Raw genomic sequence first — 216,511 nt, 5'->3', positions numbered from 1 at the left:
CGGCTCCTGGTGAGGGCTGTTGCCTTCCGCCATGTCTCCTTGATGGGGTAGCGCAGGACGGCTTTCCTTTGGCGACAGAAAATTAGTCAGTCTCCTGTCGCGCTTCAATTTAGCCCGTCCACCCACGCCACATCCCGATAAATCTCCTCCGGCTGCGTATTCGCCAGCAACACTTCAAAAATAAACCAGGCCGACTTCTTTCTTTACCTTGGCAATCTTACGCCCAGCGTGACCTGACTCGTTCTCCTTCCGGCGGCCAAAATCGCAGGGTTTTTATCCCCAAAAGTCGGGGTGGGGGCAGTGGGAGGGTTCGTAAATGGATGCTCTCTCAAGACGTATCACCATGGGGGAAGAGGGGGGAAGGGAATGTCTTAATTCGTTTCACAACATGAGGACTCGGGAAACCGGGAATTGAAGGTGGGGGAGGGAAAAATGAATCACGCTCACATCGTTTGCTCGCACACAGGAACAATCTCCACACACACAAAAAAAAATAAACCTCTGCTTGACCATGAGGCTCTCCCTCGCTCAAAGCGTTCATTCAACACATAATGTCACCGGCCAAATGGCAACGGTTACAATATATAGTATTGAAAGATTTCTGCGTATCTAATGAAATCTAGGTTTGTACATTTTGCTTGCTTTAGATAATTTTGTATGGTGTCGATTGTGTATAACTTGCTACCTACTCATGGGTTGGAATTATCAAATGTTTGAGGTACTGCCATCAGAGGTGACATACAACTATGAACCTTGGAGTGTTTGTCACACCAGTCAGATAAAGATATAAGTAATCCATCTCTATGACGAGGTTACCCGCCGTGCCAATTCTCATGCATTCCAATGAGTCAGGCTTGTATTTCCTCAATGTATAGTTTGGTTTAGTTTCTGTCTTATTCCATTTGAAACTCACGACTTTCTTGTTGATTAAGTTTTTGAGAGATTTATATTGCCTAGAAAATATTATTACATCTGGTAGAAGTATCTCTGAAAGAATAATGGTAAACAGTATTTTTTACCCTATAGCATTTTGGATTTTAGGATGTATGCATAACAATCAATCATTTTTTAATATGAGGTTCACAATAAATGCAAAGAGCATGTAGGGGATCTCTGTGATTGCAGGAACAGGCCTGAAAGGTTAAATTTAGAGGAAGAGAGTGCATGGGATGAAAATGATCTTGTGCCAGGGAGATAAGTTGTGGAAATCGAAAGAGACCTTCGTGATATGAAAGCAGTGGGTATGAACAGTATACTGTTTGAGCTTCTGAAGAATCTAAGGAGGGATGGTAGGAGAAAGTTTTTCAAACTAGTACTCAGCATCTATGAGAAGGGATGCTGGCAGGACGATTTTGTGAAACTTTCTTGTTCTAATTGTGCTATCAAAATGGAAGAAACTGTAGTGTGTGTAGATTATAGGGCCATTAGCCTAATAATGTACGCAGCAAAAGTGGTATGTAGTATATATTTAACATACGAATGGATGTAAGGGCAAATATGTACATATTTTGGTGAATATCAATGTGGTTTTAGTGAAGGAAAGTCAACTCGAGATGCAATAGTGGTAATTAGGTCAATGGTGAAAATAAATTGGAATACAACAGGGACGTGTATGCCTGCTTTGTGGATTTTGAAAAAGCATTTGATAGAGTGAATCTGGTAAAATTAATGGATATTCTCAAGAAAATAGGTGTATATTGGAGGGATAGGCCACTCATTCATAACCTGTGTATGAACCAGACCATAGGCGGATCTACATGGGGGCACGGGCCCCCCCAAAACCCTTAAAAATAGGTATGCAAGAATTTTAATGCAGTCCAGTTATCATTGCGTTCGTTTTGTATTATGAGGTATCCTTGTCCCCCCCCAGAACATAATCCTGGATACGACCTTGCTTGTGACCCCCCCCCTGAAAGAAATCATGGATCCGCCCCTGAACCAGACTGCGCAAGTGAGGGTTGCAGACAGAGAATCTAGGTGGGCGGGGATTGGTCAAGGAGTGAGGCAAAGCTGTCCTCAATGCTGTTGCTTTTAATGCACATGCTGAGGAGGTAGTAAGTGAGGCTAGGGGTGCATTAGAAGCTGGAATAAAAATTGGCGGGACTTTGGTATAAATCGGTGAGGTTTGCAGATGATCAGGCATTGATCAGCCAGTCAGAGAAAGGGCTGCAGATTCTCCCTAGTAGCACCAAAAGGATTATATCTGTATATTTTTAAGATTTCGAAATACATCTGTGTACAGATTTGCAAATCTGTATATTATACATATTTTATACATGTCTGATGATCCATGGTCCTTGATGTATACGAGAATCTTTAAAATATGCAAATAATATCCTTACGGCGTAAGCAGGGATCATCAGACATGTATAAGATAAGTATAATATACAGATTTACGACGAGTTATACATATTTAATCTATATAAAATCTATATTATGGAAGTAGATATAATACGTATAATATCTAGATATTATTTGCGTGGTACAGGACATTTGCATGTATTTTATACATTTATAATATGTATACAGTGTATACTATGATACATATTAATTCTAGATATAATCCTTTTGGTGCTACTAGGGCTAGTAGATGCGTTAGACAAGCATTGAGAGGAGTATGGCATTAGAATTAATCACAAGAAGACCAAGGTTATGCAGTTTTATAAAGCATCACGAGCTAAGAATGTGACACTCAAGGTAAAAGTAGGTGGAGAAAAAATTGAGCAGGTAGAGCAATTCAACTATTTGGGCAGCATGTCGGAGGAAAATTGATACAGAAGTAAGGAGATCAGAAAGAGAATTGCGTTAGTAAAGGAGGCGATCATGAACAGGAAGGAGCTTATGAGAGGATCATTATGCAAGAGTTTAAGGAAAGTGAGGTTTTGATCTGGAGTGTAGCACTTTAGGCCCGTTTCATATGGATGCTGATGGTCCGCACTCAGCGTGCAGATAAGGTTCCATTAACGTTAATGGAAGCTTACACATGAGTGAGGGCCGTCTGCACATGGAGGAGCCATCTGCATGGCCCCTCCGCTCCACGGATCATCTGCGTGTGTACAGGCCACAGAGGCAGGTTTGTGCTTACGCATGAACGTGGACAGCTGATGCAGAAGGAGCAGATTTTTCAGTGGAATTAGAGCAAGCATGGATATAACAGTGCGAGTGCATCTTTTTATCATGAATAGTTAAATTGACAGAGAAAATAACTGAAAAAATTATATTCATCTGCACGTAGTTCAGTAAAAATGGTCACTAGAGCGGCTTTTAATGGTCTTCGTGCCACGATAGGGTGCTCCCAAAACCTCCTTTGATGGGCACTTTTCTTCTGTTTTTTTCTAACCTGGTATACAGCAATTGCTTGAATTGCACTTGGCAGAATGAGGTTATTCTATCTTGGCAAGCTACACACAGCTGACATTGTGCCGGATGTGGACGGATTTCGTCCGTGCCTATGTGAACAATGGCGACTGCTCTCCACGGACGGAGCGCAGACCGTCCGGGTCCATGTGGAATGGCCCATACGGTGAGGAAACATAGATACTTGGGAAAGAGGATGAGAGAAGACTGTAGGTATTCAAGATGTTGGTCTGGAGAAGGTGAAATGGACGGAGAGGAGGAGGAACGACCAAGTGCTGGACATGGTGGGTGAGAAGAGGCAGCTTCTAGATGAGGTAAAGAAGAGGCAAGGTATGGATGGAGCAATTACTGTGCAGGGAGGGGATATTGAAAACAGAGGGGAGAATAAGGGAGTGGAAGGAAGAGAATTGGATTTTTAGATGGAACGAAAGGGAGTAGACCTCAGCAGTGGCGCAGCGAGGGGGGTTTTGGGGGTTAAACCCCCCCCCCCCCCCCCAGAGCTCAGAGAAATTCTTAAGTTTAATCCATTTTACTTATTTGGATCAGTATTACTTATAGAATAGTATTAGGATTAATCAAATATCCCTCAGAAGGCCGTAGAACTCGCCATTTTGAACCATTTATCTTAAAGAAATTTCTAAAGGCCGCACCTCCTACTTACCCTGGCGGGTATGCCATACCCCCACACTCCAAAGTATTTGTTGCACCTAAAACTCCCCCTAGCCTTAATTCTTCGCTGAACCCCTGGGCCTCAGGGCTTATAGCCAGGTTATAGGCCAGGCGGGGAAACAGGTTGTTATGTAGTGCCAGGGGCACAACTAGGAATTAAGGCTAGGGGGGGTTTCAGGTGCAACTAATACTTTGGGGTGTGGTGGTATTGCATATCCGCCAGGGTAAGTGGGAGGTGCGGAGGCCTTCCGCCGGAAAAAAAAAAGATAAATGGTTCAAAATGGTGATTTTTACGGTCTTCTGAGGGATATTTTATTAATCCTCACACTATTCTATAAGCAATATTAATCCAATTAAGAAAAATATATTTAACTTAAAAATTTCTGTGAGCTCTGTGGGGGTTTTATCCCCCAAAACCCCCCCTCGCTGGGCCACTGTGTAGTGGAGCAAGTATACCTTACTGGGGGGTGCAATGAATACAATTGTAAAATGCTTGCAGTTCAAGTTTTCCAGGTTAGACGGTGCCCGACCATGGGACAGTCATGGCATGATGAGGTGGGATTGTCCCACTTTTTTTTTAAAATACACAAGCTTTTAGGAAGTAAATGAAATTTTAAAATAGTGGCCGATGGTGTTGTGTTATATCTCTTCTTTATAGAAAAATATATTTAATATAAGAGAGCAGAATTTAAGGCTTGCTTTAGCATATTATATGTAATAACATAAAAAAATTAGATTAAGTCACCTTAATTGATGGCACCAGTTTGAGTAATATTAATGGGATGAAATGAACTGTGAGAAATATGTCACAATAGAAGGGAACCATATTAAGCACAACAGTAAAACCATAGTATGGTTTCAATATTAAAAAGGATTCGCTCAATAATTTAACTACTAGAAATTTAGAGCTGCTGACTTAGCATCTAACTAAATCACTGAAATGAAAAATATATAATTTATAATTTGTCTTTAATTGCTGGATTTTCCTTATATTTTTGTTTTCTCCTAGACCCATTTATGCTGATATTATATAATTGGTTCCTTGTCTGTAATATAGCTATTGAAGAGTTTATCGCAGTTTGTATCTTGAGTAGTCTGATGGTTCTCATAAACATCAGTAGGCTGGGGTCGGGTCTCAGTATATTAATTACTTAACAAATCACTGTGCCAGTTGTATAAAGATATTATTAATCAGTCATCTAGTCTTTTTTTTTAGGAAAAGGAATATAAACTAGTATAACATAATTTTATGTTGGCAGAAGAAGTTTTTCGTAACTTCCTATTTTTTCCATCATGAGATAGTTCCTACTTTGTTACCTGCTATATGCTCCGAACATGTTCATGCCATCTGCACCCAAATTTGGTGTGATTATAATGTATAGTCTCTCGTCTGTGTTATAACCACATCAATTATCCTCCACCTAGTCTCCACCAAATTCCTATGTGGACAATATAAAGTTATTCTTAGTTTTAAAAGAATTTGTTGGGAGATATTTATAGCAATGATAATGGCTTACTTTTAGGAATTAAATACTTGCACGCTTAAAGGGAATATATGTATTAGGTGGTATTCACCGTCTCAACGACTGGGATCAATCTTTTACCTCTCTTTCGGCTTGCCAATTTTCCGAATGTTTTACTTTACAATGTTATAAGTCCCTCAAATGCTGTGCATCTACTGATTAATAAAAAATGTTTACACGACAGCTACTGTTAACCATGCCCTAATGATGTAATACTGATTCCAAGTAATTTTTAATCTTAATTAATAGATAAAAATTCGTACCAAAAATCAAAACCATATAGATAATCCCATTTAAATAACCAAAACTCATTTTAACATTTGTACGTCAGATCTGGAAATCCGAACAGCAATCGCACAGAATCTAATACTGCGGTGGGGGATTTTAGGATAATTTGTGCTCTCGATAAACACTGTGCCTTTCTTTACAGGTATACCTATTTATCGTGCGTGTGTCCCTCAACCTTCTTCAACGATGGAAACGGTGACTATCGTGGGTTTAATGAATGTATTGCATTGACCAGCCCCTGTGATTCAATCTTGAAATAAATTCCATAAAATATGAACTCCACAATTCCTATAAATATTATAGAGATATAATAAAAGTCTCATTGAAAAATTATGCGTCATGTTCTCAATAAAAGCAATGAGCTTCAAAACATTATCAATTATACGTTCATTAAACCCACGATATTCACCGTTTCCATAGTTGAAGGCGGTAGAAAGACACACGCACGATAAAAACTCGAATTTTCAACTGTGAATAATCGATAAATGGGTAAATTTGATTAGTAAATTTTTAAAAACTCCAAAACTGAAAGGAAATTGGAATTTTCGTGCTTTAACTTTTTAAAAAGCTTGCCACCCTTGCCACTCCTGATGCGCGCGCAGCTTCGCATTACGATTCTCTTGTTTTTCCTCTTATATATATTCCGGCCGCCAGATGTCAGTAAGTATTTTGCTACAATCATGGCAGTTGCGTTACACCTGTGTGTCTGTGTTGTGATATATTGTGTATTTGTTATTCGTGTAGACACAACAGTGTTCAGTTATAAAGACTATCCGATCATTGAGTCAATGCATCTCATTAATAAATCTATAGCTGTCAATAGGGACAATGAAACACAGATGCATTTATCCGTATTGTTTACAGGTCGCAATTTCGTGGAGGGGATGTCAGTGATAAGTACTCCATGCAAGTCCATTAGAAGAGGCAGCCCTTGTTTCTCAGACCTCAATGAGAATGGTAGTAATTGTGAAAGTTATGAATATCAGGAGCAGTGGACGGGTAACTCCGTCGCTGTGATGAGTTTAAGTGTCCCCTTCCACGAAGGTCCGAGGATTTTGTACGCCTGCACTAAGGCTCGGACAGGAACCCGCCGAAAGGTGCATTTGGGGAATGTGGATGGGAAGGAAGTTATAAAGTGGGTTCATCAAGGCCTGGGAGCAGTATTGAAATTCAACGGCAGTGAAATTAATCATGACCCTGCAGTGAAGGAGAATGATGAACATGCGAGGCAGGAACGTATTTTGAGGTAAGTTATGCATGTCTTGATTTGGTATTTGTTTTGAGAATTACTTTAATGTCAGCATCTGGTGCCCAAGCCGAGTAGTTGGCCTGTTTAAGTTTGTTCTTCAATGCATTTCTTCTGTGATTCTGTCAGTGTCCCAGCATTCGATGATCTCAATGATAGAAATTTTTATTGAATCCTCATGTTATTAACGCTGATGACTTTGTATAGCACAGCCTGCACTCAGGATATTCATAGCTTTAGATGACCAGTGAGACTTCGTTGAAAGTAAAGTTATAACATTTTATCTTGCGACTTTTTACATGCCGTGGATTGTGTCATCGAAATAATTATTCCTACAGCGACTATAATTGAAGTTCAACTCTTCCTTCCACTTCTCATTGGAAGTTAATTTTTGATAATGAATGTGGTATCCCTCCCCTTTAAAGTAGAACGCAAAGGACTTTAAGTGACTGGATGAATTGGCGGGTTTGGCATTCTGGAAAAAAAACGTGATGTAATTGATTCAATTATGGAGGGATTACTCTCATATTGTCTGTGTAAATAAAGAGTCGTTTTTTTAAATACCATATAAACCTAGTGTCAGTTTCAACAACTGGTAAAGGTATCGGCCAAAGCCGTTTTCGTGAAGAAAAGAAATCTACTGCGTTGTTGACCTCGGAGCTTAAAAAGTCATCCAGAGAGTTAAGGATTCCCAATACGAGTAAAACGTGTTGACCGTGTATACTACCAAATAGGTGCCTAGGCTTAGGTAGCTGATGGGATCTACGCTTACACAAAATAAATACATAGTAAACAAATATTATCTGCATTGACCACAGGCGTTGAGGGCCAAAGGGTATGACTGCTCATGGCTTTGCGAAAAATTTTCTCTGTTAGGGTTCATCGTATTTTGAAGCGTGCTACTCTTATTCTTAAGTGTTTTTTTTATTCTTTCCTCTGAAATTATCACAGTTGATTAGTTATAGGCTTCGCCACTATTAGGGTAAAACGTGCCAGCAAATCTTGATATTTATAACATCGAGTAAGCGATGTACCATATGTGGTTTACAGCTAGGCCGCAGCAAGGAAATATTTTTAGGGGTGGGATATTTGCAGGAGAGGGGTGCTGAATTACGAAGGGGTTCGTTTTGAGGGGTTGTGCGTAAGAACGTATCTCCCAAACATTTCATCGCGGCCTTGGTTTACCGTCAAAGGAACAATTTACATAAGGCATCGGAAGCTGATTTTATCCCTTTCCATTGACCATTGTTATTATTTGTCGATATCAAAGTCGTTGTCATCAAAATTATCACTACAGCGACTTAAATTGAAGGTCGACTTCTTCTCCCTCCTTCTCATTGTATATTAGTACGTTTTGATTACTTGCATGCCTCATGTATTTTCCGTCTCTCCACTGATTTTCTACCTGTAAACTTTCGCGGCTGTTAAAGAGAACCACTCGAATAGTTTAGTTTATCGATTTATCCGTAAAGGGTTGCCATCACAATTTTCATAGCTTGTCCTTTAATTGAACGGGTGAAAACTTTGATCAGAAAACGAAGAAAACTAATCGGGCATGCTTCGAGACATGAGACCTGATGAATATAATTGTCGAGGGAAAAGGAGGTGGCAAGAGCGGACAAGGAAGACCTCGAATGAAATACATGGCACAGGTTGAGAATGATTCGAAAGAGAGATTCGAAGTGGTGAAAACATTAGCTGATAGGAGAATTGAGTGGGGAGCTCCGTCAAACCAATCGAAGGATTTTCGTCCAATGGTGATGCCTCATATATTTGATGATTCCGATTAAGTTAAGGATATTTGTTTGAACTCTGTGAATTCCTGGAGCCTGTCCTCTAAACACCTTTTGTTGATTTTGTCACAGCCGGTCATTTGGGAGCATCAGCATTTGGGAAGTGAACGTTCCCCTTTAGATGTGGGATGAAACCGCACGCCCACCTAGGTATCTTTATTAGTTCCCAATGGGGGAAAAACCTTTGGATTCGGCGTTTATCGAGAGCACAAAGTATCCCAAAATCTCCCACCGCAGTGTTAGATTATGTGCGATTGCCGTTCGGATTTCAAGACCTCTTTCTAAATCATCATTTGAGTATTCAGGGGTAGAAGTCTTGTGGAAAACGCTTGAAAAATCAGGCTGACGGCGCGACGCTACGTGAAGGAAAATATGTACCTACGTTTTACTGATACCCGTGACTTTTTTTCGTAATAACAATTCCCAAGAAACTAAAAATCCCTGAATTGGGATATATATTTGCGGGTCGTCAGATACGTACTTTTTCATCCATAAATTTAACGCTCGCGAATTTGCAAAAAAACTTTTCCATGCATTATTTTTAAAGTGCGGCATCGGTTTTTGGTGTAACTAATGGTTTACACAGGCGGATTAAGGTGGTCGCCCCCACTCCCGTAATTCGTGGGTGGCTCTTCTTTTCAATGTTTTTTTTACCTGATCGACGATCAATTTTTAAAGATAATCGGAAAATACGTGAAATTCACATGCCTAAAAGTATTTTTAAGTAAACGTATTTTTTATACCACAAAGGCGCCGCGGAAATTAGTAAAGCCCACAACCCAAAACCAACGACCCTAATCCGCTCCAGGGTAAACCTGACCATTAAGAGATTCTGTTATTATTAGGGATGGTCGGATCGGATACCTCGGATCCAAATATCCGCGGATATTGCCCTTCATCGGATAAATCGGATCCAAAGTCGCGGAAGACATCGGATCTGGATCCGAAATTTAAAATAATACAGTGAATGCAACGCCACATAAAAGGTGGAAAGAGTGGATTCTGTCTTCGAATGCGCGCCGTCGCATGCGATTCTTGTCCTTCTCATGAACCGTTTTGTTTGAAAGCTTTCGCAGAGGTTACATAGGAGAATTTCAGCCGTGGAAAATAAAAAAGGCAAAATACGACTGTCACCTAGTGTGACTCTTCCCAAGAGATTGTACAATCATCGGGGGAATCTCAGCGTCATGAATTGAAAATGCATTTGAATGCGAAAATATCCGATCCGAAAGATCCGGCTCCTAAAATCAAAGGTCCGATCCGAATCCGGTTCCGAAAACAATCCTGTTTCCGTCCATCACTAATTATAATTGAAAAAAATGTTAAAATTCGACCATGTGGTCGTGTGGCAGCACATAAAATAAAAATATATCGCACAAAATAGGAAACATAAGTTGATAGATACAACGGCCTTGTCATAAAAATGCGACTGTTAATTGGGAAGAGAGCCAATATTTTCTCGAGTAAAGCATTCCAGTCTTCTATACCCCCTATGTAGGAAGGAAAAGTTAAGCGTATTTGCCTTGTGAGGCTCAGTATTAAAATTACGATCCTTCCTCACCTAATAACAAAGTCCTTTCAACCTGCTTGATAGGTCCTTCCACGCAGAATATCCGGTGCATGTTTTATTGAAACTCTTAATTCGTGCTTCTCTCTTCTTGATTCAAATGAGCAGTTTGGCTCTTCAGCCAAATTTTTTTTACATCTCTGGAACACTTGCCTTCCTTTTAAAATTGCCAATTACGCAGCTAAGCGCCGAACTTTTATCAGCTGTTCGATATCCCCTTTCAGATGAGGATCCCAAACTGACTGACTGTATTCTAAGATCGGTATAACAAGCGAAACAAATAGTTAGGTGTAGAAAAAATTGTTTTCAAATGCTGGGTAATAGATGAGGTAGTTAAGTATGTATTTTGAGGAGGCGGACGAAGGATTTGGGTATTTGCGCCGTAGATAAAGAGTGGAGGGAAACCCGTTGTCGGCATCATCCTGCTCTTGAAGAAAGACACCGAGGGGACCACGGCGTGACGCCTCCTCTCACAAATGATGTATTCGAAGCGCCATCCACTTGGCAAAGGACTACTTCTTCGAAAAATCGGCGGGGACTGAACCCGGACCCGAGATTGTGTGAAGCCAACATTCTTGCCACCTCACCGACCTCGTTCTGTTGGTTGCGACAAAACTTGAAGAATAGGAGAGCCCCACTATATTTCCAGGCCCGACAGAAGCGATGAATTAAGAGAGATATTTTGCCGAACGGATAGATACGAGAATTTCTTTTTCCCACGAACCATAAAGGACTTACATAAATGCCCTTACATAAAGAATAGGAGAGCCCCACTATATTTCCAGGCCCGACAGAAGCGATGAATTAAGAGAGATATTTTGCCGAACGGATAGATACGCGAATTTCTTTTTCCCACGAACCATAAAGGACTTACATAAATGCCAGTGTTATTTCGTTAGAGCATTTTCTTTATATGTGCACATGGCTGGTGTCCTAACACCCACTGCCACTTGCCTTGTAGGCGGCTTGCGGGCTAGTATGTAGATGTTCCTTTGGCGCTAAATGCTCGGTCGCCTCCCCCAAATACCACAGATACTCATCAGTGTTATCTCTTCTCATTGGGCCGTCATCCATATGTCTTTTTCTTTTATTTCTCAATTGGATCTGAGGTATCATTTCCATTAATTTGTTTCTACCCAGCTTCTCCGGTGAAATCGCCGGCTGTCACCACACCTTGTCAGAGACTGCCCGATCCCTGCTTGTGTACATGGGAGTACCCAGCGAGGGGCAGCTGCCCCCCGGGAAGAAATAGTAAATGTAGTTCAAAACGAATTTTTTTTTAATCCACAAAATTAATGCAAGTATAAAACCTGTAATTAAATTAAAAATATTTTTTCGAGCAAATAATTTTCAAAACTAATAAAGCGCTGATATAATTTTCTCGAAGCTTAGGTTTCCTTAACCTTTTCTGCGTTACAACTAGAAAGTCCGCGGCTTATCCCCCTATAGTTTTGATCTTGGATACGTCCTTCCTCATGTGTATTGTGGAGTGTACTTCCAGCAGAACTCTCCGACCGTCTGGCGGGACGCTAAGCCGTTGTTCTCAAGGCGCCTTTCGTAAAAAGCTGGCTGATGCCGACGCCGGGTTTTTCTCCACCCTTCCTTTACTCTCCTCTCTTCATGACGCAAATAACTGCACCTGTCGGCTCTTCTGCGTACCATATCACGCCACGAAACTATTACCGTGCTTCTCATCTCTACCGTTAGCTTTACTTTTGTCGTAAAACTTGGGTTTTGCATTCTCTTCTTCCTTATGTATTTACCAAATTTTTTGCGTTCACCTAAAAAAATTGCAGAACAACAAAAAAAGATGAAAATAGAATGACAATGATATTAGGAAAGGGAAAACCTGTACATGTAAAAGTACCTGTAATGTAACTATTACATTAAGTATTTTCTCGGAGATATTTAATTTTTAAAGACAAAGTTAAAAATGAAGTTAAATTTTTACTTAAATCAATTGGATTGTTGTGGTTATTGAAGATTCTACGCATTCTGTTGAGTTTTCACAAATGTTCGATTTAACTGTATTCAACCTGAAGTTCCTTGTTGGCCTTATTACTAACTACGTAAAAATTTATTGTGGCGATCATTTCACTGCTTTAGCCATTATTAAAGACTTTAATTAAGCGATGCAAATCTTTTATGGTTTTTCTTTTATATAGGCATTGAGGATCAACATTTTTAACTAATTACGTAATGAAACTACTTATGTAAAAACTCTAACTACCAATGTAACCCAATGTAGAGCTTTCGGCTACTGATCGAGGGGTCCCGGTTTTATGCTCAGGGTGATGTCCCTAAACAAAAACCTCGGAAGTGCGAGGGAAAGGAACAGCCCCCCTCGACCCAGTATACGTGAAATTCACGCGTCTGCGGCATAGTGCGGGGTGAGCTCTCCCCTCACCTATCCAAACCAATCTTCGGGTTATATCACTGAGTGAGTGAATATAGCTATCTTCACTGATGGGAAAAGTATCGAAAGAATGCAATCGGGCACAAAAGGGTAGTTTCCTATTATTTTTTAATCGCCTAAATCGAAAGATTATTACTCCTGAAGTACGCTTTAACGCTCTCAGATTTTTAAATGACGATATTTATTTTTCGCGATTAATTGAAAATTTTTAAGCGCGCGAAAACACGGCGGCTAAGTATGAATGCTGGGAAAAGCCCGTGTGACGTCATTCTGGTTCCGGATGCCGCCGTGTGAGGCTACCTTGGTGCGAGGCTATCAGCGCCGCAATGATGCAGGCAGCTACCAGGTAGCGGTTGGCTTAAACAAGGATTATTAATAAATGCCCTATCAAACGAAGGAAACTTTCCGACCATATGCAATTTTAATAGGTGATTATACAGAGATGTTTCACTGACCTCATGCATGTATTGCTAATCTCAGACGATGTAGAACTCCTATCCACTCGTGTAGAAACTAGGTCCCTGTGACGTCACGAAGAGTGGCATCGCATGTGCGCCAATCTGGCCTTTTTCAAATGAGATTAAAACTGACCATTAAAATTCGTCTAAACTGAGATTTCTAAAACAAAATAATTTGTATATTATGAATACACTAATGTTGGGTAACGTATCGAAATCAATGCCTTTCGTTTTCTTTGATGAACTGCCCTATTGTCGATATACCATCGAATTTGTAATTAATTATAAAAATGCAAATTGCGCTATGAAATAGTAATTAGTTAGGACTGCGAATGCAATTGCTTTTAATTTTGTTTTTGTGCATGATGCTGTCAATGTTTTCTCAATCAATAAATACTTATATGTAATCCAGTGTTTTAATTAAAATTTAATGGTATCGCATTTAATAATAGTTAAACATTTTTTATTTAGCCAATTCAAGACCTAAATATGTTCAACCAAAAATTTCCTCCTGTGGATGAGGTTAACTTAGCTGGAATTGCCTTTCGGTAAGCGCGCGTGGATTTCAAATTTTCACCTTTGATTGCTAAAATTTAACGATTACTAAAATGTAACGGTTACTCTAATGTAACGATTACTTGCAGGAGTGTGGAGTGTAGTATACGTTAATATTATTTTTTTTAACGTATCGATTAATAGTAAAAATTGCTACAGATGTAATCATTAATAGTAATTCGAGTACTTAAATTTCGTTACACCACATTGGTAGACATCGGGTACAGTTGTTATTTTTTTAGACCTTTTTCGTTATCTCTCCAACACTTGCATATGTTTTTTTTACGGTATGGATTCCAAGTTGCAATTTCATCCTCCAATTTACGTCTTACAATGGAGTAGTAGAATATTTTCAGTGATTTCTCTGACTTAATGTATCTAGCATTACGGAGTCCAATAATCTTTACCATGAAAAAGCTTTGTCGAAAGTGTGTTGAGCTTGAGGCTTACTCGAATTAAGTATCACTCCCAATTCAGATTGGCGGGATTCAGGGACAACACCAGATTTGTCCGGGAATTTTGAAATTCTGGAGGAGTCAGAGGGAATCCTCGTAAAAGTGAGGGATAAACTTGGATCGGAAATTGTCCTTATTTCACTGCTTATGCGTATGCATTTCTATATATTTATGATACCTGATCATTTAAGGTATCATGAGTACAAGGAAATTTGTAAGAAATTAATTTTTAATTTCAAAATACTCCAATAATCGTGCGAGTAGTCGAAAGTGAAAATAGAAATTCCACGCGCGCTGATCTAAAGCAAGTTCCGTTTACTTTACTTGTAATCCACTCTAATCACGAATATTTTTTAGCCCATAACTGCATAAAAAGGGATTAAAAATGAAAATTATAAGCTGTTGATAGCTAAACGGATAAATTTTGCCGTTGCCATTGCCAATCATTGCAAAAACATTGCCAAAATTGACCCATTTTTTAATATGTTTGCATTGACGCTATCGAGGGGTTAGGTGGAAGAGGGGACTTATTAGTCTCAACCTCGCCAATATGAAGGCATATTGTTATATTATTATTATTATTATAAAGGTCTATTATATTTTTCAGTGGGTTATACCTGCAAGTTTTAATGTATTGATTTCAGCTGTTAGCTTTTTTGAGTTTTAAGAAAATTTAAGGCACGGGGAAAGGGTGCCCCCCCCCCCCCCCAGACGCTTAAAAAATAGACAAGATATTTAATGGAGTAATCATTACGTTTGTTTTGTGTATCACGGAGCCTCAGTCATTTCATTTAACATTAGTAACTTTCATATCAAAATAAAGAGAATATGTTCTACAGATTGTTGTATTTTGTTTTTAATCTCAAATATGAGAAGACCTGTAAGACCCTTTTGCCCCCCCCTCCCCGAAAAATATCCCAGATCCGCCCCTCAAAATCGGTGAATTTAAAAACTGGAATATATCGTTACCTATATTTCTTAAGTCTTTAGTTGCTTTGAAAGTGCAATCTCAGAGTGCAGTCTCGCATTCATCGCCCTGCATCCCAATATCGGCCGGGTTAGTAGCTGCTGCCGCATCGGTGGAGTAGATGCGTGCTGCGCTCGGTAGCCACAACAAAATCCCCTCCCCTCTCTCGCCGCGTCCTCGTGCATGCAACCCCACCCCTTCCATTCCCTCCCCTCCTCTGCTCTCGATGGAGGCAGAAAGCGGCGCAGCCAGCCTGCCCCTTGTTTCACTCGCACGACGCTACGTTATTGTGTCATCCTCCCGATTTAAATTCGGTCGGCACATGTTAAAGAATTATTTCGGATGTTCCTGAATGGAAATCCACGCGGTTGCGGCGCTCCACGTTTCGCGGGAGGCACGGTCCCCTGTATGGGCTCCTGATACATTCGTTAATCAAACCTTTGTAATTTCTTATCAAACTCGCATAACGCATTTCACCACACTGTGGAATACTCGTATAACTGTCTCACTAGTATGGACATTGTATATATATATATATATATATATATATAATATATAATATATAATATATATATATATAAGGAATATTGAAGATGTGAGTGCAAGAACGAGAACAAAAAGAATTAGAAAAATATTATGGCATTGAGAGAATGACATAAGTTTTCAACAATGTCTGATACACTTACTTGGAGATTATTGTTGGAAATTACAGTGTCTGCTGGTATAAAGGGGCTTCATGTGTTTGTTGAAATCTCATTTTTGTAAAAATTGTCATTATCTGGTTCTTTCACTTAGGTTGTCAATTTATGTATCGTGTCGTTCAAGTATTCAATATTTATATCTCTTCATAGGAACCGGATGTAGGATGGGAGAGTGTTTTGTTTTTTTTATTTGTGTAATACTAGTCATTCTTGTTTTAAAGGATTATGCCTAAAGAAGTTCATTAATATTGACGTAATCTTCTATATTATTTCTACTGTATAGATACCTTTTTCTCAACTTATACGCAACCAAACTCTACAAATGAGGTACCAAAATGCATAGAATTTATCAGAGAACATGCTACGGCATATCTTACTTCCTAAATATTGCTATTATTTCCTAAAATTGGTTTTTAAATAATAAAAAAAAACAAAAACATACAAAAAAAAGCAAAAACCGATAAATATTCCTGACGTTAACGGCGCACAAACGGATACATTAGTTCATTTGCAAAAATATCTCGCATTCTTTAAATAACTTTTATCAAAATGCGGCTAATTCATCATTCAAGTCTCAGGTTGATACGTACGTATGAGTCATCATGTGCGTTTAACAGAGGATAGTGTAATTACTTCCAATGTTGTGTTTAAAGAGGTCCTCTGACCTTAATTTGTACATGAACATTCCAATTAAATTTGTACATAAGACCCTGCATTTTTTTTACATTTTAAAATTAGAAACGCGCCTATCCCTCTGTGGACCTGCATTGAAAAGAGCGGGGGAAGCCCGCTGGGAGCGGGCGCAGCACGCTCGTAATATTATAATAAATCAAAACATAAAATATCATGGGGTAAATAAATATATGAGTACCAGAACCATGTAATAACCAAAGGTTGAGTTTCGAGAAAAAAAAATAGAAAAATATAATTCTTGCTCTCATAGAGTGGAACGTAAGTTTTCAACAATGTCGGCTTAAGTTATTTTGAACCTAATGTTGAAAATAACAGTGTCCGCTGGGAAAGAGGGGCTTCTTGAGTTAGAAAACTCTAATTTTTGCAAAAAATTGGTCATTATCTGTTTCTTGCACTGAGGTCTGCAATTTTTTATCTTCCGTCCTTATAATTTACATGAAATTTCAACGGCAATTACGAAGTTTTGATCATCCCATTATGAACGTTCAACATTAACTCCAAGTTGCTTCTGAAGTAATCAGTTCTATTTACAGAGGGTTTTTTAAAACTATAACCCTTATTTTACATTTAATTCCTTAATTAAGTTGTTTTAGGAGGAGAAAAACAATCGTTTCGAAAAGATGTGTGTGATGACTGATCGGGATGATGAAATTTGAGGTATGAATTGGGTTAAGCGAAAAACTCCGAAACACAGGAAATCCAAATGCCATTTCATCTCGAATCAGGCTGAGTTGTGTTCACCTAAGTCGTGTTTCGAAATGTTTCCTGGCCACTTCGAATGTACAGCGGCTAAAGTCTTCCGCTATCAAATTTCAAATCGGCCCAACAATGGGAAAACGGACACTTTATGCTCCCACAGAAGGCTGAGTTGGAGTCAATTTACTCAGTCTCTTGATAACGCTCCCAGTAGGAGTGGGACGTTGAATCGGACGCAGCCTTTCCCGGGAGAAACAACTCTAGATAAATTCCTCAACCTATTGTGAGGAGTGGGTTATGTGTATTATCATATATGCGTCAATATCCTTCCGATGGCAGATTTTATTTCGTGTAATGCAACCGTTGATAATTCGTGAAGCGAAAGGTTCATCGGCAATTTTTTGTATTTGAGGTACACGTAATTTTGTTAAGAGTTTACTGTATATGCTCTAGAAAGTTCCTGGCTATTGCCAGAGTTCTAAATGGTTGATACACCCCGAAGAAAAAAGACAAAAAGATGACCGTTGCAGCAGGAGTTCTGAAGAATCTTGCTCGCTCCAGCTCCTTTACTGTAAGGATTATTAGAGGGCCGGTAGCTATCACCTTCTCACTCGTTCAGCACGTGTATCCATCATATGATGTGGGAAATATCTGCATGAATGAGCGTAGGAGGATAAATTTGGCGCATATCAAAATGAACTACAATACATAAAAATATTTTTAACTTCACTCACCAATGAAAGGTCCCTGAGTTTCCGTTGAATGATTTTTCTCAGCACCAAAATACACAACGATGGTATATCATTCGTCCCACAATGGTATGCAAGTCACGTGATGCAATAGCACGTTACCATTGAGACGCTCGAAGTATTTTGGGACCAAATCAGTGACGCCACCCGCCTTATACTTACTCTATGTTTTAAACGGGTGATAGGCCGCCGTGAAAAGAAAACAAAAGAATAATGTTCGAGCGGGAGTGATGCATCCTCTTAAGAATCTTGCAGATCTTCCCTACCGTCGATCCATCTCCATGTTAGGTCAATTGACGTTAGAAGCTTCCCAATTGCTGCCCGGGAATTGCTGGCCCTTAAGATGTCGCGTGCCTTTCTCATGACAAGTCTTTTTTGCTGACGGATTAATCTCGCTAAGCGCTGGCTGTCGTCTGGAAATTTTCAGAATAAGTAGATTTAATGCATCAAAGCGATTATGTAAAAGGAAAAATTCAGCATCTCTATTCTATTCATCTATAGACTATTTTATCTTACTTTTTCTCTTGCATATCAATATGGCTTCTGCCACGACAATCCCTTGTTTGTATCTCAGTAACCAAGGCGCCAACTCAACGTAATACACCAAAAAATCAAATGCAACAAACAACAAATGAACTTCAGAAAGTGAAACACGTAAAAAGAATGGAAACGTATATAAAACATGTATAAAAGTGATGTCGGTCATTCAAAGTACATGTATCAGAGTGTGCCTGTTCAATATTTGCCCCAATCTCGACTGAAATAAAATTACTTACTTACTCATTTGCCCATGTAAACCCAAGATGGTTTTTGGCCTCGCCAACACTCTTCTCTGTCCTGCGTCATTTCTATTTCTGCACAAAGTCTTCTGACATCCATCAGTACTTGAACTCTCCAACGCAGTCCTGGTCTTCTACCATTGGTTCATTCCTTAAAAACCTGTTTTATCATGCTGGTGTTATCCCCTCTCCTTATGTGGCCAGAATTTCTTAAACGTTTACTTTTTATTGTTGCTATGTTATCCGGCTCGCAATAAAATTATCTCAGTATTCTACTTTTTCCTGATTCTCCACACTCGTGCTTCGTAAATAGTTCCAAATTTCATGAAGAATTATTCCAATACAAGAAGATTACATCTTAGAGAATAATTTTAAGGTAAAATTTTTAGATTGAGGATAAATGCAGATGATTAAAACGCTATGCTTCACGTGTAAACTCTGCTGGAGAGGAATACGGTCGTAGTTTTGGGATTGATTACTTTCCGTATTTCATCTTGAAGGTGTGCAATACCTCGTTATGATAATGTGTCTGAAGTCTGATATCTGTTCATAAGTGGCTTTTAGGTATTTATCAATTACATTTTGTAACGTTTTGTATGAAGCTCATTAGCATAAGTCATCACTCGTATTATTGGATTAACGCAGCTCTCCATTCTGCTCTCCTATGCGATAGCCTTTTCATAGCGACGTACTTCTTCTCCTTAATATCCTTCATAAAATGTCCTCTGTGCCTCATTCGAAGCCGTCCCTTGCCCTTTTTTTAATTTACACTTGACCTTACGATTGTTTCCACCAGGATGTCATGCCTCATAATGTGGCCAACTAAGTTGTCCCGTCTTCTGCTTAAGGTTTTCAGGAGGATTCTCTTTTCTTCCACTCTTCATAGCACTTCCTCATTACTTACTCGGTCGATCCATTTTATCGTCATCTTTTTTCGATAGCACACTCTTCTCTGTCTTCTGTCGTTTCTGTTTACTCTCCAAGTCTTCGCATATCCTTCAGTATTTGATCTCAAATGAGATCATTCAATCATAAACGAATGTGACCATCTTGATAACGATTCAATCCTTTGAAATGATCTCATTCAAACGGAATCGTATGAAAAAGAATTAGATTTTCATTTCCCTTTACTTTACATAGGAAAAACATATCGATGTAGAATGGAAAAAAAGGTTGATTCAGTGATTCAATGATAACTAAATTCTCATCACCCCTGTAAAAATAAAAAAATGAGTACCAGCGCGTTCAAATAAAGATTGAATCCTTATCAAGAGGGTCGAATATGGCCTTGTGGAATGCTTCCACTCTTGACCTCTAAGCACCTGTCAGCGTATACAAGCCTCTCTTCCGTAAAGAAACATGCTCCATGCGTGCCACCTGATTAATCATTTTCCCACTTTTATATTAGTCTATTCAGTTGTTTGAAAATTCTTCTTTTTTTTAGAAAGCCCCATTCGCCGATGCAATTGTGCTGGCTTCTTTCTTGCTTTGTCCATCGTTAGTAATTTGGTTTCCTTCTTCAACCTTTAAGGTAGTGGAATTAAAATCTCATTGGAGAGCCACCTTAAAGATTACCATTTACTTCAGTTTTACATAAATTACGGCGGGTGTTCCTCTTCCCCCCTCTCTCCACCAACACCCAGACTCCGCCTATAATCCTCCACTTATATCCTAAAAATTTGAAGATAATAGCATGAGTGATTAATCCGTCGACAAAACAAAAATCGAGGGAGGAGGAGGTAACGAAGCATACTTCGTTCTCTTAACGTGTTATAGCGATTATAAAACTTCAATATCACATGACACTACTGTTTTCCTTTATTCCTTGTATCTCAATATGGCTGCTGGTACAACAATCCTTTGATTTTATCCCAGTTACCAAGGCGGCGGCTCAACAAAAATACTAACGGACCAAAAATCAACTGATAGAAACAACAAATGAACTTCGGAAAATGAAACAGAACGATAGCATATATGAAAACATTTATGACAGTGGTGTGGGTCATTCAAAGAAAATGCATCTGTCGTGATGGGTAACATGAGTAGAAGCAGAACCTATTGTTAGTGCCCGTATCTTATCAGCGCAAGTGATGGAAAATAATTTTGAAAAAAAAATTATCGGGCTCAACTACAATCGCACTGTCAAATTTGTCATTGATTACAATTGCAAATTAATCTTTCATAACTTAATCAGTATCATTGCAATTAGGGATACAATTACTTTTAATATATTCCCTTTACAGGTTGCAATAGCTGTCAATATTTTCTCAAACGGGGAGTAGTAACATGATAACCAACATTTTTATTATTATTTTATGCCATTCAATAAAATTATAATTAAAATGCTTGATTTATGAAATTCAGCCATAAATATGTACAGGTTGTAGCAAAAATGTGTACTTCTTGATGAGGTGAATGCAGCTGTAACTGCCTTTGAATCTACGTGCTATTAATTCGAATTTTAACTTATGACTACTATAACGTAACGATTACTCAAATGTAACGATTGGTCAAATGTGACGCATATTCTCACGAGTTTGGAGTAGGTTATAATTACATATATTCAATGTATCGATTACAAGTAAATATGACGCCGGCGTGCAAATAATTCAAAATTTCATTTCCGATTTCTATAATGAACGAATACTCAAGTGTTACGGTTAGTCAAATGGAACGATCAATCTCACGAGTTTGGAGTAGGTTATTATTAAAAATTATTATAATAAATTTAAAAAAAATGTATCGGCTACTAAATGTAAAAAATTATAATTTTTAAAAAATTATGTACGCGGCGATCATGTTTTAAAAAAGATTGTTTTTGGAGTACGTGGTCTCAAAATTTGCGAAACATTAAGAGTAGTTAAATTACTTTTACTTCGTTGCATCACGTCGCAGCACTGGTCTGCACAATGTCGTTGTCCCTTTTCTTTTGTGAATCGAATTGTAAGACTTCCAGAAGTGGCGATTATGTGTCATAAGAGTTTCAGTGCCTATGATGCTGCACATTCTTCCGTCTGGATATGTTCCAGTGTCGCTGGTTGGCCCAATGCCAGCTCACGGGAAGGAGTCAGTCTGAGAGTAGGGAGGCCCAGCGTGGAAAGAGGCTTCCATTCATGTTTGTGTCTTAATTATTATTAGCAGAGAATTTTTTTGAGAAGTCCATGGGCCTCTAATAAGTTTATTATATCCCTGATTAAAGTTCTAGGGCATACTGCCCCTTGGACCGTTTGTATTAAAACATTTGAAGATAATAGAACTTATATTTCATTTATACGGGTACGTATGATCATAGGTTTTCCCGGCGTAGCAGGTGCAGAAAGGTTTCTCGGGTTTTCCACCGGCTGATGTCGTCCATGTCTCCCGACGTTTCGAGCAGCGACTTGCTGATAATCCTCAGGGGATCTTCCTAATTAGGAATCCTAATTCTGATGAGGGTGATCAGCAAGTCCCTGCTCGAAACGTCGGGAGACATGGACGACATCAACCGGTGGAAAACCCGAGAAACCTTTCTGTGTACAAGTACGTATTTGCGGGTTTATACAGTCGACTATTTTAATATATGAAAAGATTTTCTCAAATACGTGAAATTAGGAAGTTTGACCATTTGACATTTCTCAATTGAATAATTCATAATTTCGTTTGTTACATCAGGTGAGTAATGAGCTGTTTTTTCAACAGATTTATATTTACGAAGAACCTTACTGCCTCCGGTGAAGAATTCTTCATACTTCAAGAAGCGACGTGAGCCAAAATGCCGTAAAACAGGAATGCGAAAATGTGGGATTAGAAGAAACTTTGTATTCCTTGCCAGTATTTTATGCGTGTAGGCTTTAAAGATTATTTTATAACTCATATGCAACGCCTGCCTAATCAAAGGTCGCGGGTTCGAGTCCCGCCTTGTTAGCTTGCCCCTATACAGTAGCCCGGCGATAATATTTTTCAAAATTATCCGTTTTAGCAATACGTGGTCGCAAATTTTGCGAATCGGTGAGAAAAGAATTGCATAAAAATCCCCAGGTTCATGTGACGACGGATATAGATTTTCCTGAGGGTCTTAAAGAGTTTAAATACTTAAATATTGAATTTTGTGGTTTTCGATCCGGGTACGACCTTTTTTTTTTGTAAACATAATATTTTAGAGACCTTTTGGCAAAAAATTTAACTGTTTTTGTTTTACCTCGATTTCTTCATACCAAAAGCGATACCTCGAAGGCGCACGTTCCCCGCCTAACTGCCACCTGCCGCGCAGTGTTTGATTCGCGCGACACACCTTTGTCCCGTGGTTCTTCCCTCTTTCACTTTACATGCTGGCAGAGTGAATCTAGGGCGATTAATAAAGGAAAGCCGGCGACTATGTGATTCACTTGTCTATGCAATTGTATGAAAATTACACTTTAAGCGAAAAGATGGAGAAAAATTATGTAAAAAACGTTGAAACAACTGTATGACACTGCGTTAATTTTCATGTTTAGCAATCAAAGTTGACTTTGACTTCCCCTTTAAATGTCGCCGCGCATATGTGACGTACTCGCAATGGGATATTATCCGATCTTAATAGTTATTTGTGCAGTCAGCATCTAATTTCTCGACTGATACACAGCGTCAGAGATCTGTTTTTAGTAATAAAAATAGCAATGCCATCAAAAAGCGGAAATAGTATGAGAGTCGCGTGAATTTGTTGGAATATTCGTGATCCAAGTTTACCGTCCGTAAGGTTTGGTTTGAAAATTCATGCATACTGACCACGTTGCATTTCATACGTTTTATTCGATTGGTTGACAAAGCGAACGGAATTTTTTGTGCTTGGAAATTTTATTTCTTGAGACAATATGAGCCCAAGTGTTGAGTCGTCGGAATGGAAATTTTCAAACACATGTATATCCGATCGCGTAGCAACGGAATCGTATCCTATCCGAATCAACCGTTCGGAATGAAAACTGATTGAAATGATTCCGACCAGTGTCAAGCAGGTCCTCCGCAAGTTTTTTTATTAGCAAAAAATTATGTTGGAATGCATCATTTATAATGAAGTGGGCTTCCAGTTAAAATCATAATCACTAGCGAAACCAATGTTGATACGAATAAATTATGATATGTGTGGACCGTTTAGAGTTACTTTACTCGTTCATTAAGGTGGAAGAGAGGTAAAATGAAGTAGATACCTAAGTGAAGAGTTTTAGAAGCGGCACAGAGGGTATGAGAAGGGGTTGAGTGAATGTGTCTACACTTCACCGGCTTCCTCTGCGGTCTGTGACCCATTTTAAGAATCTTTTTTCGTTTGCATGTCAGCATATTCGTATGCACCCTGTCAACTAGAAACTAGGTATTTATTCCAAGTTATAACCGGACAACTGCTGAGGAAATCGCTGTTTATTTTTCTTTGCATGACTCTCTACCAGTTAAGTGATTTAACGAGTTGAAAGTTGTTTAATAGCTATTAACGATCACGAATATTTTTTCGGAAAACTAAAATTCCCAGTATTACGCATTCTCGCTTGCAATTCTTCTTGTAATTCACAGCATTACACGACGCAATTTGGAATGCAGCCGCGCGCGTGCTTCAGATTGTGCATGTCCGTGCCCCCCGTATGACGGTCTTTAAACGACGAAATCTCAACGTAACTGAAGAGTAGGTTTAAAAAATATTTTTATCCTAGCTTTCCGTTTTGTTCGTGACATGATTATCTGGGAAAATTATCACTTAAAATGAATAATTGGCCTCGCCGGCCTCGGTGGCGGCGGGGTAAAGTCCTCGCCTGCCAATCCGAAGGTCGTGGGTTCGAGTCCCGCCTGGGTAAGTTACCCTTATCCAGGGCATGGATGTTTGTGATTGTTAAATGTTATCAACCCCGATGTTAAGGCCGAGCAGTGCTGTTTTCGGTGGTGTGTGAAATAAGTAAAGAAATAACTGACAAGGAAGTCCTTTAATTGTCACCACCAGATCTCGTTCAAAATTTGCTTGGTGATAGGAAATGGATAGCCATTGAGGTCAATTTTTTATTTCAGCTGCCAATGCTCTATACTTTTCGAGATATTAGCGACGGAAAGTGACAGGAAAACTCCTAAATGTCTGCACCCCGCAGTGCAGCAATTGTACTCCGTTGCTAGGACGTAGAGCACTGACAATGCATTGTCGTTCTGTGAGTTGCATAAATTTAGGCATTTTCCCGGTACATTCCCACGCTAATATATCGAAAAGTGATGAGCGTTTGTAACTGAAACAGAAATTACACCCCGTGGGTATCCAATTCCTATCACCAGGCAAAATTTGAACGAGATCTGGTGGTGACGCTAATGACACTTCCCTTGTGAGTGTAATTCTCTTTGTCTAACTTCATCTCGTAATCGATGAATGAATGAATTATCAAACCTTATATATTTCACTCTTATACGTTGTCACTTTCTCACGATGGCACGTTTCAACGATGGGTCATAATTTTCAAGAGGTAACTGAAGTGCCTCTCATGGGATGTTTTTTGAAATCGCGAATGCATGGGTTATTTAAGTTGGATTTTGCGCAGAAAGAATGCAGCTTATTCTTTTCGGTAGCTCAGCCTTTTATTTTTCTTTACTTTAGAAAGGCACGTAAACTAGAACAACAATGGTGATAACAAACTGTTTACAAACATCAGCTGTTACTATATCTCCAACACCCCCACTTAACAGCTTATGTCGCCAGGCCCATTCCATTCCTTAATTCTTCGAGAGATTTTATTTCTTCATCAGCGGCTTTCATCCACTTCTCTCTTTCATTTGCAGGCAATTCCATTACCTCTTCTAAAGACTCTGTATCGGGCTTTGGGTTAATTTTAACAGTGTATGATAACCATTTTGGTGGCACCCCCTTGCATTCTCTTGATGATTTTCGAACTGGCTGATCTGTTCTGTCCATTTCCAGTTTGGTGTTATCATCTATCTTGGTGATTGGTATTTCTCTTTCTCTCATCAACCTATCATCCTGGTATGTATAACGCTCAGATGATTCTAGGTCGATATCCTTGAATAATTCCTCTTTATCTGTAACATTTTCATCAAATACTACAGTTCTGCTGATGATAATTCTATTCGTACTGGGTTGTAGGATCCTGTAACCTTTGGACGTTTCATTATATCCTACCATAATTCCTTTTTGAGCACGTGAATCCCACTTGTTCCGTTTTTCTTTGGGAAGATAAGCATAAGCTTTGCTTCCAAATACTCGTATATGCTGAAGATCAGGTTTTTCAGCAGTCCACAGCTCATATGGGGTTTTATCAATGGCTTTACTGGGCAAGCGATTTTGCAAATAGCATGCAGTCATGATAGCTTCTCCCCAATACTGTTTTGGCAAATTCGCATCTAGCAGCATGCATCGAGCTGATTCAACTAGAGAACGATTCTTTCTTTCTGTTATTCCATTCTGCTCAGGGCTGTATGGCACTGTGGTCTGAAACTCAATTCCTTCTTTCTTTAAAATATCCTGAGTTTTCTTTCCTATGTATTCACCGCCATTGTCCGTTCGCAGAATTTTCGGTTTTCTTCCGAATTTAGTAGAAACTGCTGCAACATATTCTTCCACTTTGATTGACACTTCCTCCTTTAAGCGTAGCAGATATACAGTTGTGTAACGAGAGTAATAATCAATAAATGTGAGAAAATAACGTTTCTTCCCTGGAGTTTCTGTACTCATTGGACCACAAATATCTGAGTGAATGAGATCTAGGGGTCTTTGAGCTTTATAACTGCTTGTTTTGGGAAATGATTTCTTCGATAATTTTCCTTTTACACAGTCCCAACACCTCAAGAATTTATTGCAGTTATCAATTTCTATTCCTATAGCAAGTTTATCATCAATTAATCTTTTCACTGCAACTGGGTCTCTATGTCCAAGCCGCCTATGCCATAGATGAATACAATTCCGGTGATTCCCAAACTTCGCAGAATTAGCCATTTCTTGACATGATAATTTATAAAGATCACCATCAATCTTTCCCACAGCTTGCACTGTGCTTTTCTTATCAATTATGCAGTCATTTTCCTTGAAAGTCACCACATTACCTTCTTTAGCTAATTTCTTTACCGAGAGTAGGCTGCCTCGCAAATCAGGTACATACAGAACATCCTTCAATAGTATCCTGTTTATTTCTGTCGGAGATATCTTGCAATTGAGGTATCCTTCACCTGTCCCTTCAATAGCAATGAATTCCTCATTTGCAACGATTACCTTTCCTTCTTTATTTCGACGAATTCTTGTAAAGAAGTCAATATCATTTGTCATGTGGATCGTAGCGCCCGAATCTTCGTACCATGAACAAAACGCAGTAGCAAACGATGCGTTCAGGCTGGCATCTGTAGCACCTCGCGCCTCGTGACTGTCTTTTTCCTTTTTGAAATCTTTCATTTTTGCTTTCCATATTCTGCAATCCTTCTTTAAATGTCCCCGTTTCTTGCAAACGAAACACTCGCGAGTCTCTTCATAATTACTTCTTTCCGATCTGGATTCATGTGGTTTTCGTGTTTTCAAAGCTGACTCCGATTGCAGGTTGCGTGATTCATCGCATATTATGGACTCATTCTTACGTGTGAATTCATCAATCGGTTTTCCTTTTACGTATTCTAATGTGAGTTCGTCATCTGGACGCGTATCAAGGGCTGTTACAAGGGTGCTATATTCATCTGTCAAACCACTAAGCAAGAGAGCAGCTATATTAAAATCTTTAATTTCTTCTCCGATGCTCCGCAAACGTTCGATTAGTTCTAATGTTGACTTTATATATTCTTGCATTGATTGACCCTTTTTAAGTTTTGATTGATAAAGTTTTCGAAGTAGATACCGTATTGCTTAAATTGGCCCTTTCATGCACTTTTTGCAATTCTAACCACATTTCTCTGGCACTTTTACACTTGCAAATGTGTATTATCTGACCATCCTCGACACTAAGGGATATGGTACTTTGTGCTTTCTCGTCCTTTCCTTTCCATCCCGCCTCGGATTTTTCTGGTTTATCTTCATCAACTACTTTCCACGTACCTTCTCTTATTAGCACCATTCTCATCTTGAATTTCCATGCTTGATAATTATTATCATTCAGCTTCTGGACGGTTATTCTTTCGCTATGAGCATCCGATGACATCGTGAAAAATTAAATTGTCCGGATTCTGTTTCTTTTTCTTCTTTCACGATTTTACTTTCTATTACTGCGTTCTTCTTATCCTTGCGTAACCTCTGGGTCCATAACCAGTTGGATTTTGCGCAGAAAGAATGCAGCTTATTCTTTTCGGTAGCTCAGCCTTTTATTTTTCTTTACCTTAGAAAGGCACGTAAACTAGAACAACAATGGTGATAACAAACTGTTTACAAACATCAGCTGTTACTATATCTCCAACAATTTATGTTAGAATTGGGGATGGTTATTATGCGCTAACAACGGGAGTGCCCGAAAACTGGGTCTCAGATTTCAATCAAACTTTGGTAGTACATCGGGTGCTGTCCACGAATCGTCCCCCATATCGATGGCTAAGTTCTAACAACACGTATCTCAAAAATAGCAACTTTTCAGGAGAGCAAAAAGAAACGATTAATTTCTTTTACTTGCACACTGAAATTAAAAAACCAAAATACACCAAAGGATGAAGTTCGCCGTGAAAAAACATTTGACTTAGCCGGGATTCAAACCCGGATCTCCCGATTGCCGGTCAGGCGTGTTAACCAGTTCCACCACCAAGCCATTTTCTCAGAGCGAACTTTGGTGATGGAACTGGTTAACACGCCTGACCGGCAATCGGGAGATCCGGGTTTGAATCCCGGCTAAGTCAAATATTTTTTCATGGCGAACTTCATCCTTTGGTGTATTTAACATTGCACCCGTGCGCGTGACTGCGTACAAAGTCACCTGTGCCTGCAGTGCCTTTAAAGCCAAAAGTTCATAAAACTGAATGAGAAGCACTCATTTGCAAATAAAGAGTTGTTCTTTGCTTGTATTTTGTTTTTTAATGTAATTACACTTTGCGTAATGATACCTGTTTCAAACCGGCCGAATTTGAGATACGTGTTGTTAGAACTTAGCCATCGATATCTACATCTAAACAATACCCCGCAAGCCGCCTAAAAGGCGTGTGGCAGGGGGTATTAGGACAGCAGCCGTTTACAGCTTTTAAAAAAATGAAGTGCTCTAACGAAGTTGGGACTAGCGTTTATTAAAGTCCTTTATGGTTCGGGGGAAAAACGAATTCCCATATCTATTCGTTCGGCAAAACATCTTTCTTAATTTATCGCTTCTATCGGACCTAGAAATATAGTGTGGCTCTAATATTATGTTCTCTGTGTCGCTCTTAAAGATATCAATTCTCAGTAGTTCAAGCAATCTAAGCCATGGGGTTGTATCCATAAGCCATAGAATATAGATTATCCATAAGCCATAGATTGGTTATACAACCCCATATCTTCGAATGCCATAAGCAATCTAAGATATGGGGTTGTATAACCAATAGTTTAAACAAAAAACGCAGTTAAACATCTATAGGTTTAATGTATTCCCTTCAGCTAGGAGCGGTGGCCCAGTGGTTACGGTGATCGATTACTGCCTAGAGGTCTCCGGTGTGATATCGTTGCCATATCTGCACGTGGGCGTTGCCGTGAAGGGACCTGCCTTGACCTCGGGAATTGCCTCGCGCTCAAAGGAATGTCCCCTCCACCACCGGCCTTCACCAAGTGACGCGAAGGACGCGCTCCTTCGGGTGACATTCTATTAAAATGCCTGTTTTTCTCGCATGATCATCGCGCGTCACTCCATTCCCGTCTGAACGGAGCAAATTTTCTCGTCAACCCGCTTGGGAACGAGGCCTCAGTGGGCTAGAATCGAAAAAAAGCTGGCCGAAACCTCAAAAACGATTTTTTTGAGCTAGGAAGTCGAAACTTCGCGTACATATTCTCAAATAAGTTGTGCATAACTTTCCGGATTATTTATTTCCTGTGTTTTCACGTTAACAATATGTGTGAGGTCAAAGTTGAACAAATTCAGGGAAAAACGACCGCCCTCGATTTTTTTCTGAAAATTGCCACATTTATCCTCCTGCAGTGGTTTCATGAATAGTTTAATCGGCAAAATTGTTATACTGTCTTAATTGACACTTCTTTTCCTTCCATTTGAAGGATTGTTTCATCATTAACCATAGATATATAACAAAATGGCGGAGCCTGTTTTCAGCCCATTTTTTTTACATAAACGTAGAGAAAAAGTAGATATTGCCACGGACTTTCGCCAAGTGACTGATATCACGTAGTGCTATGAAGCCTCTACATTTTTAAAATTAATAAAGCCTCCAATTTTAAATCGTTTTTTCGAGCGTGCGGTCGACTCCGGTTCTGGCCGGCGGCGGCGGAGAGTACAGCGACGCGGCAAGCGTGTGGATGCAATATGGCCTCATTCACTTTTATATCTGGATAATGGATATGGGAGTGATAGAAAATAATCACCAGAAGGTAAAATTAATAAATATTGCTACGAATGACTCTTATTATTCAATCGCTGGGCACTGCAAGAGGTGCACTGAAAGGCTTCTTTCTTTGAGTGCATTCCATATATGTACTACTACGGAGACGTTAGACGGCATTAGGGAGTAATCTGAAGCTATGATGTATGTTGCATGGGCGTCTTATGGCGGATATTTGTAGTTGGCAGAGGAATTATATAACATCGTGGTGAAATATGTGTATAAGGTCTTATTTCGTCCCTGGATGCTCCACGGGGTATGGAACTCCAAAGAATAAGGGCAAACTTTCTGGAGTGAAGACGCTTGTTCATGGCTATATAAGTACCTCGTGGTATTCGACGGTTACTCCATTGCTACACATTATCTTCTTTGGTGATATTTTAATGTAGCTATTGTTCAAATTTCATGTATTGAGGCATAATTTTACTGTAATTATATATCTGAGGTGAAGGCCGTTCATTTAAATTTCCGACATTCATATGACCTGGTCGTTTCATTAGTTGTTTGGTGATAAGGTTTTATTGTTACTGGATGCGAATTTATTTCAGTCGGAAAATTTCGAAACTCTCCAAGTTTACGGTGAATTAGCCTGTTGGTAGTGTCTCGGATGGACTGGTGGCCCCGCGCACCGGCCAGCTTATCAAAGGTGTCACGACGAAGTGCGGAGTCTGCTATGCTTTAATTTTTAATATTCATTTCCGCGAATGTAACTATTGAGGATTCTTCAGCCGAGTGTTTGAACCTACGACCAATGAGAAGTGTGGTTTCGTGACCCCCTTCGGTTGAGGCAGAGTTGTATGGGTAGACCCGAATAAATTTTCTCTGTTAATCTATTGTTTTTTCACGTATTTCATTAAAACCTTAGTTCAAATAAAACAATAACACGTGTTAATATTTTATTTTCAGCTAATTACAGCTGTGCATTAAAAAAATCGTTACTGGGTCTCGCAGTATATACGATTATGGACGAAGTTCATGGGAACGTTTATGTTCACCCGGAAGTTAATAATACACAGAACTTAGTTATGTGGAGAATAATCTGAATTTTGCACTACTTATAATAATAATATTGTCAGTGGAATTGTGCATTCAACCATTGTTTTATGGAGTGCGTTTTTTTTTCGTTTTGACTGTTGTAAACTTTCCATTCCGGGGACTATATAAAGTCATCCCATCCCCAAATTTGTTAATCCCTTTGAAAATAGCTCATGTTAGGTAATAAAATCGTTGTGGGATAGTACAAAGTCCGTGTTTTTTCAAGGGTTTTGTTTATGTGTAAGTGACAGATTATATTCAGCCATAAATAAGACCAATACAGGGTTTGTCCGGAAAGTAATAGGACTGATTTTCTTCCGCCGTGACTGTACATTGGAGTGTGCGTGCACCGACTGGATTCGGTAGAGGGCGTTCCTAGCTAACGTACGAGCGGCTGGTCGTTTGTCTCCGAGCACTTGGAGAGTCAGGACAGACATTTTTGCGCAACGTGTTTCTGTGACTGGTGCAAGCCGAAAATGCAGCGTTCACTCGAGCAGAGGTACGCGATTAAATGCTGTGTGAAACTCGTTAAATCTGCAACGGAGACGTTTGATATGACCAAGTAGGCTTACCCAGATGTTGATTTAGCAAGAAGTGGTGTGTTTCGGTGGCACCATGCCTTTTTGGAGGGCCGGGAAGAGGTTGCTGATGAAGGCCATGCTGGAGGCCCTGCGACTTCGACTAACACCGGCAATGTGACTCGTGTGCGCAAAGTTTTGAACTCAAACCGTCGACTAAGTATTCGTTATATGCCCAGATGCTAAATTTATCAAAATCTGTGGTTCATGACATTGTAACGGAGCATTTGAACATGCACAAGGTGTGCGCGAAGATGGTCCCAAAAGTGCTCACTGACGACCAGAAATTGCGGCTCACACCGCTTTTCTTGTGAACAGCTACCTAACCAAGGCCGGCATCCCAACGCTTCCGCAGCCGCCTTACAGCCCAGATGCGACCCCCCCGGATTTTTTTTTCATTCCTTGCCTTAAATTGCCGATGAAAGGCAAGCATTTTGAGACGACAGAGGGGATCCAAGAAGCATGCACCTCGGCTCTCAAGGCTATTCCGGATAATGACTTCCGTGACGCCTTCAATGCTTGGAAATCGCGCTGGCAGCGCTGCATCGATGCAGAAGGAGCCTATTTTGAAAGTTTTTAAAGAATTGTAATGATTGGCTCAATAAATTTTTTTAAATCGACTCAGTCCTATTACTTTCCGGACAAACCCTGTATAATGTTCTTTAATGGAAAGCATTGTTATTTTTTTACTCGTTACTTTTATTTTTTTTCCTTGGACGATCCTGATGAACCAAAAACTCTTGATAGTTGTTCTCTGAAGTGCGGAAAGCTTCACCAACTCGCATTTGTTGCAGCAAAATTGTAGAGGTGAGACTCGAACCTGCGACCCATACTGTAGAATCAAGCTCTTTTTACCCCGAAACCATCGTGGTCGGCCGAACACTGTAACGCCCTCAGTTCATGGGAGGATTGTCTGAACTAACTTATCTCCCATGACAGCCTAAACGTACGTAGTTAGGAGAAAATCTTGCATAACTGTCTCCGGCAGGATGTGGTGACTCTAATTCTCGAAAAAAGAATGGAGTTTGCAAAATCCATTTTAAGATAAGATAATACTTTATTTGCTCTAGGAATTACATCCTTAGGATCATATTAGAATAAATAATTTTAAAACTTCTCGGAAAGATTTGTCGAGAACGGGAATAAAATGCCCTTATAGTAGTCAAAACAAACACTTTATTATCCCTCTCAACTTCAGGAATACAAACTTAGTAGATATATTTGTGATCACATCAGGACAATTAAATGCATTAATTCTCTTTCCATTCAAATTTTTTTTTAAATATGTGGAAAGGAAAGAAAAGTGGTTTTTGCTACATTATCAAAAAAAGGCTGAGAACTCTAGGTACAATCTTCGGTATTTAAAAGTTTACCGTAAATATTTCTAATTTTTATTTTCTTCTTTTTCCGATTTTTAATTCATGATCGTATTTGATGGTTTTGTGCAATATGTTCTTTCTATGGTTTTTTCATTGTACATATAACGTATGGCACAGTTTTTAATTATCTTCAGATTACGTAATTGTGATTTAGAAATGCTTGGCACCACTAAAGAATGATATTCGATGGGATGAAGGGGCATCAGGTTACGAAAGCTCCTCGGCTGTTACAAGTTTTTTCCAACTCACATGGAAGATGCTTATCAATTTGAGTGCTCTGCATTTTTCTCTGAGCGTTTCAGCAAGCAAAACCAGCGAAAGTCGAGCTGGCGGAGGGTAGGGGGTAGAAGGGAGACTTTATGTATTCAATCTCCTGATGAGATCACAAATATATCTAAGTTACTAGCCAGTTATTTTACTTATCGCATCAATCCCCAGGGTAGATGCTACCAAATTCCAGCCTTACTCCAATTCAACTAAGACAACTAAGATTGAAGTTGAGTAATAGAGTACAGCCTGGCTTCAAATGTAGTTTTAGCCTCACGAATGAGAAAAATCTACTCAGGTTTTATGTTGTGAAAATTTTCCATCATGACGACGGAAGAGCAACACTTCTTTAGGCTTTATCTTGGAGTGAAGTGAGTGTCGCTGTACTGGCTACTTTCATTCGCACAAAGAAGAGCTGCTGCCTTCTCCTCCTGGTGATTGGAAAAATTATGCGAAGATAAAATGTATCGACACTTAATTTTTCTTAACATCTATCCAAATGTAATTATAGTGGAACGCGCGCCCAACGTTTTTCGCTTTATATGAGGCAATTCAGAGAGACTGTTCAGGCTCATACATGGGCGTACCCAACAGGGGGTAGCAGAGGGCAGCTGCCCCCCCCCTCAAGCAAAAGCATATTTAGTTATAAAAAAAGTTTTTGAACAAATTTTCTTTAAATCAAAGGACAAAGATATTACTACGAAACATGTAAATGAAATAAAAATATTTTTTCAAGCAAATAATTTAAAAAACTGTAACTTGCCCCCCTCTAGTTTTGATCCTGGGTACGCCTTTGGGCTCATAAAAATTTGTTTCATCCCTTTTAGCTGGCGAGAGAAACATTGTTTTTTTATCAATATTCTAGTATTGTAATATTTTATTTATAAACCAATGAAGTTGGGAAGGCACGCACTGCTTACATCTCATGGGAATGATCGCTGCGGCTTCCACGGGCCGCGTGTGACTCCATGGCGGCTTACCGCTGCCCAACACGCGGTTTTCTCCTCAAAATCGGTCGTCGTCTCATCCGCCTGATGTATCTTAGATGCGGTCGCGTTTCCAACGTTCGCTGCGCCGGCCGCCCTTCAATTATCGCGTCATCTTCGTTTCGCAACGCCCCCACGCGGCAGTGTGTGTTCGTCGGCGGGGTCAAGTGGGGTCAATTCTCCGCGTCCTTCTCTCCATGGGACAAACAAGGGCTCCAGCGAGCCTGGAATCCGATGACGGCCGGCTCATGCATCAGATCTACTTTGCGAGCAGTGATGGCGGAGGCTCTATGCACTCGTGGAACTGTTGCACATTGTCGACAGGCACGTAGCCATGGTGGAGGATTCAGTCCCCCCTGAAATATTTCCCCATAAATTCAGATTCGTCAAAAGTTACTACGGGCGAGCATAAAGCGTAAAACAGATCTTAAACGATTTTGAATGGGAGCAGCTGGAGACGCGGAGGCTGCGAGATAGGCTATGATTGCTCAAGCAATACGCTATCCAGGTTCTTTAATTCCCATGGCAATTATACGAAGGCTCATGGCACTAGGTGTTAGGCCCTTGCGGTCCATCAAGGATGGCAACGCGAGGGAGAAAGGACTTCCAAGAAGCCACAACCGGTTGAGAGCCTCAATCCTGCGCTATAGCCGCGCAAAGCGGTATGTGTAAGTCCTTTCTCCCTCGCGTTGCCATCCTTGATGGACCGCAAGGGCCTAATACCTAGTGCCATGAGCCTTCGTATAATTGCCATGGGAATTAAAGAACCTGAATAGCGTAGTGGTATGCGCATAGGCACGGAAAGCCAAAGGTCCATGGTTCTATTCCCGGTCCAGGGGATTTTTTTCTCATGGCAATTCTTGTATAAAAGAACAGTGTATGCAACCAGCACTGCACCCAAGCATGACCGCAGCGCGAGTTTCTGGCTGCGTGGATGATTGTGGTACGGATGCACTTCGGTACATAGAACTTTTTGACTCCAACAGCGCCGCGCCTTGGGAAGCATGAACTGAGATAGGAAAATTTTAGAAGCCGCCTAAAAATTGCGTGGCTGTAACTGAATAACCATCGAAGCTGGGCAAAAATAAAATTTTTTGGGATTTTTCATAATTTTCTTGAGAAAAAAATGTACCAAGTTCCGTCCAAATCCGAGTCTGAGTATTTTTGGGGTTGATTTCGTAAGTCCCCCCTGGTGAAATTGTCTGCAAAGTCCTGTGGATTTCTTCGGAAAAATTTTGAGAAAGTTCTACAGAATTTTCTGGTAGAGTCCCCACTAATTCTATGTGCGTGTTCCTCTTCTCTTTGCTCAAGTTTGCCAAGTTTCCTCGAATGAAAAATTTTACCTCAGTATGGGCTTCTCCGAATATTACGCTAGGACTAGGATATGTACGAATTTCCCGGGAAAACTTGAATCATTTATGTAGTTTCCCGTAATAGGGTAGTTTCCTTCATCAAAGAAAACGAAAGGCATTGATTGCGATTCGTTACCCACCATTAGTGTATTCATAATATACAAATTATTTGGTTTTAGAATTCCCAGTTTAGACGAATGGCAATGGTAAATTTTAACCGCATTTGAAAAAGGCTAGATTGGCGCCCTTGCGATGCCACTCCACGTGACGTCACAGGGACCTAGTTTCTATACGATTAGATAGGAGTTTTACATTGTCTGAGATTACCAATGCATGCATGAGGCACAGAGCTCAGGGAAATATATCTTAATAATCACCTATTAAAACTGACTGTAGTCGGAAAGTTTCCTTCGTTTGATAGGGGAATAATAATCCTTATTTAAGCCAAGCGCTACCCGCTAGCAGGGTACTCTGCTACCTGCTAGCATCCTGCGTCGTATCAGCGCTCTTAAGTCTCGCCCCAAGGTCACCTCACTTGCGGCAGCGGTAACCAGAGCGACGTCACTCGGAGTTTTCCCATCATTCATACTTAGCCGTCGCGATATCGTCATTTAAAAATCTGAAAGCGTGAAATGCGTACTCCAGGAGTAATAATCTTTCGAATTAGGCAATAAAAAAAATAATAGGAAACCACCCTATTGACCAAGCCGAGGGAAGATTTTGGGTAATACTACAATGGAAAGTGCGACGGAGTTTGATAAAATGCTGATTTTTGTCAGTGGTTGATCAGGGAAATTGAATTCGGAAATATCGTAAATTCTTCGTGATATTCATACACACCATGGATGAAATTACCATGCAAAAAAAATCATTTGGCTTAGCCGGACTCGAACCCGAATTTCGTGATTTTTTATACATTTTTTTCATCCTAGGTGTGTATTAGCGCGTGACTGCGTACAAAGTTACTTGTTCCCTGCAAAGCTTTCGATTCCTGATACTCATGTACGTTTTATCATCTTTAAAAGGGTATTTCATCGTCGTAGTTGTTCTTTCTGGTAAGAAATGGCTGTGTTAAACGTGCTTATGACCCTAATATCGGGCGAACGATATGAGAAACATCAAACTACTGTCATGACTTGATGTTAGTCTAATGTGAAGATGGAAAAAGTACGACTCCACCTGTGGAAATGGATTGATTTTTCTGAATGTAAAATAGCCGTTGGATGTGAAATCGGAATCAGGTACCCAGGGCGGGCCCCCAATGGCTTCTCTCCTGAAGGCCGAGAACTAAGTCAGAGACTTTTACACCCGTGCTACCTCAGGAAGGTTTACCCTTCCTGGAGACAGAGGAAGGAAAAAGGGAAAGGAGGATGTGAGCCCCGGACGATGCCTCCAGGGAAAGGATAAGGACGGAAAGCAAGTCATTGGGAAATCTCAACTCCGTCACTATTAACGAAATCAAGCTTTGCTGTTCTTGCAGAGTTGAAAGAATATTCTATAATTAAGGATATGTGCAGATTTTTCTGTAGATCTTTGGATGTGGCAGTAAACTCCAAACACCATCCGAAATCATGGAAATAATCGTGAATAACGCCACGAATACAAGAAATCGTTTAAAAAAATGTGAAGCCGCGGAAATTTTCATTCGCGAATATCTATGATCCGGAGCTACGGAAGTGAGAATTTCTGGTATGGTTGATTGACTGTTGGATATTAATGTATGCACATGTATGTATGTTTTAACGCCACATTTATGATATAAGGTAGATATAAATAATTCATTTATGATGGTTTCTACGAAAAATTCACATTTCAATCAAGTTTAGCTCTCTATAATCCACGCAACGCAAAAGGGCACGCCACGAGCACAGAATATCGTGTGAAAACTGTTTTTAAGATGCGAAGCCGCAAAAATTTTCATTCTCAATCATCAAGGTACTTTTTTTTTGTCTGAAGATTTTCGCAGCTTCTTTTGTCTATGTGGTAAGTTCCTTTCGGGAAATACTGCGTTGGTAAATGTTGGTCTTACTTAAAACATACCTCAGAGATCAAGAAATATTAACAATTAATGCGCAGATTTCCAAAATGGTGGATTGACCACATGGTGAGTGCAGACGAGAGCCAGAAACATGGGCAAATCTAGGATTTTATTGGATGGGCACAAGAGTGTCACAGGCAAATAGTCTTCTCATATTTGAGATCAAAATCAACACACAGCAATTACTGCACGAATTATTATTCTTATTTTGATATGAAAGTTGTTAATGTGAAATTAAATTATTGAGGCTCCGTAATGCACAAAACAAAAGAAAGGAATGATAACCGTATTAAAAACCCTATCTATTTTTCAAGCCTCTGGGGAGGGGTTAGGGGCCTGTGCCCTTGTGCCCCTCTCCTAAGTCAGCCTATGCCCAGAAAGACAAGCGTCCTCAGCTTCCGAAACAGATGACACAGCTGGAGCGAGAGGAAGAGGCACCAATTTCCCAAAATTAAATCGGCATTGAAGACAGTTTTCCGTCATTTTCTTGACCCGGTATTTGGTGAGGTCTGTTGTGCAAGATACTGAGGAGGCTAGGACAGGTCGAGGGTAAGTTGGAGTATTGCATAGAGCATATTAACCTAGAAAGGAGTTGGAATTCAATTGCAATGCTAATTGAATGATCTATCTCAATACTTGTCTCTTATCGAGGCCGTTTCCCTCGAAGCACTTAAAATGCACTCTTCGATGCTTAGCATTCATTCGCATCGTTCTGAAAAAAATAGAGCAAGGGAAAGCTTGCCTGTTGTTGATTTAGTGAATAAATATTTCAATAAAATGATTTTGTCATCTTTTCTTGACCTCTTATTCTGTTAATAAATGCGTTTCTTGGAGTGTCGGTCTCGTGTTAGATTTCAATAAATAAAGAGGTTTCCTGGAGTATTGGTCTTGTGATGAAAAAATTAAAATGCATTATTTTCCCAGCGTTCGAAGATTTCTTTTCCTTGCTCAGAGGTTGAAATTAAAATGGATACAATTTTGAGATATTAACAGAAATGTGGGGCCATAACAAAGTTTTACAATTATTTAGAATGTAGTGGAAAACACTAATTGAGTGGTAAATTTGACAAAACCCAATTGTGACCCAGCCCTTCTCTGCAATTTTTTTGTATGGTTACTCAGCTAACCCAGATCGACGATACTTATGGCAGAATCCTGTTGCCCATCCTTAAACAAACTCATACGCAGAGTCCGGTTTACAACTGTTCATTTAGATTATTTCCATGCAAAATTTCATTTCATAATGATTTTTAAAAATGTTATGAAATTACCCAATTATGATCCAATATTTAGTAAAATTGATGGACATCCTTATGATGGTAATGAGATTCATAATTCACTATGCTTTTGTCAAAAAAATATGGCTAACGCGACTTTTAAGAATTTTTTGTGGGGATAAAAATAAAATTAATGGGTCGATATAATTATTTTCCATAATCCTCACACCCTTGTGGTGGTAGTTGAAAAATTTCTTAGGAAACAGTGTACAGGCAAATGAGAAAGAATTTTTGTGTCCATTTTAATTTCAAGCCTGGCGAAGGAAAATAAATTTCGGAAACGTCGCCTCAAAGTGTTCAATATGGGAACTTAAACATTTTCTCAATGTGTCTCCCTCTATCTCTTTTTACGTGGTAAGTTTTTCATACCTTTATTCACAACATCTGGGTAACTTTGGTACGTTTCAGTATTATTTGTAATTTTAACTGTTATTGGGCTTTTTGTTAAGTAAAATTTATTTGTTCTCAATTTGTCTCTAAAAAATCTCTGCCACCGCCGGGATTTTGTTTGAAGTCGGCACTCTAGCTACCACTATTTTTCGGCCTCGGTGGCGGCGGGGAAAAGTCCTCGCCTGCCAAATCAAAGGCTGCGGGTTCGAGTCCCGCCTGGGTAAGTTACCTTCATCCAGGGCTTGGATGTCTGTGCACGTTTGATTGTTAAATGTTATCATAAACCCCGATGTTTATGCCGAATAGAGCTGTTTTCGGAGGTGTGGAATTAAATAAATAAAATTAAAAAAAAACATAAAAAAAACAATTCTCGAGCTGCCATTAGCGAAACCTAAGTTTGCTGCACCTAGTGGAATGAAGGATTATTTATTCTGTGAAGAAGGATGACACAGAAGAGATTTTTCTCTGAATAAAAAGCAAATGGCTGTGCCCCTCTAGTCTATGACGCTGCATGGGCGCGGGGTGGAGGGAGTCAGCTGGTGGTGCAGCCGCAGAGAGGAGCCGCGCCGCGTGCAGGGTGGGAGCGGGCTGTGTGCGCAGCGGTGCGGCTGCATAAGGGCGCCTGCCGCTCCCGCAGCACCCTCGCCCCCTGGCGGCGCCTTTTGGCGGACGCGATGCCGGTCCAGACGGGTAGGGGAGGGCAGGAATCTGAAACGCATCCCAAGATGCAAGAGATACGCTCTTTGGCGACGCGCGACCCGCACTAGAGAATGGCGGTCTCCAGGGTGGGCCGGGAATTGGGAATGGGCGAAGCTCAGTCCCCTTTTTTCAAGAGCATTCATCAGTGGTTCACAAAGTGGGCGCTATCATCCCCCGGGGGGCGGTGCTCTCATCTATCGAGGCGAAGAGAGTCAAGTGGGCGGCTGGGGGGGGGGGGGTAATTTATTTTAAAAGTACATTCTCGCCAAAGTTCCTTTTATTGTGCATTTAATCTTTTAAATGGATTTTCTTTTTTCTCATGTCTTGACCGCTTTTGATGAATGATCAAAAATTCCTAGAGTATAGGTCACATAATGCAAAAAGTTTTTTTTGCCAACGTTTCGGTTTATTTAAAAATAAAAAAAAGGAAGGAAGGCCCTGAGGGAGGTTTTAAAATAAACCGTAACGTTGCCAAAAAAAACTTTTTGCATTATATGACCTATACTTAAGGAATTTTTGATCATTAAGTCTTTTGCATAAATATGCAGTGAAAACTATACATCTTTTGGATATATTAATAAATATGCGATTAATCATTGTTTTCAAATTTAATTATTAGAATGTTTCCCATTTGGTTATGTAATTAATGATTCTAATGATCATTTTTAAGTTACCGATTAGGGTGCGTTGGTTTGTATTGTATATAATATTTTATAGGGTTGTAGGTTTATGGTTCTAGGGGGCGGTGCCTGGAAAAAGTTTGGGAAACACTGGTATATTTTATCGAAGAGGATCGGGAGAGTTTCCGGATTTTCCACCTTATCGAGGTGTAAATGGGTAAAAACGAGGCGGAGTGGGAAAAAAAGAAGAGGACGAGGCCCAGACCAGAATGAAGAGGAAGAACCAAAGAGACAGCGAGAAAGTTAGGAGCAGGACTGATTGTGAGTAGTGGCGCAGAAAGCAAACCCCCCCCCCCCAGAGCTCATAGAAATTTTTAAGTTAAATCTATTTTACTTAATTGGATTAATATTGCTTGTAGAATAGTGTAAATACTAATAAAATATCCCTCAGAAGGCCGTAAAAAAATCACCAATTTGAACCGTTTATCTTAATTTTTTCCGGCGGAGGGGCTCCGCACCTCCCGCTTACCCTGGTGGGTGTGCAATACCTCGAAGCCCCCCCAGTATTAGTTGCGCCTGAAACCCACCCTAGCCTTAATTCCTAGTTGCGCCCCTGGGAATGAGCGGTATTTCAAATAGAAGTATTCTAAAATACGTTTTTGAAATACATTTGTATTTTGTATTTCATGTACAGATTTTTGGTATTTTCCCATTCAAAGATAAATAATACTTTTGAAGTAGTCAATTCTATAACATTATGCCTCAGAGATTACTTAATTTTCGTTAGCATCGCTTTTCTTTATGTTTGCAACTATCCATAAAGCAGTGGCGCAGCGAGGGGGATTAGGGGGATAATCCCCCCCCCCTCTCAGAGCTCAGGGAGATTTTTACGTTTATCCCATTTCACTGAATTGGGTTAATTTTACTTTTAAAATAGTGTCAATATTAATAATATATCCCTCGGAAGGCCGTAAAACTCACCATTTTGAACCATTTATATTAAATATTTTCTGTGGAAGGACCCCCCGCACCTTCCGCTTACCCTGGCGTGTATTCCACACCCTCAGATACCCATGTCTTTTGCGCTTGAAACCCCCCCTTCACTTAATTCTTCGCTACGTCCTTGCCATAAAGTGCCTGGGCAGGTTATATATTTCAAGATCTCTTATTTTCCATACAAATGTATTTTGTATTTTAAAAGGTATTGAACATACTATTTTGTAGTTTCTTTTTCAAATACCCAAGTCAAAGGTATTTTGTATTTCAAATACATTTGATGCGGTATTTTGTATTTAAATTCTCCTTGGCACGTATTTTGCCTAGCCTTGACTAGGAGCCCCATAGAAGAGGATAGAAAAAGAGAGGAAGGCATCAGTACGGTAGAGGCAGAGGTCACGTTTTCTCGTGCCTGTCTCGTACCAAATTTTCGATGTTGCCAAAATGGAAAAATAGGTGCCTTGATGCATAAGAAAACACTTTATTTATTTAATCTAGTCCTAAAACAGCACGAGGCCAATTACAGTGGACTCACAATAACAGGAGAAACAATTTAATAATGTTAAGCAACGTAACCAATAATGAACAAAAATATTCAAAAGTATTTACAAATAAATTACAAATAATAGTAAATTTCATTGGGTGGTGCGAGGAATAGGGGGAAAAATTACGATAGTGATGGTGCAAGATGGTTGAGGGATGAAAAAAAGGATCAAATTTTGGAACACATTCGGCATAGGAGTTAATGGAAGAAGGAAGTCTGCATGGAAAAGAACGTTTAGAGACAGAAAGAAAAGGGGTGAAACAATGAAATAGGTCACTCGACCTCGTCGTGCGCGCATCTGTATTTGCCATTAATGTTATTTAAGAAGAGTCTCCGGTCGTTGAGGATACGGCGATAAGCTAAAGTTGCAATGCTAAGAGAGGATCTAATCTTATTGAGGGAGAAGTTACGAAAATGCAAGTGGCACGGTAAGAGTACGGTATGGTGCGGCAATACGGTAAGAGTAGTTAAAAATTTACTGCAATTATATGCAGATACTTTAATTTCTCTTCACGACCAACTATTTCCAGTGTCATACAATAAAAATTGTGGGTGACCTGGCCTTTACTCACAATATTCTTGGTTCACAGCAATTTCAACTTCGCTTTATACCGTGCCAAAATCAGTCTCCAGCTACTAGGTTGTACATATCACACCCTCGTAGCATCATTTTACAGTAAACTCATTAAGGTCTGGTGATATTATGTTTTGGCGAAACGAGATGGTCCTAAGTAGAGGAGTAGGAGAAGAGACGAGGAGGAATGAGTCGACGCTGGAGCTACCCCGCCGGCGGAATACGCGATCTCTTTTTCCTCTTCAGGCCCCGGAGTCTCTGACCTGTAATATTTATGTTTCAGGCTCATTTCAAAATAAGGCTGGATGGAAAAAATGTCATCACAGCGAAATTCGAAAGGAATATTTAGTGGCAAATATTTTACAGCATGGTCCATATATGTGCACCTTGGGATTTTGCGAAAATATTTTTATGCACTACTTTAATACAAAGAAAAAAAACAGGATACTATCAATACTATCCCAAAACATGCTTAGAAAATTGATTTATAACCATTTTAATAATATTTATCGCGGTATTCCCTCAAACGTTAAAGAAAATGATCCATATCCTGTCAATCTATATTTTTTCTCGGCTTATTTCTTGTCATAACTTTACGTCACCGTCTCACCCAGTGATTTCGATGCAAGGTATCATCATCAGACCTGAAGATGCTTCATATTTAAGCCGGTCACGTCAATAAATAATTGTGTAACGTGCAATTGACTTTCCTTTCTGGAGTATCAAGAAAGCATCTCATCATATTTCTTGACACTCTTGAGTTTATCATGAGAGATAAATTTTAGAACGGATGGGTATGGGAATGGTTTTTTTTTCGGGAACAGTAAAGGACCAATTTTAAAAAGGGCTATAATAAAAAAACTCTTTACGCACCCCATAGAATCTTTATTTCTCCGTTTCAGTAATATTCATCCACGTATTCCCGTTGACGTTAAAGGGAATGTTAAATTTCCGAAATTCATCGCGAAAATAATAATACAATAGACGGCCAATCGAGCGGGAACGTCATGAGCCTACTCAACGGCTGGAGGCCATATTATGCCAATGGATTGCTCAAGTTTGACGTCAGGGTAGCCGGTTGCCATGGAGATCGCCATCTATTTTTTTCCAAACAAATTCGAGTGACAACACTGCCATAAAGGATGTTATCGTTTTTCATGCCTTCTTCTAGACAGCAACAGATTTTCATTGCAATTGACATCCTGTTCGTCGATTGCCAATCATTTATGAGCATAGTTACAAAGTTTCATTCTCCTTCCCGGAAAAACCTCGTTTTATAAGTTTGTGCACTTTTTTCGGCACTAAACAACTGTATGACATACGTTTCGAAGGTATGATCTACCATCTTCTTCAGGGAGATAGACGGAGATGAAGGTATATGCATGTCTTCGTAATCAGATCGAACAGTGACACAAAATCTGGGAGTTTGTCATCGCAATGTTGGTCTTATGTGCAGAGCATTAAAATTGGTCTTATTAGTGAAGAATCTTGGGTTTTCCTGTTAGAATTGACAGTTGGATGAATACTTGGATTTCCCACCCTGTCCGTGGTTATTACACCGACGTTTCGTTGGCATTGTCAGCGGTTGCTTACTCTTTATTTGCGATTTGTAATGATCGCATCTGGAGAGCTGTTGGACCGTAAAATGAACCGTTCAATGAGTCATTTATTCCTCATGACAACGACGGCACCAAAGGGACTTCATTATTATTATCTGTCCCTTTCGCTTACGTGTTACCCCTCCAAGTGATTTAAACGAATTATAATATTGTGAAGAAGTTACCTGAAGATGTATTAACACCCTTGCCTCTTTCACAATACTTTGAATGTGTTAAATCACACGCTTATTGTGGGTAGAACTCTACCCTCACCTACCCAAATCAACCTTTGGGTGGAATGACTGAGGAAGTTTTTGGCGTAAAGTTAATACTATTAAGCGTAGAGCAAAGAATATAGATGGAGCGGAAATTACTTACTCTTCCTGTATCCTGTATTAGCACCGGACGATGTAACTCAGCGACGAAACTGGTTGCTATGAAAATCATGTGTGCAATTTACAAAGTTGTTTATGTAACATCTCTGCCATCGTCGGCATTAAAACCCGGACCCACTGGGCGGGAAGTACTCAAGCCTCCACGCCAACCATATCCCCAAAAACTTCGTGGATACCGTAAATATTAAAGTCTACCAATTCCACCGGTTAAGATAAAATGGATCGACCGAGTAAGTAATGAGGAAGTACAATGAAGAGTAGGAGAAAATAGAAGTCTTTTAAAAACATTAAGAGAAGACGAAAAACTTAGTAGGTCACATTATGACGCATGGTGGCCTGATGTAAACAATCGTAGAAGGACAAGTGGAAGAGAAGAAGGGCAAGGAACGGCGCTGGATGAGTTTGATAGTACAGGTTAAAAAGAATTTAAAAGAGAAGAAATACGTCACTATTTACTAGCTATTGGATAGAATAGAGGAATGGAGAGATGGTTCAAACCAATCTTAGGATTGTTGACTATGATGGTGAAGATGTATTCATGATAATTGTATTAATACTTAGATGTGTTTTACTGTTATTTATACCAAAGAAATCCTTAGCTAGGCCAATGGTGGTTTTGTTTTTGTCTTTGGCTACCACTCCACGACCTCTGTTTGGTTCATCGGTGCGTTCTTCACCATCTGCCATACGCGTGTGGTGTTCCCCAGTGAATTCTCCAATTCTTCCATTCCCGCGATTTCGCGATTCTCCTCTCGCTGGAAGAGCCTTCCGCTTGTTCGCCGAGCAGGTTTCCATTTTCGCCATCGGAGAAAGTGGATCCAGGCCGGAAAAAAACATTCCTTCTCACATACGGCGTAGTGATTATGCCTTTCCCTTTTGCCAAATCGGGGACCATAATACGAATGGCCTGACTTGTAATTATCCTCGAATCGTATGGTATGAGCCGTGGAAATGATTTTTTTCCATTGCTGGGTCAAGTGTTCTTAGGAATCAACATTGTTGGCAAGTAATGCCTCGTTCAGATTACGATTGTTCCAGCAATCGTTGGAACTATCGTGCATCTGTGCTGCCCTCTAGTGCTGACATCTAAAGTGAACGGGAAATTTACGGTTAGAAAAGCTGTTGAGGTATGCAGGGACAAGATATTACTGTGTTCAACGTGTATTTACCGAATAATTTTTCTTCCTCCCATATTCTTCCTTCCTAGGACAAATCCATGAAAAAAATAGAGCTTCACGAGCTTTTCGTCTTTCTCTTGTCGCTTCCGTTTCCGGTCTCCCAGCGCCTAACCATCGTAAAGTGGCAACGTTCGGAACTACGATAACTATTGTCAGGACGTGCATTCACACTGCTAGTTCGGCCAACTATCGTTAGGACGATCGCTCGGTCAATCGTAATCTGAACGAAGCATAAGCGAGTAAAAAAGTAATTGGATTACTTGTAACGATTACTTTTTTCAGTAATTTGTACCTGCAACGATTACCTTTTGCGAAACATAAATTTTATTTATAATTCACTCCGTACGGTGAAAGAGGAATCGTTATTTTCATTGTAATCGTTACTTATTCGTAATCGACGTTTACGCTACTATCTGCCTCGCAATTTACTCGTTTCGGTTCAGCCACCTTTACGTTGTAGCCTTCTTATGATGGGTGCTATGTATGACGCCCTTTTTGTTGAACAACAGAGTTGTACGCGTCGCAAGTGAAATTGCAACTTAAACAATTTATATGACTCGATTATTCCACATTTTTACTGCAACATTCGACACAGTTTCCGGGTGGTCTCTAAAGTGGACAATATTACAGGAATTAATTTTAACTGTAGCTATGATTTTAGTAGGTAATTAATTTTTAAAATTAGTCATTTTTACGCGTAATAGAGTATTTTTTTACGAAGTAACAATATTTGAGCCCAGTTTTTTCTCAGTACTTTAATGAACACTGGGAATCAATGATATAACCATTACATCTACGTACTACCCCGCAAGCCGCGTCAATATGTGTGTGGCGGGGGTTGTTAGACAACCAGCCGTTGACGAATAAACAGGAAATTCACCTACCAAGCTCCGCCTAGCATTTATTAAATGTTATTGTTCGGTGGAAAAACGAATTCCCATGCCTATCCGTTCGGAAAAAGAATCTATCTTAATGTATCGTGACTCACGGAGCTGGAAACGTAGTGGGATTCTGAGATAAGGTTCCCCGTTTCGCTCTGAAAGAATTCTATTCTCAATTGCTAGAGCTCAGTTTATTGCTTAATTGCCTCCGCGTCTCTAGCGGCTCCCACAAGGAAAAACAATGTCAGCTAGAACTATCGAATTCTGATGAAATCATCTAACTTTTCGGTTCACACAGCCGTTTTTTGCCACAGCAGTTCGATAAACACTATTAAAATTATATTAAAATAAAACTATTAAAAGAAGCACCTTCGTAAAATAAATCACTACTTCGATTAAAGTTACCAAACTCTGGTTCGTGTTGAATTAATTCAGTTATTTTTATCAAACTATTTCGAAAAATTCACCAAAATATGAAATATCAAACTGTTGGATGAAATATATCGAGACAATTTCATAAAATAACTCAATTGCTCGATAATTTACCTGAAAGTTTTTAATAAATTCAATGAAAATACTCACTATCACACCAGTTTGATAGTTTTAATCATATTTTTTTTTCCGTGCACCCTATTTCGTTTATCATTTGTGTAACGCTTTCTGTAAGCCCTTTGCAGTTTTTGATGAATTGCGTAGCTTTCCTTTGTATTTTATTAAGTTCATTGATCAATTATTTCTGCGCCGGATCCCATATGCTCGCTGCATATTCAATTCATGGCCGGATGAGTGTGAAATCGCTCCACTATTTTACTTTTTCATCTGAAAATCTTCCCACAACACACTTAACGCAACCTAGCTTCTTCAGGGCTCTGCCACAGATATTTCTTACATGTTTTCCCTTCAATCGTAACTCCCAGATACTCCTCGCGTAGATTCCATCGGCGATGGTCGTCATGACTGCCATATAGGGTAGTTTCCTTCATCAAAGAAAACGAAAGGCATTGATTGCGATTCGTTACCCACCATTAGTGTATTCATAATATACAAATTATTTCGTTTTAGAAATACCGGTTTAGACGAATGGGAATGGTAAATTTTATCCTAATTTGAAAAAGGCCAGATTTGCACCCATGCGATGCCACTCCACGTGGCAACACAGGGACTTAGATGATATACGAGTAGATAGAAGTTTTACATCGTCTGAGGTTACCAATGCATGCATGAGGCACAGAGCTCAGGGAAACATGTCTTAATAATCACCTATTAAAACTGCCTAAGGTCGGAAAGTTTTCTTCGTTTGATAGGGTAATAATAATCCTTATTTAAGCCAAGCGCTACCTGCTAGTAGCCTGCCTCACATCAGTGCACATAGCTTCGCACAAAGGTGGCCCAACCGGCGGCATTTGTTTTCAAAACGGCTCAAAAATCAGATTTTTGTAACACTGATGAAATTTGATACTCATTAAAACGTATTTCTATTTCATTAGAATACAGGTTTTCATAAATATATGAAAAAATGACAAATGATTTAAAAACTGAAAGCGTTTTTGGAACTACCCACCCCACACTGCTTCAACCGAAGATGTTCATGAACCAGTGTTTTCAATTTTGTCGCAGGTGTAAATGTGCAGATGATCTAATGCGATTGCCAGTTTATAGTAGCAGTTACAATCTTTGACTCAGCTATAGATATTACTCCATTTATGGCAATGCAGCTTCTTGTTCATACGATGTTACCTCTGCTATATTTTAGCCCACTAATAGTTTGTTAGAATTTGGTCGACAGTGGCGATATGGCGGGGGCCATTCTTCCGTTTTTCCGTCGATTTTCTATATAAAATCGAAGCTAAGAAGAAACTGAACTTTTTTCTCCATGATGGTTGGGAAAAAAATAATCGTGCCGCTGCTGAATGTTCTTACTTCGTGCAAGTTTCTTCGAAATTTCGTTAAGAAATGGAATTTTCGATTTCTTTATCGGTCTCAACCGTGACATAGTGGTTAATAGCCCGTATCTATGTGTGTTCACATCCGTAATCAATATCACAGTCGTGAGTCACAATTACTAACGTGCAGACGTCACGGTGTATGAAGTGGCTCAAATATCACAGTTCCGTTCATCACTTAAGCAATGCGCATGTGTTATCAATTATGCGAGCCATTTAGACTCGTATTTTTATTCGTACCACTGAATAAGCGACGAGAATGAGCAAATAAAAAATGAAAACAGTGCTCATTGTCTTTTCAAACAGCAAAAGAGTGGTCTATAAGGATTTTTTTCTTTAAGTATAGACATTTAATGCTTCCTATTACATGTACGTGCTGGAAGGACTCCGCAAAAGGGTCATCAGGACGAGAAAAGGCGTCTCCGCTACCTGGCAAATCCAACTCGAATACGCGCCTTGCCACTACGCGCTACGAGTCCGCGAGTTACTGGCAAAACACGAGGTTCAACCGCTACCCTAACAGGGTTCCCACTCAACCGTGAAAACCTTAATACCGTGAATAAGCCGTGAATTTCGTCTACCGTGAAAAAACCTGGAAATAGCCGTGAATTTCGTCAAAAAACCTTAAAAATCTCTCAAACTTGATTTTAGAAGTACGATTGACGGATAAAAAGAAAAATCGATATGTCGACCATATTTCAAGGTCAGTCACTCGCAGACACTGTAAACGTATTTATCTGCACACGTATATTCGAAGCGCAATTATTGGTGCCTTGTGCCATGACGACACATCGATCTTGAGCCTGTGATTGGAAGATCGGTAAACATAGTTTTCATTAACCCTGGCGAAAAATCAGACACTTCTTCACTTCCCTACCACCGTGCTCCATCTATTTTCCCACTCGTAACCTTTAGCCGGACCTGGATTCTGCTAACGATGGGTGATGTCATGAGAGATAGAACTTTCATTGCTGCCTTTGCATTCCCGGCGTCAGTCGCGTTTGATAAATTTTTAGTTAACGTGCGGCCGGTGATTGTTACGTCATCAATATTTCTGCCGACAATGGCTTATCAACAGACCGTGAATTTGAAGACATCTAGACCGTGAAAACCTGGAAAAAACCTTGAATTTTATAATTTAGTTAGAGTGGTAACCCTGCCTAACCCCCTATAGTCCTGCAGTCGCCCCAGCAGACTACTTTCTGTTGGCTTGTTGTGCACGTCGTAATCACGTTTATTTTCTAATTTTCTTCATAATTCTTTGAACTTGTCCGAAGTTATTTGCTATAGTGTTGCATAGGAGACCAAATCAGATATGCTTGTAAATTGAGTCTAAAACCGAGTTTTAAAAAATATTGGGTGTAGATGCTAATTGGCTAAAATTAAATTTAGAAGTGTGTCTCCATTATAATAGGAAATAATATCTAAAAAATCAGTTTTTCGGTTGTCTAGACAACCATCATCAGTAAGGAGAAAGTATCTTTAACATGTCCGTGGACGGGGTAATTGCTTCGCTCTTTATTCGCCGTCTTCTCCGCGTAAAATCAAGTGCAGTCTGTCGAACTCAAAACGTGGCCACACGTGGAATGATTACGAAGATAATTGATTACGCACTCAGCGTGGGAATACGTTTTCCTATGTGGCAGTCTCAGACATTGAGGCAATGTTTACTCATTTCGTGTCGGGATATCATCAAAGAGCAGCGATGTCGGCGACCCAGGAAGATGACATTTTCGGATAAGATAAGAAACTAAGAAGTCTTCTGAAGAAGCTAAGGAAGCTCTATGTAACGCTAAGGCTATTATATCGGGAAGGGAAGATCCAGGGGGATCGGGTTGGTTCGTCAGCTACAGTATCGGCTTCCCACCCAGTGGGATCGGGTTCAAATCCCGGCAGTGGCAGAGAATTTTCAGAGACTGCCCGATCCCTGCTTGAGTGCTGTGTGGAGGACATTTCAAGTGCAATGCTTCATCGGTCATTCGTTCGTTCATCATCTTAGGGCCCCAATATATTTCCAGGTTCGACAGAAGCGATAAATTGAGAGAGATATTTTGATAGATATGGGAATTCGATTCTCCCCCGAACTATAAAGGACTTTAATAGATGCTATTCATAATTTTGTTTGAGCATTTGCATTTTTATGTGTAGACGGCTGGTGTCCTAACACCCTCTGCCATACGCCTTTGTAGGCGGCTTGCGGAATAGTATGTAGATGTAGATCCGTCGGTTGGGACGTTTAGCCGTTGTCCCCTTAGCGTATTTCATTAAGTGCGAGGTAATTCCGACGCCGGGTTTCTCTCCACCCTTCCTTCGTTTTCCTCTTGGCGCAAATGATTTCAGCTGTCGGTCGCCTCCTTCAACCACGGGAAGATGCAAGTGAGTGCAGCCGTACCCTAAGGAGGCAGAAAGAAGACGTTAGAAAACTGTGGAGGGGAAATTTTTCACGAGCATGTGCGTCGAAATCGGTAGATGTCTCGTTGAGATTGTGATGTCGGTCAGTGGGGAGTAGATAGGTGCTGTTAAATGATTAAGACCAGGAGATAAGGGGATGCAATATAAGCTATGCCAAACGACGTGTGAAAGAGAATTACTACAAAATTTGGTTGCAGCAAGTGAATAGTTGCTTTTCATTACTGAGTAATGTGTATAATTTTAAACGTTTTGCTTAGCGATGGCGTGTTTTATGAACGCGTACCAGCGGACACGCAGAGATTCTGAATAAGATGTTTTCCTTGGTCTTGCGTCGTTCGTATTCTTTGAATAGTATGCACTGCTAATGGGGAAGGGAAGAAATAAGGAATTGGTCGTTTCATGTGCCTTTATTTACACGTTTTCGTTTTTGAAATGCAGCTCAAGAAATAAGTCGTGAGCGAGATATAAATTTTCGATATGTGGCTTAGTTTGCTGAGTGTGAATATCTAATGGGTGTAGTATTTGTCGGTGGTATGTAAGTACGTGATGCACGTATGTATGCTGTATACGTGCATTTACGGGGGCATTATGCCGTGGCACGGATAACTTCCCAAAATGCTGCACTCGTGATATAATTGAACTGAAGCAGGAAGTATGTAGTTAATTTGTTTATGTATCAGTATTACTGCGTCTTAGGGTCCATTACGAACGATGTTAACCTATTTCTTTAGGTCACTAAGAAGACCGTCCGCCTGCTTGGATGTGCATGCGTAATGGCCCTTTTTCGATGACTACGTAAGGAATTTGGAAAAAAAGGTATTCCGAATTCTGTATTTTAAGTGATGGCATTTGTCGTGAGCGGAGATTTACGATACTGACTGACTTGCATGTAAACTTCCTTTAAATCAACAGTTCAAGAACTTGACTAATTCAAGGAAAGAGATATTTTTGTATTTCGCACAAATACTCACTCACTACTTCAGGAATTGCTGTGAAGGCGTAGTAGTCAGTATGGTCAGATAATTATGAAGGTTTGGTATACACTATAAAATATGCACCAGTGACAAATCTAATGTTATCTGTTATTGGAAAGGATATGCAATGCTTACTGATTAATTTGTGTTCACAGCAATTCCTGAAGTAGCGAATGAGTATTTGTGCGAAATATAAAAACATTTCTTTCCTCGTACTCTCCTTCGAAGTGGCGAAATGGTGTCAGATAGTGGGACATGGATTGATGCTGTTTACTGATTAATACCAGGAGATAAGAAAATGCAATATGAGTTATGTCAAACGAGGTGTGAAACAGAATTCGGTTGCAGCGAGTAAATGGTCGTTTTTCGTAACTTAGTAATATATGTTATTTTAAAAAGTTGCTTAACGGTGACGTGTTTTTATGAACGCGTAGCAACGGTAGAGCATGGATTCCGGATAAAGTGCTCGTCATGGTCTTGCGACAAGTTTTTTTGCATTTTTACATTTTTGCGTTTTTTACGTTTCGCATCTGCATCGCTCTTCTCATGAAGTGAATCGATCTCAGAGTGAGGACCTTACTCTGAGGAATCGACGCCGAGGCTCGAGTCAATAATGTGTTGCTAGATGGCAGCAGCGTCGATCGTTCTCAATTGTTCGTTCAGCCGAACGCGTGGACATCGAATTAGGGGACCGTTGATCCATGGAGGTCACGGTCCTCGTGCTAAAACTGTTTATGTGGCGACGACGACGGTCAATTTTATTATCAAGAGGCCAATAAACTCCGATCGAAACTTGTTTTGAATTTTATTCGCGCGTGCCGAAAGAGTGACGTCTGTGATATCGATTATTTTTATTCCTCCTGTGGGCTTGCGGATAATATTGCTTTATCAGGTCTGCAATTATGCTCAGGTCTCCCAAAAAATTATTTTATTTATGTATAATACTAGATAGCCTGGTGAACTTCGTATCTCCTTCATATATGTGTACAAAAAACAATTTCTGTTCGTTCGTCCCGCTAAAACTTGAAAACGGCTTAACCTTTTAGGCTAATTTTGGTTTTCAAATATTTGAAGGAGTCCAAACATTTGATGTTCGTCCCGTCTTTCAACCACGTACGGATTACGAAGTCATTCGAAAACAAATTATATTTTTTATGCTGGCTGGAAGTGCTTAGGATAATTTACAATCCCAGAGACTAATGAGCATTATGGATCTGGTGGTGGCACCAATTTTGGCAATTTTACTTTTCCACCATCCCAGAATAATCCCGTAGGTAAAGGAGATAATTATGACGTAAGAGGTCGGCCACGGAAACAGCTTAGAGTCTGTACCAGAGCTTGGGTGGTGAGGCTGAATATTATGAAGTGGTGAGGCTGAGGTCGGCAGGCCTAGACTGGTAGAAGAATGTACTTGACCAACTGTGTCCAGAATTTCCACTGCTCCTGTTTCATAAGAGGTCATATTACATAATAATATATTACTTTATTTCATTCATTTACATAATTAATGGCATATAATAAGCATCAGTTATAATAGAATTAAGTAATTTACCACATAAGAGAATTATTTTGGTGGAGTTGCCGTCCGATACATATGGCAGCATATTCGAGCAAAACTGTGTAAGCATCAAGGTAGGTTAATGTCAGAAAAGGGTTCACTATTGCAAAAAATCAGAAATAGTGCAGAATAGCAGCGAAATAGAAATCATTATAGCAAAAAATATGGATGCTTAAATTTTTTATCAAATCGATTCCTAGCCAATTTTTTTAAAAATTCTTTCAATATTCTCGTGCTAAAATAGCTAGGCCCTCAACTTTTCGAGTATTCATTCCAAATTTCTGTTATTTCATTCGGGAGTTTTAGCTAAATTTTCGGGGCATTATATTGGTCAGAGTGTTTAAAGCCTTTAACATTAGTTTTTGGAACGATGATACCGTGATTTTTAATTCTTCATTGATATTCATACTTTTTAAAATTCCTATTGACGCCCGAATATTTATAATTTGCGATTGAATTTCTTAATACCCTTGTGATTTCCTCGGAAAGCGCTAGGCTTCCCGTTGTGATGAACTACGGCTTCATCCTTGAATTATTTCTACTCATCGCGAGGAAATGGACATGAAGCAACCCACTGCGTTGCTGTCCTAGCTTCCGTCCTGGCAAAATGATACAGAAGAAAGGAACACCCACTTAACGCATTTTTTTTCAATAAGTTTTCCAAATTTAAATATTTATAAGCGTGTAACTGTTTCATTAAAATTTTAGTTCAGAAGATACACCTATTGATCCTCGAAGTTGTAATTTCTTCCTTTTTAGTAATAAGGCACGTTTTCATATTTTTTCAAGCCGAATCTGCATGTATACGTACTTAATTACTTAGCGTCAACTGAAGTATATTTCGAAGTAAGTATAAGTCTTAGTATTGTCTGAAAGCATATCCTCAAATCTAACTGCTGTGTTCCATTTTATTGTATCTAGATGGCATTGGTATTGAGAATGGTGAAATTAATTGAAAAAATAGCAGTTGTGTTCATAGTTTTTTGGTGGCCTTCAATAATATGCTAGATTCCCGTCAACGACGTAATGTCAAGCGTATCTTTCGACCGGGATATCCCGAATATAGGTTTTTAAGGGGCCATTAGGAGTTTGACGTTTCCCAGGTTTTGTTTTATCGCTTCTGACGCTTTCGAGATCCGTGTGCAGTTTTCAATTATTTTTTTTCCGGACGATCCTAGAAGTTTATGTGCTCTTTAAAGTGCCTATACGCTCGTAATCACGTTTCTCATGGACAAAAATAATTTTTCCTCGGACTTGTTTCGGCATTTAGGGGAGCGCTTACACCCATGCATTTCAGCTGGACTAATGTTGTGCACTCAATTCCCAAGGATAACACACACTCATGCATAACTTGACGGTTGGCTGATCCGTATATTTCCTAAATTTCAAGTAGGTACATATATCACTCACTCATACGTTACGCGCAGAACACCCGCAGAGCCGTAGTTACTGAAATCCATTACACCGGGGAGTATTGAAATTCGCATTTTTTCAATAAGAAAGAAGACAATCCGAAGTTATTTCGCAAGGGATTGCTTAAAAGATACTTTTACTGCTTATTACTCGTTTAAGTTTATGTATAACGCTCATGAATGAACTTCGAAATTTTTGCAGAAGCGCAATGTGTATAGCGCGCGTAATATATACTTGAGAATATTGGGTAATTATGAGGGCAATGTGCTAATTTTGGTATTGACTCTCGCGAATAAGAAAAAAATATGTTAATGTACAAATTGCGGTATGATAATGGTCTATGACGAAAGCGTTCAAACGTGCATGGATTTCACCAGTATTAATTTTTTACCCAATGCTCGTCAGTAATTGTTATACTATATGCAGGGTGTTTCAGGAGGAATCTTCAATACTTCAGGTGTTAGGAGAGACAATTATAAGCCTTTTTTGTCCATAAACATGGGGTCGCAACTCCTTAGTTACTGAGCTATGGCAACGCGTAAATTTTTCGGATGTGCATAGCAGTTACCATAAAAACTGTTTTCTTTTTTGGGTATTCAACCTTTTCGGCATTTTATTGAAACCGTTGGAATTTTAAGGACATTAAATAATTAAGGGTGGACGAAAATGTGCGATTGTAATTGTCTGAAACGATAAATCTTTGAGCTTAATTGAACGAGAGTGTTGAGCGAGTATGATCGATAGCATTGCGCAATCTCACCCATTTTGAGTAATTTTTTTAGGCAGTTATCATACCACAGTTTCGTCCAATGTTAATGATTTTATGTCCTTAAAAATCCAGGTGAAGAATTTAAATGTCCAAAAGAGTGGATACTGGATATCCAAGAAAAACCGTTTTCATGGTAACTGTTAAGTGCATAAAAAAATGTTTGCGTTGTCATAGCTTGGTAACTATGGAGTTGCGACCCCATGTTTTATGAATAAACAATGCTTGAATTTGTCTCCCCTAATACCTACTGAAGCAGATTCTTCTTGAAACACCCTGTTTATTGATACAAGTCGCTATGGCTACTCTGAGATGACATATCGTGATTTTATGAAGATCAAAAGTCTTAAGTAGCATCCCTAGATTATTTTTGCGTGGAGGCGTCCGAGTAGGTAACGAGGAAGTACTAAGGAGAGTGGGAGAAAAGAGAAGTCTTCTAAAAACCTGAAGGAGAATACGGAACAGCTTCTTCGGACACATTATGAGGCATGACGAAAACAATCGTTTAAGGACAGCCCTCCACAAAGCACTGAAGCAGAAAGAAATCGGGTAGTCTGTGAAGAATCTAAGACAGAAGCCAACACACTAGCCCACACACTCACAAACTCGATCCCCGACATTCAGTAGCATATTTCATCCCCGATATAGCATAGTTACTAACTAACAGACTTAGCAACTACATCAAAGGTATGTCACATCAATATTCTTATATTTTTTAATATTTCAAATCTATTTTTTAAACGTTTTATTTAATTTTTTTGCACTGAAAAAAATTCGTTTTAGTACTTGAAAACTTTTTTTTGTATTTATTGTGCCTCTCATCTTTTCATATGATAAGCCTTAAAAATGGAAACTAAATTTCCGAAACTTTGGCAATTATGTTTTTTTTCATAATTGACCTGAACCTCAAGAGTTCATATTATTATATGGACAAGAGGTCAAGAATAAAGAAAGAAAATATAAATTTTAACGGCATTAACTCTCAATCATTGCTCTCGTTTCAACGCATTTGGTTACTCCTCAAGAGAAATTATATTTACAGACTTGGGTGGATTCAGGGGGGCGCACGGGAGCACCTTCCAGAAACTTAAAAAATAGAAAAGAGTTTTAATATGGCTATCATTACGTTCGTTTTTTTTTCGAGTATTCCGTAGCCTCATTCATTTAATTTTTATTAATAACTTTCATATTACAATAAAGAGAACATTTTATTCAGTAATAGTTGTATTTTGTTTTTAATCTCAAATATGTGAAGACCTGTCAGACCCTTGTACCCTCCCCCCAGAAAAAAAACCTGGATTCACTCATGTTTACGGAGTCTTTGACTCAGATGTCTTGAGGGACCTTAAATGAAGAAGTAATTGCATTTCCGGTTACGAAAATAACCACGTCGAAAAAATTCTATTCATAATGAGAATGGCATTATCCATTTCCTTTCCATGGCTCGGTGTGCGCGTTCTTTCTTATCTTCAGTGTCTTTGGATGGGCCGAGTGTGAAGCAGCTCCCATAAACTTCTTCCGAAACTCGTAAAACTTACTGCCGGCGATGATGGGCTTTTGAAATCCGCGGCCTCGTCTCTTTAGCGAACAATGCGATCCAGAAGTGGGAGTTGTGATTTACGAGCCGCTTTCCTACTTGCATGCATGTGTGGAGGAGGCAGTTCATGAATTAACGAAACGGTTTCCACGTATTGGAGAGCAAACAACGGTTCGCGTGGCGAAATTGCTTCACACTCTCTCTCTCCTCTTTGAGGAAATTTTTCTTCGTTGTCCTCGTTGAGTCACGAAAATTAAAATGGAGGATACTCAAGTCGACTTTATAATGTGTTGTCGCCCACCGCGCTTTTGAATGTGTTTACAAAAGTCGCCACTCGCGTCGCTGACGGACAAATAGATGCGCGATTCATGGGTAAATAATGTTAAATTAGGGGTATTAACCGAAATTAACATTGATGATGATGATATTTATTAAATTATTAACTCTTCAATTCTATTCCTATTCTTCAATGTTCTTATTCTTCTTCCTATTCAATCCTATTCTTCTATTCTGTGGATGGTATTAACATAAAGGCAACAGACGAAGTGAAGTACCTGAGAGTTACGATAACCTCGAACCTCACGTGGGGAACACGTATAAAGAATATTTGCGGCATAGACCTGAAGAAATTAGTATTCGTCAAGCGTATAGTGGGAAGATTTTCGGATGAGAAAGTAAAAGAAAGGTGCTATTTCGCTCTCGTCCGACCGCACCTTGAATATGCAGCGAGCGTATGGGATCCGGTGCAGAAAGACTTAATCCGCGAACTGAATAAAATACAAAGGAAGGCTGCGCGTTTCGTCAAAAACTGTAACTGGCGTAAAGACAGTGTTACCCAGATGTTAAGCAAATTAGGCTGGGAGCCGCTGGCAACTCGGAGGCTGCGCGCTAGGCTTAGATTGCTTGAACAATTGAGAATAGATATCTTTAAGAGCGACACGGAGAACATAATATTAGAGCCACACTATATTTCCAGGTCCAATAGAAGCGTAAATTAAGAGAGATTTTTTTGTCGAAAGGATAGATATGGGAATTCGTTTTTCCCCCGAACCATAAAGGACTTTAATAAACGCTAGTCCCATTTCGTTAGAGCACTTCATTTTTTCTAGCTGTAAACGGCTAGTGTCCTAACACCCCCTGCCACACGCCTTTTAGGCGGCTTGCGGGGTATTATGTAGATGTAGATTCCTTGCAATTACAAACATTATTCAGCAAAATATTGGGGGAATAAAGTAGATCGCATTGGACTCATCACCGCGCCGCGGACATTTTTGAAAGCCGATTAAAAAGCGACCGAAGTGGCAACAGAAATCAACCTTCTGGGGGATGGAATTAGGGCTCCTCTATCCAGACCCCTTGCGTTCATCCATTAGGACTTCATAGAGGAGATACCGGTCCATCCCGTTGAAACGTGTTTTAGGTCGCTACTTCGGGTGCATTTCAGTCAGTTTTCAAAAATGTCCGCAGCGCGGTGATGAGTGCAATGCGATCCATTGATTAATTTAATCTTCATCGCCCCGAAAACGACGCATTTAAGTCCTTTACAATAGTAATAATAATGTCGTCTTCAGTACAAGTGAATTTAGGATTCACTTTTTTAATATTCAAGTAAATACCAAATATATGATCCTTAATTCATCATTCACGTCAGTGAGTCAAACGCGAATGATAGATCATTTGTCACCACCCATGTCATTCATGGCCTATTTCGGTTACTGACTACGTTAATCACGACAGTCGCAACCGTTGTGATTCGCAGCTGATGTCATTCACGAAGGGGGTGAATGTATGATCGGTCACGACTGATATTATTCGCGACTGATCATTCGAAAAGCCTAATCACGCGGGATCTTAAATCGAATTTCGGAATTAAAACGATTTCGGTCACGAATGTCCTCAATAAAATTGCGTCGTTCGTTGTAGTTATTCCGTTCATCAATTAATCGCAAAAAACAAGATCTCCAACGCCCATGCCCGTCTTTGACGACTAACCCATTACTAGCGGTTGGTGATAACACATTGGTGGCCGACTGACGAATCCTATTGGGCCATTCCTTGAAAATTTGAAAAAAAAAAAATATTTTTAAGGTAAAGTTTAATGCCATGATTGTCTCCTTAAAACGCTATATTTATAGCATTGACTAAGAATTCAAGTCAAATTTGTCTTAATATGCAGGTACCCAAGGTTCAAAATTGTCTCCCCATCAAAAATTGCCGTTTTCGTTGATTGTGTTGCCCTGATAATGCCTAAGTAAATACTATTTGTATATGTTTATGACCTTATTGCAGTATCAAAATATAGTACCAAGTAAGAGTTTCTATCACCAAGTTAAATTTATTTTTCATTTATATAATGTTAAATCATAGTGTTTAAAATCACATTGTTTTATTGTCCCGTACGTAATACAAAATGCATAAATTTCTTTTTCTGCAAGTTTTTTGACAGACAGTTAAATATGATTTTCTAAACAGCTTTTGATAAAATAATGTGCAATAGGCATAAAAATGACATTTCTGTGTCATTTCATGGCTCAATGGTGATAATAATTTACTCTAAAGCATATTTCACTCTACTCATGGTGTCTCGATCAAGGAATGTGAAACAAGTTGTCTTGACCGCTAAAATGGTATTCAACACCATTCGAGGCGGTCTTTAAAGAGTAATTTTTTAAACATATCCTGAATCGAGTTTAACGGCATTTCACATCGTTGTAAAAATCTTGAACAGACTTGATTTACGATAGGAAACTTGGTTGACAAAGGAATAACGTATAGCAAGACGGAGAGAGAATTATAGTCATAGTTTAGCGCTCAGGTAACAAATTTGTTTTTATTTCTTTCAGTGCCGAACTTGTCTTCTGCTTCATATAGTCGTTCACTTAATATAAACACCTTCTCTCCGCGTAAAATTTAATGAGGGCGGCCATGATGGCAATACTCATCCCATCTCCAAGGTAGCGCTGGGAAGGCTAGAAAACCTTCTCTGATTGGTCGAAACCCTTCAACACCATTCGAGATTCAACAGAAATGGGAACCGTTAAAGACAAGACGAATTTGATGGTAACGAAGGGATTCAAGACGAAATTTTCGCAGTCGAGACGATTGACATGACGTCGTATCAATTCGAGAAAGCTAGTTCAACGAGTCCTGTAAGGAATTTGACAGAGTGAAACCGCCTTAAAAGAGAAAACGAAGGAATAGGTTCAGGGGTGCCGACTTACAAAAAATATTGGGGGGCCCAAACCGGGGACCTTGCCCCGGTAAATTTTATAAGTAGTGAATTTTAAGTTTTTTAAGCATTTTAGAAGAGTTATATAATCAACATTGGAACCCTGATCACTTGAATCTCGATATCTGAACACTCCGGAGAAAATCGACAAGCCTTACACATTTTTTCCTCACGTTGTTACGAATTTTTGGAGAGGCTCGGGCCCCCTCAGGCCCCATGGAGTCGGCGCCACTGAATATGCTGGAAAATTCGTGGAACCGACGCGACGATAGACCATATACTACTATCTCTATCTCTTCGTGGTTTTGATAATTGGGTGAATTTCTTCAACAGCCCAGAACGTACTCTTGCGACATCTCTGAACGAGCGATGGAACGTGTCGCGAGATAGTTCTTGTATGTGAGTATCCACGCTGTTCTCGGCTTGTCTGCGAGCGATGCGTCTCGGACAAAGAGCCATAAAATCAAGCTATTTATAGACTTTATTTTCGCCTCGTGCGTATGCGGTGCGCAAACGTTTGACCAAATGTGGATCCGCCTTCTGCCTGTTCACACAAGCCGTTGCGGCGGAGCTTAGCGGAGAAGAATCGACCGGCTCTTCTATTGATAGTTTGACTTATCTTTGTTGTATCCGGGAATGCAAGTCACGTCTGGTATTAGGACACAATAGTCTATTTGAAGAACGATTTGCAACGGTTTATTGCTCTCGGATGCTAAAAAAAAAGAGGTTCATTTGAAATTTCTATTTTTAATTTCACACTTGAGAACTCCTGACTCGTTTTCACGTGGGCCCTTTCATTTCAAATCAGGTTGATTGTGGAAAATGATGTGAGGTGACTATCAGCGATTTTTCTCAACGTTATGTAAATGACTCACGTAAAGTTACGACCTATAAAATTAGCAGCTTCAAGCCTCAAAACAAAAAAGAAAATCACTCGAATGCTTATAACTATAGAATCAAAGTACTTACTACATAGATCAGTTATTCCTTGATAATGGTAGATACAATGTATTTACCAATAAATACACATTTTGGAACAATTTGCGACTAATTTGAAGCGATAATAAACTAGAAAAACTTTTTTTGTTGATAAAAATTTGTAAATATATGTAACTATCATTACCTTGAAAAATTCAACTTTTTTATTTTCTACAGATTTTCGGAGTAGCTAGCTTAAAGATTATGCTATCTATAAAAAAATAAAAAAGGGAAATAGATGCAGCACATCAGGATGAAAATTGGACATCAGGATGAAAATTGCGTTGGCAAAAGAGGCCGTTCATGAACAGGATAAGATTTGATGAGAGGATCGCTATGGAAGTGTTTAAAGAAAAGGCTAGTCTTATCTGGAGTATTGCGGCTTACGGTGCGGAAACGTGGACTCTTGAGGAGGACGTGAAAAGAATGAAGTCGTTCAAGATGTGGGCGTGGAGAAGAATGGAGAGGGTGAAATGGACGGAGAGGAATGAAGTGGTGCCGAACATGGTGGGTAAGGAGAGGCAGCTTTTAGATGAGATGCGAAGTAGACAGAAGGAATGGATGGAGGGAGTACTGAGCGGGGTGGAGATTTTGAAAACGGAGGGTAGAAGCCTGGGTAAGCGAGGGAGAGGAGGGAAGATAATAGGATTTTTAGATAGAATGAAAGGCATTTTTAAGGAACGATTTTTAGTGCATTGAAGAGGGAAATGCTTGAAGTAAGGGGAGGCTCTCAGAAGGCTTCGTGAACTTATATATCTAAATTCTCATGCGAAACACCATGAGATTGATATATTTTTGGGTATTAGTTCGTCAGACACGAGTAATGTCTTCCATTCTCATTTGGCCGAAAAGAAAAGTTGTTCTCGTTGGATCCCGCATAGTCTCACTATCCCTCAAAAGAAACCCTGAAACGAAATTCACTAATTCTTGATTTACTTTGTGGCATTCCATCTGTATTTCTTTACTGTTGAATGAGATGATGTTGGTATTAAAGTGATGATTTATTTTCCTCCTTGGTTGATTATATATATATCTATTTATTTTTTCTTGACCTCCATCATTTAATCATAATCGTAATTATAATTTGCGCCTGAAGATGATGATAATTCATTGAAACCCGGGTCGCGCTCTGATACAAAATAAGTGGTATAAGTAATTGTCTCTTTACTCTGAAACGCTCGTGTGGACAGGCGAAAGGAAATGTGTAAAAAAACGTAGAAGAATATTTTTTAACGCGCTTCTATCAAAAGCAGCATAAAATGAACTAGAAAGTAAAAAAATAGCTTTTCATCTCTTGGAGAATAAAGCGTGGTTGCTGATTACGTTTATTATAAATGAGTACAGAAGAGTCCAATCGTCTATGGGGTGGCTAAGGGGGCTACAGCCCCCCCCTCCTTCCTTTGGGTATCAAATTTACACTATATATTATAGTAATTTTGTTCGGACCCCCTCTACTACTGGGAAATTACCCCCCACTTAGCCCCCCCCCCCTTTGTCCCTATCCTGGATCCATCGCTGGAAGAGTCTGATTGGTGACTAAAGATTTAATGATGAAAAGCGTATCGGAATATAGGCCTGAGAATGGTATTCAAAATCGCGAAAGTTTCCATATACTTCTTATACCTTGTTGAGGGCTTTAATTTGTGATAAGGATGCTCTTGGAATATTTCTTATATTTTCCATTACTGTTGATCCAATGGATGCGTTTCTGTTTGTCGATGTTGTACAGCTCACTTTATCTTATCCTTGTTCTTGTATTTCTTTACTGTTTAATGAGATGATGTTGATATTAAAGTGATGATTTATTTTCCTCCTTGGTTGATTAGATAATTCTATTTCTTTTTCTTGACCTCAATTATTTAATTCAAATAATTTTGCACACCATTCTCCGACCTGTACTCCGAGACGTTATTCGCCATTAAACAATAAGGAATTCTACTGAAAATGGATGCTGAGGGAATAAAAAAACACCCTTCGTGCTGAAAATTAAAGTGAAATCAGTTCTTCTCTAACCAGCGAGTCATTCGTAGATTTCCACTTTGAAAATTGTACAGTAATCTTGCGCTCCAAACGACCCATCGCCATGTTGGCTGAGCGTGACGTCAGAGTCCAGTAAACAATACGTTTGCGTGGTGCCAGTAGACTATTTGCACCAGTTTTAGAAAAACCTACGTATCTTAGTACAATTTATTTTTTCACAGCATTATATGTTAATTTCATCATCAGTCATGTGAAATATTGATCCTGAATTATTGACAGGTTTAAAGAATGTATGTATACCTACTGGAAGATGCAGCACAGTCTTGACAAATAGTACTTATTACTTTTTCATCCTCCTCATCTACGGCGATTTCCACAGTATAAGATTATTGTTCTCACTTTATGTTCTGGTGTCACCTTAGCCCCAACAGTGCAAACGCTCAAATTTATTAACAGTGAAACTAATAAACTGTTAAAACACCGTATGTCTCCCTTTCAGACCTTAGGAACGCTAAGTAAATCGGCGTAGAATATAATCCGTAGTATTCCTCCAAAACGTTAACTTCACATATTCCAATAGTGCAATAAGTACACACTAAAAGTAATGAGTAAATTACAGTAGTTAAACTAAATACAAACCAAGCTTTAGATTACTAGCAAAATATATTGTTTATTTAATTTATGCTTTATTTCAATTTCGCGGCTTCTCAACTCCGCGCCGAGAAATCTCCATTACTGGAGACGAAATAAGTGACCATGAATTAATCTACCTTCAGATTGTTCCCAGAATGCGTCTTTACGAATTCGGAGTAAGTCCTTGCGAAATACACACACCGCAAAAACTTTTAAACTATTCACAACTGTTTTTGACACACCCTTCAAGTTATGAATCAGTATCGTCGTAGGCGTTTGTTATCATCGTTACTGTTTTTTTTATTGCCATGGAGCGAATCTGATTACTCGAATTCTTACGTCACAGGGCGTTCTTGTAGCGCGAAAGAATTTAGTAATTTTTGCGAACTTTGAAGCTCCGTAGCATAAAAAACATTGAGAATTATGATGTCATATTTTGCATACGTTGTTAACTTTGACTTATTTATCTAGACATGTAAAAAATTAACTTTTTTAATTTTATGAGAGCACCCCATTAGGATTATGACCAAATGGATAGATCGTTTGAGTAATGTGGAAGTTCACTAAACAGTAAAAGAGAAGAGAAGCCATTTGAGAACCTTCGGTGGAAGAGGTGATAATGATATCGGCCACATTATTACACACGATGATCTGATGAAAATATTCGTTGAAGGATGATAATAATTGTAACGATTCGCCTTCATTGGGCGAGATCGGGACTAAATATTCCCATCTTCTATCTGACCCTTAGTCATACGTTAAATATTTACCGTTTAATACATTGCCAAGTTACTCTTGAAATTAAATGCAGTCAATAGGGTTGTTTCCTTCATCAAAGAAAACGAAAGGCATTGATTGCGATTCGTTACCCACCATTAGTGTATTCATAATGTACAAATTATTTGGTTTTAGAAATTCCAGTTTAGGAGAATGGGAATGGTCAATTTTAACCGCATTTGAAAAAGGCCAGATTGGCGCCCATGCGATGACACTCCACGTGACGTCACAGGGACCTAGTTTCTATACGAATAGATAGGAGTTTTACATCGTCTGAGATTACCAATGCATGCATGAGGCAGAGAGCTCAGAGAAACATGTCTTAATAATCACTTATTAAAACTGGCTAAGGTCGGAAAGTTTCCTTCGTTTGATACGTAGTAATAATCCTTATTTAAGCCAACTGCTATCAGGGTATTCTGCTACCTGCTAGCATCCTGCGTCGTATCAGCGCTCAAGTCCTCGCCCCAAGGTCACCTCACTTGCGGCAGCGGGAACCAGAACGACGTCACACGGAGGTTTCCCAGCATTCATACTTAGCCGTCGCGTTTTCGCGCGCTTGAAAATTTTCACTTTTCATTTAATCGCGAAAAATAGGTATCGTCATTTAAAAATCCAAAATCTTGAAATACGTACTCAGGAGTAATAATATTTCGATTTAGGAAATAAAAAAATAATAGGAAACCACCCTATTGAGTGGAGTACTGCGTCAAACAAATCTTCTGATTGATGACTCTTGATGACGATTGGTGAAAATTTTTTTATTGCCTTCAGCGCAGAGACTTGGCCAATATCTATGGCAAATACTGTGATATTGATGTGTCTGCTCTTGAGCGGCGTCTAAAAAAATCGATTATCTACTAACTATATCGGTCACGGTCGATTTTCAGGAAGTTTTTATTTTGTGGACTGCATGAAAATTGGATTGATTCGAGTCAACTATTGATTTTGTGACTATAATTGCTAAAAGCCTCTAACTACTTTTGTGAATGAATAAATCTCTTCTCCCTTCATAAGTTTGATGATTGATTACTCCAGATATATTTAAATCAAGGTGGACTTCGCAAATCCTCGGTATTTTTACTGGAAATTCTTGTTTACGCGAGGGTTTTGGGATCAGCGCATTTAGTGAAAGGCGTTCAGGATTCAGAGAAAAGTTGGGTGGGACTAAGGAGTGTATTATCAAAGAAATTTAAATAGGATTATCAAGCACTTCAACTTCAACACAATACCATATAGAGGCCACCACTATGGTGTTTGGCAGTGGGTGATTAATCACAAGCATGCAACAGAATCTACTTGTATATACTGCCACGCAAGCCGTCTCAAGAGGCGTGTGATCTCCGTTTTTGATATCTGAAATGTTCTTCTAAAAGTTATTGTAACTTTCTCATCAATCATAATTGAAATTTTAAATAATTTTTGGGGCCATAGACCCTCATTTTCGTCTTTTTCTTGAAACGTGTTTTTTATGAAAATGTTATTTTTATATTTTTTGTTATTTTAGTAATCTAGACACCGTTGCTATCCATAGCACTACGACGAAATAATGACATTTTAACTATATCAGTTTTGCATTCTATTTTCTTTATTTTCATCTCTTGATCTCGTCTACAACAGTTCGACTGTAAATGAAGGATACTGTAAAGGAAGGATATTATAGAGAAATACTACCTCTTTCCGAATTCACCAAGTATATTTAGCCATCAATTATTTCTCTACGTTTCAGTACACGCCTTACACTTTAAAAAAATAATTTTATTGGTTTTTTATTCATTGCAAGCATCAATTATCACACTGGTTGTTCGGATCAACAATTAAGTTTAGGTGTCATCTGATTGGCTGTTGATTTCAATTTTCTTGTGAATTATTTTCTGTGCTTTCCTTACCGGGGTTATGCTATTTACCATAGTTAGATGTCCAAGTATTTCTCATATTAAAGCCAATAAGACAATTGATTTTTTTTTTTTTGATGAAGGAGGAATTCATGGAATGCTTCAGAATCACAGGGGTAGCCAAACTTTAAAAAATTACCCTTGCGCTTTGACCAACCTTGCGACGTTTTCACAGTCGACAATGTTGTGAGTGCAAAAATTTATTACAAAACTTTGTTGCTTTTTCGACGGTATTAGGTATTTATATGGTTCAAATGGGAATTTTACATTAGAATTTCCACTATTTCATAATCACGTTTTAATTTACTAATTTTGGGAATTGGTCGATTTTGAATTAACGGGAAACTTTAGAATGCACAGAGTCTTATTTATTTTTTATTCGCTTTGCAACCTTGTTTTGTTATTTCAAAATGTGGAAGGAGAAGGAACCTCATAATGAAAATAACGTGGATACACGGGCGCAGCTAGGAATTAAGGCTTGGGGGGGGGGGGGTTAAGGTGCAACCAATACCGGGGTGTGTGGGGGTATGGAATACCCACCAGGATAAGCGGTAGGTGCGAGATTAGTAAATTGCGGAATTCTATTGGTAATATCAATCCAATTAAGTAAAATGCATTAAAAGTAAAAATTTATCTGAGCTCTGGGGGGGTTTTATCCCCCCCCCCCTCACTGCGTGGATATAATATAGAATTGAATATTAAACTCCGGAAAAAATCGATGTGGCTTAGAAACAGCTCAGCTCAATTTCATTACGTTATGTGCTCTAGTTCGCAGTTGTAGTTCCGCAGAAGATTGACAGATGTAGTTCATTCCGCGCTAACTTTCTTCTACGAACGTCTTGAGGCCGCAAAGCTAATATTTTCGTGTATCCTAATTTATATTTATTGCTAATATTTTAATGAACCGGCCTAGTACTTCCCCACATGGCCGTATGTATCCAAGGTGGATCTTGGCCTAACCAACAGCATTGCCTCTTACGTATTTCTCATGTTCTCATGTTGACAACCATGTCGTGCTCCACTTAGGGCTGTCCATCGCCACCTAGGCCTTTTCCGTGATCGTCCGGCATTCAGGTTTCCCTCCCACATCTGCTTTGAGGTGATCAATTCTCCCTTTCTGATGATGGGACAGTCCAACTTGGCCTTCTGCTTTTATCTTTCGCCACGATATCTGGCTCCTTTGAAAAAAATGGAATGAGTTTTAATCTTCATTAATCGCAAATATTTTTGGAAGGATTTTCTTGCCCAGAGTGATTAATATTTATAAATTTTTTTGTATAAACTCCGGTTTCAGCTTCATCAAGGAATATCAATTGGAGACATAAGTGCAAGAACCAGATAATAACCACTGGTGAAGTTTCGAGAAAAATGAGAAAACAATAATGGTCTTGCAATTAGGCACTGAACGTAAGTTTTCAACAATGTCTGCTGATCTTATTAGGAACTTATTGTTGAAAATAGCAATGTGTGTTTGTAAATAGGAGGTGAGCCCTCATGTGTTTGTTTGAATCTCATTTTTATGAAAATTGATCATTGTTTGGTTCTTGTACTCAGGGGAGTGGAACGTAAGTTTTCAACAATGTCTTCTGAACGTTTTTGGAACTTATTGTTGAAAATAACCATGTCTGCTGGTAAATGGGTTCGTGCGTTAGTGGAAATCCCTTTTTTTGTGAAAATTGGTCATTATCTGGTTCTTGAACTTCAGGTCTTCAAGTATTCTTTTGTAGATCTTTCTAGATAAAGATTGATTGCTCTCTAAATGTAGGTTGTAGAAGTTTCACGCAAAGCTGTACATTTTCAAAGGAGAGTACCGTTCGCTGCTTGCTATCCGATCGCCGAGTCTCTCGCAATCGGGTGCGCTTTCGTGAGGGATTCACGGGCGTGAGTGTGTGTGTGCGTGGCCCCCCTGTCGCTCCGATAAGCATCCTCGCCCCGAGGGCACAACTCGAGGCTCACGCGATGCTCATGACGCTTCCTTCGTGCCTCGTGATATAAATATCGCCTCTGTCTCCTCCCCCTCTCCCAATGCTGGGGTCACTGTAACCAGAGATCCCACCGAGAAGCTTCAGTCATTATCGTGAAATTTCCAAAATCCGCTGCGAGTTAGCAGTGCAACGTTTTTAAACTTAGTGTTGTTCCACTGTCAAGGTTTTCATAAAAAATAGCTCTTTATCGTTACTCACAAACAACTCTTTGCATGAACGCCTTGATAGTGAAAATATATATTAATATATATGAAACCATTTTACAAGTACGTAATGCGGGCTAATACGTATCTTATAAAGGGACTACATTGCACTCTTAAATGTTTACCTGCGTATTTTTTAATTATAAGATATGAAATTAAGCTTAATATTAATTAACTGAGCTAGGTTTTTCAGAAACGAAACGTTTCTGAAACGTTAGCGTAACATTTTTCCGTTTGTGAAAATATTGTCGGTCTCGGTGGCGGTGGGGTTAGGTCCTCGCCTACCATACCGAAGGTCGCGGGTTCGAGTCCCGCCTGGATAGGTTGCCCCTTCCAGGAAATGGGTTTGTGTGTGATCGTCTGTTGTTGATTGTTTAAATTCCCGATGTAAAAGCCTCATTAGCTGTTTTCGGGGATAATTGAAATAAATAAATAAAAAAGAGGCATTTACTCCAAGAAATCACCTACAGAAAAAATGTTATCCGAAATTACACCAATGGCATTCATTCAATGCATATTTGAGCTAACGCTTCTCGGAAATGCTTCCAAATACTTTCTTTGAGCAACGTTTGTCTTTGAGTGCGTTTTTTAGTCTCGCGCGTGATGCATCGTTGACTTTGTAACACTTAATTTTGAGTTGTTTTGGGTTGGATATGCCGCAGCAACCCACTTGAAACGAATTCAGACTTGTGAAAATAAAATCATTAGAAAAATAATAGGAGCCCCATGGTTCATTAGTAACCGCCAAATCCGAAAAGATCTCAAAATTTCACCAATCTTAACTTTTCTAAAAGCTGCAGTAGAAAATTTTCAGTATTCTTTTGGCAAAACCAACTACGAACTACTCAAGAATCTTTGGGATTACGTTATTCCGAATAAACCCAGACATAAAACTCCCAAATTTGCCCTCAAACCTTCCCACATCCCTTTACCCACCTAACCCAAGCAATGCTTGGACTGAAATTTCATGAAAGAAGCCAAGTGTAGAATATGAAACCATCCCGCTGCTGAAACCACTAGAAGACAGCGGATTGGCTGGGGGCTAGGAACATCCATATAAATGAAAACTCCGCTTGGCTTGGCTTGGGTGTGACGATTGATGGGAGAAGGACAATGAAGTGGGCAATAATGAGCAGCAGAAATAGAATGGATCAATTGTTGTTGACGGCGCGGGAGGGAGAGTATGGGAGTATGGTTGTAAATGTTGTGGTGTGCGGGTGAGTCTTTGCTCCCGAGTTTTTAACTTATAAAAAGTTTTTATAAAGTGTAATAACCATATTTGTGAAGTTTGCAAGGTGAGAAATAAAAAACGGGAAAACTTGATCTTGAAAATGGAGCCATTGGAGGAAGCCTCCCGAGTAGTTTGTCATAAACTCTGTCGATATTTCGGGAAATGATTCGCACTCGAAAGTGTCGGAAAAGACTTGTGCCCCTGACCCAGTTTGAAGCCTTCATCAATATCTACCGAATGTCGTGAAAATAGTTCATCTTTCTTTGGAACAAGTCGACTTTGTCATCCCACGGATTTCATGGATAAACCTAAAACACGACCTGAGCTGGTGGAGGAATTAACTCGGCTGTTCTTAAACTTTTAGTAGATCTTTGTGTTAAAATTTTCATTGATTCTAAGTGGTTTTCAATCCAAACTTGGATATTCCCTTGCTGATTTTCCCCCCTTTCCAATAGGGTAGTTTCCTTCGTAAAAGAAAACGGAAGGAATTGATTGCGATTCGTTACCCAACATTTGTGTATTCATTATATAAAAATTATTTGGTTTTAGAAATCCTAGTTAAGACAAATGTTAATGGTCAATTTTAACCTCATTTGAAAAAGGCCAGATTGGCGCCCATGCGATCAACTGTAACTTATGCACATGATTATGTGATAAATCCAAGTCATTGCTTTTCAATGCTATTCCTCGTACTGACAAACATTATAATGTTGCTGCAAAATATTGGCAAAAATTGGATCGCATTGCACTCATCACCGCGCCGCGAACATTTTTGAAAACCCATTAAAATGCGACCGAAGTGGCAACATAATAAGGTAGTTTCCTTCATCAAAGAAAATGAATGGCATTGATTGCGATTCGTTACCATACATTTGTGTATTTATAATATACAAATTATTTGGTTTTAGAAATCCCAGTTAAGACAAATGCTAATGGTCAATTTTAACCTCATTTGAAAAAGGCCAGATTGGCGCCCATGCGATGCCACTCCACGTGACTTCAAAGGGACGTCGATTCTATACGAGTAGTCACAAGTTTTACATCGTCTGAGATTACCAATGCATGCATGTGGCACAAAGCTCAGGGTAACATTTCTTAATAATCACCTATTAAAATTGCCTATGGTCGGAAAGTTTCCTTCGTTTGATAGGGTATTAATAATCGTTATTTAAGCCAAGCGCTATTATAATATTGCGATTACAAATTCTTAGATTATGTGCCCCTGTTCGAGCTGATCACGACGGTATGCATTTGCCTTCATCTCTGTCATTCTCTCTGAACAGGATGGTAGATTACAGCTTCGAAACGTATGTCGTACAGTTGGTTAGTGCTGAAAAAAGGCCCAAAATTATAAAATGACATTTTCCGGGGTAGGAGTCTGAAATGAACAGAATGTCAATTTCTATGAAAACTTGTCGCTGTCTAGAAGGAGGCATGCGAACATGATGGAAATTTCTTAGGGACGTCGTTTTTCAGATTTTTAATACTTTTAATTAATCATTAATTCAATTTCATGATGGCGCTATTATAATATTTTAAATGGAGAAGTAATGGAATCACCAATAATGTGATAATGCTCATGTAACTTATTTTCATTGATTTTGAATGTATTCTGAGCTTATTTGAGTTATTAATTTTGAGTTTTTCATTTTCATCTATTCGGTTATAAAAAGTTGCTCACAGACGAACGCTGAATATGAAAAGGTCAGTTGTAGGAAGTTACTGGCACGTGTTTTTGATGGCATTTGTCATTATGATGTTCGAGACGTTTTCCTGTTTGTATGTGATATACCTCCCACCCCACGAGCCGCATCAATGGACTGTCGTGGCGTCACATATCGCTTGGCATTTGTTTATTTTTCCAAACAAACCTTTTCGGCCGACCAGAAAGAATTGAGGAAAGTTAGTTCATTTTTCTTAAATCGTCAGCGAAGTTCTCAGCGTTAAAGTTAGCTGAAATGCTATTATTACTCAGGGCATTTATTATTTCTGCTCTCACATAGCCCTGTCAGGTAATGTTGAACCTGAATTTTAGCTTCAAAATAATGAATATTGCACTGGACGGGCAAATTTTCCGTAGTGATTACCTTGTAGCTGCATTTTCCACTAATTAGAGTGATATTTAAAGTTCCAAAACCACTCTATAAATCTATCCATAGATTTTTGTGTTTACAGTAAGGATTCTGGGGCTAGGGCCACTTTAATTCAAAGCTTGGGAAAAATTAAGCGCTTACCGAAGCACCTACGGGAAACAGGCGAACTACAAGGCTGTTAACGCCTCGTTGTTTTTTGTCAAAAATGGGATGAAAGTGAATTCACACCGCATATTTACTCATAATTTATTTTTCAGACCATAAAACTTTTACTTGAAGGGATGGACGGTTTTCCGATGGTCACATTGCATGGTTAATTAGGTTACAAATTCGTCTCGGAAACACCTGTGAGTACACTTCGTGTCAAGTAGGTAAATCGCCTAGTGTTCCAGGTTTGTTTACAGGCACAGAGATAATAAACTTGGCCCCTATTTTCATTTTTGCTTAGTCAGCTTGGGATAATATTAATAATCAATAGACCGTGGTACTTCCTTACGTATGCCAATGTAGCCGTCTATGGTCGAAAAAAAGTTTTATATTTGGATACTTAACACCAGGATCAGAATTAAAAATAGATGAGTTGCAGGCGTACTATAAAAACTTTCAGTTGTGATAGGGTGTCTGAAAGAAACCCTTGTAATCACAAAATATTTATGTTTAATGTTGCTTTAAGTCGAATTTGTTTGAAAATAAAGATGGCGATCGCCATGGCAACAGACTGTCGTAACGTCAGACCAGCCCCATGACACTTCCTATCCCACTCCATTGGGAACCCGTGGTCTTTTATTGAAGTCGTTTCCTCAACCTGCCGCACGTTTGCCGGGGCGGCGCCACGTATTCTGGAGGGCAAGAATTAGCGGGTAAGTTAATAGGGTTGTTCACCATATTTTTTTTATTTAAGAAATCGAAAGATCGTGCTTCAGAAGGAGCAATGACAATAATATTATGCTATTTTCTTCATTGTACATGTTTAGAGAAGGCTTTAAACAGTGACAAATTTTACGTTACGCCAAAAAGCCCTACTTCCATCTTGAATTGGTGTGTGACGTCACAAGCCTGTAGATGCCCTACTGCAGTGTTTGAAGTGGCTCAGCAGGGTTATTCCACTTTTTTTTAAAGATCTCCAGCGTCTGCCGCCCGATCAGCGTTTAAAGAAAATCCAAATTTATCCTTTAATAAGAGTTATAATAAGCAAAATTACCCTTATTTGTACATATTTATTGCTCATCATATCACAAATAGCACTACAACGCACACATTTCACGAGCTGTCTTTTTGATACGTATAATCAGTATATTCCAAATCAACTGATTCAATAAAAAACTTGGCTCACAATAAATATAAAACACTATTATGTAACACTAATAAAACATGACAATCGGTTTTCCAATCACTCTGCACACACAAAAGAATTTGCACTCCTTGAAGTTCGTAAGGATTCTCCACACCTCACTTACCACTCATCACTAACGACTTAGAATCAGTTTACGTTATTTTACATTGACATTACGAAGACAATGAAATGAATAGGCTGAAACAAATTATTAAACTAGCTAAACCAGTTATTGTAACATCAAAAAACTTCGAATTTCACTTTCACTATTACCGTAACCAAAATATGACCAAAACAAACAACAGCGCAACGAAATTCGTGAAATGTAAACACTGACGAATGCTCCAAATGAATTGGCAATAGGTAATAAAATCAAACAGAACTTAGAGGCGAACAAACGAATGAAAATTAATATACGTTCGATGTATCCTCTAAGTACAACTAGCTCAAATATGAAACATATCCTTCGCAATAGTTAAATACCTTAGATCGAAATGTATAGGGTTGATTGAACCAGCATGGAAGAAATAAATAATTTCGTCGAAGATGTTACATTCACAACTCACTTCACTTGTCGCTTCACTCTTTACTTCATCGTCTATATGCAATCAATTCACTCAGGGGTACATTAAGGGCACAAATTTTGTTCACTTGCACTAGCGGCAAAATGAAAGTTCACTGCACGTAGGTAGTTTCCTTGCATATGCGGCTATACATAACTTTCAATTCCTGTCAACAATTACACTACATACGTTGCCTGCCTAACTTGAAGAATGGATTTTATGTCGCCTTGATCCATCCGGAAGCTTCATGCACAACATAGGCCATTTCAAAATAAGGAATAACCTTGGCAAATGTCCAGTCGGCATGCTGAGTGCTCAGCTTGGCATCGAGCGATCGAGGGTACAGGCCAGCCGTACAGGCTTGTTTCGTCATCACCTCTATTTCAAGATGGCCGACCGTTTTTGGCGGCGTTTAAAATTGTTCGAATTTTGATTGCTAATAATTCCATCATTACTTTTTCAACGCATCTGTCATTCATCCCAATCAAAATGAAATTACATCAGAAGTGATATACATTCGTTTTTTTAGACCGTTCTGATAGGCTTGAACAACCCTATTTCCGTATTGTTGAGCGCATACTACAGGTGAGTGGAAATAGTCATTTTTGTAATTAATTAAGATTTAGTTTTCATTCATTTTCGAATGTTAGCCTTCTGCATTATTTCCTTATTGTTCTACATTAATATTTCGTGGATATATATCGCGGATTTACTGAAAAAAGGAAAATGCCGTGGACGTGTGTGGTACCGCGTTGCACCACTGGTTATGGCCACAAGACTTCGGGGATTTCGCTTTTTAGAGTCCCCAAGGACCCTGAGAAGCGATGAAATAGCTGTACGATTCCTTTTTTTGGTGTGCTAAAGCTCCAAAATTTATACATATTTTAAATTACAGGTTCTGCTGTTCCAGTGGTCAATGTCATTCACAATGGAGGAATGAAGTAACACTGAGAAAATGCAAGATGTGCGACGGCTTTCATCAACTATTCATCATTCTCTCCTACTAAATTGAATCTCATAGAATGATTAGTAATTATAAATAGAAATTAGTAATAGAAAGAATTAATAGAAATGTTAAATTATAAGTACTTAAAATTTATTTTTCATGACATTACCTTGCATTGATTGTATAAATAATCTCAGTGTCAATAGCGTTGTGTAATCATTCTGGAAATGTAGATTTGATGTGTGTGTACATTATATACGTTGGAAAAATGTGAATTGTTTTCATTCTTAATACCTCTTTCGATGATTTCTTTTAATGCAGCTGTTATCGATGGTGCGTGCAACTTTCATGAAAAGTACATTTACCGCGTATTAGAAGTATTAGCCTGTGGTTTCTGTCGTACTACTCCTCTTATTTTTGGGCGAGGGATAATATTTCAGATTTGCCAGCACCTGAAAGTGATCAGACATCCGCAAATCCCTCGGATTATATCCATTGTACTGTTTTCGTGGAAGTTTATTCGGAAATTATTTGCAAAATCTCTTTCGTTCTTATCTTTCATAAGGTATTTTACTTCCTTAAATCTCAAATTATTCCTTTGGTGAGTAGGCAAGCAAAATAGCCTTTAACGGTAATAATGGTACTTCCGGAAATTATTCACCCTGTTCAACGATTAAATATGCCTATTCTATACCCGCAAAACGTCCCTAGGATAGAATCATTTTTTTAGGTTTGCTGTGCCCTGCCATTATTATTATCACTTGATCGAGACTCAGGAGATTAAAAACATTAACATACGTCACTTCATAAGAAGTATTTCAATTCGGCCTTGGTAAGAAGCCGTTTGCGTTTCTGATATTATATTTGTTAATAGTGTTTGAAAGCAAGGAATAACATCTATATTCTTATAAGGCCGTGGAAACATGCCGATGGGCTCAGAGGCAATGGTGCGTACGTAGCTTCTATGACAACTTATATTAACGGTTACCACAAGATAGCTATAAATAATTATTTCCTAAAAAATACCTTTCCTCACTACATAAGGTTTTAACTGCTGACAATCTTTCGTTATGGCTGTAACTGATTTTACAAAGGTATGGAAGCAGACGAAGCTGAAATCCAACGCCTTCCATTTGATTAATACTCACGTATGAGAACGATTTCTAGGTATTTTTCGCTATAAGATGTTAAGTGCATATGAACTTGTTAACTTATAACCACTGTCGATGTGTTTATATTCATTTTTGCCATAAATTAGTTCATAATTACTGAAGTATCGTATACAGATACGCAGGAAACTTGCCCTTCAGGATAGGTGGCGCCCCTACCGGCCTCAACGGGAAACGGCTTCATTAAATGACCATGCCTGAACGGAGAGTGTCCAGACCTTCTCATATTCTAAGACCGTGCGTCAGACTTATGATATTCTCTTGACGCATGATATTCCCACTCGACTGTTCGTCTATTGTCTTATACTCGCGACTCATTTCTTGTTTAATACTTCGAACACGAATATTACAGGAGGATCCTCAAGTCGGCCTCTAAATGTGTTGTCACCCACCGCGCATTTAAATGGGTTTACAAAAGTCACCACTCGCGTCGCTGACTGGCATTTCGGCAAACCAGGGTTGGTGAGTGAAACGAAACGAAAATGTTTCTTTTCGACCCGGAGGGAAACGAAATTACGAGGCGAGATTTAGTTTCGTTCCCACACGAAATTAAAATCGCGAAGGGGTTTAGTTTGGCCCCGGGACTAAACTTTACTATCTAGAACGAACCTAAATTCATCGAAACTCCGCTGCTCATACTTATGTTTCGATCCCAGAAGTTTAGTGGAGGGGGATAAGAGGAAATAGTTTCGACCCATTACGTTTGACACAACCTTGAGCATAACCTTTTAAACCTTGAGCTCAAAAATCGAATGGCCAGTTACACGTCCCCTGCTAGTGGTGGATATATGAGTGCCCCTTGCATCTAATGGTGGTAGGCCGAACCTCTACTTCATTCAACCATACTTCTTACTCGGTGTGTGGGTCGAAACTAAACTGGTCGAAGGAAAAGCTCGCGGTCCCTGCGTTGCGAAACATTATCTGCTTTTCGTTTTGTCCCAGAGTTTTAGTTTAGTTTCGACCCGAAGTAGTATTGACTCCGATTTCGTTTCGACCCTGAGTTTAGCTCCCCTGGTTTAAATCAATTTCGTTTCGGTTCTACATTGCGCCTACTGGAACGAATCTATTGAATTTTTTCTGCTTTTGACTTTCGTTTCTCTTCACTTACCAACCCTGATATCTACACGCCACTTAACCCATCCCTTTCCGATTTGGCGACTTTTGTAATGCCATTGAAATGCGCGTTGGGTGACGACGCGTCTAGAGTCCAATTTAAAAATCCTTTACCGTAATATTCGTGGGCCAGGAATTCTTAAAAGGGAGAGAAGAGTCTGTCAAAGCGTCGCCTGTCCGGCAAAGTCCCTGGTGGCGATCGGTGTCGTCGTCCCGAAGGGAAGGATATGCTACCTACGAAAACTACCTACGTCAACGCTGCCTAATGTCAAAAATATTGACTATTATTACACATGGACGACCTCAATGGCTATCCTTGCTGCATTTCTGGAGAAATCTCATTCTTGGCAGTCGTAAACGCTGCGTAAATAATAAATATTTATAAATCAGGAAAAGTAAAAATTATCTAAATACTATTAGATTCACATTAAAATTTAACCTACCCAGCTGGGCATAGGTAGTCCTTATACCTATACTTATTCTTATACTAGGTACCTTGCCAAGCCCTTTTTACTCAGTGATTCAACGCGGAATAGTTTGGATAGGTGAGGGTAGAGCTCATCCCAGAATCAGCCCTTGGAATGTGAACATCACGGCAGTAGGGTATTCGGGAGAATTTACTTTGTGTGAAAATTTATTGCCATCATTTTAAAGTACACTTTGGGCTTCATTTTTGTGTGTCAAATTTGGTAACATTTACTGCTAAGGGAGACATAATTATCAGATTCTTCAAAAGTACAAAAGTTTGTCACGGGAATTATTTAAAATAGTAATTAAGAGTTACATATAGCCATAATCCGGAGATAATCTACATTTTGAGCGACATAATACAGTTTATGATCACCATGGCAATGGCACTACGATAGGCAGCTTTAATGGTTGTGTCCATTCCTCCAATCTCTTAAATTCAGCCAGAGGGGGCGGGCTTTTGGAAGGCCTCTTCTGGCCCCTCTGACCTCTTATCGCATTCTCCCCCTCCCCCACACCCACCCCACCTTTAATATAATCTCCTTTGTTTCGTTCGACGAGGAGGGGTGGGCGAGTGAAGAGATTTATAGAGGGAGGGAAAGAGAGGCGTCTGCGCAGGCGCAGTGGCGCCGAGCACGTAATCCCCGCCTTCTGCGCCGGGGCTTTTTGAAGATCACTTCCGAACTGAGGTGGGGGAGGGGGAAGTTGATGGTAAACAAGGCCCGTGGGTATGATCCTTTTCAAATATCTTTGCGACTGGCCAAGTCGTGCAAGTTCGGAATGTTTCTAGCGGCATCGCGGCAGGAGGTGGGACCTGCGGAGCCAGCTTTGTGGGATGGGAAGATAAGAGGCGGGCGTTGCCATGTTTTCTGAAAAGACCTTTGTCAGTGCATGGAAACGAAAGTCTATTTCTGAAACCTTTTTCCCCACATGGCAACACAGTTAGCTTTCACGCTAACAAGGAGATATCGCGAGATTGATGTTCGGGATCTGAATACCGATATTATTTTCATAAACTTTATAGGTGATGGAGAAAAAGTATCACGGCTTTCTTCCACATAGGCCCGAGTTCGAGAGATATTCGCGCGGAAAGATTTCGCGCACCATGACTACCCTTGAGTAATCACTCCTTACCATTGTCGCGGTGGTCGAGTGAGATCGGTTTATAGGAAAATAATTAGCTATAAATATGAATGAGAATTTCGATAAAATTAACTTCACTGCTTCGCGTCGTTCATAGAAAAACTTACCGTGGACTGGACTCCGTCTATCATTCCTCTGCTGAACTTAAACAGCAAACTGCCGCACGCAAGGTACTGAAATTAGGTTCAGCTGTTTCTCAGCCGCATCTATTTTTTCCGGAGTTTACAGTAAAAATTCCATAATATGTAAGCGTTATTTTTAATTCCGCGGTATCTCCTTCCTCGATTCATGGTGATAACTTACAAAACACGGTAGCAAAGCGAACGGAAAAAATGTATTACAACGCAGCGTGGCAAATTTTAAGGCTAATTTTCCCGTTAATTATAAATCGGCCTAACCTTACGCGTATTTCCGAGCCAATATCACAAGGTTCAGCGATAGTTTTTTTTATGAATGCCGCCAATGACGTATCTCACATTAAGTTTCCCTTAGGGATGATTTATTGAATGTTTTTATCATAAATCGGCCTTCACTCAGTGATTCAACCCAAAGGGTAGTTTGGATAGGTGATGGTAGAGCTCACCGCAGATATAATCACGGGAATGTGAAAATCACACAATTAGGGTAGGGTAGGGAGGAATTTACTTTTCCGTGAACACTTGATGCACTTACTATAATCATTTTGAATTTTTCGGGGCTCATAAATTACTCTCCGGTCTTCATTTGTTTGCGTGTCAAATTTTATAATATTTCCAAAATATTTTCTCAGATACAAATTGTTTACATTTGAGAAACAGGAAAATTTAGATAAAGGCTTGTACAATACTATGCTAAAAATATCAAGGCAATTGGAGAAAAAGTTGCGAAGAAGTGAGGCGTCACAAAAAAAAAACCACGACCGGTTGAGGTTGAAGGATGCATGCTCATAATTGTATATCGAACGTTTCTTTCTCTATGAACGAATTTGTGCGAAACTTCGCTCATGTGTTAAATTTGTGATATCCAATGAGAAGAGTGTAAAAATACACCCCACCCACTTCCATTCTCAGATATTCAGTGTGAACCCGTTATACACTGTAGGGTTTCATAAATTTCTACATTATTCAATCGCAAACGAACAAAGTTACTTCTAAGTAGGACATAATTAATAGACAACGATTATCAAGGTTACCAAGATTTATCTACTTAGCTTACCCATTGAAATTATCGAAAAAACTGATAAAATTTTGGAAAAGGAAAGATCAGGAAGTGATGAGTGGCCATCACGCTAAATGAAATCACTATCGTGACTTTCTCAATAATTTTGGTCGCGGTCTGTCGACAACAAAATTGAGAAATTCGCCTTAAGATAGGTGAATATTATTATTGCTGCTTGACTACTTTATTAATCAATGAGCGGAATTCTAAATGCTCAGATACGAGAAGGTAGCTGTGGGTACTGTATGGATAGCTTTTTTTGCTGACATTCTATTGATAAATGGAAAGTTCCTGGCAAAATACCGCAATTCAGGAGCATAAAATGATCTGGAGGTAATGCAAAATGCATCGAAATATCTTGGTGAATAAGATGACCTGAAGTTAGAATAAAATGTATTGAAATATGGAGAAGTGAAATTTAAATATTTTTGGAAAATTTCCTATAGCTATTAAAGTGTTGATATGTGAGAATTACTCCAGATTTAGGCTGAGACTAGTCTCTCTATACTCACTACATCCATTTGGTATAATTTGTACGGTGGACTTCGCGTTTGTTAAAAATTCGATCTAACATCGTTCAAAAATGTACGTTGGAAAATTTGTACGAGATAATTTGTACGGTGGACTTCGCGTTTGTTAAAAATTCGATCTAACATCGTTCAAAAATGTACGTTGGAAAATATTTCCCGTATTTTTTTTGTTTCTGTAGGCCTTGCAGCAATAATAATATTAACTTGTGTGCATATCTTAAGGCGAATTTCTCATTTTTGTTGGTAGCAGACCGCGACCAAAATTTTCGTGAAAGTTACGATAGTGATTTCGTTTAGCGTGATGCCCTCTCATCGCTTCCTTCTCTTTCCTTAAAACAGGGGTCGGCAACCTGGCAATCCTTGCCGATCGCGTCCTCAATTTAGTGCGGCTTAGCTATTATCGGATTGGATCCCTACCGATTTTGTAGCTGGTATTTTTTTTAACAGTGGGCGGCACAAGAAACGAGGAGGTTATGAGGGGCATGTAATCAGAGAGGGTTAGAAAGCAGCCTGGATGGCAGACATAATCTTGGTGCTTGAACTCTTCCCGGGGTTTCCATCGGTCTAAGTCGCTTTATATCAACAACGTTTCAACGGACGTATCGTCTATCGCCATTGGGGTGAATGAATAATTTTTATTGAACAAAAAACGTCGAGATGTAACTATAAACAGTCACAACAGGGAGAATTATATTTGTTATTATCATCTTGTGGTGTTCTGCCCGTCGGCAGGTCCCTTACGCCAACGCTGTCTCCATTCTTTCCTGTCTCCGGCCATTTCTTTGAAGTCTCCATATTTTCCTATTTTCATGTTGTCAATAAACTTCATCCTTCTCCTTTCCCTTCTTCTGATCCCTTCCACCGTTCCCTCAAAGGCTACCTTCAAAATGCCATTCCCTCTCATCACATGTCCCAGCCAAATACCTTTCCTTCTGTTTATTTTATCCATCAATGTGCTTTCCTCATCCATCCTATTCAACACTTGCTCATTCCTTACTCCATCCGTCCACCGTATTCCCTCCATCTTCCTAAAAACCCACTATATTATACTTATATACTTAAAACACTTACTATTATTACTTATTATATGCTTGACTATATTTTTCAAGGAAATATTTTTTGCGAGAATGCGAAAACAAATTATAATGCGCGTTTATGCACGAAGATTTTTTTTTCAGGGAACGACCTCGGGATATTCAGTTGGAGGTGAATGTGGAACCGTTCAGAAATATTCATCAAAATCTAAGATCGTATGCGGAGGCGGTCGGGGGTGAATGCGAAGCCCTCGGATGGGGCTCATGGTAGGACCCTCCAGCGGAAAGTTTTAAGAAATTGCGTGCCCGGAAATGGATTGTAACGCTATTCTGCACCTTAAATACTAGATAAAAGTTTATGAAGATAGCAATTTCTTCAGAAAAAAATGCTCTAAAAAGTGAGAATTTCACAACTTATGAAATTAAGAAATAAAAATCTAAAAGAAAACTATAAAATTAGCTTTTCGAATGACCATTTCAAAAAAGAATCAGGTTCTCTTTATTCTTCTGACTCCTTTATTTTATTTATTTTTATGTGACCTTTTTGCACTGTGTATGTTGTATATTAAAGCAAATTAATGAAAACTTATAATTTCATGTTTTCAAATTAAACTCTGGTTCAAGTAGTCTGATTCTTTATTAATTACCTTTTTCATATACGCTTCACGATAGATGCGAGCATTGTGGGGGACCCAGTGTGCTCGGGGCCCTCGGCGATCGCCGATATGTTACAACATTTTGCTGATTTCAGGTGGAATGACCCACTTAAGTAATTGTAAAGTTCCAATAGAGTTGCACTGAGATAATGGGATTCGCCTGAAACCATTGAACATAAATACTACCAAATGAGGAAAGCTATCGTGACTCCCAGTATAAATCGTTTAATACCTATGTAATGCTTTCTGTACGACCATAGCAGTCTTTGACGATTCGCGCAGCTTTCCTATGTATTTTATGTAGAGGTAATTGAACTGGAATTTATTTATAGAATAGATATGAAAGCATCCTTATTAATTAATTCCAGGTCATGTTTTGGTTCTTGTTCTTTGGTGCTGAAGGGATGAAATTGCAATTGAAACTGCTACTGTTCATTCATGATAATATTTTCTGAGTGATTTTTCTATATAAATTGACTTATCGACGCGTGTGTACAATATGGTCCTCAGCCATTGCAAATTATACATGTTTATCTGTTGTCAATATCGATGTGATGAGTTATTAACGTTCTTTCCTTTCATTTTCAGGTAAGTGTTCATCGCGATGCTTCTCAAATTGACCGGTAATGTCCTCTGCAGGGAATTCTGTTAAATCTGTAAGTACAAAGAACTATCCACCAAGAGAAGTTGACGATTACGATGGAGTGCAAAGTCTGACGTCGATGGACCGCAAAGAAATATAACTTGAGCGGAAAGAGAAGAGTGATACTCCTCATCATCCAGCGCTATTTTTAATACACCTGTGTGCCATTTTACTCCTCGGAAGGCAATCTGACTTTACCCATGAACTACAAAAGAATTCAATGCTGGTCGCCAGGCAACGCACACAGGAACCGTTGAAGCCAGACTGCATCTCGTCCGGTCCTTTCATACATGACCGACTCCCATGTGAATGGGAAAATTGGTATAATTCGATTGCGATTAATGTGAAGCTATGGCTCTATATGGAAGGAAAGCGTTAAGTAGATACTACACCAATTAGTCTGGGAGCCGCTAAAAACTCGAGAGAGACGGGCACCGTCCGTCGGATGGGACGTTAAGCCGTTGTCCCCTTGGCACCTTTCGTTCAGAGCTGGCTGACGCCGACTCCGGGATTCGCTCCACCCTTCCTTCCATACCCTTCCCACGTGACGCAAATGACGTCATTTGTCGGTTGCTACCTCCAAGTACCATGTCGCGAATGCATTTTTGAACTAATCAATCCTCGAATTTAATGTCCCGACTTTGGGCTCATCCTCCAACCGAATGTGGTGCGCATTGTTTATCAAAATATTTGACCCTTAAGTCTGAAGTGACTGAGATTCATCCCTAAGGAAACTTGCCAGAATACAAGCTAAAGTGTCGTGAGATAAGTTGACGATACGCGGAAAGATCTCAGTAAGATATCCATCTACAATTTGAGTTTTTGTTACGACGTGATGATGATGGGATATAGCATATAAGGTGAGCTCTACGGTCTCAATTGTGAAACAGAAAATAGTCTCTAATGGCCAGAACGTAGGGATCACGTCACAGGTATAAAATAAATGCTGTGAATAAGAGAATTCGCAGTAGTGGCCAACCCCACCCTCTCAACCAGAAACCATTTATAAGCACTCAGTGAGCATTAAGCACTTAATTCTTGAATATTATTATCGAAGAGTGGAGCACTGGAAGCCCTTCTGATTTCCTTCATGCCTTCGTAATTCTTATACACAATTGTATCGCATGCTTACAATGTTTTGTACATTAAGAGCACTTTGAAACAAAGCATGCTGGAATGGTGCGGAGCCGTCTGGCGGCAACAAAAAAAGGTTATTGGGGTCGCTACCCAGTACGTAGGACAGCGTTTAAGGGTTAAAAGTGACTTTGTAGGCTTAAAAAATATTAATCATGACCCAGGCGGAGCAACCTGTTCATATATATACCTACCACTTGAATGTAAATCTTGCCATCTGGAGCAAAGAATTTTCCAAGTGCGGGAAGGAGGTGGAGGGGTAGTCTCTTGCAAGTGGTGCGGGCCAAGGTCAGTAAAAGACTTTTACTGACCTTGGTGAGGGCCGTACCTCAGCGGCGCCGCGGTGCGAAATAGCGCCCTGGGATGTGGATCGCATTACGACGGACAATATCGCGCATACTCTTAGAGATACGTCAAAACAAATTGAAATTCGGTTTCAGAGGGCATTAATTTCACGTTTTACTTGTATACAGTACTTTCTCTGCCCCAAAAAACTGAAATGAAGGTCCTAAGTACTCAGGGCCCACGGGTACTCGTTATTTGAAAGCAACCAGATTTTAACACGTGAACATTAACCTCATTTGGATCATTATGAGACTAGGAAAACATAACTTTTCACAATTCTGGAAAATAAGGGCCGGCCTAGCACTCACTCAACGCAATGGAAAACTTTGCGAGGGTTGAAGGGACCTCACTAAGGTTGCTACGGTTGAGTCATCACTTATTAACACGCATACATGTGCATGCATACCACACTCGCTCCTTGGCCAAAACTGCAGGAGAAAATACTCGGGCACGAGCGATGGTAAGGTAACCTATGGTAACGAGAAATGTGGACTGGTTTCGAAATCAAAGATTTCCTTCTCATCACAGTTGAGATTCTGATCTTCCCATGAACAAAATGTTGAGTGTTTCTCTTTCATGATGATAGGATATCGGCTGAATAGGAAGGATATTCTGAGGCGGTTTGGAAGAGAAACGACCGGAAAAATTAGGTTGAGGAAGATTTATGGGATGGGGTGGTTCTTTTTTTGGCCGCAGAATTTTTTTTCTGAACAGCCTATAGTAAGACCAGACTTCTGGGATTGAGTTGGATGTATATATGTATTTTGGGAAACGAGCATCTTTGAAGTTGCGGCTCCACGTGGAATGAAATTCGTCAAAACTTCCACGTGCGAGGATAGATTGTGACGGAGATTGTACGCGAATTACTGTGGGCGTCAAAATGATGTACCGCTGTACGTTGAAAATTTATATCTACGCTAAAGTGCACGGTAAATTAATGATTAGTTCGTCATTAAAAAAATTTATCAAAATTTTGATTTATTTTTTGTTTAATGAAAAAGTCTAAAATGTAGACACGCCAGTGCAATAAATGACTCCGCGCGCCGTAAAATTAGCCTTTTTGTCAACTTCATGATTCAACTTAGGGAAAACTACTTAGTTTACTGCAGTCATCTCCCACAAAAAATTGAAAACATTAATTGAGATAAATAAAATGACTTTGGCGTATTTTTAGAACGCATATTGTGTTGTTAATGAACGAATACGTTTAAACATATCTAGTCATGCAGTATACACCGGAAGAAAAAATTCTCATATTCTCAAAAGTAAAGAAAACTCATGGGTTGCGCCTAAGTCTTAGATTGCTTGAGCAATTTGGATTGGGTAGTATTCTGAGCGACGAGGAGAATATAATCCTAAAGGCCTGTTTACACGATACATTAACACGCACGAGTTAATGTCTGTTTGCGTGAATGATTTTTGTGGACCGGAACGGAGCATGTGCGAATGCATGAACCAAATTATAATAGGTTCTATTTTCTGTGCATACATTCGCACAAGTTGGGTGGTTACACGGTGCATTTTGGCGTTCATTTCCGCATTCATACATTTAGACATTAACACGAAGGTAGAAATTAATGTCTGAATGTATGAACACGTGAATAAACTAGAAAGTAAACCGCGTTACCACCCAACTTGTGGGAACCCATGAACAGAAAATAGAGCCTGTTCTACAATTTTGTTTCTAATTTGGTTCATGCATTCATACATGTTCCGATCCGGTCCATTAAAATCGTTCCTGCATTCACACATTAACTCGTACGTGTTAATATACCGTGTAACCACGCTTTTAGAACCACACACTATATCGTGTCCGTTATAAACGATCAAATATGTGAGATATTTTGTACTTAGGTATGGGAATTTGTTTTTCCTCTCAACAATAAATATTTCGATAAATGCTGGACGGAATTTCGCTCGCGCATTTCATTTTTTTCTCCTTTTTTATATTAGTTAATTAACGGCTGGTGTCCGAACTCGCCTATCGATGTGGCTTGTGGCGTTTTATGTTGATTAATTCATGCCTATATAGTGATTTTAGTTTATAATTACGTACATAAGTCATTTCTAGTTATTGTTACGCGGTAATTATAATGGAGGAGTGCAAATGTGCTCAGGAAAACGAATCAGGAAGAGAAGAATTTATTTATCTATTTATTTATTTATTTATCCCAATTACATGACTTCCTCTGCCAAACATTTTACTCTTTAGGTGTGTCGAAGCTTCAAGATGTAACTAGTTTTATCTACGACTTATGATAGCACTATATGCGGCATTAAAAAAGCTTTTTTTTTCGCAAAAGCAGGTGTTCATATTCCTGCCTCCTGAATGAGATAGTGACTCTCAAAAGATTGTATCACCCACAGTAATGACGTAGAGAAACAGAGATTTATAATGCATGTGCTTGCGTGCAGGGCGTGCATGTTGGGTGATTGTTAACCACCTGCCACATTCCCTAGAGGTGGCTCGCAGGATATTATGTAGGTATTGTGAAGGAACCTTTCACCATGCTCAAAACCTACAGTTCACAGGGTATATTTTAATGAAAATATATTGCGTGGTCATTAATTGAATATGAATGCGGTTTGTGCAAAACTGTGGGCGATACGATGTTATCAGTATCATTTTCCCATGTAGGAGGTCAAAACCATGTATAATACGTACATATTCGAAAAAAGTTATTGCGACCTTACAATTTGTCGTATAGTGTAATTATTCACTTTCGGTTTTGCTCGAATAATTCCATACGAGAGAAAATGGTCATTCTACTGAAAGTGACTTTTTGTAATTTGAAAAGACACTTTCAGTAGAGTGCGTCTTGAGGAACGATTTTTTACAGCGATTGTTTCGTAGCGGATGCTTCTCCAATTAAATGAGGGTGTCAGTGACATTCATCTGTCATTTATACCACTGTAGTTTTCGTGCCTCGGTGGTCCTAACGAACTTGCGATGTCTTACCTCTTTTTGTTATAGCTTCATCTTCTCACTGGTACTTAGCAGCTTTTCTTTTCCGTAGTTAACTGTAGGCTTTGACTCTTTTCAGTTTTTTAAGAGTTGCGTTGCCTTTGATTTAATTTGAAATGTTCTACCTACATTTGCCTTCCTTGTCACATTTCAATTGCATGTAGGTTTAGTCTTGATTTTTTCCCCAATGTAGTCTGCTTCACCCTTAAGTAGTCGCGTCGTGTCTGTATGACCCGAGAGGTTTTTTAATGAGTTAAACTCACATTCAGTTACATATTTGAGCAATATCCTTCCCATTTTATCCCATGTGACGCATTTTTCTTTTTTTCTGTGTCATTTATATTTAAATTTGATGTACGAATACGGTAATTGCAAGTCATCTTTAAAACTGTATTTTAGAACTGTGAATGTTATGGAAGAAGACAGTATGAAATTCTTTAAATAGTTTCAGTTTCTTATTGCTAAAACCCAGATTTATTTCCAAACATTTGACCATTATTACTTTGAATGTTTTAATTCTTGGTCAGTGTGACTCGAAGCGAGTAGCTGCGTAACTTATATCTCACGCCACTATTTAAGAGCTAATGGTGTAATGGAGATCTAAAGACTAATTCATTAGTTTTGTATAATACATGGATAGCCACTTCACTCTAATGGAAAATTAAGTCCGTATTCGCTTTTCTTGCCATTTATTTATTAATCGGATATTTATCTTTCATTTTCACTTGAAAATGTTATGTTTAAGTTATTGATCACCGTGACAACCGCCCGTGTAAGTTTTATCCAAAGGGACTGCAATAGAGGAGGCCCAATTCCATCCCATAAAAGGCTGATTTCTGTTGCCACTTCGGTCGCATTATAATCGGTTTTCAAAAATGCCCGCGGCGCGCTGATGAGTGCAAGGCGATCCACTTTTTTTCCAATACTTGGCAGTGCAACGTTAGTAATAGGATAGTTTCCTTGATAAAAGAAAACGAAAGGCATTGATTGCGATTCGTTACCCACCATTAGTGTATTCATAATATACAAATTATTTGGTTTTAGAAATACCGATTTAGATGAATAGCAATGGTGAATTTTAACCGCATTTGAAAAAGGTCAGATTGGCGCTCATGCGATGCCACTCCACGTGACGTCACAGGTACCAAGTTTCTATACGCATAGATAGGAGTTTTCCATCGTCTGAGATTACCAATGCATGCATGAGGCACAGAGCTCAGGGAAACATGTCTTAATTATCACCTATTAAAACTGCCTAGAGTCGGAAAGTTTCCTTCGTTTGATAAGGTATTAATAATCCTTATTTAAGCCAAGCGCTACCAGCTGGCAGGTTACTCTGCTACCTGCTAGCATCCTGCGCCGTATCAGCGCTCAAAGACTCGCCCCAAGGTCACCTCACTTGCGGCAGCGGGAACCAGAACGACGTCACTCGGAGTTTTCCCAGCATTCATGCTTAGCCGTCGCGTTTTCATGCGCTTGAAAATGTTCACTTTTCATTTAATCGCGAAGTATAGATATCGTCACTTAAAAATCTAAAAGCGTGAAATACGCACTCCAGGAGCAATAATCTTTCGATTTAGGCAATAAAAAATAATAGGAAACCACCCTTTTGCGAGGAAAAGCTTTGAAAAGTTATGAATTTTTAATGGATCACATCATCATGTACATAAATTTCATTTAACACCCCTAAGTATAACATATTTACCCGTGAAACACGGATACCTTTTTGCGTTGCGTGGCGACTTTTGTAAACACAATTAGAGGCCGACTTGAGGATTCTCTTCCGTAATATTCGTGGTTTCATCGAAGGACTGGTGGTAGGCGCTCGGAACTGATGGACGGAAAGAGGCGAAAGGATTTATTTGTTGGTGGCGAGACGGGGCCCCAAGCCAAAATGCCCACGTGCTGCGCGTGAGCACATCTGGGACGCTGTGACGCGCACGGCCGATGCAAGGGGAGCCAGCACGGATATAAATACTAGGAAAATGATGACGTGGAGATGTAGTGAATGATACAGCGAAGTAAATACCGTTAAATTGTTACTAAAATCCTGATACCTCTCTCTCTCTCTACGAGGATTCAATTGGATGGAAAATTTAAGTCCAGATGGAAATAAACAACAATAAAACAAATTTATCTATTTTTATTTATTTATTTAACAACCAAAAACGGCTAAAAGGCTTTTATATTGGCTGTTTACGTATATAAATAATAGCTAAAAGATAACAAACAATAACACAATAAATCAAAACTAGCAGAAAACAAAAGTTTTGAACATAAGAAGGGGCACTATAGATTAGACTACGGTGAATTATTCAGTTTTGCATTTTAAGGATGATTTGTAATTAGTGGCAGAGGAAAAGAGGTCCAGGGAAGGGATTTTTGAGGCCATGGCGTTAAATAAGGACGGGATTCGGTAGAACAGAGAGCGTTGAGATATGGAACGACGGAATCGCGGAATGTGATGCAGAGAGTTATTACGTAAGGGGCGAGAAGGAACATGAAAACGGAAAAGAAGAATTTGAGTTTTACCCAGGGTATATTTTGAAGGAATTATTCTCGGGTTTCTCATAATGTGTGGTTTTGGGTAATTTGTGCCGACGTTTCGAAGGCTGAGTCCGCTTTTGTCTTCAGGATTAGGATGAAGAGGATGGCTGACTCAGCCTTCGAAACGTTGCAAAGCGAGCTTGCCGCGTCGCCGAACTCTCCGCCGGAGTCGACCCGACGCTCGAAAAAACGATTTTTAATTCGGGGTTGCAAGTTGGTGCAGGATTTTACTTTTGATTAATAAGCTAGAAGCTACTGAAAACGACGTGGCATAATTCACTTGGTGGAACTATCTATTTTTTCTCTACCTTTATATTAAAAAATTGGCTGAAAACAGGCCCCATCATTTTGTTATATATCTATGGTTAATGATGAAACAAAACCTTTGAGAAGCCTCCAAATGTAAGAAAAAGAAGTGTTAATTAAGATGGTATAACATTCTTGTCAATGAAACTATTTTATGAAACCAATGCACGAGGGTAAAGTTGGCAATTTTCAGAAAAAAAACGAGGGTGGTCGTTTTTCGCAAAATTTGTTCAAATTTGACCTCAAATATATTATTAACGTGAAGGCACAGGAAAGAAAAAATGTGGCAAGTTGTGCACAATTTATTAGAGAATATGTGTACGAATATTCAACTTCCTAGCTCAAAAAGATCGTTTTCGAGGTTTTGGCCAGCTTTTTTCGATTTTAGCCCACTGTGCGTTGGGATCAATTACCCTAAACCCTACCCGGTGGGAAACCAGAAAATTATTCCGTCATTAAAATAAATGTTATCGTCGTAGTCAGCTTACCAGTTCCATGACGTGATCTAGTTTTTTTTGCCTATTCAATCTTGGTCCCGTGCAGAGAAGATGAAGATCACATGGCTGACTGCTCATTAATTTTTGGATGTGACGCGTATCCGCTCTCTACGTGTGTGAAGATTGAAGTAAACATTTTTTTGTCATTCTCGCCATTTTCTCGTCATTGGAATGCTGATCAGTTCGTAATAGAGTTCTTGTCGATTTTACTTTACCGAGAAACCTAATGTCGCCCGCGGCGCGGTAGGCCGCATTCTTGCATAACGCCTACGGCAGCGATTCTGATTGCATCAGAATGCCAGACCTTGCTCCAGAATGGACAGATAGTGCGTACGAATGCCTTTCTCGGGGTGGTCGGGCCGTCAAACTTGGAACACAGAGCTCTTTGGAGGGACTAGATCATGTCGGCCACTTAACCCTGCGACAATTATTCTTACGCTGCCAACTTATTCTCGTGTCGCCGGCCAGATTTTACGAATATCTGTATGTTCCAGTAGAAACGGTCGTCCGGTATTGGTTATGAAATAGAAAACATCATTTATTTGTAGTGGTTATTCAGTAATTCTGGTAATATCAATTCTACATTATTAAGGCGGGGCAAGAAAAAATAAAGGTTTCTTGGCTGGATAAGTAATACATATACCTCTTTTTCTGAAACTATAAGAAGTGGTAAAGTAATTGTTATCCAATCAAGAAAACGATAAAATGGAATACCATTCAGTTCTAAGTGAGTTTGAGAAAAAAAATTTAAAAATACAAAGTTGCTTTACCAGTATATACTTTCGGAAACAAACAAACTTGAGAAATAATAACGTAAAGATGGAGAAATTATAAGACGTATAAGAAGAAAAAATTACACGATTGTAAAAATAAAAAAAATACATAAGTGAGAAAAATAATAAATTTGCACATTTTAAAGTCTAATTAGACTTTTATAAAACTTGTTTTACGTTTAGTTTTGAGTTTCCCTGCGGACACAAATTAAACAATACACTGACGACGTAAGCAAATGCAGCCAAATTTAAATCTATTGTGCACTGTCTGATTTTAGGAGAAAAATGGATCACCGACAGGTCTTATGAACGATCTGCGGCGCGCCCAATAGTGTTTATAGGTTTAATACAGCTTATTACGGCCAAATGGTGAAACTTGCGGAATGTCTAGGAGTATAGGAGCCCGTGAAATATCTAGGAGTGAGACTCAGTAATGATCTATCGTGGAATAAACATATTCGGGAAATAACAGGTCAACCTAATAGTAAAATGGTTTTTCTTAAAAGAATGTTAGGAAAGTGCGACGATAAAGTGAGAGAAATTAGTTACTTCTCCCTCGTTAGATCCCATTTAGAATAGGCTGCCAATGCTTGGGACCCTCATGAAAAAGGCTTAATAACAGAGTTAGAACGCGTGCAAAGAAGAGCTGCCAGGTTCATGAAAAATCGTTACGATAGTCTTGTTAGTGTAACTGACCTCTTAGATAAACTCGGATGGGAATCTCTGTCAGACCGTAGATTGAAAAATAGACTGAACCTTTTGGATAAATTCAAGAGCAGTGTCTTTTCTAACGAAGGTATCCATATCTTACGGACGCCAACATACTACGGAAGATCAGATCATATAAATAAAATAAGAGAGATTTACTGTAGGTCAGACAGATTCAGAATGTCATTTTTCCAATAAGAGATTATAACGGCAGCGTTAGAACTCATAAATGGATTAGATTACTTGTAGTGTAGTATACTAACTTATGTAAAACTTAATGCATGTTTCTGAATTTTATTACTATTTCTATCAACGTGTGGTAGTATAATTTGTTAGTATGCGTGACTTTTTTGACCGTGTGGTGTGCATGTGAGAATCCAATTGCATGCTAGTGATTGATCACCCCCTGCCAAACACCCTACAGGTGGCTGGCAGGATATTATGTAGATGTAGAATGGTCGAAGCCGAATTCCAATCCACTTTGGGGTATAATAGGCGTACTTAAATCTCTCCACTTTCCGGAAGTGACGTCACGTTTTTTCCGGGCGAAATCCACAGCCAAAACAAGACATTATAAGGCTGGTAGGTACAGCTGAAGGCGTGTTACGGAGCTGTACCGGTTGTAGCTGTAGCAAGGCGGACGCGGGTAAATGGTTTGACCGTATTATTTGTTATTAAAATTTTTTTTATCTACCAAAGCTACACTGCTTTTTACGAAAGACCTAGATGGTTTTCAAAGATAATGCATCTAACGAGCTCTTCGGCCGTGCATAGGTACTTTCCAGTTTGCAGGTACGCACAGTGGGCGGAAATCGGAAAAAGCCGGACAAAATTGCTTTTTTTGAGTTATAAACTTGAACCTTCGCAGGTTTACGCAAAAATGATTGAACTTTATGGATATGTACTTCATTTGACATAGTTCTTACCCGTTACCTAAATTCAGAGACTCAAACGTGAGCAAATTTCCGTAAAAACGCCTGTCTTCAATTTTCTCTGAAAACCTTCCTGAGTAAGTAGATGGTAAATTCATAGTTGGATTCTTGCGGAATAAAAAACCACATAATCTGTTGACATGGCGTTATTTCTTTAGTTTGACGTAATTTTAAAGAATATCGTCGATAAATTCTTACCGTGCAGTTACAAAGTGGCAGACACTGTTTTTAAACAAAGTTTTACATTTAGGTAGAGTTCAAATGGGTTTTCGGCAAAGTCACGCGAAGTAACTTATACGAGAGCATTATTTGAAGATTTCTTGAGGCAGTTATCTTTGAAATAAGTTTCCGACGCCCGAAATTACATTAATTTTTCGATCGCGCGGTAGGGTTTGTCTCCTCGCGTCGGGAGTTGAATTAGCCGCAACGCGGTAAGGTTTTTGATATATATTATAAGATATTCTTTAAGATTACGGCAAATTAAAGGAAAAACACCATATCAACAGATTATTAATGCACCCTACCAAAAAGACGAAAATCGTTGTTTTGGTAGGGTGCATTGCCGCGGGGCGTGCTTTGTCTTTTTTATTTTAAGCAAGAAGAACGATATGAACATTTCCTCACATGAAAAGTTTAGACATATTTTTTGCATATAGCATACGTAACTTCAATATTCATAAACCCTTTTAAACCTCGAAAATTGAAGTCTACCTTTCGGCCATTTCAAAAATCGAGAAATGGGTAAAATTTAAATTTATTTTTACTATTGGCTCCACGTATAAATATCTTGTATGATGTTGGGCACGATATGGTGAAAGTTCTTAATATTATTAAAATAAGACGTTACAATATTTCCACTGAGTTTTATGATTACACAACGCGTTTCGTCGTTACAAACAACATTATCAAGTGTGACAAGTCTGAAAGAGTTCCTCCTTATGTATATCTTGGTGCTTGAAGGGAGGGGGTAAGGTGGAGGATGGGGTTTGGGTGACGAGAAGTGGGGATATTGAAGGCTGTTGTGGGGTAAAGGGTCGTTTTTTAGGGTCTCGAAGAGAAGCAGAGTGGGGGGGGGGAGGAAAGAAAGGATCCAGGATGGGTGAGGGTACCACGCACGCCTTCACTGTCCTTCACTTCAATATCCTCACTTCTCGTCACCCAAACCCCATCCTACAGCTTACCACCTCCCTTAAAGCACCAAGGTATATATAAGCAGGAACTCTTTAAGACTTGTCACGCTTGATAATGTTGTTTGTAACGACGAAACGCGTTGTGTAATAATAAAACTCAGTGGAAATATTGCTATGTCTTATTTTAATAATATCCACGTCCAAACGTTGTTTAAATGCGGTGGTAGAATTTAGAAGTCAGGATGTATTGTATTAAGTTCACGGATTATTCAAATAGTTATAAACTGGTCGAAAATGAAGAATGGCGAGGCGGATAGAAATGGGCATTCCAACGTCAATTACTCTTTACGTTTCTGCATTGTTTAATTGCATTACTCAGCAATCTTAAGTTCCTGTCTTTTGCCACCGTACCCACCGATACCCTTGCGTTGGCTGCGTATACTTGGGCGCTTAGCAAAACCGCTGCAACTGCAATATTTAACCATCGGTGAATGGCTGCCGATTCTAAATGCTGCCAAGGATTAAAATGTCATCGAACTGCCAACAATAGCACCAGCCAAACAAATTGCTAACTATCTAACAAGGAGACGTTGCGTAAGTGATGTCAAGAAAGATGATGAATCCTTTTTTATTTGAAAGTGGGCGCTTAGATAGGAATACTGTTGAAGGGTTTTGTCCATATACGCCCGGGTGTGAGAGAAAAAAACATTTAAAAATACGGCCATGTTGAATTTAATTAAAAATTTTCTCCCATTGTTTTATTGAGGATTTTGCCTTGTGGTAACGTATTGCCTTTTCGTTTTGAAACAGCAGGGTTCGAGACTCGGAGGAAGTAATTCTTTTCCAGTCTTCCACCTTCTCCGTTTTTTGTAATCTGTTCCATCTTTTTCAGATTTGTTGATTTCAGACGTTTAACATTTTTTTACTTGACTGATTTTTGAGAATAAGCCTTAAATTGACATTTATGTCGCTAGCTTACCCTTGCTTCGAATTATTCTTTCCGTTGCAAAGATTCATGCAAGCAGGGGTGATGAAAATGTAGTGCTGGTATTGAAGTGTTGGGAACTTATTTCCAAAGCAAAAGATTTTAAACATACTGTCTTCGAAGAGTTTCCCAGGTTCCTCCTATGAGTAGATTTTTACCCGTCTTCCTGTACGATCAATTTTGAATATTCCAAGTGCAAGAGTGAGAGTTTAGAATTTTTCCTCATTATTTTATTATTGATTAGTTATATTTTATCATAAATTTACTTTATTAGTTATATTATTATTATTATTATTACTATTACTGAGTATTAATGTGTTATTATATCGTTAATTAGTTTGAATTTCTGCGCCGTTCTAGCGACAAGACTGAAATATCACGCACACGTGACCGCCATGCGCTCATTTTGCGCTGGTTTGAGGCTCTCAACAGGTTGTGACTTTTCGGGAATCCTTTCTCCCTTGCGTTGCCGTCTTGGATGGACCGCGAGGGCTCGACATATAAATGTGTTTTTAAAAAAGTCCCCTCTCGCGTCGCTTACAGGAAGGGCGATTCGAATTTCACGGAGAAGTAAAATATGAATAGGATATATAACCGTTGATATAAAGTTGGATTCGTGATGGTGTGGTCTGTGAAATATCATAGCTTTTCAATTCTGTTCTGATAGAAAATAATATATTTCCAGTATCGATAATAAATAGATCGGGCTGTTCTTGAATGCCGCTCTGCGGACACATTTGGAAACTTAGTAGGTAAAATGCGTCCAAAGTGGCATAAAAATCACGCTTCCAAGGGACAACTTCATCTACGATGTCCTCTTTATAGTGATGGAAAAATGTCAGTCATAATGAATTTATCGAGCATCGATTTTTAATCGAAACGAAGAGCTCGACTTTTCAACAAAAAAATTTGAATCGAAAAATCTATTAATCGAAAAAATCGAAGGTTCTTTGTTTTTAATACAGTTTTTACAAAAGCATGTTTATTAGACATTCGGTAAACGCTCAAAGTACGCATTTGAGGTGTAAAAAATCTATAGAGCGTTCCACATTTAGTTGACAGTACGGGCCTTATGGATAACAGTGTTGCCAAGCTTCCGCTCCGCCGGCAGGCATCCTAACAGCGTATGCAACCACACATAATATGGCGCCAAAATGGTTTAGTTCAAAAAGGAGTTAGGGATCGCACGAAAGACGGCGTAAATCAAGGAATTTTTTAGCGTAAATTACAATACCTTTTCTGCAATATAAAAGGAAAAGTCTTTTGTTATTTTATGTATGTACTTATTCAATGCACAAGCTGAATAATGAATAATCTGTAATGTAAAAAATAACAATAAATTGAAGGATAATAAACATTATCGCCACTCCTGAATGAGAAAAAATTTCTATTCCTCCGATATTATGCAATATTTTTTGGCTCTGGCTAGTATTACATGAAAGGCGATGTTGTATAAGACATCACCAATCTTTAATTTTTCAAAATTTTCCCGTACTTGGTTTATTGTAAATTAAAGATCTCTTTTAAAGCTGACATCTTCAAAGCTAATTTCCTTAATTTACTCTTTCCTCCAGCTTGTAGTAGGCTAGGATTCCAATTTCCTTGGGTGATAAGAGGCATTATCTACCACTATAATTGATCCTTCGGGTAAGTTTGCAAGAAGCGAGTGCTCAAACCATCTCTCGTAACACTCGCCACACACTCCTTCATGCTCATACATTGAGTTCTTTTTGTACAGAAACACATGCAATGCTCCTTTTATGAACCCATTTTCCGTTCCTGCATGTATAATTGCAAATCGTCCTCCTCGGGAAGTGGGGGCAGAGCCCAGTATTTAGTCCAGCAAGGAAAGCTTGACGCGGATTCTCTAATTGTTTGTTTCGCAAACTAATGTTTACCATTTGTCCAACATTAATCCAACTTTCGCCTGTGAATACATTCGTCCTGTGTTCGCGACGATATTTTTTAGCTGCCTTAAATAATTAATTGTGCCACCAACGAATAATATCATCCCTTTCGATAAGGATTATTCTTTTCCCCCTGCGTTCGTACACGAAGGCTATGTCCAAAAGAAGACGATATAGTATTGTCCTTTTGTAATCTGGGAGAATACTATCCATATATACCGAGTTTAAGATGGATTTTAAAGTCGGAGGAATATTTTTCGCGAAGGATTCATGTACCTTCCTTCTAATTACCGATCTCACAAAATCGTCGAAAATCACTGCTCTCGAATTTTTGTAAGGCTGTCTAATTTCTTTAGTTTTTGAAGGAGTTACCAATGGACCACGGGAGCTTTCCTTTCTCACTATGTAAACAGTAGACTCCGAGCACCCAGTAGCCTTCGAAGTTTCTCGGCAGGCCTCACTAATGCTGAGAGATTTCCTGAAGTACGAGAAGACTTTGAGCACCAACTGTCTTTCGCGGCTTATAAGCTTCTCACCTTTTCTCCTCTTCTTTGTATCTGACATATTGATTGGGCATGTTACAGCAGAGATAAGTGTAAAACACACTTCACAATTCTCAAATTTAGCAGACCACACAACACTTGTTCACTCCAAAAAAAATGCAACGACAAACTGAACGCCTTCGTAAATTCTTCCCACGACCCCTTCGGCTAGGGTCGATTCTGGTACAGGTTTTATGGTACCCTATGAAAGGAACTCAGAAAAAAACCAAGCCCCCTTTTGTAAAAGGCGTGCACTGGATGGGGTAGTGTTTCGCACAGATTATGAGATATTCTCTTTCTTGGTTTCCGCGATGGGACCGAAACACCCAAGGCGAAAGCGTCTTATTTCCAAGCCGCTTGCTTACTTTCGTGTATCAATGTATTCAGATAAAAACACTGCTGTTACGACGTATGAGTATTCTCTGTTTAGGATATCAAACGAATAGAAAAATACATTTCATAGTATACATTGACAAAAAACTCCTTTTCCGCCCGAGAAATTTTCCCTCTGCGCGCAAGAAAAAGCAAGAAGCCCGGCCCAGCGGCGCCGTAATATTTTTTCTTAAGATCAAAACCTCGTAACTCGCTTCAGAATTGATGTAAGTTAATTATTTTTTCACCAAAAATAACTTTGTAGTTTTCTTCACATTTGATTTGCAGCATATAGGGACCTACGACGTAAGAAACGTAGGTTAGTAAGCGACTACTTTTTACCTTGCAAAAATCAAAATTTTCTTGCCCTAAAGGGTGTTACGTCGGCATAACAACATTTTAACTCAATATTTGTACAATTGGTGACGACCTTCAAAGAGAAAATAGTGTGAAGAATTTTGTGCAGAAGATTCAATTCAATACAGACCACGGTCAGGCAGCAATTGCGAGAAGAAGATAAAGTAAAAAAATACACGTTTCTGACGGAAATTTAAGGAAATGTTTTTTGTAGCTTTTGTTATAATTTTTAGCGAAAAACTATTAAAACCATTGAATGCAACATCTCTTTCTACATTAGAATGCAATTTTTAATCAGTGTATAACGCAACATTAATTTTCGTGCTGTTATTGACAACACCGCGCTCCTGGCCTTATGGAGATTAACATGGGAAACGATTCTCCATAAGAACCCATACTGTCAACTAAATGTGGAACGCTCTATACCTAGAATACGTGCGTGAATTATTAGTGAAAAAATTATAAATGCACGCACATTTAGGTTCTGGGGTGTGTGCTTGTGTATATTACGGAGGTCACATTTGGCAATGATGGGCGCTTCAAATGATTAATTTTTCTGCGAGCTAGATCAAATAGACTTTCCTTTGATTCGTTTTCGCTAATAATTTTTGCATTTGGTGTGATATAATGCTTAAACTCACAGGGAAAGTTAAAATTAGGCTACATAATCAAACAAATGTTAAAGCAATCAAATCCATGCAATGCAGTTTAAATTATGATCGGTAAAATTATACATTCGATAGATGCACGCAAAAGCGTTACTATTATTCGCTGCTTTGAACCATTCGGCTTCACTAGCTTTTTAAGATGATAGGGACGCTTTCTTTGTAATAATCGAGGGCATGCCTTTCCAATTTTACCGGAATTAGAGAAGTCTTTCACATTGAACGGAACGAACGCTTTTCATAGGCCGGAAGTCACGCTGCTGAGATGAAGATTGAATTCGTGAAATCGAGTTTTGATCGAAAACAGAAGATCAAGGCTAGATCTCGATTTCCTCGATCTTTGGAATTTGATATTTGGCGTTTTTCAATTTTAATCGAAATCTATTTTTCCACCTCTGCCCCCATGATTGCTAGAAGCCTCTGCTGGGAAAACAAGGATCTTCATTCCATTGTTCTGATTTCAGTGGATTAGAGCGCGTGAAAATTCGATCCCATCCTATTAAGAAGGAAGCGCTTTTCGTGCGTCTTTTTTCCCCCCCACCCGATTTGGCCGCTCGGCGGAATGTGGAGCGCGGCCGCCACCGTCATCGGCGGGCGGCGCGCGATAATTGTTTGGCGTGGTCGCCCGGGCAACGGGCTCAACAACCACACACCTCCCCCCCTCCCTCTCTTTAAAACAGTCTCTTCCGTTGACCTTACTCTGCTCAATTTTATCATTCCAGTATATCCATCCACGTCATGCTTAGAGGGCTTGAGAAGTGTTTTGAGATAGAAGGAGTTAAGCTGCTCGTGTTGGCTCAAGAACCTTTTTCGTCTCTGCGTGGCTACCGCTCCACGAGTCGTCGCACTTTGCCTTATTTTTGTGACGCATGCATGTTTGTAACCATGGGGACTACATAGAGAAGGGCCAATTCCATGTCATAGAAGGCTCATCTCTCTTGCCACTTCGGTCGCGTTTTAACTAGTTTTTAAAAATGTCCGCGGCGCGGTGATGAGTGCAATGCGATCCACGTTTTTCAATATATTGCAGTATAATGCTTGTAATTACGATGAATAGCGTAGAAAAGTTATGAATTTGATAAATAACATCATCATGAATGTAAATTTCGGTTGACACCCCTAATTATTCCTTATTTTCCCGTGAAAATCAATTTGTCCGTCAGCGTCGCGAGTGGCGACTTATTAAACCCTTATAAATGACAGTAAATTTTGAGGCCTACTGTAGGATCCTCTTTCGTAGTATTCGTGTTTATAACCAAGAGGAATATGAGGCCACAGTTCATCCTGTTCTTTCGATTCCCCCTCTATAAAGGTCTTAAATGCGCAGTTTTCGGGGAGGTGATGGTTTAATAAGAGAACCAAGAGGACTCTGTTCACGTTGCATCTTACCTCCCTGATTTGGCAAGTTCGAGGGCTGTTATTTAAGCAAGGGCCGTTTACTCGTATATAATAAACAATTTTTTTTCAAAATTCATTCGTACTTTTATTTATTTTTCTACATACTTTTCCTCTTTGTTTAGGCACTTATCTTACCTTAAAACTAAGTTTTAAAACCCCCCTTCAAAGAAGTTTGCCGCTTGCCCTGACAACCAGGAGTTCACGGCCGTCTTCACGTCTTCGTCATCATTGCAGCGCTTACCGCCAAGATGATTTTTAAAGTACCGTACAAGGTGGAAATCATTCGGAACAAGGTCGGGGCTGTACGGCGGTTGATCCAACACTTCCCAGCCAATTCGTGGAACTCTCCATTTTCCGGGTTTTCACCGCGTTTCTTTGTCAGAAGTGACGACAGTTTCCACCTGGGATTCTACCTGGCGTGTTCAGGTCGAAGTGATGTTTTCGGTGTTTTTTCCGCGTGTAGGTATATAGCTCTCCTTCCCCGCGGCCGCGGTGTTGTTGGCCGGTTACCCTTGCTGTTGCGCCGTGATTGGTCGGATTTCTAAACACTCTCTTCCAGGCGTTGGTTATGTTGTATCGGTCTTCTCCATTGAAATTTTTAGGCGTTTTGATGATCTCTTTTGCCTCTCTTATCAGCCTGGGGTAATAACTCTTTTCCTTTGCGGTGATTTTCGCTTCGTCAAATATTATATTATGCCCAGGCTCGCTCCAAGCATGCTCGGCAACTGCTGTGAGGTCGAATTTCTTTTTGTGTGTGGCCCTCTTGTGTTCCTGCAGGCGGATCTTCATGGACCTACATGTCTCACCGATATACGATTTACCGCATGAGGATGGTATGCGTTATACCCCTTCGTTGAGACTATTCGGAATCTTGTCTTTGGGTTTTGGAATAATCTGGTTTATTTTCGTCACGCATTTAAATCTCGTGACGAAAACATCACTTCGACCTGATGACGCCTGGTGGAATCCTGGCGGAACTGTCGTCACTTCTGACAACGAAACGCGGCGAAAATCCGGAAATTGGAGAGATCCACGAATTCTGAGCGCCACGGAAGACTCCCGAGACAACACTTCCCTGTCAAAACAGTCAATTATTTCCCGGGTCCGAGCAGCGGCGTAAAGCCATGCGTTGTCGTGGAGGAGTAAAGTTCCCTTTGTCAGCATGCACGCAAAAAATTCTTCCAAGTGCGAGGTGTCCCAGGGAAAGGAACTGGCTGTGTGTGGGCGTGTGAATTTCGCGCACCTATTATTTAATTCGGGGTGAGCTCTATCCTAGCCTATCCAAATCAATCGTCGGCCTCATCACCGAGTGGCATCAGTGCATCATAAAATATTCCTGGACAAAAACACCAGTTTTGCAGGCACGCTCAAATTTAACTTCATTTCATCCATTTTCTTTGATATTTTGTAACTTCGTATTGATTGTTACAAACTCAGAAAATTGATATTTATCATCGTTATTTTTAAGGGTCCCTTAATGTGGAAAATATTTTACGGAATAGGAGAGGGTCGGGTCGAAAACGCAACTTTTATATTCGTTGAGTGGATGATCACTGACCCTCCTTAACAATGCGGTGGAATCGACACTGCGCCATGTGGACAAAGGCTTTTTTGGCTTCGGATATCGATCTCCAAGCCCCTCGCGTTTCCACGACTACCTTACGCGTGTGGTCGCGACGCGTGTTCCTCGACTTCACGTCCACGGTGTATAACCCACGAGTATTATCACGTATGAATTTCACCGATAAAAATTTCCTCCAATAACCCTCATTGATTTGTATTTCCTCCGTGAAATTCGGATCGCTTGGCCTTGAGCGACGCGAGGGGCCACTTACGTAAACCCATTTAAATGCAATGTGGGTGCAAGCACACCTAGTGGCCGACTGAAGGATCCTCTGTTGAAGTATACGTGGTATACAGGGTGTCCCATTTATCTTGACCACCCGAAATAACCTTTTTGTCCAGATGTGAATTCAAAAATCTGTCAACCAAATGTTCATAAAAATGTAGCATGGTGGACCATTAACAAAACACAGTGTTATGAAAAATGACTGACTCAATAGCACTTAGTGCCGGTACGCGGGTATTAGAACTACTCCACCACTCATTCATGAAAAATATAGGGTGCCATTTAAAAAAGACATACCGCTGTTCATATCTTTGTAAATAACAAAGCTACAAGGAAGGCAGTCATGCTGATTAATGTCCCCCTGGCGGCTTATCTGGACAAAAAGTTATTTCGGGTGGTCAAGATAAATGGGACACCCTGTATAAGGTTTAAAGTGATCGGTTAAGTCCCCAGCTCTCGATGTTATAAGTGACTCAATGAAGGGAGTTTTTCACGCATGATTGAATACGAATAACGATGGACTTCGTCTCGTAAACTAAGGCTAAAACGGGGAGGGTCTATAGAAGAGAATGGTGCATTTAGTTAAAAACAATATTTAATGACCGGCCATAGTTCTTCAGTAAATTATGTGGCTGGTTATTGAGTTTTGTTGGCGTGCTAATGTATTTTTGTTTGCTTTTGAGGATATTGCCATTGATATTTTTGTAGTGTATTGCAATAATTCATAATTGAAAGGGATTAAAGAGAAGTATATCCAATGTCATAGTTCAAAATTAGTGACCACTAGTTTGAAAATTCAAGGAAATAGATCAGATGGCAAGTCATATTGATGCTGTAGTTATTAGTACCTTTTGTTATCAATGTATTACTTATACATTTTATCTATGAACGGGCACGTTCAAATTTATCTTAATTATATTAACTTATTTTGTTTCCTCTAGCCTTCTTAGTAATCGTTTAAAGCTTCTGCGAATTGGTACATTTTTAATGGTTTACTAAATTTTCAATATAATACACACTGAATGGCGCGATAATACAGACTGAATTAAGATGACGTTTCACTACCGCAGTGTAATACGTCATCTTAATACGACAATCGCTGTCCATCTACAAAAAAAAAAAATTCGGGGTGAAAGAATAATGGGGTCTTCCATTAGCGTTCACTATAATAGTCACGTGGCAAACAGCATTTACGCTCAATATTTGCAATCAAGCGTCAGTTAACGCGAATAATTGCATTGATTGTTAGAATTGTATTAGAATGAAAAAACTTTGTAAATTTCACATTAATTTTAATAACCAAACATTTACTTGAGACCAATCATGCCAGCACTTTTGAGCCGGAGATCCTCCATGTGGAGAAAAAAGGACCCAAGCTGGACGCCTTAGAGTCCATGGAAATTTTAAAAACGGTACGTCATGACAAAGAGTTGCTACTTAACGATGTAATTTTCCTTTCCCACTCCCCATTACTCAACCTACCTCTCACACCCGTCATTACTGACCACAATCCTAACCCTTACCCCACCCCCCCACCTAACGACTTAGTGTGACACACCGCACCGCCTTTCCCAGCCTTCCTCTTCCTGGGTTTTTTCCCCCCACCTTCCCTCGCCCTCACTCAACCACCCCCTCTTGTCCAGCACCCGTTCCCATGTATCCCAGGGTATTTAAGACCGTGCTTTCCTGTATATGCACCTGATGATGTCGCGCAGCGATGAAACTGGTCGTGTTATTAAAATTAATGTGAAATTTACAAAGTTTTTTCATTCTAATATGAGGCAATTTCACGAAGTTACGCCGCAAACCATTCAATTAATGTTAGAATTGATTGTATTTTATCATATCGAATGTTTGGAATTCGGTCAGCCGCCATAATTATAGATGATTTCACCGTGAAATTATTATCGTTCTACCATTCGGGACGCGAATGACGAATTTTGTAAACCCATGCTCGTAAGGTGTCAGCACATGCAGTGACGAAAAGGAATACAGCATCCAAGAATATTAAAATGGAGAATTCTCAAGATGGCATCTAGATGTGTGGTCACCGACCGCGTATTTAAATGGGTTTACGAAAGTCGCCACTCGCGTCGCTCACGGACTAAGCGATCCAAAGTTCAAGGAAAAAATAGTAATATTTATAATATTAATAATAGTACTATGTACAATAACTGGTTTTGTAAATTTGTTTCAGCCTATTGATTTAATTGTCTAATTAATTGTAATGTGAAATAACATGAACTGATTCTAAATCGTAAGTGATGAGTGGGAAGTGAGATGTGAAGAATCCTTTCGAGATTCAACTAGTGCAAATTCTTTTAGTGTATGCAGAGTGATTGGAAAACTGATTATCATGATTTATTAGTGTAATGTTATAGTGTATTATTATTATAGTACTTATAATCAACGCTTTTAATCAAAATTTAGATTCGCGATGATATGATCTATCAAAGTCAGTAATTTTCAATGATTTACTTCGCAAATCCAGGTAATGTACTGGATAAAATTGGAAAAAAGTGGATCGCTTTTCTTTTATCGCCACGCTGCGGATATTTTTGAAAACAGTTTAAAAAGGGAAGTGGCAGCGGTAATCAACCTCCTATGGAATGGACTGTGACCTCTTCCCCTTCCCACCTGCTGGATCGACTGTAATTTCGCGGTTTTGATCTTGGGGTAGTTCTGAGTGACGTCACACCATTTACCCACTCAGTGTACACGTAATTCGCGGCAATATCGTTGACTTTTTTTCGCCGAGTCGGCGATAGCGGTGTTATATGAGTTGCACTTCTTTCTTTGGCCACGGGTGAGTTATTTTTTGTCGAACCTCCATTTCCTTTCGCTTTCCCCGCTACTTCACGGCAGGGGGCTTCGTGCAAGTCGTGTCACGTGACTGTGGGGAGATCTGAGGGCTTCCGTTCGCTGTGGACGGTTAAGAGAAAAAATTATCGATAGCAATCCCATTATAGATTTTCCATGTGACAAGATATGCACTAACTATTCAACCAAAACAGTAAGTTTTTATGTCAAACGCGACCTTTTTCCAAATTTATTTGAGGCCTTCTGCGATAAACTCTATTGTATTAACCCCGTGAAAATTCTTTTATGCCTGTTTTATCCTTGTGACGAACATATCAGTCATTGAAATACATAGGTAGAAATTTTAGGCAAAATAAAGTTGTATAATGAAAAAATTAGCTTCGCACCTTCATAGGGCGTGTCTAATTATTTCCTAAAAAACGGCCTTTCCGGGCGTCTTGAATTTTCCATGAAAATAAATGAGGAAAAAGTGATCTCAAATTGCGTCACTTTCACTTAAAAATTCGTGATATGATGTGACGAGAATCGGCGACGTTATTAATGACATGCTAATTTTTTTTCTTTAAACTTTAACTTAGTTGGCTCTTCTGCATCGAACAAACTGTGTTACATTAATCCCGAGTACATATTCTCGGTTTTACCAAATGAGCTGTGATAAATGCTTTTCATTTTGAGTTTCCAGCACCATTTCAGGTAGTAGTGAGCAGGGGCGCAGCCAGGAATTAAGGCTAGGGGGGGTTTTAGGCGTAACTAGACCTGGGGTGTGTGGTATAACCGCCAGGATAAGCGGGAGGTGCGCGCCCCCCCCCCCCCCCCCCAGAACATTTTTTAGGATAAATGGTTCAAAATGGTGAGTTTGATGGCTTTCTGAGGGATATTTTATTAATCATTAAACTCTTCTACCAGTATATTAATCAAATGAAGTAAAATGGATTAAACTTAAAAGTTTCTCTGAGCTCTGGGGGGGGGGGGGTTAATCCCCTCGCTGCGCCACTAGTAGTGAGGAGCACTATTTTTGCCCTTGGAATTATCTTCAAATGATTAGCGTGCCGACCCAGTCCGTCAGCTCCGTTGACCCAGCGGAAGTGAGATGTGGACAATGATAGCAGGGAAGAAATAAAGAGTGGACGCTTAAGTAACGTGGTGTTACAGGAAAATGATGGAAATCAAATGGATTGGCCGAGTAAATAATGTTAAAGTCCTAAGAAGAGCAGGAGATAGGAGAAGCCTCATGAATGCTTTGATAAGGAGACGTAACATCCTTATCCGGCATTTCTTGGTGTAAACCCCCCGTCCTCCTTGAGCCTTTAAAGGAGGCGCCATATCCAATGTATTATACTTTATTTTAATAAATTATCGTATAAAATTACCCTCTCTGAGTCCTAAAAATCATGTTTTCCGTATCGAAAATCCCAAAATTGTCCGGGATTTCGCTTTGCCTGGTGTGTTTTTCATACATCCCTGAAGGGCCCCGAAATCTCCTGTAAACCCCCCAATTTCAAAATCCTAGCTACTGCTCTCATTCACACTAGATTACATACTAATATTCACATTCAATAACGCACCGTAATTCACACTAGTAAACTTACTCATATATACTTACCCCTTGAAGCGCCAGATGGATTTCTGTCACGTGACAGTATCAGAAAACTTTAAGAAAACTAATTTTATCTTTCGAACCCATTTATACCTCCCTATAACTGTCAGCCGTAGTCCTCGCGTAACTGAAAAACTGTTCTCGAGTGGCGAGGCTGCTCGAGAACAGGGGCGGATTAAGGTCGTTGTTTTGGGGGCGCGAACATCCTCTCTATTCACTCAGAAGTTGCCATGTGGCGGTGATGCAGTCAGGGGGAAATTCCACAGCTGCTGTTACAGTGCTGCGAGCGCTCACTCTTGCTGAATGCACCTATTTCTTCGTCTCTTTCGGAGTGACGTCACACTTTCTCTCTCTCTCTCCACCGATACTCCGCCTCAATGATCGCAGCATCTTTTGCCACACGCAGCCCTGAGGAGCGCAAGAGGAGGAGATTCCTCGGAGGAGAATGCGAGCCCACTCCCCTTTTCCCGTGACCATTGTTGCCTCTCCTCCCTTCGTTTGTTTTTTGTGCCCCCCTCCCCCCTTTTGATTTCAGTTTTGCGTCATCCCCCCCTCCCACCATCCACGTCCCCCCCCCCCCTCCGATACGAAATGAGCGCCGCCGCAATTTTAATGCCGAGCGTTCTCCGATTCGCTCACTTCGCATGCACCTTGGCCTGATTTCCACTCTGACGCCGCCGATCCGCTCTCCTTTGTTTCGCGTCGCCGGCGACAGCGGGCGCCACCGTTGTCGCCGCAAAGACGGCCAACATCCTTACCCTCTCCCCCCCCCTCCGCCCCCTTTCGCTTTGCTAGAGGCTCCGGGCCAATCGGGGGCAGGTATCTTGATCCGCGAGAATGGCCGAGACGCTTCGGTCATTTTCTCGAATGATTCCGACCACGGCCTAGGATCTACGTATGCATGGCGACTTAAGATCTATGTACGTCTAGCAGAGTCCTGAAGTTGTCAGTGTAGTTGCCGAAAGCGCTTCTCTGCACTTAAACCACGTGACTTCTCATTCTCTCGCTCTAAGTTTCAGCCCGAATATCTTTTCTTCCTCATTTTTTTAGAATTGCTTCATTGCTTGATTGGGTGAGAGTAGAGCTAACCCTTGACTAAGCCACAGGCGTATGAATTTAGTAGTCGGTTTAATAATGTAAGTAGTTCGTTTCCTTGGGACACCTCGATCTCAAAGGATTTCTGGTGGGTGGTGAACGTAGAATTCATCCGGGAATTGAATTCGGGACATATTCGGTCGGTATTCAGTTGGTCTGTCTTGTGTGTCACCACGCTCCCCGTGACTCATAACTAATACATATTCCATTATGGAAGCTAGTGGAAGTCAGTCAATATGACACTAAAAATGGGTGTTATTCAAAGAGTAATAGTCCTTCTTAACCTCCTAAGTGATAGCATTTATTATTTTGCTAAACTTTTTTCCTATATATTTTACCAAGTTTCCTAATATATTCGTTAGAACCCCACGACTTAAGTTCAGGGATTATTAGTTTATAAATACTATGGATAATTTTTTGAGGGGTAACTGATCATTAACCACGCAATTTCCTCTTAAACGTATGATCGTGACGTTTCTTGGTCTCTAAAATCCTCAGCTAAGTTTGTTCTCGTAAACTCACTCACTCAGTGTTTCAATACGAAGGTAATGTTGGTCAGGAGAGAATAGAGTTCTCATAGGCCCGAGCCAAAGCTGTGTAAATTTTTAGCATTCGTGGCAGGGGGGGGGGGTTTACCCTTCCCATAGGCACTTTGCAACGAGTGGATTTTTGTTTGGGGATGTTAAAAGGCTTCAGACGGATTTGAGCAGCCCTCCGCCCTACACATTTAACCACCATATGTGCCTCTTTAATAATCATGGTGTGTTTATTACTTTGCCAGTGCAGCTGTTGATTTCCGTTATCACATCTTTACGAGAAGAGCATGTGACTCTGGAAAGAACTGATTTTTTTAAACTATAAAAATGCTTACGTGCAAGAGGTTCCTCCGGCCTAATGTTGTTCGTTTGTGCAGTGGGAAAAACTTTTTAACCAATGTTTCTGTGTAAATGGAGAGTACTTGGAAGGTGACTAGCATTAACTAACACAAAAAATTAAACAGGGCTCCCACTCAACCGTGAAAACCATAAAACCGTGATTAAGCCGTGAATTTCGTCATGTAACCTTAAAAATCATTGACATTCCAATCACTATCCTTATCAATCATGTTGACCATTTCTTGCCGCTCTGTGGAGGCCGCTGAAGTCGTTTTGGGAGCCTAGATCTTAGTCTCGCGGACACACGGGGCGAATGGAGGTCAGGCAGTAATGTGTGTGTGTAGAGGAGGGGTGGGGAGAGAGGGGGTGAGCGCATTTGGAGATTATGTCGAGTCATGCCGCAGGGGTAGGGCGGAGGGAGCATCCTGCGCATCGAGCAACCCGCGTCTCTAGGGAGTAATGGTGGTGGCCGACAGGCCACGGCGCTCAAACCGCGTCTACCATGTAGAATAAATACTGCTTCGTGCGTTCCTTTATGTATTTTGCATATGCATACATTTCTCAACCTTTATAATTGTATTTCTCCATGCGAAGACATAGGAAAGTATTCTAGGTTTTAAGTTTTAAACGGTAGGTGAATGAACTATTATCATTATAGTACTCTGGGTATTTTTTAGTTTATGCCTGTACGGAATATTAGTTGGATGTGATCTCAGGTTTCCCATTGAGTCCATGAGTTGATTTATTTAGATTTTTTGAGAATGTAGTCTACCATCTTCTTCACTGCCATACATTAGCCGGGAAAGCCTACCATTCTTTGTGCCGACTTTTGTTTTATTTTACTCATAAAGTACTTCTTACTAGCTTTTGGAAGCTTTAATTTCAATTGCTTTTTTTCAGGGATTTAAATTATCATTTATTTTCGTCACAGATCGCATCATTAACTTAAGAATGATAACCACTTTTCGTCCCGTGACATAAATTTTCGAAATTAGATTCATAGATTTTTATCTGGTTTGAGGTCAAATGTCCAATACTTCATGGAAAAGTAGTGGTTTTTTTGTATAAAATGCCGTTGGAAAATTCTACAGTTCAATCCTTTTGAAATAAATTACTCGGAAGTTACGGAGGTTAGTAAACTGCTTTAAAATGGTGACCTTTAGTTTCTTCGCGGAGTTATTTTATCTTGAAAGTCGATCCATTGCGTGTCAGATACATTTTTAATAGACTCCTGAGTTTACTTAGTATCCCACAAATCTACTGAAGTCAAAAGATATGAGAAAAACGAGCGCAGAGTAAAGGAACGGTAACCTTAGAAGCAAGTAAAATGTCTGCGAACTCGACATGCGAACCAATCAGAGTGTTGGTTGGTTGAGATAGGAATGCTGGCCCGTTTGAAATTCCCGTGAACATCGATCAAATCAGAATTTAACAAGCAGTTGGATGCAATATCCCTTGTAAGCTCTTTTTGCCTTCAAATCCTCGTCATTCTCATAGCCATTCTCCGGAATCACTATCGTCATCCACTATCGCGAGTAAAGCAATCCAAATCTGTTTCCGGCTTTTCAGATCGAGCATCTAAACCATTCCCATTTTGCGAAAGATCCCGTTCTAACTGATATTTGTTTTTAACTTTGCCCAGAACTGCCAGTTACTCGATATTGCCTTTTACCGTGACGTAAAATCCGTGTAGATGATCGTGAAATCGTCACTTCGGGAACGCGATTCCTTCCATATACTCCCATATTCTCGCCGTCAAACGATTCACGATTGCCTCCCATTTTAGACGATTTCCTCCAGCGTAATATCGCTGTTTGCGCAGCTCATGATCGTCGTTATTACATTTTTCGCCTTTTCTGTGAACTCAAATTGCACTTCCTTCCTCGTAAAATTCTCATCACTGCACTTCTTACATTGCTCTTGTTTCACTCCCAAGGCTTGTAATGGTAAGAGGAGGCAAAGACACGTTGTGTGTACCAGTAGTCAATTTTTGTCTATCTGCATTGCTGTTGTTAATGAGTATTCAATTTTTTCAATCTACTTTATCCATAAAAATGAGATGGCAGAAAAATTTATCCGAAAGAGGACGGCGAGATTGGTGATGAAATATTCCTCTTTGCATAGATTATTATTTTCTTAATCCACCCCAAGGTTGGTGGGCGTTAATTGTCCTTCTTCCAATAGCCAGTCTCTTTATATCAAAATATTCCCGTGCTGTCATAGGTATTCCCGAAATACGATTTCACTCTGGGTATTCTCATCTAGATGTACATCTTACATCTCAACCGTCTATCGATTCTTCTGTGTTGATATTGATACATTTCCGTCATCGAAGAGAGCATTGAATTCATCCGTTTCTTCTTCTGAAAACTGAATTTGTACCCAGTAAATGAATTTTAAAGTCAACTTCAAACTGCTTTTTGTGAATCACCTATCTCCAATTTTTATCCCTTCCTATAGTATAATAATAAATAAGCTTCTGTAGAATTATGATTGTTATATTATTTTTGTAGTATTACATATATAATATGATTATATGTATTATATTTTACAATATGATAATATTTAATGCATATTTTATAATATCATTGTTATATATTTATTAAATGATGTGAAATCTGTGGGAATCCTGTTTCATTGGGTGTATAATGGGATTGATAAAAATTATTACATCGTAGCTCATTCGACACTGGACAAGTCAGACATCGGTTGGATATGATATGGCTGTATGTTGGAGTTTTTGTTAGATTACTGACTTGCATACCTTTAGTGGAAGGATCTAATTCACTATGTCACCTTCATTTATTTATTTTCCGTCCATTTATTTCCATCATTTATTTTTTGTATCCATTCGCCTCTAATTCTCTAATTCGCCTAACTTCTGAATTACATTTCGAAATGTACAAAAATTGAAGTATTTTGTATCGGCGTGGCTGAGTATGTCTTCAATCCTTCCGTGTTCCGCTTTCAACACCTTTCCCACCTTGCTTCTTCGATGACCCAGCTGTGTGCCACCATTCCAAGTAAACAAACAGCCTTTCTATAGAGATTATTATTATTGGAATCAAAGCGTTCGGGCAGAATGCCACTCCCATCACGCTATCGCTGTCATTCCATGGCGAAAAACTCGATCGATACCCTTCGATTTTCTTCTACTGCCTCAAAGCCTTGTTATCTGATTGCAGAGTGGCTCACCGCTTCGTGGCGGCAACTTTTGCTATTTGATCCGTCTCACGTAGATCGTTGCAAAAACACTTTAATGAGCGGTTCTTTCCGTCAAAGATTGGGTCTCTCTAAACGACTCTATGAACTGGAACTTTAATGACGCCATTACCTTATGAAAAGTGGGCGGCAACTTTTGCTATTTGATCCGTCTCACGTAGATCGTTGTAGAAAACACTTAAATGAGCGGTTTATTTCCGTCAAAGACTGGGTCTCTCTAAACGACTCAATGAACCGGAATTTTAATAACGTCATTGCCTTATGAAAAGTGTGCAGCATATTTTACTATTTCATCCGTCTTACGTAGATCGTTGTAGAAAACACTTAAATGAGCGGTTCTATCCGTCAAAGATTGGGTCTCTCTAAACGACTCAATGAACCGGAATTTTAATGACGTCATTACCTTATGAAAAGTGGGCGGCAACTTTTGCTATTTCATCCGTCTCACGTAGATCGTTGTAAAAACACTTCAGTGGGCGGTTCAAGGGGAAAAACTCGATTGATGCCCTTCGATTTTCTTCTGCCGCCTCTACGCCTTGTTATCTGATTGCAGAGCGGCTCACCGTTTCTTCGCTGCTCCTCGGCCTCGTGCATCCGCCTCGAGAGATTCGTTGTAAAAAACACTCTAGTGAGCGGTTATTTCCGTCAAAGATTGGGTCTCTCTGAACGACTCAATGAACCAGAACCTTATGACTAACTATTGAATAGTGAGCAGCAACTTTAGCTATTTTTATTCATTTTCAAATAGTTGATTTTCGGATATAGGGAGATGGCTGAATGAGGAAGACTAATTTTTTCGTTATAACTTATTCTTCCCACCCATCTACCAAATTATTTTGTCCGCTCTCGTCTCGAATTCAGCGAAAATTCACGAGGCACATTTCAATCAAATATAAGTTGTCGCATTTTTTCCTCCCTATAAAGACATTTTACCTGTTTTGAGACTGTAGAGAGGAGAAATATTAATGACATTTTCCTATTATGTAATTTATTAAATAATCTTATGAACTCACGTGAGATTTTAATGACTATTAACTTTCATGTACCTCAACATGTAATTCAATTCAATCAGGAAGTATTTTACTTATAACTTATCACAGTACTTATTATACATATAATGACCATATTTCAAGAATACAGAGGTTGGCGTAAAAAAGATATTAATTTATATTTTTGATTGATAATATATCTGGAAATTGTTTCTAAAAAAATTGTGAAATCATCTAAATCAAAGGTCTTTAACTCGCGGCCCATAGCAGCTAAAGAAAATATTGTATCGCGCCACACAATGTTAAATATAAATCGACACTCATTAAAAGTAAACAATGTCAAAAATCGCATTGATTGATTGAAACTTTTTGCCAAGAAAGATTATTGCACTTTGAAATTATATATTTTTTTAAATTTATGTGTTGATAAACTGACGTAGAGCATTGTGTCCCTCCCGACGATGCGAAATCGATTTTTGGTCCTTGCATGATAAAAGGTTAAAGGCCGCTGATCTACATGATATGTTTGTGTCATTACCACTTTTATATTATCGTTATTTCTTATTTGTACTAGTCCAATTGTACTACTTTTATATACCTTAAAAATTAAACTGAGATTACGTAGACTTTATGTATGGTGCACGTAAATAAACTGTAAATGATCTTAATTGGTAATTATATCTATCTTAATGGTTTGCGATTTAGGGTCTGAGTTTTACGATACCATTGTCCGGTTGAATTATGACAGTAGCCGCTGAACTGTAAACATGGGATTCCCCAGCGCGAGAGATTTGTTCTCATGGCACGGGAGAGTCCAAGGTATGGGGAATTAACCCATAATAACCCAATGTTGCTTTTCAGCAACATCAAAAATGTATGCATTTTCAGCTCTAGTCAGGAAAGCTTTAAACTGCGTATTCTTTTGTGCCGTAAATTTTAATGACGAAATATCTATCTGCCACAATAACTATGAATGAGTGGAAAAAGTTTAATTTTTTTCAAATGATACGTCTTGAAATTTAACTTCTCCCAGAAGCAGCTCTGGGCTAGAAAGGGTTAAAAGTATGAACCGTTGGTGATGCGATTTTCACTGTCGTAAAAATATATTGCATTCGTTCGGTACTTATCACTTTGCGTGCTATGGGCGTGATATTACGCCACTTGAAATCCTTCGATTTTTGCTACAGGCGTAATATTCCTCCATCCGTCTTTTGAAAAAGCTTAGTTCGACATTTTTTAACAAATTGTTTCTAACCTTTAAATATTCAAATGAAAAAAAGCAAAAAAATTTTATTCTTTAAAATGATACCAACTACCTATTTTTCGCATCAAAGGTTGGCTATTAAGAAACGACACCCAAGTATTGAAAATAGCCAGCATTGGGGTACAGAGACTGAGGTCAGCACGGTAAGTGTTAATCGTAATGCGCCTACAGCTTAATAATTAATATAGTAATATCGATATAATAAGCTTAATAATGATTATAATCAAACGAGACATTTATCGGCGTTAATAGCTTTACTAATCTGCACCATTTTGTTGTCATATGAGTGAATAATTAGCAAATTAGGCAGGTGTGCTCTTCCTTTATGTTTTCTACCGGTTTATTTATTAGTTAATTTCGAAAATTAGGACAGTCTGTTATTCCCGTACGGGTTGGATGCCAGGTTATCTGGAATTTTGACGTCCTGCTGTGTGCCGATAACATCTCAGGTTACCTCTAGATTTATTTTATATAATCAAATTTTCCTTACTTTAAATGTTGAAAAAGCAACAAAAAATGTTATACTCTCGATTCTTTGCCTCGGATCAATGGCGATAATTTGGCACTTGTAACTGATCATTACAGATTAATTAATGTAGTAGAGGATGTAGGAGGGACAAGTATGGAAGTTACATAATTAAGACATCAGAATGATATAGGTTCTCAACAGTACCTTTACGGATCTTAAATTGGTATCGTGCAAAATATCGTTCGTATCGTGAATCGTATCGTAAAAATGTTCCGGCTAATCTTTAGGGCATATCATATGAAGGTGACGTCAATGGAAATGAAACCGATTTCGGTGACGTAAATGCTTCGATGGATATAGAAAATGAAGCAAAGTGTTGCCAGGAATTTTTTCTCGAGTCGTAGAAATAGGTACCTCGAGTCAGTTTTTATTTAATATTCGAAGTAAGAATGAAAATAATGACTTCTTTTATGATTTAAAGTGCCCCGCGACAAATGTCTGTAGAATGTCTTCTTAAGAACTTAAGGAAATATAAGGAGCGCGTCATGCGTTCCGTCGAACTTTTTCTAAAAGCCGTTTTACACAGGGCACGGAATTGCGCAGGTTAGAGCTGCATTAATTTCTAAAATGGCGTGGAATTGCGCGAATGCATGAATGAAATTAGAACAGGGACTATTTTGCCGTCTCGCATCCACGCATTCTCGCATGTGTTCTAGCAATTTACCGCTTTACACGGCGTAATTTTGATTGCGCCTTCGCTGGTACGTCAGATTGCGCAATTCCATGTACCGTGTAAAACGGCCATAAGGGACGCTAAGGAAAACTGACTCATATCTTTTACGTATTAGTAGAAATAATTTCTGTGGTATGAGTGGATGCCCTGTTCCCACACATTTGGTTCCGGAGTTCCTTTTCGAAGTGTTTCTACGTAACTCGGGGTCATTATCTATAGAAAAAATTTCTGTACGACCGTGCTGACAATTCTAGACAATCTGTTTCGTAGAACGTAAAACCAATAAAAATGAGGACAATTATGACGGCTGAAAAGTGATTTTGAATTTCTGTGAAGCAGCTAATGACCAGTCAATTAATTAACAGGGTTCCCACTCAACCGTGAAAACCTTAAAACCGTGAATGAGCCGTGAATTTCGTCTACCGTGAAAAAACCTGGAAAAAGCCGTGAATTACGCAATAAAACCTTAAAAACCTCTCAAAATTGATTGTAGAACTACAGTTGGCCGTTGAAAAGAAAAATCGATACCTCGATCATGTTTCAAGGTCAGTAACTCGCAGACACTGTACACGCATTTATCTCCACACACATATTCGAAGCGCAATTGTTGGTCCGTGTACCATGACGAGGCGCAGACCATAAGGCTGTGATTGGAAGACCTTTGACCAAAGTGCTCATCAATCCTTGCGAAAAATCAGACACCTCTCTTCACTTCCCAGCCATCCTCCATTTTCCCACTCTCAACATTTATCCGGCTCTAAATTTTGCTAACGATAGGCGACGCAATAAGAGCACTTTCATTGCTGCGTTTGCATTGCCGGCGTTTATCGCGTTTGTTACATTTTTAGCTAAAGTGCGGCTGGTGATTTTTACGTGATAAATATTTTTTCCTAAAATAAAAAACAGACCGTGAAAACATGGAAAAGCCGTGGATTTTACAATTCAGTTAGAGTGGGAACCCTGTTAATAGGACGTTCATTTTGTGATATTTTCGGAGAGGCGTAAGGTTGGCGTGTCTTAAGTCCACCGAGTTTCTTTTCTTCCCTTTGCCGTGTCCCTTTGCATAATTGGAGTCGAATGAATGCTGTCCCCCAAAATAGCCGCATTTTGAGATTAGAGTATGGATTTCTTGTAAGGCAGAAAATAATAAATAACCAATTTGGAGATTGTGAATGCCTTAAATAGCGGGAGATTCGATTGTCACGTTGCTAAACGCAGCCTTAATCGTCGGTTTAGTTCACGCTAGAAGTGGTCGATAACGTGGCAGGGGGTGTTAGGACACCAGCCGTTTACAAATAAAAAGGAAGTGGTCTAAGGAAATTACGATTGTCATTTATTAAAATCCTTTATAGTGCGGGGGAAAAACGAATTCCCATATCTATCCGTTCGGCAAAACATCTATCTCAAATTATCGCTTTTTTCGGACCTGGAAATATAGTGCGGCTCTAATATTATGTTCTCCGTGTCGCTCTTAAAGATATCTGTTCTCAATTTTTTAAGCATTCTAAGCCTAGCGCGCAGCCTCCGAGTCTCTAGCAGGGCCTAACCTAGTTCCTTTAACATCTGTGTAACGTTTTCTGTACTCCCGCAGCAGTTTCTGAGGAATCGCGCAGCTTTCCTTTGTATTTTGTTCAGTTCGCGGATTAAATCTTTCTGCACCGAATCCCATGCGCTCGCTGCATATTCAAGGTGAGGTCGGACGAGTGTGAAGTAGCACCTCTCTTTAACTTTCTCATACGAAAATCTTCCCACAATACGCTTGACGAATCCTAATTTCGTAATACGCTTGACGAATCCTAATATCCTAATAAAGCCAGTGGAAAAAGTAATGAAGATATAGGGTAATTGGCTCGGGCATAGCTTAAGAGGGAAGGGGATTTTTAGTACAGCAGTCGAGGGAGCAGTGGAAAGAGAAAAGAGGAGAGGAAGAAAAAGGCTGAAGATGACGGACGCGGTGACGTTAGGAAGAAGCTATAGGAAAACTAAAGAGGAGGCCTTGGACAGAATAAGGTGGAGACGACTTCGGTGTTTGGGACCTGCCAGTGATAGGTAGAAAACCAGCTGATGATGTTCCGTACTGAATACTTCTTGACGCCGACCAGGGATTTGATACGAGTGTATGTCATTATTAAGCTGCAAATATTCACTAGTCAATTCGCTAAGCATCGTTGGATCACACCTATAGATGGGTTATTGGGAGGGATGGAGATGAGTTTGGGGGTAAGCCGTAGGTGGGGAAAGGTAGGGCCATGGGAAGTGAAAAGTTCTACTTTAACGTATGTGACGTGACATTTCCTAACCTTGTGCTGGTGGTAATTTTCATTTTTTTAATTTACAATTTGGAACAAAATGCTGAATCAAAATTTAGTAGCATAAACATTAATTGCTTAGTTTCTTTCAAGACTGCCACAGCTTAAAAAAGGCGTTTGAGCCTCCAAGCATACTGTTTGAAAGAAAAGTGAATTTAATTCACGTTATCTTGATTTTCTCGCCTGGATGTTAAATATATACTGTGAAATTGATTGTGAATCACAATAAGTTTATCATGAAAGTATACTTTTGGAGGTTTATATTCTACCTATAAAACTTCCCTGAACGCGTATAGTAAGTACTATTCTATATCAAGTCAACGATTTAAATGTATAAAACTGTGTTGGTTTTACATCTCTGCCATTGCCATCATCATGTTTATTTTTGGTCGGTCATTCACATTTTCTATCCAGCCTTATTATTATGTTATGACTTAGAATTATGGACAAATCTGGTCTTCAGTAGAGATGCTAAAGATAGTTTTTAATTTAGAATTACGTTATATGGAACTCCTTTGTCCATTTCTTATGATAAAAAATCAATTTTAATAAGGTACGGCTTGATGTGTGGCCGAATTGCATATCTATTAATAATTGTATGTGAACACTAATTATAAATCTGCTGGAATACTCTAACGCTACTTTCCCGAAGTCCTGGAACAATGACTTATGGAAACATGTAATTTGCAGCAATAAACAATTTATCTTTGCCATCCATCCGGTGTGATTAGTGGCATCACTTTCTGAAAGAATTGCCTTTTAAAGGTATATGACAAAAAAGAAAAAATATTTTATGTTAATTCTGTAGAACTCCAGCACTAGGCTTGGTGGTTTGCACATCAGTGAAGAAAACAGTCCTTAAAACTAAGTATTCACTGCAGCGGTATTACAACACAGTTTTTAGCTTCTTTTTACCAAACTTCAATTTTTTTACTCATAAAATATCGCTATTTATTAATTATCACTTTATTTACGAGTTCAAGCTTCCTTTATCTATATTTTTTCATAATTACAGCTAAGAAAAACTGAAAATTACTAGTTGATGGAATTTCCTCAGGAAGTTCCCATCATCACCATTTTCATTGAAATTCTTTTATGTATTTTTAATAATTTCAATTTTTAATGTGTCTGTAGACTTAATGCTTTTTTAATTAAACATTATATTCATTGTTTTGGCTAATGTCGTGACTTGATTCACCTTAATAAGGGTTAATAGCAAAAAAAAAACACCTGGCAAAACTGAAGGTAACAATATAATCCTTGCATTTTTTTCAATATTTTTTCGTTGATGGTACCTACATAAAAGAACGCAATACACACTGTTTAAATGATAAAAATCGGCGTAAAACAACGTCTGTTCGCACTACGACCCTGTCGTCAATTATCAAGCCTCGATTCCTTTTGATTATCGAGTTAATGCGTTAACTTTTAATTCAATATATCAAATGAACACACTTTAAAAACACACTTAATTGTCCAGGAAAAGTACTCACGAAGAGAATCGGGCGAGAGGACACACACCTTACTTCACAAATCAAATTACACACAATTTGCACTTAATTAATAAGTACTTAGGGGGAAACATCGGGAGCGACGATGCATGCAACTGAACACCACTATTTTTATTACAATACTACCATTTTGTTTGATTCGCGTGGTCAATAAGAATTGTTGTCCATTATCACGTTACTGTCATTGGTTTCTCTCGTCGTCAACAAGAATTGTTACGAGTTATTCTTGCGAAATCCAAGCCACTCTCTCGGTCCTGAAGAAACGACGACGACAGCGGTCGGAAATGCGATATATCTTGAGAAATTGCCAGGATTTCCCGTGATGGGAGGTCGGTGTAGCGGCTAATGAATCGCTGGCATCGCATGCCACTTGCTCGCTCCCTGGAACGCATCGTTTCATCGACGAGTTGTTGTTTGCCATCATGTGCGCTGCCGCAGCATTCGGCCTTGGGCGGCAGGGAGGCAATCGGCTCCCCGCTTCCTCGTCCACAGCTGTGGAATGCTGTGCAAGGAATTAAAACCGTCAAAACAGAGAACTCCCGTCGGTGGGAACGCGGCCGAGACATGCCGACAAAAGTAATTACTCTATGTAGCAGCGAAAAAACATTTTTCGCAGAAGTAGGTGATCCCATTGTATTTCCGCCTCCTGAATTCGAAAATAATTCTCAAAACATCGTATCCCTTCAGTTATGGGGCAGATTATATTATCCACCAATATCGATAAGAGATGTTTAAGTATTCGACATGTGTTCAGAAAATGGCGGGAACTAAATTTTTCAATTTCTCCCTAGTTTGAAGGGTCCGATTGTGATTTTTTTATACATGACCCTGAAGTATAATGAAATTTGTATCTTTATTCTTTGTTTACTGTGTGTGTGGCAGCCGCTAATGCTAGACGTGGTTTTATGAGCTCAGCGATCTCCGACAGACTCACAGTTTATTGCTTGTTCATAAATTGTTGTTCGAAAACAATTCTGTGACGATGCCCTAGCCTCTTTTATTTGCCAGACATGGCTCCGTATGACTTTTTCCTATTTCCAAAAATAAAAAGAACTTTAAAAGGCCGTCGTTTCATAAGCGTAGATGACATTAAAATAAATCGGTGACAGAGCTAAGGGCTATCCCAAAGGTCGAATTTGAGAAGTGTTTCGAGGATTGGAAGAAGCCAAGTGAATACTATCTAATGGCGAATATTTTAAAGGCGACATGCTGAGTGACGTGAAAAGGACTCGAGAAGGACTCTGGCGAATATTGTAAAAGTATTGGGTTGATATCACCTGGAAATCAACGAGAAGAAAATAAAGCTATTAATATGCAGCTAAAGAGAGGAGACCAGGACAAGCATTATTATCCTCCTCTCCTGTAAACACTCCCACCCCAGAAATCTGAGCATTTCTGAAACGCTCTCCGTTTTCTTTTGCTTTCCCAACACATACATAGCAGCCTTTATACTCTGCGCCTTCTCCAAATTCGTCACCTCTCCTTTATAATGTGGGTCCCAAACAAGAGATGCGTAGTCTAAGGCTGGTCGCACTAGAGTTGTATAGGCTGTTTCTTTAGTGGCCCTGGTGCTTCATCTGAGGTTTCTCATTACTCAGTGCAATGCTTCAACTAGGAAACCAAAAGATTGAAGAGTATATTTGAGGTGAAAGTTACATAGGAAACCGAATAACACGCGATGAACCAAGCAAGAACGAAAACGTTAGCAGAATCGCATAGGAAAAGAGGTCATTCTCGAGGGAATATTCTTTTATTTATGAATATTTTACCATTATAGTGGTATTTAAATAAAATAGCTTAGGATACCTATTTAAGAGGGCTCCCCTCAAAGGACGTCCCTCCATCTTTTCTCCGTGTTCATCAAGACGGCCGATTAGGACAATGTAATTTCAATTGCGAAAGAAAATTTTAATTTTACGTTGGTATCCCTGTGGATGCACAAATGGGGGAAAGGCGCTAAACTGGCGGATAGAGTGGGAATTATTGCGAAATGGAGAGCGGTGTGTGGCGAAGGCATTCTGTTACTCTTTCAACGCAACCGCTGCACACTGACATCCGAACACGCGGTCAAGTTCCTTCTTTACTTGCAGAATCATTAAGTGGGTTTGTTGCTTTTGTGGAGGCTTGATCTTTGACCACGAAGGAAATATACCACTAGAAAAGTGTAGTGATTTGAAATGGCGTAGCGAGCGTGGGGGGAGCAGCCCGGGAATGTTAAGCCTGAATCACACGATCATTTTTTTGTCGCGAAAGTAATCACTATCGCGATCACTTTTCCCGTCGCGAAAAGCGATCACTCTAGTGATGATTTTTCTGAATCACACGGTCCCTCCCGCCGTCGCTTTTCGCATCATTTCCGATATCACATTTCGTTGTCATAGGACCCGCATCACGAAAATATATAGCGTGTTTGTTTATCCATGTCGTTCCCACAATTGTCAAACGTTGCGCTGCAATCGCTCCATACGGGCATGCGTTCCGATTGGCTGATATGGGGTTTTAGTGACTGTTTTAGCGACGGAAAAAGCGACCGGACTAGTGATGAAAAATCGCGATGGGAATCCTCATCGCGATCGCGAAAAACAATTGCCGGCGACGATCATTTCGCCTAGTGATCGCGATAGTGATCACTTTCGCGACGAAAAAAAATGATTGTGTGATTCAGGCTTCATAGAAGACTCGATCATACGTCAGAAACGAGAAGCTAGAAAAGGTGAAAGAGTTTTGACAACCTTGGCAGGCGAATAACTGGAGACGGGCGAAGCTAGAAGGAAATCAGGATAAAAATAGCTTTGGCGAAGATGACATTCTACGAAAATAATAAACTGCTGACAGCATGCAAGCATATAATTAAGGAAACAATTCATCAGATGCAACGTGTGGAGTATGTTTCTTTAAGGAAGCGAGGAATGGACGATGACAGCAGCAGAATTATCGAGAAAAGAAGCATTCGAAATTTGGTGCAGCATACGAATGAAGAAGATAAAATAGATCTTCCGAGTTGGTAAGGAGGAAGTTCTGAGAAGAGTGGGAGAAAAGAGAAGTCTTCTAAAAATCCCCAAAGTAGAAGACGGGACAATTTAGTTGGCCACATTATGAGACATGATGGCCTGTTGAAAAAAATCGTGGAAGGACGAGTAAATGGGAAGAATAGAAAAGAATGGCCCCAAATAATAAGCAACATAGCATAGGTTGTTCTGGATGTGAAAGAGACGAAATGTGTTAGAAAGTATGACCGGAATTGCGGATATGTGAGCGCAGAGCTGCGTCAGACCAATCTTCGGATTTTGGACTCATGGTGATGATGTGAAAATATCTTACCAGCAATGCGCATGTGAAGTTCACTTTGCGTATACATATACTCTTAGCGGTGGTATTGATTTATCAGAGTGAAATTTATAGGGTGAAACTCGCCAACTGTGCGAAAAAGACGTCGGGGACTGCGTTTTGGCTCGCGTCCGCCCGGAACGACCTTATTTGCGGAGCGAGCGACGGGGAAGGTCGCCGCGTCTTTTTGCGATCTGCGAAATTTTGGAGCTCTTTGCTGCGGATTTTCGAGGATGCCAATTAAGTAATCCGCTTGCGTTTAACCTGCCTATTTTGCAAGTGTCCACTAGTCCTCTGTGCTCTTCTTCGGGTAAAGCTGGACGTCAACATCCATTCCACTCGTTAGCAGTCATCAATCCTTAGTTGAAATAAACACTTGCAATTTTATAAAATTCATTTCCGACCTAGGTTTCGATGTTACTATATCATCATCAAGGTACGAAATGGTGATAAAAATGGTTATACGTGAAAAAATGAGGAACCACTTTGTACCTTGAAGATGACGATGCTTTTTTCCATATTGTAAATAGCAATTGCAATTTTCCACTTGCAATTCTTGATTTTTCTTAGGTTTATTAAGACGACAGGATATTCAAGTTCATCAATTTTAATAATACTTAATCAGAAACAAGATGGAGAACGTCCTTCTTAAAGCAAGTCATCAATCAGCAACTTCTACAATACGTTAAGGAAACAAGATAAACTCAGCGGAAGAACAAAAATAAATAAGCAAAATACAAACGATTACATTGCACAAGAGAAATTGCTCTGTACAACAATAATAAACTTTATTTCCGACCTACTATGGGCGCAAAAAATATAAAACACTGGACTTAAAGCATTTTATTGTCGTGTCGTGTTACGTTTCACTCGTCCTTTATTTGACTACAACAATGAATCATTAAACATTGTTTAAACCTAAACGTTTAGCTTCTACGGTCGAAAGAGTGAAGAAGAACACGCGAAAAAACTATGAGAACGGCGAAACTGTCGTCTTCTTCATCTCGTCGCGGGCTAAATACTTGATTGCTGCATTTCATTGTATTTTTTAATGACAGAACGACATCTTCGCATTACAAATAGCTCTTTAAAAATTAAATTTTACCCATTATTTGATTTTTTCAAATGGCCGAAAGATGTAGATTTCAATTTTCGAAGTGTAGAAAAGAAAATGAATATCGTTTTGTCGTTTCGGTGTAGTGCATTGCCGTGGAAGAAAAGATATATGACACTACCCTATGGAGCTTCGGCAGGATTTTGTGCAAATGCTTAGAGTGCCAGCCGCTAACTTCTAAGTCCTACTGAAAAATCGAGCCATTTTTAATCAATTCGCAATTTTTTTTTTTTTAATATTAGCATCAAAAATATAATCAACAGATTTAGGCGTTACTTGGTGGAACGATGAGATATTCATGGTGAAATAAAAACACAGTACTATTCCACAACCTTGAAGTGTAAACGTTGAAACTAGTAGACTGCAAAAATATAAGGTTGTGGAATAGTACTGTGTTTTTATTTCACCATGAATATCAAAAATATATTTATATCGATCTGTATTTTAATAAAAACGGACTTTGCTCTTCTTTATGAATGAGTTGAATAACATTTATCGCTAACTTTTAAATATATATTTTAATAATGAAAACCTACTGATTTAAAAAAATAAAAAAGTCGCAACAAATGATGTACCGCCATAAAATGCATAATATTTTTTACTACGCTCAATTTGAACTATTTAAACCGTGGAAATAATACAAAAGCATTGTTCCAAGCAAATCGTTCAAAATCCTGGATGACAAAAAGGGTCACCGCACCCTCAACGAACGGTTCTTTCCTCCAAAGAATTTACTCACAAAGTAGGCTGAGAAAATAGTGCCGGTAGCTACAGAGGACTTTTCGTTCTCAAGACATTAAAAGAACTCTTTTTCCATCGAGCAGTTGATTTTTGAAATAACAGAACCACTAAGCAGTAAACTGGAAAAGTTCCACGGGCGAAATATTACAGCTTCACGCAAAAAAAAGTCAATAAAATAGAAAGACGTAACATTACGCCCATGGCAATCTTCAGAAATATTAACAGGATGTAATATTACGTCCATGGCACGCAAAGTGTTGAAGTTCAGCGTTCTTTCTTTTTTGCGCCGCTAGTAGATCGGAAATAAAGTTTTTAATCTTGGAAATTGCGAGTGTTTATTGCAATATGGAAAAAATACACTCCATCACGCTCGGATCTTTGGATTTTAATCAATTTTAAGATCGGTTTGACTCCACTCAGTTCTCCTATCGGTCAATCGTTTAACACCTACATAATTCTTTTGATTTACACCATTCATCATCTGCTCCATCTATTTCAACCATTGCCTACATCTGGCTATTTTCTTTTCCGCATTTCCATCAACGATATTTTTCATTCGACCATCGTTTCTCGCGATTGGGCTGATTAAATTGTTCCGTCTTCTACGCAAGGATTTCATCAGACTCAGGATTCCGGCACAATCGGAATTATTTAAATTGTCACACTCATAGCAAATTTTTTTGGGTGATTCAGCCTAAGAACAAGTGTCAGTTGTCAATTTGTTCAGCAACGCACTCATAAAAACCAGGGTCGTGAGTTATATTTATGTATGAATAATCACACAGTTAACAGAGTGCGCAATATCACACAAAATATTCACTTTACATTCAGCAATTCTGCATTTAATGCAGCGCGTATGTCATGTCTTTGTCGAAGTTAAATTTCTTAAAAAAAAAATAAATTCCTTTTCTGGACTTTGAGAAAGAAGCCGATAGCGTCGAAAGCTACAGATATAATTTTTCCTGTGCGATTGTTCCTTTTATGTGTTTCAGTTCATTAAGTGCTTGTGACTTACCGTTTTCATATGTATTTATTTATTGATATTTATAGTGAATAGTTAACATGAAATTGGATTGATTTTATAAATGAAGGCGAAAAAGAAAACATTGAGAGGTGAGATGGGCTTTCTACAAATCTTTATGTTATCTTTATCTTCAGGGCGAATGCGGAGGAGAGGAGCGGCAGTCGGATGCGGTGGAAGCGGAGGGCGCAGGGCGCGGCGGCTCCGCAGCCCGTGGTCTCCACGCTGCGGCCCGCCATCTCCGCGTCGCAGCGCCCGGACGGCCGCACCCGAGGAGCAAGCGACGGCGGCGCAGGAGGAGGAGGTGGGGGGTCTCCAGACTATGCCTACTACGTACCACCACCGGATGAAACCAGCACCTCCACGGCCGCCAACGAGGTGAGACCCCAACGGTACCCAGTTGCGAAGCACCGAACCACGAATACATTACAATGGTGTACTCTACACTCGATGAATTCTGTGCAAAGTGTATTCTGAAAATAACGGGATTAATTTTTTTACATTTATTTATTCGCCTACATTAATGTTGAGCCGTCAAAATACCATTCCATTTTACGTTGTGAAGTGTTTTGCTTACAAGTTTGTTATTTTTGGTATCTCACAGGCCTTCCGTGGCGTAAAATATTGGCTTATGGCCCAGCGATAGTTCGTCATGGTATTTTTGCCATTGTATAATCAACCAAATGATAAGGTAGCAAGGAATAAGCATTCAAATAGCATAATCTGAACAGTTTCAGATTGTTTTGAGCTTTGATAGTAATGCGGATGTGCTCAACAAACATCCGAAGACTTCAGATCTATATCCTTTGGCTTAAGGAAATTTCAAATAAAAATAAGTAGACTACGTAGTAAATAATCTTTAGCTATCCTATCACTCCTTCAAGATATTATTTTTTTTAAACTACGAAAATGAGGAAAGTGAAATACAAAGTAAAAGTGAAGATGAAGACGAGTATTAGCCGATTAACTAATGTTTGGTGTTGATCATTTGCTTGGTTTCTATTGCAATTTTACAGTGACCACAATATTAAAAATTTCCATCTCCCATTCACTGTCGAGTTAATTAATCTCGACATAACTAGTGCGCATTTTAATGCTGCGATCTTTGCAATTAAAGCATTCACGTAGAAAAGTTGGAAGTAGGTAAATGGATGAAAAAAGCCAATTAAAATGACTATTCCAGATGTCACTCAGCGAAGGAAGTTTGGAAAAAGCGTTCTGAAAGTCCGGTATGATTTTAGGGCAAAGGTCATATAGAACATGACCCATGGAGTACCAAATAGGGTGGTTTCCTATTTTTTTCATTGCCTAAATCGAAAGATTATTACTCCTGGAGTGCGCATTTCATGCTCTTATATTTTTGAATGACGATATCTATTGGTGATGGTTTTCCGGGTTTACACCGCGTTGATTCATGTTTTTGCGGACGACAGTTTCGGGCGCGTTCCAGCTCCCGTCTTCGGGTCTTTTTTTGGACCCGAAGACGGGAGCTGGAACGCGCCCGAAACTGTCGTCCGCAAAAACATGAATCAACGCGGTGTAAACCCGGAAAACCATCACCAATCAACTCACCGCGGAAGCCTCCGTAATAATTTGACGATATCTATTATTATGAGATAGCTCCCTGAGCTCTGTGCCTCATGCATGCATTGGTAATCTCAGACGATGTAAAACTCCTATCTACTCGTGTAGAAACTAAGTCCCTTTGACATCACGTGGAGTAGCATCGCATGGGCGCCAATCTGGCCTTTTTCAAATGAGGTTGAAATTGACCATTAACATTCTTCTAAACTGGGATTTCTAAAACCAAATAATTTGTATATTATGAATACTCTAATGGTGGGTAAGGAATCGCAATAAATGCATTTCGTTTTCTTTGATGAAGGAAACTACCCTATTCTTTTGCTTCAATTTTGTTATTTTTTCTTAAAATGAAATTTTCTGACAGCATAACTAATTTCGCACCATAGATGAGAATATCTGCGTGGCATATACTTTTGACCAGGTTTTGGAGCCAAATAGTCGACTTTGGCGTCGGCTCAGGCTCAGGCCCGTCTGAAAGTGAGCACAGTATTGACTGTCGTTGTATTCCCAGTGCGTATTTAAGTAAGCCTCCACTTCAGAAGCTGCTACTTAATCCTATTTGAAATATGTAAACTGGAAATAGAATTTGTCACAAAATAATTTTTTTAATGACAACGCATAACTATCGTATTTTAATTATATTTTTGCGATAAATTGAGCACTTTTAATATTGAAAGTGAAATTTAATTATGCCATTGGGAAAAAGTGCCATACTGTTTTACCTAAGCCATATTTACAAATAATTAATTTAGATTCCCTCCGTAATTTAAAGCTCTGAAATTCCTGTTAGATAACTTCCAGAAGTTTGCAGCTGCGAAATTTATGCTTGAAAAATGAATGCAAACCTACTCCTGCTCATTCCGTACGTTGCTTGTAGCCATTACAAGTTACTTGGAACAAGGACTTCAGGAGTATGTATGTATTTGATGTCTCATTTCGAGAAAATCATAAATATCGTGCTTGCTGTACATCAATCATCACATTTGGCTATCTGTGGTTTTTGGCTTACAAATTTTACATTCGGGGTAGATTTTGCAGGTGACAAGATTGCGAGAATACCTACCCAAAAAACACGATTTCAAATTTTTTAGTTTTCGCAAAATTTTTGATTTTTTTTTTAAGTTCCGTGACCGAATCAGTGACCTCAAAAACCTTTTGAGTGCTGTGCTTAGGTTTCGGGTTTTTAGTTACGGTGGCGCACTTTTCATCATTCTGGACCGTTGTGCGACGTGAGGCAAAGTCCTCCTAACCCTTCTCGTCGTGACGTCACGGCTGCTTGCTCGCGTCTCGGTGGTGGTTACGGTGCGATGGTATCGAGATAGCGAGAGCGCCAGGTGGACGGACACTTTGGATCCAAATCCAAAGGTGGATATTTCGGGAGGGATTGCGTGGGGCTCGAGTTGAGCCTGGAGCACGCTCCCAAATGGAGTGAGATATGGAGAGGAGCGAAGTTGATGTGTGTGGAACTACTCCACGGAATGGGTGAAATTTTGTCATATAGTCATGGGCGGAGTTTTGGGGGGAGGCAGTGGGAGCCTACCCCCAAAATTAAATGGTAATATGTCCGAAAAAAGTACGAAACCTGTAAATTTAAGTGCATACAATGATAGCAAAAATTTCACAAGTTTAAATATTTTTTTCTAATATTTCTTATGGTATAATCTACTGGGGCAGTGCATACATGAGCACATTTAAGTGTGCACTTGTTTTGCAAAAAAAATAAATAATTAGGGTAAAATTGTCTAAAAATTACTATGAGCACTCATTTCCGTTGTTTGTGGCCCTAAATTTGTTGTCACTAAGGCATTTGTATTTATTCAAAGTGCTTAAATTGTTTTTTGCCAGAAGTGGAAATATGCCGAGTGGATGTGACAAATATAATTTAAGGAGAGAGTCATTTATAGTCGGAAACAGACCTAAGTTAACGTTATATAAACGCTGTTTTCTTTACATGGGGCCAAAGTTACTTCATTTACTGCCCGCTAGAATTAAAAAAAAATAAAACCTCAAATGTAATGTCAAGACTTGCTAAAGACTGGCTTTTCTCGCGAGAAATAGTTGAAAATTTATTTTGATGTTATTTATCTAAAACACTCATGTATCATTTACTGCGTATTATGTTTTTATTGGCATACATTTTGTTTTTTGATGGTGGCTCAATTCTGGTCCTGTGACCTTGGAGACCACCTAAAGCTCCTTCCTTGTTTTTTTTGTATTCAGATGTAAAAAAAATTAGGAGTAAATAAATTATTATTATTATAATTTTAGTCTAAGATAGTATTTTTTCTGTGGAAATCTGTGGAAAAATAAAGTTTAAGTTATTCATTCAAAATTTTCAGTAAATTCCACGAAGTGTCGCCGGAAACCACCAGTTATCTTAAATAGTATTTAAAATATTGTTTTCTGAGGCTAATTTTAACAAATTTTCCAGGGAAGATTCGTGGGGATGCCCCTGTTTCACTGTGGGATATTACATAGCCCCTAAAACCATCCATAGTGTTGTTGCCCCTTCCATCCCCCCCCCTCCAACGTAAAACTCAAAACGTCCCCCTTGCATATAGTCGAGCTGTGAAATCGGAAAACGGTAAAGTCATTTCTTTAGAGGTCTTGGCAACAATTGGGAATTCCACTGACAATGGATGATTATGCGATAAAAAAAATAATCTCCGCACTGAAAATTGTAGTGCAAGCAGATCTTCTCTTACCTGCGTATTATTCATAAAATTCCACTTTGAAAATTGTAATGTAATTGTTTAGTAATCTTGTGCTCCAAACCCCCCTCCGCCAGAGCTTGAGGACTTAGCAAAAGTGCATTTGGGATTTTCGTGGATAATGTGCACCTGAGATCAACCGCACCAACAAAAGCACCACAAATCCCGTCAAACGTTTTTCTTCCCTCCATCTTTACCCTCTCCCTTGCACTCATATTTCCTTCCTCATTTGTTTCCCCAGTCATTCTCCTCCGTCAGTCAGTCTCCTCTCTTGAGAATGATGACTTGCGTCCCAACGAAAATTAGAACCAACTATCCCCCGTGAGCTCCATCTTTTTAATCTCATTTGTTGCTATCGAATTTAGTGTTTTTGGGGAAAAAGGAGGGGTGAACCGGAGTTGGAACTCCTTATTCGCCAATGGGGAATTCCCCTGAAATGGATTATTATGCGATAAAAAAATAGCCTTCATGCTGAAAATCACTGTGAAAGCAGTTCATCTCTGACCTGCGTATTATTCGTAAAATTCCACTTTGAAAATCGTATAGTAATCTTGCGCTCCAAACGACCCATCGCCATGTTGGCTGAATGTGACGTCAGAGTCCAGTAAACAATGCGTTTACGTGGTGCCAGTACACTATTTGTCCCAGTTTGAGAAAAATTTATGTACTCCTCTCAGTTCCACTTTTTCATAGCATTATATGTTTATTTCGTCATCAGTCGTGTGAAATATTTATCCTGAATAATTGACAGGTTTATTAAATTTATGGATACTAGAAGATGCAGCAGTCTTGGCAAATAGCGCCTATAACTTTTTCATCCTCCTCATCTACGGCAATTTCCACAGTATGTGGTTATTAGTCTCACTTTACGTTCCGGTGTCACCTTAGCCCCAACATTGCAAACGCTCAACTTTATTAACAGTTGAAGCTATGAAACTACTGCGACTCACCGCGTAAGCCTTTCTTCCAGACCTCAGAAGTGCTTAGTAAATCGCCGTCAAAAATGTTCCGTTTTATTCCTCCAAAACGTTAACTTCAAGTATTCCAATATTGAACCAAGTAAACATTGAAAGCAATGAGTAAATGACAGTAGTTAAATGAGATACAAACCAAGCTTCCCCTATGAAAAAATTGTATAAAACGGTTTCAAATTTTTATACATCCTTATACATTGCCATGGCAATGTATACAAATTTGAAACAGTTTTATACAATTTTTTCATGGGGGTTTATATTACTAGCAAACGATAGTGTTGATTTAATTGATGTTACATTTCAATTTTGCGGCTTCTTAACTCCGCGCCAAGAAATCTTCGTTATTGGAGAAGATTGAATGAATGTTGAATTAAAACTTTTGGGCTATGTCGCCGCGTCAGATTTTGGGACGCGTCAGACCCAAAATCTGACGCGGCGACATAGCCCAAAAGTTTTAATTCAACATGACGAGCACCCGCGAAAGTTTTAACGAAAAAAAAGATTGAATGAATGTTTTCTGAAAGAGGTGAAATATTCTGGCGGATATTTCGCTTTGTTGCCTGTATACGGTCCAAAGTATGTGTTAGATTGGTGAATGAAAGACGGTTTCATCGTCCAAAAATCGAAGTCCAATTAATTGGTTTTTTTCTGTAAAATCATGAATTTCTTATTAATTATTTCTTGTTGGTGTAAGTACAAATAAAATTATGTTTTTAAATTGTATTTTTGCAGTAATTTTACATATTTTTCAAAACTTTCATCGCGCGCTGACCTCCTACGCGGTCCAACTACGGTCGCGCCGAAAGGAGTTTTATTTATAATGCTGTGTGAGTTACTTCTTATTGGCATTCCGCTAAATGAATTAGAATCGCGCGAGTGGTAGTAATATGCGTCCTCTTACCTCATTCGCGAATTAGTTAATCGCGCAGCTTCCGATGCGACGCGGCAAAGAGGGGGGCACTGAAGCGTGCAGAAAGCGAGCCGTGACCTTGTGGGAGTGACCCTGGCACGCCCCGGTGCATGGGATTCCGCGCGTTATGCGGGGAAATAGGGGGAAGGGGTACTTCCGGGAATCACCCCCGAATGCGCCAATAGTTAATAGTTGGGGTGGGGGGTGCGGTCGGAATGGCGACTGAAAAGGGCCTCTTCCGCAGCGGACCACGGAGGCGCTCCAAATGATGCGGGCACTCTACGGTCACAATAGGGTAGTTTCCTTCATCAAAGAAAACGGAAGGCATTGATTGCGATTCGTTACCCACCATTAGAGTAAGTATACAAATTACTTGGTTTAAGAAATCCCAGTTTAGACGAATGGCAATGGTCAATTTTAACCTCTTTTGAAAAAGGCCAGATTGGCGCACATGTGATGCCACTCCATGTGACGTCACAGGGACCTAGTTTCTCTACGGGTAGATAAGAGTTTCACATCGTCTGAGATTATAAATGCATGCATGAGGCACAGACTTCAGGGAAATATCTCTTAATTATCACCTATTAAAACTGCCTAGAGTCGGAAAGTTTCCTTCGTTTAATAAGGGTTTAATATCCCTTATTTAAGCCAAGCGCTACCTACTAGCAGGGTACTCTGCTACCTGCTAGCATCCTGCGTCGTATCAGCGCTCAAAGCCTCGCCCCAAGGTCACCTCACTTGCGGCAGCGGGAACCAGAGCGACGTCACACGGAGTTTTACCAGCATTCATACTTAGCCGTCGCGTTTTCGCGCGCTTGAAATTTTTCCCTTTTCCTTTAATCGCGAAAAATAGATATTGTCATTTAAAAATATAAAAACGTGAAATACGTACTCCAGGAGTAATAATCTTTCGATTTTGGCAATAAAAAAAATAATAGGAAACCACCCTATTGGTGAGCAATTTGGGGATCGCTGCGAAATCACTGGAATGCAGTTGCTGTGCACCAGCGACGTAGATTTACGAGTCACTGCATGAAGTGACACGTTTTGGGCATCTTGCCAGGTTGCCAGCTGACCAGAGAGGAGGAGCGGTTAAATAAAGTTTTTAAAATAAATTTTTATTGCACGAAGCACAGCTTAAACAGATTCGCAATCATCTACAACCCCCAACTCAATATCTACAGTAATGGCGACTCCCCAAACAATCCGATCAACAACGACGACTCCGTTACTAGCCAACGATAACCATCAATAATCCCTTGTCCTACTGTGGAATTCCCTTTTATCTTTCATTCATCTCCTGTGATCAACGACTCAGTGCCACAAGCCGTTTTTCATCATCCATTTACCCGTGTATGTTCATGGCTGGGCAAACGCTCGGATGGTTGCAATAAATTAGAACAGGGCCTATTTCCTAGGCATACAATCGTGGAGTTACGTAGTTGTAAGTGCTTGCGGGGTACCATTTTGATTGTGAATGTATTTACGAATATGCCCGCATTGGTAAATGGATCGTGTGAACACGCCTTTAGGGGTGGTGCATCTGAAACTCAATTCCATTGAAATAAAATAATTAATGGGGCATAATTAACCTTGTGTGATGAAATTGGCGGAAATTACCCGGAAACGAAATAAAAGTTATATTTTCAAAAGAAACTTTCTTCGGGAAACTGTCACGCAAAGAATTGTGCCATAAAAATGGATAAAATAGGATTGGTTGCACAACCGAGTGTTCAGAGAAAAATTGAATGTTATGTTTTTTAAAACAACCAATGATAGTCGAGCTCAAAATTAGCTGATAAAATGCTATTGTATGACGTTATATTTGTAACCATTTTATTTTTGTGCATAAATATAGGACCCACAGCTATGGACTGCTAGTTTTAATATTTTTCACAGACATGACTCTAAAAATTAGATTACTTTTGTAAATGCAGTTTTTTTTAAACTTATATCTGCTTGGATATCAGGTTTGCTTTGAAGCCAGTCTATATTCTGGCATAATAATTCCAATTTTATTCATGCATTGCATAACTAGCATTAAATAAGTTTCTTTTGCAATGTTGACCACAAATACGATATTTCTGCAATGGTGTAGTCTCCTGGCAGGTTCGTTCCTCTTGTAAGAAGAGGGGTGCATGGGCGCAGTTATTGGGAGACAGGGGGAGCCAGGTCCCCTACTTAAATCGTTATTTGTTAAAAAAAAAAAGTGTAGAAGTACAAAAACATTTTAGTCTCGATCAGACAGTATATAAAATGCTATTTTCAGAGGCTAAATTAATCAAAATTTATAAGGGATTATCCCGGGGGACCCCCCCCCCCGTTTCCCTGAGGGGTTCTTCCACAGCCCTAAACCCCCGGAAGGATTGATGCCCCTCACCCTCCTTCCCCCCCCCCCCTCCCCGAGCACAAAAACTCTAAAGGCCGTTTTACACGGTACACGGAATTGCGCAATGTGACGTACGTGCGAAGGCGCAATCCAAATTGCGTCGTGTAAAGCGGTGAATTGCTAGAACACTTGCGAGAATGCGTGGATGCGAGACGGCAAAATAGCCCCTGTTCTAATTTCGTTCATGCATTCGCGCAATTCCACGCCATTTTAGAAATTAATGCAGCTCTAACCTGCGCAATTCCGTGCCCCGTGTAAAACGGCCTTAAGACTCCGCTCATGAGAAAGGGAAGCCTTCTTCACTCTCCTCCATTCGTCCCGTGACCTATCCGCGCTCACATCCGGCGAGCGTATTGTTCAGGACTATTACAAAAAAAAGATCCTAAAGATGGCCTCATAAATGTATTGTCACCCGCCTCGCATTTAAATGGGTTTACAAAAGTCACCACTCGCGTCGCTGGCGGACAGCGTAATCGGAGTTTCATTGGGAAATAACGTATAATTTAGGGTATTAACCGAAATTTTTCTATATGATGATGTGATCGGTAAAATTTTATAACATTTCTGTGCTAGTCCTCTCAATTAAAAACAATTTACTGCAAAATATTGTTCAAAAAAAGTGGATCGTATTGTACTCATCACCGAGGGCATTTTTGAAAACCTATTAAAATGCGACTGAAGGGGCGACAGAATCGTTGCAGGCTTCGGTGGCGGCGGGGTAACGTCCTCGCCTGCCAAACAAGAGGTCTCAGGTTCGAGTCCCGCCTGGGTAGGTTTCCCCTGACCAGGGCAAGGTTGTTCGTGTACGTTTACTTGTTAAAGTTGTTGAATACCCCGATTAAAACGGCCAATATGAGCTGTATTCGGTGGTTTGAGAATAAATAAAAAAATAAACCATCTGTGGGATGGAATTAGGCCTCCTACATGCAGTCCCCTCGTTATCGTGCTTGCATATTTTGTTGCTGTCATTATGCCCTTCGATCATTTTCGTTAACATATTTGCCCCTTTATAAACTTAACCAAGGTTAACGGGCCTACATTTTCAAGCAACATTTTCGTGTCTTTTTACTGATCTATCATCATATAGAAAAAATTCTGTTAATACCCTAAATTATACGTTATTTCCCAATGAAACTCCGATTACGCTGTCCGTCAGCTACGCGAGTGGTGACTTTTGAAACCCCATTTAAATGCGCGTTGGGTGACAATCTCTGAAAAATCAATTTTTTTCGATTTCGACCTTTTCACAAAAAGGAGTCTTTTAAATTTGCGAGACTTATCTTGAACAAAATGTTAGAATATTGAGATAAAAACGAAAATGTTTTTCATGAAATATTTATGATAAAAAAAAATTATGAAATCGATTTGACATAGCGAAAATTGAATTATTGGCCGAAATGCGGCTTTCTGGACTGGTATTCTTAAATACTATTTTATGGTCGAAGTTTACGATGTAATACGATTTACAATGATGAATAAGTTATACGATGACTATATGCCTCAAATTTTACACATACGATTTTCTGGACCAGAAATTCAAGATACGCATGAACGGAATTATATTTTGAGATACTACTTTGCGGCTAGGAGCGGTCGATATGTGGCTAAACGGTCGCAGATACGATAAATGGACAAAATTTTCGTCCTACCATGGGACATTACTAGGCAAAATCTGTTGGGAATGAATATAAAATTATACATTTTTACATTCTCTATCCCCAATCACCGTAAAATCTCATGGAGCGAGGCTCAAGGTTTGGCTTAAACGTCTCAAATTTTTTGGGCCTTATTCTGAGTTTATATCGCGAGACTTTTTTTTTAATGAGGAAGTTTTCCACGAAAAAATATCGATTTTTTTCGATTCGCCCTACTGTCTGGTGAAGCGAAGCAACGGTCTGCTACAATTCTCTCACAAATTAAACTCGTAAGACTGAGGAATATATGAACAATTCGTTAACAACCCTAGTCGAACAGTTTCTTTCAGTAAAATTGAAAATTTAAATCATGCAGATTTCATTGTAAAATAAAAACTTTCTTGGAGAGATCAATTCAAGGGTAGGTGGGTTGCATACCCTCCAGGGTAAGTGGGAGTTGTGGGGGCCCTCCACCTGAAAATTTTAAGATTAATGGTTCAAAATGACGAGTTTTGCGGCTTTCTGAGTGATATTTGATTAATCCCCACACTATTCCATAAGTAATACTAATCCATTAAGTAAAATGGATTAAATTTAAAAATTTCTCTGAGATCTGGGGGGGTTTTTATCCCCCAAAATCCCCCCACGCTGCGCCACTGCGTACAGGTATATTAACGAGTCCTGGGTTTAATAGAATATTATTATTGATGTTTATTCTCTTTGTACAGGCGGCGGGCGTCGCTCCGTCCGTGGGCTCCGTGTACGGCCTTCGCGTGGAGACTTCGGAGGAGGCGACGCTGTACGACGTGGAGGGCGTGCCAGAGGTGATGGCGGGCACGCGCCTCGACCTGCGCCTCATCGGCTCCCGCATCGCCGCCGGAACCCTCGTCGCCTTCACGCCCACGCCCGGACAACCTGGAGGACCGTGCGAATTCCCATCCACCTCCTTCGCGCCGGTGAGTGTCTACGTCGGGTCGGTGCTGCGTATACTCTGTTCATTTTATCCCTGCGGGTGAGCTGGTGTGGCCTAAGCAAGTGGAGATGAGGGGAGGGAAACTTTCTCGACGTGTGACTTTGCGTTTGCCAATCAGCAAACAGTAGGCGTGGCCTCAGTGAGTCGCTCTCAGACCTCCGCCGAGTGAACATCATTAATCTCTGCTCGTGGAGCAGTGTTGCCAAACCTCACGCGTTCTCCTTGTATATGACTAAGTATGCCTTCCACCAAGGTGCCTCATTCAGCGCGGTAGCTGACAATTTCATGGGCTTCTATTAAGGGATTATCCTCAATACCTTCCAAATGAGTAGGTTTATTGTCTCGGCGCCGAAGCCAAAATACCTGTGGCTACATATGACTCACACGTTTTAAGTGACAAAGTAAGGCGGCCATGCACATTTGGCAACGTTATGTTCGCTCCTCCTCTCTCTCTTGGTACGACCCCTCCCCTATCAGCGAAGCCATCCGAGAGTGACCGAACTCTCACGAAAGCTCACCCGCAAGCATAAAGTGAATAGACTATAGCAGGCCACTCCTTCAGTACCCAGCGAGCGAATGGGATCCGGCGCAAAATAACTTTCAATTTTTTTATTGCATTGTAAATACATCACTCATTGTTGAGAACTAATTCACTGCTGAAAAATATCACTCGGTGGCCATTTGAATAATTCTGATAGTTTTCCTGTGAAGTTAGCCCATTCTATGTAGGCTTTAATGCGGAGAGAAAGCACGTCAAATTTTGGATGATTGCCATACATTCGTTTGACTTACTGAAGCTTAACTGAAGTGAATATGTTTCATCAAATGTTAATTATTATCAATGATGTTAAACCCTTAGTGAGTATAGCCATGAGGTAAAAATGATATTATCCTCGCCATGTATTCTATGAACCACTTTCCATCATAGTCAATTGTAACATGCGCAAGAGTTGTTGGTTCTGCATTGATATTGAGGATTTCGTGGAGCAGATAAGAAAACAGCTATTTCCGGCGTAATTTTGAGCCTTATTTCTCGAAAAGGGGGAGGACAATCAATGTCTATTTTAATAAAATTACATGGGAAATAGCGTTTTATTTTTACTCTTACTTCAACCAATGTAGCTTTACCCAATGAATTGGAGACTTACCCTTGAAAGTCAGTCTCAAATTAGAATCTTTTTACTCGATCAGTCGTCCCACTAATGCTCGAGGAGTTCAACTCCGTAATGGCCTGTTTACACGATACATTAACACGTACGAGTTAATGTCTGTTTGCATGAATGATTTTTGTGGACCGGAACGGAACATGTACAAATGCATGAACCAAATTAGAAGAGGTTCTACTTTCTGTGCATGCATTTGCACAAGTTAGGTGGTTACACGGTGCATTTTGGCGTTCATTCTCGCATTCATACATTTAGACATTAACCCGTACGTGTTAATTTACCGTGTAAACAGGCCTTAATAGACAGCCTGCTATTTTTAAATTAATCTTGTCAATCAGCTCTACTGATCCAACTCCAACATTAACAATATTTGTCCATGGGATTCTGGGCTTTTCTGATTCATAATACTTATTTACTTGTAATTATACATGTCTATCTGTATAATATGAGGCTATTGTGTTCTTTCAAGAAATCCAACATTTTAAAAAGCAAAGAGCCGCGACGTGGATCATCATCATAAGTCAACAATCGTGAGATTTGCAGCTCTCCATTCCTCTCTCCTATTCGCTAGCCTTTTCATAGCAACGTATTTCTTCTCTTTTACATCCTTATAATAATCTGCCCTATGTTCGTTCGTCCACCTCTCCTTAAACGACTGTCTTCGCCAGGCCATCATGCTTTATGATATGGCCTACTTCTTCTTATGGCTTTGAGAATACTTCCCTTGTCTATTACTCTTCCTTTTTACCTACGCGGTCGATCAATTACATTTTCATAATTCTTCGATAACACCACATTTTTAATGATTCTTCTCTTGAGATTTCTGCTGCTATCAACGTCCAATCTTCGTTGCCATCAAGGAAACATGCTCCGTAAGTAGCATTCTAATGAATTGCTTCCTTACTTCTCTGTCTGTATTCTCAAAGATATGGTTATTTAATAATTATTAGATAGCTTCAAATACTTTGATCCCATAACCGTGCGAAAAGAACTTGGCGGAGAAAGTGGATGTGAAAATGTGTCAACCAGTTTGGAATACCTTTTGCGACGTAAACGTGAAGGACAAAATCAGACGGCGTTGGGGTGGGAGAGGGTTGGGAGAAAGGTCAGTGGTGGTTCCCTTCGAGAGCACGTGATATAAGGTCAAGGGCAAAGGGGTGTGTGGGATGGAAAGAGAAGGGGGCCGCCCGCATTGCCTAACGTTGGTGAAGTACAATTGTAACTCTTTTATATCGTAAGATGGCATTGTCTTTAATGGGTGTACAATAGGGCGGATCGCAAAAATCGATTTTTTTTTTCAAATCCATTTGGCCCAATGAATGACCATAAAATATTATATTTTTCGAATTTTGACCCTCTCCCCCTAAATTGCATTTGAGCGAGGGTCAGGGGTTCACGTAGAGGTCTTAAATTTTTCGGGCCTCATTTTTAATCGGTCCCACAACTTTTTTTCATTGGGCCAGATGGATTTGAAAAAAATCGATTTTTGCGATCCGCCCTAGTGTACAATCAGTTTAAATAAAACTTTCTTAAATTTTGCATGCGACTTGATTATTATTTATTAGGGTAAAAGTAAAGGTAGCTCAAGATTTCATTTGCGCCTCCTCCTTGAGTATTTTCTATATCTGCTACTGTTGGAAGATGACAGATGGATAATGTTGGAAGATGTGCACACCTACTAGTACATAAAGGCTATCACTCTCAAAATTAAGAAAGTGTGCATCCCAATACACTGTGTCCGATTTTGGCCATGACCTAAATGCTACTAATTGTAAGTGTAAGAAGTAATTAACTATTCGCAGAATCGGACATTTATTTCTCAAATCGATCTCTCGACGCAAAAGTGACTTAAACAGAGTGTTACATCATTCGCTACGTTCACCAAGCGAACTCGGATCGGTCTGAACTCAAGCCTACCTAAAAAGGGAAAGTAAGCTCACTGGGAGCGTTGCGTTTACCAACATCGAATAAGCATATTGATCTTCGTATATCGATTCTCCACTCCTTCCGTTTGTCTACCTCCCGTGTGATTACATTCCGCTGTGCGTTTCGCCATCTAGTCTTGTTAATCTAGTTTCTTAAGATGGAATTGGAGACGATATCATTATTTTTTATCATAGTACCCGGACGCTGTTGATTACGAATTTAACCCGATATCGGGCACTGCTGAATCGAAGGAAAATGAACACCGACAGGGATTATTTGCCATTTGGGAATTTACTAGGTCGATTTATATCTAAGTAGAAGATTCAGCGTGGGTTTTTCTGCGGAGAGAAGGATGAGAACGCTTAACTTTGCCAGGATTAGCCAATGCTATGGTGAGAAGTTACGGTTGATAGCCATTTCAATGAGGGTGAGTAAGTTCCGAATTAGTAAAGCCACCTTTGAACATTTTGGCCACATTTTAGAACCAAAACCGCGTACCATGGACGATTCCGCACACAAAACGGAACCTTCGTGAAAGAAAGTGGTAATCGGATGACGAAGAAGAATTGATATGCGCAACTGAGCTGGATCAGCCGGATATGTTTTCCACTCTGACCGGCTTGGTTAGACCGGTTGAGAGTGCTACCAAGGGCGTGCTCAGGATCGAAACTATACTCTGTTCATTTTATATATGCGGGTGAGCTGGTGTGGCCAAAGCAAGTGCAGATGAGGGGAGGGAAAGTTTCTCGACATGTGACTTTGCCTTTGCCAATCAGCAAACAGTAGGCGTGGCCTCAGTAGGTCGCACTCAGACCTCCGCCGAGTGAACATCATGAATCTGCTTGTGGAGCAGTGTTGCCAAACCTCACGCGTTCTCCTTGTATATGACTAAGTATGCCTTCCACCAAGGTGCCTCATTCAGCGCGGTAGCTGACAATTTCATGGGCTTCTATTAAGGGATTATCCTCAATACCTTCCAAATGAGTAGGTTTATTGTCTCGGCGCCGAAGCCAAAATACCTGTGGCTACATATGACTCACACGTTTTAAGTGACAAAGTAAGGCGGCCATGCACATTTGGCAACGTTATGTTCGCTCCTCCTCTCTCTCTTGGTACGACCCCTCCCCTATCAGCGAAGCCATCCGAGAGTGACCGGACTCTCACGAAATCTCACCCGCAAGCATAAAGTGAATAGACTATAGTGGGGGGCAAGCCGCGGTCTTTCAAATTGTTACACAGAAAGGGTTAAGGAAACCAAAATTTCAAGAAAATTGTATCGAAGCGTCTGATGATCTAGGGAGGGATGGTAAGATAAAGTTTTTCGAACTTGTACGCAGGATATATGAGGAGGGATGTTGGCCGGAGGATTTCGTGAAAACGGTTCTAATGCCGCTCCCGAAAAAGAAGAAAGATTTGGAATTCGGAGATTGTTGGACTATTAGCCTAATATCGCACGCGTCGGTAGCGGTACTTAAGATATTGAACAGGTGAATGGAGGCGTGGGCGAAATATTATTTGGGGGAAGATGAGTTTGATTTTAGGAAAGTGTAGTCAACTCGTGATGCAATTGCAATAATGAGGTCCCTCATGGAGAGGAACCTAGAATATGACCAGTACGTTTATGCCTGTTTCGTGGATTTTGAAAAAGCATTTGATAGAGTGAACTGGGTCAAGTTAATTGATATTCTCAAGAAAATAGGCGTATATTGGAGGGATGGACGACTCATTCGTAATCTGTATGTGACTCTGAATGCGCAACTGAGGGTAGCGGACGGAGAATCTGGGTGGGCAAGCATTAGCCTAGGAGTGAGGAACTGCTGTCCTCAATCGCCGCTGCTTTTTAACGTGAACCTACGCTGAGGAGATAGTAAGAGAAGCGTGGGATGAATTGGAAGCTGGAGTAAAAGTGGGAGGATTGATCTTTAAATCAGTTAGGTTCGCGGATGATCAGGCGTTGATTAGTCAGTCAGCGAGGGGACTGCAGGCTGTAGTGGATGCGTTGGACAAGCGATGCGAGGAGTATGGGATGAAGAATAATCACTAGAAGACTAAGATTATGCTGTTTTGTAAAGCATCGCGTGCGAGGAATGTGATACCGAAGGAGGTTGGGAAAAACTTAGCAGGTTGAGCAATTCAAGTATTTGGACAGCACATTAGAGGAAAACGGATACAGCAGTAAGGACGTCAGGAAGAGAATTGTGTTAGCAAATGAGGCATTCGTGAACAGGAAGGAGATTATGAGAGGATAGTTACGTAATAGTTTAAACAAAAGGTAAGTAAAGAGTATGATCTAGAGTGTAGCGCTTTATGGTACAGAAACGTGGACACTTAGGAAGGAGGACGATAAAAGACTGGAGGCGTTCGAGATGTGGGTGTGGCGAAGAATATAAAAGGTGCAGTGGACGGAGAGGAGGAACGACGAAGGGCTGGACATGTTTGAGTGAGGAGAGGCAGCTTTTAGATGAGATACGTAGGAGACAGAAAGTATGGTTGGATGGAGTACTCAGCGGGCTGGGGATGTTGAAAACAGAGTTACAGGGTAGAATGCTGGGTTAGCGAGGGAGAGGCAGGAATAGAATAGGATCTTTAGTTAGAATGAAAGGGAGGAGGCCTTACAGTGAATTGAAGAGGGGATTACATGAAGAAAAAGTTGGCTGCCTGAATGCTTCTGAAGTACTCCATGAAAACCTTCCGTAATCAGTAGAATACTTTAATAATTATATGTAAACACATATGTCCCTCTTTACCATTTGCTATTGAGACAGTAGGTTCCAATTCCAACCGAAACCACTGACGTCACGTTCAGGGATGCCGACTTACAAAAAATATTGGGGGGGCTCAAACCGGAGATCTTGCCGCGGGAAATTTTATAAGTAGTAAGTTATAAGTTTTTTAAGTATTTAGGATAGTCATATGATCAACATTAGAACCCTGGAAACTCGAATCTCGATATCTGGACACTCCGGGAAAAATCAACAAGACACTGACACATTTTTTCCTCACACCCATAACGAATTTTTGAGGGGCTCATGGCTCGGGCCCCCTCAGGCCCCATGGAGTCGACGCCACTGGTCACGTTGTTTATATTTATTAACTTTGTGGTAGCGGTGGTCTGAAGCAATCTCCTCATGAAAGAGTTGTTGATGTTGCTACTCGGGACCAATATATTTCCCTAGCAACCTATCTACAGCAGCGCATAGTATTTCGCAGCGTGTAGTTTGAGTTTGTTTACGAGCATGTGATAAGCAGAGCCTTAGTAACAGTAACCCTTCCAAGTTTTACAGTTCGTACTACTTTTATTGCCACTGAAAGCCGGAAATAGTGCGTGAACTTTTGTTCATCTCCTTTTCACCTAACCGTTAGCCCACGACATGAAGAGTTCAATTTGTTGTCATTTCTATGTCCTTCGATTATCTCTTTACTAGCTGACCCGGCGAACTTCGTAACGCCTAACAATCAATGAACTTACAGTTTAGTTACACCATTAATAAATCAAGAGCGGCTGTATCGTTTTTAATCATGTTTAATTTATTATAATAAAATAAGGATACAAATTCAATAAAACTACGTAAATGAGTATCAAAATTGTTTGTCAGAAAGACATTTTCTTTATTGAATCTACATAGGGTGGATCGGAGCACGTTTACGCGGATTTTTTTCAATGAATTTTGTTACATTTTAGCTTAAGAGATTTTGGGCATTGTGGTTTCAAAAAGCAGTTAATGAAATAAAAATTATACGGATTCAGTTGTTGGCTATTTGTGTAATTAACTGTAAAAAAAATGTTTTTAGGTCCAAGTCCGTTGCGTAAACTTGGCCCGTTCACGGGGCAGGCTAACACAACGCCAGACCGAAGCTTGACTGATGCTCAAAATCGTGTGAGAAATGCCCCTATGAAGCAACATTCGTATCAAATGACTTTAGGCGCGCCAGGTATAGTATCTCTGTTTGGAAGAAATGCACTGCGTAAACGTGCTGCATGCGTAAACGCACCACGGTGTGCCCTACACATTCGAGTTTAATGTCTTGCGTCAAGCACCTTCTGATAAACTACAGTTTTTGTTTTGTTATCAGGCGCAGGATAAAGCGGATGAAGCTAAATAAATATAGCGAAGTGAAGCAGTGACGCAGCGAGGGGGTTTTTGGGTGTTAAAACCCCCCCTTACCTAAGCGAGTTTTCTATACCCTACAGACCCGTAGTATTTGCTGTCCCTTAAAACCCCCTATCCTTATTTCCTAGCTGCGCTCTTGAAGTGAAGGAAGAAATACAGCGGATGGTTTACCGACTCGTTAACATACCACGTTTAATTGATCATGAGAAAATCATGGGTTCATTAGCACGTGAGCACCAACATCACAAAAACTGAAAGACTGACCATGCGATTTGTTAATCGTTATCACGAGTGCAACACGAATTGGAAATTGAATACGTTTAGCTCAAAAGGGCATATAAGTTGGGATCATGGAATCTTCGGAATGAGAACTTCCTCATCTTTGAGTTTTCCTTTGAGTAAAGTCGCGCGAATCACATTCATTATCAATTTTTTTAAATCACCAAACGCATTCCGTTGGATAGTTATGGTTGGGGTATGTTTCGAAAGATTATTAACACAGAGCCTACCTTTAGCTGTAGATCGTGGTAAGCCAGGTACGTCCAAGGACTTTAAATATTCAGATAGATAGTTAGTGACTTCGTCTTCGCCTCGACAGGAACACGGACATTACCGTTTGTCAACAATTGCTTGGAGATTTGTTTACAAACACGGTAGTTAAGAGTCAACTCGAGCTGGGCTTACAATCAGCTCTAATTAATTTTTTTAAATGCAATTTCAATATTTTGAATATATTTAGTAATTAAAATGTTATATTGCCACAAAATTCAGTTATTAAATTGGTAAAAACAAAACAAATAATTTAATTTGTAGTTTTGTATCAATTGTTGTTGCGTTACTAACTCCTAAAAACATGTCACTAAGAAAGAGATGAATTTTTTTTGGTGAAATTATCCTTTTTTTAATAGCCTATATGTTAACCCCGCCTGAGACGAATCCAAAGAACCAAATCTCATTGAAATCGGTGCAGCCGTTCTCGAGTTATAAGTGTTCTAACTAACACGATTTTCGACTTTCTTTTATATATATAGATTTCGATAATGAACGAAAACAGTCGCGGATATCATTTTCGTTCCGTGTAAACATGGATGTATGCTAAACATCACCGTGATTATGATAAAACGAGAATGACGCTAGGCATATCATCTTCGGAAAGTATATTCCGTTTATACATAAATGCCAGTTTCTTGTTTACCTTGAGCTGCCCCGATGTCCCCAGAATGCAGAGTTCCTCCGTGGATTCCTTCATAAACGACGTCATGGTAAGCGTATCAGTTTACTTCCACCTTATCTCTCTTTTTGTTGTTTTAATTTGTTGCTGGGAAAAGCATTGGATGTTGGCCATGGAGTAATAGAACGTTCCATTTACAAATAAGCCGTGATCATGACGTGGAGTTTTCGTGTGGTTGATTTTGTGAGCGTATATGTATCTATGCAGTTTTCTTAAAATATTGAGTTTGCTTTAAATGCAATCTAGGCTGATCGTATTTTGAATATGTTGATTTATTCATGCTACTGCAATCCTAGGAGTGACGTTATGGAGCATCGCACAGTACATATTTTTCCCTTTCCGTTAGCTTCCTGGTGTTCTTTTGCACTTCTTGATCTGCCCCAAGGAGATCTTATCTTGGTCTTCATCGGGGACGTTTCCTTCAATTTCTCTCTCCGATATATCTTTCACGTAATCACTGTATCCCATTACATAAGCCTGTCCACCTTGTCCTTCTTTGGCGTATGGTGCTCCGCAGTTCCCTTTCCTCTCTATTATTCTGAGTGCATTGTGGTTTCTCAACCCATCCGTCAGTTTGATCTTCAGGATCTGCCTCCAGCTCTAGTGTCGGAACTCTTTTCTATTCTCTTCTGGTCCACCATTATACTATTCTTTTCTGGTCTGCTTTCCCAATGATCAATTTTAATGAACCTTTGAGTGCTTCTTTTAGAATACTCCATATTCGTAAGTATCTCACAGATAGATGCCTTATCGTTTCATATATTAATATCGTATATAATAATGGTAATCTGATTACAATGTCACTATTGCTGTAAATCTAAGCTCAGTCGCGTAAAGTAGGTTTTAATTTCGCGTTAATGATGTTGCTTCGTCGTTCGGTGCCAATTTTCTCTCGTCTGATTTATGAAATCTATTGTTTGTTTTATTTGTGATTTCACCCGCCATTTTTATATTTGGCATAACTAGTAATTCAGCTTTCTTATGATGTTGATAACTATCGGTCGTAATCTCAATTCGAACTTTGATTGGTCAAAAATATCTTGATTACAACTTGAACTCCCTAAACTTCTTCTCTTAAAACTAATCTCGTTTTCAGCTGCTTTGAACAATGTCTTTCAGTTACTAAAAGTTGTATTTTTAGGCTTGTTTTTACTCAGTTAGTGAGTGTATGGAGAAATCACATGGTCTCATTTGGCTTTCATAATGGTTTATTTTTCTAAAATTGAAGTTCATAGTATGTGATAGCTTCCGTCTCAATCTGTATAAGGCGTTTTTTCCAATGATCCAATTACACTTTGATTCCTCTTCTTTTTACTTGCTCCAATACACCTTTGCGAATCTCTTTCTTCACATGATGCAATTTAATCCCCTTCTGTAATGTATCCCTTCAAGAAGACTTTCCAACCTAGCTCCTGTCTTTTTCCGTTTTGTATCATGGCTCAATAAATAGATAATCCATTCCACGTTCTTTCGAGATCGGAACTTGCGTCGCCCTACTCTGTATCAACCGCAAGTAGTTCTCAATTGCTTATTTCAAGCCCTGCATCAAGAATGCCTTTAGGTGGAACTGTATCTCTGCGTGATGATTTTCTTAGGGTGACAATAAATAAATAAATTTGAGGTTCAGTCAAATGTTGAAAACTACTTTTTCATATTTTTAAAATGTTAAAAACGAACTTCTTGCACCATGAAATTTTCGAGATGACAGCATGAGTTTTACGCAAGTCACCAAAGAAAACCGCTCACCATCACCAAAGAAAACCGCTCGATCGGGACGGTTTCACCCTAAGACAATCAACGCGGCGAGAACCCGAAAGATGGAGAGATTATCGCTAATCAAGAACGCCACGGAAAACTACGAGAGAACTCTTTCTCCGCTAAGCCGAGTAGAAGGTTGGAACACACTTGAGAGGACGCCTCCTTCCCGACCCGACGCCGTCTTCTTTGGTGATATATTAATCGGATTAATTGCGTAAAACTCATGCTGTCATCTTGAAATTTTCGTGGTGTATAAAGTTCGTTTTTAACATTTAAAAAGTAGTTGCCAATATTTGACTGTATTTCAAATTTATTTATTACCTCACCACCAAAAACAACTCTATTTGTCCGTTTAAATCAGGGTTTTTCATAACATTTAACACAATGAAGTGTACAAGTACACCCGTGCCCTGGATAGGGGTAACCTATTCAGGCGGGACTCGAATCCGCGACCTCCGGTTTGGCAGGGGAAGAATAGACCCCGCCGTGACCGAGGCCGGCGGGGTAAAGTAGCCGCCTTTGATTGTCTATAATCATTTTACCTATTCATTATTTTCTCAGGTATATTTTTAGCGCATTTTCTCATATATGGGTAAATGGGTGCTGTTGTATTCGATTTGTCTATATACAGTAGACCTTAGTCTGAGGCTTTTTTTAGTATACATTATGAATTTTTATGCGATTTTCTCGAATTCTCGAAACAACTAATACTATTGATAACTATTTCATTTTTATTAAGTTTAGATGGAAATATTTATGCTGTAAACATTCCAATAATTTTACAGTATTGTGAAAAACTGCTTCCTTTGAAATAATAACCTTTGAAAAATATTATTTCTAATTTTATTTACTATGAGCAGTATAATGGACTAATTTATCTAAAAAACGGATTTAGAGTTTCCTTTCCAATCCACTTTTTTCGGTTAATTTCAGCATTATACCTAATGCAGCGTAATAAACTAATCGCAGTTTGATATACTAATCGCAGTAATAAACTGATCTATATAAGAGAAAATGCGCTTTAAGTCATTCACTGCAGTGAGTACTGAGCTATTTTTTTACATTCGAGTTACAGGAAAATGTCGCACAAAATGTCTCTGATTTCCATGAAAATTTCTAGATGATTGCGTAAGTTTTACGCGAGTAATCCGTCACAAGATAATAGCGAGCGAGCAGGAGATACGCGTCCTCTTAAACGTAATTCAGGTGTACGAATATTACAAAAGAGGATCCTCAATAATGCCTCTAAGTGTGTTGTCACCCACCGCGCATTTGATGTGTTTACAAAAGTCGCCACTCGCGTCGCTGACAAACAAATCGATCCGAGTTTCACGGGGAAATAAGGAATAATTAGGGGTGTCGAATGAAATTTACATTCGTGATGATGCTTTTTATCAAATTCAAAACTTTTCAACGCTATTCATCGCAATTACAAACATTATCCCGCAAAATATTGGAAAGATCGTATTTCACTCATTTCCGCGATGCGGACATTTTTCCGATTAAAATGCGATCAAAGTGGCAACAGAAATCAGCCTTCTATGGGATGGAATTGGGTCTCCTCTATGCATTCCCCTTGCGTAAGTCTGGGGGACTGCGAGTTCCCGTCACGGAATGGAGACATGATCGTAAGAATTCACTTTTTCATGTTTCACTCTTCATTTGTGTCATTTCAGTACCCTTTACGACTTTTTAAGGTCATTATCAATTACATACCTTTCTCTCGACATGTATTCAAGCGATTATGGCCTGGATAGGTCGAAACCGGTTTGAGTTTTCATGAAAAGAACGAATTACATATAGACCGAATTCAGTGGCGCCGACTCCATGGGGCTTGAGGGGGCCCGAGCCCCCCCAAAAATTCGTTATGGGGGTGAAGCAAAAATGTGTTAGGCTTTTCGGTTATCCCCGCAGTGCCCAGTTATCGAGAGTCGAGTTTTCAGGTTTCTAATGTTAATCAGATGGCATCTAAAGTGCTTTAAAAAACTTTAAACTCACTCTATAAAATTTCCGGGGAAAGGCCCCCGGATTGCCCCCACCCAATATTTTTTATAAGTTGGCAACCCTGACCGAATTGCATTTTATTATCAAATCTTTTGTGTGCTTCCTTGGATGAACATTCAAGTCCCTAGCTCCATATACAGTGAAACCTCGATTTTACATTCCCCCGTTATACATTTTCCCTGATTTTTCACCACTTTTATCAGGTCCCAAACAATACCGCCATTAAATAATGATACTCTATTTTACAATATCCTCAATTTTGCACTTTTTGTAAGTGGTCCATTCAAAAGTGTAAAATAGAGGTTTCACTGTATTACCATTTTGCTTTGAAATCCTCTTCCCCGGTTACAATGATTAATATTTATGTCTTCCGCCTGTTTTGAAACCCAATTTTATGCCTCCATTCAATTCCCCAGCACCATCACCGCCTGCTTCTCTCTGTATCTGCATTGGCTTGTCTGCAATGGACGTAACTGTATGACGAGTACCTTAAGACGTTCTAATAACATGGTTCGCAATTGTTTCTTCTTTCATTTATATGGTTTTTGCACATCATGCATAAGTTTGGAGTTTTTTTTTTCAAATTTTCAATTTTTTCTGATGACCTCTCAATGGTCTTATTTACATGGTCTCAATGGCCTTATTTACGCCCTCTATCTATCTGCAAAGGCACATGCTCTTGCTGCACATGCCCTTCTGTTGCACTATTATTGGAGAGTATAGCCGGAGTAGGATATTTTTTTCCTATTCACTCACTAATTTTGATATTTAACAAGAACGTTAACTTGGATATGCAAGGGCAGACGTAATACCAGACTAAGCCACAGGTGTATTACCTGTTACTTTCTCTGGCCCACTTCTCATTGCTAAGATTTATGTCCGGTGGTGAGGAAGTGATGAGGTGTTTTTGAGTCAATTCTGAAAAAAATATGTTAAAAATAGTCATGGTAGATCACAGAGATTGTAAGATTCCTTGATCACTGCTTTCTTGTGAATTTTCATGTATCTTTGTATTTCAGGACAATTAATTTTAATAATTTCATAACTTCCTCATATCTTTAGCTTACTTTGACATTTTATCTGTATCCCTTCGTGTCTCATGGAAAATATTCTTTCATAGCATTATTCACCATCTTTTGTGTGTTCCATTCTGAATTTTAAGTTGATCTCGAGGGCCACGTAAGTCATCCAGTCGGAGATCTTAGTTCAAGCCCAGGCCTGGGTGAATAAGGCATTTCCCCTGTGGAATTTTCCCTTGATCGAAAGTTTTACTGAGGAAAATTCGTTTTTTCCTCTACCTGGATTCAAACTTTGGTTCCCCTAAATTCACTCAAGGTACTCTGCCACTTAAGCTACCTTAGTATCCTCTTTCTCTGTGGGGTTTTGTTTGCCTTTTAGGGCAAAGTGGTTTATGCTGTCACATGTACTACGTCACAATGCATAGCAACAGCAGCCCGGAGGCGAAAGCCAGGGCAGTCATTCTATATTTACAAATTAGGGCTTAAGTTTGGATGAGATCTTAGATTTAGAAGAATGCAGGTAGTGTTTGGAAGTTCAGTAAGTGACTGCCATCGGAGCGCAAGGAATGACCCACTGAAAGGGCTCTCTTCCACAGGAACGGTTCATTTCCATGGTGTCTTTGTTGTTGCTGTGAACAATGAGTGGATCATTGATAAAATCATTTTAATATGTACAAGAGCTCTGCAGAGAGCCATTTTCATTCTGAAAGATGGAATAATCCTCCAGAATTTTGAATGTTAGAGGGACTCCTCGTGATCCAGGTTTGAATGCTGGTTGTGGCCGATAATTTACTATATGGAGTTTTTACACTCTCTGTGCTTTTGTAGTTAATCCTGTGAGGGAATTCCACTGGTCATTCTAGGATCATCTGTTTGAATAATGAATTTTCCATTATTTCATTGTCACCCAACAGGTTGAGCCAGAGAGTGTGACTCGTCACTCGGCTGTGGCACGGCTGCGCATGCCAAGCGGAAGCCCTGTGGGCACCACCTTCTACCTGTGCCTCAAAGTGGCACCAACATCTCAGGGTGGCGTGGGAGCAGCCGGCCAGCACCAGTGGGTGCACCAGGGCAGTGACCCGTGGCTGCAGTTGCGTGCCTACGAGCGCCTCCTCCCCCTCTGGCTGGGTGCTGCCATCATCGTGGTGCTGCTCTGCCTCTCCGGTCTCTTCTCGGGCCTCAACCTGGGTCTCATGGCGCTCGACCGCACCGAGCTCAAGATAGTGGCCAACACGGGCACGGACAAGGAGCGCAAGTATGCACGGGCCATCGAACCTGTGCGCTCCCATGGAAACTACCTCCTCTGCAGGTGTGTTCATAGTGCAGCCTTCAGGAGACTGCTGGGGTGGTTTTAAGGTGGTGACAGGGCATAATGAATTGAATAATATGCCAACTCTGTGTATTCTGCATGATTATATTCACTAGCGCTTGACCAGATTCAATGCATTTGAGCTTCATTTTCAAGAGGTGATAAGACCGAATATAGATGCTGCGAGATATAGATAAAATTGAGGAAGGATAGCAGCAGGCAATGGTTTGCCGTGTTGACAGGAATCAGGACAAGGAATATCACATATCCCTGTCAATGCGTAGCCACCTATATATGTGATACCTCATTTGTTGAGTGTCTTTTCAGGTCCCATGAATGGGAGGAATCACATCTTTTGGGGTCAGCGTAACAGTTTCAGTGTTGGCTTATTAATGTTTAATTACCCACTTTTTGACTTCCAAATAGCTGACTTTTTTTCTCCCTTGCTGCTCTTCTGGCATTTGGGAGCATTGCTCATCAACTAATAGCTTCTAATTATCAAAGCATGGAGGGAGTGGGGATCGGGAAAGGTGATTGTGAAATATTTTGTACTGTTCTTTAATTTCTCGATATTTTTGTGAGCAGTGAATTACATTGGACTTCCCTTGAAATTCCTGGTTGAAAGTGCTTGTCCTTGGGCAGAAATGCAGGGATTTAATTTCAATTACGTGTCGTTTTTTGGCATAGTTGGTAACTCCTAATTTTTCATGGTGACCTAAACATATTGAAGCACTTTGCTCTTTAGCTCTCATTTTCTGTTCGACCTGTTTCACGCTAGGTTCCAGAGTCCATCAGCCGAGGAAAGATCTCCTGCAAGAGATACGAAAAGTTTGGTATTTTAACATCAATACGTTGGTGATTCTAAAAATATTGCCACGTCATACACAGACTGCAAAGGTTTTAACCATTTATGATAGAGTTAAATATTTACTAAGCAAAAATCTCTACATCCTCCTGAGATTCTTTCTTCATGTGATTTCTCTCCTTAGTACTGCTGTAGGATTGTAGTTCAAAGTGGGTTGGCTTTAGATTCTAACCTCTTGGGCACCTCAGTCATGCATTTGTGTTCATAACCGGTGGAATCTCCTATGGTTTGATGACAGTAGTGCTGAAGGGTTTCATCGTTTATTGCTCCTCAAAAGGTGATCTTTTCTCCCAATTCAGTCTACTGCTGGGAAATGTGCTAGTCAATTCTTCGCTAACCATTCTCATGGACGACCTCACGTCTGGTCTCATTGCCGTCATCTTCTCAACGCTGGCAATTGTCATCTTTGGCGAAATCATCCCGCAGGCAATCTGCTCCAGGCACGGCCTGGCCGTCGGGGCCAACACCGTTTACATCACCAAGCTGTTCATGGTGCTCACCTTCCCACTCTCGTTCCCAATCTCCAAGATCCTGGACAAGCTCCTCGGGAAGGAAATTGGCAACGTGTACAACAGGGAGAGGCTCAAAGAGCTCGTCAAGGTGAGTGCACGCACATCAATGTATGCATGAATTGGGAATATGTAATGATATTTCTCTTTTCAGAACCCTTCCAGGAATCGTGCATCTCATTCTTTATTGATGTATTCTATAGAGATTTGAAGGCTATGTTACAGGATTGAATTCAGTGGTGTAGCCAGAGGGTGGGTCCGGGGGGTCTGGACCCCCCCAAAATATAAAAGCACAATTATTTTCCTTGATAAAAGAAAAAAAATTATTGAAAAATCATGAATTTACAAAGTATTTTTTTAACAAATGAAGAATTTTCGATTGTGAAAAGTGTTAAAATTAGTTTTAAACCCATTACTTAGTACCCTATTTTTAAAAAATTTTCCCCCCTGGTTTTGGACCCCGGCGGAACTAAATTCCTGGCTACGCCACTGATTGAATTGCTAAAGTATTTAAGAAACGATATCTGTGTGACACAGGAAGCATCATCTTGTTTATTTCCGGGTCAAACAAACAGCATTACATGTAAAAGAAATCTTTTCCCAAAGGGACCGGTAGAGAAATTAATTTTTTCCTCCAACAGTAAAGGACTTTGATGAATGCTGGGTTGAGCTCTGGTAGTTAAATCTCTTACACTCTTTATTTTAAGGTCATCAGTGCTTACATTATTCTTGTCTTCAGTCATTGAATTGATTACTCTGATCTATAATTGTAAGCTTCATTATGAATTTCCTAATTTTGACTTTGTCATGGTGGCTCAGGAAGAAAATCCAATCAGATGCGGAATCAGAAAAAAGTCAAGGGAGAGGTACCAAAGACATATTGAGCTGCTTTTTCTTTTATCGTAATAAAAAAATAATCAAGTGACATTCAAAGTTTAAGAAAGTTTTATTCAAACTGATTATGCAGTAGACTCTTGCTATTACAAAGTTCACGGGACCAAAAAACCAGAGGTTTGTAGAATGTTTCTTTTACGAATCAGCAAAAGAAAGAAAAACATACTTTGTCAAAATTTCTTGTTTCTTCAAGCTCTTATAATCTTCAGAGTGTATAATATACATGATTAAATTATGCGCAAGTCCTCGATATATGAAGAAGATGCGTTCCGAGACTTTGCTCGTAAGTTGATAAACCTAAACAAGGCATTGAGGAGAGTGGTTATCCTGCAGAATGCAACACTGCATCACAATCTTGAGTTAACTCTCCAGAAAGAAAGAATGGGCGAAACGCTGAACAGTTCCTGACTTCACACCGGATTAAATGATTCTTTGTTCAGATTTAGCCCAAACTGCGAGTTCCTCTACGCCACTTCCTGTCGCATCAGAAAACTCCAAAGGTGCCAAATTTGAAATTTCGGGTGCGCTTGAATTTTTCAAATGTTCGTATCACTGAGAGTTTGTAAATCTAATGTGCGTAGGAAGAGGACTAACTGTACGTCCCATTTACGAGCGTTAATGAGTGGGTCACCATAATTCCACAGGAATGAAGCTCTTCTGAAGAAAGAATCATAATTGATGCTCTTGGGCAAAGTAATAGAAGAGAACTTGAATGTAGATCAATGTTGATAATGTAGTGTAGTGTATTTCCACCTAAATGCCATTGCTTGTTCGTGGAACTTCATTATAAAATTTATTTTGTTACCACCAGGACCGGGACTGAGATTCGTAATTTTCTAATAATGAAAATTTCGTAATAACGTTTCTTTTACTATAGATTGGATATGCCTTTTTATTGGGACCAACGTTTTGCTTCATAGTAACGAGGACTTCGTTATAAAGTTGTTTGTATTAACGAGAGTCTACTGTACATATACTGTACATACATTGTAACAACGCAAGGTCGCTGGGTGGTTGCGAGAGCGAGGGCATGAGCGGTTAATAAGGGTTTGTTAAAGATGGAACCCATGCGCGATAGAGTTTAACAGGCCCAGACCGGTTTGAGCGAGCGGCCGGTGGAGAGGGGGGAAGGGAGAGGAGAGTGAGGTGGCGGAGAGGAAGTCAGTTGAGACAGGCACTGGAGAAGAGGGGAAGTGAGGGGAGAGCGGTGGGCGCAAGGAGGAAACAGGCGAGTTGTCTCTCTCGATCGCTGACTGCCGAGGAGTGAGGAAGTTGGTGGAATGCTATGCCATTGGCCAGACAGTTGCTGCAAGACGACCGTGCAGTACCGGTAGCCAACTTCCCGGTGCCTCCAGAGACCTCGGCCTGGGCCACCTTACCTGTATTCGACTTCCCGGCGCCTCCAAACTTCAGCCAATACCATCGAACCTGTCATCCTACGCTGGTAAACTCTCTCACACGCGATCATTAAAATTGATTATAGAATTGGGGGGGGCTGGGTGAAGCATGGGTTTCCCGTCCTTTTAATTTTTGTTGGGTCGCAACGGCACTTTTGCTTATGCTTCCGTGCTTTAGCTCTCGTAATCTACCCGCAACCGAGCTCAGCCCATGATTTGGTTAGTTTTGTGCAATGAATGGATTCTTTGTGGCATTGTTTGTTTTTACGTGTGGTATTTATTAGACCAATAAATGATTATGTTACAAACTTAGAGTCTCTGTACGTTCGCCCCTATACCTGCCACGTGTTTCATAGAGAACCTATTTCACGGCCCACTGCCGACGACGCTAGCCTGGCACATTAGTTTTGTAGTTCATTGTACCGGAGGGAAGGCGCCCGTACGGTACAAGGCAATGCCTTCTTATGATATAAAAAAGTTACAATTGTGGTTCTGCATTGTTCGGTAATGCAGGCACCCCCGCAAGGGAGGGTTGCAGGGGGGGGGGGCACCCCCCCCTATGTATCCGCCACTGATCAGATTGTTAGGTAGAGTAGACAGAATTTCTTTTAGGTTGTTGCTCATTGCCATTGCCTTCTTGCTTTCTTGTTGACAGGTGACTAACGAGTATAATGATCTTGAAAATGATGAAGTGAACATCATAGCTGGAGCTTTGGAACTAAAGAAGAAAATGGTCTCTGATGTGATGACTAAGCTTGAAGATGCATTCATGCTCTCCATTGAAGCAATTTTAGATTTTGAAACTGTGTCTGAGATAATGAAGCAAGGTTAGTCATAAATATATGTCTTTTAAAGTAGAAAAATCTCCAATAAAATATCTTTCATATGGACTGAGGCCCATAAATTTTTAATGTAAGTACCGTATATCTCCGAATATAGTCCCCCCCCGAATATAGTCCCCCCCCCAATTTTGAGACCTCAGTTTTGGGAAAAATTTTAAAATGTAAAGGAAGGCAATTTTTCTGTGGTTAGCAAGTTAAGATTCTAGATTCGATAAAAACTATTATTTTCTGTGAAGATTAAGAACAAATCTGTTCACATATTTTCCATCACAACAAAATAACTATACCTAAAACATGTTGTGATCCATTGCATGTATCAGTAATTTATAGTTCCTTAACCAGATGTAATGAAGAAATGAGAAATTTTTTTAAGTATCCAAGGCTATTGTATTTTTTAAACCTTCACAAATTATTAATATTTTTGATTTCCAAATGACTACAGACAATGTCAATATATAAGCTTTAACTTAAAGCCCATAAACAGTATTGCATTTGGCCCTGAAACTTCCTTAGATCCAGTGTAACACACCCATCAAGTCATCACAAATCCAAGTGACCTGAAGAATTTAGGAAATCTAAATAAAATTGTGTTAAATAAATTATAAATATTATAAAAATATTGCTATCAAATGCCTGCTAAGCAAAACAATTAAACTGCAGGATTTACAAATATCAAAGTAATAAAATTAAGAAATAAACTTTTTCCAACAAACATTAAAACTGAAAAAAAATTATATCAATTTTCAATGCCTCGTCGCGAATCATTGCATAAGTTACACAAAGAGCTTCTGCTCTGCATTTGCGCACAAATTCGACGATATTTTCCTCTAATTCTTTGAATCTGCCGCATCGAGACCCCCGAAATGACTTCCGCGATGTATTAGCGCTTTGCAAGCGCTGTAAATACTATGATTTACGGCGTATTCTGCAACGGCTATTTTTAAATTGGCATCGAAACTCCGTCTTTGAAGGCCTCTAATCTGCGGCAGGATTGATCCACATCTTTCTACTTGATCCATCACCTCACTGTTGAACGTAAAATTATTTTTAATAAAGAAAATATCGCGGAAATAATTGCGAAACGTTATGCGACGTAATTTATCGATCCAATTTACCCTGACGAATTGAAGATATTCCTCAATAAATTGATTACACTTTCGATGCTGAGTCGCTGTATTTCGATCAAATGCAGTAATGCCGGCGCTTCTGGTTTAAAGTAGTCGATTATTGCGCCTTTTCAGAAACAAATGCATCACCTATTGCGCATTCTTGTCCTGCGAAGGCGGTAAAGGCAGTGGTTGTAAACACGAACCGCACGGGCACATGGACGTATAGTAGCTACGGACGCAATGAAATGCTAAATCGTCACGAAAGGTTAACTTTATCTGTTTATTTTTCGCAATTATTTAAATCGTGTAGTTATTAAATGAGCGACGGGTACATATACCATTGATTCAATTCTAGTGTTGGATTAATGTAATGATAGTGTGTGTTTAGTTTTCATTTTAATTATTTACTGTTTTGCGTCATTAAGTGATCAGTGTCGATTGAATTATTCTAACAATACTTGTCCAAGAAAAATTAGCGGCTACCCCGATGGATTCCGTGAAAACGCATATTCGATATGCTATTTGAATCGGAATAATCGTATCTGTACAACATTTGTGGTAAAAATTGCCTTAATTTCCGGTAAAACGTGGCAGTATTTACTAATATCTCCGATTATAATCCTCATAAATATACTCAAATAGAAAGACTACGAGAACATTAGCCATTATGCCGTTATTTATTACTTTATGGTCACCTTTAGTATGCTAAACTGGATTACACTCGATTATAGTCCCCCCCCCTTACTTTTCCGCGGCCATTTTTGGAAAAAAAGGGGGGACTATATTCGGAGATATACGGTAATTAAGTTTATTTTATGTGCTTGTACAAGTAAGCTTGTAACAAAAAATTTTATGATTTAATGCATTATGTTTCTGAAATTATTTCTTATATTTTAAATTGTATTTCATTGTTTGCTATGGAAAAAATTAATCAATCTATCTTGGGTGATAGGATATTCTCGCATACCAGTCTATGAAGGAACGCCATCAAATGTGGTCTCTCTGCTCTACATCAAGGACTTGGCATTTGTGGATCCTGACGATAACACTCCCCTCAAGACTCTGTGCCAGTTCTATCAGAACTCTTGTAATTTTGTCTTTGAAGACACCACCCTGGATGTTATGTTCAAGGAATTCAAGCTGGGTGAGTTGTGCTGGGATTCAATCTTGACCATGCAATGCTGCATTGTTATTATGTATGCTTTTATGAATAGACTATGATTATGTGAAACATAGATGTTTGGTTGCTTACTCAAGCCCTAATTCACCTCCAATGCCCCATGGAGCTCTCTTTATTTATAGAGAATTACTTATACACGATGGTATTTCATTGTAAGATTAAGGGGTACTTGCCAGTTCCTAATTGTGTACCCTGGTGAATATTTTCTTCATACTTTTAGGTGTAGGTTGTAAGGGAATATGTAATAAAAATTCCTTTAAAAATAAATATATATGTATTATCGTGGGACTATAGTGCTCGCAGAGTTTCTGTGCGCTAGAGAGTTTCCCCGAGCCTAGTTGCCCATGGTAGAGGAACCCCGATTGGCTGCCGGCGTCCAATCCCGTTAACCGGTTCTTGACTCAATGCGCGCCGGGTACGAACCTTCGAAAGTGGCGACCTGAAAGAATCGCCGAAAGCGAACGTAATGCCTCGCCGATGCGATGGTCTTTAACATAGAAATTTTGTTTATGATTAACTACAATAGATAAAGGGTCTAAGCTTAAAGTGATTCCACTGTTCATCGTTGGGGGTTGAGAAGATTATTCTCATGGGCACGTCTCCATGACTACGCAAAAAATAAAGCAGAACATGAAATTTTAACCTATTAAAAAATTCCTGATATAAAGCTGAATTTAGTCACCGGAAAAGGAATCAAATTAACCTCACAAGAGTCAATTTTAACGAAAAAGATTGCTAAACGATACATGGACAGCTGAAAAATTATATTCTAACATAAAATAATTATGGCGAAAATCCCACTACATACCGCTCTGGTTTTGGAGGCTGAGGTCTACATCTAGGCAGCATTGTTGTTCCGGGAAGGCAGGTTCTCGCAGATACTTTTTGATACTCATAGCACTCTTAATTCATCACTTGTGTTATCACTTCATTCCTCGCCAAGTGGAATAACAACCTGGGGCACATCATCACGAACACATTCCTTTATGTAGTCTTCTTCCTGAATATTTTCCGCATGCTTAACACACTTTATCCAATCTTCCTTTCTTATAGATGCTAATGCCTCGTGTGTTAATCGTTCAACATCAATCATTTTAAAATTATTATCACTATATCCATTATCCATCACTATAATTGAAGGCCGGTCCAACCTCCTCAACAGTTCTTCAAACCACCAAGTATGTAAAACAATCCGCATTCATGTCTTTGTGGTAGTCAGATAGCGGATCTCTACTACCTGATCTAAAAACTAATCCCATACCATTGATAAAACCAACCTCACTAGATCCTGCATGTGTTACGATTAATCGCCCACCCTTCCCTGTAGGCACACGCATACCTTCTTCTCCCTGGGAGTTCACCCAAATATGACGCTGGCAGTAATTTTGGTTAACCCAAATTTCGTCTTAAGTACACCATCTGTTCGTAAAGTTAGTTCACACGGTGAGAGTGCATGATTTTCAGGAATTTCTTCCTGCACTCCCTGATGTCACTGCGCTCCATCAAAATTTTTCTGCCATTATTTCCCAGCACATATCTAAACCCCAGGTTGTTGAATATTTTTCTAAAAGAAGAATATGAACCACGATATCCTGCAGCTTCTTGAAAAGCAATTCTCACCCTTTCCACTGTTGGATATACAGGTTGCTGGTATAGCTGTTTTTTTCACAGCTTCGCCGTTCTCATTGCGAGAACATCCAACGTTGACGGCAGCGAATTTACTCCGATGCACCTTTCCACCTGTTTACCTTTATGGTACATATCGAGAAATATTCGACGCACTAAATCCTCATCGAATCCATCAATTTTACTCCGATTCGGATATGGCCCTCTCTTCTTCCTCTGTTTCTTTCCCGATGTTCTTCAGCAGCGAATAAACGTAGCAGGTGGACACGCTACATGCCGTAGCTGTTTTTTTCACAGCTTTGCCGTTCTCATTGCGAGAACATCCAACGTTGACAGCAGCGAATTTACTCCGATGCACCTTTCCACTGTTGGGGACGTTCTGGTCATTTTCACTTTGAGTTGATGCCGTTGGAGATGTTGCGAGTGGATATAAATGAATTCCAAGGTATTCATAATGCTCGCTACCCGACACTTCATCCAAACACAGTCTTGCCCGATCCACAGTCTTGACGGAATTATCACTGAGAGCATCAGGGCGAGTTGCCACTATTTCCTTGCAAAAGAATTTGTAAACGCAAATGACGCGTTCCCTTAGCTCTGTGGAAAATTCCTTAGGCATGGTAACACCAGAGAATTACACAGACCACTGAAGTTGAGATTTGCTCGGAAGGTTGCGATGGACTGACACCTGCAGTGGTTTAGCCACAGTTCGACGTTCGAAGGCCCAGTAAGCTCATTGAAAATTTTCTTAGAATCCCGTAAATCTATAGAATAAAGAAATGACCACCGAAGCGGACAGATTTCTGAAAACTAGGGTCAGCGCGGATTATCTTCATTTTGAAGCGCCCCCGCGGAGCGCCCCGCATCCTTTCTTTCACGGTCGTACGTGAATAGCTCAAGGGTTCATGCCAACGGCACTTGGAAATACCTGCTTTTGAGTTTTTCCCAGAATTTGAAGTGCTGGAGCTTCATGCGACCATCGAACAAGGCTTATCCTTTTGGTTGGTGGTAATATGGCTGCGAAAAATCACCATGGCAGAATTTTCCGTTGCATGGGTTTTCCCCCAAAACCCAAACATCAGACCATCAAGTGGTGGAATGCGTAGATTCGAATCAGTGTTGAAATTTTATAACCAATGGACTTCAGATAAAAACGAATAAATAAAGGAAAATGTAAAGAAATGAAAATATTCCATGTATTTTGGAATTCATTGGAATAAGTTCAATTTGGCATTATGAATTTCTACATCCGATTTAGAGATTCATAGGGTTTGGAAATGAGAAAGTTCTCATTTATAACCGCAAAGACGATTACCCCATACCCAATTACAATCGATGTTTTTATGTAAGACAATCGATTATATGTAAGACAAAATTATTTTCTTGATGGTCAGAAAGTATAAGAGGATCAAATAGTTTGACATATTTTTTTGAAAAGATTAAATCAATGGTAACTTAATGTAGAAAATCCAAATAAAATAATTTGTTAATAGTGCGTTTAGCGCTCAATATATTTTTTTGCACGACAGGGTGAGATTTAACAAAAAAATGCTATTTGTTCAAGCATTTATTATGTTTCGTATCTGGTCTCAGATACGAAACATAATAAATGCTTGAACATAATAAATAACATAATAAATATAACAAAATAAAAAAACAAAAACATAATAAATAACTTACTAATTTTTTCAATTCGTATTGTCATTTGTGTTGAGGTATCCTACAGGCAAGGCCTAAATGGGATTCCTACTTTATCCTTATTTATTTGAAATGTTGAATGTGCTTTTAATGATGATTCCACGGATAAATGGAAATAAATTGGTTAATTTATTATTTATGCGGTTCGTAAAGATTCACGAGCTACGCTTGAGACAAAAGATAAAAGTAGGAGGACAAGAACGGATAAAGTGAAGCGGACGGAGAAGAGGAAGAACGACGAAGTGTAGGACATAGTAAGGGAGGAGAGAAAACTGTGTTACAGGAAAGAATGTTGGGTAAACGAGAGATAGGAAGGAAATAAGAGATTTGATGGAAAGGAATTTCATAGTGAATTGAAGAGGAAATCCATGAAAGGAGGAAGTACAGCCAGAATGTTTCGTAAATACTCATTACAAACCTACCTAAATCGGTAGGTTACTTTAGTAATAATACATAAATTTTGACACATATTTTTGTACGAATTATTTTTATGAAAATTGTAAAAGTGCCTAAAATAACATAACACGCGTCTTCGTCATCCCTAACGTCCAGTTGCAGCCTCTAGGTAGAAGAAATTTCCTCCCGATATTCTCCACTTGATGATTACTGTAAAATCCGGGAAGGAAATATTTATCTGAAGCGAAGATCACAGGTTTTTATGAAATCCAGGGGAAACAATATTTCACGAAAGGGGCATTGTATATTTTTCTTTTGTATTCCACGTGGATTTATGTAAGAAAAAAATTAGAGGGACTAGGTTTTATGGGAAAAGCTCATGGCGGAGAAGTTAAGAACATTTTACCTTCTTCCAGAAATATTTTAATTGGAAAAAGTGGGAAATTATTTTTTTTATGTATTGGGAGTTACGTTTTTCATTGAAAACGAAATCTCTAAGATATTTTGACGGGTTGAAATACCATGAAGAACAAACGATATTCTGAAAAATGTCAAGGAATAATAAAATTGTACCTTTCAATTCTTACTTGCCGGATTATATCGCTACTACAGGAGATTGCTTTAATTAGTAACCAAATCAATTTTTTTTTAAATATTTGAATACCTACTTCCGGGTTTTTGGAGACGAAATCTCACTAATCTCTGTGCTCTACACTTCCGTAAATAATATCCATTTCCCAATCTCGAAGACCGCCGTGTTGCCTTGAAATACGTCTACTTCCATGCGGCGGAGCGCGGTGACACTCTGCTATATAGCTAGGTGTTCAACAGTCACAAACCCAAGTCCCAAGTTGGCGAGAGGGTTCCCAAAATTTCAGTCATCTAAACCCCATCCCCTCCACATCGCCTCCCCTCCCTTCCCTAAACACTGCCCCCTATGTGCCCTCCCTCGAGTCCAAGGCCACTTGCTAGTCGGCTAGGCTCGCTAGCCACTAGGCCGAGTTTTTGAGGAGTGGGGGAAGGATCCACATCTCGAAAGTGCCCGATGTACCCGGCAGCCTTAAGGCTAAGAGAGAGTAACGGTACGCATTTATGGATCTCTTTCAGGAATCAAAGGTCACATGGCACTTGTGCACCGTGTGAATGCAGAAGGTGAAGGTGATCCATTCTATGAGACTGTGGGCCTCGTCACCTTGGAGGACGTCATTGAGGAGCTCATCCAGTCGGAAATAGTGGACGAGACAGATGTTTGGAGTAAGTTCTCTCTAAAATGAAAGGGAATTTTGGGTGAAGGCGGTGTCAAAATAGAATGAAATTTCTGTTTATAAAAATTTATAAATATTATGTAATATTAAGGATGAGATGGTTCCACTTTTTTCTCAGTCTTGATTCCAGTTAGGTTACTGACATTCATTCTATGTCCCAGTTCCCTGCTCTGGTGCTAAATCTAGTGTTTCCTTTGCATTGCTTATTTTCAAAAGCTATAAATCATTTTCATTAAGTTACTATCAAAACTACGTAAAATAATCCTTCAAGTCTACTCACAAGTGATTTGATTCAACCATTACTCTATTTAAAGTCGTTGCCACTTTGTGCAGTGTTGCTTATTGAAATTGGGCTCTTAATGCTTCTATCATGTAACCTTTTTTTTAATTATGATTACCAATGTGTCATTTGATCTTTGAAGCTGATAACCGGACAAAGAGGAGAAGAAAGCAAGCGACAAAGCAAGACTTCACTGTTTTCGCTGAAAGGAGGGAGAATCAGAGGATTCATATATCACCCCAACTCACCCTGGCTGCTTTCCAGTATCTCAGTACATGTAAGTATATACTTTTGTTGTGCGAATGGAAGGGCAGCTGGTCTTATTGACATGCTGTTTCCCATATAATAACCCAAGTTCAGCATGATACTCTTGTCCCCTGTCTGCAAGTGGTAGTGAAATATGGAGTTGGTGCAGTGGATCCAGGAGAGTTCAGGTGCCAGGGAACGAGAAAAAACTCCTCCCCCCCTGCTGTCATACTATCTATAATATCTATGACGGTGTATGTCTACTCTGATATTAGCTGATGTAATTGCTGTCCTGAGTAAATTCTAACTCTGGAATATAAAAAGTAATGCCCATATTTCATTAATAATTTGTGAAATTATCATTCTCCTAGAAGAAATGAATATTGTTCTTCTCCGAATTTACTGTCAGCGTCAAAATGATGTGCCGCTTTACTTTGCAAATTTATATCTTAACTTCAGTGCATGCCATAATAATGAATAAACCGTCATTTTTAATGAAATTTTATTCTCAATTCTGATGTATTTTTTGTTTTATGAAGAGATCAAAACTCAAGACACGAGTGCAACAAATGACTCCGCACACCATAAAATTTGCCGTTTTGTCAACTTCATGAACTTTGTTATTCAACCTATAGAAAATTACTACGTCCACAGCATTCATCTTCCACAATAAGTTGCAAATATTAATGTAGATTAATAAAATGGCTTTTGCATAATTTTTAAACACATATTTTGTTGTAAAATAACAAAAATGTTTACGCACTATTTAGTCCTACAGTTTACCCTGAAAGAAAAAATAAAATTGATAAAAACGCTTCTTAATTTATTTTCAATTTTTCTGTGATCCATAATCTATAATATTATTTATATTTGTGAATGTCAATAACTTCTATCAATGTCATGTTGCCAAACGGGGCCGCGTCGGGCGTGTGCTGGTTACCGGGAAGAAAATTTTCACGGGCAAGACGTGGCAACGCAGCATTCGTTTGCTCCGGCGTATTTTTTAATGCCCATATATAACCTATACTACATAAAATCATGTATTTTCGGATCATAGAAAATTTTCAAATAAATTAAGAAGTGTTTCTATCAGTTTTATTTTTTCTTTCGGGGTAAACTGTAGGACTAGATAGTGTTTAAACACCTCTACCATCAAATTCTCCAGTCTAGTTTTATTGCTCACACAAGTCTAGTTTTCTTTTCCAAAAATTGAAGATTTTTGGCCACAGTGGGGTAGGCAGGAATTTCGTTCGGGCGTTCCAAAACCTGTGGGGGGGGGGGGGGGGGGGGAGGGCGGAGGAATAGAAAGAGGGTTCTAAGTAGAGGGTTTTAAACTAATTTTAACACTTTACAGTCAAAAAAACTTCATTTGTCAAATAAATCCTTTTTAAATCCATGATTTTTCAAAATTTTGTTTTCTTTTATCAAGGAAAGTAATGGGGAACTTGCATGAATTTTTTTTATTTCACAGGCGGACAGAAAATTGTTTTCTGAATACAATAAAGAAAACCGCATGTATATCTGAGTTTTCCTTCGCGAGATATTTAATGATAAATATAACGAATTTTAAAGCGCGGGAAAAACTCCCTCACCCCCCAAGCCACTGCCGACGAAGCCTCGATGACGTCAAAGGTGCCTAAACATCACGCGAAGCTATTGTTGTGATTGTTTGTAATAGTTGCCAGCAGTTGTGAGAGCTTCGTTTGTTAGACGTGTTGATTATTTTATATTTAAAGATAAATATCCAACGATAGAGGCTTGGAAGCCCTCATATTTTGCATTATTTATAATATTAATATCTGAGTAAGGGCATAAAATATAAAACTGGAGCAGTTAAACCAAAAATTTTATAATACCTAAATAACATCGTTGTAGGAGTCTGAGCCACGGCCATTGGAAGGGGGACACGTTAATTGTAAGTTGATGTTATCGACGGCATATCATTCATTTAAGTATGTAATTAGAACGATTTTGATGTTTACTAATGTCCGCTTAGCTTTTATATACAATAAATTCATCCGTTTATTAGTAGGTACCGGAGAATTCGTCGTTTAGTACTGTCTGTGCTTGTATTATGGGGTGAATTCCAGTCAATGCAACTTTTGCTCGCTGATTGGAGACATCTAGGAACAATTTTGGGCCAAAATAGTGTTATTTTCAACGTGACATCTCCCGTTAAGCAACTGCTAATAATCACAGTGCCAGTGGTTGTAATGCACAAAGTTTGACAAGGTTGAAAAATATCGGCCAAGAGTTATCAGTGTTCCATCGTGACTGAATTGTAAAAAGTGCTATTACGCTATCGATAAATGTCTAACAGTAGTGTAAAAATTGTCAGTGGCGTGCTAATCTCCGTTGTTCACCGTAGATATGACATTTCACGATCAAGCTATTGAAATAAAAACTGTGAGTGAAGTTTGATATTCCATTATTTCAACGAATAGTAGTCAGAAAAGTCACCTATGTGACTTGTGTGGGCTAATTTAAGGGTTTAAATCAGTGAATAAATAGTTGTTTTCATCATAACGAGTTCTGTTATTGTAAGTTGTACGTGATGAATAAAAGAATGTGACAGTGACATCTAGTTTTTGATAAGAGTATTTGCCTATTTCCTACTATATTTTTATGGTATATGCTAGTATATTGTTTATGGATTTACCTATATTATTGAAATAGGTTATAGGTAGCTTGAGTGTGTGTTGGCAGCGGAACCGATTCGCGATCTCACATGTGGATTGTGTGCAGACTGTTTTGCAGTGAATTCGTACCGTAGGACGGATAGGACTACCTTCTCCGTTAATTCGGCGTTGCCAAATTCAACAGCACAGCTTACTCTAATGTCAACAGCATAGCTTACGATCGTTATCCTCCAGTATTACAAGTTTCCTTTACAACTCGATTTGCCGCCGACGTATAGCAATAATTTGTCTTAACAAATTCCATGAGGGTCGTGGCATCAATTTTTGGTGTCCTAAAAAAAGGCTGGTGTCCTAACACCCCATGCCACACGCCTTTTAGGCGGCTTGCGGGGTATTATGTAGATGTAGATGAATTTCAGGTGTACTATTCGAACGAGTGGCAACGTTATCATCCATTTTTCTGATCACTAAAACATACGAAGTGAAACGCTTGTACTTCATCATCCCGATGCCGCATTATTAATATCCCAAGTAATAATCTAGGCACAATAGCAATAGGAAAACTTGCCCAAGAATAACAGAACAAAATAAAGTGACGATGAGCAGCTAAATACTCCCTCAAAACAAATTTTACACCATGCGCTCAGCGTATTTCCCAACTCCCTACGGTTGTTTAGGCACCTATGACGTCACGCCTGGCCTCGGCAACGCTCGGGTGTCTTCGCGCAGTGGTCGGCTCAGAGAAATTTTTCTCGATTTTAAATGCAATTTTTTTATTTCTTTTGATGTTGAATGGAGAAACTGAAGGTATTTTTGCGAGCTAATGTATCCATTTGACTTATTCAAAATAGTTTTTCGAGCAATCTACGACCCATGCAAGTTCCTCATTGTGTATTTATGTTTGGGTAGTGTCCGGACCCCCCCCCCCCCCCCCCCCGGACCTCCCCCTTGCTACGCCACTGTTTGGCCATCATTTGCTCTACATGGCTGCAATTTTGTATCTAATGATAGAAGCATTTAGTAGTGCAATATTTTTCTAGAAATATCTGAATTGTGTAATGCATTCTTCAAAAGTATGTTTTCTTTTAAACCCATTAGTACCTTTTTTGATGGCAAGTTAATTGATAATTTGAGACAGGCCAAAGTGAATGTTTGCTTTTACAATTTGTCAACTCTGGACAGATTATTTATTAACTCCAGAGACAGTTTAAAAAAGGAAATACGTGGAGTATACATGTTTACACGTAACACTGAAGTTTGTAATTGTGTTCATGCAGGACAAACACAATAGAGTTTAAGTCAAGGATAGCAGAGCATTTGAATATTTTGTCGATGGTGGCAACAAATCTGATTTTGAAAATAATTTATTGAATTGTAATCACGTTTCAGATTTTAAAGAGGATGTTTTAGATTTTGTTGATGAAAGTGCTAAACTGTATTTTATTTAGAATTTTGAAATTATAGCATATTCCAAGCTGTCTGATAAACATCTTTTAAATGACCTAATGCCATTGTACCATGTACTCCTTTTCATATACCAAGTCCCCTGCCCCCTCCTTGAAAATATTTTGTCTCATCCACCCTCAGCCCATAGACTTATTAATACATACTGCCTTTTACTTTAATAATTACCTTATATTTTGATACCTTCTCATAGTAATGTGAATAACCCACAATGAAGGGTTGTCGCAACAAAGGGCTGGTTAATGGCAACATAGGTGTGACCATGTACCCCTTGACCCTTTATGTAGCTGATATTTCCTGTATTACTATGGATCTAGTGGGGGATGGGCTACATTTTGCCGTTAGTTAACCTTTGAATGTTGATGAAATTATTTGTTGTATGTTTTTTGTCTTTACCATAACTTTTTGATGTAGTGTTTATTGTTGTTCTTATTTTCCTAAATTGCAATTGTGTTTTAAGAACTTAGTACATTTTTGACTTGTTTTCCACTTTTGTCTCAGCTGTGGAAGCATTTAAGCCTGATCTCATCTCTGAAACTATTCTTCGCCGGCTTTTGAAGCAAGATATAATTCATCATGTCAAGGTTAAAAACCGTGAAAAATCTCGAGAAGATCCTTATACCATCATTTATGTACAGGTGAGTTTTTGTAAGTTCTTTTATATCTGGTTATATTTTGAAACATGCGTTTTTATTCTCAACAGAAAAGATACACCTGTACGTATGTGTTACACATTTCCATTTTCATGCAATTATCCATTCATGCATGCGTTCGTTTATTTTCCATTTGGGAACTCATTGACTGGTGTATGAAAATGTTAAAACTCATTTATAAAAAAAATGACTCTTTCATTGGACTTACACTTTGATTAGAAAGACAATATCAAGTTTCTTTTGTGGAAAACGTTTTTTGGAAAATCTTGGTCTTGTTTAAATTAGGCAAATTTCAAATTTATCCATTGAATGTGTTCTATGCACGACAGGTTTTGCTGTATTTTACAGCATTCTGAGGTGCAATTAATTTTCTCTGAATTCTGCTGTAAGAATGTTATTTTGGCCGACAGGGGGGTCTGAGGATGGGAAAAATGAGGGCAATGGGATAACTGGATGTTTTTGAGGTGTTGGAGGGTGAGGGCACCACATTGGTTCTGCGTTGTCTTTGTCGTCTTGGCCTGATTGGTCACAATGATGAAGTCCCACGTCCTGAACTGTTTGGGAAGTTATTCTTTTCTTGTGGGCGCTCTTGATCTTTATTTGTTCTTCAGTGGGGTGGCAGATTGTGTGTGAAGTTGGTTTGCTGGGGTGGAAATATTAGAGCATCCAAGGGTTCCTGGGAATTTTTGGTTGTCCATTGAGGCAATTGTGCAGTGGACACTTCGACAATTTATTTATGTTTTTGAATTCCTTTAGGAACTTATCTATAAATGTAACCTTCTATACTGCCTGTATTGGACGAAATCTGTACAAATATGTCTGCATATTGCAATGAAAAAAATTCTTAACTTTTATTTAGCTCTAGAGTTGCTTATCCCTTATTTTAAGTATTTTTGGATTTTCGATTGGCATCCTCTCTAGAATTAATGCTTTGATCATCCAAGTCACTTCTGGTTAAAGCCTGGAAAGTAATTATTATCTTTCTTATTCTGTAGTATGGAGTGTCCTTAAGTCACTTCATATAGCATGATGTGAATAAGTATATGTATATCGATAAGAGGGTGCATGTATCATTGTGAAAATCTCTAAAATTATGTATCTGGACTTAATGTATCCTCAAAACATGACTTAAGGCTCAAGAATATTCCAAACATTTATTGTGTGTCCGTAGTGAATATTCCCATTTTACATTATTCCTCAAAATTTGAAGATGTTTACATTTTTCACCATGCACATGGTGTGCCTATGCTATTCTTTTCTGTCTTCATGATTTGATACATGATTTTCTCTTCAGGGTAAGCCAGTGGATTATTTTGTCCTGATATTGGAGGGGCGAGTAGAGGTCACTGTTGGACGTGAAAACATGATGTTTGAGAGTGGCCCATTCACTTATTTTGGGTCCCAGGCCTTAACCACCAATGTTGGTGTTGGTAAGTTAGAGTTTTATTTTTGAATGTATTACTTTTTTATGAGTTTGCTGAGCATAAAATCTATTTTCTTGAAATGTTTTACAAGTTTTTTTTCCTTGTCTCATTATATACCATATCAGTTGGACTTTTCTGCTAGCAATCAATTGCTGTAAGCTTCTTTTCTCCTTCACTTTATTTATCATTTCTTCGTTTGGTATTCTTTATGTTAATTTAATTTTTTGCGCAGGCCAATGTCAATGTATGTAGTTTTAATCTGCTTAGTCCCTTCCTATTTTACTGCCCTGCAGAATATATGTTTCACAGGCTTGTAATGCCACACTCGATATGTAAGCATTTTTTCCTTGTATCAAGGGTGTTACTTTTGAATATTAAAATTTTACTCTTAATATGTCAAAACAGTGAATTGAATTTCATATATGGACAAAGTGTTGCTTATGCCTCACATTTTCATTTTGCTCTGGGTCAAAATGAAACATTATCATTTGATTTTGATTTCTATCCCTGAAATTCAATCACTTTCTCTCTTGTGTGGTTTTTTTGGTCATTTTGAGTGAATGATTTGCACTGATTTTTGCAGGTGAGTCTCCAACGGGCATTGGTGGCACGGTCGCATTGCCTTCGACTCCGCTGCAAGGCGCCTCGCAGCCCCTTCCTCTGTCGTCGCAGCAGCAGACGCCAGTGGGGAGTGGTGCAGGCAGTGGGGCCACCCCTGGTCCGGGATCTGCCCCTCACCACGGCAGCCTGCAATCCGTCAACCTCGATTCCTTGCTCAGGCACACGTTTGTTCCCGACTACTCTGTTCGAGCCATCACAGACGTTGTCTACATCCGCATTCGGCGCTCCATGTACTTGGCTGCCAAGCGAGCATCGCTCATGGAGCGCTCACAGAAGGGTGACCCTAAGCCAGGCCTAGACCTCTTCGAGAATGAGCTGGAGAGGGTGAGTGCTACTTGAGTGAATGAGCATTAAAGCTATGAAGGCATGTCATAATTTGGTAGAAATTAATGATATCACTCATTATAATTAAACCTGATTTTATCCCACGCGCTCTAATACTCAGTAACCATGATTTTGACACTGTGTCATCTTCCGTGTGCAGGTCGATGGTACATAGTAGATGGCCCTTGCTTCATATGCCACTAGTTGACTAGGGAAATTTCTCACTTTAATTGCCATAAGTTTCACCATTTCGAATGAAAATAACAAAAATGTAATAAACTTTTTTTGGTTGTGAGACCACATTTCAACATTAATATGCATCACCAATGATGAATGTTAGCATTTAAATCATAATTTGCCCTAATTATGACAATTTATTAGACTACTTAATGTAGTGCCTTACAAAGTCGCGTATGCCATGTGCTACACAAATTTTCCTTTTTCTCTAATTTTAATCGTAATGTGCAAAGATTATCTGTGTTATTTATAGATACACCTAACTTTCAAATAATTCATGTGATTCCAACTCTAAAATACTTTTCAAATTGGTAAGTCACTAAACAGTGGCACGGATAGTTCAAACGCTGGATCGACATAAGCAAAGCTGCATAATCAAGAGAATCAGAAACCATAGTCAAGTGCATTCTGCAATCAAAAACCAAGTCATGGTGGCATGGCCTACTTCCAAGTTTCTGATCCCATTCTTGTCTGATTTGAAGCAGATGTTCTTTGCCAGTCTACTTCATGTGTATATGTGCAAGATTTTGTCTCTTGTGGGAAGTTTTGATACATCGCAGTGATATTCAATGTTTATAATAAATGAGAAAATTTGGACTAATGATGAAATTTTCACCCTTTGTACTCCCTTCCCCTTCTTTTTTTTCTTCACTTTCCAGCTCTTGCATTCTGCTGATGAAGATGACAGGAGTAGAGGGTCCATAGATTCCTCGGCTCTTAGTCGAGGCATTACAGAGGCAAACATCACTGTCCCCCAGGTATGCCATACATATTAGCCGCACACTGTTTACTGTTGTGATTTCAGGGTTATGGGAGAGCATGTTGGCTCTGTGGGTAGAACCATGGGCTACTAATTTAAGGCTCCCGGATCTTCAGGTCCTTGGAGGAGCCTTTAGACATCTCAAACAAATGTTCTCCAAGTGTAAGGTGCTCAGGGATGGGAGCACCTTACACTTCTCACTTGATTTTATCAATTTCATGTGCCATTGGCTTGGTCTGCAACAAAAAGTGTGATACTGGACTGTGTGTGTTCATCCAGATAGCACAACTTGCACCAAAAATTTGGTGTCATATACCCTTAGGTATGCAGAAAAGTTTCTCGGGTTTCCCACGGGTTGATGTCGTCCATGTCTCCCGACGTTTCGATCCACGACTTGCTGATCATCCTCAGGGGATCTTCCGAATGCCGTTCTTCGAAAATTTTCCAGTATATATACACTCCATCCGAGTTCAGGTGTAACCTGATTGGTTCACGAGTGTTGTGGTTTTCCCACCATTTTTGTTGTTTATAATGGACTTCAATATTGGTCTCCAAGCATTGCTGATTTGGAAGCCAGTGTCCTTGTTGAAGTTGTTGCGGTTTATGCGGATCTGAATGGCTTCCTTGACAAGGTGGTCCCAGTAGCAATGTGCCCGGCATAGCAGTTTCGTCTCCTTCATCCGTCGGGAGACATGGACGACATCAACCAGTGGAAAACCCAAGAAACTTTTCTGCAACTGATACGCTGGGAAAACCTAAGATTTGCTTGTTGCAGGGTTCCCGCTCAACCATGAAAACCTTATAACCGTGAATAAGCCGTGAATTTTGTCCACTGTGAAAAAAAAACCTAGAAATAGCCGTGAATTTCGTCAGAAAACCTTAGAAATCTCTCAAACTTGATTGTAGACCTACGATAGACAGATTAAAAGAAAAATCGATATTTCGATCATGTTTCTAGGCTGAGTCAGTGCAGATACTGTCCACACATTTACCTGCACACGTGCATTCGAAGCGCAATTATTAATTGGTTCGTGTGCCATGACAGCACTTTGACCTTAAGCCTGCGATTGGAAGACTAAAACCCTGGAAAAAATCAGACACTTCTTCACTTCCCTGCCAGCCTGCTCCCTCCATTTTCCCACACACACCCTTCAGCTGGACCCGAATTATGCTAACTATAGGTGATGTGATAAAGGCCGCTATACGTGGTGAATGATCATGCGAATGATCATGTTGAATGATCACGGGATCATGTGAGCAAAATAGAACATGTTCTAATTTTCACTGAATGATCAGGCGCATGAAGGTTCATTCGCGAATTGTTCCATCGTACACGGTGATTGATCATGCTGCATGATCATGCGAATGAAATCGTTCCCCATGTATAGCGGCCTTAAGAGATAGCACTTTCATTGCTGCATTTGCATTCAGGGCATCTGTTGCGTTTGTTACATTTTTAGTGAACATGTGGCCTATGATTGTTACTTGTTCAATATTTCTGCCTAAAATGCCTTATCTATAATCGGTGAATTTCGTGACATTAAGACCGTGAAAACCTGGAAAAAACCGTGAATTTTATAATTTAGATTGAGTGGGAGCCGTGTATTATTTTTATCATTTCATTCGCTCACCATGTCTTGTTTGCTTCTCATGACGATACAGTAGACCCTCATTATTATTACGAAGTTTACGGGACCGAAAAACCGAGAGTTCATAATAATGAAGTTGGTATGAACATTTCTTTTAAGTATCATAAAAAAAACAGTGTGTTATATACGCGATTAAATTAGTACTGTACCATGAACTGTACCTATGCATTACAAACCTTGAATTTGATGACATTCAGACCATGAAAACCTGAAAAAAAAACATGAATTTTATAATGTAGTTAGAGTGGGACCCCTGTTGTTGTCTCCATACCTTCCAGCAAAAGGCGGTTTACACTATGCATACATGTATATTCCTTTTCAATATGGATTTTATTTTGTAAGACATACCTGATAGTGAAACATCAGGCCCCTTATGTGTATTTTCACTTGAATAATCCTGAAAAATGTATACTTATATGTTATGGTGCATTTATTTCTTTTTTTGTAATCAATAAAGCAGTGTAGTGTATGCAGGATACAACGTGAGGGTTCCCATGAACAATTAGGGGGCTTAAAATTGGCTGGATCTATTGAGTCTGTCGAGAATATTTTGTAATTAAGCCAGCATTTCAAACTGCTCTAATACCAAACAGGATTGGATAAGTTAAGAATATTATCTACTGAGCTACCAGTTATTCTCTTTTGTTCATAAGAGCCGTTCTTTAATTTTTAAGATTTCATTCTGAGAATGTAACCTATTAGGTTACCCTATTGACCTATTAAGTAACCTCCTAGCATTAATAGGTTGTAATTTTATAACTAAGCCATAAAAAAAGTGGAATTTAGGAACAGTAAATACTAGAGATGGGTCGAATAGCAGATTTCTCGAATTCGAATATCGAATTCGAATATTAAATCATTGCTCGAATATTCGAATACCTCGAATTTCGAATACCTCGAATACTAAATGATGAATGCTGGAATGTTTGACTCGGTTGCCTATGCAGCAGGCAACTCAAGATTTTGGGGAGTAATTTTGATTTACTTTAAAGGATTCGAACAGGAATTTAGCTGATTAATGAATATTTTAATTTTATGGAAACAATTGGGCATATAATTAATTCAACTAACATCGCTTTACCCCCACTTCTGCTGCCAAGTGCTAGCTGACAATCTGAGGCATTTTGCAAAATACAAGCTCTTTTCCACCGGATTTTCTTCAACTATTTTCAGTCCATCTTTGGGAGTTCTCACGAGATAAGAAGATGAATTGGAATTGCTATCAGGGAGAAACCAAATATTCTGTGAAAATATCCCTTTGTCTGGGACTGTAAAAATAAAGATTTATAGCACCACTCATTAATTGTAACTTGATATATGTTTTCGGAAAAAAATACCGCATCAACTTCCGAGAAGCTTTGCTGCTCAAATCGAGTTTCGCCAGAATGCTAGGTCTCCGTCTTATTTTGACATTTATTTCTTTGCGTAAAATGCTTAAATAAACTCAGAAATACGTCGTGTTTGGTCTTATTCTTTTTGAAATTACGCGCACATTACTAATATTTCAATTCAATAAAGGTGTAACATCAATTGACGAAAGTTATTCTTAGACACCTTTTGCGCTAATAGATGACTCATGCAGCGGTTGACCTCCACAGAAATGGAGAACTTCGAAGCTGGTAGGAAAAAAAAAGGTCAGTGGGGGAGGAAAGGGAGGGCCGGAAACACGTTTCTATTGTTCTCGTGTAACCCGGTATTTTTTCGAAGCTAAGGTCTTCGTAATATGATACCTGCGCGAGCTGTGACCTTTTTTTATTTCGAAGAAGAGGAAAGCCTCAGAGGGGTGGGCTAGTGCTGAATGGAGAGGGATGCCGGATCTTGGGAAATGCGCTAATGTAAGTATCCCACGGTACTCACACAGAAGTTGACCTCCAGAAATGGGTAACTTCGAAGCAGGTAGCCAGAAAAAGGTCAGTGGGTGAGAAAAAGGGGGAGGGCGTGAAACACGTTTTTATTGTTCTCGTAACTCGATATTTTTTTCGAAGCAGGGGTCTTCGTAATGCGATCCCTGCGCGAGCTGGGACCTTTTGTTTGATTTCGGAGAAGAGGAAAGCTTCAGAGTGGGTGAAGCGAGTGCTGAATGGAGGGGGATAGCGGATCGTGGGAAATGCCCTAAGGTTGCTATCCCACGGCACTGAGGTTCTCCTGGTGGGGGGAATCGGAGATTTTCGGATTTTTTCACCCGACCATTTTCGGTTCCCCTCGTCGAACTCTTTTCACCGCTAAAATCCACGAATTTGATGTAATTCGTCAACTTGCGTAAAACGGCGCTGCGAGCACTAAATGACTACAGTTCTCTACATTTTTCCGAGTCAACTACCAACGACGTGCGTGCGACAGTGTATGACGCGAAATTCAAAGTATTCGAGGTATTCGAGGCGGTACCTTTCGCATAACTATTCGAAACCTCGAATATCGAATACTTTCTAATATTCGAGGTATTCGAGTATTCGCGGATACTATTCGCACATCTCTAGTAAATACCATTTGGTTTCATTCCATTTTAAACATTACACGAAAGTATTTACCAAGAAACTGAAAAATACATGGCCTAGAATTTGAGATCATGAGTTGCCATCTTTTCATAGTTTTGCAAAATAGATACTGTTTTAGAATGCAGTAAATATTTTTTAAATAAATTTTTGTTTTTTTTTCTTTCAATTTATTTCTTAATCCAGGACATCTAAAAATGGTATAGTAAAATTTTTCATTTGAGTTTATCTTGAAATTACAATAAAAAGACATCTTCAAGCAAGACTTCTCACCTGCATAATGCTCTCACTCGTAAGACATTTTTTCTCTTTGGATCTGGAGGGTCTTACAATTAATGTTCCATTGTAGATGTAATCAGTGGGATAACTGTTGGAAAGAGTTGACTTGGTTGCTACAGGGGCAGGTGGTTTTCAATCTAATGGAATAATTTGCTGATTTAGTATTGGCCGCTTGACACATGTCGAGGCACCAGTAGAGAAGTAGTCACATTGCCTGCTATTGGGTGCAGGTAAGGTTGAGGGGGTGGTGTCACATGTGGGCTCCCCTGTGTCTACTCCCCTAGCCCTCCAATATCTCAGAAATGACATCAGATAGAAAAAACTAACGTCTCTGTAAATTTTATTTTTGCCCTCGAGAGACCTACGTATAATTTTTTGGAAAATTCCAATTTTTCAAGTGGGGTATTTTAGACCTCATTTAGCACATGTTAACAAAATTGGACATGAAAAATAATTTCTCGGGTGCATTTCTTCATCAAAATGACGGATGGAACTTCATCTGTATCAGAATAATCTGGACCCTAATGTGCAGTGAAAATCCTTTTTGTTCAACGATAGTTTGATTTCTCCTTAAGGACCTATTGCTACTTCTCTAAAAATTAAATATCATATTGCTCTCAAACAATGGTGGACAATATTCACTGCATTAAAGAAATAGTTTTAGTCATTTTAAGGAAGGAACGGAACACAAAATGGTTTTTAAAGTGAACCCATGATGAAGGAGGGAGCTACAGTATTGCTGTAAAAATTTGTAAAAAAAACTTTATCCTCTTTGAATGATATGAAACAGTTCCCTGTATATTGTAGCTTTTATCAAGTAAGGTTCATTACAGCATCACTTTTTTCAGTTTGGACTTAGGCTGCAAACTGATCAGCATTGTAAACATCTCTACCTCAGCTTCAGGGAGGAGTTGTATGTATGCCCACTAATGTCATTCATTGCACTCATTTATTTTGCTGAGCACAGTTGAGCAAAAGCCTTTCACAAGTTGTGGTGACTAATATTATTGCTTTCATTTCTAGTGCAAATATGATGATTTGGAGAAGGTAATGAACAATGTGTATCAGGGGTACAGCTAGGAATTAAGGTGAGGGGAAATTTTAGGTGCAACCAATATTGAGGGGTCTGGAGGGTGTGGAATACCTGCCAGGGTAAGCGGTAGGGGCCCTCCTCCAGAAAAAAAATTTAGATAAATTGTTCAAAATATTGAGTTTTATGGCATTCTGAGGGATATTTCAATGATCCTTACACTATTCTATAAGTAACATTAATCCAATTATGTAAAATGGATTAAACTTAAAAATTTCTCTGAGCTCTGGGGGGGTTTTATCCCCCAAAACCCTCCTCGCTGCACCACTGATGTGTATTATTTTGAAGAAGTCAATGTGCGTAAATGTACTACTGTCAATATTTTCATTGCCTCCAACAAATTATGAAGATCTTAGGCTATTCTTCCCTTTTCCTGTTTGCTGAATGAAGAAAATTTTTGGCTAAATATGATATAGATTATCTTTAGGAGATGAAAAATTGTAGTATTTAAAGATAAATATAATCATCAATCTAATATTTTCAATCAACCATCGCAACAGTCTAGTAATAGTCATTGTCTCATTTTGTGTGTAGTCTCAGAGAACGAGAACTTATGGGTTAAACATGAGGATTATGCTTTAAAAAAGAATATTTTCTCAGTAATCTCATTTGCTTGTTATTGCAAGGGTACAAAAAATGTATGAAGCTCATAGTACAGTCATGGACGAGAAAATGAACGGCAGGACTTATGCCGAAAAGTGTTTGCAGTGAGTAGTAAGTACAATTGTGATTGTATTGCAATCAACAGTGAGTTACTGAGGATGGACTAGTTCAGAAGCATGAGGGCAAAATATTCTTCATTCTTGTTTTCCTTTCACATTTTAATTGCCATGATTTTGTGTGGCTCCCTAAGTATGTGAAATTGCTAAAATAAATTGTGAAACAGTCATAAAAGAATTACGACAAGAATATCGATAAAATCTACACTTAGCTGCTAATTCTAAAAAGCTATGTTAGCTGCAAATTCTAAAAAGTAGAAATTATGGTGGAAGTGGTCAGATTTCTCTGGTCCCACCTCTGTCCCGGAGTGTACCTATTGTTATAGAAGATTTGCGTGAAGGGATTGTTAGGGTGGGGTAGATGATGACTGGCTGACGGTAGGATGGCCTCCTCCAATATCACCTATTAGGAAACTAAAAAGAGGAAGTGAAAGGCAGGAAATTTTTCTTGCCTGAAAGTATTCAATCATTTCAAGTTATGTACTGTACAAATTGGAAACTTCCACCAAGTTGATCGTGTGAGTCGGTGATTTTTAGTCAGATGAAATTTTTCACTCAACACATGTGATAAAATCTGAATCTCATAATATTTGGAGATATGCAGTTGTTAGAAAGATCACTTTCATCTACAATCCATCCACCTTGTTGGGATTCTAAAAATATCCCAATTTTTGGAATATCTTTCAAGTAGTGATGTTTTTATGTGGAATTTACTCCAAATCACAATCCTAAATAACTGATATGCTTCATTCTTTGTTTTTAAATTACGTACTAATGTGCATAAGTCAAAAACAGTAGCAAGTTATTCGAGACAATTTTTGCATAAAAATGTGCTCGTATTTCCTAAATGCCTCCAAATCCATCTTTACAAAGTCCTTCTCACCAAGAAAACTTGTGAGCATTTTCCCATTGATTATTTATTTATTTGTTTTATTATTTTTTTATGAGCTTTCAGTGAGCTCTTAACTTGCAAATATGGTGCTCATGGTCGGGTGTGTATGAAGGAACCCTCCTGATACTCAGGTTGGGGGTGCAGTGTTGTAAAATTGAGGCTGCTAGCAGAGCTTATGAGAGTTGACTGGTCCATGACTGCACCTTCCCACGCTGAACTTGAATGTGTGCGCTGCAAACGTTCAAGATCCAGATGTTAGTGCAGCACATTTAACTCATTCTGGAGAAAATTTGAGAGTTGGCAATTAGTAATCATACGCATATTTTTAGAGCTCATATAATTAACAGTATTTCCATTATCTGGATTCAACTTGCTGATGCTATGAGTGCATTTTTTATCCTGACTTATGATTTAATGATTGACACCATAAATTTTAATTACTACCAGCAAAGGCGTACCGAGGATCAAAACTAGGGGGAGGCAAGCCATGGTTTTTCAAGTTGTAGATAACATTTAAGCATGGAAAAGGTGAATGAAATCAACATTTTAAGGAAACTGTAACAGCTTTTTATTAGTTTTAAAATTATTTGCTTGAAAAAATATTATTTTCCTTAAAGACATTTGTGATTTATGCATCTAGGAGGGGGCATCTGCTGCCCCCTCCTGCCCCTCGCTGGGTATGCCCATGACTATCAGTAAGTTGCATCTGAAGTATAGTAATATTGTTGATTGTGTGATTTGATTTTTAAGTAGGTTTTAATATTCTTTGCCATTTTAATATTATCAGAAATTATTACCTATAGAAGTTGCTTAGTGTGTATATTTGGCCATAACATGTTAGGTTTGCATAATTTAGCCATAATTTTTGCATAATTTAAGATACTCTTTACCATGGGTGTTGACTGGGATTTTTCTCTATTTTTTTATGGAAAACTTAATTTTTTTTGATTCTGCCATTGCCAATCAATATTTTATATAATGCTGCAGTTAAAGTATATTTGTGAAAAAGAATGAAGTTCAAAAGTACAGGATAGTGGAAACAATGAAGCAAACATGATGTGAATTGTATTAAAAATTGTCATTGCTCAAGCAAGCACGATGCTTCCGAGATTTCATTTTTTATATTAATTAGGTATCTACTCATCAAAATGCAAAGTTATCACTGCATATGAACCTAAAGTATGACAATGTAAAAAACGTACATCCAAATTTAGTGCTTATTACATTTCTAAATCTTACCCACAACTTTTGTGCCATAATAGTCCTGTATACATAGTTATAAAATACAAAATTTTTCATCATGATCTTTTTTTTTGCTGAGTTAGTTGGTTGGCTTCATTGCTGCACTTACAATGGAAGGGTTTGGAAGGTACCTAACAAGTTGCTTTCACATTAACTCTCACTTTTCACTGTCATTTCACCACTTCATCTCTAAATAATATGCACTCTCACGCGAGCACATTCAACCCGGAACATGTTGCTCAGTGAAGAAAAGGCAGATGGTATCATTTTGCCATTAATTATGGATGTGCTTCTGTGTCCTCTGACATCCTAGCACTGGATGTGAATTTGTTTCTTTCTGGTTGAATGTGTCGAAGCTTCCTCACATGTGCACCTTTCACGTTATGGGCACTGCAATTTCATAATGAACACAATTTTCCTATCCATTTGCTTTCCTCGTGATGTTACAGATTGGAGCTATTTGGACATCCTTGAGAAAGTTTTATGCTGAAATTAGTGCAATGCCCTAATATCTGCATAATGTTAGTTTCCCAATTTTTGTGTAGGGATCAGAATATTATGTACAAGAACAGCTCCCATCACTCCTCAATTTCTAGAAAGAGCAAGTGTTGACTAGGTTGTAGATGATTAATATCCGTGATGGGACGTTCGAATGGTCATATCATGGCTAACAGCGATCATGAAGAAGGGATCAAATTATTATTTTGGCATTTATGATTTATTAGGATTCACTTAATGCTCAATCTTCCTTCTCTGGAGCAATCAACATATGTAGTTGACAAACTTTGAATTTTCGAACATGAATCCAACATGGCACATTTACTGCAATAGGGTGGTTTCCTATTATTTTCTTATTGCCTAAATCGAAAGATTATTACTCCTGGAGAACGCATTTCACACTCTTAGATTTTCGAATGACGATATCTATTTTTTGCAATTAAACGAAAAGTGAAAATTTTCAAGAGCGCGAAAACGCGACGGGTAAGTAGGAATGATGGGAAAAGTCCGTGTGACGTATTGCTAGGTGGTTCAAGCTGTCGGCATGTGAGGTGACCTTGGGGCGAGGCTTGAGCACTGATAAGACGCAGGCTGCTAGCAGGTAGCTGAGTACCCTGTTAGCAGGTAGCGCTTGGCTTAAATAAGGATTATTATTTCCCTATCAAACGAAGGAAACTTTCCGAACTTAATTAATTTTACTGGGTGATTATAAAGAGATGTTTTCCTGAAGTCTGTGCCTCATGCATGGATTGGTAATCTCAGACGATGTAAAACTCCTATCTACTCATATAGAAACTAGGTCCCTGTGATGTCATGTGAAGTGGCATCGCTTGGGCGCCAATCTGGCCTTTTTCAAATGCAGTTAAAATTGACCATTGCCATTCGTCTAAACTGGGAATTCTTAAACCAAATAATTTGTATATTATGAATACACTAATGGTGGGTAACGAATCGCAATCAATACCTTTCGTTTTCTTTGATGAAGGAAACTACCCTATTAAGCTTTGTTCATTGCCATTTGGGGAGCAAGATGCTCAAAGGAAACTGAATTTGTCGGGTAAATCGTTGGAATGAGAACTTGTATCACATCTTCTCCTTAAGTTGGGTATTAATTATCATTGCATCAATCATATTTGGAATAGATGCTTTCGTCAAAAGTCTGGTTCAGTTGCACAGCTATGGTGTGTTTTGATTTTGAAGTACATAGTAGTAAAGGTGAGCCAATGTTCAACATAAATACGTGCTATGGCAAACGAATAAGAATAGAATGTTTTGTAACTACAGCAATGGATTCATGTATGGTGCAGAAATTAAATAAAAATTTGTATAACATGGCTTTAATTTGCAAAAACATTACATCAAATGCACCTTCCTGTGGTGAAGATCCTATAAGATAAGATATTATATATCTTTCAGAAACTTATAGGCATCGTCGGCATTAGTTAAGTACATAATTCACCTTCGCACTGCAATCAAATGTTTTCCCGTGACAAGATGAAGAAGATGAGTTTTGCTGTTCTCATAGTTTTTGCATGTTCTTCTTCACTCTTTCGACTGTACAAGCTAAATTTTTAGGGTTAAGCAATGTTTATTGATTCATTGTTGTCGTCGAATAAACAATGAGTAAAATGACATATGACACGACCCTATGGAGCTTCGGCAGAATTTCATACAAATACTTAAAGTTCAGCGTTCTACCTTCATTGCACCAATAGTACTGTAAATTTTGGATAACCAAGGGGGAGCTATAGCCCCCTAAGCCCCTTCCATAGATCTGCCACTGTCTGTTAGGTTTAAATGTAATCGAATACAATACCATGGCACTGCTAAACAAGCCATGCAACTTATCAAAGATTGTTAAAAAATATGATGAACATGATCGCCAGTGCCTGATGTACCAGTGAATTATGTAAATTAATGTGTTCCTTAATTTTTGACCAAAAAAATTATGAGCTCTCACCCCCAAATTTTGTTAAAACGTTCCTAAAATTTATCTTTACTCTTTCGGCTGTGGAAGCCAAACATTTACGTTTAAAAAATGTTTATTAATTCATTGTTGCATTCAAATAAACAATGAGTGAAACGATACATGACACGACCCTATGGAGCTTCAGCAGGATTTCATACAAATGCTTAATGTTCAGCCTTCTACCTTTTTTGCACCGAAAGTACTCAGAATGGTAATTTTGTTCGGACCCCCACTATTGCTGGGAGGTTAACCCCTGCTCCCCCCCCCCCCCCTTGTCCCTATCCTGAATCTGCCACTGCTAACAGATACCTACTTTCCATTTTTCTCTCATTTTTCATTGTGCTTCCTCAAAAAGCCTTGATAAATTACTCCAATGCTGAGTAATAATGGAAAAATAATCAATGCAAAAGTGATCCGAAAAGAGGAAGTAGTGAGTAGGGGCAAGTGACTTTCATGTTGTCCTTTGGGAATGGTGAAAGACAAATACAACGCTTACTTGGAAATGTTACATGCCAAGTTTGTTAAGAAACCTATTTATTTAAGTGAGGGGAAAAAGATTTAAAGGTGTTGCCTACTTGAATCTAGGTGTGTAGAGGTGTACAGACTCAATGCCAACTTTGCCCTCAATCACTGTCGTAACTCAAAAACGTTTTACAGATAATGTTTCAGGCTTGGGGCATCAGAATTTCCTAATAATGCATTTTATTGTATCATATTCCCCTCATTTCACTCTTAAGCTGCGTGATATGTATGAAGGTTCAGGTGTGGCTTCTACTTATCCTGTGATGTAAGGAAATATGCGTGTACATGTGCTTTAGTGTATAGAAGGCTACCAAATGCTGAATGATTTGCCTCTTTCCTAAATGCTTATTTCTTTGAGCTTGTGAGCTTTCAATGTCTAATCTTTCACGATCCTTATTCTGTAATATTTTTACCATGAATTGTATGGTTTTCCTCGTATCATATCATTGGTTTTGCAAGGATCGAATCAATACTTTGGTCAAATATATGTGGAATTTTTGGTAGAGCTCTAACTTTAACCCTTTAGAGACGGCGGAGTTTTCGTTTTAGCATGACTGCTGTACTGAGCCCCAAGAGACTCTTCTTTCTCGTGGTACGGGGCATTTTTGGAGGACATTCGTTAAGAAGGGTCTTGCAGATAATCACACCCTTTCAGCTCCAACCTTTTTCGACCCCTCCAAGTGAGAACTCCGCGCATTATCGCGGACTCTGAGGGTAGTTGTGCTCCCTCTTTTCTGGGTTTACAGCCATACCTGTGGCATTGGTTCGCGGTCGACTTATGGATTGCTTATATGTATTTGGCATATGGATAATTGTTGCTTGCATGTAAATTGCAGACTTTGAATTGAATTCCTCATTTTTTCTGAGCATTGTCAAATTTTAAACGAAGTTCTAAGGTAATATTAATGCAGCAACAATTTCCAAGTTGATGTTTATACAGAACTCACGATATAAGTAAATATTTATGGTAGAATTTCGTTTAAAAATTGTAAACGCTGCTCAAAAGACAAAGAACTCAATTCTTAGTTTATATTTCTTGAGAAATGAACAAATATTTGAAGGAATTCTTCTCGGGTTTTCCACCGGTTGAGGCTTTCCATGGCCGACGTTTCGAGGCTCGACTCGAGCATCGTCATCGGGGCAGCTGAATGTCGGACTGAGGGTTTGATTCCCTTAGATACCCTGCTTGGAGGTCAGGTGTCACGTGATTGGTTGAGGACTGGTCTCTTGGCAGCCAATCCGTTGATCCTTTGGCTTTTTAGAGCTGCCAGAACGGGTTTCCAGGTGTTGCTGATGGCATAGCCTGCATCACGGTTGAAGTTTTTGTGGTCCAATCGAATTTCTATGGCCTCCTTTACGACTCTATCCCAATATTTGGTGGAACGCGTCAGGATCTCGGCATCATCAAACTGGATGACGTGGTCGTGTTGTATGCTGTGTTCAGCTATGGCCAGCTATCCTATTTTTTAATTCTGAGTACATAGCCTTCACTTAGTGATGACTGTATCTGTTGCATGTTACTTTATCTTTGTCCTTGGCCAAGTGAGGTGCCAGACCTTTTTTTGATCAGGAGGGTGGAGATAATCTTTTGTCCCTTTCCCCTAGAGTCACCCAGCATACGTTTACATTCAACTAATTATCCATGCATGGTTTTGCTAAAACGAAATAGCTGCTGCAGTCTGGACTACAATTTACTCAGAAATTAAAGATTTTAATTTGTCAGTCCTTTACAGTTCTTAAATTAAATTCCAACATTTATATTAAGTTCTACTAGCAAAAAATATTGTATTTCTGTTTAAACTATGTCAAAAGCAATGATAGAGCTCCATTTTAAATTAGTAGTCGCTGAGCTAAGCATAAGGAATTAACTAAAAATCCTCAAAAAAATGCAAAAACCGATTAACATATTCGTCACTACACTACATCAATAAGCAACTGACAGTAGATGCAATCCCTGAGTGGGGCTTGTACTGTGATGAAAGGTGGAAAATACCTTCTCCAGGGAATAAGCAAGGGTATGGTGAGACGAGAATAAGTCTTTTTATGGTGCAAGAAGTCTTTGTGAATTTCAGTCTCCTGGTTCTTTAACTTATAGGTCTGCACAGACATAGCTTAGCAGCAGTTACAACTACACATGGCATTCGTTTTCTTGTCGAGAAGAACTTGTACCATATTAACGCATTGTTTGTTGTGAAAGAGTTAACCTTGATAGAGGTGGACTAAGGAAATACTAATTTTTGATTCTTCAGTTCCATTAATGAAATGGCTGTGAGAGGTCAAACTAGTTTTTTCTAATGGCAGCTGTGGTTACTGCAAGAACCTTGTCAAATCAATGAAGTGATATGTTAATTATGTGTTTATGAATGTAAAATATTGTCCTTTGTCCTTGATTTTCCTTGCGATTCCAATGATGGCTCTCTCCCTGCATTGGCCAATCTCCCATCACTTACCCTTCTAATGTGCTCGTCTATTCCAGGGCGACCTAGAGGGAGCAGCCAGAGCCGTGAGCGGCTCCTCAATGGACGCTGGACCATCTGCTGCGAGCCTCGCCCCCAGCACCCCTGCCACCTTGCACTCCCCTGCGCTCACCTCCCCTTCCCACAATGCCCTCCCCTCACCCACTCCAGCCTCGAACCATCCATCCAGTGGTAATATCCCCAATAATTCAGCGGCTGTGAACGCCATCTCCTTGAACGGAAGCGCCAAGTTAGCAGGCAGCCTCACCCCCAACTCGCAGGGTAACCTCCCGGTGGTGGTTGCCAGCGATAGTTCCAGTCCACATTTAGGACTCCCATTGACCACCAGCCGGGACGAATCTGAGGAGATCCACCTGGTGCAGAAAGATAAAAGGAGCTAGTGATATCTGGTCCAATAAATTCCTAATCTCGCTGAACTATTTTGGTTTTGTGGTGCAGAATGTGGTCGAAGTATCAGCAATGCTGCCCCATCTCATTGTTATGTGCCATGCCCAAGAATATTGTTGATATGAAATATTTATGCATGATTCTTATGGGTTGATGTTGATTTTGAAGAATTTCCCTCTGGGCAAGAAGTTAGTTCGAAACAAAGTATTTATGTTCTCTCAGGTGCGTGATGTGTAAATATCAATTTCCCGGTTTAAAACTGTGTTGGGGCCTCTGAGAGGAAGAGAATTCTTCAGCCTGTAGGTGAAGAGCCAAATAGTATTTCAATAGAGCTATGCAATTAGTTGTGTTTACTTGAAAAGGTGATAAGATTCACCGTGGTGTATTAGGCAATGCATTCATTCTAATCAAAGTCAACAAATATTTAACTGTTTATATATTTTAATATTTGAAATATTCATTTCAGCAAAGGGATGTGTATTCTGTTTTATCATGCATCAAGTTGTACTTAATCATGTTTTTGTAGTAGTCTTTTTTAATGCCATATTATGATAATCATTTATCAAAGAGAGCATTTTAGAATCAATTGTCTTGTTAAATGTAAAATTAAGGAGAAAAAGTCTCCTATTTACTTTGCATGTAGTGAATCCCTTATTATCAGTAGTATGAAATGTGTTTTTAGCATATAAGCCAATATCCATGTTCCTAAAAATATCTTGGTGTTTATTTATTCATCCTCTAGTCTGCTTTTATTTTCTGTACATTACTGTCTACTTTAAAATGACTTTTTTATGGCATTGCAGTGGCAGTTACTTACGTATTAGGTAAGTGTTGTTTAAGTCAATGTAAGAGAGTTAAGTCTACAAACTCAAAATGTGCCTGAAACTTCATCCTCAGGTCTATTTAATATATAATACAAAGTCCAATTATCCTAGGGAATTTAGTGTATTATATTACAATTGTTAATTGGTCCACAGAGCAATAATTTATATGGGATTGTTATTATTTTCTAAGAATTACATGCCAAAATTTGGTGATTATGTGAGTGTAAATAAGCAATATTTTAATGTTGACTCTTTGTTGCAGAGCTTAAGTGTCTAAAAGTACATTAATCAGATGTTATCAGTATCTAAACATTTGTGTAAATTTTCATCAATTAACTATGAACTTGATGCCAGTACAAAGATATTTATGCAGGATTGCAAAAATTGTTATGCATCTATCATGGAGTTTGGAAAATATTCCATCAAAGATTTTATGTAACCTGTGTAGATATTATCTTTCCTTTATAAGGAACAAATATGAATAGTGGGATGGTAGTGCTTGTTTTATTGATCATATTTCATTTGTTTTAAGCAAGGCATTTTATTTTTCAGTAAAAACTTGGTTCTACTATGAAAATAGTGACATTCTGAATGGTGCAGTGCTGCAGATGCATTGTTAGTTTTTTTAAATGCCGATGTTGTTTGCATGTGTGATAAAATATGAACTGATATACTTTATAAGAAGTCTCTGAAATCTAGACTACTCTCCAGTAGTTAAAAGAGCATCACCAGCCTTAATAATATGTAGTGTACAATCATGAAAAGTAAAAGTCCTACTTGATGCATAAAGTTACTGTTAATTTTACCTTTCTATATCCAATACTTAGCGATATCTTGTTGATCATGTTCATATACATGATGTGATTCCGATGGAAAGAATTACCATAGACATCTGCTTCTTTAGGGCCCAATAGTATAGCTCTGGTTTAGAATCTTAATGGTTACTCTCTCCAAAGAATAGTTTCACAGTGAAATTATGCGCCCCTATCTTTTTAGTCTTGCATTTGATTGAGATGATGACGTATAAATATTGGTCATATTTCTTCATGCCATTAAGGTGAGTTGGGATGCATTCAGCTGTGAAGTAACTATACATGATTTATTGTTGTGCATTTTTTTCTTTGTATATTTTATTGCACATTATTATGCAGTGTATCAGTATTGTGTCACCGTTCTTTGTTCATCAAGAAAGCTGAAAGACTAGAAAGATAAATTTGCTATAATAACTGTAAGACTGTTTCTCACAAGGCATTTATATATTATCAATTGTTAGAAAATAAATATAATTTATAATAAATAGCAGCATAATGATTTTCATTATCTTAGGTAAAGCCTTTTCTAGATGTTATTACCTGGTATTAGTTTGTACTTGTGTGGGAGCATTGCCATTAATCACACCCTTTGGAAATTGAATGGAAGGAATGGGGAAAAATTTAAGTAGGTATCAATAGTGATCATTGTCAAGTGAAACTTGAGTGAATTTTATAAAATTAATTCAGGGTTGGAAAGATGCTTCTCCTGATAGACTTGTAAAATGTTTTTAGTGCAGATTTTATGATGCATTTTGTTGAGCAATGTTTGTGGGTTTATATGATGTTCTATTCATTTGCTTATATTTTTTGACTTGTTTTATTTTTTGTATGCCATTTATCATTGTCTGATGTCCTTTTTAGCCATCAGTTTGATAGTAATTGAAAATCAGTCTCTTTTGGAAAAATTATGGTGGGATAAGGGATTGGATGTCTGAGAGTATGAATTTAGCGGGTTTAACAATTTAAATGTAATAGGATTGATGAGAGGATAGTCTAGTAACTACATAAATATTAATCTGGCATATTGTGTGATATGAAACAATAGTGCATGGGGTAGTAGCGGATGCAGAAAAAACTCGAGGTGGCTGTAAAATATATCTTGAGTTGTCTTTTGGTTTATCGTAATAAAAAATGATCAAGTCAGAGGCAGAGTGCAAGAAAAATTTTTTAAGTGATTTAAAATTATTTTAAGTGATTATACACATGTAAAGGACAAGTTAATCGAGACTCCAGGGTTGGCTTGCAGGGTTAAACTCCTGGGCCCCGTTTTAAGCTTTCGTTTTTTACTCCTGCACCATGGAAGGGAGAGGACATACAAAAAGACGAAGGAAGCGCCGCCGCGATACACATGTAAAAGACAATGCCGTCTGATGATATAAAAAAGTTACAATAGGGTAGTTTCCTTCATCAAAGAAAACGAAAGTCATTGATTGCGATTCGTTACCCACCATTACTGTATTCATAATATACAAATTATTTGGTTTTAGAAATACCGGTTTAGACGAATGGCAATGGTCCATTTTTATCCTCATTTGAAAAGGGCCAGATTGGCGCCCATGCGATGCCACTCCACGTGACGTCACAGGGACCTAGTATACGAGAAGATAGGAGTTATACGTCGTCTGAGGTTACCAATGCATGCATGAGGCGCAGAGCTCAGGGAAACATGTCTTAATAATAACTTATTAAAACTGGCTAAGGTCGGAAAGTTTTCTTCATTTGATAAGGTATTAATAATCCTTATTTAAGCCAAGCACTACCAGCCAGCAGGGTACTCAGCTACCCGCCAGCAGCCTGCGTCGTATCAGCGCTCAACTCGCCTCAAGGTCACCTCACAAGGCGGCAGCGGGAACCAGAAATAAGTCACACGGAGAGATTTCCTGACATTCATACTTTCGCGTCGCGTTTTCGCGCGATAGAAAATTTTCACTTTTCATTTAATCGCGAAAAATAGATATTGTCATTTAAAAATCTAAAAGCGTGAAATATGTACTCCAGGAGTAATAATCTTTTGATTTATAGGCAATAAGAAAATAATAGGAAACCACCCTATTGTAGTTTTGCAATGTTCGGCAATACGGGCGGATCCGCAAGGGGGGGGGCATGCCCCCCATCTGTATCCGCCACTCAGTGGCACAGCGAGGGGGGGTTTTGGGGGATAAACCCCCCCCCCCCCCCAGAGCTCATGGAAATTTTTAAGTTAAATCTATTTTACTTAATTGGATTGATATTGCTTATAGAATAGTGTAAGGATTAATAAAATATCCCTCAGAAGGCCGTAAAAGTCACCATTTTGAACCGTTTATCTTAATTATTTCCCGTGAAGGGCCTCCGCATCTCCCGCTTACCCTGGCCGGTATGCAATACCCCAAGCCCCCCAGTATTAGTTGTGCCTGGAACCCCCCCTAGCCTTAATTCCTAGCTGCGCCCCTGCTGCCACTGGCATGGGGGTGTTATAGTTTGGATGCTCTGGAAGGAGGATGTAAATAGGCCTAAGGCCTTGGAGAAATTGGTAATGAGGATAATAGTGAAAGTGGAAGAATGAATGGTGAAGAAAAGGAGTGATGAAGGACAAGACATTGTGGGTGTAGAGTGGAATCTGGTAGAGAAGATGTGAGGTGACCAGGGGGTTTGGCTGGAGCATTTACGGAGGACAGAGAGGATGGTGGAAGCTGATAGAGGGAAGGATTTTGGGTTGACAGGGTGAAATAGAACTTGGATACATAGATTGGATGAAAGGTAATTTGCCTTAGTCCAAAAAAAGTGAAGGAAATGCAATGTGGTGAAGACAGATGAAGTTGATCCTTAAAACTGCTGTGTTTTACTCAATACAATCTCACTTCTTCTGGTTGGTCATCTGAAATTGCAATGAGATACTTCATCACTTCTATTCTTTTTAGCTGCTATTAATTCTTTCGTTTAGTATATTATTCAACTAATTGGTACATTCTTGATTCAGTGGAGAACAAATTACAGCAGCCAACTTTAGATCAACTGACCATCAAACCCATTTATCAGCTTTTTTATGTCTCTCATTTCCTCGTCGTTTCCCTCCCTTCCCTGTTCTCTCCTCCCTCAATTACTTTTGTTTTGAGTTGTGGCCGTGTTCAAGTTTCTTTACTTGGTACATATAGGCTGAATATAAATTTTTGCTGCATTTTGATGTTGGAAATGATACACATTTCTATCACTAGGAATTTGGTGATGACAGAATTTTTTATACCAAATCTCATGAATCACGGAACTATACATTTATGTATTTTCATATGCTTTGGGAGCAAGATAAGAATTGCTTCTATGGCTGTGTTAATGCATATGCTATAAGCAAATTCAGTAGTCTCTCCATTATCCATCGTTCAATTTTCCGTTTGTTGGATTATCCATCCATCATCTTACTCAGATCAGTCCCCTCAAATATTCCCCCACTCTATGCCATTTTAAGGTCAAATAAATCTTATAAGTGGAAAATGGAAATACACAAAAATTGAGGTAGAAATTGTTAAAATAATGACCAGGGACTATCTGCCTCTCAGGATTATCTCTTTGGACTTTATACTCTATATTTGACTGGGTGCGCACTAGACTACTCACGTCGGCCACTGGTGAGGGCTACAAGTGACCATTGTCTGCATAGTTACAGCTACTATTGTGGCTGTCAGCAGTTGCTTGACCTGTTCCCTAGCAGCCAACACTTTCTTGTGTGTCCCATGTAAAGAGGAAATAATGATGGGGGCTGGGCTGGCAGCCATGGGCGTTGGAGGCTTAGTATATGCAAGCATTATGTTATGGCCATCCCTTGAGGCAGCCACAAGTGGCCTAGTGTGTCCCCAGCAGTATGATGGACAATTAAAGCACTACTGTAATTACCTTTGTTGGAAAACTTGTACAGAATTTCTACCATGAAGGGCGAATCCAAGATTTTTTTTCAAGGAGGGGCACAAGGTTGTGACGGTCAAACGGTCCTCTCATATTTGAGTTTAAAAACAGCATGCAACAATAACTTTAAGAAATATTCCCTTTATTTTAATGTGGAAATATTAATAAATTGAGTGCCTTTTTTCAAGCGCTGACTAGTAAATAATCACCAATTTGTCTTCTTGAATTGTGCTCCAGGCTTAAATAATAGAGGCGTGGTAATATAAAAAAGAAAACGAATGTAATGATTAACATATTAAAAATTTTGTCTATTTTTTAAGCGTCTGGAGTGGGGAGGGGTACATTTCCCTCCCTAATTTCCGTCAATGGAATCTACCAAACAATCTTATGTAGAAATAGAATCATTGTAACTGTCAGAAATAGAATTTTCTGCGTTATTTTATGCAATATAATATGAGATCCCTTTTGACCCCCTGCTTCTGCTGATAGTGGCTTTGGCTAAAGCATTATTTATTTGTTGTTGAATTGACCCTTAGAGTAATATTTTATACTTCTCAAATGGAGTGTCTTCTTCCAGGCCCCATTACAAACGTTGCAACTCACTTCCTTAACCACCAGAGGACCAGTAATTTCTGGAGTCGTTCCGAATGGAGAAAGAGTCAACCGTCCGGTATACCCGACGACAGCGCCAAAACGGATGATAGAAGAACTACGTGAAAATATGCAGGGAAACCACACAAACAATAATAAAGCAATGGCGGGGAATGGACGAAAGGTTATGGAGGAATAAGAAAAGATTTCATTGTATGAAACATGTTAATGAAGAATTTTTATGTAGGGACATAAATTACATTTCTATTACTATCTGAAGGAAACAGTTAAATTTTTAGATTCACTCCACTAGAAACGAATACGTAATTCCTCATTAATGCAATGAAGACGAATAAACAGAGTCCACATATTCGGTAGACTCATAGATTTTATCAATTCCTCAGAATTTGATTTAAAAAAATCCACAGAATAAGTCTACCTTTTTCGTAGACTACTATATTTTATCAATTCCTAAGTGTGTAATCAAAAAAAATCCACAGAAAGGGTCAACCTTTTTCGTAGACTACTAGATTTCATCAATTACTTCTTATATATGATAAAACAATACGACAGAAAGAGTACACTTTTTTGGTAGACTAATAGATTTCATCAATTCCTCAGTATGCAATCAAAACAATGCCACAGAAAAAGTTAACCTTTTTGGTAGACTATTAGATTGCATCAATTACTTCTTATATGTGATAAAAACAATGCCACAGAAAGAGTCAACCTTTTTGGTAGACTACTACCTTTCATCAATTCCACAGCATGTAATCAAAACAAATCCACAGAAAGAGTCAACCTTTTTGGTAGACTATTAGATTTCATCAATTGCACATCATGTAATCAAAACAAATCCACAGAAAGAGTCAACCTTTTTGGTAGACTACTAGATTTAATCCATTACTTCTCATTGTAATCATAACAATGCCACAGAAAGAGTCAACCTTTTTGGTAGACTACAAGATTTCATCAATTCCTCAGTGTGTATTCAAAACTAATCCATAGAAAGAGTCAACCTTTTTGGTAGACTACTTGATTTCATCAATTCCTCAGTATGTAATCAAAACAATGCCACAGAAAGAGTCTACCTCTTTGGTAGACTACTAGATTTGATCCATTACTTCTTATGTAATCATAACAATGCCACAGAAAGAGTCAACCTTTTTGGTAGACTACTACCTTTCATCAATTCCACAGCATGTAATCAAAACAAATCCACAGAAAGAGTCAACCTTTTTGGTAAACTACTAGATTAAATCCATTACTTCTTATGTAATCATAACAATGCCACAGAAAGAGTCAACCTTTTTGGTAGACTATTAGATTTCATCAATTCCATAGCATGTAATAATAACAATTCTACAGAAAGAGTCAATCTTTTTCGTAGACTACTAGATTTAATCCATTACTTCTTATGGAGAAAAAAAAATCCACAGAAAGAGTCAACCTTTTTGGTAGACTACAAGATTTCATCAATTCCTCAGTGTGTATTCAAAACTAATCCATAGAAAGAGTCTACCTCTTTGGTAGACTACTAGATTAAATCCATTACTTCTTATTTAATCATAACAATGCCACAGAAAGAGCCAACCTTTTTCGTAGACTATTAGATTTCATCAATTGCACAGCATGTAATCAAAACAAATCCACAGAAAGAGTCAACCTTTTTGGTAGACCACTAGATTTTATTCATTACTTCTTATGTTATCATAACAATGCCACAGAAAGAGTCAACCTTTTTGGTAGACTACTAGATTAAATCCATTACTTCTTATGTAATCATAACAATGCCACAGAAAGAGCCAACCTTTTTGGTAGACTATTAGATTTCATCAATTGCACATCATGTAATCAAAACAAATCCACAGAAAGAGTCAACCTTTTTGGTAGACTACTAGATTTAATCCATTACTTCTTATGTAATCATAACAATGCCACAGAAAGAGTCAACCTTTTTGGTAGACTACTAGATTAAATCCATTACTTCTTATGTAATCATAACAATGCCACAGAACGAGTCAACCTTTTTGGTAGACTACAAGATTTCATCAATTCCTCAGTGTGTATTCAAAACTAATCCATAGAAAGAGTCTACCTCCTTGGTAGACTACTAGATTTGATCCATTACTTCTTAGTAATCATAAGAGTCAACCTTTTTGGTAGACTACTACCTTTCATCAATTCCACAGCATGTAATCAAAACAAATCCACAGAAAGAGTCAACCTTTTTGGTAAACTACTAGATTAAATCCATTACTTCTTATGTAATCATAACAATGCCACAGAAAGAGTCAACCTTTTTGGTAGACTATTAGATTTCATCAATTCCATAGCATGTAATAATAACAATTCTACAGAAAGAGTCAATATTTTTGGTAGACTACTAGATTTAATCCATTACTTCTTATGGAATCAAAAAAAATCCACAGAAAGAGTCAACCTTTTTGGTAGACTACGAAATTTCATGAAAAACGTCTTATTTATTGCGAAAACGGTAATTAGAAAGTGGAAGCAGTACCAATATTAGCCGTACGTTTCGCTGCCGTCGGGTATACCTTGAGGTTGACTCTTTCTCCATTCTCTAAGACTCTAATTTCTGACAGGATAATGCCTTGTTTCCACTACGCCCTTCTTACGCGGGTTAGCGCTGACCCGGGTTACATATCGTTGTGGAAACGGCAGTTAGCGCCAACCCCGGTCAGAATTGTAACCCGGGTTGGCTGACGCGGGTTAGCAGGTAACGCGGGTTAGAAATCGTAGTGGGAACGCTAGTTTCCTGATCTAGTGAGCAATTGACGAACGTATTTCGTCTAACAACCACGAGATCAAGCAATTATTGAAGGCAGGAAAAACGTTGCGAGTACATATTTTTTTTAATAAGAGCGGGGATGGCCAATCCTGAGAGAAAGAATTTTTTAGACGACGAGACGGAGATCTTGCTCTCGATTTATGAAGAGGAAAATATCCAACGGAGGTTTCGGGGTACATTTAAAGGCCACAAACAGGTGTGGGCAGACTTAGCTGCTCGGGTATAAAAGCGGCCTATGTTGACATCGCAGAATACCTCCACCACTGCAAGATCTGACCCAAACTTGAGGTAGTACAGTGCAATCGCTATCCTTTAGGGACGAGAATAGCTTCTCGCGTGCGCGTACTTATTTTAACGATGCTAGTCCTTATTCTATTGCACAGCATTTGAAATGTATCCCGCTGAATACGATATGTTTTTTGAAAAGCATCGGGTCATTTGGGAACATCTCCATCCCAAAACCCCTGACTGCTAACAAACCGTCAACTTCTTCTAATGTAATGCCGGGGTTTTCTTCGTAACCTATTTATAATATAGGCCCTCAGGTTCCTCCTCCGTCGCATTTCTTCTTCCATTTGTTCCGGAGGCGGATCCAATTTCGCCACAGCATTAAGTAAATGTTGATCAAATGCAACAATCTAGCTACTTGAACCCAAGGTGCGTATAATAGGAGGTGGTCTCAGCTGAAAGTGGGGGAGGAAGCGCGTGACGTCACGAAGTTCCACATTGCCTTTCGCTTCCTCAGAGTCACTCAGAGTTCCTAGTGGTTCCTAGCATCGTGGCTCAGCAATTTGCGGCTACCATGTACTTTGACTTGAAATCTTTGGGTAACTGGAATATGAGGTTGAAGTAACTTCATAATAATTGAGAATATTTCTTTAGACAGGTAAGTATTGTTTTGTTAAAGATAAATTCACTGCCCTTCTGAGGATCCTTTATAACAATTCCTTTCTTTTACAGAAATAGTTATCACTTCATCGTGATTCGTATTATACCTATTTGAATATGTCCGTGAGGAATATGTATAAATGAATATGTATATCAGTAGTCCACAAAGATTGTTATGAATGTAGTACCTAAGGTCATTCTTCTGTCCGCCGGTAAGTTTGGCTTTTCCATCAATTCAATGCCATTCTGAAATCCTGTTTTTAATTTTGTTTCTTTCCATGAATGTCAATTGTTTCGGCCTTCCTAGAGAATTATTATGTTTTGGTGATTGAAGGATATCCAGTTAACATTCCGTTATGGTTTTATTTTGATTCATTCAGTTTTTATATCTTCATGGTGAGAAGCATTAAGTTGTGGATATGATTGGAAGTGTCTATTGAATGTGAAATTCATCTACCTATTCTGCTATTTGGTAAGTTGCCAGGTTTAATACCTTATTATTTTCAGTAATCATAAAAAATACAATGATCATGATTGAGAAATGTATTAATTTTTTATGATTGTAGTTATTAAATTTAATTATAATGCAGATATTTTGGTAAATATCGAAATCTTTTTGTCGAGGAAAAATGGTTGTTGTGTAATGGTTATATCATATTATTATGTTTTATAGTTTCATTTTGCTGTTATTATTGTATATTGCTGATACTGCAAATTGAAAGTGCTCAATCGTTGTCTTCTTGTAGTACAAACCTTGAAAGATGAATTAAAAACTTGAGTGATAGCATGTTTGATAAAGATCCAAAGGTTTTAGAATGTATGATGATTGATGATACTGACCATTTAATGTATATATCATGATGACATTCATTGAAATTATTAAATTCTTTGTTTTTTTTGGTCTAATCAAGCTCAGCAATTAATACACATTTTCAATTACAGGTTCAGCTATGCCAGCAACAATTAATGGAATATGCGTGGCGGCTTTCATCTCCTATTCATGGTTCTCTCACTAATTTGAAACTTTTTCAATAGAATTGTTCCATCATTTGTACTTAAGATTTATTATTAAGTTGCTTACTTTGCATTGATTGTATAAATAATATAATTAACTAATATCTAAGTATCTATTAACTAATATGATATCTTATAGTTTCAATGGCGTTCTTATATCATTCTGAAAATGTAACATTTGAATGTGTGTACATTATATAAGTTTGAAAAATGAGAATTGTTTTCGTTTTTAACACCTATGTCTGTGATTCCATTTGATGCAGCTGTTATCCATGCGGCAACTCTCATGAAAAGCACATGTACTGCATGTTAGGTTGTGGTTTCCGTAGTTGTTCTTGTCTTATGTCGGGGAGTGGTAATATTTCTGATTAGTCAGCCCTTAAAATTGACCAGATTCGTGCTCAATTCTGTTCATTGCACTACCTTAATGGAAGTTTACTTGGAAATTATGTGCGAAATACCTTCGATCTTGTTTCTCAGCTTATATTTTACTTTCCTAAAGCTCAAATTATTCCATAGTAAGCATTGCTACTTTGTGGGCATGAGATTAATACTAGTACTTTCAGATATGATTTACCATGTTAATACATATGTAAGTTCCATACCCGGAAAAACGTCCTGTAAAAGCATCAAAACTTGTCTAAGGCACACTTATAGTTTTCCCTTAATTACTTTTTTGTGGCGAATTAACTACTTCTGGTGCTGACTTAGCTCAGATTACGGTCTTCAATTAACAGAGGATATTTATTTTTAGCCAAAATAATAGTTGTGACACATATTTACCTTACATGTAAATGTTTTATCTTGATATCGATAGAATTCCATTTGCAATTTTGGAGTGGCTACGAATCTGCAGTCCTGGTTTTCAGTTTAAATTCTAAAGCTAAAAATACTTAAATAAAATACGTGTTTAACTATTTTTTTACGGTAGCTTATTCCTCTTATGAGTTTATAATTTCAAATAGCATGATACATTGCGATATTTTATGGATGAAACTATAGGATGTAGAATACGATAATTCTGCTTACTTTGCTAGTTTTATGATGCGATTGAAAAGGAAACATGGACATTCCGGAAGAATATACAACGTAATCTGATGGCTAATAACGATATTTTTATTGTAACTCATAAGAATTTGATGCGGAAAGGCGATATCACGACCCGGTTCCTGCTTGTTATTCCCTGGCATACGTCTACCCGTCTACGTTGGGAACCTCGTGACGTCACGCCCGCACGGAGTTTCAGCTGAGACCACCTCCTATTATACGCACCTTGACTTGAACCTACATTTTCATCACACGCTATTTCGTTACTCAACTATTTACCTCCCCCAAACTTCTGTTCCCGGCAGGGTATTCGGACAAACTTCCCGTTGGAACGCTGGTCAGGTTACCCATCATCCCCTCCGCTGTAGACCCTTCGTAGTGGAAACAAGGCATAACTTAATAAGTGGTTGTTATTGGCAAATGGAAGGAAATCCAGGTGGCAGCACTAAGTTAGGTGTCATGGCCGAATAGGGAGGATCGCCCACTTAGGGTGCGATTCATAGACGACACTGAAATTGCTCACTTTACAAAGTCTCTCTTTACGGTAAAGTGAGACTTTAGCTAAAGTTCGTTTCAGAGTCGTCCCAAGGATCTCACTTTATAAAGTGGCACTTTAGCTCCTAAGGTCTCGATCATGCATTGAAATTTTTGAGTGTTGGCAATGAACGCTGCGAAAAAGTGAAGAAAAAGATGACACACGATATTAAATGCGTACTTGTTTACATGTTTCTAGCGACTGGGTTTTCATGTTGTATTTTGCTAAGATTTATTAAGCTGTATTTTCTCGTTTTCTCATATTATGTGCAAATGTAAATGAATACTGCGTCATTGAAAGCTTTTCCCCACTAGCTTTTTTGTACGTTAATGACTGAGTTGGCTGAATAAAAGCTCACTTCGTGCATTGGTAATGCCCTTCGATGTTCCCAGCGAAGTAAATATTCAAATGCTGATATTTTCACGTCATTTTATGATCATTTTCTATGATTAACTGCATACGGTTATTTGGACTACATGTTAGTCGAAGTTTGATGGTGTAAGTTCATTGAAGGTGGGTGAAATAGTGAAATTCTCTCGCGTTAACTTGAAACTACCAATTAATTTGAAGATTTACCGATCAGTGGTTGTCTCAGTTGGACGCATATTTTGAATGAGGTATGGGTGTTTGTTGAATTCTTTTGTGCTTACCAATATTTTAATTCTTGGAATGTTAACCTAAGGGGTTATATATTCTAGAGAAATGGACGAGAATGTACAGTCAAGAATATCTATATCATCAAAACCAATGAATGAATGGCCACGCAATGAAACATGTTGAATGTGAGAATGGACTTATATCAATAAATATCTCTTTGTCTACTTTAAAAGATGCCTCGACATAAGTGAATACCTAACCCGAGTATCCATTCACGAATTTTGCAGTAAAAAATGTCAGTGAAGTCTGTGATGCTGTGTAAATAACATTTCATAACAATCCTACATCCTCGAGAAAACATTGCTTTGCTGCTGATAATATGGCTATGAAGGAAAGTACGTTTTACTTTTTATTGCTGCCTTTCATGACGAGATCTTATCATCATTGTAAACATGCAAATGCATTGTCGAAAAACGAAACAGAAACTCGACTCTAGTTTCACAATCACAGAAACATGTTAAGCGTGATATGGAGGCATACGGAAAGAGTACATTAAGCAAATATTGAATGAAAACGCTTAAAATGCAATGCAAGGTGTAGAAACAAGTATTTGGCTGGCAAAACGATATGAAAATCAAGTCTTTGTTTACGAAGGCTATTGACACCAATGTAAACAGAATTTTGCTATCATATTCAAGTATGTTTAAGGAAAATTCTAGAATATGAACGTATAAATAACCTAAGAACTTAACAATTAACTTGTATATAAAATGAAAAAATTATGCCAACCTGTTCAACCACTTACTGTGTTGTAATTATCACACGACCGATACAGTTAAACTTCAAAATATAAGAATTGGGTCATCTCCATCAATACCGACTCGATATATATTCCGGGAAAAGACATATATTACTTGTCTGGTTATTTCTTGAAACGCGCCAGTTTGCTGCTGTGTTCTCACCAAAAAATTAGTTCATATTCATTTCCGTAACCCAAATATCTTCATATTTCAACTTCAATAACAGCCGGTGCAGCCATATTTATTCATCCGTAAAGGACACTTTAGCCCTAAAGTGAGCTCCGGTTGGGCACTTTACGGTAAAGTGACGATTCGGCCATTTTTCCTCTAAAGTGGCGTTTATGAAACGGAAAAAGCAGACTTTAGCCCGGCTAAAGTATACTTTAGCCTAAAGTGCCGTCTATGAATCGCACCCTTAGGTACGTTTGTTTGTGTGGAACGATAACCTGCGAATACCCGAGTTTTATGTTCTTATTGAAAGCGTCATTGTTCTTATTGACAATTGCATCTGGAAGGGAATCCAGGTGACAGCATTAAATTAGGTGTCATGGCCGAATATGGAGGATCGGATGCATTAGTACGCTTGTTCGTGTGAAACGTTAGCCGGCCAGCACTATACCGTTTAGCCGAATATCAATGGCATTATGATGAAAAACTTAGAAGGAAAAGTTCATGAGCAACAAAATGTGCGGTGTTTATGATTGCACCGACCAGTGTGAGACAAAAGCTATCTCTCTACATAGATTCCGCAACACCCCTAATTTGGGAAAGAAGTGGGAGCATGTCATGAGAATGGGCAAGAGTGAGCTAGCATGCTATATGCATATAGTTTTATTTAAGAAAAAAACAAGAATGGGTCATAGAGAAACATATGAAGGCATGACACCTTCATTGTATCATTTAATGCCTACTTAAAAATTGTTCGCGTAAGTATGGAGGTGTCAGAGGATGAGATGCAGACGGAAAGAAGGTTGAACAAACTTGCAATAACTATCAACGAATTTTCAGATATCCAATAAGCCAGGAAAGTTAAGGTTGGGGAAATGATTCGAATCGCGACAACTGAGAATCATATGAATATTCCCGGCCGACTACCCACCAATTGCCGGGACTAAGTCTGCTTGAGACAAGTAATTTCTCCCAAAGTCGCACAAACTTTTCCCAGGCGATCCCCCTCACGATCGCCGGGACATCTTCCGCCCGGGGGCCCGTCAAAACCGGGTCGGCCCTTAAAACATCTGTCTCTTTCTCATTCAATAACTAGGCCCTGCTCTTCCGAATACGATGCGGTGCGAAACCCCGACGTTCCTAAGGCCTGCGTGCTTCGTTGGGTTAAAGGATTTCTCGAGTCGCTTTGCCCAAATGGCCAAAATTCCGGGGCCGAGGCACGGAGACCCTCGCGCGATCCGTCTCGCCACTTCCCCATCGATCTTCGCTAGCCGGTGAGAGTCGAGTGACTCCACATAGCAGTCAAAACGCCAATGCAAGGGGAATTCCACTCACGACCACACCGACGTCGAATTCCCTTAAGAAGAATAGATTATTGAGGACGGATGGCTTATGTGAGTAGATGCCTATCATATTGTTTGATGATTTTAATAATGATATATCTCTTGTAATGATGGTGGATAAAATCGTCCAACAATACACACGAAAACGGAAAAAGAAGCGCCAATTTTCTTCTGAAAAGCTTGTATCTCGTGTGACATGCCATTAATAACGCTTGTCTGTATGCTAAAGCCCATTGCAAGAACCAAATACTCCAACAGTGCTTCAACCATGACAGGTTACAGCATTCCACCTCATAGCCCTCAACGAGGGACCTCTTGATGTCTCTATTGAACTCCAAAACGTCAGATGTGGAGAAAATTACTTCATCCATTATTCACAACTGAGATTTACCATATACATCAGTATTCGCTTCACAAAATTGCTGAAAACACATCCGTTTCGCACACCGCTAGGCTGTAGCACTAGTAAACAAACCGGCCGATCCTCCATGTCTCATTTCTGAAATTGGCCACCAGATGTCAGCTACTTTGATTCCTGTTGCCATATTGGCAACAGGAATCAAAGTAGCTGACATCTGACAAGTAGCTCAAAGTAGCGCACTTCACTAATTGTAGCCTCCTTTTACAATTTAACTCAAGAGATGAGAGCTCATATCAGTCTTGCTTGAAAGCGCTGCTCAGATTTTAATCCATAAAACTGGATGAGAGATTTGTAATAAAACCAATGATCATAGATGGTTGTAAGCCCATCTTTTCTGATTGCGAAGTTTGAAGTCCCTGATCTATAATTTCGAATTCATGAACATGCATATGTATGTTCTTGTTCGAATTCATGCCGTGCAGAGTCCTCTATATAATAACTGAGAGAGTAGTGTTGAGAGAGCAATCTAGAGGACTCTGATGCCGTGCGCTATACAGCGTCCTTAAGGTAGTTTGAGCGAAAAATCAATCATCATAGAATTCTATGATTTTTATCTCATTGTAAAGAAAAAGTCTTGATCTTTCCAGTGATATCATAATATACACCCCTTACCGGGCTAAATTCAGAGATATTTGTGAGCAAAGAGAAGCTGATTTACATGGCATAGATAGGAGCCATGCGCTTTGGCGACAGAATTTATTTAAAAAGAATTATTTCCCGTTTATAGAAATCGACAAAAAACTAACTGAGTGTAGTAAACTTTATTTATGAATTTTTGGTTGCATTAAAATTATAGGTCACCGGTAGTATAATTAAAATATAAAAGAAAAACTTTTCGTCGAACAGGCATTTCCTGCAGACGACCGGATGCCGGAAGATTCGGCTTGGCAACGCTGCTTTAGAATTAAACGTAAACAAACATGATCGCATACGACAGCATACAAGGAATAAGCATTACTGGATATAATTGATTGCGTAAGAGTTTAGTGTACTGACTTTCCATATTGTCGCAGTAAATTCCAAGTACAAAAATTACTTCGTGGTGGACATTGGGAAGTGAAATATGAGATTCGCGATTCCTAATACTATTTGGGTTTCTGTAAACTTCGAATAAAGAGATTTCTTATGTGTACGTAAATATTATTTGGCATGCTTTGGGAGGAAAGATATTACCGATTTTACGCATACTAAAGGTGTCTGCATATTTACTTTCACAAGTACGATTCTCCATCCGCATTAATGAACTTGCTATTTGTGGTGAAATCGAGTGGCTCAAACCATCTTTTAGGTATGAGCCGTGCGTGAAACCTATTGAACAACGTTAACAGGTAGTTATTGACAGGTACTTTTCATATTTAAGTCAACGCAGTCCGAACCTTACATAAACGAAAGGATAGGATTCAAAGCGAGATATTATGAGTGTAGTCATGCGTTTACACTTAAGTCAAACAACACATTTCGTTTATGGTAAAATTCTGTCGAATCATCTCCCTTTTGGAAATCAGAATTCATCCCACAATGCATAAAACCTACTAAATCTTGTTGCCTAAACCGAATTTGAGGAAACCTTTCGAAAAAATGAATGTAGAACCAGCCCTCCGAATATATTAACATTGGCCGACATCGATTTTAAATTACCTATCTTTTCTTCCACGTAATGCAAAATTACAAGATTGCTCTGTTGGAAAGTTCTTGCTCCAGTAACTGTAGATTTCCACGTCATGAATGCAGAGCTGACTACTAACCACGAAGCAATCAAATGAATCTAATCTTTAGATAGAACGTAACCGAAGTATAAATTAATCTTCCAATAATAGTCATATTGAGTCTAAAAGGAAGTGCATCTTGCCATTTCCTTACAACAATCCCTTAGGAACAAGAAATTCACACCAAATGGACTTCTGCTTACATCATTACAGAGATACTAAAAGCTAAAGAATCGCAATATTGAGCTTCAACTACTAAAATCTCCATAACACTATTCTAAATGAAGCTTGCCATTCACCTTTATGCCTACTGCAATACCCCCTTACCTTTAGTTAAACTGGATACAATTTCAATATTCTGCTTTTCATCTCAAGGCCCTATTCTGGAAATATATGCACATAGCTACCAACTTAGGGTTTGTAGGAAGGAATCAGACAAAAAAATGATATATTACTACACTTCTGGTATGCATATTTCTTATTAATACATAACAAAAATTACAAAATATTTACAGAAAAGCACTCTACAATGTTACATAAATGCAGCAATACACATTTCAGTTTCACTCATGAAAGTTTATGTTGGCTAAGAACATAAAAAGGAGAGCCAGGGCTCCCAAGAGACATTAAATTGGCTACTATATACTTTATTTGTTTGTATATGAGGTATTTCTCTGCTGTCTTATCACTCTAACTTGCTTGTGATAATGTTCCCTCATATTTCCAACATAGTAGTGGGATTTTTTCCTTAAAATCAGTGTTAAAAAAATACACTTCAGGCATTCACAGTAAATTTTGAAGAAATGGGCAGAGGCTAGTCTTAAAAAGAAACATTTCTTTGCTAGCATTCAACACTGCATATGCCCCACTCCAGCAGAATAGAAGAAAAAATGAAGGCTACAGTAAGGAGGCAAGTTACAGTCCCTGTGAACCAACTTTGGTTGTTCCCGAAGTCATTGTAAGAGCAAAAGATATAATACGAAAGGGAATATGTTACCAATGTTAGCTATGTAAGCTGATCTTGATTGTGATTAACTTCAGGAGCCAATAGCATTGTACATGGAGACCACCAGATTTGCCTTAACCTTATTTCTACATAATATGGAAAAGCTGGTGGACATTTTCAGGTTAATTTTATATATAAAGATATTTATATACATAGAGTGGAACACAATGTCCTTCAGTAATTAGATGGCAATTAGTTAAACAGTACTTTAAAATAACTTTCACCGATGCAAATATAATAAAATCCTTGCTACCCTTGTAACAACAATCCCTTGGGAGGGACAGCATAATTTTCTTGCCAATCAAGGTGCGCAAAGAAATTGATCAGCCCTATTGACAAAATCCCACTAACAATACAGGAGGGAGTTTCTAAAGAGTCATTCTCACTCAAAGGCGTTGACGCATTAACCAGTATACAAGATAATCACCCAAAAGAAAAAATGGAAAAATTGCCCAATATTATGTCACGCAAACCTTTAGACCCTTGCAGCAAACCTGAAGATACTAGTTAAAATACTCAGGAGACACCTGTTACCACAAGCCAGAGGACGTGGGGAGAATCTTAAAGAAGCTAAAAAATCTCTAATAGACTTTACAGTATGACCATTTCTACTATGTACATTTACAACCATGCTATACATAAGGCATAAGATAATTTATCAGTCTACTCTTTAAGTTTTCTCAACTCCTCAAAATATTTACTAATAGCCTCAATAGACTTGTGAAACTCTATTCTCCTTTGGATGGTAACATGGGGCTTACCATTGATACTCTCTCACATGTGTACTTAATCTTATTCCCTCAGTTCCACATTTACTGAGCCAGCTGTAGCCACCACCAGTATTTCCACCAGCTTCTCCATATTAATGCCAGCTGTAGCCATTTGGGAAATCATTAAGCTTGAAATAACACTCCACAGGGTTTGTAACATTGCCACCTTCTGTGTCTTCTACACATTGCACAGATAGTGCTGCATACATAATACGCAAGTAATTTTTTGGAGTGGTAATCAATGACAGACCAATGCCCTGTAAATGTAAAAAGAAAGACATTTTAACTGTTAACATAATAAAGAGGAACAATTTATACATAATTTATTTCCCAGAAAATATGATGGAATTTACCAGGTTTACTGTCATATGATTACCCATTGCCTTTCTTCTGCCATCCATAATCATAAGAGGCAATGATATCTACCTCAGCTCCATCATTGCATTGCATAGGAGACTCTTCACTGGGAGTCATGCCACTGAAATAAATTATGTACACTGAATGAGGGGCCACATATTAATTAGCCAATGCACTGCACTTAGATTTCTGTGACTGGGTGGAATTAAAACTAAGGAATAGAAATAGTATGATAACATTGGAGGTAATCTACCGCTTAACTTATGATATTCTTGATTCAACATTAGGGAGGACATTGTATATGTGTCAGACACTTATACCCTGTCATTGGTTAATGTGACACAAATACATTTTGCCACTTTGGAACTCATTAGCATAACAAAAACATTAATCAGTATGTATAATGAAGTCTTACTAAAATTATAAATTGCAATATTTCCACTGAGTTTTATTATGACAAAACGCATTTCATTGCTACAAACAACATTATCAAGTGTTGTTGTCATAATAAAACTCAGTGGAAATGTTGCAATGTCTTTTAAATTGTACTAATATTAAAAACTTCCACCATATTGTGCCCAACATCATACCAGATATAGTGAAGTAGGTTGTAATTATGATAAATGTAGGAAAGCAACCACAATCAGGACAGAACCATCAAGAACAACAGGGAGATGATGTCGATGGATAGGAACATTTTCCTGCAATATTATTTCCACTAGTAAAATATGATTATATGCAATTCTTTTAGAAATATAAGTTCAATGTGATCATTAACATTCACTCAATGCAACATTAGGAATTTGAAATGAATAAGGGTTTGCAAATAGTATGTCCAGCCTTGACTTTTAAAAAATTAACGACAGAGAAAACATTTCTTCACATTGCATAAAAAAATAAGTTGAGAGAGAAGGATGAGCATCATAAGTGGAAAGGGTATGGCCACGGAAACAAAGCTGATTGAATTATAACTAATACTCCTCTTCTGGCAAGCACATGCAAATAGCTGTTAGAGGAGACAGGTAATCCCTTTAAGAAATCAAGAAAAGTTATTGATCCACGAAGAATATTGAAAGTCTTAGATAAATAAGTAGCATGTAAAATTATGGCATAGAATAATAGTTGCAACACTGAGCACACCAGTAAAAGGGCTGTGCTGAGTACTTTACCTCTTTAAGAAACAATGACTAAGGAATGATAATCAAGGAGAAATTAGATTGTCTTCAATTGCTGAATAAATACTTAAGATAAGTATACTGTAGTTGAAAATATATGTTAGATAGACTTCTAATCCTATGACCTGATAACAGATCACCATAATTAATCAACTTATAATCCACATTAACACAATCCAGCAGTTATTGATTTTCTATGTTAAAAACAGTAAATCTGTGGTAATTCTCTGGTTCTAAATATCAAACACTTTATATAGCTCACATCACCAAATTCCAGTCAACAGTCACTTAATCAATTATGGTTTCATCCAAAGGAACCAATAACAAATTACATTGAAGGACAATAAAAAATTAAATGAAACTTAATTTAAAATTACACTTGAACAAAGTAATCATCAAAAAAATTAAAGCCTCTGCATTTACTAAATTTTAGTTTATATATTGGACCTACTACTGGTAATGTTCATGGAATGCAATGTACATGGAAATAAAAAGCACACCGACTGAATATTTCCAAGAGATATGAAAGAACGTAATGCAACCACAAAGCACATTAAAAAAAATGAATTAACATTCACATTGGGTTTCGGGGGACCAATAACGCTACTACTTATAGCCTCATTTTTTTACTGATGCGGTGAAACTTACGGTGTTAAGGCCAAAGTGAGAAGCTTCTCCACCTCCACAGCTTCCGTACTCGATTGCATCTTCAACCTTTGACCCCACAGATCGCTCCTACCTTTTCCAAGTGGAATTGGCGACAGACGGAATAATTAGGGTTGCCAAAACCCGATTCATTTGCTCATTCCCAACACATGACAGGACGCACACTATAAATGAAACAAAAATTTATTTTCAGCTAATAACATACTTCCATTCTTAAATTCGCAATGAGGTATTTACTAGAACACTTACCTATATTCACTGAACGTTCGAGAAGAACTCTTCTGTCCCTTCGTAAATTCCTTCTTCCGCACAAACCGCCCCGCTTTACTAGTGGATGGCTTCATCGTTGAAGCAGAGAAGGCTGAAAAACTGGCATATTTCACTAAAAAGTTAGAGAAATACTCGACTTTCTAAAGTATATTTCAACACCGAAATCTCTGCACTCCTGTAACGCTTCAAGCCATTCACTTGTTTCTCTGAGAGTCGCACCAACCTAAGAAATTTGACGTTGTTGCCAAGTCGAACGTCTCTTAGACATATGTCATTTCTTGCGATACAATGCTTTAAAATTGCTTTCTAATATAAGTAACTCTTATAGTTTTATATTTGAACATTTCAGATGCCAGGATATCGTACTCCAAGTCGGGATTAAGTCCATACTATATTAAGGAAACTTATTATTATATTACTAAAAGTACGGTTGGTACCTTTGGTAATAAGTCAAGATAGAGTTTAAAATACGTATATTTTGTTCATTACCGAGAAAAATAAGCAACTGAAGCAAATATTTTCCCAACAAAAAATTATAAAATTGTATCAAAAACCTTAACAACTCTTGATATTTGTAAATTTTGAGAAGATTCAGTCGCTGTTGTGACTACGGATCTATCTCGCTCAAACTACACTAATAACAATTGAATTACCCCATCCGCCTCATGAGATTGGAATGGAACCATCTGTGAAAATATTTTTACTGAAAGAACGCAATAAATTGAGTATTCGTTGATTTTTTAGTGTGTCTTTCCGGCCAAAAAGTAGTGCCAGAAGCAGAATTCGAATGTTTATAACTTTATGGAACTTTTAGTTTCAATCATCGTAACTTTGCCTTCGAATCTCCACGCCTCTTGGGTACAAGGTACGTTGTTTTAATTGGTTTTAATTTATTATATCTCCTTCGTGCGAACGAAGTGGAAATCCGTAATATCAGTAAGACTGTTCATTTAAGTTTTCCATACTTTTTATTGACCGCGATCGCAATTTCAACGGGTTCGCTTCATTGTCAAGAGGCGAAGACATAAAAACCGATTGAGGGATCACTCTAACAATAAGTATGGAAATACTATAGTTTTGGCGTTTGGTTGTCTTTTTTATTAGATTTAATTGTTGGTACCTTCATGCCTTTCAAGACCTGCACTAAATGACCCTTGATTTAACTGTGATTATTATTTATTTGAGTTATCAATGATGTATAGCTGGTCTTATATTCTTATCTGGAAATGATATTATATAGAGATTATTTTGTTTTACAGTTTCCTGAAAGGCTGTTGAGGTACTACTGATTAGTTTTCCTACCTTACTGTTGACTCAAATGGCATGTGCTCCTGCGAATCCGGAACAAGAATTAGATATAAATGATGTTTTTGACTCAATTGCCCTCACTGAGGAACATGTGGTAGCCTCAGCCTACGCGGAAGGTTTTGCTAAAGGAGCCGATGACGGTGATATTGAAGTATTCCATTTGGGTTATCATAAGGGCTCCGAAATCGGGAGAGAATTAGGCGAGTGTTTTGGGGTAGCTACGGCCTTGTTAACTTTAATGGAAAATGACCAATTAAGCGAAGACACCAAAAAAAATCTGAATGATAAAACCGTGAAGGTTTTGAAGAAAATAGTGGATGATGTCAATGCATTTCCCATCAATAATAGTTCTTCTATCGATGTGTCACTTGAGAGAGATAAAATAAGAGCGCTGTATCGACGTGTATGCTCACTATTAAAATCGAAAGACGGCAGAAACCCTAATAAGCTGCTAACTTTTTAAGCTAATTGTATGGAGTAGAAATCATGGAGCCAGAAGGGGATCGGTTGAAGACATACTTAGGTGGTGCGGTTGATTTTTTGAAGTCAATGGATTTTCTTCTGAATAGCCACATGGTGACGTTCATTTCAGAAAACATATGGGAGAATCGTATTCCAGAAGATATAGCCAAAGAATTGAACAGTATGACGTGGGATGATGCATTAAATATTTCATATGCAGTTGGAAGTTTGAAAGATGAAGTTAGCTTAAACGACTTTGCTAGGTGTTCAACAGTCAAGTGTCATGCATTGATTCAGTATCTCGTTCAATGCCGGCGACTTTCTCTGGAAGTACTGAGCTCTAAAGATGATGTTAAGAAATACTTTAAAACTGAAAAATTAGAACTAAATAGTGATAAGTGGTGTGGAGCCAATGATGGGAAGTTGAATCTATCCCCCCAGTATTTAACTCCTGCAAAAAAGAGACATGAGGTTGCAGTAATGTCTGAATTTATTGCGAATGTTTTTCAAAAATACTTGAGTGAGCAAGGTTTGACTGGTGCAGTTGTTGACATAGGTGGCGGTAAGGGATACTTGGGCTCAAATCTGGCATTTCTTCACGGAATCAAGGTTTTGGGAATTGACGTGGCTTCCAATGTTGCTAGCGCAGCAAAAACTAGAAATGAGAAAATATGCCGAAAACTAAGTGAAGCATGCTCGCTGTACCAGCAGAAAACTGCTTATGTGTCTCCAAAAACGGATGTTGGGCTTCTCCTGAAGGAGGTGGAGGAGGATTGGGGTAAAATTGACTGTGTGGCATTGGTCGGCTTGCACACGTGTGGGAATCTTGGACCATCTTGTGTCGAGTTGTTCGCCTCAAAGTCATCCTCGGATGTTCCAATCCGTATGCTCTGCAATGTTGGCTGCTGTTACAACTTACTGGAGGAAAAGTATCTTCCTGATGACTGCTGTTTGGGCAGGGTCAAGCTCTGCCTCCCCCCATCCCTGAATGGCAATTGTGCTGACGTGCCCCTTGAATCCAACCCCGGATTCCCAATGAGTCAATTCCTGTGCCAGAAAATGTTTTGGTTGGGGAGGAATGCTCGGAACTTAGCCTCGCAATCTCTAGATCGTGTGATAAGTGAGAGGAAAGTTAGTAAATTTATTTCACTGTGTGTATCACTTGGGTGTTATTGTATGTTATCATGCATTGTTTTCAACTAGTTTCATTTAGATTGCAGTGGATTCCCTTTTCCAACGTGCTGTCTTGCAATGTGTGCTTCTGGACTTGGCCAGCAACAGTCCTGAGACTGTGAAACAAGGAATACTCCAAAAACTTGAAAAAATGTTCCTGGAAGGAAAAGGCATAGGACGTTTGACAAATGGAAATCATGTTCTAAGCATGTATGAATATTTGAGCCGAGCTTTTGGAAAATTAGGCATAGATTTTACAGTGAGTATGTTAAATATTTTCTTGTGTGAATCACATGGATTTGAGAAGTTCTCCTTAGACCTGCATACTGCTAACTCACCAGAGAAAACTTTTGCCGGGGATCGGATTGGTGTGATAGCTGCGGTGCTGGCTTTCCACCCTGTTGGTTGGGGTTCAAATTCCAGTAGTGGCAGCATGAAAATGAGTACATACTCCCCTTGGATACTTCAGCAGTGGTGATAGTGCTGACACTACCTTTTGGGAAAACTGGTGATCAGCCTTTTACATGGGGAAACGTTATATCAGTTGGACTTCATATTGGGCTTATACTGTTATCGAGTTCTGTTGTAGAGATAAATGTTGATTATTTGACCTTCTAGAACACAAGATGTTTATAAAACATCGGATTAAATCACTTGAATTATTTTTCATATGTCCAGGAAATCTACCCAGGCAGTTTCGAGTCCCGCCTGGGTAGATATCCCCTGTTCAGAGCATGGATGTACGTGTACATATATTGGTTAAATTAAAAAGCCCATAGTACTCTTTTAAGCGGTACAGGAATAAAAAAGTATATCTTTTCATTCTATTTAGTTTTTCTATGTAATTCTTTTACTCAAATTAATCGCCACAATCCATACATTAATTTATAAATCCTGCTATAATCACTCATTGATATACAACCAAAATCAACAAGTGTGTTTTAATTTCTTATGGTGATGTAATATCATGTCAAAGTCAGTGAAAAATGGGAATCCAAATGTTTCAAATAGCTCAATGAATGTTTTCCTTAACTCAAAGCTATCTCTGCTGCCTTCTTTGACTACATATTTGAGGTGTTACTGTTGAAAAAAAGCAGAACAAGCATTAGTTTCTATTAAAATCTAATCAGCTTTCTTTCTTTCCAGCTTTCTGAAGCTGATGTGGACAGTATTTGCTCCAAGTTTGAGCCATTCAAGCCAAAAATCAAAGTATTCTACGTCATCCGCATGTTTCTGGCTCCCGTGGTCGAAACTGTTATTCTGCTGGACAGATTGCTGTATCTTTTAGAAAAGGTATTTCAAGTTATGCATTCTACAAAACTGCTCTGACTTTGGAATATTCATTATCATTGTAATTTATTCTGGATTTTTACCAACTTATTTTCCAGGGTATTAGTGAAGCATATTTGGCGAAACTTTTTGATCCAGTTGTCTCACCAAGGTGCTATGGTTTGTGTGCTCAGGTTAACTAGTGATGAATTTTATATCTCTGAATGCTGCCCAGCATACTGCAAAATATTTTGTGTGGAGTGAAGTTTTCAATAAATGTTTTTGAAAAATTTTATCTTATCGTATGTACTTGACAGAACAATGTCTCCACTCCCCAGAATTCAATACATACCACTCCTTTTGTTTTGGCGGAGAGAGGATGAACCTCCCACCTTGTTGGCCTGGGTTCAAATCCTGATGATGACTCGAGATTTTTCAAAGTTTGCCTAATCTGTTATTCATTTGTCAGAAGCTCTCACTAAGAATTATTTTTAACCCAAGAAAGCACACTGCATGTAAACATTATTTTATGCAGCATAAAATACAAAAATCACCTTGTACATACCTTGATCCCTGCGTGAGTTATTTATAGAAGGCACCTCAGTACCCGATGATATGCAATGTGAAGCTATGCTCACTTCTGTTCAGGTGCAGTCTGAGATTATTAGGGGCCCTTGCCTGGGGATACCAAGGAATTCAGGGGTCCTCTCCTGGAAAATGTTAGGAAATTATATGCCTGTAAATGTATTTGACTCTATTCTTGCTCTAGTAAACCAGATAAAAGTTAATGAAAAATATCAATTTTGTAAGCAAAATTACTATGAAAAGTGAGTATTTTAAAGCTGAAAAATTGAATGACATATTACGGCTGTATTATTTATTACTTACAATTTGTGAGTATATCCTTGAAACTACGCTGAAATGTAAAAAAAAACCTCTAAAATAACATCTTCAAGTAACCCTTTCAATAAAGCATCAGGTTCTGTTTTATCTTCCGAAACCTTTATTTTATTTTTTTAAATCCATAATCTTTGTTCATTGATTATGCATACAGTGAAAAGCAACTAATGAAAAGGCAGAATTTTATAATTGCAAAAAACTTAGGTTCAAGTAATCTTTTTTGCTTGCGAGAGTCTTTTTTAATTGAATCTTTCCATTTACGCGTCACGATAGATGTGCGTATTGTGGAGGCCCCCTAAGCTCTCTGCGATTGTCAACCTGGCCAGACCGCCACTGCCTCCGATCCTTTTGTTCAGAGCGGGCTAATGCTGTCACCTGACTTCTCTTTACCCTTCCTTCCCTAAATTTCCGTTCAGGGCAGACGACCTTAGCTATATGGGTCACATCTTCCTTCTACCTACCTACCTCCTTTTCTCTCACTGCCTTTATTCTTCTATCTCTAAACACCAAGACTCCTAATTCTCATGGAGAAGAATGCTCCGCACTGTTACAACACTACTGATAAAGAGGCATACTCTAATTGTGAGCTGTACATGTTTTTGCACGGAAAACATTAATAAATCAAAAGCTTGAGAAAAAGATAATGAAGATACCATTGACTAGGCGATGGATATTTTTAATGAAACCAAATATACTGAGTTGTTAGTAATCAAGTTACTTCATACATCATGTGGACACAGGGAACATTCAGTGGCATAAAAGAATCGCTGAATATGTATTCGCTAACGGTTGAGAAAATATATGAGAAGTAAAAATGAGAGAGGAACGGTGTGAAACGGCCTATTGCATCGAAAGACCGCGAATAAATCAATGGCTACTAATACTGCTAGTCTGACAAGGGACAACCGGCCACATTGACTACAATTTAATTGTTCCTATCACTGAAGTTGAGGAACATTGGACCCAGGCCTAGGCTGGATGAATGAAAATTCATACCTTAACAGTGGTGCTTTGTGCGCTGCCTCCAATTGGCAGGCAGGATAAACATGCAGTTCAGGGGTGGGAGAGGATGGTTTACTGATTTTGGTGACACCTAGGTGGCATGCATTACTACTCATGAATAATGCTTCTGCAAATGGACAAGTGGCTTTTTTATGTCCTTCAATCGTATATGGGTCATTCCATGTGAATTCAACACACCTCTCAACCCGACCACCTCAGATTTCTTTCAAATTTGGTGTATTCAATGGTACTGGTAAGTAATGGAAAAATACCAATTTGTAGAGGTATATGATGATTTTGACAAAAGTTACAGGTCCGCAAATGTTGTAAATTTGTCGAAATTTCAGCGTGTCTCTCTAAAGGTAAATGACTATAATTTCGGTTCTATTCAAGGTAGAAAAATGAAACTTATGTTTTTGGAAAGGTAATATGTAGGGCTTTACATTGATATGCAACATGGCCTATTTATAATAATTTCAATACTCGAGGTCATTGACCTTGACCTTTGACCTTGAATATCTCAAAACACCCCCTCTTCAATTTTTTTAATAAAAAAATATGTTATTGCTCATACATTTTACTACACGAATACAAAATATCAAGATGGCACACTTAAGGCATCATGCCCAAAAAATTATTAGTCTACGGAACTACACAAGCAAAACGCAAGAAGTACCACTTAAATATGAAATGCCCTTTGTTGAACTATATATGTCATGGCTATATCATTGCAGTGTTACAGAAAACAATATGATGGGTAGCTTCAATGAAAATACAGTTAAAATTGGTAAAAACCAGGGGTGGTTTCAAAATGGGGGCTAGGGGGGCTAATCCCCCCAGGGGCCTCGAAATGTTGCTTCAGCTTGGCCATGTCTTCATCGTGATGGGAAGTCGGTGTATAGTTGAAGGTACATGATGGAATATTTACTTTGCTACACTGAAACAACTCTTGTGCTGCCAATATATGATTATCAAAAGGTCTCTTGAGGCTTGCAAGTGAGGCTTGTCTTTTTACAGTCCCTGCAACCCCATCACAAGGTCCTTTGCCATGAGCTGTTGTAAAAAAATGCCATTCTGTTGTGACATCAAAGCCTTCCTGATGGTAGGTCAGATTGATGGAATTTTTTCAGTTTTTGTATTGGGCAGCACATCCATCCGAAAAATAGTAAATGTGCTTTGGAGTTAAAAAGTGGCAATTCAGGGAATTAATGAAATTGCGCTGGAAACAATGCACACATACGATATCATGATGAAGGCAGTCAGATAATTCTACTTATGACACATGTTATATTTTATTAGATGTAACGTCTCTATAGTAAGCCACGAATGGATGAATTGTGGCTTCTGAGTTATTCCAGTAAAACCCTTGAACTTCATCTTGAATGATGGAGTAGTTCTCTGCAAAATCACAAACCACAAGATATTCATTCACTTTGAGTTCTTCTTTCGAAGTTTTGAAGAACTGTGACTGCTCTTGTGTTATGAATGAGTGTGGTATTATATGCTTTAAACTGGATGAAAATGCTTCTAGGAAATCATCCGTTGATTTTGTTAAAGTCTCTAAAACTGCCCTGCCAGTGGTCAACCAAAACTTCATCTAAACGAAACGAATGGTACGAAACTTCATCTATGCCATAGATACAGTATGGGTTCCATTAGCACCCGCTAGAACACAGTGCTTCGGCTGCAATTCACAACATTTGGAGATTCCAATTTATCAATCTGGATATATTTCCTTGAAATATCTGTACATTTCCTTAATGTACCATGTAATCTGAGGCAGAAAATTCTCTCATGGTTTTCCTAACACTCCAGCTCTTCGGAAGCACAGTCAGAATCTGTGTCTTGTCACATATACTGTCTGAACTATGAAACTTATCTTTGAGCTGGGCTATGATTTCACTTTCTGCACTCTCTTTCTTTTTCAGGTTGCAACAAATAAGTACGCTCCAAAACTGAGGCTACCTTTTTCAATTTTTCTTTTGGGTAATTTTTCTTTTGGGTAATTTTTCTCATTTTGAAGTCCCTTTTTTTCACAGGAGATTCACCTAAGCACTGAAGGCTACTATTTAAATAATCCAGGGCAATAGCAGGTGCTATTTCATCTTCACTTACATCTTCTTTGGAAGTCCCTGGCATAGCAGAGGCTACTTCAGCATCTTCTGATAACTTCTGTGATAATTTTTTTCGGCATTTACTGCAAATTTTCCCACATATCAATACATTAGGTGATTCGTTTGCCATCCACTCCTGAACGTCTCTCAAATTTTTCTTTACTCTTGCATGGCCTTCTTCTTTAAAT

At 39.0% G+C, this 216,511-nt stretch overlaps 2 protein-coding genes and 4 long non-coding RNA genes across 8 annotated transcripts; 4 read left to right on the top strand and 2 right to left on the bottom strand.

Annotated features, from left to right (window-relative positions):
• The first annotated feature begins 6,496 nt into the window (after positions 1 to 6,496).
• On the top strand, positions 6,497 to 188,543 carry LOC124156472 (unextended protein). Of its 2 annotated transcripts, XM_046531041.1 has the most exons (14): positions 6,497 to 7,083; positions 126,210 to 126,450; positions 137,003 to 137,230; positions 151,378 to 151,772; positions 152,937 to 153,237; positions 156,093 to 156,264; positions 158,341 to 158,532; positions 163,396 to 163,542; positions 163,976 to 164,110; positions 168,684 to 168,820; positions 170,130 to 170,265; positions 170,843 to 171,204; positions 172,101 to 172,199; positions 186,030 to 188,543. In XM_046531041.1, the coding sequence occupies exons 1-14, from the start codon at positions 6,518 to 6,520 to the stop codon at positions 186,408 to 186,410; spliced, it is 3,492 nt and encodes a 1,163-aa protein (XP_046386997.1). In that variant the 5' UTR covers positions 6,497 to 6,517; the 3' UTR covers positions 186,411 to 188,543. The 2 variants fall into 2 exon arrangements, with proteins under 2 accessions (XP_046386997.1, XP_046386998.1); XM_046531042.1 differs by lacking the exons at positions 172,101 to 172,199; positions 186,030 to 188,543 and adding an exon at positions 171,758 to 172,043.
• LOC124156473 lies at positions 17,707 to 18,707 on the bottom strand. Its single transcript, XR_006864335.1, has 3 exons — positions 18,650 to 18,707; positions 18,119 to 18,546; positions 17,707 to 18,035 (listed from the first exon to the last, which is right to left on the bottom strand). It is a non-coding gene; the product is annotated as an uncharacterized LOC124156473 (long non-coding RNA).
• A 7,448-nt stretch (positions 188,544 to 195,991) lies between the features above and the next one.
• Positions 195,992 to 197,320, top strand: LOC124155110. 2 transcript variants are annotated; one of them, XR_006864132.1, is made up of 4 exons: positions 195,992 to 196,218; positions 196,293 to 196,432; positions 196,601 to 196,692; positions 197,163 to 197,320. It is a non-coding gene; the product is annotated as an uncharacterized LOC124155110 (long non-coding RNA). The 2 variants fall into 2 exon arrangements; XR_006864131.1 differs by having other exon boundaries at positions 195,992 to 196,432.
• A 6,991-nt stretch (positions 197,321 to 204,311) lies between these two features.
• LOC124156469 lies at positions 204,312 to 208,389 on the bottom strand. The gene is made up of 4 exons (XR_006864333.1): positions 208,075 to 208,389; positions 207,808 to 207,989; positions 205,981 to 206,105; positions 204,312 to 205,884 (listed from the first exon to the last, which is right to left on the bottom strand). It is a non-coding gene; the product is annotated as an uncharacterized LOC124156469 (long non-coding RNA).
• A 341-nt stretch (positions 208,390 to 208,730) lies between these two features.
• On the top strand, positions 208,731 to 209,409 carry LOC124156471. Its single transcript, XR_006864334.1, has 3 exons — positions 208,731 to 208,960; positions 209,110 to 209,153; positions 209,355 to 209,409. It is a non-coding gene; the product is annotated as an uncharacterized LOC124156471 (long non-coding RNA).
• A 316-nt stretch (positions 209,410 to 209,725) lies between these two features.
• On the top strand, positions 209,726 to 212,602 carry LOC124156468 (probable methyltransferase-like protein 25). The gene is made up of 4 exons (XM_046531040.1): positions 209,726 to 210,996; positions 211,079 to 211,297; positions 212,185 to 212,331; positions 212,427 to 212,602. The coding sequence occupies exons 1-4, from the start codon at positions 209,890 to 209,892 to the stop codon at positions 212,508 to 212,510; spliced, it is 1,557 nt and encodes a 518-aa protein (XP_046386996.1). The 5' UTR covers positions 209,726 to 209,889; the 3' UTR covers positions 212,511 to 212,602.
• Positions 212,603 to 216,511: the final 3,909 nt, after the last annotated feature.

This window comes from Ischnura elegans, chromosome 3 (assembly GCF_921293095.1).
Source record: "Ischnura elegans chromosome 3, ioIscEleg1.1, whole genome shotgun sequence".
Lineage (NCBI taxonomy): Eukaryota > Metazoa > Arthropoda > Insecta > Odonata > Coenagrionidae > Ischnura > Ischnura elegans.
This window is presented reverse-complemented; position numbering and strand designations above follow the sequence as displayed.

What these genes read in the sequence shown, in the direction of transcription:
- LOC124156472 (XM_046531041.1), top strand. Translation starts at nt 6,518, where the DNA reads ATGGCAGTTGCGTTACACCTGTGTGTCTGTGTTGTGATATATTGTGTA. An exon ending in GGCTCAAAGAGCTCGTCAAG is followed by an intron (nt 153,238 to 156,092) that starts GTGAGTGCACGC and finishes TCTTGTTGACAG; the next exon opens with GTGACTAACGAGTATAATGA. An exon ending in TCGAGAATGAGCTGGAGAGG is followed by an intron (nt 171,205 to 172,100) that starts GTGAGTGCTACT and finishes TTCACTTTCCAG; the next exon opens with CTCTTGCATTCTGCTGATGA.
- LOC124156468 (XM_046531040.1), top strand. Translation starts at nt 209,890, where the DNA reads ATGGAGCCAGAAGGGGATCGGTTGAAGACATACTTAGGTGGTGCGGTT. An exon ending in AATTAGGCATAGATTTTACA is followed by an intron (nt 211,298 to 212,184) that starts GTGAGTATGTTA and finishes CTTTCTTTCCAG; the next exon opens with CTTTCTGAAGCTGATGTGGA. An exon ending in TGCTGTATCTTTTAGAAAAG is followed by an intron (nt 212,332 to 212,426) that starts GTATTTCAAGTT and finishes CTTATTTTCCAG; the next exon opens with GGTATTAGTGAAGCATATTT.